This window comes from Patagioenas fasciata, chromosome 2 (assembly GCF_037038585.1).
Source record: "Patagioenas fasciata isolate bPatFas1 chromosome 2, bPatFas1.hap1, whole genome shotgun sequence".
NCBI classification, from domain to species: Eukaryota; Metazoa; Chordata; class Aves; order Columbiformes; family Columbidae; genus Patagioenas; species Patagioenas fasciata.
The window spans coordinates 167,523,650-167,812,007 of NC_092521.1; the positions used below are offsets into that span (position 1 = coordinate 167,523,650).

The following is a 288,358-nucleotide window of genomic DNA, read 5'->3' on the forward strand; positions in this document are numbered from 1 at the left end:
GGGAGATTCAGGCCAGACATGAGGAAAACATTTTGTACAATGAGGGTGGTGAGACCCTGCCCCAGGTTGCCCAGGGAGGTCGTGGATGCCCCATCCCTGGAGACATCCCAGGCCGGGCTGGACAGGGCTCTGCGCAACCTGAGCTGGTGAAGATGTCCCTGCTCATGGTAGGGGTGGCACTGGATGAGCTTTGATGATCTCTTTCAACTCAAATTATTCTATGATTCTATGACCATTGGGTGTGGGAAGTTGTCAGGTAACATGCTCCCAGCTTATAGATAAATGCTTAGTTTTCCCCCACACCATGATTGCCCAAGTTACGTGGTTGTCTAAGATGTGGATCTTCAAATGCACTCAGCATGGCCTTATTCATAGAGCAGAACCCAATAGTGTGATTCCGAAGGTATGAGACTCTTCTGCAATTTCTCATTGGTTCGTTTGACTTAATGATCCTGAAGGTCTCTTCCAAGCAAAATGATTCTATGATTTTGCATTGGTTCATGCTGGATCTTTCCCTCAACTAGTGTAAGAGGCACATGGCTCTGAAGCAAATGCAAGTATGTCATTTTACATGATGCGTGATCTATAACATCACTAAAGTGACAACAGACTTTCACTAATACACAGAAAGAGAAAAACATGCTATAACCTTTGAAAAATCAGAGGTCACTCTGTATATGTAAATTTAAATGTATTTCCAGCACTTGAGATGTTAATGATGAGTGAGGCAACTGAAATGAAGTTTTGGGTTAAATGAAAACCCAAGCGACCTCTCAGGATTCCTTTCACCTGATTTCCATTTTAGAGAGACAATTCTCTTTTTCTTGTTCCTACCTATAAGCTTTTGTGGTTTGTGTAATGTTCTCTATGTCTTATTAACACAATAAATTCCCTGATGTCCTGCTATTAACATTCATAAGACAAAGAGAAATTAGGAAGAAAGGAAAAAAGACGGCAACCAAGCCGCACAAATAAGTAGTACCGTAGCATAGACTTTCCCTCAGGTCATCTCATGTAACCCATATATATTCCCAGGATATATCCTCCACCTTGTAGCAGGGCTCTATAAGAAAATACAGTCTACATCCTGTACCATCACCTTGCAGCTGTCCAGCCAACCCTTTCAGATATTTTAAGGTCTGTTTGTGGCACTGGAGAAACATCATTTTATATATAAATATATATATAAATCTAAGGAAATGCCAATATTTCCAATAAAAATATTTTGTTGACAAGTTTATAAAGCAGAGGAGATAGAAACACACCAGGGTTTACTCTCTCACTTCAGGAGCTGTTTCAGCCTATCTGGAGTCATTATTCCTCAAATGTGAGTGAGGTAAATGTGAGGTGACCAAAATGTCTTTCATCACATTTTGGTTTATGGCCTGTCTTCTACAGGACAAGGAATATCAAACCATCATGCCCTCTCCTCTAACTCAGCAAGCCTGGGCATATTTAAAGGATAAAATATAAAGAATGAGCTATAATGAATGTGGAGAAGACTAATGCAAAAAAACGCCAAGAAAAACAGAGTGAATGTCTCTGTGCAAACCACATCCTTTGAAATAGCTGCAGTGCAAACTCGTGCCCTCAAATTTCATTATTATATCTGGTGTGTGTGTGTCACTTCAGCTTATTCATTGAAGAATCTTCAAATGCACTGGCATACACTTGGGAGGGTTGTGCTGGAGATAATTAAAAGGGCGGAAAAAAATTTCTCTGTGCAGTGAAGGAATGTGAGAAAAGCATGGATTTGTGGCTTTGCATTTTCTGTAAAACTCTTTTCTGAGGTCAGTAGCACTGTATTACTTAAAACAGTCATCAGATATGAAAAGAAATGGTCTCTCATTCCTGCCATTATATCTCCCTATGTACTGTTGCTGTAATTGTCCTGTGTTAACATTCCCTGAGATCCATGGATCCCAGCCCAAAAGGCAGATATGTTCTTGAGCTGTGGGATATTTGGCTAGAAGATTATGTGTCAGCATCTCTTAAATCCTCACTGATATTCACAGTGAATTTTATTTGCCATGGGCACAGCAGCTGCCCAGGTTTCCAAGGAGGTTAATCTAAGGATAGCTGGTACCAGTCACATGGAGCTCCAGCTTATTCAAATGTATCCACTGTGTCGTACTCACTGCACCAATGATGCATACACTGCAGCTATAATCCATAATTTGTACCAAGTGGTTCTTCCAGTTCCCAATTTATCTATGGAAACAGCAAAGACACCTATGATACCCTCCTAGACTGACATCCACCTGGACTCAAACACTGGGAAACCATTTGTAGACAAAACCACACACAAACTCTCTAAAACCTCCAAAACCAAGGATAAATATCTGTCCCGAAGATTTTTGTTGGAATGTCAGGAAAAGCATGTGTACTGTGGGACTGTACTGGCCAAGCCACTACATTGGCAATGGAGCTGATTTAACAAAATGTAGAGAAAAAGTTTTGCAGGTGAAATGGACACCAAAGCTGAGTTTTTCTTCCTTTGAGTTTAATGAAGAGCTGATCAATAGAGTTTAAATTATAACTACAAAATAGAGGTCTAAAACAGGTCTGATGAATGACATCTAGAAGTGGTTGCTTCTCTTTGATGACTGTAAGTGGGGCCCAGAGCACCTGGCCCAGCAGTAGATAACTATGTTGTAGCTGCCCAAAGCTAGATGAGAAGAATAGAACCTTGGGTAGTATTGTTTAGTTCTTTATAATGAACTATCCTTTTTGAAGTTGTCTTTAGAAATACTCTTTCTTGCGGGAACTAAAAAATACCTTATGTGAAAATCATATTAATCACAAGGACTCAGTGTGCTGTACCTTGTATATACAAAACCTGTGGCAGGGATGCTCTCTGAATACTTGGAGAGTTACTTTTCGTAAGTGGGAATCTTTACAAACCCCCAGGACTAGGCAGGAACATTCTAAAAGCACATATTCTGTTCAACAGCTGGTATAGGTCTTGACAGCTCAGGACCACTGTAATATTATGCAGTTGTGAGTGATCCTTTTCCTTATATAACATTGTTTCTTCTCATGTATCCCAACGCACTTTTCAAATTGACTTTCAAACTATGAAACAATAATTATAATTTCCTTTATGTTTCCAGGAGATATTTTGGTAGGGATGTTAAGCAAGAGGTCTATTCACCTCACTAGCTTGAGTAGGTTAATTGCCCCAGCAATGTGGCACACCAGCTGTGGGATTGGTTTCAAAGACTGAGACAAATACTGGTTTTGCATGTAGTTACATGCAAGTGAGCTGGAGTTTGGGCTTACAGCATAGTCAACACAGCCAACAGACTCTAGCAAGCAATTGCTAAACTCACATAGGGGTTCAATTCACCTGTCTAAATACAACCACCTAATACCATTTGAGAGGGTCCAAGACACCTGAGCAGATGTTGTGTCTGGCAAATTGACAGAAAGTTTATAGGTTGTCCTCACCCCTGTGGTGAGGAAACATGGAGATCAGGAGGGACATTTAGATGATACCAGCCACCTCTATGTTTAAACAAAGAACACAACTTTACAATGGATTTGGCCAGCCAGCATCCCAGTTAAACCCTGGTTTTATGAAGAGCCCAGAAACCTAGGGTACATATGGCTATGCAAGTGTGGATACCGCATCTTAATTATTCTCCTAAAAAATATGTAGAATGAACCCCTGTGTGGCACTGCCTCTACTAGTGGTTTCTTATTTTGCAAAGCAGTTGTGTTATGTTATGTCTGTGATATGCTGTGGTTTCCAGAAATACCGCAGCAATAGTGAAGTCTGACCGCAGAGACCCAGTCTCCATTGACTGCCATGAGAATTTAGATACTTAATGCACATATAGGCAGTGTTTAATTCTCTCCATTGACCATATATGGAGTTAGGGTGAATTAGCTCAGCTGTAGACAACTTCATTGTGGATTAACACTTTCTCATGTGTAGGCATCTCAATTTAGCAATCTTAACCTGTGAGCTAAATCCCACCCTGGATTACTAACTTCTTTAACTTTAAAGAACAATCTCCATCATACCATGTGTAGTAGGATTTGGGATCAGAATGGCTGTAAAATTGGTGGTAGAAAAATTAAGTTATACATCTCCATCATCATATCAACGTTTTGTTGGTTTGCATGACAGATGGCTGGAGGCAGGACATTTCAGTATTTTCTTTCCCTCTTTTTCCCCTTTCTTTTTCTTTTTCACAGTCTTCAGATGGGTTTCACTGCAACACATGGCACTCTGGAACATCTCCTTTATTCATATGATTACCAGTTCCTGCAAAGAACAATTGTGGATCATTTCATAAACTTACTGTCACAGCCACTGCAAGCTCTCTTGAAGTCCTGGGCAGATAATCTAATGTCTGCTCCTGTCCACCTCCTACTGTTCGCACTTAATCACTAACTTAATCCAGAAACTGTAGCTGAGGAAACTGCAAGAAAATGGAAAGGCACAGAGGTTGGTAGAAAAGCACTTCTGCATGAGAATATATTGTAGACCATTGCAGACTTTCTGCTGCTTCTGGGTTCAGATATCACCAACCCTCTCCTGCTTACAACCATACACACATTTTAGTATTTATTTTCTTATTCCCAGACTCTTTAGGTTTTCTGTGTAAGGGTAAATTTTTAATATCATTACAAAATTTTTGTTTACTAACTCTCTTTCAGCAACTAAAACAGAAATGAAGCAGCAAAAAAAAAGCCCAACTAACAACAACAAAAAGAGTGGATTGTCTTGAAGTTTATATGGCCCAAAACACCATCAGCTCAAGAAATGAGAGAGCGTTTAGCTCTGTCCTGGGACTCGCAAAAAGAAGTCAGAGACAAGTCAGTCACTGGGCCAGTGCTGGGAAATATAAAGGCACCTTTTCTATCTGTGCGTTCAGCAATCTCTGTTTGCACTGGGAACCTCCTGGCTTTCCCACTTCACCTAAAGACTCCAGGTGTATTTTATAAGCCTCATAATAGGTTTGGAGCCTCAGTTCAGGAGTTTAATTTTCACGTATGATGCCATCTGCTGTCTGGACGGCCCTAAGGGGAATCCTTATTAAAATAACTCTGAAACAGTAAAGCCATATGTGTAGCTTTACAACCCACGGAAGGAATTATAGACATTCAGCCAATAAGAAGAATTGCTCCATGATGGCATGACAACTTTTCTGTGTACATAAGGCCTTTAGCTTGAAAAGAAGTTGCTTTTCAAAGTGCATTGAGAAACTTTGAAGTCAAACCTTAATGGGTGTCAATTGGTGTAATGAAGACTACTTCAGTGCAGCTACAGGGTTTTATACAGCCTAGGAAACAGTTTTCCAGTTGAAGAATGTGAATAATATGATTTCCCCAATGTCATTGATTCCTTAGCTGTCACTCTTTACTACAAGGTTGGAAATTAGGATTCTGGAATTCTGGAAATTAGGAGACTTTAAAAGCTTTCATGTCAAACACTCCTTTTAGCATGAAGGAAATTCGTGCTGAAATATAGTTGGGAATAGCATTTGTTTCACTTAACTTTAGAGAGTCTACAATGCAGACATAGCCATCCGAGACAGTAATCCAAAGCTCCCTTTATAGCCAAGGGAGATCTATTCAATTTAGTCACCAGGGCTGAGGACACTATTCTTAAAGCTGATGTCTGGCATCACACTAATCTTTTTCTAAACCACTTATTTCTATTTTCTACAATGACATATATGAGAGACCATCTCAGCCTCTGGTGATTACACTGTAGACATCAACAGTTTTTAGAGGAGCTTTTTGTGCTGAAGATTTTCAGCCATACATCAAGCCTGCATCATCTAGATGTTGCACTGTGCCAAAAGTTGATTTCTGTTCTCAAATTAAATACAATTGAGGGACTGCTAAGCAAACAAATTCATGAGATAAGATAAACTGACTATCAAGTTTTATAACAAAGTTTCATGTGACTATTAAGTTTTATAACAAAGCTCCACATATTCAATTAACATCTTAGCTTCCAGTTTCCCAGCCTATTCCTCCAAATATTTAAATACTTCCTCTTAAAGAAAAAATAATAACAAAAATAAAGGAGAAAATAAAGCAGGTATATTGCTTTAATTAATTGAACTAATGAGATAGAGAGGGGTCCACTCATTATTTTCCTCTGAGCTGTTCTACTTGTGACTACCTGCCCAAAACTAATAAGAGATTGATCACTTTGTAAAGGTGGTGTGAAATGCTAAAAAATAATGGGGGAAGGTGGAGCAAATTTTCTGAACTTCTCTGAGCCTTGCAAACAGACTAGTTCTGCACAGAGCTGAATATCATCCCTAACTCAGAGTACTTTAGATTTTCTGTGGCAGATACCATTTTTTTCAGTTCAGTGCAGGAGGATGTGCCAGGGGAGGTTTAGATTGAATATTACAAAAAGCTCCTTCACCCAGAGGGTGCTGGACACTGGAGCAGGCTCCCCAGGGAGGTGTCCTGACCTTAAGTCTGACAGTGTTCAAGAGGCATTTGGACAATGTCCTCAGACAGACGGTGTGAACTGTGGGGTTGTCATATGCAGGGACAGAAGTTGGACTTGATGATCTTTGTGGGTCCCTTCCAACTCAGGACATTCCATGATTCTATGATCTTTAAAACTTGTATGTTACACATCAGACTCTCAGAATAGTCTCTGTTTTATGAGCCAGCTTCACTAGATTTGTGCTTCCCACCTTGGTGGTGATGTGGTCTTACATGGGCTTCATGACCCCACTGGTCAGACACAACTGCTCAAGGAGATCACTTTGGCTGCTCTTGGCAGGGTTCACTGAAACAAGGGAGCAGAGGACTTGGCAAGGTTTTTTGACCTCTGTGGAGTCTGCTGCAAGGTACGTTCACTCCGCAGCCACCAGCCATAGCCAAAGCCTGTTGCTTGCCAGAGGACCCAGCACAGACTTTCACAGGCCACTTGTGTCCAATACAATCAAGGCAGAACCAAACGTGGGATTGTGGATGCAGAGGAAAAGACTCTTCCAGTCCTCTTGACTTTAATTAGGCAACTTGAGAGGAATTGTGGCCTCTGCCTGTTAAGTCCAGAGAATTTTACAGGTTTAAGTCACACTAGAAGCCGGGAAAATTCAAGTGGTCAAAACCAGCAATAAGAATACAAGGATCACTGTCATGATAAGCCTATTCATGGCATGAATATGTAAGCCAGGAAGATATTTCTTGCTTCTTTCCATGGATGGGGAAGACCATCCCCAAAAAGGTGAAAAGCTCTGTCAGAGTCTATAAAAAGCTCTGTGGCAATATGAGGACCAAAACCTTAGCTTTTATAAACAGAACATCTATTCTTAGTCCGGTAATTTTAACATTGCATGAGGATTTCACTTAAGTTCAACTTGACAGCACATTCAGGGTCATGCAATTGTATTTGTGTCTGCATCTGACTTTAATTCTCATTCTCAATAGTCAATGCATTTAGCTAGGAGTAAGGTACCTAAATTACCCTGTAGACTGAGCCTAGGACATTCCCTAATGCAAATCACTGTAGTTGTACTTACTTAGCGGACTAGCTAAACTACTGATTTCAAATTTGCAGGTTACTAATGTTTAAAATTTGATCTTCTATAATTAGAAGTCATCAAGACCAAATCAACACATTCTATCTTGCTTGCTATCAGTAAGCAAATGCTTCTTGGAACTAGCTTGTTTTGTTTCCTAACCAGCTGGTATATTAATCCTAGAAATTCAATATTTGCTTAAGATAAAATGTCCTCCCAAGAGAAATCCAAGCCAGAATGCTTCTGTCCTGAGCAAGCACAGGAAAAACCAGTGGGAAATGCTCCCCACTTCCAGCACTCAGCTCTGACAATGGGAATATGGAGGAAATAGCAAACAGATTGAAAATAGGAGGAAAAAATGCAAAAAATGTGAATGTGGAAAGAAAAATGGGTCTTGGGTGAATTGCACATAATGGAGTGTGAAAACTCTTGAGCTCCATCAATTGTTCAAGGATTTTCAGACTCTTGTTTGTGGAAAATTTGGTCTTACGTGTCTACACGTTTTCTGATGGAGCCACTAGAGCTCCATTTAGATTGACACATAGTGGATCTGTTCTGGTGGCATTAGTTATTGTAGACAATTACAAAAGTTACACAGATGGTAAAGATTTTAACTAGTCATCTGTTTTCTCACATAAAATTGTATTACTGTATCCTTATAACTCCCATCTCCTGTGCCATCTGGATTTGGCTAATGCAGGTACATTTTGGTGGGTTACAAACCCATCTTCAATTAATAGGTAGACATGCCTTTAAAGTTTTTCTTAACATTTTGTAACAGGTCTATGATGAGGATAAACTGTAAATCCAAATGTTCCAACTCATTATTGTAACCCACTACATTGGTTTTCCTTTAATGCTTATATGAGAAGTCTCCTTTCTGTAGAAAAAGGAAAATAAATCATGCACATATTCAAACATGTACCACAAAGACAAAGCTCACAACACTCAGAAATATTTGCCTTTCTAGTTTGGTACTGGAGTTTCTAGCCAGGCACACACAGTTTTCTGAGTTTCTGTGTGAGTGCCTGAGCTGCGAGAAATATAGAGAAAATCATTCAGACTATTTAGCATGCAATGAGATATCTCTTTGAAGGTTATAGTCTCCAGAGATACAACGAATGAAAACTACAGGAATGTAAAGAAACCTACCTCAAAATCTATCCTAAAATGACCCAATGACAAGAACACCTGGAAACCCAAAATGTGCTCTTATTTTGCTTTTCTCTTTTCATAGTACATGAGTGTTATGAAGACATCACAGGAGGGCAGTGGAAAATGAAGATGCTACATGTCCCCGATTTCAAATATCCCCTCTGGCCGGCACAGAAAGCATGCTGTTCAAACTCAGACTTTCATTTCGTACATGGATGATTATTATGAGATGTTTTCCCACCTTGGTGGACTTCAGGACTTCAAATATTTCATCAACATATTTGGTTATCTAGTGGTCCACCTGGTGGGATGTTCTGTCTCTGAGTATGGCCAATGACTGTAGCATCAAAGGAAGATATAATGACCTTAGATTGTCTTACGTATTTAGCATAACATAGCACTGTCCAGCTATATCTTGGGACAGCTTTGAATGTATGTTGGTTTGCCAAAAACAAATCAGTGGAAGTCTGCCAATGTTACAGTCCTGAAAGAGGTGACAGTTACCAGGTTCCATGTAAAGTCACAGTAAAAACCTCTTTTTTTGACAAAGTTTCACTATATGGAAAGTATTTCTACCCAATTCCCTGGTCCCTTCCTTGTGGGAAACTGAGTTTTACTATGGGAGTTACTTGTGTCAGGAAAATTTTAATCTTACTGAAAGATTCTGGAAATCTTTCTTCATCATTAAATTAAGGGACAAATACATATCCTAGGGAGAGGAAGAAGGGTAGGCTAGACTTTTCTAAGTCTGTCTGAAAGTGGAGAACCACCACCTCTAATCACATGGAACTACTGAGCGCTCCATTGCCATCCACTCCAGGTGCAAGGAGCATCAAGTACTCCAAACAAAACATGACTAATTCTCACCTGGGGGACGGGATAAAGGCAAAGGACCTCAGAAATCTGGTTTAAAAGCAGACACTGATACATAGCAATATAAAAGTACCTTAATCTGGATCTGGATTTTCCTCCAGATGACAGTTCATTGTCCGAATGCAAGTGTCTGAAGATGTTTTAGGCACTAAGACACATCCTGCTGAGTTTCAAGAAGAAGACTATGCAATGCTTCATAAAAAGCTGCATGTCAAACCAAGAATTTTCAAATCAGTTTCATCATGTTCTTAATGACCATATGTTATCCAAAAAGATCCAGGTCATTATTGTTCTGTTATCAACACTGCATTGCAGTTGCTGTACCGACAAATACACATAAATGTGTCCACAGGAAAGTGTCTGTGTATGCCCTAGTCATGAGACTCAGTTTCCTACACTTTGGTGACTAATGTTATTTGAAATACTTTATATTAGCCAAGTCATGCACATGGGACTTGCAGACACAACTGATAATCCATAGGAAACATCCTCCCCTCTGGCAGGTACCAAGAGTCCAGGTGGAATAAACCAGTGTATTTCAAAACATCTGTGTCTGGGCAACTGAATCTTGTACTAGAGACCAAAAATCCTTATGGATCTTAGATGGATGGTGGAAATGTAGCAATTTTACTCAGTGGAGTCTAGAGACAAATTCAGCTAACAAAATGCAGGTCTTAAGTATAGTTTAACCTTATTAATGAGATGTCCCTCAATTGTGACAATGTCAGAGATACCCCACCCACATGTAGCTAGCTACATTTATGTGGGTGAATCCACTGTCTGAATCCCACACAAGGAGGTAAAGATCATCACCAAAGGTCAGTCCTGTTCATTACTTTATGTGCCTAAAGAGATGCTTCCTCCAGCACCTCTCTTACCAATAAATTTATCTATCTGTTCTTACTGCCTCTTTCTGTGTAACACTGAAGTACTTTATAACCATAAACAAATATTCCCTAGAATATCCTCTATAAAATAAGGAAACCACTTTCATCTCAGTCCCATAAGGTGGGTGACAGTTGCCCAGGACTATGTCAAGAAGTCTTTAGTGGGAGGTTACAATATCAACATCATTCTGCCTGTCCCCAGATGGTGACACACATTGAACTCCTGAAGCCACAATAATTGTGGAGAGACACGTGTTGTGGACGAAGGAGCCTGACATACATGTGTCATGAGCTTTTCTAAGGTCACTCAAGGACTTTCCTACAGGATCCTTCCCTATCAGATGCCCTGAGGACAACAAAACCCACTGAACAGTGGGGTGAAATCAATGGCTATCTAGCAATACAAAGTGAAAATACAGTGGGGTAATGGAAAAAGAAACACAAAAGGTGATGAAAGCCTGAAAAAAATGGATGAAAGAAGGGAAACTGCAACGTGATACTCTATGCCAGGCAGCTGGCCCCAGGCCAGGCTGTAATGGGGACCATCACCCCGGGCGTGTGAAGCTGTCCCTGCTCCCTGCACCTCTCTTTGACCATGAACCTGGGTGTTCCAGCAGCAGCATGTGAAAATATTTAGTCTGCTGCAGAAGGGAATGTTTGGGAAAAGAGATAGGAAGGCTTGCATTCCTCCAACCCTACAGCCCGGTCCTCCCCACATTCCCTGGCGTCCTGCCAGTGCTCAGGCTGGACGAGGGATTTTGGGATCTTTCCTTATTTCTCTGTTTTCTGCTCGGATCAAATGAGAAGTGAGTGTTGATCTGATATCAGTTCTTTGGTTAAAAATCAGGGGCGGAGAAATTGCTGGGTGGATGTGAAAGAGCTTTGGGGAGGGGATGAAATTCCCTTTCGTCTTTAATCTTCCCTTTGTCTTTGTACTGAAAAGACAGACAGCTTTACCAAACAAAGTCTTCTTACCTTCTAGAGCCCAGCTTAGCAGAGCCCACTCTTGGCCCTGACACGTAAAATGACTAAAACACAGACATTCCTCTGGGAATAATAAAAACCAAACAAATAACCCCACCTTTTCCTACATCAGACGTGGGCTGCAAATTCTTTGCCCCCAGCTCAAAAGGTAGTTCAATGTTCAGGACAACAGAGAAGAGAGCTGGGAGAGATGCATGGCTACTAGAAACCAGCATCCAGATGTGCAAGAGAAATCAACCCCCAGAGACAGCTGTTTAATTAGCAAGGTTTGTCATCTTTGCTAAGAGCAGTTAGTACTGGTCATAGAAGATGCAGTGAGCTGCTGCTAGGACTCAGCCAGGTCATGTTTTGCTTTCTCTGAACAGCTTCAGTGCTTGGTTCATTCACAGATCAACTGTGAAATAAGAAAATAAAACATGGTGGTGTAACATAGGTGTAAAAGGAGTTTCTCCCCTGTTAAGTGTGCTGTAAGGACGCTTTGGATACATCGCCAAGAAGAAATACCAGTGCCAGGAAGCATTCCCAGGCCCTGGAATTCAATCCCTCAGACAGGTAAATTGCTGCAATAGTCCCCAGCATGATTTTGATCCAGACCAATAAGACCAAGAAAGCAGAAATTAGCACCATCCAGGGACCATTTCCCCATAGATAATTCAGATGCAGACACCCTGTTTTGTAGACTGTGGAAGTTTAATAATTTCAATGTGGTCAGAACATGCTTAGCTGGCCCCAGAGCCAGCAAAGTGCCTGAGCCAAAGCTTAGTTCTGTTTAGTTTACTGGTGCGGATGAAGCCATTATTTGTTATTCTTCAGAAGAACCCGCCAGCCACAGGAATGGAGTTATCCATAGAAATCAAAAGGGGAAGCCTGGTCACAGTGGAACTGGTGGAGTTTACCCATGATGGCTTTCAGGAAAAGGTTGTTTCATGAGGCTTAACGAACTAAGAGAGGAGATCCCACAGTCTGTTCAGCAGGCCTCTGACTTAGGATCCATCTCATCCTCCCTTTCAACCTTCTCACATACTTTGGAAGAAACCGATATTTGCTAGAGAGAGACCTGAAGCATTTTCCCATTTGTTTGGAATTATTTATTTATGCAAACCATCTCCATTCTGATACAGAAGGAAAGCAACAAAACATCCCATGCAATAAAATTTATGAACAAAGCAGGAGGTGAAAAGAGAGAAGTTATTTTGTGGCATGGCTTATTCTGATTTCAGCTGCTTTTATTTGACATATGCTTTTCAAAACTTTTTTTTCTTTTTAATAAAAAGGAAATGAAAAATGTGTGGATACATTCCATCACAGGAAGGTAAAAAAGGGGTGTTACCAGCTACAGAAGCAGCATTTTTAGGGGAAATTCTGCATTTGGTAGCTGACCTCAAATAAAACGAGACAGAAAATATAGCTCAGAAGTTTGGGACTATCAAGCAGTCAAGCCATTTACAGATCTGCAAAGGAGAGACTTTAAAAAGTCTGTTTCTCAGATATTCACTGTGTTTTGAAAAATCAACTTCTTTTGGAGTAGCTCAGCTGGGGTTCCTCCGTATCCTGACGTTTAGCAAACCTTCCACTTTGTTAAAGAGAACTGAACAATGCCTAGGTAGCTTCAGAGCCTGATTCTTTCCTACTTGGTCTAAGTCATGAGTCACAGAAACTCAGTGAACTGTTTTCACTTACCAAAGTTTCCGAGATTGAGGGTAAACACCATCAATGGGGAATGGAAGAGTTGCTGAAAAGGGTGGAGAGGACCCCAAAAGCAAGGAGGGCTTCACTTCTACAAAGGAGGTTGTAGCATGGACAGTGTTGGTCTCTTCTCCCAAGTTACAAATGACAGGATGAAAGGAAACATCCTCAAGTTGCACCAATGGAAGTTTAGATTGGATATTGGGAATGATTTCGTCTTAGAAAGGGCTGTCAGGCATTGAAACAGGCTGCCCAGGGAAATGGTGGAGTCACCATCCCTGAAGGGGTTGGTGAGATGGAGAGATGAGGTTCTCAGGGACATGGGTTAGTGCCAGTGCTTGGTTAACAGTTGGACTCGATGATCTTGAGGGTGCTTTCCAACCAAAATGATTCCATGATTCTGTGATTTCAGTGGTCTTTACTTCATGTACCCCCACAGAGTTTTGCCTCAAGAGTGCAGAGTGAGCCCGTTCTGCAGTGCAACACAGCAAGTAAATTCACTCACTTTGTAGATGAAAAAGTTAAAAGAGTTGTCTCATCTTTGCAGCTTCCATGGTGGTACATTTAGAGAAACAATGTCTGTGTGCCATTAAATGTGGGTAGATTCTATTTATTTCCGCTCATCTCCGACTGCATCCCTGTGTCTAGGCTCCAGGAGGACAAGCTAGTTTGGGACAGCCTTTGAATTGGGTAGGAACAGTCTTGTCTCACTGTTAACTTGACCCAACTCAACCTCTTTGCTAATCTTTTCTGAACATGAGAACACATTCTCAGGGGTTGAGAAGCCAGGCCAGTGTAGAGGCATATGAAGCAGATTAATCTCACCAGGATATGGGTGGGGACCAGCACAGGGAAAATTTCATTCCATTTCATACCAAACAGATCCTGAGACATGAAAGCTTGAACCTCAGATGATTTCTGAATTGAACTTCTGACCTACCAGAGAGCTAGCCAATTCGAATCACTGAAACTGTGCATGTAAATATTTATAATTTTTTCAAGTGTACAAACATAACCTCCTTCCCCAAAAGGAAACAGAATGCCCTAGGTAAAACCTGCCCATATATTTTTACTTCACCATGAAGAGCTGAGATATAAACCTTACAATACACTACCAGGAAGCCTGAGACTATAAAGTTAAAACCAAAGCTATTCTAAGTTAATAGGATCCATTTGTTGTGCGAAAGAGGCACCAGCATATTTTTTGCTTTGAATATAGGAATTAGGTAAGTGAAACTGTCAGGCGTGCATGTATGAAATGTTATCTGGCTAACCCCAACATTCCAGCCAGCCTGGGTTTCAATAGCTGAAGTATGCATGATAAGTTGTATTTAAATGCAGGCAGCCTCATCTTAATAAATCCCTCATTGCTCGGAGTGCAGTGTTTTAGGATGCAGAGATTTAGGCTCTATCTTCAGCAGTTTGTTGTAGAACTACAGGTAATCTTTTTAACTGGTGATAGTAATGATTCTTTTTACAGATGCTGGGATGTCTAGATGAATAGTGCTATAACAGAGCAAAAATATAATCATTATTATTATTATTATTTATTTATTACCACTCTGGTTGACACAAGGGGATAAGAGTAAAATCAATCCAGAGCCTCTTCATCGAGGCCCCTAACATATTTCCCCTAAGACTCATAAATCAACACTGCTAAGTAAATTAATTTCCACTTAACACCTCATCACCCCCCCACCTTTGCCAATGTTTATGTACATACTTACCTTTATTAGTGTGCGGGGAACCCCTGGGATTCATGGTATTGGTAAAGAAAATGTGTGCATTTGCAGGGTAAAGGGCAAGTTCGAGGTTCTCTTGTTTGCTGGTGGGTTGGAGTTTCTGGTGGTTTATGCAAAGTCTTATGGAGGGGTGTCTGGCAAAGAAATATTTAATCTTGAAAGGAAAAGGAAGAATTAGAGGTCAGAGACTGGAACTCTGCAATAGGAAATAAGATCAAACTCCTTAAACTTGGGAACAAGTTGCACGGCATGATGTGTGTTAGTGTCACTTGAGGTCACTACACTGCAAAGGGGTGTCATTCTATAAGCAAAAGCGATAGTCAAGTCCAGCTGACAGACGAATCGGCTTTTTGTCTTGAAATGGAAGTTACTGGGGTTTGTTGAGGAAATCAGATTTAAAAGTGTTTTCTCCAAACATTTAAAGTGTCTAAAACTGTCTCTATTCTGAATCAAATTATATGTAATAATGATCTTTATAATTTAAAAGAAAAAAGACTGTGATGCAGTGAAGGAGACATACCTTCATTAAAAAAAATAACTAAAGAAATACAGTTTTACCTTATAACTTTTCCAGTGTTAACCGCTTCATGCAACAGAATTTCCTTCAATGTAGGCACCCTCAGCATGAATTACAAGTTCAGAAGAAATGTTTCATGGGTCTGTCAGAGAGATGGGATGTTTGCATCAATCTCCTTTATCAACAAGAGTTAAGGATACCATAAAGTGGCTGAGCGACAATAAGTGGAAGCTGAAACTCCATCAGAAATTCTGAGCTGCTGATATTACTTAACATAGTCACTTTGGAATAACCAGATGAGATATTCTCCTTCTTTTTCCCTGCTATTTAAATTCTCAAATATGTCACCAATGCTGTTCTTGGAAATGCAGACGTCTGCTGCATGAAATTAGAGAAGGGGAAACATTTCCCAGGAGAGAAAGGGTTTGGAGCGTTACATGCACATCAGAGTGCCCTACTAACTTTAGACATTAAGTTTGGAACCAGCCAGTGTGGAGTTTGTTGACTCTGGTTGGTACCTGGCTTGATCATTAGCCATAATTTTTGTTTGTCTGTGGCCAGCTGTCTCTCTTAACCATCTGGGTCTACCACAAAGACTTGCATCCATCTCTTTATTTCCTTCTGTGACAGCATGTCCTGCTTTGGGGACACATTGACAACAACAGAATAGGCCTTAACAATTCAAGATTAACCAAGCTCTTTCTTATACAAACTGAGCAGTCTCCAGACTGTTTTTTACTTTCAGGACAGCACATTTAAGTGTCCAAAGAACTGTAAGATCAAACTTGGGGATCAGAAACAAATCCTTGTTGAACAGTGGATCCTCATGCAACATAGCAATGTTCTGTTTGGTCCATTGCAATCACTGATGCAACAGGTGAGTCAATTTAATGCTGTAGTCATAGACCTCAGTTGAAGTCAAGTGCCTGTTTATAAACACCGGCTTTTTAGATATGTCTTCTTAATTCATGAAAAAGACCATATGCTACATATCCCAAACTTAATGGAAAAACTTAAATAGTTTAATCTCAACAAATGTAGTTATCGACAATGCCAGAAGAGTTTATACAAAGGCTGGGAAGAATTTGCCCTAGTTCAATTTTGTGAAACTTTTCAGAGCGCAGTCTACAGATGTGCAATTAAACTCCAGTCATTTCTCTTTCCCTGGAAATGTTTTAGAAACTTTAAACACAAATATCTGGAAAGAGTAGTCAAACAGACTTGCTGGGTAAAACAAACAAACAAACAAACAAAAACCAGATCAGAATTTAAGACTTATTTTGACAACGAGCTTTCCAAAATCATATTAGTGGGGTTATTATTTACAAAAAGATACTAAGATGCCCACAGCACTTACTGTTACCCATGCCAGTTGCGAGACTGGAGTCTCTTTGACTCATTTGGTGACATTATCAACCCTTCCTCACCAAAAGGGAACTACAAGTCAAGAACACTGAATTCACCTAAGTAAATATAGATGTAAACCACCGATCAGCTGATCTCACCCTGGAGCAAAATCTGAAGTGGTTCAGATGAATTTAACCAATGCACTAACTCAAAAGCTTGCAAGATTAAGTCCCACTTAAACAGCATTTGCTTGATGTCATCTGCATCAAAGGAAAGGAAGCACCAGGACATCAGATGAGGAGTATCACTCTGCACCACCCACCACCATCAGTCTCATGGCTGTATCCAGTTCCTGCCCTATCTAGAGGTAAAAATTTCAAGTATTCTGAAAGTGGAGACACGTGGAGAGGAAGTGACCTGTACGAAGTTGCACAAGAAACTGGTGCCACAGAATCCTCTTGCTGATGACACAACCATCCCTGTCCCTCAGCAGTTTTGTCACATATTAAACTTATCCAGGCAGAAGAAAGCACGCAGGAGGTCACTCAAGCCAATGTAGTTTATGTAGATAGGTGAGGGTTCTTTTGTTTCTACTGATATTAACCTCTGCAAGAGCAGTTGTCTACCCGTGGCACTTGTCCATGAATGCATTTAACACTTGTTTCAGTAGCTCTTGCTGGTGAAGACAAGACAATTCATATGTTTGACTGTCATTAATGTAACAGCTATTACACTCAGAAATGTCTCCCTCTCCTTCCCCTCATCCTCCCCCACAGACACTTACTCTGACAGGAGCTGAAAGAAGAAAGTAAATGAAAATCCATCAAGCCTTGAGTGTGTCTTTCCGATCTGAGTTCCATTCACTCTTGGATAAGATAAATAAAATGTATGTTACAGTCATATGTGGATTTTCCTATGTTTTCTTTTATACCTATGAGTCTTTACACCTCTTTTCAGGATAGTTATTGTCCTACTGCAAGGGGTCTATAAATCCCTCCTGAGATCAAATGTTTTCCTTGTGTAGACTGCAGCAGAGCTATGTTTTTCTTGCACCAGCCATGAGTCATCTGCACTGGCATCATTCTTATTTTACATCCAGCTGTGGACATCACTGGAGAGATGCTAATCTCAACCAAGTGGATACAACCTGATTTTTCACAGGTCAACACCATAGAATCATAGAATCATGATTTTGGTTGAAAGAGACCCTTAAGATCATTGAGTCCAACTATAACTCTAGCACTAAATCATTTCCCTAAGAACCTCATCTATACCTCTTTTAAACCTCTTCAGTGATGGCAACTGTTTCACTGCTTCACAACCCTTTCCATGAAGACATTTTCCCTAATATTCAATCTGAACCTTTCCAGTGCAACTTGATACCAACAACCAACAAACACTTTTCAATATGTACAGATTGTGCCCCAATGAAGGGTGCAGAATAAACCCAAAAATTGCTCCAGGGCACAAATATCCCTTTAGAGGAACAGCCAGGCATTTTGGTTCTGTTGATGGTCAGATCTTCTGATAAAAGGCTGAGAGGGTTGTTGATAACCTTTGCTCTCAGTTGTAATTTGGGGCTGGTTGTTGACTTGGTTGCCTGTTGAGTAAATCTCTGTCTGCAGATCTTCTACCTACAGCAGCCTCGATCAGGCTGCAAAAGAAGAAAACGTCAACCAAGGGCATTGCTCACTCCGGATATGTGTCTTGCCCTGCCCAAGATTTGCCTCAGAAAATCTTCTTTTTAAGAAGTAGTTCATTTGAATATGAGAGCAAAACAAGAATAACCCTGCAAGGATATTTTTCTTGGGCGAATATTTGTAAATCATACGAGCATTTGAGGCTTTACACAGCTGGAAATCATATAGTCTCTCACCAGCACTGCAATGTGTTTTGAGTGGAGGGGGAAGGGGATCCATTATAAGCATTCAAGCTCATCCCTCCATCTCTTCCTCCCTTCCTGACATACTTTTCTTTATTTTTCTCATTTTCTCTTCTCAAACAGAGTAAAAGTCAAGGTAGAGGATGTTTTATTTCTCATCCCTGTGCTCCATTCTTTTGATTTGTCAGGATCCTCTGTGTCTGTCTGCCTATCCAGCCTAAGCCATACTTTTTGCCCTGTTTTTCCCAGTTTCTTTCCCCCGCTATATATATATGTTGAATGTCCCCATGACAGTTACATATTTGAATGAACCGTAGGAAAAGGGGTGATGATTTTAAACTAAAGGAGGGGAGATTCATGCTGGACATGAGGAAGAAATTGTTGGCCCTGAAGGTGGTGAGAGCCTGGCCCAGGTTGGCCAGAGAGGTGGTGGATGAACCATCCCTGGAGACATCCCAGGCCAGGCTGGATGGGTCTCTGAGCAACCTGAGCTGGTGAAGATGTTCCTGCTCATGGCAGGGGTTGGATTAAATGAGCTTTGAAGATCCCTTCCAACCCAAACTGTTCTATGATTCTGTGATCTCAAACTGCATATTGGGAATAGACCTTGGCTTATACTAACATATTTGTGACAGGACAAAACCATGCCATGCAACATGCTTTCAATTCAAAAGAGTAAACTAATTCATCTTCCAGTGCTTAGTAAAACTCCCTGGCATTTTGAACTCAATAATATGAACATATCCTGGTTGGGCACATGGCTCCCATGACACATTTGCACCATCAGGTTACACTGCTCGTACCCAAACACACTGACCCAGATCTTTCATTTGAATTACTTCCCTGCTTCCCTACAGCTGTATGATTGATTCATCATGTCACTTCAGCCTTGATCAATCCTCTCCAGAGTCTTTGTCTTTCTCTGGAGACCATGAAGCCAAGTTCTCTGCTTGTGGCAACCAGCATGGTCCCATGGATATGAGCGGAATGATGCTGAGTTACACCTCCCAAGGGCTTGGCCTGAACTGATTAAACCTCCTCCACAGATTTGATTTAGTTTTCCTTTGCTGGCAAGAAGGTGTCTAAGGAATGTGATGATCTCAGTCACATTCACACTCCTTTAAGTGGAAGACTACCCACATCATCTGATCTTTCCTCAGTATTATTACAACGTCATGCTGTGCTTTTTCAAGATCCTGTGGGCCAATGCATTATCCATGTGGCAAATAAAAGCCTCCAGACATCCGATCCTGGGGATGGAGCGGAGCCAGGGTGCTGTCGGTAGAAACAATATTGTTTGAAGGGTGGGCTCAAAGCAGTGAGATCAGCTGGTGTGCCAGAGCCATGAGTTGGCATTTAGTGGAGCGAACACTTTGCTCACTGCCTCTCTCCTAACCTCATGTTGGATCTGCAGATGGGAAAACACATTCCTCTGTGCATACCGATTCCTTCTGCCCTGTCACACCAGCATCAGTGTGGGTGCTTGAGGTTGCCGCAGAGGGATGCAACTCTCATCTGATTCCCTGATAACCCCTGCTGCTAGTGCTCTCTCAGAATTGGGAGATAAATGCTCAGTTCTTTATGATGTTAGAAGCCAGAAATGTTTTTGCATCTGGCTTTCATGGGGTCCTGATGTAAAAGGAGTGGAATTCAAATGTCTTTGGGGGCTACTGCTTCTGAAGAATTCTGATCTCCACTTCTGGGTCTTTGATCTTGAACCCCAGTTCTTCAGTGCTTTCCCAGGAATGGATGACGTCCATTTTTAATTCCCTCATGGAGAAATAATCCTTGTGGTGTACAGACTGGTCTTAGACAGATTCATGTTACTCTTTGATCATCTTTGAAGGAGGAAGCCAGAGCCACAGCATTTAATCTCCTATTATTGCAGGATAAACTGGGGTTATCTAGACCCACATTCATTCTCTCAAGACAACCCCCATCAGATGAGACTAACCCCATTGTGTAATGGGATTAATTTTATTGCATCCACGCTTGTGAACAACACTAGGCCTTTTAGGCAAGAGGCTGACTCAGTTTGGATACTGTACCTTTGTGAATCATGTGAAAAGTAATCCACGCTTCCTGGGCACGATGGTCAAGAGACAGAAATTCTAGTAAACGTTCTGGAAGTATTCCAGTGCCTTTTGCACACTTCAGTGCATTAGCTTCTGCATTTTGGCAGAGACACGGCAGATTCTCAGCACATACCATCCTGCAGATATTGTATTTTCCTATCTACCTGCAGAACATCTTCAACTGTGAAATCTATCATTCTTCCTCTTTTCTTTACCCCTCCAGAGGCCCAAAGGCTATATGTTAATTTTGCTAAATCTCCAGATGGCTACTGATGCCATCCATTCCCATGAAGGATGGGTTCCCAGTTTGTATGTCATAAACCTGAAAATTGCTGTCTTTGTCATTCAGGAAAACATCCAAACAAAAATATGGCTGCAGTAGTGATAAGTGTAGTAATATTTCTACATGCACTGCACCTCAAATGCCAACAAATTGTCCAGCTGTGTTAGGTCTTGTACATTTGCACAGTGTAAGAGAATCATTGACTGACTGTCATGTGTAGCTTCAATATGAACTAAATGCGGTACTTTCATCAAACAGTGGGATAAGAGCTGGACTTTCTTGCAAAATTTTCCAGGTTTTTGCTTAAGCTTTTGAGCAAAAAAAGGACTACAAACAAATCCCAGAACAGGTTGAAGTCCAAGGAAAAGCTCACCAATGTTTCAGAGTCAACATCAGGAGTAACCAGACTCCATGACTGTGCTCTATGCACACACAAAGAAACTGTCCAAGCCGTGCAGATGGGTCAGAACTTCAGCTGTAGATTTTGGAATATTTCTCCATAACACATAAAAGCACGTCCACACAATGTTGCTCCAGAAATATTGTTTGCATTGTACCACACATCTCATGTTGTGAGTTTTATAAATGTGACTGTAGCCAAGTCAGTAGGCAGCCTATCTTTTAGGTTCCAGCTCATGAAGACCAGAAGACTTAATCAAATGCTTTGTAGCTTATCACTCTTCCTTCTGAAAGGAAAGTAATGCACGAGGAGCAAAGATGTACAGTTTTTCTGAGTCTGCAGTTAGGACAAGCCAGGGCTCAGACCTGGTACCAGGACTGCAGGAGACACTAGGGAAAACAATTTCTCTAGAGAGCACTGAAAAAGTAGTTTTGTATTCTGGACTACAGGAGAAATATGACCTGACACCTTTTTCCAAAGGAAAGATCATACTAACGGAAGCAGCTCCAGGCTCTGAGTTTGGGGAAAGATTAATACCCTTTGGTGCTCCATCCTTCAAAATATGCAGACAGCAGTTTCCAATATTATTGACAAGCTCTTGCTAGCTAAAACCAGGAATGTGTCACCTTTTGTATCCTAAAGAAAAGAGAAACGGGACACGACAGATATGAGTCAGATTAGTCTCACTACATTTAGACCTCTAAGCATGAGTTGATCATACAACATCTTTTGCAATCAATATAGAGAAATCAGTAATACACCTGATCTAATGAAGACATCATCCCTAGGATGACTGTCATCCGTCTCTGTGGCTTTCAGAAGCCTTAGGGCAGATGAAAATTTCTCAGGTCCATACCAATCAAACCACCCTAGCTCTTCAGTTGCTGGCCTGGTAGACTGGTTTGAAATCTTTGATGTCTCTGGAACACAGATTCGTTATCATCTCCAGCCTTGATGTCACAGGGTGTGTGCTTTCTATCCCCAATCTGTCCTTGTCTGCTAGAGGGAAAACAAGCCCAGGAACCCCACCCTTCACCATGTGTCAAGCTTCACAGCAGGTTGGGAGGTGACTCATGTTGGCTGACCTCATGTACTCATGGGCAAGTGTCAGGCTTATGTAAATGGCCATATGAAATCCAGAAATGAGCTAACATATTCATAACCATAACTGGAAATTAAGCCAGCTCCTAGATTTCCAAGTGAAAGCTCATAAGCACCGAGAATTCAAAGTCATTTTGGAGCCCAAGAGCTTTTCTCCATTTCTTCATGAGAGAAACCCCTTTCTACCAGCACACCGTCTCCCTTCTGCCTTCTCAGACATTATCCTAAAAGCTTTTTCCTCCAGCCTTCAAAATGACACTACTTGCCTGTGCTATATTTCAGCACAGCTTCTGCCAGGAAATTAGCTATGGAAGGATGGTGATAGTCTTGTGTTTACTCAGTCCTAGCCCTCTTTAATTGAGAAACATTTATATTTTATAGGCAACAAAAAATAAAAGTTAGTGTTACCTAATAGGTAGCATAAATAAATTATGTCAGGGACATATGTCTGCATTTAAGATGATAGTTTGAACAGTTCTCAACTATTCCAGAACAATATATTTCTTATGTGCAAGAATTTTTACCTATTTTGACCGTGCCTGCCAATAAGTGACTTGTGCAAGTGCTTTCTTCTCTGTAAGGGAGGAAGGTAACATAGTGTGACATTCAAGCTAAAGCCATACACGAGACTTTGTCTGATTGTCCCAGTCTAATGGGACATTATCATCAAGTTGCTTCCTTTTGCTTTGCTGCAATTTTCACAGACTCACAGAACCACAGAATGGTTGGTGTTGGAAGGGACCTCCGGCAACCTTCTAGTCCAACCCATCTGCTAATGCATGGTCACAAGAGCAGATCACACAGAATCGCATCCAGGTGGGTCTGAATGTCTCCAGAGAAGGAGACTCCACACCCGCTCTTGGCAGCCTTGTCCAGCCTCTGGTACCTCAAAATAAAGAAGTTTTTACTCATATTCAGACAGAACCTCCTGTGCTTTAGTCTCTGCCCGCTGCCCCTCATCCTCTCATTGGGAAACACTGAACAGAATCTGGTCCATTCTCTTGACATCCAGCCTTGAGATATTTGTAAACATTGATGAGATCCCCTCTCAGCTTCTCTTCTCCAGGCTGAACAGCCCCAGCTCTCTCAGTATCTCCTCATGAGAAAGATACTCCCGAACCATCAGCATCTTTGTGTCCCTCCACCGGACTCCCTCCAGTAATTCCTTGTCCTTCTTAAACTGGGAAGCCCAGAACTGGACACACAACTCCAGATGTGGCCTCATCAGGTCAGAGCAAAATGGGAGGAACAACCTCCCTTCACCTGCTGATCACACTCTTCCTCATGGACTCCCGGTACTGATGGCCTTCTCGGACACAAGGACACATTGTTGACTCATGACAAGCCTGTTGTCAACCTGTTTCCTACAAAACAATAGTCCTGACATCCCCAGAAAAGCCTATGCACTCAAAAAGCTGGTCTCTTCTTTCTACTCTTCCAGGTGGCTGAAGGGAAGACAATAAAGATTAGCCTCTCATATTTGTCTCTATTCCAGCTACAATTTTGCTTTTGACAAAAAATACTTTGTACAGTCTGTGTGATATGGGGTGTAGAAAGTCAATGTGAATACAGATCTGCTTTGCACATACATATTTGTCAGTGATTCGACTGTGTGTGGTTCAGAAGTGTAAATACATCAGTGCTAAGGAAAGCTGATGGTGAGCTGGACCGCAAGACAAACAGAGGCTGAACAAATGCCCTTCAGAACTGGGAGTTGTTAAAACAAGTGTATTAAATAGTCATAATTTTCAGTCAAAAAAAAATGTCTTTTCATAAAAGCCCAGCTGGCTTACGGAGGAAATCAACTGTGCAAGAAGTAAAATATATAAACAAGATAATTTTTGTTTATAGCAGCACTGCAACATTATCAGTGGAGTTAATGAAGCCGAGTTTCATGGACTTGGGTTCTGCACTCTGTCCCCATCTCACCACAGTGTCCCAGCTTCTCCCTTGCACACAGAATCCTCTCCTTTCCAATGTTCAAAATCCTTGTAGGTACCTAACTCCTTGGAGAGCCAGTGGGTTCAACCAGCGATCGGGAGAGGCGGGCAGGCAGATGGAAAATCAGTGTGATCACATCAGCCCTGTTTCCTGCACAATCCAGGTGAAAATCTAATGAGGGAAAAGGGGAGAAGGCACGAGGCCAACAATTTTCAAGGCATTAAATGGAGAAATACGATGAGAGAAGCTACATTCCACAGCTGTCAGGACCCGAGGAATTTGGTTTGAATATTTTTAGAAAAGACAGACATTGTAATAAAAATAAATGCCCATTTCCAGACGTAGATGATCAAGCTTTGAGGAATGATGGTGGGGCGTTCAATACATATTTGTGCTCTGTTGTTAGCAAGGCACAGGAAGTTGGGTTCATAGCATAAGTAACAACTTTCCAACACACCTGTAATGAAAAATGGTGTTTAATATCATCTCGAAGAGCTGTGCATTTGCAAGTCAGTAGATCCAGCTACTCCCCAGAGAGCTGATTTGTTGCAGGACCAGTGTTTCAGCAGCTTCCTAAGCAAAGCAATCTGTTCCCCAGACATATGCAACTGATTCCAAGGGTCATAAAACGACTCCTGCCCTCCTGCCTTTTTTTTTTACCTGGACCTGAGTCCCGGTAAACCAGAGAATACTATAGAAAATATAATAGAGAAGTATTAATACACATTTGCCCTATTCTTACACCCTTCCCTAGATGACTTCTGTTGGTCACAGTTGCAGAGAAGATATTGAGACAGGGGAAACCTTAGACCGGACCCAGAATGGCCAGTCTTATGTTTTTATATTAAACTTAGTTTTCTGAATTTCTTTCTTAGCTCAGAAAGGAAAAGTGGAATAACTGGCATAACTATGGATTAATTCATCTGACATTAATTCAGGAAGGCTTAAGGAAGAGACAGTGCAGGGTCCAACAGATAAGGAATTTGTATATTAGTACTGCTGGTGTCTGTCAGCATGATTTTAAAGGAAAGAAAATATTTTCAGATGAAGCCGTACTGTGTTTTGATTGAATGAGCATGGTTGATAAAAGTAAATGCATAGATTAATCTGCACGAATAGGTGCCTTTCTGGAAGAGATAGTTGAGAAAAACAATTTGCGGGGTCCAATACAGAGATCACTGGGTGGAATTATAAAATTTGTGTTTTATAGTGACTTAGAGAAGGTGATCTATAGCTACTTTCTTGCCCTAAAATCTGGAATCAGAGTAATTATATTTCTGGATGTCTTTCATCAGCTATTACATAATTTTACAATAATCAGATGTCCACTTCAACTTGCCTGTGTTTAGTGCTGTGTTATTTTGAACAAGATTAATTCAGGGCATGTTTTTTCTTTTCCCTGTAATTCTCTACTGAAATAAATATTGAAGCTGTCATTGAAAGCCTTCTCCAGTGTCTATTTGTGTTGAAAATGCTTCTCCTCAGGATGTTGAGGGATGTGTGTATTTAACCCCATTTGAAAGTCAAATGAGTTCTTGACTATTCTGCTAGTCTAATTTGATTCACTTTGTTTATTAAATAAGAGCCAGATGGCACATAGCCTTAGGGCTGCTCAGTGATGTAAAAACACATATATATTTTGTTCAGCACCACTGATCTCCATGGTGCTGCCAAAGTTTGTGGATAGACTTTCTTTCAAAAACTGTAACTTTGAAGCATTACAGATCACATCAGAATCACTGCACTGAAAGGTTTCTCTTCTAATGATGTTCATAAGTGGTATTATCAGGTTTTTAGTAGGATTTGCAGCTACTTCATCAGACTTAATTCTGCCTGGTGTTATTTTACAAAGTCAGACATTGACAACTCCCTCACAGTGGCAGTTCCATCTTTGTATCGGTGTCATGACCACCAGGATACTGGGTATTTTGGACATGTGTCATGCACACCCAGAGAAATCTTCTTGTGCTCTGGAGAACAGATATCTGCTCCATCCCTTCATCCAAGAAGCCTGCCTTTTGCACCAAAATAAAACAAAAAGAGGACACCTCCTACCCCTTAATCCTCAACACTGCAGTTAAAGACCTTCCTGAGATGGAGGTGTTCAAAGGTTGAACCTTCTCAAGCTGAACAAAGAATCACAGAATCACAGAACGTCAGGGATTGGAAGGGCCCTGGAAAGCTCATCCAGTGCAATCCCCCCATGGAGCAGGAACACCCAGCTGAGGTTCCACAGGAAGGGGTCCAGGCGGGTTTGAATGTCTGCAGAGAAGGAGACTCCACAACCCCCCTGGGCAGCCTGGGCCAGGCTCTGACACCCTCACTGAGAAGAAGTTTCTTCTCAAATTTAAGTGGAACCTCCTGTGTTCCAGTTTGCACCCATTACCCCTTGTCCTGTCACTGGTTGTCACCCAGAAGAGCCTGGCTCCACCCTCCTGACACTGCCCCTTTCCATATTGATCCCCATGAATGAGTCCCCCCTCAGTCTCCTCTTCTCCAGCTACAGAGCCCCAGCTCCCTCAGCCTTTCCTCACACGGGAGATGCTCCACTCCCTTCAGCATCTTTGTTGCCCTGCGCTGGACTCTCTCCAGCAGTTCTCTGCCCTTCTGGAACTGAGGAGCCCAGAACTGGACACAGTATTCCAGGTGTGGTTCAGGTTCCCCATTTCTCAGGTGTGTGCCCTAGAGACATGGCTCTCCTGCCAAAAGTACCACATCCTTCTCCCCCCTTTCCCCCACATAAATGAGAAATTGACTTGTCTTCTCCAATGCTTGAGTTAGACATCTAAGCCTAGGGCTTGGAAATTTTCCTTCAACATGTTTTATGCTGGGCATGGTAACGACTGAATTTGAGTCTGGCTTTTCAAAGTGGTGTAAAAGCCACCTAGTAACATCCATATTACTAAATCAACCACCACTGCTGGTATACAAATGCTTATATACTCCCTGGCACATTTTTGCTATAGGTCAACCAGTGGTCTCCTAAACAGTTCCTCAGCAGTCTTGGGTGAGCATGGGTCAAAGAACTGCTCCCATTTCTGATGGGTCCCTTCCAACTCAGGACATTCTATGATTCTGTGATTCTGGCCATTAAAGAGGTGCAAAGCAGGACCTGTGAGCACCAACTTGCTCTTAGACACCAGCCACATTGTTTGCCAGAACAAATTTAGTTGGTCCTGTGCTAGTTAACCCTCCAAGCCAAAGAACATCTGTGCATATTTAATGTATAATACAGGCATACCTTTTGTAAGCCTATGTCAAAAAGACAGATTCTCCAAATCTCATCTAATCCTCGTGGTGCCAAGGTCCCAGAAACCCTTGAATTATGGGTGCTAAAGTGTTCAGAAAGCACTGCACAAACTTCGCACGACCTCATCTTTTAAGTGCAAATACACGTAATCTCTCACAGAGCAGCGTTAGCAGAAACTGTAAGGATGCCAGTTTTATAGTCCAGGGCTAAAATATTCAACAAAATGTAGAAAACCTGTGTTCAAATCCTTCTCTTTGCTTATTTGGGGCAGAAAGTGGAGTCCCCATCTCCACACAGGGTAGCCCTGCATCTCCTAAGAGACTTTTCTCAGTATCTGCTATCAAACTTGTTCCTCCTAGGTATAACAATTAGCTGCTCATTAAGGCAGGGACTACATCTCAGCCTACCACATGAACTCTTTATTTGCTGGAATAGGAGAACAATCACTTCTTTTTTTGTGGTCATCCCTTCTAGGTGACTATTTTAGTAAGAGAAATTTTGCCTATAAGGGGGACAGAGGGTGGGTTGTATGTGTTTTAGGTTTTGTTGTTGTTTTTCCAGCTATGTAAGTTTAACTCACAAAAGACATCCTGAAAATCTAGTGTTGGGACTCAAACCGAAGCAGGTACACAGAAGGGTTATTGGGACACCAGGAGTGAAGAGTCTGGCTGGTTTGAGGATGTTTTGATATTTTCAGAGCAGCTGAACCAAGACTGAAAATTGATAGAATTGCTGATAGGAAATACCTCAGGGGAAATAAGAACAGAAGAGGGAGAAATTATCTAAGCTAAAGAGCAGCAAAGTTGCCATGAATAAAGACAATCTGGAAAGCAAAGAATGTTCCTGGAGAGGAGATACGTAATTAACTTGATGTCCTAATTTTCCCATCCATAAAAAGGGGATTCTTCCATAAAACACAGTTTTACCACTGAAGCTAGCAGAGATATCACCTCTATCAGCCCTGGTCAGTATAGAATTATCACAGTTTTATTTTCCCATGTTTTTCACTTCTTGTATGTGAAGATTTTGTTCAGGTGTATTTCCAAACAGAAAGTCCTAGGTGGGAATAAATCTCATTCTGGTGGCACACAAATTTTTCCAGGTTTAAAGGCTGTGGTCATGTTAACCTCCTCCAAATAGATCAGAGAGCTGCGTCTATCTGCTTCAACTGGCTTAGAATGCTACCATTGAAAGTGAAGCTGTTTCGCCTTGTGTTTTTCTTTTCATAGTCCAGGAAATACATTTATTCTTTGTAATAAAAATGTTTAGACACGGGCAAAAAAAGTGTTTATTTCAATGACATTCTCCAACTTTCCAGTAGGAAAATTCAGACCAAAAAAAAAAAAGCCTGAATTGCAATTACTCTTTTCATTTGCTTTGTTTCTTTGTTTTTTTAATTAAAAGCATCAATTTTGGTGGTGTTTCCAAGAAGACTTTGTTACAAGGTTTTGTTCCCTGAAATGAATGAATAAATGAATCATAATCAGACTGTTGGAACTCAAGGACTGCCAAAATGTCCCACATCTGGCACAATTAGCCTTTTATTTGTTAACCGCCTGTAATTTCCTTAAGACCCAGATAGACACCACGGGGCACACTGATGCCAGCCAAAACCAGCAAAATCAAATGGTGTTTAGTGAATTGCTGTTCTAGGCCAGCAAATTTCAATATTTTCATGAGAACTGTGGGGAAAAAGCACTGACAAAACATCGTCTCCCTCTGTTGGTATGTGGAATCATTCTTCTTTCTATAGACTGTATTGGTTCATGTCAACGAACAGAAATGCAAAACAGAATCCAGACAACTAAATATCATCACGTCCTTATTTCTTGGATTTAATTTTCATCTCCATTCAGAGCTTTAGTATAAGTGTAACTATCACATCACAAGCTGCCTTTTACTGTGAATATATAACTTTCTTAGAATCATAGAACAGTTTGGATTGAGGGGACCTTCACAGCTCATCATTCAACCCCCCCTGCCATGAGCAGGGACATCTTCACTAGCTCAGGTTGCTCAGAGCCCCATCCAGCCTGGCCTGGGATGTCTCCAGGGTTGGGGCATCTGCTCTTGCTGTTCTATCAGCACATAAACAGAATTCAACTGGTCATTCATTGGACAATCAGTCATTTCAAGTCCAATAACTATGATTCTCCTCTTCAGCCATATTTTTCCCCGAAAACACTGGATGCTGGGCAGGACTATTATAACATTTGTGGATCTAATGCTGCTGATGGTATCGGATCTGCATCCGCTTGCACAAGCAGAATTTACCCACATGGTTGTCAACTAAAAGATGCCATTTTGCCCCATTGAGGGTGTAGCACGTTACCAGAAATAGATGAAAATTCTTCTGGATCTTGCAGAATGCAAACACTGAGGAATGCATTAAGCTGTTTCAGAAATTAATCAAAGTGAGGAGAGGAGACGCACACCCAATCCCCAGTCCCAAGTGGTAATTCTTAATTGTCTTCTGTTTGGATTTGCAAATCTGGATCAAAAAAAAAAAGCTCAGAAATATTGTAAAGGACAAAACTATACAGTTTGAGAGCACTGCCAGGAATTCCTTCCTTCAGAAGCCAGTTGTGAATGTAAACCACTGGCAGAAAGCTCATTTCTAGCAATAACAGCTATGTCATGTTTCCTGGAACGTAGGCAGTGTGGAGTATCATAGGAAAAGGAAAATAAACACGGGTTCACTTTCTGAATCACCAGCCATAAATTCTTACTGAGGAAAAAAAAAAGCACCACACACACACACACACACACAACTTGAAGGAAGTTAATACAGCACCAGAAGAGTTTTCTGACCCCTTCAATTAATGTGTCAAGTGGAGCTAATAACCCCTTTTCCAAGCTGGGATAAACCTATAGCACTGAGCGATGTGAACAAAATAAAGAGGAGCTGCATCCTCCTTCAGTTTTTGAAGTGGGACATCCAGTCATTCAACCTGTTTTCTCTGTTTTTTAAACTCATATTGCCACTTTCATGGTTCCTTTTTCACTTTCTCTTTTCTTCTTTTTTTGTTGTTTTTTGTTCGTTTAGTTTTCCGGGGTTTTTTCGGTTGGTTGGTTGTCTTTTTTTAGGTGTTTGTTTGTTTGTTTGTTTGTTTGCTTGTTTTTAAGCTGCTTGCCTCAGAAGAGAGAAAGCAAATCACACCAAGGCCCTCGATGGTGCCTCCCCTGGTGGCCAACATTTCCTTTAATGCCTTCAAAAATTATAAGGGATTGATCCTGAGCTGGTGAAAATAAACATAGTAGTGCAGAAACTATGCTGATCCATGTTATCAAAGCCTTTAAATGCAGAAGGACCAGATCACATCTCCCACTGCCTGTAGCACTGAGGGTATCACCTGGGTGTCTGGCCCCTGAGCCATGCAGGCAGTTGGTACCAGGAGAGTTTGGGTTTAGACTTTAATCTCATGCTCTGTATTAGAAATAGTGCTGGGTACATGTTGCATCAAGATATTTCAGGTGTGCAAGACGCCCATGGAGATTGCTGTCCTGGTGAACGCAAGCAGGACTGACAAGTCCAAAGCAAAGCCCAAAGGATCCAGCACAAGGGTCATTCTGTCTCTCCAGTTTGGCGTGGTTTCATTCTACCCAAGTCAGAGTAAGCCAGGTAGCGTAAACCTGGGCAATTACATGGTGAATTAAACCTCCAAATCTCTCACCTACCTTACACTAATAAAGAGAAAAATCTCAGAATGAGGAATTCCCCAAAGAAAGTTCTACCTGCAGGGATTACTGGGAATATCACTGCAACCTGAATCTTGGTGTCTTTATCCTGAACCCCGAGAGCCCCGTTTGGAACCTGTAGCTGACAAGAAGTGGTGATGGGAGGAGGACCAATGATGCCTTTGACATCCGACGCCCTCTGAAGCTGTTCCAGGAGGCTGAAGGAGTCACCCAGGCTGATTTTTATCTCCTTCTTCAGGCAGCCTCTCCCCGGAGAGATGGCAAAAGATCAGTATCTGCATGCTTCAGAGGGACAAATTGTTAGCCTCAGTAGAAGCAACAATAGAGGCTTTGAGGACATCGGTGGCCAACTGCACCGAAGCATTCCTTACCGCACACTTACCTTCATTATATCCCTGCTAATCGCCCCTCTGCCTTTCAGCGGTGAAATGTTATCACCCTTCAGCAAGGCATCAAACCAGAGCTGCAGAGGGATTGCTAATGCCAACCTGCCCTTCTCCTCGACATGAAAGGCGAAAGAGAGAAAACCTCTTCGGGGCCGCGTTGTGCTGCTGGGAAAAGACACTTTCAGCTTTGTGAAGTGAGGCTGTGCAGACAGCTCGGGCTAGACAAAACCCCTTAAAGACCAAGTCAGATATGTTGTTTCTCTTTATCTCTTGCCAGTCAGTGTTTCTCAGGCCTTTTAGTCTTTTTTTTTTTCCCCTTTGCTTTGCTATTTATTGTGCTTGTAGCTTTGCAAAAGCACAGACGAGTTCTGCTCCGCAGTTTTGTCAACGTGGTCTTAGCAAAATGTGCCATCAAAACTGAATTCTAATGGGAAATTCAGCTTTTGGATTTTGGTTTTGTGACTTTTGAAATGTACCTAAAAATATATATGTGTATATATATATATATACATACATATATATATGTATAAATCTAACCATAAGAGCAATTCATAATGGAAATATTTTGGTAAAGATGTACAGATGGAGTGTTTCATGGCCATTATTTTTCCTCATGCTTCTGTTTTTTACTTGGCAAAGGAGGGCACACGGGAATATTCTCTCTGTGACAGTGATGGAGGAGAAAAGCCCAACTCGATATAAGCAGCTAAATGAATTGTGAAGCACGGTGGTTTGATGTGCACTATGTTTGTGTGACTTTTCAACCCCGAGCGCTTGAGTTTTGTTCACCCTTACATAAACTGGCATCATACATGCACTATCACACATGAAGTCCACCTGCAGAAGTCTGTGATTCTTCCATGTGAACCTTCATCTGGAACTTGATGAGTTGTCCAACAACAATACCAACAACACTTTTATCTATTCCTGCTTTGAGTGGCAGGCTGAACTAGAGATTTCCAAAGATCACTTCCAAACAGTACATCCATATTACTCCGGTTGTGTTAACTAGAATTTATCAGCTGTGAAGAAAGTCTGGGCTGACTCGCTAATATAGAGACATTGATAGTAGCAGAGATAATCCCCATTTGATATGTTCAAGAATTTCAAATCACTAATTTATTGTTTGATCACTCAGTATTTCACCAAATCAACCATGTTGTGACTGTTGTCAAGGCAAAATTGATTTAATGTACCTCTACCCATTTTTACTTGATCTTCCTTTCCTTCTCAATTTGCTGACTTGTGCTGCTCTTCTCTGCCAGCTACATTCTAAACAAGACCAACAATAAATGCAAAAAAATTCAATTGAAACACTACAGTGACCTTCATTTCTTAACATAAGCACAAGTGAGGCTGATGCCTTTTAAGAATCATCACCGGTGGGATGAATTGTCGTCTGCAGATGCCCTCTCTTTATCAGCTATGGAAGGAGGTTAAATATATAGGTTCTTCAAGATACACAGCTTTTAGGGCCTGAAGTGAGGAAGATGAATCCTATAATAAGTATTTTCAATAAATTAAAACACTTTGGTGGTTGAATCATGCCCAGGCTTTATAAAAACAAAGATCCACAACTCATACCTTATATTCTAGTTTGATTTTCCATGCCAGTTGAAGATGAACCCCTGGAGCCCAGCTAGGAGTGAGCTAAACCATCTGCTGTGTGGGTCCACTGACAAAACGCTGACAAAAGCTTAGTTTTAAATTATGCTTAGAAATCAGTGTAAGATACGGACTACTTCACACTGACTGTTTGCTTGAGGCCATTCTAGTATGGGAGCTAAGACTTTTTAATAGTACAGACACAGCCTGTTGTAGCCCAGCTGGCCTTAGTGCCAGAGAACAGCCCTGTAAATATTTAATTGGTGTAGGTGCAATCAACAGGACCCTCCCCTGGCCTATGTCACTATTATGAACCGGTATTAATTAAAAGTTCACCCTCCAACTGATCTAACATCTAACAGATGCTCAATTTATTTCATTCCATTTTTTTTTTTAATGGAAAATCTCAAGGTGTTGAATTCTCCCCTTGCTGGATTGTCTGCAGGGGAACAGTCTAACATTTGAAGGCAATGAGACTATACATTAAGAAATGGGCTGTAAGCGAAACACGGTCAGCTCATGATTCACCCAGACAGAGTTTACCCTCCTCAGTTCTCACACTTCACTGTTACAGAACAAGAGTCCCACTGTTTAGCATCCCCCCTAATTCTTCGGCTTCTCACTATTTATACTTCTCAGGATTTATTCCAAGGGTGGAGGTGGTGGTGTTGGGAGATGAAATTGCTCTGTTTTTCATGAACAGAAGTTTTCAATGGGTAATTTACTACTGTATAATTAAGCTTCAGATTTTGTTTTTACTTGGAAATGTTTTAAAAAGGAAGCCAGCTATCTGGTCAGATTTGTGATGCACAGTTGATGAGAAACAGAAACCCAAAATGCTGATCAGAAATGGTTCAATAGAAAGAGGTCTCAGGTCCTCATAAGTTGGTGTTTCCAGGAAGCTCCCAGTATTGCCACAGTAGATGTTCGCAGCAGTTAAGAGAGAGCTCTTGTTTTGAACAACACAAGGATATCTGTCTCTCTGCAAGTCCCTCCTTACTGATGCAGAAGTGAAATATAAGAGGGTGAGATTCATGATACAGTTATCTACATGGCTGAAATAATCACCCCAGGCTCCCTTTGCAATTACTGGAGAGAAATAAACTCCCTGGAGGACTTCTTCTCCAGAGGTCTGGGGAGCAAGTCAATTGTCCTGTCCTGGACACCTTCTTAAGAAAATAACACCCTGGATATCACAGCTCAGAAGTAAGGTCAGTTCGGATGATGACAGCTGGTTCATCTCATCTCCTGAGATATATTTGAGCCTGGAAGGGGTACTTGTCTCCTGGATTCTCTATTAAGTACAGGGAAGGACTGGACAGCTACTTAGAGGAAAGCTATTTAATTTGGCTGAAGTTAGGTGAGATGTATCCTACACAGAAAGATGAAGCTGCTGGTGTTTTAGCTCATGATGTTTTCCAGCTTGGAAGAAGTAACATAGCAGTCCTGTAAGTGCATTATTCTGCCCTTTTTTCCCTGCCTACAGATCTTGCTACTTGTTTTTTAGGTCTACTGTAAAGCCAACATACTGAAAGGTGTATCATAGTTCCCTGCTGTGCCCCAATGAAATGGCTAGAGAAAACCTCACAGACCAGGTATTTTCTCATTTTCAGATCATCACAGAGCTTTCTGTTCCTTTGGTTTTGGCACCATGTGAGTGCCAGTTGTACTCTTCCAATTCAATTGCTTTTTATGTTTAAATCAGGCCTCATCATGGATAACATCTTGGTAATCTAATACAATCACCTTTATCAGAATTCAATCTTCCATTCGGTGCCTCTCCCAAAGCAAATATGAGTTTGAGTATCATAATCCCTGATTGCTGGGTAGGAAGCTCTAGTCTATCTTATTCCTGCTTTTAGCATGAACCTATTCATCTCATACAGAGTTACCTATCTATGTGTAAATATGGGACTTCATGAAGGCCAGTTATAAAAAAAGATAAAAAAGCTATAAGAAGTATAGACAAACACCTAAAATGTGAGTTGATGGGAGCAGCAAATATAATCATACCAGTAAGCCCGTAAAGCTTTCGTTTTCAAAACATGAACCAGGAAGATGATTTATGTAGAATCATAGAATGTCCTGAGTTGGAAGGAACCCACAAGGATCATGGAGTCCACCTCCTGTCACTGCACAGGACAACCTCATAGTTCACACCATGTGTCTGAGGACATTGTCCAGTCTCTTCTTGAACACTGTCAGGCTTAACTGAATGTAATTCAACTTTTCCTAGCTTTTTACTGCTGATGAATCTCAGAGACAGGTTGTTGGGCTATATGGGCAGCTATTCTCCTGTATTTGTCTCTGGAGTGTCTGTACAAGTCAGTGGTTTTGGTTAGCTGTGGCTAGAACACCTTCTTTAATGGTAAGTCTTCCAACAATGGTATTTCTGTGGGCTGCTATAGGAGCTGAGATCCAGGTCTTACTGGGTGAGCTGCTGTAGAGACAAAAAGCATCTGACATCTGCCACCTTGCCTAAAAAGACAAACAGTATGAAAGAAAGAACAGCAAAGAGACCTGGCCAAGGTCAAAGAGAACTGCAGTGCTAGAGGAACAACAGGACCCGTGTCCATCAGTCCCAGGTCAGTGCCTCACCTGGGCACCTCACCACCATATGGGTTGAAAGAATCCACTTGACCATCATACAGCCCAGCAGCATGTCTGCTCCCATGGCTTTAATTGTCTAAATATGGCAAAGAGCCTGGCCTTCTCCTCCAGTAACTTGGGCCCTTGCTAGCTACAAAAATAGCAAAGCAGAGCAGACATCAAGTCGGCAAAACACTCGTGTTCCTTACCATGAGGCATGGGGCAGCCATTTGCTACAGGTCGTCACTGTGAGGATTCTCTTTCAGAGGGTATGTCAGCACGAGGTTTTTCAAGAGGGTCTCCCAGGCCACATCTCTTTCCTTGGTATCTGGGGCTTGTTGATCCTGGCACAGCACCTGGGAACAGGCAGGAGGCCAGCCTAACAGATTGGCATGTTTGCAGGCAGGGAAGGAAGCTGAGCATCTGGCTTTAAACACCGGGGCTCAGATTTCTCTCTGAGGGTGTTGACAGGAAAATGCATGCCGGTGTTCTGCTGCTGCAAGGACTGCTAAAGGAATAGGATGTCTCTGAGGGATTTGTTGAGACAGTTTCACTTCTGAGGTCTTTCCTTCCTACCTCCTGATCATCACAGAGACATAAAAAAAGGGTTTGAAACAGCAAGATCATCTCTTGAGACCCCACAGACTTGCCAATGGCAGAAGTCACCTCTGAGAGCTCTAGAGGAGTTCAGGTCTGTCAAATGAGTGCCACAAGTCTCAACAAGTGTAATTCTCTGCAGCTGATCACAGTGAAGTAGGTCTTCTTGCTGGCAGACATCACTCCATGTCATACATTACTTCAGTCCTAAGGTCAACAACTGGTCACTAATGAGGCACCTACCTGCTGCATCCTTCCTAAAACCGGAGCAAGACAAGGAAGAGGAAAAAAAGCCCTAAGAAATAAGGGATTCACTGAGGTGAGGTAATGCAATCAACATATCTCTATTTCCCTGACACCTTGGACTGGATTTATCTTACCTCCTTTAGCCAGCTAAAGTTAGGCAGACAGTCTAAGCCAGTTCTTTTGGCTCCCTCCATGCTCTAAGGATTCAAAAAGAGACCCCCAGAGTTTTGATGGATCTTGCCTTAATGCAGATGAGGCAAATCAGCTCCTGGGGGTGCCTGTGTCTCTTGGCTATAAACAGGTCAGATTTACCTTGGACCTCATAGACATCTGTCCCTAAGCAAGATGAATGCCTCTCTATTAATTCAATTCCCTTTTTCCATGTATTCAAAAGTAATAACTTTCTCGCAGCTTTTGGCAGAATTCAGCTTTGTTAGACAGTCTGAGACCCCGAGACAAGAGACTTTAATGGCAACGTATTATCTAGACACGGCTGCTGCAATAATTTTGCTCCTTACTGCTCTAAAAGGCTTTCCAGATCTGCTAAGGAATGACAGAAAGGTTATTTAACAGCAAGGGCTTGGCTTCTGTAGAGGCAGCTGTTTAAATTACATCAGTATTACCAGTCACAATATGAACCATTTGCTGCCTGTATCACCACAGAGAAAGAGAAGTGGTGGCATCTTTTGACTTATTAAGAGCGAATGAAGACAAAAACTATGGGGCTGAGAGGAGGACCCAATACCACTGCAAGAACTGCGGTGACACTTCTTCTAATGGGTTCATTTGTCTGAGCAACTGCTTTGTGATGAGAGTGGGTCTGGTGAGAACGCAAGTAATAAAAACTACTTGTACTGAGTTACTAACATTTTGGAGGGAAAGGAAAACATGTTTATTTGTCAATGGATTTTTTAAAATTTATAGTTGTCAAAAAATATATAGATTTAAAGAACTAAATATTCTGGTGACATTTTTCAAAGAGTAAAAAATTAAAATGTTGCATGTTAAACTAAAATTAATGTCGACAAACACTTTCTTAGCTCTACTACAAATTGCCACCGAAACAAAGCATATTTTCCAAAGCCTTTTTCCTCCTTAATCTTAGATCAGCAGGCTCCCCATAAGACCACCTTTCTTCTCAGGAATGAGCATGATAGGAAAGGCAAACAGCACCAATAAAATCGTTCAGAATGGTGTCGGCACCGCAAGAGGAGCTGTGGGTGCTCTGTGGCTTTCAGAAGTGAGTCTGGATGGTCTTTGCAGTTTGTGCACATACATGAATTGGTGGGAGTCCATAGATCAGGCTTTTCCTTTTGGCTACTGCAGATGTTTGTCGCGTAATTTTGGACCAGTTCCCATCCGCAAGCCATTCCTCACTTTCTCCATACTTTGAGGCTTGCAATATTCCCTTTCACATGTGGTTGGTAAGTTCCTGAAGGTGAGGAGAATGATTAGACTCTGTAGGCTCCACGGGTACCTGCACCCACATTATTTGATGGAAAAAGCTATAAATTAAACCCGCATCTTACCAGTCTCTAAAGGAAGAGACTGAACCAGACATCCCTGCAGCTATACACATAGGGACTCAAGGTAGATGCATGCCATGCATAGTTTAGGTACAAGACAGATTGTCCCCCAAAGAGGGCCTTCTCCCCAGCTTTCCATGAAGCATTAGTGGTTTCCATAAGACGTGATGCCCCAGGGAGAAGAGGCAGTGGACTGAGAAGAAACCTGCTTAATATGCTAAGGAGAGGAAAATGGAATGTAAGTCAGAGCTGTCATCCCCTTCCTGACCCCAGCTGCAGCACATACTTCTGTCCGAAAGTATGTTTATACTGGAAAAAAATATATATGTCCAGATTGCAAATATATAAGGGAAAGCACAGGAAAGAGAGCCAACCCTTCTTCAGTTCAGACCCTGGTATCTGAATTATCCTAGATTGTATACCTGGGATATAAACACTTCTGTACATATGTAAGTACAAATACACACGCACTTGTAGAGTCACAGATGTGGCACTAACTGTGCAGAGCTAGTTCCAGGCTACTTAGAATGGCCAGCACAACAACAACATTGAGAAGGTGGTGCTCCTACTGTCAGAGACAGATTGGTTTCAGTCCTACACTTTAAACATCATGAACATCATGCAGATGATCCCCCAGAGCTTCCACACACATAGAGTCAGTTTGCAACCAGTAAATTTAATCACCAACGCCCCACCATTGTCACTTTGAGGCGAGCTCCTTCAAAGTTATCCAGGTGTCTGTACTCCATATGTCACTGCAATTCTGAATTCTGGTTCCAGGCAAAGCCACCATGAGGTCCCTGTTCTGCATGCATGCATCAGTACTTTGGGTTGTGAGAGTTGTTATCCCAGGGCCAGCGCCAAGTCTGAGCTGGTTGTGGACCTAACTGGCGTTAAAAGAATGGCTGCTATTTTCAGGTTGGGCCTAATACTGAATTTGCAGGCAGCGAGGCTCAGTTCTGTGTGCTTGGGGTCTGTACTTCATAACACCTCTCCTATAAGGGCAGGCTGAGAGAGTTGGGATGTTCAGCCTGGACAAGAGAAGGCTCTGGGGAGACCTTGTTGTGGCCTTTCCAGACTTAAAGGGGCTCAGAAGAATGATCAGGACAGACTTTTTAGCAGGATCTGTTGCAATAGGACAAGTGGTTAACAGTTTTAAACTAAAGGAGGGGAAGTTCAGGTTGGACATGAGGAAGAAAGTTTTGATGCTGAGGGTGGTGAGAACCTGGCTCAGGTTGCCCAGAGAGGTGGTGGATGAACCATCCCTGGAGACATCCCAGGCCAGGCTGGATGGGGTTCTGAGCAACCTGAGCTGGTGAAGATGTCCCTGCTTATGGAAAGGGGGTTGAACCAGATGAGCTTTGAGCAACGCAAACTATTCTATGATACTATGGTTCTATGACAGAGTAGGGGTCTTAAACGTAGCCTTGTCATTGAACAGCAGCTGGTTTGGAAGCATGGATTGTCTCAAACTTTAAAATAATTCCCCTGGAGCAAATGCCAGGGTGTTAACAGGCTGTTAGAGATAATCCCCACCAGTAGCGGGTCTTCCAGGGAAAGGGCTGTTCCTGGAAGGTGCTCACAATGCTACTGCAGCCCAAAAGGTTTCAGATGAGGGATACTTGCCACTCCCTGATTACAAAACACCTTATGCTTTCTTCACCTCGGTCAAGCTACGCAACAGGGAGTGACACATTCTAGCTCTTTGGAAAGCAAAACATCATAAACAAGCATGTCTTTCAGCAAAACGCTTGCTCCTGCTTAGAGATCACACTTTATCTGACAATGCCAGCAACTAAAAAAGAGTAAAAGAATAATTTTAAAAGAGAAGAAGAGGCTTGTGTGTGAAGAAGCCCAAGGAGAGATCCAGCCATGTGACTTCTGCTCAGTAAGTGAACCTCAATAGCTCTGCTTTGGTTACTTACGGCATTTGCATGCTACAACCAGCACATAGAATCATAGAACAGTTCAGGTTGGAAGGGACCATGAAAACTTATCTATTCCAACACCCTGCCATAAGCAGGGACATTTTCACCTGCTCAGGTTGCTCAGAGCCCCATCCAGCCTGGCCTGGGATGTCTCCAGGGATGGGGTATCCACCACCTCTGTGGGCAACGTGTTCCAGTGTTTCACCACCCTCACTGTAAAAAACTTCTTCCTCATAATATCACCACTGCTAATCCCTTTCCTAGCTGAAGGAGTGCTTTGTGATCTTCTTTTGGGACCATAAAACAGGGACAATGGGTGGGGCAGAAAGAAGAGCTCCCATTTTCCAAGGGAGAGGGATCTGCCCGTTGCAAAGCTCCGGAGACTGCGGACAGCTGCAGTCAAGGATAAAGTGCTGTAGTCTGGAGGGAGCTCCTGCAGGAGTGAACTCACACGCTGTAAAGCAGCAAGTGCTTAAGGCCAGACCCCATAAATCCACCAAATTAGATGCTGGTGACATTATAGACCCGTTTTGTTAGTTTTTCCAGCTGAGCTGCAGACCACAGAAAATGATTTATACACCAAGAGTAGGGATGGTGGGGGAAGGGAAAGCAGGATGGGGGGAAGGGGCAAAGGGGAGTGACTCACACTATTTAAATTTCTTATCGATTCCTTTCTTCAGGAAGGAGGAGAAAAAGAAAAGGTAAACTTTTTCCTGTTGCTGGGAAGATGAAAAATATACAAATTGGAGGTGAGAGGGAAGCAGAAAGAGAGAGCTAAAAATCTTGCTCCCAAGTTTGGATCTGAAGGGAAGAGAGGCACCAGCTGCCCTGGAAGGGGCAGGACATGAGGTGTTACATGGACAACGTAAAGGGGAGGAGAAGATGTGGACCAGGGTTCAGCACATGCTTGGGACACCTGGCATAGAGGCTCGTAGGAATATTGCACAGACCTCCTTGGCCTTTGATATAAACTAAGAAGAAGACAACCTTGAGAACATGATCTTTTTTCCTGAAAACAAGGCACAAGTGCCTGTGTGGCTGATGTGGAGACCTCAGTTGGAGGGAAAACCAACCATCTTGGCTTTAACTTCACTATAAAACCAAACTGTAGGTGAGAGTAACTACTTGTCTGGGAAAAACTTCAGAAATTTGTCTGAACACTCCTGCCTCTCAGTATTTACCTGGGTTTTGATGGATGACGAAGAACTTAGCAGAGAGTTATCCACAGCTGAGACTAAACTGGATCATTCCCCATACATGTTAACATTCGTGTGGGCAGAGATGGATGTCCTACAAAAGCAAATGAGATGATGAGTTCTTCAGGACCTGCATCAGTCATTCCTGAACCAGTCACCTGCAGAGGGACAAAGTTATACAGCAGTGAGATCCACTGAGCTGTGAGTCAGAAGTTGTCGGGTCTTCTACTGACTGCTGCCAAGTAGGTTATTTAAATAACTGACTAAAACCTGGCAGATGTTTTCTCCATCAAATTTAAAAATTAAGGATGAACGCAAATTTTCCCCTCCAACTAGTCTGTGGGAGAAATTTTTGGGGCTTTTTATAGCTAAATAAACTCATACTTTGCAGAAAGGATATTTTCCTGTGGGGAAAAAAAGAAGTTTAATCTTGGACACAAACAATTTAAATCTTATTTTTTAGCTGAAAAATAAAAATATATTTTGCCGGTAAATGATTAAAAGTATATTTTCTTCAAAATATTCTCTTTAAGCACAACGGAAACTTCTCATTGACCTTTTCTGCTCCCTCAACTCCTGTTTATGGATCTAGACAGAAATCCCACACTGCATTAGACATCAGAGGTACCTAAATGCAGTTCATCCCCTCATAGCTGATATCTTAAATAGATCAAATGCATCATCCACTAAGCATTTCTCTCCTGTGGATAAACCAGCTGTAGAGATTTGAGTCAAACCCTGTCCTGTATGAATCTCAGTTCTTGACCATGAGGACTATTGTTGACAGCAACAGTTTGAATTTATCACTAACTGCTCTTTCCAAGCTTCATAACTGCTTGGCTTAGCCTGTGCAAGCTGACACAGCATTGGCATCTTCTGATGGGTTTCCCTAGGATAAGTAGATGATAGACTCTTTTCAGTGGTGCCCAATGACAGGCTAAGGGGCAATGGGCACAGACTGAAATGCAGGAGGTTCCATCTAAATATGGGGAGAAACTTCCTTACTGTGAGATGACAGAACCCTGCAACAGGCTGCCCAGAGAGGCTGTGGAATCTCCTTCTCTGGAGACATTCAGACTCACCTGGACATGATCCTGTGTGATCTATTCTGGTGAACCTGGTTTAGCAGGTGGGTTGGACTAGACAATCTTCAGACATCACTTCCAACCCCAACCATTCTGTGATGATTGTATTAGACCTGGCTGGCATGGAGTTAACATTCCCCATAGCAGCACTCATAGTGCTGTACTTTGCATTTATAGATAGGAAGGTGTAGAAGACACCTCGGTGTCTTGGCTACTGCTGAGCAGTGCTTGAACAGCATCAAGGCTGTCTCTCCAGCCCACCCACCAAAGACCAGTAGGCAAGGGGTGGGCAAGAAGTTGGGAAGGGCCACAGCCAGGACAGCTGACCCAAAGGGATATTCCACACCATATGATGTACTCAGCAACAAAAGTTAAGAGAAAGGAGAAGGAGGGGATATCTTCACTACTAAGGTATTTGTCTTCGAAGAAACCACTTTGTGTAACAAGGCCCTGCTTCCCACAAAGTGGCTGAACATCACCTGGGAAGTAAAGCATAAATATTTTTTGCTTTTGTTTTCACGTGTGACTTTGCTTTTCTTTGTTAAACTGCCTTTATCTTGATCCATGATTTTTTCAACTTATTTTCTCCTCATGTCCTGCTGAGGAGGTGGGGTGAGAGAGTGGCTGGGTGGGCATCTGGCAGCCAACCATGATCAACCCACCACAGTGGTCACACATGGCCAATATGGCAACAAAATGTAAGCAGAGCCTCACTACTGTGTTAAAGCTCTGGGCTTCTGCATTTCCAAAAGGGACTGGCAGCTCAAAAGGGGCCTCTCAGAAGGCACAAGGTCCATGGAAGAAGTTGCAGACCATCACATGCACTCTTCAGCCAACCTGGTGAGTCTTCCAAAGGGCACGTGGGTTCTTTTCTTTTTCCCTCAGGTTATTCCCAGGAAAAATGAAGGTTATACTCAAAGTGGAGAAAGCTGATAAAAAAAAAAATAGTCATAGTGTTTTTGGAGATGAGGAGAGGCTGAGCGATGAAGTCATGTACCAAGGACCACACAGAAAGTCCTAGAGTAAGTCAGGACTTAAACATGGAGCTCTGAAGTAACAGACTATTAGTTCATACTGTCTTTTTCCAACACACACATATACACAAAAGATTATTTTCCTTTTCCTTTTCCTTTTCCTTTTCCTTTTCCTTTTCCTTTTCCTTTTCCTTTTCCTTTTCCTTTTCCTTCCCTTCCCTTTTTCAGTCCTGCAGTTCAAGTCTGCTCCCTTTCACACTTGAGCCTGATAGTCACTTCGTTTTTATCTAGTGTTGCTCAACATGCTTGATCACAGCCTCGATCACTACTAAATTTACTGGAAAATGCCCAGAACAAATTTGGAGGCAGTGTGGAATATATGGGTAAAACACAGCTGTTTCCTAAGCTACCTGTTAAATTCTTCTCCATCAAACCATCAACCTTGTCATTGTATTTTCAGTGCTTTAAAACTCTAAACATATTTGTTAGCTTTGTTTTCATATAAAGGATTTCTGCTTACCCTTCAGTCTCTCTTCTTTATCCACCTGTTGCTGTAGGGGTTTCTCTGTCCAGATATAGATTCCTGTAATGTAGATGTTGCCATGTAAAGAATGTTCCTAAATTGAATAAGATTGATATTCGAGTAAAGTATTTTATCTCATTCAAAAGTGGATGTCTAAAAATAGGTCTAATTAATTCATTGCAACTTCCAAATGATAATTCTTTCCGCTGACTATAAAGCGAACTATGGTAACTAGCTTAGACAAAAACCTTGACACAATAGATATCTAAAACGTGATGAGACTGATCTCACTCATCGAAATTTCTTTCTCACATTCTGAAAGACATACTGTTGAGTTTGACTTCTCTCAGTCTAGTACCTAGCCATTCAAATCAGAAGAGGATACTACATATGTAAATAAACAGGTTATTTTTCAGAGAGACAGACTAAAGGATTCTTGTTACCTTCTCATTTCACAGGGAAAATGGCAACGTGAAACAAGCAACTTTTCCCTATTAGAAGTTTGTGGAAGGGACAGGAGATTTCTAATTTAGATTAGGAGAAATACAATTGGAAAAGCAGGTCCAAGCTGAAATGCTGACCTTTTAATCTAAATATGCACAGCACCTAGAAGACTGAGATGAACATTTATGGGGAAAAGCCATGTTTCTTTCTCCCTAAGTTGAAAGTAAGGACTGGAAGAAAGTTTCTGTGAGAAAGAAATCTGGGATATTTCAGGGATTTGTAGGAGCTTTTTGTTCCAGACAAGTTCCATATAAATAAAACTTTCTCCAGGTGATTGCAACAGTGCTGCTCCTATCATTACTCTTTAGTCTGGACTTCCAGCTAATGACAGAGATTTGATGAACATTTAGGAGAGAATTAACCTCATGTAACTTTAAATTCAGGTGACTATAGATAAGCTACTCCATGTAGATACCCTTAGTAATCTACAAAGACAAACGAGTAATGAGTATTGAGCATGTCTCTTCTTATCCAGTTCCTATTCTAATTTTAGCATGAGATGGGATGGATCCATGGACTGTAGTTCATCCTGGAGCTCCATCCACATGGAAGGAAGCAGTTTATCAGTGCAACTGTAGATATCTGTATTTAATCAGATAAATTTCATGGTAGAATCCTGATGTTCATAGTTGCACACAGGCAAAATGTACTTAATGCTGTCGTGATATACACAGATAAATGGAACAAGAAGACACGATCAGACCAAAGTCATAAATCACATGGCTACCACCTTTGCTCATGCAATTCTGATAACCACATATAAGACTTTGAAAACAAATACATTGTCCTTCTGACAGTAGAGAAATGTGTTTAAATAACAAGGGAGAAAAAATAGCTGAAACAAGATCTGAGACACATTATTTTCTTGACTGCCATTTTGACATGTGAAGGAAAGAGATCAGTATTAAAATGAAAGGAAATATTTTCCCCTCTGATTTTTTTGTAAATATCCTAATGGAACATTTTGACCTGATTTGAAAAATTTTGACGAGCTTGTGTTGTGATGTGAGTGTCAGGTTGCCCAGCAATGCCAACCCATACAAGGAAACAGGCAGGATCCTGCATTTGAAATGGCTTTGGGTACAAATAAAGGCTGTATTTTGCAAGTTGTCCAGAGTCAACGGGAGATTGGGAGATCAAGAAGAAAGTATTAGCTTTTATGAGGTGAAATATTTAGTACCAGCATTTAAGGACTGAAATATCTTTTCAAATATGGCTCTTAATGATTATTACTTACCCAGTGATTTATATAACTTAGTTAATCATGCAGCACAAAACTCTGTTCTTGCTGTGACCAGCTAAAGTACCTATAGATGTCTCTTGTTTCGTCATCTTCCTCTCTTCTCTTCTTTGGTTTTTATATTGGACCTTTTTTATATATCTCCCTTCTTGCAGTAAATCCAATGACCTGCAACGAGTGTTTCATACTTACCTTTACAGCCATTACATCCACCGGAATCATCAGTGTTGAAAGAGTTAACATCACTGTGACCTTCCAGGGCTTTCAAGCTGAAATTTGGACAAGGCACTTGTGGAAAAGAGGAGGGATGGACTTCCTGAAAAAAAGGTTTCAAGGTCTGTCCGATTTTAGGCAACCATCATAGTATTAATTTGTGGAGAAGTTTATCACAGCAGCTATGGGTTATAAAAATATAAACCCACAAGGAAGGATATATTCTGTGGGACTCGTGACAGCCCACAGTGAAAACTTAGGCCCACAGGAGGACCAGAAACACATGAATGGGACAAGGTAAAGGTGTTACCTGATAGCACAGGTGGAAGGACCCTGTGTTTTTACAGCTGGAAGACCAGGGTGCTAGGACGTTTCCCTGGGTTCGATGCATAATTCAGACCTAGTAATTGCAACTGCTAGGTAAGGGCATGGCTTTATTATATTTTAAGACCCATCGTTGCTGTTAGAGTAAGTCTCTTCCAGGTCAGTGCCAGAGCATTAAAGGAAGGGAAAGGATTTTTACTACGAGAGTAGATTTTGCTGAAAGAAAGTGTGAATTTTGAGCATGTTTCTGAGCATGTTGTTCTGATCTCACCCCCCAGCTCACTCCACAGCAATGCTAATTCCCACATCCTGGGAACATTAGGTCAATTGTTTGTCAAATTACCCAGGTGAGATCACACTTGCAATGAGCTCGCTTTCACCTGAGGCTGCAGCTGGGGTCCAGGCAAGATCTTGCTATTCCCTATTTTTATCCATCCAGGCATTATTCTGTGTAATAATTTCCTTTGCAAGAGGTGGGTAACCCACCACAAATCCTTGAGAAAGACTGACCTCTTCTGGGAAGCCAAAACACAGCTGCTCAGGAAACCTGAAACCAGACCTTGTGCCCTGGAGCTTACCCCAGGGGTTTTGGGCAGCAAACTCTCGGCATTGGCCGCTAAACATTCTCAATTATTTTTTTCTAAAGACACTTTCTTAAAGACGATTTCTGCTTGCTGACTGTTTAAGCCCCAAAGGATTGCAGGCTTACACTAACTAATTTTATATTTTCCCTCATGTCCCTCATGCTTATTTTTAAGTTCAACAAGATTTTCTCAACCCATTCAACCCTGTATCATCCTCCAGTTTCTCCTTTCTGTTTCTTCTCAAATATTTTAGCCCTTTTGCTGGTGCTTAACATTGGTCATAATCCCAAAGTCATAGGTGTTTCCATTAAAATGATCATTCCCTTTAGCTTGCTGACATTTTATTGCCTGCAGCTTTTGAGAGATCTCTGCACTAATTGCATCTGCTTCACCCAGAGCTGTACCAAGGTGGAAGCACAGGTGCTTGATATAACATAATAGTATAGTAAACAGGTGCTCTGGTCTTTTCCTTGAGTGGAGTGCTACACTGTGCAGTACAGTGATATGCCCATGTTATTAATATTTATTTACTCCATGGTATCCTGAGCCATTGCTTCTCTCCTCCAGCTAATGCAGGGATCCTCCCAGGAATTTGTAGAAGGTTTCAGACAGTCAGAAAACTACCTTGATTGTACCTTAAGGGTACAGCACCAACAAGTAATCTGCTAATTAAGAGGCAGGATGTCAAGATGCAGACAGACTTTTTTGTAAGGTGCTGTGATTTGTTCAGCGTAGGCATGGTGGAGCATCTTCCCATAGTTGGGTATCAGCAGCGCTAACGTTTGGCATCTCCCAAAAGAAAAAGTCCTGCCAGGGATGCCTGGATGAAGGTGGCCAGCTTAGGCTGTGGGCCCCATGGTGTTTTCTCTTGCTTCCAAGATATGCCAGACATCAGGACAGCCTGAGCTGGGATATGGCTGAGCGATGTGGTGGGGTTTGTGTGCATGTCATCAGGGCCCTGGCCACACCAATGGCTATTAATTGTCCTTACCAGCCACGTTTGGGACATACACTCCAGATGAAGCTGACCAGGAGCAGGATCATGAGCTTGTATCCAGCTCATGGGCTAATGAGTGGAGGGTGTGAAGATAGTCAGCACGATTAAGGTCTATTGGTGCATTCATGGCTTTGAAACATGTATCATTTGGAGGATGCAAATTTAAGCAGGAATTTATAAGAGAGATGCTAGATCTGACTTTACAGGCCTGGCCACCTGGATTGTGGAATCATTTAGGTTGGAAAAGACACTTTAAGATCATCAAGTCCAACTGTTAACCTAACACTACCAAGTGTTAAAAGGACATCTGAAAAAGAGTCCCCTAAGGTTGCAGAACCACCTGATTTTACACTCCAATATAATGAACAGTGACTTCCCAAGTGCTATGTAAATTCTCAGTCATAGCTTAGATAATTCTTTACACTTCAATGACTTTAAGAGCCCAGCTTTCACATGTCTGCTCTGTTTCATTGTCCCTCTTGAAAACAAACTATGCAGGGACATAAGAGTCTGGTTCTGGCGTGCAGTCTGTCTCATACTGTAAGCAATGCCAGCTCTTGTAGAGGAAACTTTGGAAAAACAGGTGATCTACTAAGGCTTGTCCCAGGTCTCTCATAAGTCCAGGTTGCCTAAAATTTGACATTTAATAAAACTTTTTAATCCATTCATATTCAGTGATGAAGTGCCTATTTTTTTCTAGCCAGGTAAAAGTCCATTCCTTGAATCTTGTTACATTCCTGTGTTAGTGCTCTCCAAGGTCTACTTCCATAGCGTGTGGAAAAACATTTATTTTTATCAGGTTTTAATTTCTCCGTCTTTTTATTGAAGTTGAATGTATCACCAAGGTGTCTTTGCCATGAATCAAGGTGGTAGTGGTGTTTATACATATGCAGGCCAAAACATGGTCCTGCACAGGGAAGCTCACTCAAGGAGGTTGTAGCGTGGAGGGTGTTGGTCTCTTCTCCCAAGTAGCAAGTGATAGGACAAGAGGAAATGGCCTCAAGTTGTGCCAGAAGAGGTTTAGGTTGGATATTATTCATGGCAAAGGTTGTTGGGCATTGGAACAGAATGCCCAGGGCAGTGGTGGAGTCACCATCCCTGGAGGGTTTTAAAAGGCATTTAGACCACATTCTTAGGGACATGGTTTTGTGCTAGAGTTAGGTTAGGTTGTGTTTGGACTAGATGATCCTGAGGGTCTTTTCCAACTGAAAAGATTCTGTGATTACTCAGCTGTCCTCACCACCTCTCAAATCTATTAAGACCATTAACTTCAACTGGTATTTTTGGCCATATGAGGAATTATCATCCAATGAAATTAAAAGGGAGAGAGAGAGAGAGAGATAGAAAGAACTTCACAGTTGACTTAAGGTGAATAAGAGGATGCTGACCTGCCCAGTCTAGTCTGTATGACCCATGTCCAGGACCTCAGTGAATTCCAGTAGCATTTGACAGAGACCCTTGGAGGATAGAGGGGAATGAGATGGGATAACTGACCAGCAACATTTTCCTGCATGGAGAACAAACATCCAAGCAAAGCAAATCTTTCCAGGCCAGGGTTATTGATATTAAAACCACAGAACTTAATTAAAAATGAAGGTAATTAAAGCCAGATGCAAGAAAGTATTTCTTTTTTTCCTGCATACCACGTTGTAGACTCATAGCATGACTCACGGGGAGAGAGTTGTAAGTCAAGGTGACTGGGAACGTTCAAGGAGCGATTATCTGGGATCATTAGTGGGGCTGGTGGGCGGCAGCTATAAACCGAGAACAGGTCCTGATGAGGTGCATGGCCTTTAACTCCTCTGGTATGTAATGAGAGCTGTAAATCTCCCTGTTACAGGCAGCGGTGATGCAGGGGTATTCAGCCAGAAGCCTTGCTTTAATCTCTTCACGATATCGAGAAAAGAGGAGGTGGACCCTTGCCTCCAGGACCTAGGTGATTTGATCCTCCTGAAATGGGTTAAACTACCCATTTTCATGCGGGAATTACATGCAGTGATGTGAAGGTTGGAAAGTCGAATTCTGGTCCAAACAGCTTTGGTATGAACCTTGAGGAACTGTGTGGGTTTCTGGGGATTTACACCTCTCAGAGCAGAGCCCGGAGCTTTGTATCTAAAATCCCTGAGCTTTTCCACAGGTATTTTCTTTCCTTTCTGGATACATCTGAGTGTTTCAGAGATGACTGGGTGTTCACATGGTACCGAAATACTGATCTGATCCATGGTGATCCAGGTATGAAACTCAAGGGTGGGATGGCCTCTGCATGCAATGAGTTCCCTGACAGGTCCTAACAGTGTCTTACTGTATGAACTGGAGCAATTTGTGACCTTTCTCCCTACCTCTGTGACCCTCACTGGAATTTGGGCTACTCATATTGTCCAGAAGACAATGGACTGTGAAAATTAATTATGACTTGATTCATTTTACCTAATATTAAATTAATGTTTACCTAGTATATAAATTAAACAACTCAAGGAGGAAAAATAAGGTGGTATGAAGCAGCCAGGAGGCTACGGCCTCTGAGTCAGGAATTGTTCACAGACAGTTCACAGTCCTTTCTCCAGCTATTGTGGCTGAAATACATTTTCATTCTTGAAAATGCTGGTTTAAGTGCTCATGTAGTTATTTTCTAGATCATGGGGTTAATTTAGGCAGTTAGACTTGTCTCATTTATCAGGAGCAGGTAAAGATGTGCTAACATGACCAGTGACATCCACTGGTTAGGAGACAGGACTTCCCACTTGCCTCAAGCCACAGGGAATTTTAACAGCTAAAAATCCAAAATCTGAGGTCTTCTGGCATTTCCCAGCTCTCCTGGACAACTACCCCTGAATATTCCTGGTGTAACAGTTTCTGCCTCTGGCAGCAAGAGCACTTATGTACCACGAAGAAACTGCCTACAAACCATTGGCTTCAAACGGACCACATCTCTGAAAGGAACTTCCAAAGCTTTTCTGGGCACCGATCACAAGATTATTACCCATCTGCAAATCCAGACTGATCATGAGCTCACCATCTTGTTGGACTACCTAGTATTGCAACCAGCTGAACTTTAGACTCATTTTTTCCCATTTCTGGATTTGTACTCATTCTCCTTTGACTATCCATTATCAATAAGTTCAGTTTTGTGACTCCATGTGCTTTCTGTCTGTTTCAAAATGTGCTAGGTTTAAGCCGATATCAATGCTTACCACCCTTTTCATATGTCTGTTAAATAATGAGTAACCTGTATTCCCTCAATATTGACTTCTATGCTCAAGCCCAAATAAGAAGTTGCAGTCAAACTCTGTTCCTCCAAACTTTTGCCTGTAAATTTCTATCTAACCTTTTTTCAGTTTATGTATATGTCTCTTTAGCAAATTGTATGAATGCTTTTGCACAAACACACCAGACACAGCTGGTCAGTCTTGGCAAGCTTCCATTATTTTTAGGGGTGAAAAAAAGTCTGGTAGTCAGTTTTCTGAATATTCCTGGACATGGACAGAAATGCATTTGTTAAGTTTTTTATTATTTTCAGTTCCCCTTAATTTGCAGGCTTAATATATATATATACTTTTTTTTTTTTCTTGGGTCTTCCTAGCTGGCTTACATTCTAATTCTTTTTCTTTCTGCAAAACTTGAAGCTCCTTGTCTTGTAGTTTTATGTCCTCCTTTATACAGTCTTGGATGCTTTCACATTCCGTGAGCTGCACCATTATCTCCTCCTTGAAGAACAAACCACAGTTTCCCTTTTTGGACACTAGAACCCACTGCCAGTGCCAATAGTGGCATTTTCATGCTGAGAAATTAGCTAATATACAGGATTTTGAGAAAAAAAGCACCAGCTATTGTGAGGGTGAGATCTGTGAATTTACAGTGACTGTAGCTAAGTTTCCATTTACCAGAACACAGCAGCAAAAGGTTCTTTCCTCATAGTTCAAAATCTCTTTCTGGATGGCAAAAATGTTCTCTTATTTAGAGGTTTTTTCTCGTGTTCATATGATCAGCATCAGGTTTTTGTTTGTCTCCTTGGCATTCCTGGATACGCATTTATAACTAGATCCAAATAAACCCTACCATTGCTTTAGCTGAACTTCCAACTTTCTAAGTAGGTTCTGGTCATTCCGTACTTTACTTTGTAAAGAAATTTAATGGATGTTCTTTTACATTTATCTTAAAAGATTGGTACGCTTCCATTAAAATACTTTAAACACTATGACAATGACTGGTATAATTTAGCTGTTAGACCAAATGTCTGAGAGTTCCACACTGCCCAAAACTGGGCGTCCTGACGTCTCCTTCACCTCTCCCATTCCTTCCTTGCCTCAATTAGAAGAAAAACACCATGCTATTCTGCTTCAAATCTGTGATTGCATTTTCCCATGTTCTGGTGTTACACTATTTCACCCATCGTTGCATTTAAAACCATTAGCGTTTTCATTAGCAAAAAGTCAAGACTTTGGACCTTCATAGTAGTCTTTTTGGTACTTCATTGGCAACTGTACAAGCTAGGAACATGCTTCTGGCTCCCCATGAAATATGAGGTTTTCCCCAAATTGCCAGGCTCCAAGAGATGGGATTTTATCAGAAAAGACAAAGAACAAAAAGAAACATAAAATATTTCAAAACTTCTTTTTAGGAGTGAGCAATTGTGTTTATTACATGCTTGCTTTGTTGTCTCCGATCTGTTTTGAATCCTGAGTGTTTGAAGTGCTTAAGCACTTGATTATCTTGGAACATATGGTACCACTGATTTCTATAAGAATGCCAGTGCCCTCACAAAGTTACGCACATGCTTAGAAATGTTTTGTTGGAACAAAGATAAAGGAAAGAAAAAAGAAGAGCATCAATTCAGCTGTCTGAAAAAGACTGCAGAACCATCCACTCCACACCACCCACATGTCCATTTAAACTCAAACTTTCATTAGCATTTTCCACTTTCTAATCTCTTTTTCCTCTGTCAAACTTCAAGACAATTTTCCTTCTGCTTTTATTTAATTTTTGCTTACTTTTTGTTTATTTATTTATTTATTTATTTATTTTTAGTTTTTACAGGGTTCAACTTCAGGAGTTTTTATAGATACATTCCTGACTTCTAGGAGTATCCTTCCCACTTTTTCGTTCTAAGAAAGTTGATGCAAAATATCTCCAAGAAATAAAGGTGTGTCCAGTTCTGGGCCCCTCAGTTCCAGAAGGACAGGGAACTGTTGGAGAGAGTCCAGCGCAGCCACCAAGATGCTGAAGGGAGTGGAGCATCTCCCGTGTGAGGAAAGGCTGAGGGAGCTGGGGCTCTGGAGCTGGAGAAGAGAAGACTGAGGGGTGACCTCATTCATGTTTACAGATATAGAAAGGGTGAGTGTCACGAGGATGGAGCCAGGTTCTTCTCGGTGACAACCAATGATAGGACAAGGGGTAATGGGTACAAACTGGAACACAGGAGGTTCCACTTAAATTTGAGAAGAAACTCCTTCTCAGTGAGGGTGGCAGAGCCTGGCCCAGGCTGCCCAGGGAGGTTGTGGAGTCTCCTTCTCTGCAGACATTCAAACCCACCTGGACACCTTCCTGTGGAACCTCAGCTGGGTGTTCTTGCTCCATGGGGGGATTGCACTGGATGAGCTTTCCAGGGCCCTTCAACCCCTGACATTCTGGGATTCTGTGATTCTGTGTCCTTTCAACTGGCTGCAAAGGGGTTTGGATTAGGCCTAATCCTTGGTGACAATCATGTTTCCACTAGCTGATAAAATTGCTAAATCAAGATTACTGAACACTGACATCTTTGCAGTTCAGGATCTCAGGCACTTGTTCATTTTTCAGTCCTACTTGTGGACCAATTGACTTTGAATGCATGTTGAACGTGCAAAGCAGAGATTTGACATGAAGCCAAAGACCATCTTTTCAGAAATATTGTCCTTATACAATGGTTTGCCTGGCCTGCAGACTTTATTTTTCCTTTAACTGCAAGCAATCGAAAGGTCTTTTGGTAAACAATATACTGTTGATTACAAATTTAACATTGCTGCATGCTGCTTGGCAAAAGAGCTGCTTTCTTCCTTGCTGAACAATAAAAAGGATTATGCTGCTGTTTCAGATGTGGCATGCGTATGCCTGGTGAACTCCGCTCTTTGTGAAGATGAACCTCTATCTTCTTCCATGCTATGGCCTACATCTTCCTCCTTCTGACCCAGGTTGAGCAAAAGGATAGAAGAACAGAGGTCTTACACCTCATTGCATATTCTCCAGGCAATAGACTCTGACTTAGCGTATTCTGGCAGGATAAGAAGACAAAGCTTGGACTCAAGAGTTTAGGAAGATGTGCAACAAGAATGAAAAGAAGTGGCTCTTTTCAGGTACGGAGGAAATTCGATGTATAAACATATTCTTAAAAGTTGAAAGCTAACCTCTGCATGGCTGGACACGTACTCTGCAGCCAGAGCTGGACAAGGAAATGAAGTACACGTGATGAGCAGAGTGAAATCGACACTGGCAGGCTGCACCTGGGGTTATATCAGATTAAATCGGAAGTATTAGAGATTTGGGCCATAGTCAGGCTTTTGTGTCTTAACCAAAGGTGAAGCTGTGGGGAAGCCTGGGGAAAGGACAGTTGAGCTTCTCATACTCACAAAAGGAAACATGGTGGATCTGAAGTGGAGCCCGATCTTTTTTCAGCCACAAAGCTTGATAGTTGCACCAATTTTAATAAGTTGATTGATCAAGGAATGTTCTGAGGCACTCAACCCCAACTAAATTATAGTAAACCATTAGAATAATCCCTGGTATAGTTTTAGTCTTGGTCAGCTATCACCTTCCCAAACCATTCCTGGATACTCTTTAGAAATTTGAACGTTGCAAGGACTGAACGCAAAGGCAATTGAGATGTGGATACTTGCTTCTGGAGATAGAAGAGCAAATGCAGATCTTTCTATATGATGGCCTCAGAGCCAGAGAGCAGACCTTGGAGCCTCGCAGGGATTGTCATAGCAGAACTCCTGCCTCTGGGAGACAAAGGCTTGTGTACAACAAAGAAAGCTATGCATCTGATTATGATATCCATAAATTAATTAAAGGGTGAGTCTTTGTGCCTGTTGTGCTAATTTTATCGAAGTAGGCTGCTGAAATTGGTGGGAATAGATGCCAATGCAGACATGACTGACAGCCTCTGATCAGTACATATCTACCAAGCATTTCTGTTCACTGCAAGTCATAAGGCCAAACAAGACCTGAAAACATCAATAAACTAGATTAAAATATACTTTTGGATAAAGGCAACATGAAAGGCCAAAAGGAAGGAACATTCTGCTTGGGAGGAATCATTAAAAAAGTAGAACTATTCAGGATGGATTGTTGGGAGATGACAGAGGCCTATAAAATTGTGAGAGGAAAAGAAATGAAAAGGAATTGACGGTTAATAGTTTACTCCAGTGCAAGAAAGAGAGGGGATCAAATTAATTCAGCATGTGGCATGTCGAGTACTTGAACAAACTTTGAAAGTCCTCGCCACAAGAATCTGTGGATGCCTATAGCCAGCATGACTCAAAAAGCAGATTTATCTACAGCTCTTAAACAAATATGTGACCTCTGGCCATGAATTGTTGGAAGCTGAGGTATTACTGGGAGAAGAGCACTGTGTACTTGTCCTGATGCTACATTTCTCTCTAGAGGAATCAGTGGATGTCCTAGGCAAGGTGGGTCTTCAGGCTGGTCCAGTGTGACCATTCCTATCGTTAGACATGGATTTGGAGAAGGAAACCTATTCCAGTAACTGGTAAGTGAATAACCAGCCACTGTCTCTGCCTCCTGCTTCTTTCCATTCCACCAGACATAAAGCTTCTCACTCTGCCATTCTTCATGCTCCCTGCTCCCTCATTTCCATCCTCTGCATCTCTCCTGTTAGGTGACTCCGTATGCCAGAAGCAACTGATCACCTGAATGTGTGTCCTGGGGAAGAAGAAATCCCTTAGAACTACATCTGCTGATGATAAATCATCTAGCAGGATCCTTCCTCAGAGGAGCCCTCCTCATTGTAGCTTGGCATGGCACTTCCACCAAATCCACAACTGCTTCTGCTCCCATCACGTAGCATGATGAGGTATCAGATACATCATTGCTGATGTGCATTGGATACCTGACCTGGCACGATGCTACCTCCTCTTTGAAGATGAAAGGATCTGGCAATGGACCAAAGCTGAGGCAACCAAGATGTCCAGAGTCCTCTCAGTTAGAGTGGCTTCCTGGAGAATCCTTCTCAGTTCCCATTCACATGAGGTCTCCAATTTCTACAATGCATCTTTTCTTCCCTGAAAAGCACAAGAGACCTCAATAGAGTCTGAGGTCCGTGAATAGCAGGATTGGGACCTTCCATGTTTGCTGGTGTCCCAGTCTGGACGAGGTTCATCTTGGCAGCCTTAAGGGGAAAGGCTCCCTACCCCATTAGCTCTCCATTGGAGCCATCCAGCCTTCCATGCAAAGCTCTTTTATTTGGAAAACGTGACCACTTGTGGCAAACAGTATTTATGATTTGAGTTTTTGTTGTTGTTGTTCCAGCTGATGTGAAACTCCTCAGCTTTACAATGAAGGTTTAATAAAGTCTATTAAAAGGGTAAATATAGCAACTCCTTTTTGGAATTTCTTCCTTTTCTTTTCTTTTTTAATTGATGGTTTCTTAGAGGTAAAACTTTTAATGCAATGGCAAAATATCAGGAGTAATTAGATTAAATAGGGAGGGGAGCTGTCAGATTTTTTTTGAGTGCTATAAACCAGAAATGAAACAAAACTTACTTTATATTTGTAGACAACTGTGTGTGTGTTTATATATTTCTCTAATACTTGCCAGTTTTGCTCTTTATTCTTCTTTCAAAGCACTACAAGCAATAACACTGTGGATGATAGAACCCTTTCTGTTTATTCCTGTTTCCTTTCCAATAATGAATAAGCTCGAAGGGCATTATTTTAACTAGGCTCTTGTAATCCTTTAACGGGGCTTGTTGAAAATAAGACCCAGCACTGCCAGACACCACACAGCAAAAAGCTGCTTAGTGCCAAACTCCTTGGCACTGGAGAAACTGGAAACTGGCTGATTTTTCCTCCTGTTCTGTGTTTGAATATGCACCTTCCTGGGTCCCAAAGAGAGTCGGAGTCCAGGCAACACCTGAAATTTGGTCCTTGTCCTCAAAGAGTGATGGGCATGACACTTTGTGTCCCTCTTGGTTCAACGTGTTGCCTCCAGGATGGGCTGAGCTTTAACGAGTTGGAAGCTCTCAGTGCTGCAAGGCTGGTATTACTGCTTGTTCAATGACCCTGAAAAGCCAGATGAAAGTTTCTCTTCTAGGGGTGTTTGTTAGGCTTTCTACAACTCCTTGCCCTTTCTCTCTGTAGCTGCTCTGAATCCCACTGTAGTCCCTCTTAGTCATAACCATGAAATATATCATACAACAAAATGTGTAAGGTGGACTAGAGGAGTCCCCTCCCCACTCTGCCCCAAAAGATGTCCTACTGCATCTACTCAGGACTTTCACTTCCAGTCTGCATATCTGATCCTCCTTGGGCCAGCATTTCAGATCACCAGGGCTTGGCCTAGGTCACATCTCAGGAAGGAGAAGACATTCCTTAGCTCCCTCAATATGAACACCCTGTTTTTTATAGGGTGAGTAAGAGCCCAGGTTAGCCAGTGCAACTCAGATCAATCTTTTCCAAGGACTGGTGAGATTTCAGAAACTTTAAAATGAAAAGAAAAAGGGATTTTATATGGTGCTGGAAGTATCATAACAGTGGAAACACTGAGAAGAAAAATGGCAGGGTGGAAGAAAGAATAATTCATTTCTTCTGGAGCTTTAGAGTTCATCAAGTAGAAGCTTTATCTGGATCAAATATCAAAGAAGAGTTAAGAGCATCCACACAGTGGACTTGTACCATGTATTTGGTCTGGCTGAGGTGGAGTTTTTCCCCATAGCAGCTCTCATAATGTTGTTTTTTGTAGCGGTAGCTACCGAGGTGTTGACGACACCTCAATGTTTTGGCTACTGCTGAGTCAGTGCTTGAACAGCACCAAGGCTGTCTCTCCAGCATTCCCCCTGTACCAGTAGGCTGAGGGGTGGGCAAAATCTTGGGAAAGGACATAGGACAGCTGACCAAAGGGATATTCCACACCATATGACATCTGCCAGCAATAAAAGTTAAGAGAAAATTAGGGAGGCATTCATTATTATGACATTTGTCTTCTAGTGCAACTGTTACCTGTACCGAAGCTCTACTACCCAGGAGGTGTGTGGACATCACCTGCTGTTAGGAAGTACAGAATAAATCTTTTTTTTTTCTTTGCTTCCACACATGGCCTTTGTTTTTGCTTTATTAAACTGCCTTTGTTGTGACCCATGAGTTTTTTCCATCTTATTTTCCTCTCGCACCCATCCTGCTGATGAGGGGAGTAATAGAGTGGCTTAGTGGGCATCTGGCATCCAGTCAAGCTCAACCCACCACACTCTGGATTGTCTAGAATATTTTTCCTAATTGCAGGAACCTCTCCAGTGCAGATTTTCCCCTTCAGACAGCTCTGTTGGTAGCTGATCTTCTTCCTACAATCATGGACATTTGTTACCTCCAACATTGTGAACTTGAGCAAAATGTTAAAACTTGTTCTTTCTCTGCCACGGCCCTGAATACGGACCCAATTGGGTACCTGAGACCTCCTTCTGGACCTCTAAAACCAAAGAAAAGCATCTCTGAGAGCCGGATGAAGTCCTCAATTAATCACATCACACAAATACAACGAGCACTGTTGAAAAAGCTTTTGTAGAATTGAGATAAGCTCCCCTGATTGCTTCCTTTTGCCAGTGAGTTCATCAGAGTGCTTTCATTTTCCATTCACGCCCGGAGTGCCTAGTGGGAAAAATGACAAACTGGAGGAGCTACCTGCATGCACCTGGGAAAAACAAACAGGGCTTGGAGATAAGACAAAGTGAGAGAACAGAGAGATAACAAGAAGCAGCAAACACTTCTCCCTCCTTTTCTTCCTCTCCTTTTCCTCCCAGGAGCAGCAGAGTTCACAGCGCTCTGCTCTCCAGCCTGCACCTCAAGTGCAGGGTGGTAGGTATTAGTTTCCTGATATACCTGTTATTCTTGTTAGCAAAGTGAGGTTTTTCCATGTCTTCTAAAGACACCAGTTCTGACAGCTTGAACACACATTTTCTTAATGCTGAAGCTGAAGAGTCCCAGGTCTGTAGGTTTCTTGGATAGGAGATGCCATGGGAATTCTGAGCAAATTAGCCCCTGATCCAACTGACAAATATCAAGCCATAGAAGAGAAACAAGTTGAAAGTCAGTCCCAGACCCCACTGCTGAGCTGAAGGACAAGGATAGAAATGGGTGAGTGGACATGCCTACAAAGAGATGGGCATGTGCTACAACAGGTTGCAAAGATCCTAGCAGTCATGGCTCACACCATGGGGCTTGAAGGTCCAGGGGTCTCTCCCCAGCTGCAGCCTGCATAATCCATACTGGTTTTGCCTACTCAAAACGTCAGACCATGTCTTTTGCTGTCTGAAGCCAAAGTAGTCCCTGTGCTGAGTTAAACAACTGTTTTATTCTACCTTAATGTGAAGAGATTTCTGTGAAAGGTTTTATAAGTGCTTCTGGAAAGAAACATCCTGTAAATCTGAGAGTCTACGGCAATACTTTTAAAATTATGCCACCTCTAAAGAAAGCCTATAAGGAAAAAAAGGCCTATTAGGTACCAGACTCAGCCTCCATCTGCCCCATGGTGTTAGGACAGATGTGTCCCAGCTCACAGGCTGAGGTCATTTGGTTTGATCAGTTTGGAGAAGAGGAGACTGAGGGGAGAGCTCATCACAATTACAGCTTCCTCACAAGGGGAGGAGTAAGGGTAGGCACTGATCTCTTCTCTTCAGTGATCAATGACAGAACCTGAAGGAATAGCAGGAAGATGTGCCAGGGGAGGTTTAGGTTGGATATAAGGAAAAGGTTCTTCACCCAGAGGGTGCTGGACACTGAACAGGCTCCCCAGGGAGGTGTCATGGCCCCAAGCCTGACAGTGTTCAAGAAGAGACTGGACAATGTCCCCAGACACACGGTGTGAACTGTGGGGTTGTCCTGTGCAGGGACAGGAGTTGGACTCCATGATCCTTGTGGGTCCCTTCCAACTCAGGACATTCTGTGATCCTGTGATTCTATGGATAAGTAAATGTAGGTGCGTCCATGCAGGTATCAGTGAGTACTCAGTGTGTCAGCTCACAGCCCATACAAGGCAGCCAAGAGGAGACTGAGGGGAGACCTTCTCACCTTCTACAACTACCTGAAAGGAGGCTGGAGTGAGGGGAGGGTCAGTCTCTTTTCCCAAGCAAGTGATAGGTTGAGAGGAAATGGCCTCAAGTTGTGCCAGGGGAGGTTTAGATTTGATATTAGGAACAATTTATTCATGGTAAGGGTTGTCGGGCATTGGAACAGGCTGTCCAGGGAAATGGTGGAGTCACCATCCCTAGAGGGGTTTAAAAGATGTGGAGATGAGGTTCTGAGGGTTCTCAGGTTCTCAAGTGCCAGTCTTAAGTTAGTGGTTGGACTCAATGATCTTCAAGGTCTTTTCTAACCGAAGCAATTTTATGATTCTATGATGTCCATGGGACAATTCAGCTGGTAAAGCACAGGTGTGTAGAGCCATCCACTGGAGATGCTCTCAGATGCCCAGTTACCCTCCAGCTCTCATTTCAGGGGAAGACAAAGAGGTGTTCCATCGCCCTCTCTGGACCAGTGAGGAATCTGGCAAAATCAATCTCTAGGGCAGAGGTGGACCAAGAGGTGAACTGTGCTGCCTGAAGTGGTGCTTCAACCCAATATTAAACCTGTATTTAAGGCTGATCATGCCTCTTCCTACAGACTGGACTTCAAAAGGTCTCAGTGACAGGTAAGAAATGGTGGGGGAACGACCCAGGCACTTCTACACCTTCAGAAAAGTTCTATCTGGTTGACTACAAGCCAGAGTGACAAGGTGGATTGGCTCCTCCATCATCCAGATCTGCTTTTCCGCCCCTGTTTGAACATCATGACCTTTGAGATCAGAAAACACAATGACAGCAAAATTGGCGAGTCCATCTGTCTACAGAAGGGAGTGAACTTGGCATTCTTGCATGTCTGGAAATGGAGCTGTTTGTACAGGGGGAGGGGAAGGGAGAGCTGTCATGTATGAGGTCTAAAATCGACCACTTACATCAGCATAGCGTGCTACAGAATAATGAGAGTCCTGCTAACAAAGCTGACATAAATAAAACCATGTTCGTTGCTTCACTTCAGAACAAAATATTTTCCCCTAGGACAGAGCTTATAGTCATAGGAATTAGCAAAATGCATTCTCACTTCTGTTCAAGTGTGATTTACTCCAGTTACTAAATGTGCACTGGTATAAATCTGTCAGAATTAGACAAGAATAAAAGAAAAGATGGCTTTATGGTTAAAGTGCTGGAATGGCAAATGATGATCAGGAAACTTTACACTGCTACAGATTTTTTTTGCTGGATACTCAACTAATCATATCACTATTTATACCGACTCATTCCAGATCATGTAGATCCATCCACACACACAAAAAAACTCCTCTTTTCCTCCCCATTTATAGAATTGGCTTACTAATTCTACCTTTTTTATCTAGACTGTTTTTTTCTGTGAGTCAATGAATATGTTTACAAGACAAATATCCCAGTTCTGATGTGTGCTGGTTGAGGAGATCATTTAATTTTGGTGATTTTGTTCTAGTTTTCAGAAAAGAAAAAAAAATAAATATATATTTTTTCAGGGACCAACTTCTTTGCTGTGGCTTAAGGGAGTTCTTTCCTATAATTACAGAATCACAGAATTATTTGGGTTGGAAGGGACCTCTGGAGATCATCCAGTCCAACCCACCTGCTAAAGCAGGTTCACCAGAGCAGATCACACAGGAAGGTGTCCAGGTGGGTTTGAATGTCACCAGAGAAGGAGACTCCACAACCTCTCTGGGCAGCCTGGGCCAGGCTCTGGTACCCCAAAGGAAAGAAGTTTCTCCTCATATTTAGATGTTTCTCTTCCTGTGTTTCAGTCTGTGCCCATTGCCCCTCACCCTGGAGTTGGGCACCACTGAACAGTCTGGTCCATCCTTTGACACCCACCCTTGAGATATTTATCAGCATTGATAAGATTCCCTCTCATCTTCTCCAGCTGAACAGCCCCAGCTTTCTCAGCATTTCCTCATCAGAAAGATGGTCCAGACCCCTCAGCATCATGAGGTTGAATTTGCAGAAGATTTTGAAGAGATCTAAGGACCACAGAAATGCTGCTCAGCCAGCATGCTGTAGATCAGCTCAATTATTTGAACACAGGTGCTTACTTGTGGTGCCCTGGGATATTCCACAGGCTCTTCCACTGCCTCTAGACAGAAGCATCATTCTGTTAGACAACTTGTGTGGATGTATCAGACAGCCCTTGGTGCTTTAGGTGGCCCTGGACATCTGTACTTAGACAGCTGAAGCAACCTTGGACTTCACTTACCCTATTGAGGCTCACTGTTGTTACTCATGCCAAATGTTTAGGGCTCTTTCGTCACCTTGGTGTATCTGAGAGGCTGGCACAGGACAGGTAGGTGATAGGTGGGACCTATGAGAGACCGTGGTGACCTCCTGGAAGAGCAGCTACAGCACCAGGGCTCCTGAAATGGCTCCAAATCCTGATGCACAAGCAGCTGAATTGAGCCCTGGGTGTCCAACCCTAACCAGGCAAAAGAGAGATTGTCAGCGTGCAGCCACTTACAGCTGGGTGTTTAAAGTATTTACTTTGGCTGTGGAAAACTTCTTTGCCTGGTCTAAATTCCTGTTATTTTGCTACCAAGGAACACATCTTATCTGCTGCGCATGGGTTCTCCCTTATAAAAACTATTACGCTTTGTGTCATGTTTAAATATCCACTGGGACAGCGAAAGAAAGTTCAGCTCTGCAGGATGGACCTCCACCTCCGCTAGACCCTCTGCTGTGCCTCGAAAGTTGTACGGGCTGACATCAGCCCACCACGTTGGAGAAGTGCTGCTACCTCTTTGCCGAGTGCCCTGATGATTTAAGGAATAGATAAGGCAGTTTGGATTTTGGTTTTGCAAACACTGTGCAGGTTTCTTCCCGTCTCAGTCACAACATTTCATTTTTCAAATGCTCTTTTTTTTATTATTTTTTTTTTCCTTTCATTTATTATTTTTTCACTTCACACTGAAAAGATCTGTTGGTTTTGACTCAAGCTTATAGGCAAGCCCTGTTCTGAAGCTGGACAAAACTGTAATTTGGGAAAGGGAGAGGTGAGAAAGAGGACAAAGAAAATCACAGAGTCACAGACTCACAGAATGGACTGGGTTGGAAAAGACCTCAGAGATCATCCAGTCCAACCCTTGGTCCAACTCCAGTCCATTGACCAGATCATGGCACTAAGTGCCATGGCCAATCTCAGTTTAAAAACCTCCCGGGCCGGTGAGTCCAGCACCTCCCTGGGCAGCCATTCCAATGCTGACCACTCTCTCTGCACAGAATTGCTTTCTAATCTCCAGCCTCAATTTCCCCTGGCAGAGTTGAAGCCCATGCCCCCTTGTCCTATTGCTGACTGCCTGGGAGAAGAGCCCAATCCCCCCTGGCTAGAACTGCCCTTCAGGTCGTTCTAGAGAGTGCTGAGCTCACCTCTAAGCCTCCTCTTCTCCAGACTAAACAAGCCCAGCTCCCTCAGCCTCTCCCCATAGGGCTTGTGCTCAAGTCCCTTCACCAGATACTCTTAAGAAAACAAATCCAAGACCACTTTTGTGCATGTAGGACTGCTCCCAGCACACTGGGCATCAGCTCAGTGTCTATGGAAATCTATTACCAACATGGTCACTGCAGTGACCAAAACTAGAGCAAAACTGTGATATGCCTCTTGGTGTATTATTTGCTTAGCAAACATTTTAACCCATAGAAAAGTTATGACAAGAAGCAAGTTGCGCCAGGGAAGGTTTAGATTGGATATTAGGAACAATTTCTTCATAGAAAGGGCTGTGGGGCATTGGAACAGGCTGCCCAGGGCAGTGGTGGAGTCACCACCCCTGAAGCGTTGAACAGATGGCGATGAGGTTCTCAGGGACATGGGGCAGTGCCAGGGCTGGGGGAACAGTTGGGCTCTATGGTCTTGAGGGTCCTTTCCAACCAAAATTATTCTATGATTTGATCACTAACTGTCACATTTTGCTCTTCCAGGGCCACACTGGAGACAGTTGTGGAAACAAATCTAATAATTCAAGCGGTTTTTGTTCAAATCAGCATCTTTGGCATGTATTAAGTACTGAGAACTGGTCTGTTTAAGCAGTGACCTGGTTCCACTTGTTGAAGTGAATTTTCTCAAGCATCCCTGTCCCTCATTTCCCTCTCCTGCTTTCCACCGAGACATAAATGCAACTTTACTGCACCCAGCACAGTGCACAATCAGAGCAGGGTGTTAATAGCAAACAGGCACCGTAGAATTAATATCCCCCTCTGCAGATGTATCCCGGAGAAGTTGGCACGGCTGCTGCAGTCTGCAGGAGCTCTGACTAGTGAAGAAGCACAATTTTTTTCCCTCTGCTAATAAGACCCCAAGCCACAATTGAGCAATTATTTTCTTTAAGATGAAATTCTGACTCATGCAAAGGACTCTTAAAAAAATCACTTCTTTCCCCCCCCCCGCCTTTTTGTGGTAAAAATCCCGTGGTGACCTTCTGTATTCTTTCCTGTTCACAGTTGACTGGAATGACAGCTCAAGGTCAAGAACAAAAAAACATGTGATTTAAAGTTATGTGGGATAAAGTGGTAAGTTTCAAAAGACCAGAGATAAATGAGATAGAAGGGAATTTCATTGTCAAATATGAAACCATGGCTGATTTCCAGTATCAGTGTAAGACATGGGGGTCACAAATAGAAGCAACAAACAACACAAACAAAACAAAACAACAATGATGACAAAAACCACAAACAAATAAACAAAACAAACAACAAACAAACACCAACCAAATTTTTCGTAATTTCCTTAGTATCCTTAACTGATACGGAGATACAAGGCTGAATCAAAATTCTGGCTTTGAGCAATTGTTAAACTTCATCTTGATGTTGGATTTGGTGGTGAAATTTGAACGTTTGCCTTTAAAATGTCCTGACGGACTCAGGACTGGCCAGGTCAGGTCAGAGCAGCAATCTGCTTCAGTTTCAGCTAACCAAGGAATTATATACACATCATCATATTCTATTGTGATTTCAGATCATGCTGGGCCAAATGAGGGATATAAGGTATTGTGCTATCTTTGACCTGGGCAAAGTTGGGAGGAGAGTCAACATGAGTTAATTATGGAGGCAGAAAGAGAAATCTGGGAGAAAATCATGATGAAAGGAGATTAAAATGTTGATAGAACATGGACAGAAGCTGCTGTGGGAGCCTGCAAAGAACTCAGTGATTGGCCTTTAGTACGCATGTAGCTAGCACAGAAAGTGTTCCAGATGATCTTTCTTGCTTCTACCTGTCAGCCAGTATATGATCCGTGGTGGCATTGGCCAGTCTTCCAAAACTCTAAAAGCAAATAATTGTTGAGAAGGAAACAACTTGCTCTGTACTTTGAAGGAGAGCAACTCTCCTGGTGCTCCTGGGGTCATGGCAGGGGCTGTGCAGCTCAGACACAAAACAGTATCATGGAGAAATTATGCTACCACATTGGACACAACCAGCACAAGGAGAGAAGACGGTCCAGCTTGTTGCTAGTGGAAATATTCCAAGGGTGGCTGATAGATGACATTTGTCCACAGTGTCACATTTGGGTCCACGCTCCGGTACGAGTTGTCTGAGAGACTCCTGGATATGCAACAAAGCCAGAAGTATAGCAGACAGTTGAACAGCTCCTATATCTCAGGACTGGCCACCTTTCACAGAGAAAGTGCTACTGGATTTTATCCTTTATTATTCAGAAGAGGCCTAAACTATGAGTGAATAGGAAAGGATTTCATGTATGAAGCCACAGGTTTGGCAGATATAAAATCTGCCAATCTTGAAGTGGACATATCCTTCATAGCTGGGAGCAGCAATATGCTTGGAATGAGACACTGATGAATGGCCCATTGACAGAAGCCAGCAACAGGGCAACCTACATAAAGAGCAGAGCTTTCAGCTGCGGATAACCTCCAGTCTCATGAGATCCTCACGTTCACTTGGTAGAAGGTTGAACCGACCAAGTCATCTTCAATGCTTGGTTACATTTAATTCATCCATCATTTTCTCTTAGAAGGATCAGGCAAGTGTTGAGTTCTGGAAATCTGAAGACGCAATTTGAGAAGGAGAATGTACCAGACAAAAAGGGTCAATGCTCTGCAGCAGTTTGATAAGGCAGTGCCAAACAGGAGCTTGAGGAGACATCTTCTCTTGATGCCCAACAAGCAGCCAAGACTGAACTGCAACTCGAGCAGCCACAGACTGACAAAAAGGTATAATATGGAGAAAGGGATCTTGTTCTGGTAACTCTGAAATGCTACAACACAGCACCCCAAAAATTGACTAATAATCTCACATAGGGATTGATGACCTAGAGAAGTCTCATGTAGGAGACCCAGGAGAAATTTAGGTAGGTGAGCAAAAGCCTGGGGACACCAGCAGAATGAAATCAACTGACAGAGTGGAAATAAGATCTACCTCAGTGGAGGTGGTGTGAACAAGAAGAGTGGCCTGAAGTTCAGCCCACCTGATATCATGCAACACCTACCACAAGAGACTGCAGAACAAGATCATAGGCCTTTGATAGAACATCCATGGTCTCTGGGGCCACAAAAGACCTGCATGATAAACCGGAATGGTGAAAAGGGCACTTAGCTTATATTCAAGATTTCTGAGCTGGAGTGGGATCAATTTATGGAAAAGTTTGTATGAAACAATTGCACAGGGTGGAGTTAAGACACATGAAAATTGTTCTGGCCTACAATGCTAAGTAACAACAACATACGTATCTCAGGACCTTTTTGAAGTGGATCTAGTTTAGTGGTATTCATGGGATTGTGTCCTTGAAACTTTATATCAGACTCTATTTTTCAAAATGACTTCAGCTTTAGGAAGTTCTTAGTAGTTAGTTATCCATGCAGAAAGCTGTTGTTAATAGCTGGGGTTCCAGTGGGTGAGACTTAAGAAGTATATCAGAATTATATAGGACCAATTAAATTCTTACATGCAGCAAATGGCTACTTTGCAGCTTTTAACTTCTTCTGCAGTCTACCCAAGGTTCTTTTACTTTCTTAGTGTTTGGTTTTTTCTATCACCATTCTGAGGCTGCCAGAAAATAATAAAAAACAAAATTTAAAAAAAAAAAAAAAAAAAAGAAAACAGTAAAAGAGAAAAGAAGGAGAAGGACAATGAATATTAATGGAAGGAAAACTACTAAAAATATTAGCAGGCGTTTACAATCAAACAGAGCCCAAACCTCCCAAGTTGCTTCTGCAAATTGCATGGCATTTTTTATAGTGCAATTTTGTGGGGTACAGAGATTCGAAGCGATGGAATTATATGACTGGGGTGGTTTTGGCTCAGGAGTTTTTTTGAAATGCATCCTTCTTGTTGGATTGGTCATTTTCACTGCCTGTAAGCAGTATATTTGACTATGGTCTGTGTTCAGTGGGAAAATTTACTTTTGTTGAGCAACAAAGGCTCGTTCCCTATGATAAAGCCTCTCTGATTTCAAGAGCAATGATAATGAGTTGCTCCCAAGAAACTAAGGACAATATTTAATCAGCCAAAAGAGTACATGAGATTTCAGTCCAGAGCTACAGAGGGGATAGCCAGAGAACATCTTGCAAATCCAGCTACACCAATTTTAAAAGTCATTTCATCTAGCAATGAACTTCCAGTGAAGTTTATTTTTATAAACTACCATGCCTGATAGATTGAGCTGTTGCACTGAAGCAGATTTAAGAGTGCTCAGTTGGCCTCTTCCTATGTGTTTGGTTGTCAAACCTCTTTTGCTAGATTTACATGAGCATGTCCTTCAGTGAGTTGTGATGCCTCCACATGTCCTCTCCAAAGCTTTTCTACCCCTCTGAGGTGGCTGAGCACTTCTTAGAGTGAGTCCAGCTTGCAAAATGCAACCCCAAAGGAGAGGAAACAGATTGGGGCTGGGAACCATAGTGTATTGTAATTTAGGGACTAAAAGAGTCCTATGGCCCCACCCAATGCCAACCATTCTACAATATCCTAAGGGCTGCATGTTTTTCCACATATTGCTCGATTTATTATTTGCCAGTTCCAAGTATAGCAAATTCACAGAGTGAGAAAAATCTCATTTTGACTTGGTTTTGGCTTTTCTTTTGCAGTTGGACTCATTTGGAACAAAGTCTTTATGCTTTATTACAGCAAATGCCCACGGGTTATTATTTTGGAGAGCCATTAGGGAAAGGAGTCCAAGTAGAGGGGGGCAGTGGGCTGAAGGGGGGCCAGGAGAAAAGGCGCAAAGCTTCTGAAATGCATAGTTTTTCACCTTGCCATTAAAACAAATGGTGGAGAGAACCTGAGCTAATAAACACCCATTGAGAACGGGGTGATATTTTCCCCCTCTCTTTGGCTTCAACCACTGCTGGTTTGGTTTGGGTTTTTTTCACCTCTTTTTAAACACATGTAAGTCATGGAAAAAATACCAGACTATTCAAACTTACAAAGAAATACCATGAGCCAAATTAATTAAAAAAAAAAAAAAGAAAGAAAAAGGGGTGGTGAAAGTTGGGTATGGATACGACCAGATCAAATAGATGGGTGGATAAACAGATGATATGAGGATGACCTGGGAGTTCTGGTCAACAATGGGTTGACCATGAGTCAACAATGTGTCTGTGTGGCCAAGAGGCCAACGGTACCTGGGGGATATTAAGAAGAGTGTGAGCAGCCAGTCGAAGGAGGTTCATCTTCCCCCTCTGCTCTGCCCTGATGAGGCCACATCTGGAGTCTGTGTTCAGTCCTGGGATCCCCAGTTTAAGAAGAATGAGGAATTACTGGAGGGAGTTCAGTGGTGGGACACAAAGATGATGAGAGACCTAAAGCACCTTTCCTATGAGGAGACACTGAGAGAGCTGGGGCTGTTGAGCTGGAGAAGGGAAGCTGAGAGGGATCTGATCAGTGTGATCAATATCTCCAGGGTGGGTGTCAGAGGATGGACCAGACTCTGTTCAGTGGTGCTCAGCAACAGGATGAGGGGCAACAGGTACAGGCTGAAACACAGGAGGTTCCATCTGAATATGAGGAGAAACTTCTTTGCTGTGAGGTGCTGGAGCCTAGACCAGGTTGCCCAGAGAGATTGTGGAGTCTCCTTCTCTGGAAACATTAAAACCCACTTGGACATGATCCTGGGTGATCTACTCTAGATGAACCTGCTTTAGAAGGTTGGTTGGACTAGGTGATCTCCAGAGGTCCCTTCAACTCCAGCCATTCTATGATTCTCTGATTCGGTGACATTTAGACAGGACTGGAAGCATGGATCCAGATGTGAGATGTCCTCTTGTGCAAGGTGCTGTACAGGCACCAATCAGCCAGCTTATGGAGGTGCCCCTATAGGAGGCAGATCAGAAACAATATCAAGATACGGATTAAATCAATAGGACAGTTTTTCTCTCAGTTTCTACGATTATTTTTCTCTGAGTTCAATGTGTCTCCGATCTTTCTTTGACTGTTTGTATCAGCATTAGGTGTCAAGAACATGGTACATGTCAATGAACTATTCATGATTTGGTAACACTGTTATACATGATTCTATTAAACATATCTTTGTCAAAAAAATAAATTGTCGGTTATGTCTCTATCAAACAGAAGATGGGATTGATCTTCAAAGTCAGAAATAATTACCTCTTCCTTCGTATAGTCAATAGTGAGAAATAACTCTGTGATAACATAAGCCCCGAAAGAATATGAGTTGAAGATCTAAATTTACATTAAAAAACATAAATAGGTCAAAAATAAAATTAAGCAAGGAGGATACAATACTCCTTAGGCATGTTCAGGTCATTACTCTTTGGAAAATTTATGTTATGGATGAATTTCCTTCAGAAATAGGACACTGCATCTATTGTTCACCCAGGTGCCCACCCATGAATCAAATGGAGATTTGAAGTGGTATAATCAATCATTTTATTTGGGTAAAAATATTGGAGGTGATAAAGTTTGGGGGTTTTTTGGATAAGTACAATTTACAGTTAGAAGGGTCAAAAATTTATATAGATCTTTTCTCCAACAGAAAATATTTTCTGAAGCTGAAGTGTAAAAGCTTTTGTGAAAAGCTGTTTTCAATGTAATTTTATTTATCGAGCCTTTTTCACTTTTAAAATTACAGAAATAAGGAAGAAAAGCTTTTTTCCTGCAACACACCACCTCTTCTCCTTTATTCTGGAAATAAATAATACAAGAGAGCCAACACCACACTTCTGTCACAGGTTTAAAATAATTGTTTCATGGAAAGAAAAATACTTTAGAATTTTCCATGAAAAATGAAAATAATTAAAATTTTAAAAAATAAAAATTCGTTCATTTCAGCAATTGTAATCAAAACCCCACTTTTGGCCTACTCAGTTCTACACTAATTCCAATTAAGGGAGGCAATCAGCCACAAAATCTGAGCAAATATGTCTCTAACCAACACCATCCTGATTAATAGCGTTGTCAGCATATACAAAATCACACATTTTCTGGAACAGGAGGAGCTATTAGCAAAAATGAAAACCATATCCATGTGCAGACAGAAAAGCGCGTGTCTTTCCTTGTTCCAGCTTTACCGCATTCATTACTGGCCATGACCTGCTCTAACTCCACCTCATGGTGACACCAGCGATGGAATTCATATGACAAGTTGTGGACTTCACCTCATCCAGTAGCAACCATATAAAGAGAATCAGATGAATCATGCCCTAAAAGTTCCTATTCCTCCCCGTCGACCACAAAGGGACCCCAAAGTGATGATTTCTGTAGCGTTAGTGGAGATGAATTGGAGACGAGGGGCCAAGTCCAACGCAACAATAAACCATATGGTTTCTTGTAATGTACTGAGAACAGACGGATCAGCGAGAGATTTACAGATGTAATAATGCCATATGATCCCAATCCCGTAATGAAGTAATATTATCCCCAGTTTGCAGATGAGGAAATTGAAGCATAGGGAAGCGTAGAGTCCAGTCCAATGTCTCGTGAAACCAAGTTATTTGTCTGTCATTACCCATGATGAGGAAAACCTGGGAATATAACACAGGCATTTTGAGCCTCGTCCTGAAATAGGGAATCCCAGCCATAAAGTGTATGGTTATGCACAGGACCTGCAGCTCACATGGAAAGTCTCCTACTTGGCTGTTCAGCCTTCTATAGGTGTTTAAAAGACGTGTAGATGAGGTTCTTAGCGACATGGTTTAGACGTAGACTTGGCAGTGTTGGGTTAGTGGTTGGACTCAATGATCTTAAAGGTCTTTTCCAACCCAAATGATCCAATGATTGTATGATCCTAGTTAAACCAGCTTAGCACACCCTTCAAACTCTTGTTTCACTGCAGCTCTGGGGAAGACTTCTGGTTCTCTCCTGTCTTGCTGCCCATGAGTTCAGCTCTTTGGGGAGATCCCAGAAAGCAAAATAGTGAAAGGGTCAAGAGTGTTTCTGCTGTTAAGAGTCACGTTGCTGACCGTTCTGGGAGTACCTTGGTTTGCACCTTTTCTTTCTTCACCACAGGACATGTTCCCAAGATGTGGAATGCTGGACACCCCATGGACAGTAGAGCCAGCGCTTTCCAGAAGCATTGCAATTTCTGTGCGTAAGCCAGTTGAGCACATTGCACATTTTCTTTCCAAGGTAACAGCCTCCCAGTCCCTAGGGATCACCAGAAACAGGTATTTGGCTAAAGCTCATGCTGTCACTGTAATTAATTTAACTGTTTCTGTTTACCATCTTTCTCAAGGACAAACTGGGAATCAGCAGGTCAGGGTTGGGTGAAGTGGTGACTGCTTGTAGCTATCATCTTTCCCAAGGGCTTTGCATGCCTTTTCTTGGTCCAAGTAATCCCAAACCCGAGAGAGAAGATGTGGCATCAGCAAGCACTACAGAAGCTGAACACAAAATGTTCCAACCTCAGAAAGGATCCATTCATCCTACAGCTTGTTACCACAATGTCCTTGAGGAAGAAGATTGATGAAGGTGGGACACAGGTTGCACGAGTTGTCCTGGATGGCCCCAGAAAGGTCAGGGGCTAAGCACCCCAACTGCAGAGCATGGAGACTCCTTCCATGGAACATCTGTGCAAGACATTGGATAAAAACGTAAAACTGCTAAAAATAAAGCAAAAGCATGGTCATGACACCAAGCTACAGAGACAGCTCTGAATGGATGAGCTGCATAGTGGATCTCCTCTTGCTGCAGCACCCAATAAAACATGGGATAATGTACCAAGGCCATGGTTTAATGGTGCAATGGAGACATCTGCCTGCAGAGTCTAAACCACCGCAGCCTCATGGCACAAACCATCAAATCAATACAAGTGAACTGGTCTGGATCAAAAACATTTCATGGAATCATAGAATGTCCTGACTTGGAAGGGACCCACAGGGATCATGGAGTCCAACTCCTGTCCCTGCACAGGACACCCCACAGGTCACACCGTGTGTCTGAGGACATTGTCCGGTCTCTTCTTGAACACTGTCAGGCTTGGGGCTGTGACACCTCCCTGGGGAACCTGTTCCAGTGTCCAGCACCCTCTGGGTGAAGGATCTTTTTCTCATGTCCAACCTAAACCTCCCTTGGCACACCTTCCTGCCATTCCCTCAGGTCCTAATTTAGGTGTGTTCACTGTGCACAGGCTAATTTTTCATGTTGCAGTTGGTGGAGAAGCAACTTAAGGGCCAAGAGGCAGAAGAAGCTGTGAGTCCCACCTGCTCACTAATGGAATGCATGCAATGATTCAGGTTAGGTATTTCCTAACCCAGGTATTTCCTAATCTGGATCAGTATTGTATTGCTGGAGTATCTGGCTGTGGGGAAAATATTGGAAGCAACTGGGCCCACTAGTTTGTCTGACTTGTTCTGAATTTCTGCCCATGATGAGCTTGGTGATGTCAAGTTACCTTGTTCCATCACATATATATCCAGCTTATACACATTTCCCATCCTCACAGCTGCAGTGTGGGGTGTGGGTTAACGTTACACTGAATCTGGTGTAAATTGTCCCTGTGAGCAGTGATCATCCCCCTTCTCCTTCTCCAGCTATGTGGTTTTGATACTCCCAATTTTGATACTCCAGCAACAGTGCAGCCACTTGATAAATCAGAATAACTGGTGGATCAGAAAGAAAACTGAGAAGGTTCACATCAGATCAGTTCATTGATCGCATTCACCTCTCAGCTGTGCAATAAATAGGCCCAGCAGTAGGGAGGGAGAGGGAACATGCGGCTGAGGCCACGGGGAGGAGGGAACAGGCCATTCCCTCCATCGCCAAATTAGGTGTGACATGAAAACTCTGGTTTCATAATGGTTTAAATGGTCTAAGGCTGTGGGGATGCTTCTTCCCCCCCTCCTCTCTTCATTCTAGCAACTTTTCCATGCCAGCACTAGCACTCAGGTGGCTGTAGGATGCACTGGATCAGGTTCTTGATGTGGGTGGGAGAGTTTTGTTTTGTTTTGTTTTGTTTTTTCCTGGTTAAGGTTGCAAGCAGGTCAGGTCCCTCATCTGGCTCCCCCCACAACTGAGCAAGGTGCAGTAGGTGGGAGATGCAGAGGGAGAGGAAGACCATGGATTTTACAGGTAGGACAAATAAAATCATAGAATCATTCACAGAATGGTTCGGGTTGGAAAGGACCTTCAAAGCTCCCCCAGTGCCACCGCTGCCATGAGCAGGAACATCTTCACCAGCTCAGGTTGCTCAGAGCCCCGTCCAGCCTGGCCTGGGATGTCTCCAGGGATGGTTCATCCACCACCTCTCTGGCCAGCCTGGGCCAGGCTCTCACCACCCTCAATGTCAACAATTTCTCCCTCATGTTCGGCTTGAATCTCCCCTCTTTCAGTTTAAAACCATCGCCCCCTGTAAACAGCTGTCCCAGGACACTCTCCAGCTGGGTTGCAGATAATCAGATTTGGGGGGCAGAGCAGGTCAGCACAGCACCAACACCAGCACAGCAAACCAATGGCTGACACGCAGTTGAAGGAATTGGTAGTTTCAGGTGGGCCAAACGGGGTGTTTAAAGAAGTAAAAGGAGAAGGCAGGTGCTGCAATGTGCAGACAACAACCCTCCGCAGGGGCTGCTTGGGACGGGTGCCCAAACGCAACAGGAGGACACAGTGTGAAGGAGCTCAAGTCCTTGCAGAATCGAGGTACAATGCGAAACATGCTTCTTTGTATACCCTCATGTCTGCTGTTCCTTTTTGGACCAGGCTCCTTTCTTTACCCCTCCTCACATCCCTGAAGGGAAGTTTGGGCACAGCACCTCTTGGTGCCATTCACCAAGGTGACACCACCATTGACTCTGCCTACCCTTTTCCAGCACCTCCACCACCCTGGCTGAACTGGACACCGTATTATTCTGTGAGTGATGTCCCCTTGATTCAAGCTGAACCAGGTTAGTTTTTAATTCTTTTTTCTGTCATTCAGACAAAAAACAATTACACTCTCATCTGTTTAGCTCCAACATTACTATGGGCTTTTCAATGGATTCCACATTGTGCCCTCAGTTATAACATTAAACCAGCCAGCTCCAAACCACAGGATGATTGAAACATTCTGGTCCAGCAGCGCATTCCAGCTCACGTCAAGCCAAGTTATTTTAAATACATCAAAATTCATGGGATGCATAAAGAATGCAGGTCAAACTCAGTCACAGTCTGTGGCTGATAGGAGTGGCGTTCGAAGAATGCTGCGGGAGGAGACAGTACCCCTCCTTTCTTTGTGAATTTAAAATGAAATAAAAGAAGTCATAAAGTATATACAATAGATCTGGAGTTAGTCCAGGTTACCTGGAAGAACCTGGGCAAATATGTCTTTGAGTCCTAAGTCTGCCTGTCTGGAATATGAGTCCATGACCTCCAAGATGATGTTTGAAGAACCTCAATGCCCAGCAACGTCTGGAAGAGAGGACCAAACAAATCCACAGACCTGCAGGTGTCCAAGAAGCAGCATAGTCAGGGAGTGTATTGCTTTCCCCTCCCAGTCTCTTAAAAAAGCGAGGACAGGAGAAATGCAGTATAATTTGATACTGGAGCCTACAGATCCATGACATTTGAAATTAGGGAGTACACAGACTAGGAGTATGAGATCACAGGATATGTTTTCTGAAGGACTGTTTTTTATTTAAAATTGCCCAGTCTGAAAATTGTTACTTGAATGTATTTATTTTCCTCAACAGAAAACCTCAACCAACCAGTACTATCAAAGTGTTTCTTAAAATACTACAAGAAATACAGAGTTGTGTTTCTTCATTATTAAACATGTCAACTTTGGGTGAATGAAGCCTTTGAAAACTAAAACCCAAATGCCATTCAATTTTTGGAAAATCATTCAGGGTTTTTTTTTTGTGATTTACTCTATTGCAGCCTATATTCTGATCGATCAGAGTGTATACAATAATTTGCAGCTTTGCTGGATTCATTCAAGGCATCAGAAGTGATTTTTGGCCAGCGTAAACAATAGTAACAGCGATCTTCAACCCATTTGATGTGGTTTTAATATTTCAGTAAACCCATACATTTTTATATTTTTAATAAGAACGAGAAATTTGATAGTGAGTGTAAATGTCTATTGCGTTTGCAATAATAGCTGGGAATTAGTCTGCATGTATTACATCAGCCTGAGATATTAATTTTTCAGCATTCTGAGCTCCCTTTTGACTTTGAGGCCAAGTCTTCGAGCTGCTGAGTGCATTGAACTTTGACTACATCTGGATCACTCGGGGGACGTTTGCAACATCTGTCCTTCCTGCAGTGATGCTGAGCTCCTCTGCTTTACATCAAAAGCCTGATTCTGCAATGTTTAGATGCTCAGGGTCTGATTATCTCACCTAGGATCTAGTTTTAGGACTGTAAGCACTCTCTAGTCTTCTGTAGTCAATGAGGAGAGGCAGCTGTGACCAGAGGGCAAATCTTCCCACTACAAGGCAGGTTGAATTGTCCTCTGGAGGTACTAACTTCTATCCACTGATGATGCAACAACCCTAACATGACCTCAGCTGTCATGTAGGTGGGAAAGCTCTACAGAGGGATCTGGACTGGCTGGATCGCTGGGCTGAGACCAATTGCATGAGGTTCAACAAGGCCAAGTGCTGAGTCCTGCACTTGGGTCATAACAACCCCAGGCAGTGCTACAGGCTTGGAGAAGAGCGGCTGCAAAGCTGCCTGGTGGAAAAGGACCTGGGGATGTTGGTGACAGCGGCTTACTATGAGCCAGTGTGCACCCAGGTGGCCAAGAGGCCACCAGCATCCGTGCTGGTACCAGCACTGGTGTGGCCAGCAGGCTCAGGGCAGTGACCGTTCCTGTGCTGGGACCTGAGGAGGTCAAACCTTAGATCCTGGGGGTAGTTTTGGGCCCCTCACGCCAAGAAAGGCCTTGAGGTGCTGGAGCGAGTTGAGAGAAGGGAACGGAGCTGGTGAGGGGCTGGAGCACAAGTGTGATGGGAGCAGCTGAGGGACCTGGGGGTTCAGCTGGAGAATAGGAGCTGAGGGGAGACAGGGACACAAAGAAACGGCCTCAAGTTGCGCCAGGGGAGGTTGAGGTTGGATCTGGGAACAATTTCTTCCCCAAAGGGCTGTGGGGCATTGGAACAGGCTGCCCAGGGCAGTGCTGGAGTCACCATCCCTGGAGGGGTTGAACAGACACATAGATGAGGTTCTCAGGGACATGGGGCAGTGCCAGGGCTGGGTTATGGTTGGACTCGATGATCTTGAAGGTCTTTTCCAACAAAAATGATATGCTGATCCTATGTAGATGCCTCAAATCTGTGTCAACATTGAGGTGGGATAAACATCAGTGTAAGACACAACCACTTTCAATGTCAAGGACCATTCCCTTTTATGCAGAATCTTGCAGAGTAAGATCCTTCAGGCTTGCAGAAACAATTTTACTAAGAGTAGGAATTAATACCTCTGGAGAAGAGGTCTCAGAAATTCACGCCAAAGCACCATCAGCCATGCTTTCCACCTCTTGCACTTTTTCACCTCTGGCTCCACACTCTTGGCCTTTCATTTCCCCCATCCCGCCCAGCTGCAGCTCACGGTTATGAAGCCATGGAAAAGAGCTGGTGTGGAAATTATTTTCTCATGTACCTGGAGACCATCATAATTTCATATTAGAAGCTAAAATTAAAATCCTATTATAATAAAAGTAACTGGAATCCCAGGGGGACAACATACCAAACATTAGCTGAAAACACCTTCCTAAGCATGCAGAGAAAATCATAAGGGAGAATGGCATCTGTTACTAACATCTGAGTGCAAATTCCTTCCACCTGCCACGGGCAGAAAGTCAAAACCCCTTCATTCTCTGCTGAGCACTTGAGCCGCCCGTCTAAAGGACACTGTAAAGTGCATTAAGTGGCTTTCCACTGTGGCCTCCATGGATGCTATTTCAGACCCTGCCATCAGCCAGAGACAAGGAGGCACCTGGGGATGCTGGTCCGGTTGACCAGTTTGTATTTCCCAGTTAGTGTGGAGAACAATGGAATGCTTCCATTTCCTGAGCAGAAACCACAATGGTTTGTATTACTATAGATAATCAAGGCAGGCTAGAAAATAACTTATGAGGGCAATTGCAGTCACTATAGGAAAAGCTCGATTCAAAAGAGATTAACATAGCCTTTGGGTAGCACCAGCAAGCTAAGAACATAAATACAACAGTAAATCATAATATGAAGGTCTTATCATGTTCCATGTCAACCACAAACCTCAAAGCCATTTTTGAAGGTCAATGACATTAGCTCCATGTGATGCGCAGGGAAACTGAGGCACATACTGCTGGCCCTGAATTGCCCAGCAAAGCTGGAAATATAGCCTGTATCTCTGAAGTCCTCCAGAAATCCTTCTGAAAGCAAAAATCAAGAAAGCAGGGCAAATCCGTGTCTCTCCGCCTGTTGCAGCATGTGCTCATACACAGTGCAGATCTGCGGAATGAGTACTTCTGGTGACTAATGAACATAATGAAGTTTAACAAGGGCCAGTGTAGAGTCCTGCACCTGGGTAGGAACAACCTCAGGCACCAGTACAGGCTGGGGCAAACGTGCTGAAAAGCAGCTCTGCAGAGAAGGACCTCAGAGTTCTGGTCAACAACCAGTTGACCATGAGTCACCAATGTGCCCTTGTGGTCAAGAAGCCAATGGCGCTTGGGGTGCACTAAGAAAAGTGTGACCAGCAGGTCGAGGGAGGTTCATCCTCCCCCTCTGCTCTGCCCTGGTGAGGCCGCAGCTGGAGTTCTGGGTCCAGTTCTGGACTCCCCAGTTTAAGAAGGACAAGGAATTACTGGAAGGAGTCCAGCATAGGGCTATGAAGATAATTAGGTGCCCAGAGCCTCAAGGGTGGATGTCAAAAGGATGGACCAGACTCTTTTCAGTGGTGCCCAATTACAGGATGAGGGGCAACAGGCACAGACTGAAACACAGGAGGTTCCATCTGAATACGAGGAGAAACTTCTTGACTTTGAGGTGCCAGAGCCTGGCCCAGGCTGCCCAGAGAGGTTGTAGAGTCTCCTCTGGAGACATTCAAACCCACCTGGACACAATCCTGTGTGATCTGCTCCACGTGAACCTGCTTTAGAAGGTGGGTTGGACTGGATGATCTCCAGAGGTCCCTTCCAACCCATTCTGTGATTTTGTGACTAACCCACTGGGACGGAAGCAAAGAATTAGTTTTTTGTCTGGCCACAACACTGCTGTAGGTTGCTACACAATCTATTGCACCAACATATGCCTCAATTTCCCATTTAGAATTTGCCAAGTGATGTTTCTCAGAATCACAGAAAGGTTGAGCTTCGAATGGACTGCTGGAGGTCATTCATCTGGTCCAACCCCTGTTCAAGCAGGGCCACCTACAGCAAGATGCACAGGACCATGGCCAGATGGCTTCTGAGTATCTCCAAGGATGGAGACTCCACAACCTCCCTGGACAATCTGTGCCAGTGCTCAGCCAACCACACAGTGAAAAATTGTTTCCTGATGTTCAGATGGAACCTCCCGTGTTTCAATTTATGCCTCTTTCCTCTCATCCTATGAATGGGAACTCCTAAAAAATGTTTGGCTTCATCCTCTTTGCACCCTATCTTTGTATTTATATATAATACATTAATAAGATCCCACCAAGCCTTCTCTTCCGGTCGAACAGTCCCAGCTCCCTCAGCCTTTCCTCATACTTGAGGTGCTCCAGGCCCTTCAACATCTTCATGGCATTTGCTGGACTCTCTCCAGTATGTCCATGTCTCTCTTGTATCAAAGAACCCATAACTGGACACAGCACTCCAGGTGTGGCCTCACCAGCACTAAGTCGAGGGAGAGATCACCTCCCTTGATCTACTGGAGGCCCTCTGTAGACCTTTCCCACCTACATGACAGCTGAGGTCACATTAGGGTTGTTACATCATCAGTGGATAGAAGTTAGCACCTCCAAAGGTTGCCTAAAGCAACCCAGGACACCAGTCACCTTCTTTACTGAAAGAGCCCATTACTCACTCATGTTCAACTTGGTGTCCGCCATGACCTTCAGGTCCTTCTCTGCCAAGATGCCCTCCAGATGTGTGTCCCCTCCAGCAAGTCCTGGAGCAGGGTTGTTCCTCCCCAGGTGCAGGACTTGGAACTTCTTGTTGAACTTCATGAGGTTCCTGTCAGCCTATTTCTCCAGCCTGTTGAAGTCCCCCTGGATGACAACACAACTCTCTGGTGTATCAACCACTCCTCCCAGTTTGGGGTCTTCAAAGTTGCTGAGGGTACACTCTGCGCCATCATCCAGATGATTAATGAAGATGCTAAGCAAGAATGGACCAGTATTAACATCTGGAGTGCACTGCTAGATATTGGCCTCCTACTAGACTTTGTTTTGCTGGTGACCACCCTCTGGGCCCAACCACTCAGACAGTTTTCAACCCACCTCACTGTCTGCTCATTCAGCACATCTACATACTCTAAAAACACCACAACGTGACATTTATGGAAAGCGCTATATGAAAGCCAGGAATTGTTATTAAATCTCACCCTTAGTCAGCAAAACACTTAAACATGTGCTTAAGATTTAGGGTAAGCTTAAAGCGCATTGGGACTCAAACGCCTGATTAAGTGTCGTGCTGAAGCGAGAGGGATTGCTGAGCAGCGGTAACGCGCTCCCAGGTCACCCATCGCACTTAATGCTTTGACGTTGACAAAGTGCAACCTGGAACAAGGCCGGATTTCCCTGCCGAGGTGCTCTGCAGCGGGGACTTGACACTGAACTGCCCCCCTGCAGCCCAGTCCTAAAATCATAGAATCAGAGCATCATTTTGGTTGGAAAAAACCTTTAAGAACATCAAGTCCAACCACTAACCTAAGACTGGCGCTGCCCCATGTCCTGAGAACCTCATCTCCGTGTCTGTCCAACCCTCCAGGGATGGTGACTCCAGCACTGCCCTGGGCAGCCTGTTCCAATGCCCCACAGCCCTTTGGGGAAGAAATTGTTCCCAGATCCAACCTCAACCTCCCCTGGCGCAACTTGAGGCCGTTTCTTTGTGTCCCTGTCTCCCCTCAGCTCCTGTTCTCCAGCTGAACCCCCCAGGTCCCTCAGCCGCTCCCATCACACTTGTGCTCCAGCCCCTCACCAGCTCCGTTCCCTTCTCTCAACTCACTCCAGCACCTCAAGGCCTTTCTTGGTGTGAGGGGCCCAAAACTGAGCCCAGGATTCAAGGTTTGGCCTCCCCAGGTCCCAGCACAGGGACGCTCACTGCCCTGGGCCTGCTGCCCACACCAGTGCTGGTACCAGCCAGGATGCTGGTGGCCTTTTTGGTCACCTGGGCACACGCTGGCTCATATTCAACCAGCCGTTGATCAAATCTACGCCATCCTTTTGAGAGGGAAAAGCCTCATTGCTCTCCCTCTTTCTTACTACTGTCTCACTCCCATGAGCATCCTTATAGTTCAATGGTTTAGCCAGGGCTGCTCCAGCTCCACAGGCCTTTCTCTAGGCTGGACCAACTCCATAGTGCTAAGCAGGAAAGCTGAGATCAGCAGAGCACATGCCTGGTGCCCTGAAAGGCTCATCTTGGAAACCATATGGCTCAAGGCTTAACTACGTACATCAGGTTGGTATGGTCAAGATGCACCAGCTGCTATAAGGCAAAAGCTTGTGAAACCATCACCTGTTTGTCTCTGTTCCGCTCTTATTCCCTCCAACCTGAATGATCCAGGATCTAATTAAACTCTTAAGAAACAATAAAATAAAAAACAAACAGAATCTCAGGATAACAGAAGAGTTTGTGTTGGAAAGGACCTTGAAATGTCATCCAGTCCAACGCTTAAATCTTAAACTCAGGCTTCTTAACTTAACCATTCTGCTGCCAAACTAGAAAAGGGTTTAAAAAAACGCTAGTTTAAAATTCAAACCACTTGACAGAAGGCAGGCTGGACTTTTAAACCATTAAGCAAACACTTTCCCACTTCAAACAGGAGGCAGCTTGAACCCAGGGTGCGTGGTTTTGTCTCTGGTGTGTCCTGGCTCCAGGCACTGGATTTACCTCAATGAGGCAAAAACGCTCATCAGGGACAGCACGGGAATCACCTTCACCACGGTGAAACGCTGATGGGCAAAGCCCAAACCAGGACATTCCCACCAGGTCCATGATGGACCAACCCAGCAGCCCCATTCAAGCACAGCACAGCGAGCCGGGCAGGGAGGGGATTGTTCCGTTCTGCTCTGCGCCGGGGCGGCCTCACCAGGAGCATTCACTGTGTGCAGGGCTGGGGACACAGGATAACAAAGATATAAAGCTACTAGAAAGTGTCCAGAAGAGGGTATGAAGATGGTGAAGGGTTTGGAGGGGAAGCTGGATGAGGAATGGTTGAAGTCACTGGGTTTGTTCAGCCTGGAGAAGAGGAGACTGAGGGGAATGCTCATGGCAGCTACAGCTTCCTCAGTAGGGGAGTAGGAGGGACAGGGCTGAGCTCTTCTCTTTAGTGACCAGTGGCAGAACTCCAGGCAATGGCAGAAGATGTGCCAGGGGAGATTTGGGTTGAACATGAGGAAAAGGTTCTTCACCCAGAGGTGCTGGACACTGAACAGGCTCCCCAGGGAGGTGTCACAGCCCCAACCTGACAGTGTTCAAGAAGAGACTGGACAACGTCCTCAGACACAGGGTGTGAACTGTGGGGTGTCCTGTGCAGGGACAGGAGTTGGACTCCATGATCCTGGTGAGTCCCTTCCAACTCAGTACATTCCACAACTTTATGATTCGGACCTTGTGCCGAGTCGCAAACACACAAGCCCAGGGCGGCTGGCAAGCCAAGTGCTGTTTATTCTGCAAAGCGCAGCTGTTAAACCTGTGACTAGGACCATTACAAGGTTATTTTTTCCCCTCTCCCAGGCTGGGTTTGACATCGCTTACACGCAGCAAGCAGAGGCGGGTGATACTGCTGCCACACTTTGTCATATTAAAACACAGCAAATTGCCCTCCTCAAAACTCTTCCCAGATGCGAAGCTTCAACAGTCACGAGCAGCTTCGCTCCGTTTCCTTCTGCGAAGAGCATGCGTGTGGTTTCAAAGCTTTGGAGACACAGACGGCTATTATGAGGCTTTAGTTTAATTAATTAATTGCCTGAAAATAACTCCTTGCACCACTTCTCTGAGGATTGTGGTGTCATGTTTATGACCAGCGTTTCGATGATTTTGCAGGAGATGTTCAAGCTCCTGTGCAGAATTGTATTTAACTCCAGCCACTTCAACTCACTCATCGTTGCCATGAGCACACTCCAGATTACAACCTTACCGTACCATTCATCACAATCAAGCCATGGTTTGCAGGAGCTGAAAAGCTTTCCCAAGTAAAATCTCTTTCATTTTTTTTCTTATGTCTCTTAAAACCCCTCCACTTCTCACATTGTAGCAAGGGACCTGCAAAGAACTAACAAACTGTGCATATAAAAGGCAAAGCTTAGCCTAGAAGTACATCTTTAAGCCTCATGTCGATAACGATTTCAGCGTAGAACAAAGCACAATATTGTTTGGTACATGTTACCTGCTGCATCTTCCCCCGCGGAGCATTTGTCCGGATCTGTGACACTGGAAAATAACAGAGCTTGGGTTTAAGGTAGAAAGGACCTTAGGAGGCTCTAAGTAATTTTGGCAATAATGGAAGCTGTATTATTGCATAGAGAAGCCTTGATCAAAGTCAAGTCTTCATAGTTGTGTACTAAGAGGTTCACAGAATCCCAGAATGTCAGGGATTGGAAGGGACCTGGAAAACTCCTCCAGTGCAATCCCCCCATGGAGCAGGAACACCCAGCTGAGGTTCCACAGGAAAGTGTCCAGGCGGGTTTGAATGTCTGCAGAGAAGGAGACTCCACAACCTCCCTGGGCAGCCTGGGCCAGGCTCTGCCACCCTCACCATGAACAAGTTTCTTCTCGAGTTTAAGCGGAACCTCTTATCTTCCAGTTTAAACCCATTACCCCTTGTCCTACCAATGTTTGTCACCGAGAAGAGCCTGGCTCCATTCTTGTGACACTCACCCTTTGCATATATATAGACATTAATAAGGTCACCCCTCAGTCTCCTCTTCTCCAGCTCCAGAGCCCCAGCTCCCTCAGCCTTTCCTCACACGGGAGATGCTCCACTCCCTTCAGCATCTTTGTCGCCCTGCGCTGGACTCTCTCCAGCAGTTCCCTGTCCTTCTGGAGCTGAGGGGCCACAACTGGACACAATATTCCAGGTGCGGTCTCCCCAGGGCAGAGCAGAGGGGCAGGAGAACCTCTCTGACCTACTGACCACCCCCTTCTAACCCACCCCAGGTACCATTGGCCTTCCTGGCCACAAGGGCCCAGTGCTGGCTCATGGTCACCCTGCTGTCCCCAGGACCCCCACGTCCCTTTTCCCTACACTGCTCTCCAACAGGTCGTTCCCCAATTTATACTGTTTAAATCTTGACCTTTCTAAGCTGGGCTTAGTCCACTCACTTTTATAATATTCCATCAGTTGATATTCTCCCCTCTTTTTTTTAATTTTTAAAAAAAGGCCCATCCTAAAACCCGAAGTGCTCCATTAAATTCTGTTCCACAATATGAGGGGTTGGATAAAGTATTTTTACAGCAACTTTGCAGTGAAGCGAACACAAGGGAGAAGATCACTATTTCAAGATATTTAATAAGAAGAGATTACAGATTGAAATGAACTCCAGCTAATGCACGGCGCTAGAATGGGTCACTTCTTACAAACAACATTGCCATTTTTTGCTTTGGACAAGTTGGACGAACACAAACCACAAGATACTGAATCAGATGCAACAGCGAGTGCTAAAAACCACAGCAATCAAAATATGGCACAGAGAATGCTAAACTAAACGCTGTGTAATTAGTATTTAAGTTTGGCAATCCTGCTTCGGACTAATTCAGTTCAGAGATTCATTCCCAGTAGTCAGCACCAGGTTCAATTCACATATACTTTGTGTAACCTATACTTTGAAATTCATGAAGTAATTAGCTGTGTAAACATCTTTTCCTCTCACAGTAAAACAAAAGTGATTTGGGTATTGGAAACAAACAAGGGAACTGCAGACAATATTTTATTTCACAGTACACAATGTGTGTATATATATATTATATATATAATCACCACGTTCAGCAATTAAAGTGCATGCCAGTAACAACTTGGACTCTAAATTAAGAACCTGCAGTGCAGAAGCACTTTAATACTAACAACCTAATATGAAATAACACAAAACAAGGTAGAGTAAGATCTTGAGAACAACATGCTCGATGTGATTTACTGCATCTTTCTTTAAAAGGAAGGCGGAATTACTCTGATACAGGAAAATTTCACATCAGCTCTCAGCGGAATAAACAATTCAAAGCTTCACCGGTAAAAATATTGCACCAAAAGTGTTGTATTTGAAAGCAATACAAGAATTTTTTAATATAAAACCGCTTAAAAGACATTACAACAGCTACTTTGAACTAAAATAGCTGGTAAACTGTAGGAATTGATGAGATGTGAGTTCTCTGCCACAGGTGACGGATACACGGGTTATCAAGTAATTTAGGAGGGGAAAAGGTCTCCACTGTCCTGTAGTCTCGATGGAGCCAATTGTAAACTCAACAAAACCTATTAGGCAACAACTGACATTATTCCCTTTTATTTTAGAGATAGTCTTGAAATGCTTCACCACCAGTTAGTGCAAATAAATAAAAGACCCAAGATAAGAGAGATGCCCCACAACTATAAAATAATATACAGATGTCTACAACTCTGCCCATAGGGCCTTCAGCCCATGAACCTGGAGTAGACACCCAAAAACCACATGACGCTCCACACAACTCATGAATTTCCCGTTTAGAGACCTGGAGACAAAGAGCAGGGAGATCCTTGGAAAATGAAGGACAGAGAAGGGACACAGGACCTTCTACCAACATCTATCTGAGACACGGCAGCCCAGATCCAACACAAGATTTAGGGACCACACAAAGTGAACGAGATGTTCGTGATGCTCTGAGGACACCATGTCAGAAACAGAAATAAAACCTGCTCAACAAGTTGATGCCTCTACCAACACATGCACATGAACCTTCTCTTGATTTGCCAGGATATGGCAACAGACAGTTGTGGCCACTAAGTCTTCACTACTGAGTACATAAAAACCATGATGGAAACCTATTAAACTATGTGCTCAGGGAACACGAGTTTTTATCACCATCAGCATCAGCCTACAAAGAAAAAGCCTCAGTGATTTGCAGTTGGACATCTGGCCCTTAGTTCAGCTATTAAGTGTTTTCAAGACCTTGAGAGAGAATTAATAAGCTGTAATCATCTAAAGTGCTCTCATATGCAGCTCATTTCTCCTTCACTGTTGCAGTAAAAAACCAAAACAAAACCAAAAATCGAAAGCAGCAACACAAAAAAAAACCACATAATAGTTGATTTAGATTATATCGCATCCCTTCGTATTTACAGATTTACTGTAGTAAAGAATCCACTATCCTTGTTTCACTGCAATTAAAAAGTCTTGGCTTGTTTAATCCTAAAACAGTCTTCAAACATCACCCAAGTCTGGAAACGTTTTCAAAACCCTCAGGAACTCGACAACAGCAGCGTCATGTTCCAGACAATATTGCGACCGCCTCCCGAGGTGTCTATTAAAGAAACAACTTCAAAAATACAGTTCCCGATCCTCCTCTTCCTCTCGATACCTGCGGGCGCTATGTCAGTCTCTTTATTCTGCGGTTCTGCTTGTCGATATTCAGCGTGGCGCGGTCGACCGAGGTAGTGATGGAATCCAGAGCTTCGTCCTGTCTCTCCAGCTCAGCTTCTGTCTCCAAGGCGAGGCCCTTCAGCTTCTGTAGGATCTGCCAGAAGAAAAGAACTTTCAGCGATCGACCAGCAGGTTCTTTGAGAAATATAATAAACCCACGGTAATTAGTTATTTCATCGCTTTCAACAACTAAATTGGAGAAGGGGAGACTGAGGGGTGACCTCATTCATGTTTACAGATATATAAAGGGTGACTGTCACAAGGATGGAGCCAGGCTCTTCTTGGTGACAACCAATGATAAGACAAGGGGTAATGGGTTCGAACTGGAACACAAAAGGTTCCACTTAAATTTGAGAAGAAACTTGTTCATGGTGAGGGTGCCAGAGCCTGGCCCAGGCTGCCCAGGGAGGTTGTGGAGTCTCCTTCTCTGCAGACATTCAAACCCGCCTGGACCCCTTCCTGTGGAACCTCAGCTGGGTGTTCCTGCTCCATGGGGGGATTGCACTGGGTGAGCTTTCCAGGTCCCTTCCAACCCCTGACATTCTGGGATTCTGTGTAAATCATTTGTTGGGACTCCGCCCTGGTGAAAATACACGTCTTGCTTCAATAAGCTGAGCTGAACTAAACAATGAACTAAAACCCGGAAAAATCATATCTGAAATGTAAGGGGTGGGAATAAATTAGAAAATCAATGTAAACATCAGCTGTTTGCAGGTTCTGTATTTATCTCCTTGGTATCGCCATATCTTAAAGCAGCAGCTTGTTGTGCACATCGGGAGCCCAAGGGAGCAGGTCAGAGGATGGAAAAGGTTGTTTTATTACAATACACTGAAGAAAGATGGAGCAGAAGGAAAACGTGAGTGTTGGGCAAAATAACAAATAACTTTCTAGGTGCTAGAGGGTGGTGCGGTATGAAGGGATGTCAAGGAGGCCAAGGCTGAGGCTGTGACTGAGATGAGAAGCAACAGATGCGCTGGCTACAGCTCTATTCCAGGCTGCACGCATTAAACTATACATCAACCGCTTCATGCTTAGAAAATCACTGTTCGTGTGTGGGACTGTGAGCAAACACCCTGAGCTGCCCCAAGATTGCGAGGAGAACCTGCTGCCTGAAAAAGCCAATAGATATCGGTCCAAACGGGGCGGAAGCTTCTGAAGTGAAAGGAGAAGCTGGGCTGATGCATTCTTAATGCTAGGAGACACCCATAACACCCTATGCCGACTTACGGGGCCTGCTCGACTCCAGTTTTCCATCAGTTCACACAACTGAGTCCAAGAGCAGAGATCCAAACAACACAAGTAAAAAAATCCGTCTTAATTCCTCACCCTGTAACACCGGCTCCTTATAGCAGCAGCCCAAAGTGTGAGTTATACCGCTGCCTTTTCTTCCCTCTTGTGGCTACTCCCTTCATACGCCTGGTTGTGTGAACCGAAAAGCACCTGCCTGATGGACAAACCTCAGCTGCCTTCCTTGGATGTATCAGGGGGAAATTCAGAAGCATCACATCATACTGACTGGAAATCCAGCTTCTCGGTCACTTCAGATCGTAAAGGGGTTGTCTCTGCTGGCCTGCACCATCTGCTTCCTTCAAAATCCACACATATCCTGCTTAATAAGAGCACTTGATCCAATCAATTGCAATAATAAGTCTCCAAGAAAGCAAATTATCCCAGCGCTACACCAACTGCTGTTGTACATGAGCATCCGGATAACGTTACTGAAGATACTAGAACTGCACCCTAACAAAATAGATCTGTGTTTTTTAAAGAAAAATAATGGTACTCTATATACATTTAATGGTTTTTTTTTTTTCAAAACAACTGGCAAACTCTATTTTCTTGTTTTCCTTTTAGAATAGACACAATCAGACCCCCAAAAAAGCTGCTGTGAAACATTGGAAGCCCCGTTACCCACACGTGGGGCTGAATTCCGCAGCAGCCCCATCGTTCGCAGCTCCATGAGTTACCGGTGTGGGAAAAGCAGCGAGAAACATCAGATGGAGCTGGAACGGCAGGAGAATTGCACACAGACAAAATGCACAGAATGTCAGGGATTGGAAGGGACCTGGAAAGCTCATCCAGTACAATACCCCCGTCAGAGCAGGAACACCCAGCTGAGGTTCCACAGGAAGGTGTCCAGGCGGGTTTGAATGTCTGCAGAGAAGGAGACTCCACAGCCTCCCTGGGCAGCCTGGGCCAGGCTCTGCCACCCTCACCCCCAACAAGTTTCTTCTCCTCTTTCAGTGGAACCTCCTGTGTTCCAGTTTGTACCCATTGCCCCTTGTCCTGTCACTGGTTGTCACCGAGAAGAGCCTGGCTCCATCCTCCTGACATTCACCCTTTGTATATCTGTAAACATGAATGAGGTCCCCCCTCAGTCTCCTCTTCTCCAGCTCCAGAGCCCCAGCTCCCTCAGCCTTTCCTCACACGGGAGATGCTCCACTCCCTCCAGCATCTTGGTGGCTGCGCTGGACTCTCTCCAGCAGTTCCCTGTCCTTCTGGAGCTGAGGGGCCACAACTGGACACAATATTCCAGGTGTGGTCTCCCCAGGGCAGAGCAGAGGGGCAGGAGAACCTCTCTGACCTACTGACCACCCCCTTCTAACCCACCCCAGGTACCATTGGCCTTCCTGGCCACAAGGGCCCAGTGCTGGCTCATGCTCACCCTGCTGTCCCCAGGACCCCCAGGTCCCTTTCCCCTACACTGCTCTCTAATACCTCATTCCCCAACTTACACTGGAACCTGGGGTTGTTCCTGCCCATATTCCAGACTCTACCCTTGCCCTTGTTCTATTTCATTACATTTTTCCCTGCCCAGCTCTCCAGCCTGTCCAGGTCTCTGGATGGCAGCACAGCTTCCAGTGTCACCACTGCTCCCAACTTGGTGTCATCAGCAAACCTGCTAATAGTACACTCTATTCCCTTCGTCTAAAGCTGGATGTCAGCCACGGTAGTGGGATTTATTTCATAAAATATCAGCTTTTTCCTTAAGCCACAAGCAGCTAGAAATCTGGCTGTGTGAATAACGGGTTTTGCAATTTGGCTGCCAAAGCAAAAATACAAAACCAACCACAGATCGAGCTTAATCTACCATCCTCTATTCTTGTGAAAACTACGAGCTAAAAACCCTCTGTTTCTATCCCAAATGAAACGCTTCAAGTTCTTTCACTGTAAGAGGAAAGCGAGGAGCAATTCCCCAAACTGGAGGTGATTTGCATTGTGTACAATACGCATCAAAGAGAAAAATGACATGATCAGAACCACCGTGTGGATGATCCAGGACATGGGTCTGAAATAAGGTCTTGCCTGTCCTGAGGGAGTCATTTTACTATCTGGAAATGGGAAGTTCAGCGGTGGCTCTCCCTCTATCCTTCCTGTGAGCTTCTTCTGCATATGTTTTTAGAGATAAAAACATACACATATATATATTAAATAAAATAGCCAGCGCTATAATACATGGAAGGACTTCTACCATTCATAGAGTCACAGTAGAATTAAGACTGGAAGAAGATTTCTGAAGTTCTTGCAGTCCACTCCAACCATGAGCAAAAGCAGCTTCAATATTGAGAGAAAATTACATGGTTTCAGTCTCCACTCCAGTAAAATTTTAACTCTTTATACTAGCTTTGAAAGAGAAAAGACCTCACTTCTCCAGGATATCCTAAAGAATGGAAGTTAAAGGCACTTGCTTCATCGTTTGCAGATGATTTAAAGAAGGTTCACACTGATTTTTTTTCAGCTGGTTTACTAAAATGTTTTACCCATGAGCATCCCAAAATGTGTTTTCCAGCATAGCCAAATAAAATCAGAAGTGTCTGCTGATGTTTTTTAGATAAATGGAGCTGGTGAGGGGCTGGAGCACAAGTGTGATGGGAGCGGCTGAGGGACCTGGGGGGTTCAGCTGGAGAACAGGAGCTGAGGGGAGACAGGGACACAAAGAAACGGCCTCAAGTTGCGCCAGGGGAGGTTGAGGTTGGATCTGGGAACAATTTCTTCCCCAAAGGGCTGTGGGGCATTGGAACAGGCTGCCCAGGGCAGTGCTGGAGTCACCATCCCTGGAGGGCTGGACAGACACGGAGATGAGGTTCTCAGGACATGGGGCAGTGCCAGGGGTGGGTTATGGTTGGACTTGATGATCTTAAAGATCTTTTCCAACCAAAACGATTCTATGATTCTGTGGCTTAATGTGTGCTCCAGAATGGTTCCTCTGGCCACCACATTCTGCTCCAGCAAAGCACAAACCTTCGGAGGTTTCTCACCAGGCAGGCTTAACAGCATGGTAAGTCCAGCTTTCCAGAGCCACGTCCTCACCAAGCACATCTCAGTCTGTGAAATCCACCGAGACGAGCACAGAAGAGAAATACAGAGACACACAGTGAAAGCCTCCAATAGGTCTATGCAGCAAAGCTGGGGCTGGCATGAGAGGATGGAGAGAATAAGAAGGGTCATTGCCACTTCCCCATCTCTCCAAGAGGCACCCAATTCATTTGTAAATCAAAACTGTGCCAAAAAAAAGGCCCAGGTGTACCATGAAAACAGCTTTAGTTTTGAACCACATTACTTTTGATAGGTTTCCTGTTCATTAGAGCATACTCAACATTGAAAACACAGAAAAAGACACAACTGTTGAGAACAGAAAAGCTTTTAAAATACGAAAGCAGTAAAATGGAAACTGGGTTGGCTACAGGGCTCTGCTCAGTTCACCTGCCAATTAGGCTCAGCCTTGAAAGGCAGCGGGTGATGACGATGTGGTTACTCACACACAAAAATAAAAGGTAAGCGGCTCATTTTCATCTGTTAATTCTTTTTGCCTAAGAGAGTCTGGTAATAAACCCCTTAACCCTTTGTCTGTCAGCATATTCAACTGTTCAATCTGCTGCTCAATCCAGCAGCACCTGAAATGGTTAAGATGCTTTTCCAGTACAGCCTACAGAGCTTGTTGGAAAGAGTTACTCCAGTACTCGCCTGGGGCTATGGAAAGCACACATGTTCCTTCTGCTTGACTCAGAGTTGCATTTGGTGTACAGATACTCCACCTTTGTGGCTGGTTTCTCCTGTTATTTCTGCTTAGGCTGATACAGAAGTCTGATTTTATTTACTTTCTCAGGGAGTACTAAGCACTTATGGTTCCACTAACATACACTGGCCTTGTCTGCAAACAAAGATACTCAAACAGCTCCACAGGCTTAACTACCACCTTTTATTTTAGTACTGTTAAATACTCAACTGACACACTAGTAAATACAAAGCGTTAGTTGTAAAGACCTCAGTTCTCTCCCTGTATTGTGCCTTCCAAAAAAATAAATCCAGGCCATGGTCATTACACGTGTCTGTTAAGATCAGTTGCCTGTGGATCACTATAGGCCATGGAACTAGGCCATCCTATGAGCAAATTTGGTATTTAGCACTTGGAAAGAGCGGTTCCTCAACAAAACACTTTTTCTCTGACATAACGGTTGTGATTTCCTGCGATGAGGGCATGATAAAAGGGTAAACAAACACTGAAGAGACTTGGAAAGTAGCAAAGGACTGAAACAAAACCAACTAGACCCAAGCGGACAGCAAAAAAAGCAAATATCACGTATTGTGTCCACTTGTGGTCTCTCAGCTCCAGAAGGACAGGGAACTGCTGGAGAGAGTCCAGCGCAGCCACCAAGATGCTGAAGGGAGTGGAGCATCTCCCGTGTGAGGAAAGGCTGAGGGAGCTGGGGCTCTGGAGCTGGACAAGAGGAGACTGAGGGGGGACTCATTCCTGGGGATCAATATGGAAAGGGACAGTGTCAGGAGGATGGAGCCAGGCTCTTCTGGGTGACAACCAGTGACAGGACAAGGGGCAACGGGTGCAAACTGGAACACAGGAGGTTCCACTTAAATATGAGAAGAAACTTGTTCATGGTGAGGGTGTCAGAGCCTGGCCCAGGCTGCCCAGGGAGGCTGTGGAGTCTCCTTCTCTGCAGACATTCAAACCCGCCTGGACCCCTTCCTGTGGAACCTCAGCTGGGTGTTCCTGCTCCGGCAAGGGGATTGCACTGGATAAGTTTTCCAGGTCCCTTCCAACCCCTGACATTCTGGGATTCTGTGAAAACCATCACCCCCTGTCCTATCGCAACAGGCCCTGCTATTGATGAGATGTTTGGACACAAAAGGACAAAGCAGCAGGTTACACCTCAGCAAGGTGTCAGGCATTAGAACAGGCTGCCCAGGGCAGTGGTGGAGTCACCATCCCTGGAGGCGTTTAAAAGGCGTTTAGACCACATTCTTAGGGACAGGATTTACTGCTAAAGTTAGGTTAGGTTATGGTTGGACTCAATGATCCTGAGGGTCTCTTCCAATTGAAATGATTCTGTGGTTCTACGGAGTACCCCACACCCCGGCTCACCTCCGACTGCTTAAGGCCACACAGCTGGAAATGAGACAAAGCTCCTGGTTCCTTGCCCCACTTTCTATTCACAGATTTAATCATCTTCTCAACTATAGAACACTACATTAAATAATATAACCTCAGATAAAGCCTTGACATACCTTAGATAAGCATTAAATATCCTGCTCAGATGCAGTTGCGAGATCTCAACCTTAACGCCTTCAGGGGTTCAACACCTGAAAAGCTTTGTAGAGGGTTTACCTTGAACCCCGTCAGAACACATCCCCTGCCTCCACATCTTTCAAATCTGCTTTTACTGGTAGGAACTCCCCGCTTTGATCATGCTTTCCATCACATCCATATTTTCACACTTCCCCTCTAAACATCACCATGCTCTCTCCTAACAGAATCGAAACACCCTGAGCTATTCTCCATGTGTTTTAGAGCAACGAGAAGCAGCTTCGCCCCCAGTTCACAAGGCTCATTGGAAGCTGCTGAATTACCCATCCTACATTTCCTCTGCTTCTCCAGTCGCAGCCAAATGTTTTGGTGACACCAAGGTTGGTGTTCAACCATCAGGAACTGGCCCTGGGGAAGCAATTCCTGGAGAGCTTATTTTACAAGGTGTAGGAAAATGTGTCTTCAATTGTAGCCCATGATCAACAAGCCTTCATATCCTATTTAGATTTTTTTTGGGGTCTGGTTACAAATCAGAATGATACTGCTGAAAAGTTGACATTTAAGGGAGGAACATATAGCCCCTATGAACACGTAACAGCTGGAGCAAGTGGATGTGTGCATAACTAATAATGATATTCGTACAACTATGGGTGAAAAATACTCTCCCTTAAAATCCTCCAAAAGGTCAATGCTGCTTCAGAAAATGCTTATTTTTTGATAAAATGATAAATCATGGAAATAAACTCTTTAAAAGATGAGAATGGAGAAAGATTAAAAGGTGAACAGCCCATTTTGTTTTTTAAAAAGTCCAAATAAGAAATTGCGGTTGAAAGATCTTGATTGTATTTTGGTTACAGAAGCACATTTTGGTCTAAAACTGTGTGTTTATGCGATGATTCCTAATATGGAAAAGGAACAGGTGTTTTATAGGAATTATGGCATGTACCTTAAAATTATTAATGACTGGAATAATGATTACTCTGTGCTCAGCAATTATTGGGAGAAAAATACCTCCTAACTACAAGTTCTCTCTGTGTGTTTAAAAACACTTCGTTTAGCTTTGTTTCTCAAATAAAACTGCTACTCCTTTCTAAAAAGAGTAAGATAGCACAGGGAAAACACAAAAAAGCCAAAAATTATTTCATTGTTAAGCTTCTTAATCTTCAGAAAAATCAGGTTAAAGATTTCCCTTGGCTTATAATCCTATCACTTAATAGATTTTGCTGATAATCCTTGACTTGTTCAAAATAGTTAAAAACAAATATAAAGTTATCAGGGTGTTTTAAATCACAGGCTTGATATTTTTAAAATATGCGCTGTTAGACTTTGGGAGAGGAATATTTTGTGAAGAGAAATGCCTATGTATCTGATGATAAAAAAATGCATGTAATTAAGGAAGAAGAGCGAGTGAAACAACTCGTTGAGTTATCTCAACTTATACCTGTTTAAGCTCTTTTGCTTCTTCCTGGGAGATCTTCTCTTGCTTCTGGAGCTGAACCTGGTCATTGTCCATCCCTTCTTTGCCTCCCACCGGCGAGCTGGGCTGCAACACTCCTCCCACAAGTCCCGTGGCTGCAAGAGAAATTCTGTGGTCAGACCGGCATCTCCTGTACCCAAGGTTGTGATCAATGGTGGCTGGAGGCCTCTAGTTCATGGCGCTCCTCAAGGGTCAGTGTTGGGTCCAGTCCTGGTCAACGTGTTCATCAACAACCTGGATGAGGACACTGAGTGCACCCTCAGCCAGTTTGCTGATGACCCCAAACTGGGAGGACAGGCTGACATCCCACAGGCTGTGCTGCCATCCTGAGACCTGAACAGGCTGGACTGCATAGAGAAGAACCTGACGAAGTTCAACAAGGGCCAGTGTAGGGTCCTGCACCTGGGGAGGAACAACCCCTGGCACCAGTACAGGTTGGGATGGACCTGCTGGAAAGTAGCTCTGCAGAGGACTTGGGAGTTCTGGTGGACAACGCTGTGACCGTGAGTCAACAATGTGCCCTTGTGGCCAAGAAGTCAATGGTACCTGGGGTGCATTATGAAGAGTGTGACCAGCAGGTCAAGGGAGATGATGGTCCCCTTCTGCTCTGCCCTGGTGAGGCCACATCTGGAGTTCTGTGTCCAGTTCTGGGCTCCTCAGTTTACGAAGGACAAGGAATTACTGGAGAGATTCCAGCCCAGGGACACAAATATGCTGAGGGGTCTGGAGCATCTTTCTGATGAGGAGACTGAGAGAGCTGAGGCTGTTGAGCTGGAGAAGAGAAGCTCAGAGGGGATCTCATCAATGCTTATAAATATCTCAGGGTGGGTGTCAGAGGATGGACCAGACTCTGTTCAGCGGTGCCCAACACCAGGGTGAGGGGTGACGAACACAGACTGAAACACAGGAGGTTCCATCTGAACATGAGGAGAAACTTCTTTCCTGTGAGGTACCAGAGCCTGGCCCAGGCTGCCCAGAGAGGCTGTGGAGTCTCCTTCTCTGGAGACATTCAAACCCACCTGGACTGACCTGTGTGATCTGCTCTGGTGACCCTGCGTCAGCAGGTGGGTTGGACTGGATGATCTCCAGAGGTCCCTTCCAACTCCAACCATCCTGTGATTCCATCATTCTGTGTAATGGGGAGGACCAGTGCTAGTATCAAACTGGTTGGCCTCAGCTTTGCTCTACAGACATTTGCAAAAGGAAACCGACATTCAGAGAAGCCCAACCCAACCTTACCCATTCGGGTATGTTCTTCTAGAATGGATTTGAGCTGTATTTCATGTAACATCTAACCTGGAGGTGACCTGGTTGCTGAGAGATGACTTATTATTACAGACAACATTGAGAGAATGGCTCATTTTGGACTGTGGGGATCCATCTGAACAGAGAGCGAATCAGCAGTAACATACTCCCAGTCAGATAAATGATGGTTTTCCACCTGCTGCTGCTTCTTCTCTTTTTAATTAAAGAATTTGGAAGTGATGGATCATGGCAAGAGCCCAAAAGTCAAGCCAGCAAACCCCTGAAACAGAAGGGCAACACTGACGTTAACAGCCACCCCCAGCCAAGCAGCATGGACACGATCCCTTGTGCAAAAATGCCACCTGTCCTTTATTTAAAGCATCAGCTCTTATTGCAGGATCTGATACCACCCAGCAGGGACACGTTGCAAGCAAAAGTTATTTCTGATGGAGATGGGTGCTAAAAACCCGAGACACACATCTCAGCTCTTAGAGATGCTTCAAACATCTCCAAACCTCTCCCACTTGAATAGGCAGTGAGAAGGATAATTCTACTATGGTCTGACCCAGCACAGGCTAACGATGGCGGTTTTTACAGCCATCGGGATAGAAAGTCTATCAGATGCCAGAGCTCAGCGCCAGGTCGAAAAGCTGGTGCCCAGCTGGCTGGGCAGACGGTGCGCACCCGAGCGCTTTGGATAGCATTACCTCCCTGTGAAAAGGGAGACAAAAGCTAAACCCAAGTACCAAACCCTAAATCCCTCTCAAGTAATTACTGTGAACTCCTAATCCCCAGAATTATTCGGTTATCAGCCTGAGAGTCGCTGGACTCAGACACCATCAAGATTTAAGACAAGTGAGTCATTCACTGTGCTGGTGTTACCCTGTGCAAATGCTCCCTGTATTCCGGCGGGCTAAGAATCAGGCACTGAAAAACACTGTTTCTGGTGAAATTAATGTCGTGGTAATAAAATGAGGACGGAATGACAGACCTTCCTACGGCAGCAAACAGCCAGACGAGATTCTTTATGTTTCTTATCAGTTGAGTGTCACCATACACTAATTATTTCATTAAAAACAAGAAATCTATCCGTATCACCCCATTAATCTCGCTGAGGATAAGAAAAGGAGGGGGACATGACAAAGGTGCACAAAAAGAATGGGGTGAGGAAGAGGACCTGGCATTTTCCAGCAATTTGCTAGTTTAAAAAATAGGCAGAGAACTGAATAGGAAGAAGAAACATTTTAAAAGTGATTTTGTTTCGTGTTACACCCACTTGGACTGTAAGACTCGTTGCCACTAAACTAAACTACTAAACCTCTGAATAAAGTGCAAGAAATTCATAATAATTAGAACACTCGGACATAGGGATAAGCAGGAAAAATTCAGCAGCCTTGAAAGGGATAAAAAACTGTGAATCCCAGTCTCCAACTATAGAATTGAGCCAGCACTGCCCTAAATTTTAAGGCAGATGCACTGGGGAATTCCTTGCGCTTTTTAATCCTGGGTAGCTGTTATTAGATGTTATCGAGGACATTATTGATTAGGAAAGCACTGAATCAGAATCACAGGATGGACTGGGTTGGAAAAGACCTCAGAGATCATCAAGTCCAACCCTTGGTCCAACTTCAGTCCATTGACCAGATCATGGCACTAAGTGCCATACTGGCTTGATCCAGCACAGAAGAATCTGTTATAAAACCAACCTCGCTGCTTCATCCTGAGTATTTAAACACCCACGGTCCAAAAAAACCAGTGAGAAAAGACACGCAAAGCAGCTAAAAATACTTTCAGATAATCTGCTGTGTACAAAACTCTTCACAAATTCCTCTTCTAGGTGGAATGGAGCCAAAACTCTTCAGGAAAGGCGAGTTTTTGGTATTTACTTATACAAATGTGCAATAGGCACAACTTCTTATTTTTTTCCTCTTTGCTTTTAGGACAAAAGAGAAAAAACACCTGAGAAATGAGTATTTCCACCATGTGAGCAGGCATGGAAAAAACCCAGAGGTGCAACCACAGAGCGTGAGTGCCACCTTGCGACAGAAACCAGACGGCGATGGACGCCAGGGAAGGAACAAACAAGGGTTTTGGTGGAGCTGGAGAAGTCAGGATTTCCATAACTTCCAGTTTTCTTGACTGCCATTTCCAAATTAAACAGCCAAAAATGCAGGTGGGGGTAGGAGAGCAATATTCTTAACTCACTGACTCAGATGCAAACAGGGCAGAGCAGTGGGAAATTAAGCACAGTAGGGCTGTATAACCAATTATTTTATGTAACCGGTCTTAAGACCATCAGGAACTGCACACAAATTCGTTGGAATAACTCGGGACTTAAGAAACCAGCAGGTTGTTTTTCCTCCCAGTTGTTGTGCTGACATTTTAGTGCCAAATGCCCAAGACTTACTTCCTTCAAAATTAACAAGCTTTTCCAAGCTATGGTCCTTGATGAGTTGTCAACAAGAGGACATTATCCTCCCTACCGAAGTCCAGTTTTAGCTTGGTGCACAGCAATAGGTTCATCATCTGTTTTACTGTATCATTTCTCTGCTCGTTTTTAACGCGTTGGCACAAAATCCATTCACCAATTTGCTCTTTTGTCACTGACAATTAGGAAAAAGAAGAGGATTCGAGCATGCTGATAGAAAGAAATTCCTAACAGATAGAAATTCAACAGTTCTGCAAATGAATTCAGGGTTGGATTACAATAAGAATAAAAAAATACAACCCTCCCCGGAATTTTAGAAGTAATAGTAGTAAGGAATGTCATTCTTATTGCTGTGAAACTGTTTCAGTCTCCACTGTTTGCTTTAAACAATTAAGCGCTCACCTAATCTGAGACCTAAAAATCTCCTATATCCAAACACCTGAACTTCTGGAATAACAAAACTGTATTTAAGATATGAAAATTAATGTGATGTCAAACCCACACTTTACTTAAAAACTTGCTGGGCTAGAAATATGGTTTAAACTTTGTATAGTTAAGTGAATGGCAATATTAATATAAATATGCCTCCAGCTATAAATTGACAAAGGTAAAAACAGCAATGACAGAGGACTCTGAAGCATGTGGAAGGAGGGAAAAATGGATTTCTAATGACCCTTCCCCACACAGTGGCACAATATTGAATGGGTGACCACTGGAAAAAGAACGACGTACTAGTAAATACCCAGGCCAGCAGCTGAAACTAAAATTAAGCTAATCCTTTCACAAAGTGGTGTGGAGGTAGCGACAACACCAGCTGAGAGCTCGATGGTAAAGAGGACTTGGCGTGTTCCAGCTGCCAGGTTCCTGAGGGACACTCAGCTTCACATCTACACGCCAGAGGCTGTGCTGCCATTCATCCATGCAGCCTGTCCAGGGAAAAACGTAATGAAATAGAACAGGGCAAATGTAGAGTCTTGAATCCGGGCAGGAACAACCCCAGGTTCCAATATAAGTTGGGGAATGACCTATTAGAGAACAGTGTAGGGAAAAGGGACCTGGGGGTCCTGGGGACAGCAGGGTGAGCATGAGCCAGCACTGGGCCCTTGTGGCCAGGAAGCCAATGGTACCTGGGGTGGGTTAGAAGGGGGTGGTCAGTAGGTCAGAGAGGTTCTCCTGCCCCTCTGCTCTGCCCTGGGGAGACCACACCTGGAATCTTGTGTCCAGTTGTGGCCCCTCAGTTCCAGAAGGACAGGGAACTGCTGCAGAGAGTCCAGCGCAGGGCAACAAAGATGCTGAAGGGAGTGGAGCATCTCCCGTGTGAGGAAAGGCTGAGGGAGCTGGGGCTCTGGAGCTGGAGAAGAGGAGACTGAGGGGGGACTCATTCCTGGGGATCAATATGGAAAGGGGCAGTGTCAGGAGGATGGAGCCAGGCTCTTCTGGGTGACAACCAGTGACAGGACAAGGGGCAATGGGTGCAAACTGGAACACAGGAGGTTCCACTTAAATTTGAGAAGAAACTTGTTCGGGGTGAGGGTGGCAGAGCCTGGCCCAGGCTGCCCAGGGAGGTTGTGGAGTTTCCTTCTCTGCAGACATTCAAACCCGCCTGGACACCTTCCTGTGGAACCTCAGCTGGGTGTTCCTGCTCCATGGGGGGATTGTACTGGATGAGCTTTCCAGGTCCCTTCCAACCCCTGACATTCTGTGATATAGTCGCAAAGTTTTGCTCATGGACTTGTGAGAAAGTAAATCCAACAACACTAAAACCACAGCCACATAGTGCCATCATTTCAACCCTCTCCCACTTTGCAAGAGGGTCTAGGGTCACGTAGAAGTTACTTCTTGGATTTTATCAGCAGCACAGTCTCACTGTTGGGGCAGCAGGGAGGGGATTTGCCTTGTAAATATTACATATTATTCTGAGTTTAAAAACCACTTGGAAAACTTAGTGCTTGCAGATGGATTGCTTTGCCTGCCACGTACCTGCTTGCCAAATGGTGGTCCCCAAATCTACCTGAGGAGACTTTGTGGCACCGACAAATCCCAGGGCATCCTCTAAAAACTGTATCTTCTTGCTAAACTGCATCTCCAAGATGGGGATCACTTCTGGCATCTTTGCTGACAAGAGCCGGTAAGAGGTGTCAGGCTTCCCAATAAATCTCTGACGGACGCTGATTTCGTACGGCGTATGAACCCTGATATCATCTACATCCTTCGATTCAAACCGGTGAATGACCTGAGAGTTGCAGTCACTGATTTCCAGGCCAGAAGCGAAGAGCGTGAGTTTTCCTGGCTTGACATTTGAGTCTGTTCTGTGGGTGATAATAACTGGAATTCTAATTATGATTCCTTCCTGGTTCTTCGAATCGGAAACTGTGGCAGTTTCCTTTGGCTTGGTTTCCAATGGCGCTTTCCAGAGCTTGCTGCTAAACGGCCACCAAGAAGGAGATTCGAGCTCAGTCAACAACCTAGGGGAGAAGAGAGAGTGTTAGGAGAGTGAAAGCCAAAGCGAAGGTCACGCTACCCCACCAGTTCAAAGCAAATTGCCGCAGACGCAAAGATTTCTTAAGACTGAATCCAGCCTTCTGTTATTTCGCTCCTCAAACCTATTCACAGCTTACAGGGATCCATCCACTTCAAAACCCAGCTTTTCTTCATTTGCTACTAAGCTGGAAAGCAGTCCCAGAATCTCACTGTTCTGATATAAGAAATCCAGCTTCCAACTGGATTTATTCAGGCCAATTTACACCCATCTGTTCTTCAGCTAGTGCTGCCTTTTATCTCGGTGTTTCCACACTTGGCCTTCACCACCGCTGCCTTTTGCTGCCCCTTTATACCTCAGTCTGATGCTGGATTTTGCTTCGGCCCCACTCCCAAACTCCCACTGCAAGTTAAAACACTAAGAGTACAAGGTTGAGGTTGAAAAGCCCAGCAGATTGGCATTCCGCATCTGCCTCACCACCCATGTAGCTCCTGAAGGAGATGGGACTCCTTGTAGGCAAACTTCAGCCTTAGCTTAAAGATAACCAGACTCACTTTATGGAGGAATTAAGCTGGGCTACAAAGTTGTTGAAGGGTTTGGAGGGGAAGCCGTATGAAGAGCGGCTGAAGTCACTTAGTTTGTCCAGCCTGGAGAAGAGACTGAGACCTCATCATGGTCTACAGCATCCTTACAAGGGGTGGGCACTGAGCTTTTCTCTCTGGTAAACAACAATAGGACCTGAGGGAATGGCAGGAAGATGTGCCAGGGGGGGTTTAGGTTGGACATGAGGAAAAGGTTCTTCACCCAGAGGGTGCTGGACACTGAACAGGCTCCCAGGGAGGTGTCACGGCCCCAACCTGACAGTGTTCAAGAAGAGACTGGACAACGTCCTCAGACACACGGTGTGAACTGTGGGGTGTCCTGTGCAGGGACAGCAGTTGGACTCGATGGTCCTGTGGGTCCCTTCCAACTCAAGACGTTCTACAATTCTATGAACTGCTCCCAGGGAAGACCATTGTAGAGCCAGGACCAAACACAGGGAGTCAAGCCCCTTATTTCTAAGCAAGAAGATGCAATTAAGTTCATCAGCTGTGGGCAAGATGTCACATGCTGTTCGGAAGAATCAACGACATGCAGGACATGATCCTTCTGTTGTGTTTTCCATCCCCTTTTCTGGGGCTCTCTCCCAAGAAAGGATCGTGATCACAGATCTCTTTGGGACCAAGCCTCACCTGTACTCTTTCCACCAAAAAAATAATCGGAACGAGAGGAAAGGTGGTGGTTTTGGTTTGATTTTCCAAGTGCTGTGCTGCCTGTTAACATCCCTCTCCAGGTCTAGACAGGAGTTAGAGGCAGAGCCCCATAAATACCTTGAATTCTATCCAGTGATCAGACATGTGCCACCAGCATGGTGCTTGTAGCAGACGCCTCTAATGAAGCCAGAGCACGCACAATAAAATCTTTAATGAAACACTGTGATCTTCTTGATGCTATGAAATGCTATTTACCGACTTAAATCCTAGAGGTGCAAGCCTAGTCAGACCAAAATACAAAGTACTACTGCTTCACTGCTATTTTGGAGAGTCAGCTTGATTTAATTTGCTTTTAAAGTTTACTCCAGAAAGGTACTGCCTGATAAAATCTGCATCACAGCGGTGCTGCTCTCAAAATACTTTTCGTAATGATTTATTTTCCATGAGAGAACTGGAGTGCGTCTCCGGGAGACTTTGTAATTTTTAAATCCTGTTTAATTTGGCTGCAGACAAAGTCTAATATGAAAGAGGAAGCTCTAAATGAACACGCTTTGTTTACCAGCCATCAAAGTTCTGCACCAGCTTCAAAACAAACCTACTTAAAGAAAATCATCTGCTAGGAAGAGCAGAAAAAGTCCTACTGGGAGTCAATCACTGAATTCACGGAGGCAGAATGAATTGTTCCAAGAATCTACTCCCAACTAAAGCATGAATAGCAGATATTTATGCAGATAGTATGAAACATGAGTAATGGGTCTGGAGCTCGCTGCTGCCCTCTGAAAATGCTGCAACAGTCCTTAAAAAAGAAGGGGGGCAAGGGGGAAAGACCAAAGGAGATGTAACAAAGCTCTACAACAACAGAATTTGAAATGGCACAGTATGATAGATTTAGGGCTGAATTCTGAAACTATGAGGTTCAACTGAAGTTCAACACAAAGAACGACTGAAAAAGCCTCAGGCTCTGTGAGCACAAACCATCTTCCAAATTAAAAGCCGTGTCTAACCTACCTGCTGTAACTAAACAGAAACAAATGACCTGATCTCATATCTCCAGAATAAAAAGCGCAGTTTCTGTCACTTTGTTGTACGAAAGAGCCACAAGGTGCTTCAGGGCACCAACAGCTTATGTCTGTGTCTTCTGCTACAAAAAGTCATTAAATTCCTCCCTCAATACGTGTTTGCTTCATCACATTCACCATGAGAAAAGCGCGTGTGTTCGCCCACTGAAAAGCAGCTGCAACGTAACAAGTCTAAACCTCCGTTTACACTGCGGTAACTTATCCTGGATAGCTTTGAGCCTTAATTTGTTATCACTTTATCCCTTCAGCCGTCTCCTCCCCTCTGTCCCCGGGGACTGACATCCTGGCTGTGCAATGTCTGATTTACAACCTGGATATTTTCTGCTGCGCAGCTCTACCAAAGTCTCCAGCCAACTTCTCTGGCCTTGCACAGAGGAGTCTCCCCTCTGTATCAACAAACTATATGACCAGTCCTTATATACAAAGGAAAATTTGCAACCGGCGTAGCTTATCCTCTAATAGCAATATATTAAAAAATGAACCGGGGAATCTGGCTTTCTGTTTATTTTTGGTCCTCGAACATCTGCTAGCACGTCAGGCTCAACCCTGCTTATCTGTCCACAGTTCCACTGAAAGCAGCTGTACATACCCAGGCATACACAATAACAGAATTAATAATCCAAAAAGCCCACACATACAGGCAAGATAATCGCAGTTTTAAACATACAAAACTAGATAAAGGGGCCTGGTTCTTTTTATAGAAGACACCACCAAACTGGTGTCACTTATATGACCTTGAACTAATGGACACACAAGTTTGTTTCCTTCTCCACAAAATCTGTTCCACATGCAAAATCATTGAATCATAGAATGTCCTGAGTTGGAAGGGATCCACAAAGATCATGGAGTCCAACTCCTGTCCCTGCACAGGACACCCCACAGTTCACACCGTGTGTCTGAGGACGTTGTCCAGTCTCTGCTTGAATAATGTCATGGCCCTTCATATTTTCCCAGTAGTTGCTTCTGAAGAAAACAAGAGTCACAGCACTTTAATAGACATCAGTCTATTTATATATGTTAATAGTCTGAATTACCTAATACACATCAATCAAATGAGCTTCAGTCATGGTCTTCCCCAGTTTCTACATGGGTTGGGGACATAAAGATGCCACCAGTCTAACAGAAACATAATACGAGGCATCAGGGGAGGGGGAACAGCTCTATGAGAAAAAAACCACACAAACTATGGGGAAAAAAATAAGTGTTAGAGCTCCCCAAAAAGCACAGTGGAAGTAAAACACCATTTGGTTAATGGCTTCTGGGCTGTGTTTTAGCCTGCGAGTAAGCTGGACAAACTCTTCATGCCGCAGATAAAACGGAATCTCAGCTAAAATTTGGCCAATGCCCTGCTTTATTTTTCCATTTGTAAAAATCAAAGCACCGAGCTCTTCAGATTCATCAGGACAAATAATACGTCCCAGTGCATCTTAACCCAAAACAAAATTCTCTTCCAAAAACAATGAACAGGTATTTATTTTCCTGCTCATTGTTTGTTGCTAGAGAACTTGAAAAGCTATTGCTGCAGCTTTCAGTTATCTTGGCTTTTCATTAAAGGCTATGGTGAATATCGCCAGAATCATTGTGAAATCAACACTTTCTTTTAGACATGATATCCGTCTAAAAACAGCTGCTTCTTCCAAAAACAACCAGTTTGAACTTTATTGTGTTTGTTTCTTCCTGCAGGTGTCAGAGCTTCCACAACGACACCCATAGGTACGTATCTTCAAACTTTACAATACTGCTCTTAACCTTATCGTCTATTTTGAACTGCTGTTGAATCCAACTTCCAGCATATGAACCAGCATAGAATGATTCAGTTTGAATGTTAATCATTAAAGTCATAACGTTCTGATTAAGACACCAATCATCTACTATACACATTCAGTTCTGCGACAAGTTAAACATCTCAAACAGGCTCTAAATTAGTTGTCTGATTAATAAGTTGTCTTATTTCGGTTGTCTAAAGGGAGCGCTTGGTGACGAACGTTGACACTGTTGAGGGCAGAAAGACTCTGCAGAGGGATCTGAACAAATGGGAGAACTGGGTAATCACCAAATGCATGAGGCTCAACAAGAGCAAGCGCTGGATTTTGCACCTGGGAGACAGCAACCCTGGCTCTACAGACAGACTGAGGGATGAGAGGCTGGAGAACAGCTCCATGGAGAGGGATATGGGGGTTCTGGTCGATGGCAAGTTGAACATGCACCAACAGTGTCCCCAGAGCCACGAGGGACCCGTGGTCCTGGTGCATCCAGCACAGCACGGTCAGCCAGGCAGGGAGGGGATTGTCCCGCTCTGCTTGGGCCTCACCAGGAGCATTCACTGTGTGTAGGGCTGGGGACACAGGATAAAAAAAGATACAAAGCTACTAGAGAGTGTCCAGAAGAGGCTGCAAAGTTGGTGAAGGGTTTGGAGGCGAAGCTGGATGAGGAGCGGCTGACATCACTGGGTTTGTTCAGCCTGGAAAAGAGGAGACTGAGGGGAGAGCTCATGAGGCTGCAGCTTCCTCAGCAGGGAGCAGGAGGGGCAGGCACCAAACTCTTCAGTGATCAACGACAGAACCCCAGGGAATGGCAGAAGGTGTGTCAGGGGAGGTTCAGGTTGGACATGAGGAAAAGGTTCTTCACCCAGAGGTGCTGGACACTGAACAGGCTCCCCAGGGAGGTGTCACAGCCCTAAGCCTGACAGTGTTCAAGAAGAGACTTGGACAACGTCCTCAGACACACGGTGTGAACTGTGGGGTGTCCTGTGCAGGGACTGGAGTTGGACTCCATGGTCCTTGTGGGTCCCTTCCAACTCAGGACATTGTATTATTCCATTTTTTATTTTAATACACTGGTTTAAGTGCCTAATTGAAATTACCACAAATAGTTTATTACTGTTTCTCCACCGCACTCTGCAGACAAAGCTCCGCAGTTCAATGGTGCTCAATACTGCTTATTTTTCCCTCAAAACGTATTTATTCCACCTTGATCTAAAGGCAGGGTGTATTCCATGGAAGGGTAAAAGCAGCAAGTGCAGTTTTATAGCACAAATAAGGGAGAATATTTCTACAGCATTTTCCCTGACTACATCGCATCACAGACCCAATACTCAGTGCTGTGTCTGGTTGGGAAGTAAGTTCTTGAGAAGAAAAGGTCACATAAAAAATAAACATAATAATAAATAAATATAAAATAAAAAAATCAAAGCCCTCAACTACACACACTTTGTACACAAAACACAGCCCCAAGAGTTGACTTACAAGCTCAGATGAGTCCAATCTAATTAAACTAAAGATTATCTTGCAGTTGTCTCATGCAAACTGGAGGAAACTGTGCAACTCAACAGCCCATCTGCCATATTTAACATTTCTTCTGAAAAGCACCAGAAAAGCAAAACTGTAGTGATGTTTGCTGTAGAACAGCAAAACAGCCTCGTCTAGGACTGGAAAAATTCACTCAACTTCCACTACTTTTCATCTCTGCATATTCTAAGACATCAAATAAAAATGTGGATTACATGACCTATCCTTCAGTGGGGACATTAATTTGCACCTCCTGCCCCAAACTGGTTGCCTGTTCTCTCAAAACTTACAGGTTGTCAATATTTTGGAGACCTCTATCATTTCCACCTGTAGTAGCTGAAACTCATAAGGCCTAGAAAAGTTATTTGAACGAGAGCGGACACGTGTGTGTGTGTGTGTGTATATATATATATATACACACAGAGAGAGAGAACTTCAGCAGGGTAAAAAGATGTCACACAGAAAGGACAGAAATACAGAAACATAACAAAAACTAGATCCACAAAAAGAGCATCATGAGCTTAAAATTCCCCTAAAAGTCAACGGCTTAGCTTCCTAAACACTCCCATCGATTTGCCCCATAAATTTCAGGCATAAGTGACACAATCCCACAACCACCGCTTTGCTCAGAGATGCTACGGTACCTGTCTGCTACATCCATATCCCCTTCGATCTTGTTGAGGCCTTTCATGATGTTATCGAACTGCTCGCCCTGGTAATGCAGCACTTTTGCTGTGTCCTCCAGTCGTTTCTGGGATCCGGTCAACAATCCGGTCAGTTCTTTTCCCTTCGTTGACTGCAAAGCTGCTGCTTCTGCTCCTGCGCTTTGGCTCGACAGCAGCTGCTCCCTCCAGAAGTGCTCGAGGATGTTGAACACCACATTTCGGTTGGGTTGCAGAGAACTGAACCAGTGCTTGGTGTTCTTCTCTAAGACCGTCAGGGAGCTGAAGATTAAATTTGAAGATTCCTTCTTGATCTCGCTGATACTGGAAAGGTGGAAGTTGACCAAAAGCTCCCCAGTTTTGTCAGCTGTAAATTTGATCGCCACAGGAGTCAGGGAGAGTTTGCCGGAGACCCATTGTTTGCTGGTGTCCAAGTAGTAAGAACAAGGCCAGCTATGGATACGTATGTCTTCGTTCATCAGCTCGCCGTTCGGATCCTCTTCTACAAGAGCGATGCTCTCAAAGCCAGAAGGAGAACCTAGAAGAAAGAAAACAAGAATCCTTAGTGACATTTAAAGGTTGATGTTAAAACACACTCATAAATAATTAGTCCCATCCACAGCTGGTTTCCAGTATTTTCACTGTAACCTTTCAGGTGTACACCCGGTATAGAGTTGGAAATGGGTGTGGATGGATTCCAAACTTCGGTAACGTGAAAGTTCAGCCTTTTGGAACAGGATTGTCAGTATTGTCACTCACTCCTTAACAGCACTGCCTTCCCTTTTTATAAGGTTCTCATCATGTGATTTACAACAGCACAAACTTCAAGTGACTATTGCATCAACGCCCTGGATATTTAATACCTGCTGTGCTGTTTTGGACAGGGGAGGTGCTTTAGTATTAGATCAGTCTCTATATTCACATGCATATGTTCATATTTTTGGTTGAATGGGAACCTTCCAAAACCAAAATCATGAAAACTTTTTAACTTTTCTGAGTCTTTCACATGTTCCTTTTTACTGGAAAATGACCGCATAAAATGTTTTCCATTCCTCATTTCATTATTAGAAACAGGTTCCTATAGACCAACAGGTACTGAAGAAAATCCAGAGTATATCAAAACGCAAGCACATCAATATATCTACAACAATCACAATAAATAACTGGTCCTTCCCCTTCCACTCTGATATCTCCACATCCAAGTATGTTAAGAACACACCCAGAATGTCTATCCAATGTATTCACCAGTGTGGGTGAAACCAAAATCACCACCGATCAGAACTCACAATCACTAAAGAGCAGAAACACCCAGCCACAAAGGAATAAATATCGTTCAGAAATCATTTCATTGCACCTCAGTGCCAAGCCATGATTTCCTGGGAGCCCATGATGCCATTTGATGACATAATATTAATCCTACAAGACTTGCTCACCGGTATCTGGAATCGCAGCAAGAAAACAAATTGGTGTCGTACACCTCAGACCTGGCTCATATCAAAATAATCCACATTTGGAAATGTTAATTATATTAAATGTGTCCAGAGTGGTATCTCTCCACATTTTTAAGGTGGCTTCTTGTACCCAAGGGTGAGATTGTTTCCTGTAACATCTTCAGGACGCTACAGTTTTCAGGCTGAACACTCAAGACCAATCACGTTCCACAACTAATTAGTGAGCACTCATTACATAATGGTGATTTAATTACTCACATACCCATAATCTTCTCAAAGCCTTTGATGTATCACAGCACGCTTTACAGATTAGCACTGTAACACTATCTCAGGCTCTTCTGCTGCTTGTACGGCGCGACAAACGAAAAGCTCGAGCTCCACCACAAAATCCCCACTCGGGTTGACATTGACCCTAATTATACATTTCACTTCAGTACGTTCTGTTCCCCATAAGAAAACGTCTGGAAATCCTAATGCAAATAAAAAAGTGAATAGTCCTTTAGCAGGCAGCACTGGTATGAATTCCTATAACACACGCCAAATATCTCCAAATGCTGCATCATTAATATCCCTTAAATACACTTAACTCTGCATCCAGTTATGACATTTTTTATGAAATACATTCAAACCGTCACTATTACTGAGATAAGGACTACTAGTGGTACATCATATTCCCGAAAAACTGTTACTTTGGTTTTCATACCTTAGTTCCATGGCATTATGGGTTTTAGTGATATGAATGTGGAAAAATATAAGCCACAAGTTTACAAAGCAGCTGGAGTTTAAAGTGAAAATTCTCAGTCTGTCCAGCCTTAATAAAACTGCGATCCAGTGAGTAATTGTCTCTCTCTGCAGTTTACTATGGGACAAAGATGGGGGGAAAATCACCTCCAGAAATCTGATTTGAGTAGCTATACAAGTTCTAGGAAATAGGGTTTCTAACAGTTTATCAATCATTCACTACATAAATTCATAATTTGAACAGAGACATACATACATATACAAAGAAGTGGAAAATGTTTCTAATAAGGATACAGAATTTTGTGCTAATAATGGGATGCTTTTTACTACCATAACTGACAACTATGTCTGTTTAAACAATAGCATAAATGGCATTAGTGTTGAAATCAATGAGGGTTGAAACTAAATCATGTTATTAATCAGGATTTACAAATCCAGATTAGGTGTAACTGGTTGAAACTGCCTAGGTTTGAAGTAAATATGATAGTACAAGCCAACAAACAAAAATAAACATCTTGGGTTACATCTCCCAGCTCCTCACAGCCTGAAAATACAGCAAAGGTGAAAAAGAAGGGAGGGAGAAGAAGAAGAAGGGAGGGAGGGAAGGAGAAGAAGAAGGAGGGAGGGACGCAATAGGTCTCAGCTCATACAAAGGAGGTGACATCCCCTTCCCTCAGCCTGTGCAGGTCTTTGCTATTTACACCAGTTTCTGAACAATCTCATCAATATCAGCACAGGGCTCACAACAAGCTGAGCTGCTACTTTATAGATAATATATATAAATAACGATGAAACCGAGACACTGAAAGACTACACGCCTTGCAGAAGATCACAAGGGAAACCTGGAAGTGAACGCAGGTTTCTCAACCTTTGCTGTTGGGACAGACACCGTGAAACATCAAATCATCTGAAAAACAACCCCTAGACCTTGTTCATCCCAACAGGAACCTTCAACCAGGCACAGCCACGCAAGAAAGTTGTAAAGAGGCAAATGACCCTTAAACTCTCATAAAATCTCATCCTAGAGCCCATTTTCACATGCGAAGAGTCTCACAAACTCTCCCCAAGCTCCCCATCAAGACGGTGTTTTCTCTCTACCCCTTAAAGTTGTGAAAATATTAATGTCCTATGCAGTCTCACAAGTGTGCCATAAAAAGAGATCTTCTTAAACAATACCTGAAGCTCCTTACCTCTTTTTGTAGATGTAAAACCCCCAGGCAGCCTTTTTGGGGCTGCTGCCTTTCCGGAACTGTCCATCTGTAAGTAGAACTTTGTCCTGAGTGTTTCTTTCTCTTCAAAGTCCAAAAAAAAAGAGGGTAAAAAAAACCCCAAACCCTGAAGCTAAAGCAAAAAGTTCTACTATGGCCGTTATCAAAAACTAGATGAAGAATAACGAATGGATATTTAACACTGGGTCTAAGAGCAAAACAAGTCCTCTCAGTCCAGGAGAAAAAAGGAGGCAATCACTCGACCTCTGTGTGTGTATATATATATATATATATTTACGTGTACATACCTTGGGTCATATGACTTTTGACTCACCTGAGAGCTTAAAGGCTTCATCAGCTCCTTTCTGTGCCCGAGGCCAGAATTTCCAAGCAAAAACTTATTTGGTAATTAAATCCATTCATTGTCCTGGCACATATTTCCCCAATATAATGATGTTTTCATTAGTATCAGATCTACACAACTTTTTTCCCCTCCCTCTCTCTCTCTCACAGTGGAGAAAGTTGAACTTTGCAGATATATAGATGGATGGAAGGATAACCCAGATTGATTTTATTCAACAATGAAAATAGTTATCAACTCTACATAACATTTATCACCGACATACCATAATTTAACACAAGGCTTCAAGGAGCTGGATTAAAACACATGAGAAATTATCCCAATGTTAAACAAAGAAGGAAGAAACGGTCACAACTACGTGAAGTTACCTGCAAGAAGGCATTAAATATATATTTCACCTATGACACTCATGCATTGTGTTGTATAACGTTGGGTATTAACTGTGATTAGTTTTTGAGCAGTTAAAAACCATCATTATCCTGGAACTTTCGTTACTCTTCTCAATATTAAAGGAGCTCCTTGATCTTATCTCCTGACAGCATTTTGCCTTTTATAAAACCAAATCTTGCCTTGAGCTCTGCAATGAAATGTTAAATATACCAGTCCAAGATCAAATAGCTCCTCCCATGACTTTGTTTCGATGCCACTTAAAATTCAGCATTAATGCCAAATTCCCGTTCTATTCCTCCTCATACAACAAGACACAGAATATTCATAGGTTTGTAAAACACAGTGAAAAAAGCCTCGCCTGCAATAAAGCATTTCATCCCAGCATTTGCACCCCGAAAAACAAAAAACTTTCAACCAACAGATATAAGTCCTTTAGAATAACATGTAAAGCACTAAGCTGTCAGAAAAAAATGTCTTCCAATTACTTACAGAGTCAGGAACATTTATAAACTTGGGAGGGTTACAGCCCTTAAACCACTTCCCTGTATGCAGTGAAAGATAAGGAGACATCGAAATGAACTCACACTAAATTTATTTGTATTTTTTAAAGGAACGTATGTTTGCCTACACGTTTTTCTACAGAGTGGAAGACACACACAGAGTCTCTCCCAATCTGGAGTCCCCAACATCAACACATTATCCACATCCTGTAAATCACCTCTTTTTTCAGCAAAAAGTCTGTGTTTTCGACACACCTGCCCCCTGAACTGAGTGTGGTACCACATACAGTGGCACAGAGCAAGAACTTGGATCAGCAGCAAAGAGACATGATTTGTATTTCCGGCAGCGTCACCACAACATTGTATAGATTCTTTACCTAACGCATAACTCGGCGGCTGCTTCCATAAAAAGAAGGTGACTCACCTTCTCTTGTGAAATGCTTTGAGATCATTCAATTAACTGGAAGCACTACTAATTACCCTGGGTGGGAGGAGATGTCACATACACTGGGAGAAGGTGCTGCCAGCTCAGCAGAACATCGTCCCTTCACAATGTGCCTATCTCAGAGCTTCCAAAACTCAGTCATGAGATTCTTCTCATCTGCCCTTGCTAATCACCTGCAGAACATTTCTGCACAGGTTTCTAATGGGTTGGTGTTTGTTTGCTTTTTGTCCTTCAAATTTCCATAGGTTCATTATCTTTGGTGGTTTATTCCCAAAGTACCATCTGGCAAATGATGAGTTTAATGCTTCTGTGAACCCAACAACTCTCATAATAAAAATGTTCATAAGGTCCTAAAAGTGACTCTCTCCTCATTTTTAAATAAAGGTCTAAGACGCAGTTCCACCAGGTGTCTAACTCTATGATTCTCCAAATGATGCTACAAGACAGAAAATACTCGGTGTGATCATCCAAGAGGTGCACCAAGAAAAGTCAGACAGTAGCTCCCTACTACGGCACATAAAGAAATTCAGTTCCCCTCATCTCAAAAGATCAACAGATCCCCACTAAAGAGCAGCTCTAGACTGATGACCTCATTCAATTTCTGATACAAAGCAACTTCACAGAAGAACAAATTCCCATCAGCCTCTCCCAAATATATTTAAGTATGGGACAGCCTCAGTTCCCATCTTTTAACCCACACCAGCCCCCCAGCATCCAGGTTAAACCTCATCAGCCTTCTTTTCAATATTGAGCCTGCCTCCACCTCCCCAACCCAAAACAGACACATCTACACTTCCCAAAACTTGGTCACCTGCCCCACCTCCGGGGTGAACCCTCCTCTGCCCCCCTGCTTTCCTCCACAACCCTTCTCCTTCCCCAATGTCATCCCCAAGACCCACTATCTATCTCCTTCAGAATCATGCAATGCACTGAGTTGGAAGGGACCCATAAGGACGATGGAGTCCAACTCCTGTCCCTGCACAGGACACCCCACAGTTCACACCCTGTGTCTGAGGACATTGTCCAGTCTCTTCTTGAACACTGTCAGGCTTGGAGCTGTGACACCTCCCTGGGGAGCCTGTTCAGTGTCCAGCACCCTCTGGGTGAAGAACCTTTTCCTCATGTCCAACTGACCCTCCCTGGAACATCTTCCTGACATTCCCTCGGGTTCTGTCGTTGGTCACTAGAGTTTGGTGACTGCCCCTTCTGCTCCCCTGCTGAGGAAGCTGTAGCTGACATGAGCTCTCCCCGCAGTCTCCTCTTCTCCAGGCTGAACAAACCCAGTGACTTCAGCCGCTCCTCATCCGGCTTCCCCTTCAAACCCTTTACCAACTTTGCAGCCTCTTCTGGACACTTACCCCAAGCTAGAACTGCCCCCTTCCAAAAAACATCTCCATCCTTTTCTCTCGCTTTTTCCCACTACAAAGTCATCCTTCCTCCTCATAATCCCAAATACAACACAGTCACCTGCTACACCAGATTTTCCCTAGTTCTGGTCCTTTTCTCTTTACCAGAAGAGACACCGTTCTTTCCCTGCTCCTACTATGGAAAGTTCTAGGTCAGTCACCCAAAATCCTCTTCTCCCCTCTGCTGCCTGGTCAGGTTACACCACAACCCTCATATTTTTCTCTGCCACAGCTCTAAGACAAACTGATCCCTAGAGCTCTCTGATCACAGAATCATTCTGGTTGGAAAAGCCCCTCAAGATTGTCCAGTCCAAACATGAAGTCACTTCCGGCACTACCCCATGTCCCTAAGAACCTCATCTAAACATCTCTTAAACCCCTCCAGGGATGGTGACTACAGCACTGCCCTGGGCACCCTGTTCCAACGCCCGGCAGCCCTTTCTGGGAAGAAATCATTTCCAAATATCCCTGGTCACCCATGATAGGACATGAAATTGGTTCAAAGCTGCAAAAGTGGAGGTTCAGACTTAGCATTAAGAAGGATTTTTTTACCAAGAGGACCGTCAAACACTGGAACAGGCTCCCTGGACAGGCAGTCAATGTCCCAAGCCTGTTGGTGTTTCACAGGCACGTTGACATTGCAGTTGGATTAGATATCACTGTAGGCCCTTTCCAACTAAACCAGTCTGTTCTATTCTATTAAAACCCCCACAGGTTCCCCAAGGCCAGACCCACCTCCCCGCTTCATGTCTAATCCTTCTCCTATCTATATATCCATCCCAATCCCCACTTCTACAACGCTCCCCCACCTCTAAGCCAGAACCTCATCCCTGTTCCCTCCAACCTCCAACTAGGCCAACCCCAACCTCTCCATCTTCAGGCTTAGGCCAAACCACCCTTCTTACATCTCTACCAACCTCCACGTTTCCCCCAAACCTCGGTTAAACCCGGTTAAACCATCCTAAACCCTCCCATGCCCCCCATTCCCCCAGGCCCGGCCCCGAACCCACCTCAGCGCAGCCGGCGCTCACCCCCGCACAGTCGATCCGCGCCTGCGCCCGCCGCCCGCTCCTATTGGCTGAGACACCCGCCGCCGCCCGCTCCTATTGGCCGAGACGCGTGCCCCTGCGCCCCCTTGCTCATCCGTCCCCTCCCGGGCTCCGCTCGCCGAGCGCGGAGGTTCCGTGAGCGGCCGCGGGGGTGAGTCCGTCCCCTCCGCCGCTTGCCCCGGGGTTCTGCCCCGCTCGGGGGACGGGGGTGAGTATCGGTCCCCCGGTGTTCTCTCAGCTCCCGCGGACGCGTGGGGGGATCGAGAGCCCGATGCGGGGAGGGCGTGTGCGATGCCTTGTGGCGTCCGGGTCTCCCCCCACCCCGTGCTCCGTGAGGGGGGAGTTACCTCATGGCGGCTCCTACCCCCTGAACACCCCGGTCTCCCCGTTGCCCCCGCTGTTTCTTCTCTGCTGAAGGCCATCCCGGTAGGGTATGTGGCCTCATTTGCCCTCGGGCCTCCTCCCTCCGTCTCCCCAGACCCCTCCCTTTTATTTACTATTATTTACCCTTTTTAGCCTATAATTGCTGCCTGGCCCATAGAAAAAAATCTGGGGAGGCTGGGGTGGGAGGTGTCAGAGCTTAAATCTTCTCCTGACAAAGGGTTGAGCCCCAGGTTCTGTTTCTCCATCTTCATCCCCAGACACCTCCTTTTTATTTACTATTATTTACTTTTTTTTTTTAAACTTATAATTACTACTTGGCCCATAGAAAAAGGTCTGGGGAAAGTAGAGGAATGCCAGAGCTTTTATCTTCTCCTAACAAAGGGCTGAGCCCACATCTCCCCCTCCTCAGACACCTCCGTTTTATTTACTATTATTTACCATTTTTTTTAATTTAACCTATAATTGCTGCCTGGCCCATAGAAAAAGGTCTGGGAGCGTAAGGGGGTGCCAGAGCTTAAATCTTCTCCTGACAAAGGGATGAGCCTCAGTATCCCCCTCCCCAGACACTTTCCTTTTATTTACTATTATTTACCATTTTCTAACCTATAATTTCTACCTGGCCCATAGACAGAGGTCTGGGGAGTCTGGGGGTGCAAGAGCTTGTGTGTTCTCTTGACAAAGGGGTGAACCCCAATAGAGTCACTGGGCTTCAGGAGCTTCCCAGGGCCCCAAATATTTCCAGGGTTTCCCTCCCTCCACCGCTGGAATTAATTCAGTTAGCAGGAATATCCCACTGACATGAATGTTTTTGCTGTTTTAGGAAGGAACCAACCTTTGCTGATCATCCCTGGAGAGTGTGGTCGCCCTGGCAAGAAGGAGATGAGAGAAAAGCAACGTCTTCACCATCCATAGGGTGACTTTGTTGTCAGATATCCCACTAGCATTAAACTTTATAAATTACAGAACATCCTTGTTAGCCCAATGTGGTGGGATGCACCTGCACGACTTCTTGTTTTACCTCTTGCCATTTATATTTTCCCATGAGTTTTCATGGATTTAAAGACTCAAGTCATGTTTTAAAGCAGTTTTTTTTGGTTTTGGGTTTACGGGGTAGCACCTGGTCAACGCTGTCTTGGCCAGGAAGGGTATCCAGCCTGCATGGACAGGGCAACATTCGCCTGTTCCACTGCCTTTTTTCGTGACTACAACAGTTCATCTCAGGGCACATTCTGCGGAGGACACGTTGACTTTATTGAAAAAGTAGAATCGTTCACTTACTCGGACTTTTTCCGGGATTATTTGATTCCCAACCACCCCTGTATTTTCTCAGCTAAATTCACTGAGGAGTGGGCCAGCAGGAGAAACTGGGTTACTTGGGATGGAAAACCTGACTTTGATTATCTGCTGCAGAAGTTTGGTAAGTCATGACACTTTAAATACCTAATTAAAACATGTGTGCTAAATGACATGGCTTTCTTCTTTTAATCTTGGGGATAGAACCGGTAGACAAAACCAAGCAATTCTCCAGACTTTTTTTTAAGTTCACTTTCTACGTTTACTGACGCATTTTTTTCACAGATTCCAATCTCGATTTTATTCCCCTAATGAAATAAAACAAAAAATGTTGTATAATATATCCGTACCAAATTATATAGCTAATTGACTTTAATCTCAAGAGCAGCATCACGCTTGCCCAAGGCAAGGGGAAAATATTCTGTAGGTACAGCAAAATATCTCTTCAGGCTGTAAAATATTAGTATATTTTATAGGAATCAATACCACTCTCCTAATGTAGTTTAAGGGGAAAATTCAGGTCCCATTAAATAAATAACTTATTATCTGAATCATGTTTGCTTAGAATGATGGTGTTGGAAGTGAGAGCTAGGGCAGGGATTGTCGCTTTATGTGTTTGTGCTGTGCTTAGCATTAGAAGACACAGAAATTAGAGACTGCTACCAGTAGATAAAGTTAAGCGACTTCAGTGTCAGCATCAATTGTTCTGTCCCCACGTGGGCTCAAAGAGTTGATATTTCAGGAGATGCTGTGGTACCTGTTGCCAACTGTGATGTCAAGGAGTACAATTCTAACCCGAAGGAGCAGCTCCCTTTCAAGGAATACATAAATTACTGGAAAGAGTACATTAAAAACGGCTACCGGTCGTCCCGCGGCTGCCTTTATCTGAAGGACTGGCACCTGAGCAGGTAAGAGATATATGAGGTTTATACTGCACAGTTCTTGGTGTATTTCACACAACGAGACCCTTAACCAAGGCGTTTCCTGACAAGGCTGATGTTCTTGAGCACTTTCCATTTTATCTGTGTTTTAAATGCCTGTTATCCCCTGTGGCTGGAACATTTGGCTTTTGTTGAACTGCTACAGCGTGAACCTTCTTAAAAAGAATGGGGATATTTCTACTTATGTTAAATTCAGTGAGTGTGCGTGAGTTATAATCCTTTATTCTCCATTTTCTTTTCTCTTAACCTTCCTGGACATTAAAGTTCTCTTCACCCTGTTCTGGCTTTCCTTCTCCTCCAGCCTTCTGCTTGCGAGGTGGCTGCATTGTCCAATCCTCATGTCTGCATAGGAGTTTTATGTCATTTCACTCAAATCTTTTCTTCCTTCCTGCTCTTAATCCAACTTTCTTGTGATCACCTTGTTTTCATTTTTGAGTGTGCCGGTTACTTACAATAGAGGAAGTTTGGACTAGATGAGCTTTGAAGGTCCCTTCCAACGCAAACTATTCCGTGGTCCAATTGGACAACCACTTTTGAAGGGATCTCATCTAAAGAGAATGTTTTTATTAGGAACTGTCTTTGCCATAATTAGGAGGAGTCTCCCAAATAGAAGTTAATCTTCACAGCTTTTCTGGGAGACAGAAAAACACTATTGTGTGCATTTGCTGTGCAACTTGGAGCTGTCAGTGAAATAAAGGAGAGAGCCTGCTAAAGACCTGATTTGTCTCTGTATCTGGGTTTTGGAAACTGAAGTAGAAGGGGCAATGCTGCATTTTTCTGAGACCGATTCCCAACCCCTTATTTTTTTTAAGAGCTTTCCCGGAGCAAGATGTTTATACAACCCCTGTGTATTTCTCATCCGACTGGCTGAATGAATACTGGGATGCTGTAGCTGTGGATGATTATCGGTTTGTCTACATGGGACCTAAAGGTTCATGGTAAGCCAGTGTGGTTTCTGTTATTCTTCAAGAAAGCCCTTGAGGTGCTGGAGCAAGTGGAGAGAAGGGAATGGAGCTGGGGAAGGGGCTGGAGCACAAGTGTGGTGGGAGCGGCTGAGGGACCTGGGGAGTTCAACTGGAGAACAGGAGCTGAGGGGAGACAGGGACACAAAGAAACGGCCTCAAGTTGCACCAGGGGAGGTTGAGGTTGGATCTGGGGAACAATTTCTTCCCCAAAGGGCTGTGGGGCATTGGAACAGGCTGCCCAGGGCCGTGGTGGAGTCACCATCCCTGGAGGGGTTGGACAGATGGACATGAGATTCTCAGGGACATGGGGCAGTGCCAGAGGTGGGTTATGGTTGGGCTGGATGATTCTGAGGATCCTTTCCAACCACAACGATTCTGTGATAGCATCATGCTGTGGAAGCAGCGTGTGGCTATAGTGTTGTAGTTGAACTCAGTCTTGTTTCTCTAATCTGAGCTGTCCTTATGCAGTCAAAGTGCTTTGCGCTTCAAAAAGCCTTGAATTGTGCCACCTTATATAAGGTTTTAGAGCAGAAACTCCCTGGGGATCCTCATCCGCTAGTGATTTGCACAGTCAACAAAAGCCTTGGAGAGGCGCTGATGAGTTGCTTAAGTATTTTGCAGGTGAAAAATTAAGTCCAGGTGATAAAGTAGCATTTACAATATTCTCATCAGTTCATGCCACAGAATCTTCTGCCTTTGAGGTATTTGTGGGATAGATTCAAAACTAAGTGATAGAGAAGCACAGAGGATAGAAAATACTGCAATACTATGTAGTTATAGTGGTGTTTTAATACTTGAAGCAGTCAAAATTAAATTAAAGAGTTGAGAATTTGGGGTCAGCTTTGCACTGTAAAGGTTGATTTCTGTGTGTCTGTCTGATTCTCACAGACTTTAATTGATCTTACAGCATTTAAATCTTGTGTTTTACTTAAACATCTGATTTGATTCTTTCCCCACAGGACTCCATTCCACGCTGATGTCTTCCGTTCCTATAGCTGGTCAGCCAACGTATGTGGGAAGAAGAAATGGCTGTTGTACCCTGCGGGACAGGAGGAATACCTCAAAGATCGCCACGGCAACTTGCCCTTCGATGTGACTGCGCCCAGTCTTCAGGACAGAAGCGTTTACCCTCGCTACGACCAAAGCCAACCCCCTGTTGAAATCGTGCAGGAAGCAGGGGAAATAGTCTTCATCCCCAGTGGATGGCATCATCAGGTTTACAATCTGGTAAAATCATCGATACTGATTATTTTTTTTCATAACGTCGAGAGACAATCGGGCAACAGGCTTGGATCAGGTCAAGCATTTTATTGCCACAGTGTGTTGTGGATGCCAAAAGTCATGACTGGGATGCAAAAAATGTAGAGATTTGGGAGGAAAAGTCTTATCAGTGGCCACATGAGATAGTGGCTAAAAGGAAAACTGAACTTATAAGCTCCTTGGGTCATTGACCACTAGAAGCTGGGAGAGTGTACAGTCAAAGAAACTGTCTGCACCCTCTTTTCTTATGCTTTTGTTCGTTAGATGCTACTAAACACTAAGAAATAGAATGCTGGGTGAGATGGGCTTATGGTAAGGCTCAAGTTGCGCCAGGGGAGGTTGGGGTTGGATCTGGGGAACAATTTCTTCCCCAAAGGGCTGTGGGACATTGGAACAGGCTGCCCAGGGCAGTGCTGGAGTCACCATCCCTGGAGGGGTTTAAAAGGCGTTTAGATGAGGTTCTTAGGGACATGGTTTAGTGCTAGAGTTGGGTTATGGTTGGACTTGATGATCCTGAGGGTCTTCTCCAACTGAAGCGATTCTATGGTTCTTGTTTTCTAACTGTAAGTTGCAATTTAATAATGGAGAATGCTAACAAGTTAATCTTCATTTGTAATCAGGAAGATCAATAACCTTAATCCTTTCTCCCCACCACCTCCTCTCACATTCTGTGCCTTTAAAAATTATGCTCAGACGGAGGAACTAGAGACATTTACCAGTTTACAGAATGAAACAATATTGAATTTTTTTGAGGGACATTAGTAAAAAGACAGCGTTTCAGCACAGTGGTGGGATCAGTGCCAAAGCAGCACTTCCCTTGCTGAAGGATATGATTTTACATTATGCAGCACTGGTGTTGTTACAGCTGTTTTCTCTCACTTCCCTACGTAAGAGTCTAATAACCATTTAAATTATTCCTTCAGGAGGATACTATTTCCATTAACCACAACTGGGTGAACGGCTGCAACGTGGCTATAATGTGGTGCTTCCTGCAGGATGAATTAGCAGCTGTCCAGCGGGAAATCAATGAATGGAAGGACCCTATGGATGACTGGCACCTACAATGCCAGGTATGACAACATGATGCTGGTTGCACGGCTCTCTGTTTGAAAACCACGTATTTCCAGGGTGCGTTGCACCACCTTGTGAGTTCTAAGACACACAAGTCGTTAACCTCACATCTGGAATTACGACACGTTTCATATGGACGCAGGAATAGGTGATGACTTTAATAAGTCAAAGCTTATGCCCGTGAATATTTGCTATGTGGAGGAGGTTAGGATGTTGTCTGAAAAACTAATGCTTAAACCACTCTTCTTCAACTATAGAGGTACTAGCATCAAAATCAGTCCTTTTATGTAGTATTTACTTTCTCCTTGATAAAATATAAGTGCTTTTTCATGTAAACAGCAGAACTGATAAGACAGATAACACAGAGGAACTGATTTGAAGATGATTCATGATGAAATGGTGAATTTGAGACAAGCAAAATTAAGGTGAAGGTGGCAGCAAGTTTCTGTGTCTGCAAAGTGATGCTTTCAGAACACGTAACTATACCGAGCAGTTTTGTATCTTGGGCGCTTCCAAAATCTGAAGTATGAAACAGATACAAGTTTTATTTCTGGAGGCTGTTACTGTTGCTAGGATGGTATCCTTCAAAAATACTTTCAAAAAACAGTCATTTGGTACTTAAAAGAAACAGTGTTGCTTTTGGGGCTTAGTGGCATTTCAAGTAAGGTAAAGAATTACCAAAAAATATTATTAAACATGGTTGCTTATCAGAGAATCACAGAATGGACTGGGTTGGAAAAGACCTCAGAGATCATCCAGTCCAACCCTTGGTCCAACTCCAGCCCATTGACCAGATCATGGCACTAAGTGCCATGGCCAATCTCAGTTTCAAAACCTCCAGGGCCGGTGAGTCCAGCACCTCCCTGGGCAGCCATTCCAATGCTGACCACTCTCTCTGCACAGAATTGCTTTCTAATCTCCAGCCTCAGTTTCCCCTGGCAGAGTTGAAGCCCATGGCCCCTTGTACTATTGCTGAGTGCCTGGGAGAAGAGCCCAATCCCCCCTGGCTAGAACTGCCCTTCAGGTCGTTCTAGAGAGTGCTGAGCTCAGCTCTAAGCCTCCTCTGCTCCAGACTGAACAAGCCCAGCTCCCTCAGCCTCTCCCCATAGGGCTTGTGTTCAAGTCCCTTCACCAATCTTATTGCTTATGATTCCAGATAGTTACTAGCTTAATAAAATACGGTTTTGTAATTCTTACTGTGAATAGAAGAGAGTTGTTTCCATTTCAGCGCCGCTTATGTTTTTTCCCCTAGTTGATCATGAAGTCTTGCACGGGTATAGACTACAAGGAGTTCTACAACTTCCTCAAAGTTATTGCGGAGAACAGGATTTCTGTCTTGGAAAACGGCCTCGATGACGAAGCTTCGGCAAAGAACACTCCAAAAGCTGCCATCTCCACCTTGGGCATGCTTCACGCTGTGTTTGATTTAAAGAGGGCTGTGAAGGTGTTAACATCATTGAGTGCTAATGAAGATTTCAAGAAACTAGACCTGACGTCACTCTCTCCACCTCCGGAGGCATTACTCCACCACTTGAAAGCGGCAATAGATACAGCGCTGCTCTAACTTCCTATTTATTCGGTTCTTTGTAAGATGAACCTTCTGCAGAAGGAGTGTTTGGAAAAGACGGGCTCCTCCCTGTTTAACAGCTGTTGCAGTTTAAGTACAAAGAGCTTTAATGGAGAGCGAGGAGAGAGTACATTCATAAGACTGAATACTTTTTAAGTTGATGCTGTTTTGAGTATCTAGTGTGATTGAGCAGGGGAAAGGAAAAAAACACACCACAGATAAAGGAAAAACCCAAATCATGCTCATATTATAATATGAGGAATGAGTTTACATTCAGGGAAGGGGAACAGAAATTCTTGGTGGATCGAGGTTAGGTCTGGCAGGGCTGAACACTAAATTTCTGCACCAGATTTCCTCTATAGGGACAGCAAACCTGCTCTACAGGCTCCAGCAGTTAAGCTCTACTTTGTCTGATCAAACCTAAGCTGCTTTAAGACCTTTCCTGTTTCCAGCTACAGCTCAAACTTTCTTTTTTAAATATAAGAAGAGCCTAATTAGTTTGCAGCCCATGAAGCTGTAGCCTGCATGTGGAAGAGCTTGACTATGCTATTAATATTTTCCTGTCCAGTTGCATCTCTTTAAAGCTTAAAGTCTTGGTTAGGGCCAGACTTTGTACTGCTGTAGTGTCTGCAGGATTAAATTTAACATATCAGGAAGCTGGAGTCCTGATAAGCAAATCTGTCACTAATAATTAAGGATGTGATCTGCCCAAGCTCAAAAGGAGGAACTTGAATGTACTCTCACATTTCTCTCCGTGCTACTTCCAAGGCACAGTATTTTATCAAGCAGATATTTGATTAATCAGGGAAGCTGGCAAGTAGCCTCATATTATCTCCTAAAAGAAAAGCCATGCTGTTAACACACCAAATAGCACTACTGCATGGTTACAGAGCACAATTTACAACCTGGATGCTACCTTTGGTTTAAAAAGAGTCTTTCCAGTGAGTATCCCTCTTGTTCTTACTGGTTGGTGAGAAAGCCGAGAAGCACAAATGGCTGCACACTGTTACTTTAGTTGCTCCGTTAGGGCTGACTTGAATTATTGCACAAGAACCTCCTCAATTTTCAACCAGTAAGAGCAGCTAAGAACCTTCTGTTTAGAAAGTGCAATAGTAGAAACCTTCATAGGCTGAAAAATCTCCTTGTTTTCTAGGTAAAACCGTGGAGTTTGTACCTGCGTGCATTTTGCATGTCCCCTTTTTGTAGTAGAAGTTCTGCGTTTGGAGTAGGAAATGGTACCTGAAGCTAAAATCAATACCCAGAGCATGGAAGAACGCAGTATGGAGAAAACACACTTTTCTTCTTTAATTTTTTTAAACAGCTGTGACTACATCTTAGTGATTCAACCTCCTGGCAGGATCTTTCTTTGGACTGGAAAACGGCCACTTTTTAACAACTCTGAAATTAAAAGTTCACAGCTGTTACTTATGGCTGTTTACATTCTCACAGACAGGCAGCTGGAGCTTTCTGCTTTATAGTAATAAGGTGGGATTTCAGAGAGGTGAGGAACAGTGGTTCAAATTCCTTGTATTGGTGGGAACGCATGGGTTTGGTCTTGTACTCACCAGTCTCACTGCATGCTGTGTAACTGGTATTGGCACTACCCGCTTTAAATACTGTGAGTTTATAAAGGGTTTGCTTAGGTGAACAGGTTTGGTTTTGTTTTCTCATTCCTGAAGCTGGAACTGCTTGGCTTTGCTGCATGAAAATGGTGATAATACAATAACTTTTGCACTGAGAACCCAGTATCTCAACAGACCCAGGACCAGTTTAGACACTGGACTGTCTGACAGACGCCATCCTGGTTCATATGGGTGGCGTGAGCTTGCTGGGATGCAAAAACTCTTTCTCAGGCAAGAAGCATCATTTCTGCAGTTAGTTACTGTTCCCTGGGAAGCACCGGTGAGGAAGAAGATGGGACAGTGTGGTAAGATGGCTAAACCATGGTTCAAACAGAAGAAAATGGGTCTCAACTCCTCATTTTCTCTTCACCTGAGCTGTCTCTGCACCGCAGCATCTTCAGCTCTGAAGATGCGTAGCACTCTTCATAATGCTTGCTAAGGCTTATTGTGATCAGATGGGGTAAAAAGTCATGGTTTAATTGCAGGAAGTGATCATAAAGCTTAAGCCATGGCCTCCTTACCGATTTGGCAGGGAACAGAGGCACAAAAATGAGTTTATCAATGCAATCTCTTCTTACAGTTACATTAGGAAACTAATTTGTAGTTTTAATTCCCCATTGCCATGGATGATCAAGGCAGTAGGGGAGCCAAGAGGGGAAAGGAAATTACAAGAAGACTGGAATAAAACATATGCAAGCCTGTAATCTCTCTTAAAAATTAAACAGCTTTATTTAAATACAAAATTACTGTAAAACATACATTAAGATACTTTCATACCAATATATTAACTATTGTAATCAATGCACTATTTATTAAAGCATAACACTTGTGATAAACAGGAGGAGACAGTCTGTAGAGTGTTTATTTTTCTGAAGTCACAGACCTAGACAACTTAAACTGAAAAAATAAAAAAGAGCAGGTTAAAATCTAGTTCAAAAGAGCTTTTGCTCTAATATGCAATTCAGACATTAGTATTTTTGCCTGATAGGAACAGGATACCAAATATCCATTTGCCTTTTATAAAGGCAGCCTAAAACCCAGCCCACTCTGTGCCCCACTGGCATCAGTGGGTGATCTGTCAGCACAAAGCTGTGCACTTAGGACAAAAATACCTCCAAAAACCTGTATTTTTACAGCTTTGTCAGTGCAGAAAAGCAGGTGGGTTTATGTTTTGTCTCACCGGGATTTGAGATTTCTCACTCCAGGATAAATCTATGTCCTTTTTATTAGGCACACGTGAACCCCTGCAGAGGTAACAAAGCAGCACTAGCATGTTCAAGGTGCGAGTGCGACATCCCTGAGCTTTAATGCAGAGTATAAATATACACTTTTAAGTATCATAAAACAAGAGAAATTAGTCAATAGCAGCTTTTACAATGCAACGGAGAGGTACTGAGTTTGCCAAAGGTAGGAAAAGGAATGGAAAACCCTTCCTCTTCGGGATATAGGAATAAAACATCTCCAGGAATGTTTAAGAGCATGGAGATAATTTGTCCTGTTTCTGCCAGCCAGAAATAGTCCCACCAAAACGCTTCTTATGGTTCCATTTGTCCGCTTTCTATACAAAAACCTCCCTCATGTCAGTTCACTAGCGCAAGACAAACAGAGCATCTGAGGGAACAGCTAAAAGCGGTTTCAGAGCAAGCTGCTATTCGCTGGAAAGTGAAATAAAAAGAGTCTGTGGCCACTTTCCACAAAGAGATGCCCAAACGCAAGCTGAAGGCTTAGCCCACAGCATCCCTATGTCTGCGCTTTGATTGTAGCTAGAAAAAAAACAGCAAAGGGATAAATAACCATCCTTCCTGTTTTTAAAGGAAGCCAGAACAGCGGTGACTCGATTGCGTCTTCATCCAACAGTGTTTGGTCAAGAAAGTGCAGCAGGGAGGAGATTCCCTTTGTGGCCTTGGGCTCAGGAGCGGTGGTTCACATGGCAGTTCTCTCTTTGGTGGAGTCTCATCCTCTGTATGTGTTCGTAGCACGACTGGGCAAGGAACAGAGCAGCCCATTAAGGAGAAGTTGTGGAACTTTGGGCCAAAATCTGGTCTTTTGCACATGGAGGTGAATCCACATTGCCCCACAGGTGAGATGAAAGATTAAATCTCCACATTATGAGTTAAAGAGAAGCATATTCTCTAGACTAAAAGGGAAATAACCTGTGCTAGGCCTCTAGAATTCATAGAATCATAAAATAATAGAATCATTTAGGTTAGAAAAGACCTTTAAGATCATCAGGTCCAACCATAACCCACCCCTGGTACTGCCCCATGGCCCTGAGAACTTCATGTCCGTCTGTCCAACCCTCCAGGGATGGTGACTCCAGCACTGCCCTGGGCAGCCTGTTCCAATGCCCCACAGCCCTTTGGGGAAGAAATTGTTCCCCAGATCCAACCTCAACCTCCCCTGGCGCAACTTGAGGCCGTTTCTTTGTGTCCCTGTCTCCCCTCAGCTCCTGTTCTCCAGCTGAACCCCCCAGGTCCCTCAGCCGCTCCCATCACACTTGTGCTCCAGCCCCTCACCAGCTCCGTTCCCTTCTCTCCACTCGCTCCAGCACCTCAAGGCCTTTCTTGTTGTGAGGGGCCCAAAACTGCCCCCAGGATTTGAGGTTTGGCCAGTTAAATGGGAGTTTAACTCATCAGTGTCTCTACTGCTCAAGAAAGACAAATTCAGCTTGCGATTGTCACTTGAAAACATTTCCCTACCTCCAGTGCTGTTAACAGAAAGTCATACAGTCCTCCTTGATTGGTGGGTTCCATCAAGTCTCTGATCAGATGGATTTCAGCTCCCAGGTGCTGTATTCTAGGAAAAATTAAAAAGTCACAACTGGAATAAATCTCTGGGCCCTGGTGTTTCTGGACGCATGTTTGAAACCAAAGTTTGGAGAGAGATATGGATCAGGGAGTCCATTGCTGATTCCTTGTGCATCACCTTTATCTTCTAGAGACTGAGTTCTTGAGGTATCTGGCACAACTAAATCTCAGCAAAGGTGCTCGATCATAAGAGAATTTCAACTCCTCCATTGTACACAGTCTCTCTTGTTCCCCTCCTCTCCCATCTACAGTCAAGAAAGCTGCCAAGCGAACAAACCTGTGCCATCCAACGTGACTGCAGCAAAGAACAACAACAAAAAAGCTTCTGGATTTCATGGCCCCAAGTTTAAACAAACATTTCACCCTTTTTTGAATCATGTCCAGAAAGTCAGTCAAGGATTTTGACTCAAATTTGCCAGGTCAGTGTCCAAGTTCTTGCTCATCTCTCAACTGAATCACAGGGCCAAATGAGAAAGGAAAATAGAAGATGTACATTTCATAGGTGGTGCACTGAAGACATCAACAATTGCCCTTCAGAGGCTTCATTTTCCTATTTTCTGTGCTAATCTGAGGTGCAGGTAAGACCACATTTGCCATGACAACCCCGATAACTCAGTGGGCACTCAAGAAGTCCCAAGCCACTTTGTATCACGACCAACATCATCGCACCAAAGCTGGTAGACATTAGCACACAGAAACCCAACTACAGCTCAGGAAAAAGCATGTTAAAACACAAACCCTAGCTTTTCATCTCAACTATTTGGCCTGGAAACGTGCCTGTCCTTTCTAGGACTGAGGTCTCACGCAACAATGGGGCTGGGAGATGAAAAGCTTTCACTTACTTTGCTCGGGATACAACGTACATCAGCAGGGGCAACAGGTCATCCATGGGGAGTTTGTAATCCTTCTCCACGACCCGGGACACGGTGCTCTCTATCTCCTCATATGTCTTCTGGAGGATCACCAGCTTTTCCCGGGGATCCACCGTGGTGCTACCAATGTGAAAACACCCATGTCAATGATGCTTCTGCACAGCTAAAGAGATAAAGCCGTAAAACAACAACAACAGCAACAAACACAAACTACAACAAGCTCAGAGCAGACCACCATGCTACAAAAACATTCTCCCAATCATATCAAATGGCTGCACCAAAAAGGGATCAAAAAGCTTGTACCAGGAGGCATCACCAGGGCACAACATCATCCAGATGGACCTTGAGTCTTCCTGAGTCCTGAGTATGAGCTGCTCACCCTAGTGTGAGTCTTTCATTTTAGACAGGACTAACCCCAGTCATAATCCCTCAAATAAAAGATAAGGAGTATGACATTAATCACTTTGGGCAGTTCTACCAACAAATTCCTCTTATCATAGAATCATAGAATCATTTTGGTTGGAAGAGAATCATCAAGTCCAACCATCATGTCCTCTTACAGGGGACTAGTATGGTTGTCACATCTATAAGGTTGTTTTTTCTGCCCATACCTCCCTGCCAATGTGCACGTAACCTGTGCTGCCTTCCCCAGAAGAGAAGTCACGTTGGCTTTCATAGGGAGGTTCTCACCAGGACTAGTGTACTTAGGGACCTGAGACCTCCTGTCATGGATCCCACAACACTTCCCTGCTCCCCTTTATTTTTCTTCACATGTGTTACTGCAGCACCATCCCCTAGGCTGGACTTCAAGCCAGTAAATCAAGCTGAGCTTCTTAAAATGAGCTCTGCTTTGCCACATTAACATCTTGGGTCACCACACTGGATGGATAACCCTCATGTAGCTCCATGTGTCCAAAGCAATGGGCCCTATCATGACCGGGCAGTCACAGCCAGGCCCAATTTATTGTGCACACTGACATTGCTCCATTTCATTAAAGTCAGATTTTGTGTAGAATCATAGAATAGTTTGGGTTGGAAGGGACCTTCAAAGCGAATCCAGTGCCACCCCTGCCATGAGCAGGGACATCTTCACCAGCTCAGGTTCCTCAGACCCCGTCCAGCCTGGCCTGGGATGTCTCCAGGAATGGTTCATCCACCACCTCTCTGGGCACCCTGTACCACCCTCACTGTAAAAAATTTCTTCCTCACGTCTAGCTTGAATGTCCCCTCTTTTAGTTTAAACCATCACTCCTTGTCCTATTCCTTGTGTAGGAATGTCTCGGCAAAATTAAGGGGAGATATTTGCCAGGGGAGAGTTGCATATAAACACACTTGATCCTGTCTTGACATTTTTTTGGGGGGGTGGGGAAATAAGTTACTTTTCCTTTCAACTGAAATAGTATCACAAACAACATTAAATTATCTTGCAGGCTGACACAGCTCTGTTTTCATAAACAGGTGCAAATTTACAGCATTTCCCAGAATAGAGAAAACCCCCATCAGCTCTGGCTGTCAATCAGAGGTTATGGTTGGTGACTTACATCAGCTTCTGCAAACACTCGGTGGCGGACAGGAAACACTTGTCTTTGATGAGGGACCGCCTCTGAAAGGGAGACAAAGAGTTGTGCATCTATAAGAGCATCTCTCCAAGAGCCACCACATGGCTCCGCAGCGCTGGACCCAAAATAAGCATGTTTGGTGCCCATAAAGGAGAGCAAATTAAAGCTGTTGAAGACACTGACACTCTGGAGACACTTGGATTTCTCCAGCGCCAGTCTGCAAACAGACATCTTTGAAACATCACTGAGCACCACGTTACAAAGCAGAGCTCATATTCCCATCTGTGGAAATTCATATGTAGTTGCTATGAATCATAACTAATCAACACACATCATGTAGCTCTGATTTCTGAGTGCAGTCTGCCCTGTGGTTACTCATGAGAAGCTCCATCATTAACCAGCCCCAACACCATCTCATTAACACACCATCTATAGGGTTATTTCTTACCTGGTTGGTTGTCAGCGTGAGATCTTTCAGAGGCCAGAGGTGTCTGAAAGGAGATTACAGAGAGAATATTTAGAAGGGAGATTTCCATGCTTAATTCCACCCTAAGTCAGTCTTGGCTGGTTTTATATCCTCGTTCAAGGTGGTGCTAAAGTCTTGTAGGTGCATGAGGCCGTGTTTCCTCCTCTCGTTACACTGCTGCAGGAAGAATTATTGACCTGAGTGTAGGGCTGATTTTACTCACAGATGCTCCTGTAATAATCAGTGGGGAGTTTTCACACTTTCAGATTCAATACCTATAACTGAGTCTAGACTGAAAAAAAACTGTCAGATTGAGACTCTGGGTCTTCTGCTACCTTGAGTAAACCTTTAAGATGTAGATGATGCTGTGTTAGAAAAGCTCACGTGCTTCTTGAGTGTGAGTCATTGATCCTCACCCATCACTTCTAAAGATGGATCTAGCTGCAGGAATAGGTGAAGAGAACATCTGGCTCCACAGCCTTTCCCCTGTGCTGAGACTGTGTGCCTACATAGGAAGTACCACTGGTTGGATTACAGCTCTTTCTGAGACACATTTATAAACTACATCTGATTACTTCTGTGTTGGAGCAAACCATTTGTTTGGTGAGCTAGAAAAGATTTTTGCTAAAGGAAAATGAAGATTAGCATAGGTAATTGTGGCTTTCTACTAGTCAGTGTTGTTCCAGACAGAATTGCAGACACTCTGGGACAGGACTTGCTCTGACAGACTAGAGAAAAGCTCAGTGCTACAGTCAATGATGGACCCAGGACCAGGTTATATGTCCTTTCCTCCTGTGCCACCAGAGCCTTCCCTGGCTCCTGCCTTCCCAGCTGGTATCATAGGGTTGCATCTCGGGATGAAAAAATGTCACTTACTTCTGCACATCCAGGAACTCTAGCAGCTTGATGTCAGGAAACAGGCTGAGGTCCACGATCCCTTGGCAGTACAGGTCGTCTTCTCTTTCATGATAGAGCATGTAGAGCATGAAAAGCTCTGGGTAGAAGCAGGGCAAGATCAGCGGCAGGACCACACTGCGTGCCTTCTGGTCGCTATGGTGAAGAAAAGCAAAGCAGAGTCCTGAAGTGAGACCTACAGCCTTGAGGCACACAGGACACGATGGAAGAGGCAGCTTCTGAGATTGCAAGGTGTTCTCCTTACTCTCCCCTCCTTCCTTCACCTTTGAGTTCAATGTTTCAGCTGGAAAGTAGTGACACATAGAACACTCTCATGCTGAAGATGCATCTTATGCTATAGGACAGGGTACTGTTTCTCCTCAAGATCACCTTACTCACTGGGAGAAACCTGGAGCAACAGAGACCTATCTCCAGCTGTTCTTTCTGAGCTGTTTCAGTAGAGCACTTTTTGTTTCTTAAGGAAGAAAAGCCAAATAAATTCAGATAAAGCTGTTTACCATTCCTCAACCTCTTGGCATCATTCAGCCCTCATGGGAATGGCCACATATTAGAGCAAAGAGAAATTCAAATCAAAAGGGGACAGCTCAACAATTATCATAGAATCATAGAATGTCTTGAGTTGGAAGGAACCCACAAGCATCATCAAGTCCAACTCACGCTTCTTCCCACCCCAAAAACTCTAAACCTGGCTCTCCCACAATGACTCCTACCCTTTTATTCTAGGAAAATCATGTCTTCTACCTCTTCTGCCACATTTCCCACACTGCACTCCCTATTTCCAGGCCTGCCTTTCTCTCAGTGCTGGTATGGAAGTCACCATCCCCACAACAAACAAGTTGCTGTGACTAATGCAAAGCACATGGTAGTTCTGGGACTACAATCTTGCACACAACTGTGCTAGTGCATGGTACCTGGTGTGGGCAATCTTGGAAGGATGTCTGCTACACACACCTCCATCCAACTCACTACTCTGTTCTTCTACAGAACATGATTAGAAGTAGTTTCTCTCATGCTTCAAGTAGAACCAGTGAAATCTTTGCACTCAGAGGAAAGAGTAGGCACTAAACCTGGTTCAAATGGACAAATACAATCCGTTCAGCACTTAACATATTTTAGAAGACACCTGTAATGTTCAAGCAGCTTAAAATTAAACCACCAGTGGTGACACATACCTTGTATCCCCATCCACACACTTGGTGGGCAGTTGGCCTTTCTGCTCTAGTGCCAGATGGAGCAAACCCCTAGAAGAGGAGCAGAGACAAGGTTTAGTTCCACTCCTTCTTTTTTTAAGGGTAATTTGTTATTCACAAGTGAGGAGCTCAGCTGTCCCAGCATCAAGTGGGGTATTAGTAAATCTCTTTGTAATCTTTGCAATGTTGTTTCAGTATTCAAGTTTCACTGTGTGAGGGCTTTCTCCATTATCAGCAGAAGCTGCCAGGAGTAAATACATGTTTCAAAAATCTCCATCACTTCTAAAGAGTAGGGTGGTCACGCTGAAGATCCTAACTCCGGTCTGCATCTAGCACCATCTCCTTGTATTTCCACTCAAGGGACATGAGGTTTCAGGACCTATCATACCAATCAACTCTCTATCTATGAACATCAGAGGATCTTCACTCTACTCAGAAAAAGTATCTTGGTGTTGTCTTGATATTTCCCAGACAAAAATTCATAATCTTAAAGTAAGGATTAGGGAGAGGTTCTGGGTTTTTTTTGGTGTAGAAGTATCAGCCTAGGAAACTTAGCCAGGGGCACAGCAGAGTAAGGGGGGTCTCCCTCTCCACACTACATCTAAAAGGTCTTGAGGCATGAAACAAGCTTTCCAAGGTATGTGCTGAGCTCAGAAACACCTCCACATGAACCAGCATTCAGGTTCTCAGCCCTGTTGCACTGTTCATGAGCACAGCTCAACAAACTGAATCAAATCTGACTTAGAATCATAGAATGTCCTGAGCTGGAAGGGACCCACAAGGATCATGGAGTCCAACTCCTGTCCCTGCACAGGACACCCCACAGGTCACACCGTGTGTCTGAGGACGTTGTCCAGTCTCTTCTTGAACACTGTCAGGCTTGGGGCTGTGACACCTCCCTGGGGAGCCTGTTCCAGTGTCCATCACCTCTGCATGAAGAACCTTTTCCTCATGTCCAGCCTGAACCTCCCCTGGCACATCTTCCTGACATTCCCTGTGGTTCTGTCATCGGTCACCAGAAATAAGAGCTCAGTGCCTGCCCCTGTTCCTCCCCTTGTGAGGACGCTGTAGACCATGATGAGGTCTCCTCTTCATCTCCTTTTCTCCAGGCTGAACAAACCAAGTAACTTTAGCTTCTCCTCATACGGCTTCCCCTCCAAACCCTTCAAGAACTACGTAGCCCTTTTCTGGACACTCTCTAGTAGCTTATTATCTTTTTTATGCTGACTTGTTCCCATCAATTGTGCTGATGTTCTCAGGATGCTCTGGGACAGACAACCCCTCATTGCATAGCTGGCAGCCTTCCTCAAGAACACAAGGCTACACTGATAACAACAGAGCTTTTACCCAACCTCTTATTTTTAAGGCAATACCACCCCAGGAGCAGCTAGAGGCAGAGCTCCCCACCTCAGCCTACCGCAGCATTTCTTGTATCTTCTCCTAAAAGATATTCAGACACCAACAGGACCCTACTCATGCCTTTGATCCAGTCTTTAATTACCCATGGGCACAAACACACAACTGCACAACCTCATTTTAGAGTCAGTACCTTATCAGCCAAGCCTCAACAATGTTCTTACACCCTATGTTGTTAACTCCTGTTGAGTTGGGGCATGTTAAGCGTAAGGTATTTTTAATTCAAACATAGATATCGAACACCACTGTTGTGTGCTCTGATGTACTTCACTGTCCTTGTTATTATAGCGAGACCTCTTGCTCATATTTGTGCTTGTCTAAAGGAAGTTTATTTATTATGGGCAGCAGCTCATTGTGCTGCCATAACTCAGTGAGTTTTAGTCACATTAAGACCCCTGGGTCATGTACTGAACAACAGGTATAATAAACATTTCCTAGGCCCATAGGATGTTAGGTATTGACTCTTTAGCACCATTCTGAAGCAAATCTCCCAAGAAATATGCTGTGAAATAAAGCAGCCCATCACCTGAAAACAATTATCCCAATGGTCTACTCCACCATCCCTCTATGCTCATAGCCATTGGAAGGACTCAGCGGGCTTGACTTACTGGTAGAAGTCCCATATTTTCTTGGCATAGTACTTGACTTCCTCTTGTGCCATAGTCAGCAAGTGTCTGTTGGCCCCAATCCCAGAGTATGTTGCCTGAAAAGCTATCGTCAAGGCCTTCAGCAGCTTTCCCAGAGGGTGCAGGGAAGACTTCAATGCCTGCATGATAGAGGAAAATTAAATTTTACAAGTCACCCCTTGCCATTAGTAGAGGATAAAACTAAAAGGCCATCCAACTTTCTCTTGTCAGCAAAGAAGAACATGCCTGGAGGTAATAAACTATAATTTTGGACTATTTTTGCTGCCACAAGCCCATTCTCCTCCCGTTATCAGGCAGAAATGTGCTTAGTAGGATTGCTGTTCCTATGAGATCAGCTGTAATACTCAAGAGAAGGAAAGGGTGCTCCAGGGAAAGGCTGGCTAAGTGAAAATCAGCAACCAGGACTGCATAGAAGTTTATTAATCATATCCAACAGTTGGTTATTCCCTGACTCAGCTTGAGAACCAAGAGTGAAACTTTATCATTGCTTCCTGGCCTGTATAGCTGTAAACAAAATGTGTGTCCAAAAAGCCTAAAGAATAACCCTCTCTTCACAAGCATAGGTATTCACATATAATTTAGAGAAGACTCTCATCTTCTGGCAATGTTAGTAACAATTGTCACTGGCAATATTACATGTTCTAACAGAAGCAACAGAAAATTGCTACAGCCTGTGTACCTGTCTGGTGGACACACATGGATCACTATGGTTTTAAACTTTACCTTCTCTAAGTAACTTTGTAGTGACTCCAGCCCCTGGTTCTGGACAAGCTCTTCAAGAATGTCTTCTGTCTTCCAGGAGACATCCTCAGTCCCCCTGAAAAATGAGAGGTGAGGAAGGAAAACCACAAACTGAAGCCCTGGGACAAATCCCAATTGGTACTAATTGATACCAAGGGGGCAATGAGACCACTAGAACAAATGAATTTTTTTTACCTTTTTCAGTGGAATTGCTCCACCAGTCTACAACATATGTGATCTGAATTCATCACCTTTGGTTCCCCTTAAAACTAGCCTGGGTTGCATCCTGCACATGCTTGTCTGATCTATTTTAGATATTTTTTTAAGGGAAGATGAGTCTGCTCTGCATCCACTGATGATTTCAGATTTGTATCCTTCAAATACAAGAGGAGCTGGAGATGACTGGGTCACATGCAGATGCTTACATTCAATCAAATTAATCCCAACAAATTTTTCGCTTGTAAGATGCAGTCTTAACATCACAACCTTAAATCCAAGCTGAAAATTCATCCTTCCATCTCATGAGCAGAGAAAACTGGATAATGGTTGGGTTCATAACTTCAACACATGGCAGACACTAATGTAAACCACCATCTTCTCTACACAAATGGACTCCTCTGTTGCAATGAGGACATGCAATATTCATACCTTTGGCAGAAGAAGTACTCCTGAGATTTCCGCAGCTCCTTGCTTGTTTGTATGTGGAACCCCATGAAAGACTCCTCCGTTTCTTCTTTGCAGCCAGAATGGATGAACTCCAGGAACTGGTCATAGATTCCCTTCCATCTCTTCTCCACTGGGAACTCCTCGAGGCCCAGCTGACTGCAAAACATAACATGGCATTAAGCTTTTCTGTGTCCCTGCTCAGTTATTTCAGACTTCACCTTCAAATATGGTTGGTTCTCCAGAATCAGATAATAACACAAGAACTATGGGAGCAGAGAAAGATGGAAGCACCTAACTGATAATTTAGCAAAAAGCAACTCAAGTCTGCTGTCCTGACAATGAGGTTGTTTGGATGAATAAAAATTACTGGTGTATGGAATATAAATAATCTGAATCTTTGCTGGTGAGATTATCACAGCTTTCTGCTCCACTTATGGATGTTTCTAAATATAGACTACTTATTTCAACTGAAAGCCTGCAGAAAACATTGGTAGCAAGAAGACAGTCAAGGAATCACCATCAATTGTCTGAAAAACCCAGGAAATACGAGCTGCTTCTGCAGCGTAGGTGTTCTGATGAACTGGAGTGTTCTGAAGAGTGAAAGAGAGAAGAATTGAACTGGATTTAATGAGAAAAATTCCCCTCAGAGGACAGGCAACTGTTTTTCCCACTGGAACACCCAATTTGGTTTAAAGTGGCTGAACCCAACCCCTCCAGCCTGGCAACCAGAGCATCCCTTTGCAAGGTTGAGCTCTGAGGACAAGAGTCTGTACCAAAGGATGTGGCCTGATAGATTCATCTCCATTACTCCTACCCTCCATTCACACCATCACCTGCCAAAGTGGTGTCAGCACCCTGCAAAGGTTTGACCTTGGTTCCACAGTCTTCCTCCTCATCAATCACCACCCAATCCAAGCTCTTCAGAGATTAACATGCTATGCCTCACTCCTTGTTTTTTGGTAGTTTTCCTACCGCTACAATATCACAGAATCATTTTGGTTGGAAAAGACCCTCAAGATCAGTACTAAAAAGAAGCCTGTAAGAAGGATGGAGACAGACGTTTTAGAAGGGTATGTTATGACAGGACAAGGGGTGATGGTTTAAAACTGAAAGAGGGGAGATTCAGGCCAGACATCAGGAAGAAATTTTTTATGATGAGAGTGGTAAAATACTGGAACAAGTTGTTCTGAGAGGTGGTGGATGAACCATCCCTGAAGACAGCCCAGACCAGGCTGGACTCAGGGGTGGCACTGAATGAGCTTTGAAGGTCCCTTCCAACCCAAACAATTCTATGATCATCAAGTCCAATCATTAACCTAACACTGTCACTAAAATATGTCTCTAAGAACTTCACCACAAAAACACAGAATCCCAGAATGTCAGGGGTCGGAAGGGACCTCGAAAACTCATCCAGTGCAATCCCCCCGCCGGAGCAGGAACACCCAGCTGAGGTTCCACAGGAAGGTGTCCAGGCGGGTTTGAATGTCTGCAGAGAAGGAGACTCCACAACCTCCCTGGGCACCCTGGGCCAGGCTCTGCCACTCTCACCAGGAACAAGTTTCTTCTCAAATTTAGGTGGAACCTCCTGTGTTCCATTTCGAACCCATTACCCCTTGTCCTATTATTGGTTGTCACCGAGAAGAGCCTGGCTCCATCCTCCTGACACTCACCCTTTATATATTTGTAAACATTAGTAGGGTCACCCCTCAGTCTCCTCTTATCCAAGCTAAAAAGCCCAGCTCCCTCAGCCTTTCCTCCTAAAGGAGATGCTCCACTCCCTTCAACATTTTTGTGGCTCTGTGCTGGACTCTCTCCAGCACTTCCCTGTCCTTCTGGAATTGAGGGGCCCAGAACTGGACACAATATTCTCATCTAAGCATCTAAGGAGGAACCTTCTCAGTTGATCTTGCAGAGGCTTATAATTTTCATGTAGGAGCACAGAAGGATGGGAAAGGAGCACGTGATGCATTGAAGTTTTGTCTGTGTAGCTTCATACCTGTCTGTGTACGTGCCTCACTGTGTATACATGGAAATGGGTGTGTGTTCACACAGACATGCAAAAATCACTGAAAATGTTAAGCCTCCAAAACTCTCTCCAGGTGGAGGATGGGAGTATCTTTGGGTATGTGGTGGCAGGATGAAAGCAGAACATCCATTTACTGCTTCCTATTTGACATTATGATTAAACAACAAACTGCGCTCTCTTTTCCTCCTTCTCTCCTTGCATATAAACCAATTTTTAGATCAACTCTTTCAGGCAAGGGCTGCCTTAACCCTACAGGGATTGAGCCAGTACTCCTCTACGTAGAGTCAAAACACAAGCCACAACCCGAGAAGTCAGCTGTTGTTGCTCACGCTTTGGTTATCCTGTCATCCAGCTGCTCGTTCGACGTGTTCAGGATGCCATACGTCTGAAGGCCTTGGCCTGATTTGTTGGTAAAGGTTCCCTCCAGAGTGAAGCCATTGGCAAAGGACAGCTTCCCCTGCAAGGGAGAAATACAGGGTTATTCTGCCAAGATCTCATTAGTGAGAGGAAACAAGCTGGACCGAGATCTTAAATTCTCTTTTCAGTAGAGCCAGCTCCTGAAACGGTGACTTAGAACAACGTCCAGCATGGAGGTGCAGATTTGCAGCATCCAAAGCCATCGTGTCATTAGGGTGACAGTCACCGGAGAAAACGTGTCCTTTCTATCGGATGACACGCATAGGATTCTGAAGGGGAAAGACTGCCACAATCACAGAGTAAAACATTTGCATTACGCTTTACAAATATCCAATATCTTCTTTGAGTTATAAAATTTTCTGGCTTAAATTTGACAATGGTTATTTCTAACCTAGAGTGAACACATGAAGCTTCAATTTCTCCGCTGTTTTTCTTCTGCTTGTTAAAACCACAAGCAAGTTTAGCCTCACAGGTAGGGGCAATCATATGAAATTCACCCTAAATGCTTTCAAGATGTTTTGCTGCTACCAAGAAAAACCTTAAAGTCTCTGAGGCAAATACAGAAGACATGCAGTAGCTTGGTTCAAACTTAGCAGTTTTAATTAAATCAAATCCAAAGCCAAACAATATCATAACTACTCTGGCTTTGAATATGAGCCTGAAATCCTCATTACTAATAGCAGGAAGCACTCCATCTTCAGATAAAGAACAGATTTTTCTAGACTAACCACTCAAACTAGACATTAATTTTGGAGGAAGATGTATCTCAGCATCACAATCAGTCTCCGCAAAATCCACCTCGAATCTTCTGGCTGAAGAAGATTATGATAAACTCTTCCTCCCATGACAAGTCAGTAAATAACAGGGCTCATTTGCAATTGTTACAAAGCATCTATTTTGATGTCCACTCAGTCTGATAAAACCACCCACTTCCTGTCAGATTCATCACAGATTTCTGTAACAAGTCGGAGGACGAGTTTTCCCTGCAACAGGATGCTTTATGAACATTTTGACCAGATATTTCTGTTAAAGATCAACCACAAACTGCTGAACATGTCAGTGCAGCGTCCAGATTGCAAAACTAAGCTTCCAAGAACCCTCAGCTATGTTAACATCTCAGTTATGTCAGTGTAGTGCTGGTACCGAAACTCCATTTAGTTTATATATAGTTTTCCTGTGTTCTCAACAACTACAAAGGATAAAACATTTGTTCAAAGAGTACAAAAACATCCCAAGTGCAGCAGCAAAGCAGAGCCAAAAATGTCTCACAAACAATTAAAGAAACCCCAAACAAACAAAACTCAAATGCAAACCAAACAGTAAAAACCAAAACAATGCACAAAGCCCCCAGCTACTTGAAGTTTCTCAGCTGCAGCCTTTGTCCTGTGAATGAGACTGATAATAGAAAAAAAGTCAAAAACCAGGAAAATGTTATTTTCCAGGGAACTGGGAGAAGTGGAGCAGGAGGGTATGAACTTTGAAATTAATCCATCAGCACTTCTGGAAAGCAAGCAACTGCATTGAAAGGCTGAGATGAATGAAGTGCTCACCTTTCCAACAAATGTGAGATCTTCTGTGAAGTTCCCTTCGTAGACAGAGTCGTCTTCCAAGAGCAGAATCCCAGAACCCTTCATTTAAAAGCAGAAGTAGTGAGTTCATTAATGTAACTCCCTACCTACCCAAATTCATCGAGAAACATCCAGCAGCTCAGACTATTTATGAGTTGCAGATTCTGAGATTTTGAAAGCCCAATATACCATTGCAATGTTAAGCAAGGAGGTTCTCAAGAGAGAAACCATTAGGCACTACTGCTCAGAAGAGAAGTACTGGGTAGTCAGGAATCTTTAAACAACAGTATTATTATATTCATTTCCCTAGAACAAGGAAAAAAATGCAAGATCCTGTTCTAAGAATGGTCACCAAGAATCGTCATATGAGTCATACTCATGATCCTCTCAATCCCATGAACTTAAGGTGATTTTAACCAATTGTGTCATTCTCTGCAAGATGACTAAGAGAAATGAGAGAGACAGTTGTGATATAGAATTATCTTTGACCCTTGCTGTGCAGTCAACAGAGTTTTAATAAGCTGCTCCTAAGCATTTGCAAAATGACTCATTCCATTACCTCCCAAGTCCTACGGCTGCTCACAGTAGCACCCATTTTGTAGAATCACAGAACCATTTAGGCTGGAAAAGAAGGAGCACCAAGAAACAGGAGAATTTATACCAACTGTGGAAGATTCTTCATGTTCATGCTTAGCCCATGGTCTGGGCCCGAAGGTTTATATGTACCCGTACGAGCTAGAAAACGTGGTCACTTTCAGAGCTGCAACACATTTTCCGCTGGAATGGTTTTCTTGATGGAAAGCGCCCTTTCTGGCAAAAATAAAAGGTTTCCAAGGGAAGCTTCTTGGCTATACCAATTTTCCACTAGGAAAACTGAAGTGACTGCTCCCCACCCGGAAGCTTTGTGAAGTTGAAGGAGCTTCTGGCAGCTGGCAGACCAAAAGACGGCTTTATTTTGGTTTCCTGCAGATGGAGCTTTTATGGAAAGCCCTTCCGACAAAGTTTCCATGCTAAACATTTTCTCCCAATTTGGTGAATGGGGAAGGGGTTGTTTGTTTTTTTAAGTGTGTATTTTTAATGAGAATAAATGCTTTTTTTTCCGAGCTAGTTCTGGTGATGCCAATCCCTTTTGCTTTCCCCACCAACATTTAAACTTCCAATGAACTGGATAGGCAATTTGTCATAGGTAAGCTCACACTGGAAAGGTAAAGACTCTGTCATCTCAAAGATAGATGTAGTATCATATATAACTGCACAGTAATTCATTTATGAGTTCTAGTCCATAATTGTGACCTGATAGTCGTACAGCCAGACCTATAACATGTCTCAGAATGAGCAAAGAGAAGCAACAGTCTCACATCTGCATCCCAGGAAGGTGATAAGAAACAAGACTTCATCTAGTCCTACTCCTCTGAAAACATTATTGTTGTAAAGCTTTAATGCTTAAGTTTGAAGTTAAATTAATTACGAAGTGAAATCTTAATCTTGCCCTTGATTAGGAATCCCATCGATCTAAAGAGTTCACTGAAAATGGGTACTCACCACCATTTTATCAGCATGAAATGTTCTTTGATAGCAGACACCCGACTGGGTTACTACAATGCCTTGGCCATGTTTGTGGTCATCAAGCCATGTCCCTATGTATCTTTCTCCTCTGGAATGCAACAGAAAACAAGTTGTTTTTTCCCTGTTTTACTAAATCTTGCTCAATTAGATATATCATTTTTGGAGGCTACTTTTACCTGATGAAATACTCAGCACAAGTGCCAGAGATACTGTACAGACTCAATTCATATAATGCTTCCCCAGGAGCCGAAGCCCTATAGCACAGATTGAACACATCTCCCCTTCATTCCCAAGTCTCCCTATCAAAACATGAAGCTTTATCCCTGCCAACAGAGGGACAAAACTCTCAGGCATATTAAGCCAGCTCTAATCTGTACCACCTTTACCTATCTTTGTCTTCCCAGACTCCATATCCATTCTTCTTGTCATTTTCCCATTGTCCTGTGTATTTAAATGAGTGATCAGCTGAGAGGTTCTCCAGTATCCCAAATCCTTGACGTACATTGTCCCTGAAGTAGCCTTTGTAGACTATATCATTCCCATACCTGCAGGGAGAGAGACAGAGTTTAAGACTGTGATTATTTGATAGCTATTACAGGAGTGAAAAGCCAGGAAAGTGAGTAGATTAACCTCATCTGCCTGATAAATATTCCAAATGTGTGACTGATAGATCTAGAGCCTGTAGAGGTTCACTGTTAGGAATACACATCCCCCGAGCTATTCATCCCACGGTTTGCTTTCAGTGTTCACGAAGGACACAACACTTAGGTTTGCAATTGTCCTGGGAGAGGCCACTCAGTCCTTGACCTCTCACCAGCCAGGTCACAGTGACCACTGGTTAATCCAGAGTGGGAGTAGATCAGACCAAGCACGAAGCCGGATCTGCTTTCACATTTCTATGCTCGCCAGCCACCCCTTCTCCTGGGCTCATCCCCCAGAGAAGAATTCCCCTTAGATCCATCCATGCTGCCCAGCAGATCTTCATTGCTACAACAGAGAAAGCACTTATGCTAAGCAGACCCATTTACCCAGAGAGGTGGTGGATGCCCCATTCCTGGAGACATCCAAGGCCAGGCTGGACGGGGCTCTGAGCAACCTGAGATGTTCCTGCTCATGGCAGGTGGACTAGATGAGCTTTGAAGGCCCCTTCCAACTCAAACTATTCTATGGTTCTATGACCTATCATCTATAATTATCAACATGCTCTCACGTTTGACACCAGAGACACTGGCGCAGCACTGCTCACTTGGCTCCAAGTTCCCCAGAGATTTCTGCATGTCCTGTTCTCTGAGTTTGATTCATAAATAAGGAGCACAAGCAAGTTGTGAGAAGGAAGATGGCCCATCCCAGAGTAAGCAGCTGGGAAGCTGAGCTGTCTGCTTTCCTCTGTCACAGTTGGCAAGGGTATGTGCAGTAACAACAGGCAGTCCAGTCTTCATGTTGGCCAACCCATTTGACTACAAGCCACATGTGACCTAAGCAAAGATGAGGATGCCGTTATGCTCACTGCTACATAATCAGAGCAAGCTGGCCTTGTCCACTTAACTCTGTAGGCTGCAAATGAAATCAATTTATATCTACAAACTGCTGAGCAGGTCTCCACTGCCATTTCTGGTTTTCTAAATGGAAGTTAAATGGTGAATAAGGCTGGTACACCACCATGTACCCACAATACAGTGCTTTACATACTAGGCTTCATCCAAATTTCCAGCAGTGCTTTGAGACACAGGCATGCAAATGGCTGTTTTCCAGAAGCATTTTGACCATAAATAAGAAAACCTCAGACTCCATTTCTGAAGTTAAGCTCTGGGTTTAACCTCAGAGTTTGAGTGAGCAAAACAAGCCAACTGTGGGCACCAGCCTCCTTCAAGATAACAGTTATGACTTCCAGACCAACAATCCCATCCATCATTAAGAAGATACTCTATACAAGATTTAGTCCAGATAGCATGGCCAGGGGAGACAGAGAGAGCTGTGCGCTCCACCAAGCCTGTCCAGGGTTGATGGTACACCATGTGCTCTCTGCTCTGCAACCACAAACTTGAATGCAAAATTATATCCTCACCTGTAGGGCACAGAGGATGCCATGTCAGGTAGTCATGATGCTTATAGCTTGCAGAGAAGCTCCTAATGTTCTAATGCTCACAGGACTCAGGGCTTGTGAAGAAGCCATAATGGCCATCTCCAAAGCAATACCTTCTGGTGCCTGATTTACCCTGGATTTTACATTATGACTACACCTTTCACAGTGAGGCTGGAACATTAAATACATGGAGTCCCCCTTTTTTTCCCCAGAGTTCAGCTTTAGGTTTTACTTACTCACAGATTCCATAGCCTCTCATCTTGCCCTCATACCAGTGGCACTTATAGCAATCATACCGGTCTTCAGATCGACGTGGGACAAGGCATATTCCAAACCTACAGCGTGCATATTGCAGAAGTCAGCACGGCAAAAGGTGACTCAGTTGTACTGGATGAAGCTTAGAAAAATAAGGACCTTCCAGGCTCCCAAGCTGATCTATATGGTTGGGATCAGCTCTACCTCTACCACTATTTCAGGTGTCGATGAACTTGCTCCAAGGAAGAGCTCATCTCCTTGTGAACTGCAGTCACAGTTTCTCATTGTTGCTTCTACAGAGCTGCTTTCAGTGATGTTGTTTTGTTTCCCGTCTCTCCCCCTTCCCCAGTTTAGAAGATGAGTTACACTACCAAAGTAATTGCTTTGGTCCAAACAAAACGTTTTCTTAATCCCGACACAAAGTCTTTGAGACATTTTTCCCTTTAAAAACCTGGCCTATGATGGAATGTATGCAGAAATAAGAAAGCTCTAAGTTTCATATTAAAAAAATACTAGGAAAATGCTATTTCAATTTCATAGTATGGTTTATTTCCCCTGAAAACTTCTCATTTGAGAAAGATTTTTTAAGATTTCTAAAAATAACTTTTTTTGCAGGTTATTTCACAGGAATAAATACACCTAGATTTATAGATTTTGGGTCAGATTGATCCAGCTGAAGAGATGTTTGCATCTAAACTGGTCATCTGCCCACACTCCCTACCAACCTACTCAAGCTTAAGCCAGGTGTTTAAAACAGGCCAGATGAACTGGGCTGTGAGTAGAGTCCCTCTACAAAACACCAACATCCCTGTGCCTCTGGAAAGAACCATTTCTTAGCTTATTTTGAAAGCAAGAAACACCCTGGTTTTTAGGACCTACCCATGTTCCAAGCCATCTTTGAAATCCCCAACGTGGTTGCGTCCATTGCGCCACTTCAGTGTCCCCCTGCAATTCAAAGGAAGCATTACACAGGGAGATCACCATGGAACCATAGAATCATTCTGTTTGGAAAAGACCTTTAAGATCATTGAGTCCAGCCGTTAACCAAGGGCTGGCACTAACCCATGTCCCTGAGAACCTCATCTCTGCATCTGTTCAACCCCTCCAGGGATGGTGACTCCACCACTGCCCTGGGCAGCCTGTTCCAATGCTTGACAATCCTTTCCATGAATAAACTTTTCTTAATATCCAACCTAGACCTCCCCTGGTGCAACTTGAGGCCCTTTCTTCTCATCCTGTTGCTTGATACTTGGGAGAAGAGACCGATATCCCCTGGCTCCAACCTCCTTCCAGGATGTTGTAGAGAGTGAGAAGGTCTCCCCTAAGCCTCCTGATCTCCAGGCTGAACCCCCCAGGTCCCTCAGCAGAAACATTCACAACTGCAACAGAAGGTATCACGGCAAAACCTAGAAATGGTTAACATCAAAACATTTCCTCAGGCATGAGAGACACAGAAGTTCTCCAGGGACCTTGGTTTGCACTGGAAAGATTTAATGCCACAATGTTTTAATGGCCTGGAATGAGAAGGAAAAGTCCTCTTCCAAGTTCCCTGATCTGAAAACCATTTTGTAGAGTTGCTGGGTCATCCATTTAGGACCTTGCACCTGATCCTTTTGTAATTACGGTGCAGCATGTGATTAAGCCAGCTGAAGTTCCAGCACGGCACATCCCTGCAGACAACATAATAACACCACGAACCAGATCTTCATTGTGCCAGGCGCTGTGGAAACAAAAGAGACAAGCGCTGGCCTAAAGGGATCATATCTTTCCATCTGCTTTGTGTGGGGGTTGTCGAGATGATTACATGAGTTAACAGTGCAAAATGAGAGTGGAACCATTAATGTGATGGTCAAATTACTGCGTGCCGCGTACAGTTGTGAATGAGTTTCCCTCCCTCACCATCCCCAACACCACCCACACCCTGTTTTAACTCTTGCATCATCCCAGACACAACCAGCTCCCTACACATTCCCCAACTAGAGACAATAAAAGACGGTGCAGCACCAAAACCATGACACATTTGTTTGACTTTCACCAGGGTTGTTGTTTTAAACACCTACATGAAACAGGCTTGTTTTTGTTTTTTGCATCCACCACACCAGGTCATCAGGAGTACTGGGACTGAATAGTGAAGAATGAAGACATTTTTGCCGAAGAACCCTGATTCACACTGCTCCAGCTTTCTGCTCATGTGCTTTGCCATGCCAGCCTCTCCTACAGAGGTGGACAAGCCATCAAGGCCAACTTTGCTGCTCTGTAACCTTGTATTAGTAACAAGTCACACGGAGTAATTTCAGGAGTAAGAAGGAAAACCTAATAATTAACCAACTTAAAACCCAAATACTAAAAATGCCTGAAGCCACTTAGTTCTGCCCCAGATCTCCTGGGATGTCTCAGACAAGTCACTTAATCTGAAACAGCAGAGGTATTTATTAATAGGTCGGTCACACTTCATGTTTCTTCACAAAAACAAAGACTGTGCTCTATCCTACATCAAACAGAATTTTGTTGGGACCATTTACAGACCATTCCCTTTTGGCAGACCTCCCTCTTAACTTCAGTTGGATTTAATAAATAGTTCTCATGTTCCCAAGCAACACATTTGAGCATCTTTTGTATTTATTGACTTCTCTTTTTTTTTAATTCCTTTCCTAATAGTTTGGATATTAAAATATACTTTAATAGCACAGGATAAAACTTTCCCTTCACATGCAAGCAAAGGCTTTTTATTGTTTTTGTTGATTTTTGGTTTGTTGTTTGTTTGTGGGGGGTTGGGTTTTATTTGGTCATCATGATGGTAAGATTTTATGCCTCAGGCTGAGATCTTGGAAATAAACGTTAGTTCCAGTCTCAGTCCTAATCACAGGCATAAGCCAATGTAGTGCCTACAATGTGACCATTACCACATTATTAGGGGCAGCCTCTACAATTTACTGCATGAACCAGTATCACTAGTGAGACATCTACAATACAATAGCCTACGTGTCAGGACTTATGCTTTGACTAAGTCCTGAAATGAAGTTAATGTGTCTTAGCTGCCCCCTGAATCTGTTCTCAATACCACATTTCCCTCTGGAAACAAGTGAGGCAGGAACCAGAGGGGCTGGCACACCCTGAGAGGTCACCAGCCCAGAGTCTGTGGTCCAGGCCCTCAGCATGGGATGGATCAACCCCATGTCCACAGCCCCTCTGTAGCATCTATACCCTCCACCCACCCACTGGATCCAGACAGTGCTACACAAAGACAGCAGGACCATCATTGCATGTTCTTGCTTAGGAAACCAGAAAAAAAGAAAGGCTCCTTACTTGCCATGTGGCTTTCCCCAGTGCCACTCGCCCTCATAGGTTGCGCTCTTGAACTTGCCCTCCAGCCTGAAGACGTAGGTGAAGAAGCGGCAGGATGGGGGCTCGGTGCCTTCACCGGTCTTGCCCCACAATGGGAAATCTCGCTTCCCATTCAGCGCCTGACGAACAGCCTGGTTCAACTTCCATTGCCAAACAGCCTGAGGACAGAGGAAGAGGAGAGATGGACTAATGAGTAAAGAAAGCAAAATAGCTTCCGAAAAAGAAACTTCAGGAGAAAAGCAAGAAGCTTTTGCGTTCCTATCAGCCATTCAGCTGGCTGGGCTGGTGGGTTATGGCCCATCTACAACATCAACATAAACAAGGTGTTTCCTTGGGTCCTGCAAGTTGTGTACTACACCAATGCATAACACTTACACATCATTTAAGCCTGACTCTCACCATCACTAATTGGCCTTGGCACAGGGCCATGCTGATGGGACTGTACTGTCCCCAGCTCTGCTGCATCCACTACTGCCCAGGGCAGATCACTTCCATCAGCCAGATATTTTTAATCTACCATCAATGGTGTAAAACACATCTGATCAGCTAACGAGGTATTGGCTTCCCAGAGGGAAACCAAACCAAACCAAACCAAACCAAACCAAACCAAACCAAACCAAACCAAACCAAGCCACACTGTTCATTATTCTGCTTTAATAAATTTTAAAATGGCAAAAATCAGAGAGGAGAAGCCTCAGCTGCATTTTAAGCAGGTGCAGAGCCCACTCATCTGTCTTCTGATCAAGAGGCTAAAATCCTGATGCTTAATGAGATTTCAGCTTCCACTCAGTAGTCAATGTTTTGTCCCCACTTCAGAGTTGCCACCCCCTCTATGCCATTCCCCTGTTTTAAAACCTGGTGTAGAGCACTTCACGTGGAACAGAAACACCCTGCCCACTGCTAACCTTCATCTGTGGGTCTTTGGTAGAGAGAAGGAATGTTTCTTCCGGGGTTATAACATGGAATCCATACCTGTGAAGCAAAAGACATTACAAAGATTATGAAAAAGCACATTTTTCAGTCAAACAGCAGTTGCCGCTATTCCTATTCCTCTTCAATAGCTTGTGGGGCTTTTGCTATCGCTATTTTTTTTCTGAAGAAATACTCAACTAGTCAATTCATCTTAGTTCTGTAGGTCTGCAGCCGAAACTATTTTATTAATGACTGATTTCAAGATGCCAGTAAACACAAGCAATGCAAGTTGAAGCTGCTGTGATCCCATCTGAGACATTCTGCAAATACCCATAGCTCAGATACAATCTCACTGCATAGAAAGGAGATGGGCCAAACTTTTGAATATTTTTCTCAGTTTCACAATCAAGTTGAACTTTTTTTTTTTACCTCCAAGTGGAAATTTTTCACTTACAGTCCTGGAGCTAATTTCTCCTTGCAGTTTTCATCTACCCACACAAGCTTCAGATCAAAACTCTGAAAGCTGTTTCCCTGGAACAAAAGGGAGAAGATGTTCCTGTTATTGATGCAAACATCACACTTTTCCCCTGCTCTGCCAATCCATTGAACAGCAGAGCAAGATCAACAGCACTGTAAATTCCCTCTTTTGGGGTCCACATATCTATCCTACGCTATGATGACAGACCTGGGAGACTGAAGAAATGCAGAGGGAAGAAAGTTCTTAGTTTATCGCTGAAGTGGTGGTCTGTAATGCCATGGGTACAACTCACAGTAACAGACCTTCTTAGAAACAAGAATTTCTTCCCTATCCCATGGCAACACTCCCAAATCATCCATGGCATGCAGCATTCCCTAGTTTTGCTTGTGATCTGTCTTGGATCTGGACTCCAGGTGACAGAACCACATAGCAGCCCAAAAGTACAATATCTAAGGAGTCACTACTTTAATCAGTAACACATCAGAAAGAAGAAACTGAAAGAGTTGAAGTATTAGGTAAAGACTGAATTTAATATTACATCTCCCTTTCTTGTCTAAAGTCCAGGTGCCCACACTACAGGGCTGTTGTCTATGAGGATGTCGTTGACCAATGTTAGGTACTAGTACTATGGAGTTCACAATAGACGCATAGAACAGTTTTGGTTGGAAGGAACTGTTAAAGATCATCTATTCCAACCCCCACCATGAGTTAATCATTGATATATCTACCAGATTTGGGGGAACAGGAAAGAGAGGGAGGTTCGGATTCCCAGCACCATAGCCCCCACTGTCAGACCCCTGCTAGCAGCTCAAGCTAACCAGTTCAATCCCAGTCCAGTTCTATCTCCCCAAGCCTCAAAACCAGTCCTAGCAGCAGATGAGACATACTGGATGGGAACCGTTGACTGAACAGAGCTGTCTACAATGTAGATACCTCCATGTGAGCAAGTTACCCTCTGCTCTTGTCCTAGTCAACAGAGTCAAGGACATGATTCAACTCATCCTAATTTTGTCATCTAAAATAGGTCGAATGAACCACATCCTGACATGCATGTTGAGCTCCCCTGACTATAAAGGGAGCCTGGGGGCACTTGCTCACAGCGAGATCACTACAGTGCTCAGAAATCTACAATGTAAAGTTGGATGAGATAATCATCACCCTTTTTCCTCGGGCCTAGACCCTGCAAGATGTTCAGGACTGCCCAGTGTTATCATAAAGGCTCATGTTTGAAAGAACCAGTAAGATCTATCAGCTCACAAGGCAGTCATGTGTTTGGACACCTGAGGGGTTGGCACATGACTAAAGAGCAAGCAGAGGTGCACATGAAGGGAGCCGTATGAGATTACAGGAGCTGTCAGTCAGAGTGAGCAAAGCCAGACTTAGTTAAGATGCTGCAGAACAGCTTTGAACACGTATTATTCATCTAGCTATCCACGTCTGTAGACACGCCCTGTCTGCCCCACACCCAGGCCCTAAATCCCTGAAATGGCCACAAGAACACCTGCAACTTCTGCTCCCATGCTACTAGCAGAGTCAACCGTGAAAGATCATATTTAGGCCTATGCATGAGTGTTTACAGTACAATATCCTTGACCTACCAGGCCCTCTTTGAATAAACAAGGGCAGAAATCAACATATTCATATGCAGGCATGGGCTCGGGTTACCAAAGACGTGGTGGGTGAACTTTACATATTTACTGGAGAAAAATTTATGTGGATGCTCTTCTATTCCTTCTTCATTAGCTTTCTTTTATTCCTCAGTGCAAACCACAGGCGCATGGATCTGAGACAAGGTTTTGCCAACAGCCAAGCTACATTTTCAACATCAAAGGAACCTAAATTTTACTGTTATTTGTCTGTGCTGCCCTTCTGATCCCTCTGAAAGATTGAAGACTCACCTGAATTAGCACAAGGACATCATCGAAGAGTAAGACCCGGTCTGACCGATTCGTGCTGGCAGAGATGGGAAGATTTTTGCTATCTTCCAGCAGCCTCCTTTCAGGTACACAGAGCATGTCCTGCAGAGGGAATCACAGAGGTCACAATGGTGGACCAAGAGCATGAGGAAACATCAGGGTTTGGGAGAGGACATACAACTCAAGCCAACAGTTCCTCCAGAGCCTGACTGAGTCATGGCACAAGCTGACACAGACAGTAGAACTGGACACAGGGCTCAGCTTCTAAATTACTCGGTGTCCATGTGGTTTCTCCAGGGCTTCCACACTGTCATGCTTTGTTGGCTTCCAAACCCAGCCTCAAATGCTTGATTCATATTAAGTTTCTTCCATGCATAAGCAGAAGTGTAAGACCTCCCAAAGAGCCCCCCATCAAGCCATTTTCTACATCCATGACTCACTGTGAATTTGTAGCCCAAGGATTTCCATAAGGATTCAGTAAAACAAGCTTCATCCAGGACTTGGCTGACGAAAGACTCAAGCTTCGCATATTCCTTGATGGCAGTGGTAACTACGTCCTTCTCAGAGCCCTGTCAAAAGAAGGAAGGCCTGGAGCAACACTCCAGGCATGGCTGTGCAGGACATCTACTCTCTGGGCTACAGCTGCAGAAAAATCTCAGCAGTTCTGAATCCAAAGGGTTAATGAGAGTTAACCCTCCAACCCCATTTCCAAGGAAACCTTCCCAAATCTAGCTTTATCTCTGCCACCACCAGAAGTATGCAACCCTAGGCCAGTTACTTGACCCGTTGCAGCTCCTCTATATGATCAATAGCTTGTACTATGCTGGAGTGACCACTGTTTTTTGCTTCAAGACCTTCAGGTGAGCTGCAGTTCATTGATGATGGTTCCTACCACCCCAGCTGTCCACTGGAAATCATCTTCCTTCCAGCCAACATTGGATTCACTCGCACCATCGCAAAACCTTACGACTACTGCAAAAGATCTTAGCATAAACCAATCAAGTAACATCACATAAATCTTTTTACCTCTTTGAGAACCTCCTTCAGCTTGGTGAGGAGCAGTATATATTGCTCAATGTGATCCCGGATAGGTTTGTGAAGGACGGTGTACAAGGCCAGTGATATGGAGGTCTCAGAGGTGAAGTCTGTGAGGAATTGCTTCAGCACTGTCTTATGGTGCTTCCAGGCTTCACTGCAAGATGGTGAATTAAGACAAAGGGTCATTAATTAGGTTTTCTGCGAATTGGCACTCCTCTGCGTTCCAAACTCGATATGCTCCTTCACTCCCAGAAAGGGTATAGAAAGACTTGAAAGAGCAGGAGATAACGTAATGCAAATGTATTTACACAGCAAACACACAGAAATAAGGTGATGAGGCAAACAGGAGCTCCATCCATCCTGCCTCTGACCCAGTGGTCTCCTCAGATAGGAACCACATCCAGAGATATACAAAATATCACAGAATTATTTGGGGACCTCTGGAGATCATCCAGTCCAACCCAGCTGCTAAAGCAAGTTCACCAAAGCAGATTGCACATGATCACATCCAGGTGGGTTTTGAATGTCTCCAGAGAAGGAGACTCCACACCCACTCTGGGCAGCCTGGTCCAGGCTCTGGCACCTCAAAGCGAAGAAGTTTCTCCTCATATTCAGATGGAATTTCCTGTGTTTTAGCCTGTGCCCGTTGCCCCTCACCCTGTAGCTGGGCATCACTGAAAAGAGTCTGGTTCCTCCTCTTGACAACCACCATCGAGATATTTATCAGCATAAATAACATCCCCTCTCAGCCTTATCTTCTCCAGGCTGAGCAGATCTATAGGATGACTTTCATGATGATTTCTACACTGAGAGGTAACTCAAATGAAATGGCTGTGAATCCGCTCATCTCCAGTGCTCATTATTTCATTTGTTAGCTCCATGAGACTCTCTTGACATCTGGGACAAGCAGTGGAAATTTCCTGCCAGACTCCCACAGAATCCTTTCTCAACTTTCACTCTTTACCAGAAGCCCCAAATTTCCTCTCCTACAAAAGGAGTTGTGCGTGGCTAGAAATAGATGGAGAGAGATCTGTAGAGGAAAAATTGCAGCAGCTGCTGCTGTGGTCTCAGAAGATGGCAGGAGCAACCAGTATGGCCAGCTCAGAGGAGAAGTAGCTGGACCACAAAACAGAGATCGCTGCAAGGTGCAGAGCTCAGTGCAGCTCACTCTTGTTTAATGTCTTAACCCATACAACATCATTGTCTTCCTATCAACCCCTTCAATAAGCATTTTTCAGCCCACTGACCTCTTGCTCTTTGTGGCGTGTTCAAAACCATGGACCACAACGTAGTTTGCAAAAGTGACGAAATATCTGTTGGCAAGAAAAAAACAAACAAACAAAAAACCACACAAACATGAGCTGAGTTAGATGCACAATAGCTACAAGGCTTAAGTGAGAGAGCGAAGAAGCTCATTTGAAAATGTCATGTCAGGCCCACGTTTTCAAGGGAGGCAGAGAGAGATGTAACTACTGTACCCCTCACCTTGTCTTGCTCCCCTTTGCCAGCCCATTGGTTTAACTGACGCATTGATTTTTGCACAAGTCTTGTTACAAGAAGTTTAAATCACCCTGTCATTTAGCATAAGCAGACATAAACTTGCGCAACTGTGCTGGAACGCAAATCTACAAAGGCTGAGCTTAAGATTTCAGCGTCAGCTGTATGAATTTCTTCTGTCTGAAGTAAAAATATCAGGTGTCCCACGACAATGTGTCTCATCCCACACTAGAGGGAGATCGAGCCATATTTTATCAGCAAATACCACACTTTCTTACAATAGTGGTTTCAGATAAGTTGTGTATTCTGTACAGACTAATAAGCATTTATTACATCTTTTGGGAACATGTATTTACTGCTGATTTTCAGGCCCCTGAACAGGGGCTTTGCTTCCTCCTGTATCATTCCAGTAAGCATGAGACATTGTAGGATCAGGACTGCACAGAGTGAGTCATCGAGTCATCAGAGGTGGGGTGGACACCCAACAAAACCAAGTTTTAATTTCAAAATGAGAGGAAATGAGATCTTGAGATAACCTTCTCCTTTGTGTCACCTGAAACCTCTGCACAGCTTTTCATCTTTTAGATGCCTTTTTAAGGCAAACCAATTTGAATTCCCTGACTCAGTTCCCAAATGAACAGCACACACCATTCCCTTTGCATGAAGGCAAAGTTTGTTGTGCATCACTCTCTACAATGATGCTGTCCAAGCAAAAACAAAATACAAAGTAGCCCCTTCTTCCTCCTCCCTCCACATGCATAAAAACCAACAAAACCAAGGCAAGATTAACAGCAATATCCGGGAGCCAATGCGCCCAATTTCCATTCCTGTGTGGGTACCAAACTGCACAAACAGCACAAGCCCATCTGGCAAGGGCTCAGCCACATTTGTGGCCAATGTGATGAATGAAGGATTGAACACTGTCTGACCTTTATGTCATCTCACATGTCCATAAACTGTTTTTCATCAACACACAGGTTATACATGCTACGGTGGTTTTGGTAAACATCTGATTTTGCATTGCAGACAGATAGGGAGCAAACATAATTAATTATAGAAACAGCAGTAGGGCAGTATGCTTTTTCACATCACGCCACATCCATCACTTGGTATCTTATACCTTGCCAAAAGCATTAAAATGTGGCAGAAACACATAATAGGAACTGTATCTGATGACATCTTCTTCTCCTCACCCCTATGAGCCCTTTAAACCTGGTTGTACATGCGTTTCTGTTCCTGATGACAACCCAATCTTTGCTCTTATAAATTCCCCAGGCACAAATCCTCCCTCTGTCTTCTTCTCATTTTTAAGATGCATTAAAAAACCCTATTCAAAAATACTCCACCTCTTACAAGCACACACAGAGCTACAAAAAAGGCTAATTATTATGCTGTCTGCACAGATGCCATATTCTGTAGCATTTCTCCTGAGCACTGAATGCAATCATTTCCCTGTCCTAATTACCGAACGCTAGTGGACATGACTGAACAAATTAAATACACAAATTAATTGCACCAACCTACCAGTTATCTGATAAATTTGGTCCCTTAACACTACTCCAAAATGCTTCTGTACTTACTGGATGTAGAGGCTTAGGAACAGGTCTCCTTTCCAGACAATATAAAAGTCCTGGACACAGAATGCCTCAGACGTGCTGCATTTTTGTTTCAATATCCGGTAATTTTCTTCTGTGAGGTTCCAGAGAGCTTGAAATCGATCATTCAGGAAGGCAAAGAGCTTAAAGATCTCCTTTCCCTTCTGGTCATTAGGCTCTTTGAGGAAAAGATGGGAGAAAAAAAGCAATCAGAAAGCCTTGCGCCAAGAAGTCTTGTGGAATTCATTGCCTGTACCTAATACTCAGCTCAGTTTTTCAGTGTAAAGCACGTGTATTCTTATAGGAAAACAATGCCAGGGAAGAAGATGATGATTATTTAGGGTTATGTCCCTGTGAGGGGCTTTGTCCTTCCCATTTGTGTGGGGTGTGTGGTCAGGGCAGCCTGAGAGGCTCAGACACAAGCCCTGGAAGAAAATTTTCTGCCCCTGGCCTAAAGGGCTGTTCTCTGTCTCTTTGGAGTTTAGACCAAAAAGTCAGTGACATGGAGAGGGAACCACCCTAGATGCCTAATCCAGTTGCACAACTTTTGGCCAGACAGGCTTGTGAATATTTCTACAGATTTGTTATTTCAGTGCAGCTGCTCTGATTTACTGCCAGCTCAGAACCTGCACCCACAAGTTGTACTTTCAGAGATGGGCATGGCCGCGGGCCGAGAGCAGGAATGGGCACAGCTTAGGGGTCACATATACATGAGAAGCATTTTGGATTTCCATGCAACATGCTGGAAACAAGCCTTGGATTGGGGGTAGAGGCTGACACTCATTAAAAACTGGATTGGCATCTAAAAACAACAGGAACCACAGTGCTAGGCTTGAATGAAAGGCCATAAGCACCCTTAGGAACTCACAGCCTTAAATGAATCAATTCTACGTATCAGTTACTCCAGATAACCAACTCCCAGTGAGGCCATGGAGTTTCAGTTATAATTCCCTTCATAGGTGTGCCAGTGAGTCAAGGCTAGAACTACAGACTAAAAAGTGGTCCCCTCTGACCTACCTGCCTGGAGCAGAGGCTTGAGGACAAGAGCATCTATCCGTGCCAGGCATGCTGAGAAGGTTTCTTCCACTTGGAGCAGAGATGCAGTTGGTTCAGCCGTGCACATGTCCTGGACACAACACAAAAAGCACATGTAAACTCCTTTGCAAGAGCATTCATCTACCAAGGCTTCAGTGCCCGTTGCAAGCAATCAGCTTTTCCTGCTTTTGACAGCACAGGCAGATGCAATTGCTGTCCTCTAAAAAACAACATTGAAAGTATCAGAAGAGGAAATGGGAACCCAATAGGTTCAACATGAGCTGGTGTCCCAGAAGATCTGGGCTACAGCCCATTTTCCTGAAGCCCCAGTTGAAGATCCTCTCAGGTGGGCCACGATACCTCTTCCACAAGACCTGAAAGGCCCTAAACTTCTTGATGCGTGTTAATCCTGCTTAGTGCCAGATTCATTCTCCCAGAAGAAAATCCCTGAAGTACAAACCAGCAAAGGATGAAGCAGAGCACCTCCTCCCATATCTCTCAGCAGTTTTCGGCCCAGGTGCCTCAGCCTACACTTTTTGGCATCAAAAGCTATTGTACGGAGCTGCAGAGCCATGCCAGCCATGGCCACACATCCAGCCCTCCAGAGGAACAGAGATCAGGTGTTACTCCTTCACTGCTGTTATATGTCACAACTGCTGCGTCAACTAGGAAAGCTTGCCTAAAGTGGAAGTGGGCAGCACTTATAAAAAAAAGGCAGCAAACCCATGTGAGCAAACTCCAGTAGGTTCCTCCTTCCCGGACTTAGCTCCCAAAAGAAACGTATCAGAAGAAGTGGACACTAAGAACATGTCTTAGGACACTGCTCTGGAAAAAGGTCTGGTGACGAAGATATTACGGGCAGAATCAGCTGATACTGCTAATACAAAACCTTGTGATCCTTTTAACTTTGTGAAGCAAAACAGCAAACTCAAGCGACTGAATATGGTCTGTCCACGTTTATCCTCAGCCTGGCTGCAGTGCACGCTCAAAGGCTACATTTGTGATAGTAAATAAACAAGGATATGGTATTATGCTGCAAAGATTTACATCGTTAAATTAGCAGCAGAGACTTTAGCGCAACTTATGACATCTCAGGCATGGCCCAGGGACCATTTGAAATGGGCAGCTTGCACATAGTCGTGCTGGTTTGGGAGGTATGGAGAAATTACCTATGTATATGTTATGTCATAAATACTTGGTTATGGGGCTAGACCTGATTTATTTACTAATAGAGTCTTTGGACTGTCCTCAGGAGAAGCTGAACTCAGGCTATCTGCTGGTGGCATATTCTCAGACATCCTGAACCTCTACCCTGATTACTACAAACAATAGATGAGATTTATTCTCCTTGTGTTGAGATGTTGGGAAGTTAGACATAGAAACCTAACCCTACTTTATACTTCATGGAAAGAAATTCCATGGGCTACAAAAAGGTCACCTGGGTGGGGTGACTAAGTTAGGTGGGAACGTCTCATTCTTATGCTTCACATGTGGGTGGATTCCCTGCCAAATAAGACTTTGAGCTCCCTAAAGTCACAAAACTCTGCTTAGGAACTGCCTTTTCAGGTCATCCTGGAGCTCGGGCTCAAATGGTGTCAAAGAACAAGGGACACTTTGCAGTTTGAATGGTCAGCTGGCCTGGTTTTAAGTGCGTGTTCAGATCCAGACCCAACTGACTGCACAGATGAACGACGTCTTCTCCTTAGTAATCACTGCCTCTTAGATTTCTTTTGTCTGAAAAACAGAAATCATTACAAAATCCCATAATCTCATTACCCTGAAAGTTTTCGTACATCAAGGTCTGCATGACCATAAAGCTATTTTCTGCAGGAACACTGACGATTCATCCCAGAGCATAGCTCTAGGAATGCAAACAGGTCAAAAAGCTGGAATCTCAACTCCTCCTGGCCCCTCCCAGGGAAGGCAACTGAGCCAGGAAAGAAGCAAAACAAACCAGCAGCCAGACAGCTCTCACCCCACAGCACAGGACAGATCTAAGAGCTGTTTATTTTTTTGCTATGACTTAATCCCCTGTCTTGCATACACAAAGATGAAGTTGTTTCTCACAGGTCCTAGAGAGCACTCAAGCTTGTTAGAAATTTCTGAGCAGAAGTAGCTTGCACATTAATGTTTACAGATATATAAAAGGTGAGTGCTAGGAGGATAGAGCCAGGCTCTTCTCGGTGACAACCAATGATAGGACAAGGCGTAATGGGTACAAACTGGAACACAGGAGGTTCCACTTCAATTTGAGAAGAAACTTGTTCATGGTGAGGGTGGCAGAGCCTGGCCCAGGCTGCCCAGGGGGGTTGTGGAGTCTCCTTCTCTGCAGACATTCAAACCCGCCTGGACCCCTTCCTGTGGAACCTCAGCTGGGTGTTCCTGCTCCGGGGGGATTGCACTGGATGAGCTTCCCAGGTTCCTTCCAATCCCTGACATTCTGTGCTTCTGTGATTGGTGAGTAAAATCAGGCTGGATATGTGACAACATTTCAAATGCTTCAACAGACCAGCAGGTAGTCAGTGTGGTCATATTAGGCTCACAGAGGTCTGATGGATTTTATTTATTTACATTTTTTTAAGCCTGACTATTTTGTCTTTTTTTGGGGGAAGAAGGGAATATGATTTCACCATTTCAGGTCGCTCTACTATGAGAGGCTCTTTTTCTCTACCTGGTCCTCCTTTAATTCTGCAAGAAGATGTTTTATCTTATGCAAAATAAAAATAATGGATGCTAGATGCCAAGCTCAGGTGGTCTCCCCCAAACTCTTAGACAAACAGACAGAGAAGCCACCCATTCACTTCATACAGATGGCTTCATGTAAACTGAATAACTCAAGCCAAGGGTGTGGATATCCACAGCTTTGCTCCACAGGACCATGACAGTCCATGAGCAGAGGCAGGAGGATGAGGAGTCTTCTCAGGGCTGAAGAGCACACATGCAACACTACAGGAACGTCACTGCCCCAGCCTAAGTGTTGGTTGGTTACTTCTGTAATGGTCACCTGAAAGAAGAACTATGGATTTCCAAGGTGGACCTACTGATCTGGATGCACCATTGCCCCTTCCAACCGTGAACTGGTCCCACAACATGGCTCCTGCCCATCTGCAATCCAGGTTTATTCGTGGTTTAAACTAAAGTACATGACAGCCTGAGCTCAGACCTTACAGGGATGACCCCAAAGCACTCTCATGGTGTAGGATGTGGGTTGAGAAACCCCTGAAACAGCAACACTGTACAGACACCTAAGCTGACTCTGCAAAACTCAGAACCATTTGGATAGTCTTTTCCACTAACCTAATACAGAGTTAACACAGTGTTTTGGTTTGCATTTGGTGTTGGTTTTTTTCTTTTTAGCAATCATGTTCTCACCCTTCCTCAGAAAATTTGTGGTCTACTTCCAGCCTGAACACGACAGTCAGGGATCATTTGCTAAGCAGCATCAGCCAGCTTTCAAAACAGCCCTTCCGGCACTACAAAAAGACCGAAGTTGCCACATCGCATCACTCAATAAGGTACACGTGAGTTTCAGCCACTATTTCCAGGCTTTCCCCATCAGTGCTGTGAGAACAGCATTTGCACACTTATTCTAGCCCAGCCAGGCAAAGAAGATTTGAAGTTCGTTGCTTAGTGAACAAAAAGAATGCTGGCTCAGCCACAGAGGGCAAAGGAAACAATCGGGACTGTGCAAGGGCACATGGGGGTCACGTCGTACGTTCACTTGTGTGAACAACTGAATGCAAACTCCAGTGTTGCTGGGTGATGGGAGCACTGAGCAGAAACCTGGGGCTGTCACATGCTGTCTTCACCCGACCTGGATGCAGCTTTCACATGACTCTGTGTGTTGTAATTCTGTGTTTGCTCTGTGAATGGCAAGGGAAGCTTAGGATCACAAAATCATAGAGCAATTTGGGTTTGAAGGGACCTTTAAAACTCTTTGAGTCCAACCCGTGCCATGAGCAGGGACATCTTCACCAGCTCAGGTTGCTCAGAGCCCCGTCCAGCCTGGCCTGGGATGTCTCCAGGGATGGTTCATCCACCACCTCTCTGGACAACCTGGGCCAGGCTCTCATCACACTCATAAAAAATTTCTTCCTCATGTCTAACTTGAATCTCTCCATTTTTAGTTTAAAACCATCACCCCTTGTCCTGTCATAACACGCTCTTCTAAAAAGTCTGTCCTTATCTTTCCTCTCGGCCCCTTTTAAGTACAGAAGGGCTGCAATAAGGTGTCCCTGGAGCCTTCTCTTCTCCAGCTGAACACCCCAACTCTCTCAGCCTGTCCCAGCTTGAGCAGAGCCACACTCAGCCTGTTTGCAAGGTTTTAGTCTGTTCTCCATGGATGGCTCTGCTGCCAGGGAGTCAAGACCTTTGGAGATGGTGCACTCCTGATGGCCAGAATTGAAGGAGATGCACCGCCAAGGAAGAGTCCAGTAGCACATAGCATGGCAGCAACTGGTTTTATGTGCAAAATCAGAAAGTCTATGGCCTTTGACTATGAAGATTTCCACTGGCAAAACGAAACAGCCCCCGGTCTGCTTCAGGCTTCCATGAGAAATGATGAGATCTCCATAGGAGAACGTTTTCCTACAGATGGAATTCCTTAAATGAACGGACAAGAAAGCTGTACAGCACAGGTCTGTATTTAGAGAAGGGACACATAACAGTATTCATTTAAAAACAGGAAAAAGACCTTGAGAAACAGCTTTTGTAGGAGTCACCAGATTTATGTGGCTCATCATGATCTTGGTCTGTCTGCTCATCATGACAATGTGGGCAGAAAAAAGGGTGATGGAGCAGCTAATATCAGCCTAAGTGGTTGCTGAGCATCCAATGGATGGGAGCAGCCTGGGTCATCTGAAGGAACATTCATCCTCAATAGGGTCTGTCCAAAGCATCTAAATGCACATTTCAGCAAGAAAAGACAGCTCTTGAGGAGACACAGTAGGTTGTTATACCCAGTTTCAAGAAATTGGCAGAAAGGTGGGTGGAACAGATAGGAAACCAAGAAAAGAGACATTTTGGTGAAATGCTGAGCCTCATCAGCTTTACATAGAATCTGTATCTCTGAGGTAGCTGTTCCACCAGAAAAATGTCTGGAAAACCCCACATATCTCAGATGTGACACAAAGTTTCTGATGGAAACACGCATCTAGTCAAACAATCTTATCAGATCCTGTACATTAAGGAACAATCTGCACATCCACAGAAGGATTATTCATTTTCCATCTTCCTCTTGGGAATACCCCTCTGCGTTGAAGATTATCAGTCAACAAAAGCACTTCTTAGATGGGAGGAACATGTCATAAACTATGCCAGATTTAGGGAGTGCTCAAGGCGTTTTAATACTAAAGCATCTGGGATGTAAATGCCACAACCTATGAGGACAGGCTGAGAGAGTTGGGTGTTCAGCCTGGAGAGAGAAGCTCCGGGGAGACCTTATTGTGGCCTTTCTGGACAAAACGTGGCCTACAAGAAAGATGGGGACAGACCTTTGAGGAGGGCCTGTTGTGATAGGAGAAGGGGTGATGGTTTAAACTAAAGGAGGGGAGATTCAGGCCGAACATGAGGGAGAAATTGTTGGCCCTGAGGGTGGTGAGAGCCTGGCCCAGGTACCCAGAGAGGTGGTGGATGAACCATCCCTGGAGACATCCCAGGCCAGGCTGGACGGGCTCTGAGCAACCTGAGCTGGTGAAGATGTCCCTGTCATGGCAGGGGTGGCACCGGATGAGCTTTGAAGGTCCTTTCAACCCAAACCATCCTGTGATTCTATGACTATGTTTCCTGTAGGCCCTTCTCTCATTAAACTCTTTTGTTTGCCTGCATCAGCCCCTTTGCAGCCCTTTCCAATCTCATCCATCATCTTGCTACAATTAACTGTCTCAAAAATTAAGTCAGTCCATCAGTTTGTCACATACAGTCCTCAGGTGTTCCTTCTCCGGCAGGGGGATTGGACTAGATTGATCTTTTGAGGTCCCTTCCAATACCTAACATTCTGTGATTCTGTTATTCTGAGAAACAGGACAAGTTTTCCCCTCCCTGCCCTTTGAGAGGCAGCAGAATTGAGTATGTCATTGTTGCAGAGGCAGAGATAAAGCTGCTTTAATTCAAACCCTAGTTTAGAAGTAAATAAAAACATTCAAAATTGAAGCCAAGAGGTATTAAAGATACATCTCTGTCAGGGTGAACCTGAAACTCTTCCTCAGATATTGTTTTTCACTCTAGGTCACTTTCTCTCATGTCAATAGTGGTGTTGCTTCTAACTAAAGCATCTAAAATCATCTAAGAATGCAATACAGAGCATAAACAGTTGGACCAGTAAACGCCTCTCCACTTTGCAGCAGGATACAGTCTAAAACATTTGAAATTTTAAACTCTCTCCTTGCCAGGCTGTCTTCTAGATGCCCAGAATTTAGTGCTTGGTGTTAAGCACTCACTCACCCTTTGCACGAACATTATATCTTTCCCCAAGCAGTGTGTCTCTCTAAAGGATGCACATTACAGGGCAGAATAATATATAGTTCTGCACAAAACCTGCCATTAGGGAGATTCCCCCTCAGAAATTAGCAGATAAACTTATTAAAAGTTTACTGTTAGACTGAGTCAATACAGATCAGCGCTGTACCTCACATCACAGCGTGTGACATAACAGACTAATCTCAGGACCTTAAACCAGAATGAACATAGACCTAACTAGCTGTTTTGTCCCCTTGGTCAGCTCAATATCTGTACAAATAGATTTTTTTTGGGAGGAAGGAAAAATGTATTAGCATTAAGGATCGGTCTTAAGGAGATTAAAAAAAAAATGGGAAAAAAATGAAAGATTTGTAGGTCTGAGCTTGGATCATAGGCCCTAACCTTCTTTGCCAGATTATTTATAACCCTGGATGTGTTCCCTAGCATAGTTTAACTCACCATCCCATAAACATGCCCACGAGCAGAGTGGGATCTCCTCATTCAATTAGTAGTGCCAGCTCAGAGTCTGTAAATTTAGGAGCTCCTTATGCCATGGGCATAAGCTCAGGTGGCCAACACCGAGATGTTCTTCTTTCTGTCCCAACCTTCGCTGCTTTTCTCTAGGATCCAAGTATCTTCACACGTCCTAATTGTGTTTCCAGATGACATTCCCTGCTTTCACATGTCACATTCCAGCTGAGTCTGCATTCAGGCTGGCACAAAGACCATTCTGTCATGTGGAAAAACAATTCCAGGCTTTGTTTAACCAACACACTGGAGCAAATTCTCTTATTCAGACTCTGATCTTGTCATGACTCAGGATGAATTAGTGTTCAACTTACTGGAGCCACCTCATGAGCAGACAGAAACAATGTACGAGTTAAGAGGTAATTGGGAATAAACAGGGCAGAAAGACAATAAAACCCCAATCCCAAATCAGCTCCTAGCAGCATAAAAAGGAGGAAAAGAACTACAGAGATAGCAGTTACTTGGATTAGGCTTTAGCAAGAGATATAGGTAGCGTGCCAATTACAACCATGTGAAGGAACTAAGGGGCTTTTTTCAAGATTTGTTGAACAAAAATTTTGTTCAACCTTGAGGTTCTTGGGGATATGGTTTAGTGACAGTGTTAGGTTAATGGTTGAACTTGATGATATTGAGGGTCTCTTCCAACCAAAATGATTCTACAATTTTCCTTACCAAGCGAAACTGCTGAGCAGGACAGCAATGAAAGTAGGTAGGCACAGTACACCACATAGTTTAGAAACATGAGAGGATTAAAAAACTCATCAAGACTCCCACCCTGAACACAAGACCCTCAGGCTTTCAGTCAATCCTCTACTTTGCCCTGGTGAGACCACACCTGGAATATTGTGTCCAGTTGTGGCCCCTCAGTTCCAGAAGGACAGGGAACTGCTGCAGAGAGTCCAGCGCAGGGCAACAAAGATGCTGAAGGGAGTGGAGCATCTCCCGTGTGAGGAAAGGCTGAGGGAGCTGGGGCTCTGGAGCTGGAGAAGAGGAGACTGAGGGGGGACTCATTCCTGCGGATCAATATGGAAAGAGGCAGTGTCAGGAGGAGGGAACCAGGCTCTTCTCGGTGACAACCAACAGTAGGACAAGGGATAATGGGTGCAAACTGGAACACAGGAGGTTCCACTTAAATTTGAGAAGAAACTTCTTCTCAGTGAGGGTATCAGAACACTGGAACAGGCTGCCCAAGGGGGTTGTGGAGTCTCCTTCTCTGCAGACATTCAAACCCGCCTGGACACCTTCCTGTGGAACCTCAGCTGGGTGTTTCTGCTCCGGCGGGGGATTGGACTAGATGATATTTTGAGGTCCCTTCCAATCCCTAACATCCTGTGATTCTGTGAGGCCATACAGCAAACATTTGGAGCACAGTACAGCCACCTCTACCCTCAAGCCATGGGGCCAGTTCAGGACAAACAGCAGAACAATCAACGTCACCACGTATAATTAAGCCATGGAACTCACTGCCACAGAGTCTGTCATTGCTATTAGAATACTATACATGCATTCAAAAGCAGCTGCACCAGTCCACGGAAGAAAAATCAATTAAAAGCTAATAAAAACAAAGCCATAAACTCCAGCTCGGGAAGTCCCTGAGGAGGCAAGAAGCACACATTGAGGAAGTATTACTACAACCCTTTCCAGGTTTTGTGCTGTTCTTCTCCAGGCATGTTCTTCTGCATTATGAGAAGCGAGATAGAATCACAGAATCACAGAACAGCTGGGGTTGGAAGGGACCTTCAAAGCTCATCTCATCCAATCCCCTGCTATAAGCAGGGACACCTTCACCCAGCTCAGGTTGCTCAGAACCCCATCCAGCCTGGCCTGGGATGTCTCCAGGGATGGGGCATCCCCATTTTCTCCCTGGGAAACCTAGGCCAGGGTCTCACCATGCTCATCATAAAAATTTTCTTCCCCTTGTCTGGCCTGAATCTCCCCTCTTTCAGTTTAAAACAATCACCCCTTGTCCTATCACAACCGGCCCTGCTAAAAAGTCTGTCCCCATTTTTCTTTTAGGCCCCTTTTAAGCACAGAAAGCCTGCAATAAGGTCTCCCCGGAGCTTCTCTTCTCCAGGCTGAACACCCAACTCTCTCAGCCTGTACCTCAAGCCTGGCTTGATAGTGCTGATTTTTCACATCCGTCATAAAATTGTTTGTGGCCGCCTCCATAGCAGAACTGACCTCAAGAACTGAAGAGACAGTGCAAGGTTGCCAAAATATCAACCACATAAAAAACTCAGCAAATTTAGGATAACAGTATGTGGCCAGGAGCTTACGAAGGGTCAAACAAGCATTCAGTACTCTCTTCAGAAAGCGGTGAAGCTGTACAACTGATTTTTCAGCCCAAGGAGGACCTCTTCCCACCCCAGACTTTTGTCTTCTTCCACCTTCAACACAGAAAAACAGGAAAAACAGGAAGCTGTGCGTGGGGGAGGGGAGTGTGTTTTTCTTTTTTCAAAAACAAGGAACACTAAAGCTTTACATAAACCTCATCTGACACAACTTTTTCTTCTTTCTTCCCCAAACCCAACTTGGAAGCTCATGTCACTTCCTTACGGGCTCACTCTTGAGCCCAGTAAAAGCAACCATAAAGCTCTAGTTGACTTCAAAACGACGAAATCCATCTGCCCTTTCTGGGTGTCTGAATGCTGAACTACCCAGCCCAAACTCTCTTCGTCACCAACAAGGAGGCACATGAGAAGCTGAATTTAATCCAGCATCAGTGAGATGAGCAGACCTCTGGGCATACCTGGTCTCTCTCCACTAACTACAGAATGAAACAGCTCAAATAAGACCCTCTACTTGTTGAAAACTAAGGCTAGAGAAGATCACTTTCACCACAATTAAAGGTATAATTCAGCCTTTGCAAACAGCAAGGCATGTACTATAAGGCCCACAGGTGAGATGATGATTACTTAGTGGCTTAATCACTCATGGCCTTGTAGCTTCCATTATCATTATCACTTGCAAGCAGCTTATGCATGCAGAAGCGTAACTATTTTGACCCAGCAACTTGGGGCTACTGGATGAAACTCCAAACCAAACCTGAAAACACTACCAGGTATCTGAAGGAAGCAGAGGAGATTGTGAGAAGAGGCAACTCAGTAATTCTCCACTAAAGAAGAAACATGGGAAAGCCAGAAGACAGCGCCAAGGGACAATCCTTGTGTCACAACTCTGGTAGCAGCTTTGGGAGCAGGAGCTCCTCTCCTTGGCCTCATATTCCCAATGTCCCTACTCTGCTTTTCCAAAGCAAATGGAATTTCAGCGTGTCATCATAAAGCAATAAAAGTGACAGAGTGCTGCACATTTGGGTTTAGAATACATGTTACCATCTACATCAAACCAGTTTTGAGTCAGATTCTGAGTATCAAAGTCTGAATTACAGCCTACAAACTAACCCTGAGGCACAAACAATATCAGAGGAGTGTCCCTTGTGACAATGGGAGAGCTGGTAGCATATGCTTCACGTATGAGAGGGAGTCCAATGTATAGTAATGTCTTCTCCCTAAACCATCCTTTCCACTCTAGACATCCAGAACTTGAATAGGACCAGAGGGGATCTCACTTCCTTTGTGATAAAAGACAGAAAATCATCATAAAACTGAAGTAGTAGCCACTTTTGAGGTGTTTGGCTCCACCAGATATTCACAAGTGAGGCTCTGGATCTATCCTCTAGCCGTCCTGCCTTTTGACACCACTACTTGCCTCTCCTGCCATCTCATAGATGTTTACTTATGCTAGAGGCCACGTCCAAAAGCTGACAACGTGTCACTGCAAAATGTCACTTAGAAAACCTCCCAGATCTGCCCGACCAAGTGAACCATGCAAAGCCTAAACACTTCACAGCATCCCAAATACATGCCAAAAATAAGGCAGGGCTTAAGTCCTTACAAAAGAACAGGAATGGAGAAAAAAAAAGAACTTGCTTGAATTAGTTTAATCCATGTACTCAGCCTTTCTCTCCTTTGTGTTTGGATCCCTTAAACTCCTTCATATCCAGAAACATTAACAACAATCCCGACTGAAGAACTGCCAGATTTTTCTTCCTTTAGTGACCAAGACCTTTACCAAAGACCAATTGTCATAGGAAGCTTCTAGTGTTTCACCAAACCCTTCAGGTGCTCTTGGAGGACCAATTACAAGCCACTGAAGGCAGGACAGACTTGCAAAGAGTCGCCGGTGCTTCATAACCTCTGATCACCATTCTGGGATGCCGCAGTTCAATGAGGTGCTTTGAATGCCAAAACCCAGGTCTTTTGATGACCTGGAGAGCTGGTCAGAAGATCTGACAAAACTGTTTCACAAGAAAATTCCTGTTCGTTGAGCGCAAAGTACTTTGCATGAGTGCTTTCCAATTCAACAGGAATGTAAACAATACCAGACCAGGTCAGGCCAGTTGTCCAGCTAGTCTGGCAGTAAGAATAAGAGCTGTTATTTAGAGCACAAACAGAAGCTTGGCCACTTTCTGAGGTTCATTCCTCTGGTATTCCCCAACCAACCAACTGTTGCATCAGGGATCTCAAAACCCTATTCCAAATATCTGCCTATGGACCTGTTGCCCTTGAATTTATTTTATCCCTTTTAACTGTTTGCCTCCGAAATGCATTAATGCATTCAAGACAGGGTACTGAAGGACATTTCTGCCCAATTTCCTTGCAGACCCTCAAAAATCTCGTCTTGCAGCTCATTGGGAATTGAAATCATTGCAAGAGCAATAATGAAACTACCAGACTCGGGGAGCAGCTGCAAGGTCTAGGAAGCTTCCAGACCATGGGAAATTTCCACAAACAGACACAGCTTTGGTGCAGGTCCAAATTAAGCTAAGCTAAAGTTTAAAAACAGTCCCTCCTGTGAACTGCAGCTCCTCCTCTTCTGTCTCTAAACATGTAGGTTTTTTGTTACGTTTAAAAAGCATTAAGTGTGTCACTGTTCCCCTGTAATTGGGCCTTTGACCCATACTTTTCACTTGACACCTGCAAGCTTTTGACCACTTCCCTCCCTTGCAGAAACCCAGGTGAGCTTATCAGCCTCTCTCGCCCTGACTAATTAGCTGGGTATTGGTTTCTTTACTCTGCCAGGTGAGCTGTGCAACCTCAGCGTGAACGCTCGGGTTTCCAGCCTTACTTCATCAGGCTTGTGTTGCCAGGTGAGGCTGGAAAATCCCTCCCTCCAAACAGGAGCAAGCCTCAGCACACATGGCATCAGGCGGCTGCCTGCAGGAGAGGGACCGTGCGTGCACATGCTTCTCCAGCATCCCTTTCTGCAAAACACAAGGTTAAAGCAAGCAGAGAATTTAATATCTCAAGTCTGGACCATACTGGGAATTAAACACCTTAAAGACCACACTTACTTTATGCAAGGCCAGCGTATTCTCTAGATGAAGCACAGGGCTTCATGCAAGTGTGTTTTATAGTCCACAAAAATGTACTCCACACCTTTGGCCACTTGCACAGGTAAAAGTTCTACCTGTAGGAAACACTCTTAAACTTTACTCTGCCGCAGGACTTTCGCTTATAGCACATACAACAATCCCTTCAGCCTGCTAAGGCTGGTCTTAACACCCTTCCTACAGTACGTAGCTAAACATAAAACTGAGCCTGAGGATCAATGGGAAAACAACCAGCCAACGAATAGGACTCACGAAACCCAAAAATAACCAGCACGTAGAGCGACGTACCTTGCATAAGGCGGCCAATTAAATTTCCCCCGTGGTAAAGGCTACGGCAGCAGCTTTTCTGAGCTTCCGAGTCCTGAACTACTCAGTGCTCCCAGAGTCGCCGCTCTCCCCTCCCACCTTTCCCTCCCACATCCATCCGCCTCGTTTGCCGAAACACAGATCTGGGCCTGTTCATTAGATGAGACACCCACAGAGCCCAGAGAGACAATTACGAAACCCGTGCAAATAAGGTTTCTAAAGCAGTTGCTTGTTATTTGCCTGTTTTTCAGAAGGAGATTTTGCGATCTGTGCTCTTTCACCTCACGTGTTGGATAAACTTAAAATACAAGAAACCGAAAGGGGAAAGGACAGGATGTGTTTTCCTTTGTGCAGTGGCTTTTCTCAGCTCTAATTCCTCTTCACCTACAGTGCATTCCCACAGCACTTTGCCAAACAGAGGTCCTGTGCTTTTTCTTCTTGTTCTGCCAGTCTCCCCCCTCGTTGTGACTCCGGCGGTTGCTGCAGCTCGCAGACGGAAACCCTGGGAAACGGAACGTTTCCTGCTATTCAGAGCCCGCTGCGGAGAGCGTGTGACAGCCCGCACGTGATGCCTGCACAGCCTGTCCTCTGCTACACCTCACCCAGCAGTAACTATTTCCCCTTCTTCCAAGAAAAAGCTAAAAACAAACCCCACCCCACCCCCAAATCCGTCTGTCAGGAGAACCCAGAATCCTCCCCAGCCCATCAGTTCAGGTGCAGCCACCACCCCATCTCCTAAAGCACAAAAGAATTGTCCTGGTTGATCCACAATTGCAGCAAATCCGCACAAGCGTTTTGTCAAAGCAGCAGCCGCCACCATACACACTCTCCACATCAGAAAAAATTATAATAGATAATGCTGCCGAACAAAAGCCCCATGACCTCCCCTTCTGCTTCAGAGCACAAACAAAGCCCCATTCTTTCCCAGGCACTCTGACATGTTACAACTCAGGAGCTCACATCCTCCCCAGCTATATGATCTCAAGGACTTTTACAAAATACTTGAACTTACTTTGGGCTGAGAGATCGGGACAGGTCAGCTTCTGTAGCAAGGATTCTCAAGGCGTAACAGGAGACAAGAGGTGTCTCAATCTCCTTTTGTTTGTAGAGGTTCTTCTATTGTGTTGACTTCCTTCCCATTTCCCCGGACTCCTGGGATCTTTTCAGAGTGGGATGTGCCCATAACTCACTGTCTGCCTCAACACAATGGTTCACACCACACGGGCAGGCAGAACAGCAGCTCTTCTAGGCAGTGGGGGACAATTCCAGAGGAGGATACAGGCAAGGAATGAGAAGGATGAGCGAGCAATGAGCTCACTGCCGGCCCTCCTACCTGCTCTGCAAGCTGTGAAGTCAAAGAGCTGGCGATCAGGACTTTGATGCAATGACACACCTTTTTCTTCCAGTCTAAAATTTGGAATGAAATCAGATTTTCCACATCCTGAAGGAGTTCTCACTCACAAGGGACTAGATGGCAACAAGCACCTCGAGACTTTTTGAAGTCTTTGCATTGGTGCTTGAGCCCAGGAGGACTTTACAGCTTCCAGCACCTATATGGATGGAGGTTCCTTCCTGGCAGACCTTACGATAATGTCCACTCTCCAGAAAGGGGAGAGGGCTTCAGAGGTACCAGGAGCTCTGCTCCATGCTGGGGGTGACGGACAATGGAGAGTCCACCTTACATCTAAGGTCTTCTGCTTCAACCCACCAAGCGTGTTTGGGTCTGGGCCTCAAGCTCAGCTTTGTGGCTTGTTTCTGTACAGTTTTGGTCAAGTGGCTTGTTGTGCATGCTTTGGATTAATGTTTTTTTCCCCTGTTATTCTGTTTAACTTCAGATGAGTGATTGTGTGTCGAAACAAAGAGGGGTCATAACAGTGTGATTTGGGACACTTCTTTTACTTCTGCTTTTGTTTCCTCTGCAGAATTCAATTTCCAGTCACTCAGCTTTGCTGAAATGACATTTGTGTGAATTCTAAGCATGTTCAGCCTGAGACGTCCAGGCTGCTTCTCAACCTTATCCCCAAGGAGCAGAAGCAGAAACTCCAAGTCCTGATATTTGTACCTTTACATTTAATCCCTAATCACCCTTGCTCCTTTGGATGCCTCTGACAGGTCAGACAGCCAAGATTTTTCTTTATCTTCCTCTGAATAGCTTCACATTCTTGCTCCCTACGTGCCATCTTCAACAGAGATAAGACCTCCAGTTTCTAGACCAGGATATTTCCCACCATCAACCAACCTGTGCCCATTTCACGGACAACTCGTCTGGTTGTTCAGCAGCCACCACAGGTTACAACATGAATTGATGTTCTTTTACTTTAAAACACTGGGCCAAAAATGACAGTGATTTGCTACTACTTGAGGAACCACTGATCCAGCTTAGAGTTAGGACCACTCAGACTCTGTTACATCCATGATGGGAGCCTTCAACACACTCTGGGCATCTTTACATCCAGCCTTTAGGACTAGAATTAATTTGGGCTGGACATGAAGGGTAAGACACAACATGGTCCATCACCTATATTGTACAGACAGTATTATCTTAAGATAGAGACTGATACTGGGTCTCAATAGTGCTCTGATGTCCAGGACATTTCTGCAGGAGACAGAACCGTGATGAGGACACAGAGGTTTTGAGACACGCTTCTCACCTTGTAAATGTAATACTGCAATTACTTCCTTATCCTGCTTTGATTTGAGGAGGAAGAAACATACCCAAAGACATATTTTGCAGATAAGTAAGAAAAAATGTCCTGTTTTGATCTCAGAAACTTGTTGTTTTTAAGACTTGAATTAAAAGAGACAGTAGCCCCTAGAGACTTTTAACGGTAAAAAATAAAACATAAAAAGCAAAACACAGGAAAATAAAACAAATCAAAACCAAAAAATCAGGGACACATTCACAGATGGAGCTTTTCTTTTTTTAAAAAAAAGAGTCTATACCTGATTTTTTGTCAGAACTAAGCTTCTCCTACTAACAAGTTTTTTATTAAATAAACACAGCGGTTTTCCACAGAAGTCTTTATAAATCTCCCCTATCAGCACCAGGTCTCTCTCCTGTTATCTGAGCAGATCGTTGTTAATGAATTTCTCGCTGGCTATCTGCAGCCGCAGATCTTAAACATTGAGCACGTGGGATCATTCCTAACCAGGAGCTTAGGGGATGCTACTAGCATTCATTTGTCTGCAGACAGCAGTATCAGCTGGTCCAGGCTTTATATTCTTCTGTTCTGCTTGACATCAGCTTTAAATCTTTGTTTCCTATGCTTGTATGTGTCACTCTGGGAAGGTGGTATAAAGCCAGGCTTAACACCCTAACTAGAAAGATCCACTGAGGGGATCAAGAAGGGGCAGTTGTAGTGCAATGAAACCAATTAACATTCTGTCTCCAAGAGGTCTGACCTTAAATAGATGGCACAACAAATTGGCATTCAACCACCTATAGCAATTAAAAACATTTGCCTGTCTAGAAATACCAAATGAGGTTTGATCAAGAAAACTCTAAGAGAAGGAGTTCACCTTGCTCTTCCTGCTTATGGTTTTTAGCTATGAGGACAGATTCTTCACAGTTCTCACCCCAATTTGTACCTCATGAGAAAATTTCTCCTTTCATAGAAACAAATATCAGTTTGGGTTGAAAGGGATTGTTAAAGATCATCTAGTACAACCCCCCTGCCATGGGCAGGGATGTCTTTTGCTTGACCAGGTTGCTCAAGGCCCCATTCAACCTGAATTCAAACACTTCTAATGATGAGACATCTGCAGCTTCTCTGGGCACCCTGTTCCAGTGTCTCACCATCCTCATAATTTCCTCTAAATACAGCTTCCCTGAAACAAGTTGCCTCTTCCATCAAGGAGTTTTGTTTTGTTTTGACCAAAGCCTATTTATAGCCCAAGTTCCTCTGCTGAAACTAGGTCCCAGGGAAATTCTTGAGTTCTGGGGCCAGTGACGCTGAGTCAGCTCTGTTGGCCAACACATCTTTGTATCACCAGGGCAATACCACCCCATGTTACATGAACTGACCATTCTGGAAACAGCTGATGTATGACTCAGTTAAAAGAATATCCTTGACTATGCCAGCTCCGATATGGGGCTGCTGAAACATGTCCCAGAGCAGCAGCAAACAGCCAGCAGCATCCTGTGCCCACAGCATCACTCAGTGAAACCTCAGCTCCTGCTTACCCCTGTTTGAAGGAGCTTGAAGACGCAAGAAAAAGAAGCAATTCTTTTTTTTCCCCCCACAAACTGTAGCTCCTCTTAACATAAATCTGAGTATCATAAAGCTATTTTTTTCAAAAAAAATCAGCAGCTTCATTCAGCTCTCAAGACATCCTAAGAGTTTCAGATGCACATCAGTGTCAAGTAAAACAGGATTAAGCTGGGAGATGAAAGAGGCAATGCAAATATTAGATGGCACAAGACTCATAATCCCAGTTAACACCAAACTGATATTTCTGCTGCCTTGCTACATCCATGCCACAGGATCACCAGAGGCTTTGGAAAGGAACAGGGTAGTCATAGCTGGTGGGACCTCATTGTGTTATGCTTCAGCCAGCTAAAGATCTGACACAGCACCCACCCCAGACAGGAGAAACAAGCTGGAGTACTCAAATTCACTCACCCAAGGGACTTTAACATGAAGGTGGATGTCTGATCCAAGCACGTACTCCTTAACTCAGATGCCTTGCAAGCCCAGAAGCACAATATTTGTACATGCCGTTGGGAAACTATGCGTGGAAACAGTAGCTAAGTGTGCAATTATTCTTATCTCATGCAAAAGAAGTTTCACAATCTTCTTGATAACCAAATTTGTCCTGGTTCTTTTTACTGAGGCAAAACAAGCCTTTTCCCTAAAGGGTAAGAGAGGTGTGCAAGGAAGAGTGATTAGAAAACAAGAAACTGGGATCAACAATGGGTACAGACATATTTTCTACATCTGAGGAACCATTCAGCAGCAAACCAGCACAGAAAACAAACACTTCTAGAAATTCTCTGGCCTCATGTCAGGATGCACAGAATTCAGGTAACACATACTGCAAAGAATCATGTGTCTGCATCTGTATTCCTGTTCATGAGAGACAGAGGTGACAATCAGACAAAACCAGGGACAGATGGCAACACAAGACTGACCAGGAGGAAGACAGGCACAGAACATGCACAAGGAGAGAAGGCAGGGAAAATATATCAATATGCACTCCACATCTTCCCTTACCACTTTCATTTCCTTATGTAGGAAACCCCCACGCAAAGTTAAGAGACTGACTCTTTCTACAACTTCCAGCCTTAGTATCCGCTAGACAGAGAGCTCAGATGCAAACTGAATGTCATGGTATTGATCCCACACAAGTTCTCAGCTTGAAGAGTCACGAGTTAATCCCTGGAAGTGTGCACAGTCTCGACATTTTAGCCTCAGTTGAGCAACTAGATGACCTAAATACTATTTCCCTACCTCTTTACACGACCTTCAGCAAGTCCACTCCACCTGTGCTTTCCTCTGTTAAGACAACAGCTGGTCCTGGCACTCTCTCTGATTACATGTCCATGCAGTGTGGGGTCTATGGCAGACCCAGTTCTTAGCATCAGCATTGCTGAAGGTCCACCACCGGCAGGGACTTGCTACAACTTCTTTAATTGGTATAATTGCCAGGTCATCCAAAAGTCATTGACAAGACCCTAGACAGACAGTAGCTGGTGGCCTTCACCAGATGGTGCTGGGTTCTCTTTAGAGTAAGGAAGAGCTGGAAAGGTGTAAAACCAACCCAGAGCACACTGACCGTCACCATAAGGGACAAAACTTTGGTCCTAATCCAAAGACCAAAATGTACCCAAGAATAACATGTCTCCTTGTGCCTGTTAGTCAAGCTGTACCAGTTCCTTAGTGTGCTGGATAAAATCCAGCTGCAATGAGATGGTGCTGAAACTGTGCATCATGGGCTGCACCAACTGGTCCCATCCTCCCCATCTCACACAGAACAGAAGATTAGGCTGCCAAAGCAGGAGAACTAGCTGATCATGGTGGGGATGGTCACCCTTTCAAGGTGTACCCCCTTCTGTGTCACCTGTGGTACTTGCCTCTACCCTGAGGGCAGAAGAGCCAGTCAGGATGTCATTCTATTTGGCCATAGCTGCCATCCAAAGGTCAGGCTGCTACATTGCTCTCAGAATTTTGAAAAGCTCAGATGGTTTACAGACACTTTGGGGAGATACCGAGCACCTCTACAATCACACCCAGCCCCACATCGTATCTAAAGACATAAGTTCACTTGGGACACCGTACCACATGACGTTCTTACTGCTTAGTAAAACAATTCTAATTCTTACTCCACAGAAGAAACTAGATGGAAATAGCTGTCCTTAGAGACCTTTGACAATGACAACCAACCAGTCCAGGAGAGACCTAGGGACTCTACTTGAGGATTACTTCTCTGTAACAACAAACAGAGAAAAAAGGGACCCTTTTTTAAATAAACCCATGATGGCCACTTAGTTAAAAGAATGAAACATGACTCACCTCCGAAGACTTTACTGCTCTGTGGTAGCTTGTCTAACTAAAGGCTTTGCTAAAGAGGAAAACAAACACTAGCCTCTGGCAGTCAGTCCTAATTCGGTAGGAGGTGCTATATATGCAGATAGTCAGAAAACAGGAAAACAGAGAAAGAAATGCCAACAGTTTCTTATATCAGCACCAAGCTGTCATCTTTCAGGTCAGAAGAGCTTCTTCCTCTCTGTAAAGTTATCTGAAGCCATGAGCCTTTCCATAGTTAGTGGAATGGATATGTTTCCAGAAAACTGTAATAATAAAAAAGCATTGTATTGCCCTTTTGTCGTAGCAGAATGGTTACAACCCTTCTGGCTCTGAAAATGACATAAAAATTTATCTGAGTTGAAGCAGAGGTGTGGTACCAGTGAGACAGATACACAAGTACTTCATTGTGTGAGTCTTTTAGGCTGCAAAAGAGCCCAACTGGGCAACAGCACCAAGGTCTACAGTGCTTGACTGCAAGACTATAACTTTTCCAGGGCTCTTCCGAGCAGGGTGTAACAAACACAGCTGCAATGCTGAAACCTCCTTCCCACTCCTTGGCAAGCTATGCCAAATGCATCCCACCGGTGGATCAGAGGAATCCAATAGCCAGAGGCATCTGGCACGTGGAAACATGAAATAGGAGCAAGGGTGTAGAGCTACAGATAAGTGAGAGACCCACTGAGGGAGGATGGAGAGCAGAAATCACCTAGATTTTCATTCTTAATGCATTTCTTGTGGTCAAGACCAGTCCAACCCCATCACCCAGAGGGGTCTGTGTGCATCTCCTGAGAAAGCCACCATTTGATTTGAGAGGGCTGGGAAGGGCTCTTCTCAAACACAGGCAGTGTGGGAGAAGATGACAAGAGCCATTCAGCACATAAGCAACCCTGAGGAGCACAGCGAGTCTTGGCCCAGCCTTCTCCCCCATTCCTCATTGTGGTCTGTGGCTTCCTCACAAGGGGAGGAGGAAGGGTAGGCGCCGAACCCTTTTCTTTAGCAACCAGTAACAGAACCTGAGGGAATGGCAAGAAGATGTGCCAGGGAGTTTTAGGTTGGACATTAGGAAAAGGTTCTTCACCCAGAGGGAGCTGGACAGTGGAACAGGGTCCCCAGGGAGGTATCACGGCCTCAAGCCGTGAGGCATTTGGGCAACATCCTCAGACACATGGGATGAAATCTGGGGTTGTCCTATACAGGGACAGGAGTTGGACTTGATGACCCTCATGGGTCCCTTCCAACTCCAGACATCCTATGATTCTATCCCTCCCAGTTCCCGAATACTACATTGAGATGCCAGCATAGACCAGACAACCCATCGGCAACCTACCTTAGCTGTAAGAGCAATAACGAGTCACTGCCACATTGTTCCTGGATACTGGGCAAACCATGAGGAGGTGACCTTCCTTCTGTGTCCACATGAGGTTGGTGGCCCTCTCCTTGCCTTTGAGCAACCTTCCCACTGCATCACACTGACCAAGTCTAATCTCTCCCTTCAGCAGCTGAATGGGGACAGCAAGTTCTTGTCCCACTTCAACCTGTCCTTGCAGCCACAAGGCACGTCAGCTACATGAGTCCAACCGCCCGGAGCCATGGTGCTAGAGAAACAAAGGCACCTTGTCCCACAGCGATGCGGTGAATCACACCATTACATCCCACTGCTACAGCACACACCCTATCAGCACCGGGAGGGATTTTGTGAATATTTGCCTTGATGCAGCTAGGAAATGAGCAACATTTTGGGTTTACAGAGGCAGAGATGGAAGTATTTTGCTGAATTCTCAGCCTCCCACAAACCATTTTGCATCTTAAACATGAATGCATCCTTTCCTAACCCTGCAAGGGTTAGGAGAGAGACACTGATGCTGAACATCACCCCATTTCCCAAAGCTGTAACCCTCTGATCTTCATCACGGCAGAGACAGGAATCTTTTGCAGTAGGACCATAGTCTCCCATAAAACCATTTCAACAGCAATTCAGTAGCATCCACCAGCAGCCAGATCCCACCTGAGCAAAAAGTCCATCTTACCATGAGTTGAGCTGTCAGCAGGATATGTAGCCATGTGAACAGACAGAGGAGCTGGTGATGAAAGCTGCCTGTTCTAACTTTTCAGCTGCTTTCTTTAATCACTTTAAGGGGAGGGGAAAAAAATAAAAGGAGGGAAAAAAAATAATCAAGGAAGTAATGTTCCTCTCCCAAGGTGCACTGCAAAACATTCTTGGTAGACATGGAAACCCCTGGCAGGCTGCCATCGCTTGGCCAGTCTCCACATTAAATTTCAGTGAGCAATTCAATACTTGCATGGCTTTTAGAGAATTTAAAGGGAACGGCAGCCACGGATGGGTGATGTGGTGGCCACTCCCTGTAGGCAAGCGTTTGGGGTGTTCCTGAGTTTGCCTTCAGCTCTGTGGGGAAGCTCATTATGCTTCTGAGGTGTACAGGGCAGGCAAGTTATGACAGAGCCATCTGAAGACAAACCCAGCCTCCACACTTCTACAAAGGAGGTTTCCTAGCCACAGTCTTCAGGGACCGATTGTAGCCTTCAAATCCCTAAAGGGAAGCTGTGAAGATAGAAGGAAAAATGTTTCATGGTGCTCTGGGGATTAAACTGAAGTTAAAGGTACTTAAGAAGATTCATTCCTTCCTTCTCCTGGGTTCTACTTTCTCCTGGCTCCCAACTCTCCTCCACTGCCCTGGGGCTGCCTCTTCTTTGCTCATCGTTGGGCTGAAGAGCGATGAGGAAGTGGGAGAACTCCCTGGAAACCTCCAAACACCTGGGAGAGCAGGGAAGCGCATGGACTTGGGACCTTGCTGCTCTGCAGGAAGAGTGAGGAGAGGAACCCTAGAAGTGACCGCTGGAGGTCATGTGGGCTCTGAGGGTGGCTGGACAAAGATGGTCCCACACAATGGAGACCCTCCACCTTCCCCCAGATCCCTTATTCCCCCTTATTCAGGGACATGCATTCTGTGTGGTAAAGGTTTATTTCTTTCTAAATGCCGTAGCAGTGCTGTAACCCTGCACGGTGCCCATCACCACAGCTTCAAGGTGCTTACAAGCACATGGATGGAAGGAATCGATGTGCACCCAGTAGAACAAGCAGCATAACAGAGCCGTGACCTTCACAAAAGTTACCCACCGGCTACATCTCGGATTTCCATCAACAGTGCCTGAAAACAGCTTTATGACATGTAAGTGAGCATGAGCACACAGGACACTCAACTTCTCTCTTCAGGAGGTTTCTCACAAAAGAGGTTTGCATTAGAAATCGCTATTAAGGAATCCCACCTGGAAAGGGACTGGAAGAAAGAAACCTGGAGAGGGACTTTTTGCAAGGGCATGTAGTGGTAGGACAAGGGGTAATGTCTTTAGACTGAAAGAATGTAGATTTAGATTAGATATAAGAAATAAATTCTTTCCCTTGGGGGTGGTGAGGCACTAGAACAGGTTGTCCACAGTGTTGGTAGATGTCCTATCCCTGGACTTGTTCAAGGCCAGACTGGATGGAGCTTTGAGCAACCTGGTCTAGTGGAAGGTGTCTCTACCTGTGGCAAGGGGGTTGGAACTAGATGATTTTTAAGGTCCCTTCCAACCCAAACTATTCTATGATTCTATGATCAATGAAGCCAGAATAAAGCGAGATGACTCATGTCCCTATTCTTTTCTTACATGCTCAGTGCATTTCCAGGGAGACCAGACCTCAAGTTCCTCACAGCTCTTCATCCTTTTACCAACCAACCCAAATGCAGGCAGAGAGTGGGAGATGAGTCTGGCAAGAGCCACATCCCCTTTCAGTGGTTTGACCCCTGGGGCTCTTGCTGCTCTGAGCCAACTCGCAGGGTTCAGGACCATGACGTTCTCCCAAATGGCATCGTTGTGCTTTTACTTTGCAACAATGCCAACACTGCAGGGATTGGCCAAGTGACACGTTTAGCGAGAGCCACATTTCAATTATTTCCCAAGAGGATGCAAAAGGCACAAGCTATAAATATGAAGCTTACAAGTTTAACAGTGCCTGTGGTTTTGCTCAGGGATTGGTGGTCATCCACTAATCGGCGAGTACATAACAGCATGTGCAATATGGGCTATGAGTAACGTTCTCCAGTGAGGGGTCATGGCTGGTAGGGCTGTATATGGGAAATTATGACTATTTCCCCTCTCTCTGTGAAGCGCACTTCCTCGCTGTTGCTAAATTCAGGAGTTTTGCAACACTTTTTTTGTTTTTTCTCTACAAAATATCCATATGAAGGGGTCAGGTCAACAAATTAGAAGTAGATGCTTGCATATAAAGAGTTTGTTGTCTTTGTCATGAAAGAAAACTTAAAAAATAAATAAATCAATTAAAAGCACTCTGAAAGTTTAAAGGAATAGAAAGCCAACATGAAATCTTATAATTTAAAAACCCAGAAGGAGATTCTTCTCTGACCTGCTCCATGTATTTTCGTATTGTCCCAAGGGAAGAAGCTGAAATGAAGTTACAAAGTGCTGAAAGGTCTGGAGTCTGCAGAAATCCACGTATTTCATCTTTTTTTTTCCCTGAAAACTAAAGGAGGCACTCTGCTTCAGTGACCCATATATAGAGTAAGAAATCCGAAGGCTGGAAAAAGAAGATCAGGTTTGTTTGTGCTATTTTTGCATAGTTCTTGGCACAAATGTTTTCCAGCAGAGGTTTGATGCCACGGCAAACCTGGTTCATGAGCATACGGCATCAGCTATGGGAAAGTCACAGCCTAACGTGCTCAGACCATTAAATAAAACATCAACAAACTACACCTCTTGAAAACCTGCATATAAAAGGGTGGGATCAGTGTTGAACTCCAGCCCATGAGCAAGACACAATAAACTACGCCCTGGAAATAGCAGCCCAGAGGCTTCAGGAGCTTGTACTGTGTTTGACCCAGGGCACAGCAAGTGCATTTCCACAAGCATACAAGTGCTTAGACAATGTTTTCTAAAAGGAAACAGTCTCATAAGCAGCAGTGTTTCGTGGATTTATGCCTTGTGGTTGCATTTGCTGGTGTCTGGCAAGACGCTGGCACAAAACAAAGCTCCCCATGGTTCAGTTGGTCGTAGCATCTCTGCTCAGTGTGCATCCAGCAAGAATTGTCCACACACTGTCCTTCTTCCTTCCATGGGTCTATAACTGATTCAGCTTTTTACCCAATGGCATATTTTTTAAACGAAATGCACAGAAACTCAGTGTCTTCGAGATGATTGTCCCTTGGCCAGTTTCAGCTAAATTAAAACAACAAAGTCCACAGGATGGAGGGCAGGGTGAAGGGAGGAGGATAGGGTCAAGAAAATATCACGTCCAAAAGCCCCGTTTCCTTAAGAAAGCGAGCTGAAAAACATTTAAACCAGCTCGATGAACTTACAATCTTAGAGCCCCACAGTGGATTTTCATTGGGGAAAGGAGGACCAAGCTGCACAACTTCTGAGGCAGAACCATAATTCCCTGCCTCAATGCTGCCACCGTCTGTTGTCTGCTGACAAGACCTCATAACACAGCACCCTGGATTTACTTTCCCAATTCTTATACCAGTCTTCCTAGCACAGTTTCCCATCATCTCATGCCTGGGAGCACAGCAGCCGACAGTCACCCTGTAAACCTGCAGTGAGCATAAATGTGTCAAAGAACCGAACAGCTGCTTTTCCTCTGAAGCCATGCACATGTTGGCATCACTCCACCCTCCTCTCCTCTTCACAATCTAATCAGTAATGCAAACCTTCAAGCTGGCTTGCCTATTTGAGCTTGTAAAATATTAATTTGCTACAGAGCTCTTTTTTTTTCTCCCTGAAATTGTGCTCGATTCTCTCAAAGTGCTAGAACACAAGAAGCAGAAGTGATGAGATCCTTCTAGATCTCATTGCTTGTTTTGTTGATGAAAATCCCAAGCTTCTCCCGGTAAAGAATACTACAAGAAATGATGAGTATGGGAGAATATAGTAAACCTGACTGATCCAGGCCCTGTCCTCCCAACACTCTTTTTCACTCTGTGGATGGAGGTTTTGTTCGCTCCTTGGTGGAAGGACAGTCCAGTTGAGAGTCCCACGCTCCCTCAAACCCTTTAAACTGTGTTTTCATTGCCCATCTGATTCAGATAATTTTCTTGAGCCCCTCAAGCAGAGCTGAGCTGTAGATGGTGGCTCTACAGCTTCAGCTTCTACAGCCTGCTATGCACATGCTCTTCCCAGTTGCCTTCAGCTCTCTCCAGAGCTCAAGCCCGGGTAAAGTTACAGTCTGTAGCATCACATCCACAAGATCCTTCAGGGATGAAAAATGCTTTTAAAATCCCAAGATGTCAAATACTCATGTCTAGTAACTCTGGACTCTGCTAGCATATGATGCTGATGATGCATTGTCTTGGCGTACAGCCCTTTTTCATTAGAGGAAGAGAATTCTCTCAACAGGCCAGGAGAAAAACAAGAGCAAGAGAGCTGGAATCAGTCAGGCAGCTGTTAAGAAAAAAAATTAAAGAAATCCAGGATCTTAATGAGTGAATCGCCTTCCTCTGGGGGAGCGGCGAGAGCTCTGAGCGCTGCTTTACTCTCCGCGTCCCCCGTCACTAAGCCTGGCTTGAGGAGCAGCAGAGCACTCTGTAAGCGACACCAGCCTAATTAATTAATGACTCCCCCGGCGTCAGCTCTGTGGCTGCTGGATTAGAAAGAAAAGCAGTAAAGAAGGGCCAGGACAGCACGCGACCGCTTCTGGTAAATGCTGAAGGCTGCTGAGAGCTCGCTGGGTTATTCAGAACCTCCCCTGCTTTGGGCTACGACGACGCAGAAGTCGGAGATCAACTGGGGAGAGAAGATGGCGTGGGATCCACCCTTGCAGCATCCTCTCTCCTGGGTGAGGTCCTCCTGCCTCTTCTTGTCCTGCTCAAGAGCTGCCGTGGCACAGTTAATTGAGGTAAGGAGCAACTTGTTTTACAGACTGGGGGGCTAAGGGTGTCCTGAAATAACGTTGTTTTCTTTGCACATTGCACAGGGGGGACAGGTAGCGCGGACGGCAGGGAATTTAAGGTGGCTCCAAGGAGTTAGAGGCTTTCTCTGGGAGATTCTTGTTGCCTTCTGCTGGCCCAGCACTAGAAGGAAGGTGCTTTTAAAATGCCAATAGTTGCTGAGGATAGTCAGCACTTAAGGGCTGCTTTAAGCCCCAAAAAAGGGCTTAACACAATATAAAGGGCCGAAGTCACAGCACAGCATTTTCCAGCCCACCACTGTGTGTCCAACAAGTGCCCCACATCAGAGGCTCAGGGAAAGAAGAGAAGGAGCAGACATGACCCAGGTGATGAAACGGCTTAGGTTAATGGATGGACTTGATGATCTTTAGGGTCTCTTGCAACCAAAATGATTCTATGATTCTGTCTTTGCTGACCGTGGATGTACCTGCCCAAGTTAAATGTTTGGGCTGCATTTTTCTTCTTCTATTTCCATCCCCTTCCCTCTAGTTCAGCAAAAACATTAACTTTTGAAGACATGCTCCTCACCCACAGCTTTGCTTCAGAGCTTTCTCCTGAGGATGACTACACGTTCCCATGGGCCCAGCTCCCTACAGCCAAGCTGGGATGAACCAGGAGGGAAAAGCAGCTTCACAACCCAGGTCTACACCCTGGTAGCAGTTAGAACTTCTTGCCAGCAGTTTCAGAAGTGAGAGTCCTATCTGGAAGAACAGCCCCCTAGTATTATAGTTGCCAAAAATGTGGCAGCCCAGCCATTTTCAACCTCTCCATCACTTTTCCTAAGGTCTGAGCCACCAAAGAGGCAGTGGCTGCATTGGCCCGAGGTCAAAGCCCCAGAGCTGCAGTGCCAATGAGCAGCATGTTCTTGCAGCACAGTTTAATCCGCTCAGATTGCTGGATTTAACTAAAGTGCTCGAAAATAGAACTGTGCAGGCGTAGCTGTGCTAAGGGCTCTAATGGGCTGGCATAAGAAAATATTTATTACAACTTTTTAAAACTTTTCACCCCTGATTGCTCTGCCCCTCCTCTGGCCTTGCATCAAGCCGGGTCTGATCTCAGCCTGTGGTCTGCAAATCTTAGCAGTTCATCACCAACACATCAGAGACAATGACAACCCTGCTGAGTTAATATCCCCACTCTGTGGCCAATCCTGCCCTGACACTCTGGTTCTCTCATTTTAAAGTTACTTAATTCAGGATTTTCAAATGGAATAACAAACCCATCCTATCTGACCACAATATAATACGCCCAGCAAGGCAAACAGGAACCTAAAGCTCCTTTACAAACTCACACATACTCTCTGCTGTAGACATTTTTTCACATTTTTCCAAGCTGTTCAGCCTACAAGAGCTCTCAAGGTGACAAGCGAGGCAGAACTTTGTCTTACGGAGCACATTTTGCAAATCACGCTTCACTGAAGCCGGAGCAATGTGCAGACACAGCATCCACCCCAACCAGAAGATGTTCCCTCATTATATTTCACAGACACAGATTTACAGGAGTTGTCCTCATGACAAAGAAAAACAAAGATAAATGGCAAAACTACAAAAAATATTGCAGAACAGGTGTAATTTTATGGTCTGCTTTACTTCTAGCAGACTTTCTTGAAAACCTGTCTGCTTCTTATAGCATTTCAGAAAGAGCAAATCTCATCTGGAAACACAAGCTGCACGGTAGGTTGACTACTAGGTATGGTAGTTATGAGATTAGATGAACAGTCTGTTTCTGTATTTCTAAAAGCAGATGAATTACAGGCTGCTCCGAAGCCCTGCAAGGACTTTTTACTTCAAACAATTACACTATGCAGTTAGCCTGAACAATTCAATTTATGCTAAGCCAGCCGACCAAAGCAAAAGGAGAGAAAATCAAAGGGGCTGGGCATCAGAGCATTTCAATGAGCTCAGAAACAAAAACCAAAAACAAACAAAAAAACACACAAAAAACCCCAAAACAAACAAAAAAAGCCCACCAAAGCAAAACAAAAAACACATGCAGTAATAAGTAAAGAAACAAGAAGATGCTCTTGTTTAATGGTATTCAAGCATTTTCGAATCTGCAGATTTATGTGCACTTTCCACTTGGGAGGAAAGAGGCAATAAAAGCATCTGAATATTGAACCTAATTGCATTGACAAAAAGCTTTCCTCTTTCAGAGGCCTTCTGGAAGATTTCTCAGCCCCTTAGGTTGAAAGTTAACTCTCCAAGGGTTTGCAAGCCACCCTGGCACCTGGTAAATTTGGAAATAGCTCCATAGGCTGGGCACTGCCCCATTGGGTGCACCAGGAGCCCTCCTGGAAGGCCCATTGCGGAGGGACCTCCAGCACCCAGAGCTGCAGACTCTTCCTCAGGATCCCCCTGTCCAAGTTCAGCTGTAGTTTTCACAGATTTGTGAAGTTACACACCCACATAACTCTACCAGGGCACCCTTTAGTGCCTCCATATCCTGACCTTTAAAATGCATTCACGTGTTCAGATGTTAGCAGGTGTCAGATAAACACCTATAATACAGGGAAAAGGCTCTTTTCCAGCATCACACCGATGTTCTAGCAGAAGGCTGAAGAACAAGAGAACACAACTTTGCCTTTTCCTTTTGCATGAGACTGCTCAGACATATTCAGCTCCCATAAAATAACACTCATTACATGAAATGCATATAGCACTGGCTTATTCCTTAGCTTTCCACCTTCCCCATAATTTCTCCAAGAGACCCAGCTAGGATAAAGCATGTATTTCAAGAAACAGGCATCTCATACAGGGATGGAGAGACAATGCAATAGCAGAGTTTATATTACTACTGTTTTTGCCCATCAGACCTTGTTCATGCCCAAGGGACACGCTGAAAGAGAATTAGGACAAGTGAGGGAGGGAAGAGCGTGAACGTTTCCAGTGTCTCTGAAATAGAAATGCCCTTTCTTAGAGACTGGTATTAACTCCATCACTTCTTAGATTCAATCCTCTTCTCAGCCTGGGCTCAAAATTAGCACCATGATGTTTTGTGATTATTTTGTAATCAGCTTAAGGAATAGTCTGCTCTGCAGCGTAAGAGGAAAACCATCAGGGCTTTGCTTTGGGAAATCACAGGGAAACCTCTATGCTTATCTGAGTCATTTTATTGATACTAAATACTGAAAAACCATCTGGAATAGACCACAGTTTCCAAGTCACCCTCATATGGCTCGTTATTTAGCTCCTCATTGAAACAATGATCTTCTCATTCTTACCCAATGATTTTCTCAGCCCTCATTTAATTTAATTGTGTTTTCTCCTTTGTTATAAACATTTCTGTCTGTCTGCAGCCCCCTAAAGGAGAGAATCAGGGTAGATAGAAACAAACATAAACCACAGAAGTCTGAAAACTGGGCCGTTGCATTGCCTACTGTTTTGTAGCAGGTGTCGACCTCTTTTGGGTGGACATTAGGCCCATCAGCCCCATGGGTGCTCTGCCCCCAGATGTAAAGTATTCCTCATGGAGAAAACAATCAGGATAACCTGCATCAGGTAAGGTCTTAAGAGACCTGGATGGGGTGTGAAGTTGGACGCTGAGGTGTGAAGACACATCGCATGTTAAAGATGTAGCATGTGGTTTAGTTGATTATCCCCTTATCGAGTCAAATTCTGCATCTTTCAGACCTTTATTAAGCTTTGGGTTGGAGTTTAGAGCCTTCTAGTCAGGAGGTGAAACTCTGTCCTAGGAAGTCATGTAAAATAAGATCTTCAGAAACTTTCTCAGACCAGAAAAAGTTGCCCCTTCTCTCTACCAAGAAAGGAAGAAAAATAAAGATACTTCTGATATTCTGTCATTCTATCTTGAACTCCTTGGAAAAGCTGCAACTCAAACTTGAGAGTAGGAAAAAAATAACAACAGCAAAGCCAAACAATGTTAATATTTTCTACTAGTTATGAATGGCTGCAGTGGAACAAAGGCAGATACTGATGGAATTGGGGAAGAAGATCACTGCAAGATAAATTAAAGGTCACTTACAAAAAGTGAGGTATTAATTAAAGGTTTTCAGATGTTTTATGAGTCCTCCCACTCTGAAATGGCCATATAGACAAATGATACATTTGATACAGAGGGTGTTAAGTGGTGTTCCATTTGTACTACACTTAGCTATATATTGTTGGGCTCTAGGGACAGTAACCCTCATTTGTAGCCTCCAAGTGAGTGTGATGGATGTGAGGCTGTAAGCAACAATCTGAAAATACTCATGTGAGATTGTAGTTTAAATGAAGGTAGGAAAAATTACTGAGGAGTGATAGCGGACTCCTGAGGTTGATTTCCCATGTGGATACATAGATTTAACTCAATAGCTAACAGTAAAAAGAACAAAGAAGAGAAAAACAGTTCAGGAGAACATACACAAGCAACACATGATGATTTGAGAGGTAAGTGTTAGCTTTAAGAATGGCATCTTTAAGGAAGATACCAGTGTTTTCGGTCAGCTGGATTCAAAATATTTTAGAAAATTATAAAAAACATTTTTCTATAAAAAATTCCTTGTCATGTTGTGACTGAGGAAACAGACTCAAGAGAGGTGGGCACAGAGCATTTGAAGTCACTGGACCCTCCCAGAACCAAAGCTACATAAACTTTAAGAAACAAACAAACCAACCTCAAAAACCTCTGAGAATTTTTAGAATTTTACTTATATACACAGGGATTGTATCTATAACTAAATAGATGGTCTCTGCTAATAACTATCCTGAATTCTACAGCTATGCTAAAGAGGCTGTTGTGCGACTGCTGCTGTTCTCAGATGAAAAGAGGCATCAGGGTTCAATCTGAAACTGTTGTTCACAGGACCATGAACCGGTCCAGATATGAAAAAATCAGGTTCCCATTGGGAACTAGGGATGCTGGAGATCTGAGACCACAAGAGAGTCCTTTGGTCAAACCAGGAGCAGCACTGGTGCAAGCAAACCTCATGACCAGGGCAACAACTATATCTACACCTTAATTCAACATTAATTACTAGATTCATCATCTATCACACTTATATTCGATCATTATGACCAGTCTTTTTTCTTTCTAAATACACAATCACATTATATTGGCCCTCGACCTGTGAAGTCACAAATCAATTATCGTTATTGCATTTTTGATGTTGCATCTGGACTCTGCCAGGGTTTCCCCAGCACTGCAGAGGATTTTGGTGGCCTCCCTAGGCAAGTTTTGCCTGAATGGAGATCCATGGCCAGATTGTCCATCTCCCCTTTGTTACTTGGAAGGCAGGGCAAGTAGAGAGTGCAGACGTGCGTTTATTTAAAGCTTAGGCCACCAGAACCATCTCTAGCCTTTAGATATCTGTAATCAAATGCAATTAGGAATAAACCTTATTAGTTTTTTAAAGCCCAGCCATGCTGCAGGCAAAGCAGCAACATCAGTCAAGCCTAATTAGAAAGGGCATGTTAAAAAAATAAAAATAAAATTAAAAAATCGCAACTTGAAAAGCAGTGCCTTTTACAATTTTGTGTTCTTTGCTACTTAATGAAGCAAATAAAACTCCTGCCTCCAGCAGCTGTTTCCCTTTCCACTGAGGACAATACTTCTGCTTCCCCTACCATCACTGCTGACAGTTTCTACCTGCCTGAAATGAATCAGAAACAAAGCTTTTTTTGCCTTTTTTTAATATATAGTTAGAAGAACCTGTGTCAAACTGTTCTGACCTAAAAATGCATCTTGCCTGCAAATGATTTAGTGTTTAGGGGTTTAGTAGATGTTTTACCACCCTAAGTGTCCAATGTCAGTTCAGATCCAGCTCATTACAGGGTAGTTTTTCCTCCTCCCAGCCTTTGCTGGGCACTTGGAGAAGCTGAAAGTTGGTGACTGTGCATAATGTAGAGATTCTTTTTTCATTGCTGAGACACACTGGGATGAGGGAAACATGTCTGGGCTTCACCACACTTGGGGACAAACCGTCCAGTTGGGCTTAGTTCAGTCTTCAATGGAAGCAAATGTTGTGCCTCCACAGCTAGGACAAACTGCCGTGGTGGGTGATCAAGCAAAAGAGAGACCAGAGCATCATGAACATGGTCCAGCCTTGACTCCTACTTTAGGTCTTCCCAAAGCAGCCCTAGAGGGTGGAGTAATTGGAAAACTAAAGCATGGGGCAGTAATGGGCCACCAGCCTCTGTTCCAGCTCCTGCCAAGGAGCTACTTGATCCCTAGAACATCCCAAAATCCCTTTGTATCTCTTCCTTGCCACCTTCCCCAGAGATTAAACAAGGAATTGGGTGTCAACGGTGGAATTTACCTGCTCTGAACCAGGCATCTAGAAATTGGACACCTAAATCTGAGCTAGTCACTGTAGGCTCCACTAATAATCACTGAAGAGAAATAATAATTTATTCATCACATCTGGATAAGTTTCCTCAATGGGATGAATAGCCCTATGTAAGTGCCACTTTCTTTCAGACATAAATAACCCTGGAATAACTATTTTAGGCTTAACTACTCTTACTGTGCATTTTTAAGCACCTAAGAAAGGGTAGATGCGTTTTCTTTACAGCAAGAGATTTAGCCTGAAGGTTAAGACACAAAAGTACATTTCCACAGTATTGGCATCAACAAGTGATCTGGGTGTCTCAGCTTCCATGGGAGATGTAGCTGATGCTTAGTAGAGGCTAAGGGGCTGTTCCACTGTTCTGCAAGAGACACTGTAAGCAGCAGTCCAGCTCTGGTCTCAACATTCCTCATTGGTATTGACTGGGGGTCTGTTTCATGTCCCTAAACATAGCAGTCTAATCTTATTTCAGGCACTGGTGCTGTACCCCCACTGCTTTCCAGCTGCTGCTCCAGAGAGTGCAAGTCTTGCATAAATACTACATGGAGTATTTACCAAGACCTACATCACTGTGTCCTTTACATTGAAGTTTAGTACCCTAAACTAAGCTATAAGTTTCTCTTTTATGTAATATGATTATACTCTCTTTCATCCCAGAGCCTCTTCATATTTCTTTTCTGCTCAATTCTTTTTCTTCCTGGGGCCCCAACATCTTTATACTCATATAGGCTGCCCAGACAACTTTGTGTTTGCAGTGTTGTAGTAAGATTAACCTCAGGTGTGTTCACATCATTTTATTTGATATTCTTTCACCTGCTTGTCTCCAGAAGTCTTTCCCTGTTGAATTATTATGCAACTGTTGCTAATGCTGCTTCTTGCCTGCATTTTCTGTGTTCCTCACATCTTCCTTCATCTAAAGAGTTCTCTGAAGGCCAATATCTTTTGCAGAAGACTTCCTCATTCACTCCAGTCTTCTGTAGTCTTTTGTTTAGCACAACTTCTTTGCATAGATAAAGCAATGCTGTTGGTCTTCATAGCAAATATAACTTCTTCATCCATCTGTCCACCTTCCGCTTCTGGACCACGCTGGTGGCCAAGGACACAAGTTCACCCTTGATGGAACTAAGATCATTTCTGCTGTGTTTCACCTCCTTACATGTTTTCCTTTTGTCCCTGATCCAATCATTCTATTATCTCGACGTTTATTGCCAAGCACAAATCAATAACTCCAAAACTTGACATTCATTCCCAATCACAAATCAACAGCTCCAAATCTTGGCATTTGTTGCTAAGCACAAATCAGCAGTTCAAATTTATTGAAGCTACTAAGAATTACTTTCATTAAGATGTTTATTCCTCCCAGTGTACATGTCATCTCAAAGCTAAGAGGACCAGATGTGGGCCAGTGGTGCATCTTTCATCCCACTTAAGAGTTTGGACACCTTGTCTAATCAGCATGTGTAACAATGCAAACTTAGATATCTGCTATCAGGTCCCAGTTCATACACACAGGCAGTTGCCATAGATCAGCTTATATGTGATAATTAGCTAATTGTATGGTAGCTTGACCATTACACTACAGTAATTTCACTGCATACTTCGACCCTAGCATTTAACACTCACTCTAAGAATATGAAGAAAAGTTACGGTGATTAAACCAAAGTATGTGCATGAATGGTCAAGACTGCAGCAATCTTGCTTCATGCCTTTTTCCTTTGTACTTTTATCTTAAATATGCAATATATTCTGCTACTCTATGTACTGGTTCACATCAAGAGCATTTGTGAAACCAAGGGAGGCGGCAGGGATCATCAATCTTCTTGTTTCTTCCCACCAACTTAAATTCATCCTTTTTTAAGGTTATGTTGTTCCTCATTCATAGTTTCCTTCAGAATTGTCCGTAAACTTGTAGCAAGTGCTCCAACGGTACAACCAGTGCCACGGGTCACTGGTGTTCCTGCTACTGATGGTAAGGACCTGCTTATACAGTGATCCAGTCCTAGGCTGTTGTGTAAGGCACACAATTGCTGTAGCACCTGGTACATCAGCACATCATCGCCTTTCTGTCTATTTACATCGTCCCCATCTTTTCCAACCAAAATGATTCTATGATGCTATGATTCTAGATAAATCTCAAATAGTGCCCTGATCCCTCCCTAGTGCTGCTGTCGCACACAGCTGCTTCTATTTACTTTCTCTGTTGCTGGATGCTTTGTAAAGAATAGGAAAGGGAAGATCTTTGAGCCACGTATCACAGATTCCTACCTCTTTGATTGTCCCAGATGTCTCTACAAGACCACAGCGCTCTGGCTGGACTCTTTCTACAGGTGAACTGAGGGTGAAGTTCTGATTTTTGAGCACTGGATGTCCCATGGCCACGGTCCCTGCGCTAAAGGAAAAGGGAGGATGTCACAAATTGCAATGACATGTGGCCGGGTGGCGCTGAGTAGCTACGACAGCTTGGAGGAGAGCAGGCTCACACAGCAACCCCCTTCACCACAGATGGACTCTCAATAGGATGCCCCTGGGAGACAAAGCACTCCAGCCACAGCGGGAAGCATCCTTCATTAGGAAGAGACTAAAATATGGTTTGTATTGCACGAATAGGCAAGTAATTGGAGAGCAGCTCCAGCTCCAATTCACTCTGTGGTATCCATTACAATTGTGCTTTAACAGCACTTACATGGGCTGAGAAGGGAAGGGCACTGCAGGGAATCAGATGTGCCTGGTTAGGAGATTTTATTTTTTTTTAGAAACAAAGTGTTTTCAGCTTCTATCAAAAGGCTATTGTCAATTCAGATCAGGTCCTGCAGTCAGATATAAGGCAATGAAGGTGTTTTGCTAACAACCCTTTTGAAAGGTCACTAGCAGGTTTTAACTCTATGATTTGCTGCACCACAACACATCATTGGACTTGGTGATCTTCAAGATCTTTTCCAACCAAAATGATTCTATAAGCTGAAGTTCATTAGCAATGAGGGGTTGTCAAACTCTGATTTTCTAAGCCATAAACCAAGAGAATAAATGCTGCTTGTTGGTATGTGTGACCCTGCCATACCATCACTGTGCTGGGACACAGGAGCTTGTCTAGACCACCTCGTTTGTCCTCTTAATGCACCTGTGAAACATGTTCAGCCCTATTTCAGAGTTGGGGAACTGAGGCACACAAGAGGTAAGGACCAGATCTGCAATGGGACTTCAGTACCTTGTTCGTCCAATATTTAGCTACTATGGAGCCCACCAGGTCCTTGTCCTGTTTCCACCTAAATGCCCACTCCAGATAAGTTTATTCTACCAAAGACATGTATCTGTAAGGCTCTTTGACTCAGACCCTCTCATAGATGTTGAAGATCTACTCAACAGTCAGTGGAGCTGACGTTGCAGTTCACCTTATCTGAAGTGCTAACCACATCACCACTAAACTGCATAAGGAAAGATCACGTCATCTTCAGAAGACAAGGCTTTCATGATTATTATTCCATGGGGTTGTTTTTCACCTGTTTTCTCATTCCCTCCTTGCACCTCACTTTCAGAGTCTTTTCAGGAGCTAGAAATCAGAATGCTGTTCTTGTTGCATCAGACACACCGGCCTCGAGCCAAATCCCCTCTCTTTTTAAAGACATGCACTAAATAGGACATCATCACATCTTACCTGACCTTTGATACAGTAGAAGCTACAGGATTTAATTCAAAGACCTCCTTTTTACCCAGAATAACTTAACTGATTAAGACACACTTTCCTGAATGACAATTGGGCTTAACACAATGTCTACAAGACAATTTAAGAACAGGTTTATTTAGTCAAACTTGACAGTAGTGACCCAAAATATAGAAGGAAGATTGTTTTTGAATGAAGAAAAAAAAAGCAGAACTGTCAGTTCTTTTTGTGTTTCATTTTAATTCATTACTAATTAATTTCTAGACTTGTTTAATGTAGAACACCACTCAAAAAAGCTTTCTCTAAACAAATATAAATTGAAATAAAAAGTACACTTACAGCTGGGAAAAGTCCACTTAACTATAAAAATCAAGATGTCATTAAGGAACAGACGAATTTGGTGTCATATCCTCTACTTTAATTATATTCCAGACCATGATGTACATATGCTTATATACATGAAAATGGAAAAGGAACGTGCAAGCTACAACATAAATAGAAATTAAACAGCACCACCTTACCAGCAGGCAGTCTCATGGTTTATTCATGTGAAGTAAAAAATGAGAGAAGCTGAGATTTTCCTCCTGGATTCACAGCACAGCTGGGTTCTCTCTACACATTTACCATGTTCTCAATTAATGCAAGGGCTCTGAGGAAATAAAAGTTACCTAGATTCTTCATTGCAAACAGCTGTTTGGTCATTACTGTTATTTATATCTATAAAAGCAATAGGACCCCTGGTCTAAACTTTAATCTTGACTCCTTGACACTACGTTGTTTAATCTCCCTATGGTATTTCTCCTATCTGCTACAAATCTCTCCTACTGCTGGAGCTGTGAGAATCAGAGCTCTGGCTACAGAACTGAAGCCTCTAGACCAGAATGACCTGTTTTGGACCATTTTTGCTCTCATTTCATGGAATCTGACATCTGTGCTTTCTGACATAAGCTTTAGAGGGTTAAAGCAACAGGACTGAATCTCCAGTACTTAAATGCAACCCAAATACCCATCTCACATTCAGCTTTGCTGTTGTGACAGCTAGAGAATACGCTGCATGAGAATTACTACCTGCACATTTCACTACCCTTCAAGGGTCTATCAACTCCTCATTCCCCAGTGACAATGGGGTTTAAATCTAGTGTCCTTCCTCAACTTATAAGTGAGCTCCAATATCTGTCCCTGTATCAAATCCACGTGGCATTTCCCTTAAAATATCTCAAGGCAGAAGTAAGAAAAGAGCAATGTTTCTCTGCTAACAGTGGGGAAACTGAGGCACTGAGTGCTCATACAATAAGAGGTGGACGGTGCAAGGTGTAGATCACAGAACCACAGAATCGACTGGGTTGGAAAAGACCTCAGAGATCATCCAGTCCAACTCTTGGTCCAACTCCAGTCCATTGACCAGATCACGGCACTAAGTGCCGTGTCCAATCTCAGTTTAGAAACCTCCAGGGATGTTAAGTCCAGCACCTCCCTGGGCAGCCATTCCAATGCTGACCACTCTCTCTGCACAGAATTGCTTTCTAATCTCCAGCCTCAATTTCCCCTGGCAGAGTTGAAGCCCATGCCCCCTTGTCCTATTGCTGACTGCCTGGGAGAAGAGCCCAATCCCCCCCTGGCTAGAACTGCCCTTCAGGTCGTTCTAGAGAGTGCTGAGCTCACCTCTAAGCCTCCTCTGCTCCAGACTGAACAAGCCCAGCTCCCTCAGCCTCTCCCCATAGCTCTTGTGCTCAAGTCCCTTCCCCAGTCTTGTTGCTCTTCTCTGGACCCGCTCCAGCACTTCAATCTCTTTCCTGAACTGAGAGACCCAGAACTGACCACAGTACTCCAGGTGTGGCCTCACACCCAAATTTATATCATACACACAGGCAATAAGGCAACTGCTGTTACATTTCTATGAAGTCTAGTGCCATTTGAGATTGTCCTACAGTGTCTGATATCAGAGTACAAGAGCTGGCACATAGGACACTGTGCCCTGCTGGGTGAGCAGGTGGACAATACTCCACAGCACCTCAGAAAAGGCTGGATGTCTTTATCTAGGCTTGAATCTTACTCCCACTCACATTTTTAAAGCTAAGGAGCCATGAAACCACACCATAGAGCTGCAGGTTACTCAAGTTTTGGAGTCCTCCTCCCCTCCAGAGGGGCAATCCCTGTCTGAAAGGTGGGTTATGACAACATCAGAGGGCAGACGTTCAGAGTTTGGACACGAGCCCACACAGAGGTACATGTCTGGAGGAGCTACACAGCAGAAGAACTAGCAACAATCATAGAATCATGGAATAGTTTGGGTTGGAAGGGACCTTCAAAATGGCAAAAGCTTTAGATACGAACTCGTTATTGAAGTCTCTGTTCCTCAAAGATTTCCAAATTGTTGGGGAGCCAGTAAACTGGGGTCTACCATCTCCTGCGCTACTGGCGTCTTTCTGACTGTTTTAGGGACCTTTGCAAATCTTAAACCACATTTCTCTTTATTTTTTCTTCTTTTTCCTTTTTTTTTTTTTTTTGCAGGCTACCACAGAACCCCCGAAAAAGAAACCGGACCCTGTCACTTCGGAGACGGTGGTGATCTGGGGGCTGCGCCTCTGGCAGGTGATTGGTATCTTTGCCATCTTTGTCCTGGCAGTCAGTAAGTTCGTAATTCTCTGCCTTGCACCAACCACAGCACCACCCCAAGTAGGACCTGTTCCTGGAGGACTGCAGACCAAATGGCCTTGGAGGTTGCAGACTGAAGGTCTTTGGTCTCTGGCATCACAGGGCTACACACTGAGGGGTTTCTGCAGCAGGTGGAGGCAGATGGGGTCTTTGAAGGGACCAGAGGTGGGCCACCATAGCTTCATCTTGTAACATACTGATCATAGAATGTCCTGAGTTGGATGGGACCCACAAGGATCAAGCCCAACTCCTGTCCCTGCATATGACAGCCTTAAAATTCACACCGTGTGTCTGAGGAAGTTGTCCAATCTCTTATTCAACACTGTCAGGCTTAGGGCTGTGACACCTCCTTGGGGAGCCTGTTCAATGTCCAGCACCCTCTGGGTGAAGAACCTTTTCCTCATGTCCAACCTGAACCTTCCCTGACACATCTTCCTGCCATTCCCTCAGGTCCTATGATTGTTTACCAGAGAGAAGAGCTCAGTGTCTGCCCCTCATCCTCCCCTTGTGAGGGAGCTGTAGACCACAATGAGAGATCAACAAGTCCTAGCTGGTGGCATTCCAGAGGAGAAAAGAAACTATAGGGCTGTACCATAGCTGGGAATGCTTTCAGCTACAGCTACCACATTCAGGCCCAAACGTGTTTTATAGCCATGGTCCGTATGTGACCTCTTGTAGTGCTGTCCCACGTGCCGATAAACCTGAAGAGATCTTCGGTCACAGCCAGATCTGGCATTAAGGTCCCTAACTCTCATTCTGGGTGCCAAAACTCTCACTTCATTTAATAGAGCTTTCAGGACTCAAAAGAACCCCTCATTTTTTTGGACCCAGGCACTAGGAAGCCACTGTCTCAGAGCTGGTGACTGCAGTGGGATGGGACCAGATACTCTCCCAACTAACTTGAGGGATCTGTCTGGGTATGGGCAGTTTCCCATCTGAATGTCTTCACCTGGCTTCAACGCCTTGCATCCCACTCTCTAGGAACAATATGTAAGGAGCTTCACTGTGCATTGCAAACTGCCATCAAGATCTTCCTTATGAGAATATTATTTAGGACATGGTCATAAACCTATCAAAATTTAAAGGAAGGATCTTCTGCTCGTTCCTTGAGCCAAGTATAACTTCATTAAAAAATAGATCAGTTTGAGATGAATCAAACTTGATAAATCTATTTTTCTTTCCCATCTTCTTGTTACTCTCTAGACTTTTGCAAAATGCTTAACTAATTCATGTGTTCCAGCAAATGAAGTTACACTAACCCATATACAATTCCCTTGAGCCTCCTCTTTTGTTAGGGACAGAACCTGTCCCCATTCCCTGAAGATAAATACCATCAGCTCAGAGATCGCTTGAAATCCTTACCCACACCAGGAAGGACATCATCCAGCCATGTGGACTTAGATCCTTCTAAATCTCCTAGGCATTTTTATCACTCGCTTCTCATTCTGGCTTGTGGCCCTAATTGCTTGTTAAAATTAATTTAATGGGTGAAGCAATGGAGCATTTTAAAGTGACTAAAGGGATGCCTTGAGTGCCTTAGGTTTCTGCATTGCTTCTCCTCTTACTCTTCATAAGTGATGAACACTCTCCAAAACAAGGTCCACATGCAAGCTCCTGGTGAGGAAAAGCCACAGGTGATGCCAACCTAGACCTATAAAGCAGAAGCTGTTTAGGAGAACATGGGTTTGCTGGGCCAGCTCTAAAAAATACAGTATTGCAGAAAAGAGTTTTCTGGTGCTCCCTGTTATTTTTTAATTTGCTGGCAAACCCACATCTAGATATCACCCTAATTTAATCAAAGAGCACAGCAGCCTGTGTGGTGTTGATTCCTCCCATATCAGCAGAGACAAGTCACTTGTTGGTGCCACAGCTGTGGGTCACCCATATCAGTCTTTCCCTAATCCTCTTCCTGTTGTGTTCCCGGGTTTAAACCAGACATTCACATTTGCAAACCAAGCACAAGCATTTTCCTCTGTTTTCTTGTCCCCTCATTGCCTTTTTCTGGTCAAACACCACACCCTATGCCCAAAGTCTGAGGGATAACTACTTCTACCACTTGCCTGCCCTCAATGAAGCTTAGGCTAATTCATCACATTCCACACCACCCTTTGCAAACAATCACAAGAAACACCACAGAGCTAAGTAAATATGGCCAGGTTTTTAACCCCAGTGACTCCTGTGAAATAGGCATCAAAATTAACAGCAGGATCTTTAGAATGCAAGTAGACTGGTGAAAAGGTTTAATTATTTTTCTAGGTTTGAGTGGCATCAAATTGTAAGGAAATTTTCACCCAGTAGATCTGATTGTTTTGCTGTTTGCTAGGAATTGTTATTACCGGGTTTTTTAGGGTTAGAAGAATAGAAAGTTTGCTATGTTGGCAAAACAACATATCAGATGGTGCACTTCTTGAAGGAAAGAAACCACAGGGGTTTTTTGTTACCTAAAAGTATCAGTAGCAAGAAGTAAAATCTGTTTACTTGTCTAGCAACAGCCTATAAAGGAAATATATTACAGAAAACAACACACAACAGAGTTACTGCCTACGTATTGAAATTGCTGAAAGCAGTGAGTGATGTGAAATTAAATACTTTTAAAGATCTGTGTTTAGACAAGCAAACAAATAGGTTATGTGCAAATCGATAAAGTAACATCTGCTTTAAGGTTCAATTTCCCGCAAACACACACAGGTAGTTCAATAAAATCAGACCGTTATGTCAACCTGCTACAGATATATATTACTGGAGGAGTAAGAAAGTATTTGCTAGGAGATCACAAGGTTCTTGGTTGCTGAGTCTCAGAGTAATAAATATATTCAGTGCATCACAGCATATGGTAGAGCCAGTTTTTAGCTCTATTGCTCTGTTAGTCTTTTTGTTTGAAGAACCTTTCTTTTAATGAGCAGAGGGGATTTGAGAGCAACCATAACAACTCAGCTTTATGAAAACAGTAATTATTTGGTGAAGACAGCAACTATTAACCAAGTCTGTGATCCAAGTCATAACAAGGCAGACTCAAACTTAATGGCATTAGGATAACAGAATCGTACAGTCAGTTCTCACCAATTTCTCGTATCTTGCTCCAGCAACATCATCCTCCTCCTCCTCCACTTCGCAATCCCCAAAGCATTGATGGTTTCCCAGCTTTACCAGCAAAGCTTTCACTCTCAGGAGCAGACACAGGGTTTTCTGTGAGTGAGTTCTTGGAGGCTGCCTTGGTATCAGTCCAGAAAAAGCAGACAACGTTGTACTTTTCTAATGGGATAAGAGCTGGAGAAGAGCTTTAGTGTGGCTTCCTTTTCCTGGTTCCAGGAGCACCTTCCCAGTCAGAACAAGAGGGTCGCACAACCTTCTAACAACACCAACCCTCAGCACAAGAAGGCAGAAGAACATCCTTCCCAGAGCTTCTCAGGGGCTGCACATGATTTCATTAGCTTACCATCTCACCTTGTTATCAGGGCTTTAAGGGTGTGTCTACTTTGTCATGTGAATTCAGGTGAGGAGAGGAACTGAGATGCTCTTAAATTTAGTGCCCCCAACTACTTCACTGTGGAGCGCTTGAAATTTTCCTTTTCCTTTCAGCCAAAACGGAAAAAGAAGATAATTGCTCCAGAGATGCATAGTCCCAGATATACATGATAATTGCTAAGGGAAGCCACAGGACCAAACTAAAGCATCCTATCTAAAACACAGGTGGTATGGATGGCAGATCCTCCTGGCTCCTCCACCCCACAAACCTGCTCCTTGTGAGTGACATAGCTTGCAAATATAAATATGATTTGTGTGGTTTCCAACTCGCACTTTTAACAACTTCCACAAGGTGGCACCATCAGATAATAAAAGGCAGAATAAATGGTCAAATCCAAAACTCGCTTAAATTCCCTTAATGAAAAAAAATTAAAACCCCTACATAAAGGCATTTCATTTGTCAACACATGGCAGCGAAGAACATCTTTCTGCCAGACCCATCCATTTATTTTTCCTTCATTTCTGCTCTGTGATATGGCACAAGAGAAATGAAACTTTGGGGGTAAATCAGCTCACAGTAGAGAATATAACTTAGTAGCACATGCAGAGCACCACTCAGGTGATGCTGCAGGCATAACTGCATCATTACGCAATTCTTATTCATCCACTGAAATATCAGGAATATCAAATCTTTTTGCTACAATGGGAGAAGGCACAGGAGAACTCATTTTTAAAGCAAATACAACCGCTACAGGGAAAAAATCTGCAAAGAAAGGGAGGAAAAATAAAGTTGCTCCAGTACAATGCAGAGTAGGCCAACTCACTGTTGCTGCTCTGCCTCCAAGATTTTAACTCACTTGGTTAAAAGAAACCTTCCTTGCTATGTATTTGAATCAGGTGGAACAAGGCAGGCCATTAGGCTGGTGTCGAGGGTTTAGATTGCAGGGTGACAATCAAACCCTGGCAGATGTATTGTTAACCTCCTCTCCTCCCCCCACGTCCCCCTTTTATCCCTCCCTCTACCCCCTTCCCACTACAGACAGGCAATGGGGAGGAAAAGAAGGACAGAGAGAAGAGAGGTGGAAAAATTAAAAATGTTTTACTAATGCTACTAATAAGAATAGAGAAAATAATACAAAATATACAAAACCAATCTTGAAAGTCTCAGCAACTGCAGAGCTGGCACCCGAAGTCCCGGACTGGACTCTGCAGCCAACTGGAGCTGGATTCAGTCTGTCACTGTGCCTCAGTTCACAGGGACAACCAGCAAGGTCTTCTCGTAATGACTAAGCAAAAAGGGAAAAAAGGCAAAGAGTGATGAGATCCTCATGATCTCCCGCTTTTCTATGAAGTATTAATGTGAATGGAATGTTATACACAGTTGGTCAGTTTCTTGGTCACTTGTTTCTCATTGCCCCTCTTGGGAGATGTCCATCCATGTTTATCAATAAGTTTGCATTCCATTGCTATGTTTATCAAAACATGTATCTGGTTCTCCAGGAAAATGCAGCTGATATGAAGGCTTTAGCTGACAGGCAAATTCACTAAATGAGAAACCTGTTTTTTACCAAAACCAGGACAGCTGGCAAGTGTCCTGACAGTGACCCCAGAAATCCTTATCGGGGCTGCCTCAGCAGCTGGGATAATTCAGCTGCTCTGGGTTGCTCCTCCAGTGCTGGTTGATGAGAAAAGAGACCCCTTGCAGGCAGGAGCAGAGGTAACAGTTCCATCTGTCTCTCTCTCCCTTGGAGAGACTTTGATGAGACAACAAAGAACTGATATGAGATGAAGTGTCAGGAGGATTTTATTCTTTCAGGAGCACTGCTATCTGTTGTTTTGGGTTTTTTTTGTCCTGTCGCCTTGATAGTATGGGATTGAGTCATAACCTTGGAATCTTGCACGGCCTGTTTCATCCACAAAGCCTGAGGACTTCGCAAACTGTGGAGGAGAGGATGGTCCTGATCCATCCCTGGGAAAGCCAGGAGTTGGCCCAAGGCTTGCCCAGTGTGGTCTCCATTGAGTCGCCCTTTCCTTTGGCATCAAAACCACCAACAACATTTTTTAAGAATCCGTGTGGGCTGTTTTCCTCTGTATTACTTTGGTTTCGAGGTCTGCTGGTTTTCATGTTTACTCAGGTCTGTTGACAACAACCCACCGGGGAGGATGCAGACAGCACCTCTTTGAGTAATGCTTTGAGTAATGTCTCCAGAGAAGGAGACTCCACAACCTCTCTGGGCAGCCTGGTCCAAGCTCTGGCAACTCAAAGGAAAGAAGTTTCTCCTCATATTCAGATGGAACCTCTTATGCTTCAGTCTGTGCCCGTTGCCCCTCCTTCTTCTGTATCCTACCAGATTGATGTAGAAAGTCAACCAGATGTATTTCAGGGACCACAGGCAGGGAGAGACCCTGTTCCTTATCATTCTGCTTTGAATCTCTACTCGAATGGAGAAAGTGAAGGAGAAGGTAGGATGGAACAGTAGCAGGAGGTTCCCATGTGGGGTGGGGTTGCAACAATGCTGTTCCTGGATCCCACTGCAGTGTTCCAGGCAGGAGCTCATGCCTTGAATTCAACTCAAACTGAAGACCAAGCTGTTTTTGAATGGTACCCTGTTATAATTACAGGAAACTGCAGAGCTGCCTGACCTGGTGGTGGACTTTAGACCTCATGCCCATGAGTGGGAGACCTTTAATTCATTGGTATTATTCAGTGCTGGTGTTTTAGTGAAACCAGAACAGCTCTGGGGCCACGGAAACAAGTTTGCTCACTGCATGTCCCCACACGTAGCCCACACCAGGTCTAGTACTACTGGAAATAGGGCTTACCTGCATGAGAAGTGACAAAGCAGTGTGCTAAAGCAGAAGCTGGTTTCAAAAGCAGGAGATTCAGTTCCAACCTCTTTTTCCCTGTTTTTGTGTCCTCCTGCAAGACCTACCAGAGGTGCTTTCCCATTCTCACCCATGCCAGTCAAAGAGTAACATGTATCCCCAGATATGAGCATCTCCTGATATATAACCATGGACATGAAAGCTTGAAGAAGCAGGTCTGTTGTCAGGAGGGATGCTTGGGAGTCGTGAATACAAAGCTTTTGCTTATCTGCCTGTGTAAACTGTGGGTCTTTCCCTGAACATGTTTCAAGAGAAGTATAAAATAGTGTGAGAATACGAGGGGGGCTCACACTGAACAAATGTGTTCCCAGGAATCAAATATTATTTAGCAAGCAGCAACAAAGCTGTTAAACGTCTCAAATTGAATTAACTGGCTGCAGCTTAATTTGAATTGTTAGAGGTTTTATTTACCAAATTGCTGTGGGTGTTATAATTTAAATGCCAGGCAAAAGATTTACCCTATTAAATAGCCATTACTTTTTGGATGGCAAAACTACCCAGATGTTTTCCTCAATGTGCAGAATTTCCCGTGTGGCACAGATAATTTAGGCTGGCTCAGGGGTGCTTCACATGGTGTTTTTTGACAGAGTCTTTAGCATCTATTGTATTTTTAAACACTGCATCACCAGCAGCCCAGCAAATGAGAAACACTCAAATGATTGGAAACTGGCAAATGTTACCCCAATCCACAAAAAGGGCTGCAAAGCTGACCCTGGCAACTACAGGCCTGTCAGCCTGACCTCGGTGCCTGGCAGGGTGATGGAGCAGATCATCCTGAATGCAATCACACAGCACCTCCAGGATGGACCAGGGATCAGACCCAGCCAGCATGGGTTTAGGAGGGGCAGGTCCTGTCTGACCAACCTGATTTCCTTTTATGATCAGGTGACCCACCTAGTGGATGAGGGGAAAGCTGTAGATGTGATCTATCTAGACTTCAGCAAAGCCTTTGACACTGTCTCCCATAATATACTCCTTCAAAAGCTGATAGCCCATGGCTTGGACAAGTGCACTCTCTGCTGGGTTAAGAACTGGCTGGAGGGCCGGGCCCAGAGAGTGCTGGTAAATGGGGCTGCATCTAGCTGGCGGCCAGTCACTAGTGGTGTCCCCCAGGGGTCAGTGTTGGGTCCAGTCCTGTTTAACATCTTTATTGATGATTTAGATGAGGGGATTGAGACCACCATCAGCAAATTTGCTGATGACACCAAGTTGGGGGGCAGTGTTGACCTGCTGGAAGGCAGGAGGGCTCTGCAAAGAGATCTGGATAGACTGGAAAAATGGGCTGATTCCAATGGGATGAAGTTCAACAAGGCCAAGTGCCGGGTCCTGCACTTTGGCCACAACAACCCCCTTCAGCGCTACAGGCTGGGCACAGAGTGGCTGGAGAGCAGCCAGACAGAAAGGGACCTGGGGGTACTGATTGACAGCAAGCTCAACATGAGCCAACAGTGTGCCCAGGTGACCAAGAAGGCCAATGGTATCCTGGCCTGTATCAAAAATAGTGTGGTCAGCAGGACAAGGGAAGTGATCCTTCCCCTGTACTCTGCATTGGTGAGGCCACACCTGGAGTATTGTGTTCAGTTCTGGGCCCCTCAGTTCAGGAAAGATATTGAGGTGCTGGAGCGGGTCCAGAGAAGAGCAACAAGACTGGTGAAGGGACTTGAGCACATGACCTATGGTGAGAGGCTGAGGGAGCTGGGGTTGTTCAGCCTGGAGAAGAGGAGGCTTAGAGGTGACCTCATCACTCTCTATAACTACCTGAAGGGAAGTTATAGTCAGGTGGGAACTGGTCTCTTCTCCCAGGCAGTTAGCAATAGGACAAGGGGACATGGGCTTAAACTCTGCCAGGGGAAGTTTAGGCTGGATATTAGGAAGAAGTTCTTTACGGAAAGAGTGATCAGGCATTGGAATGGCCTGCCTAGGGAGGTGGTGGACTCACCGTCCCTGGAGGTTTTTAAACTGAGATTGGACATGGCTCTTAGTGCCATGATCTAGTAAATGGGCTGAAGTTGGACCAAGGGTTGGACTTGATGATCTCTGAGGTCTTTTCCAACCTAGCCAATTCTGTGTGATTCTGTGTGATTCTGTGTGATCAGGATGCACAGAATATTACATATTACATACAGAGGTGGATGAAAGGGAGGGGGGTACTGTCCTCTACCATAGAATACATCGCTTGGCACAAGGTATGGTTCTTACATGGTGAAAATAGGTTTAGCCCCTCTTTTGCCCTCAGCCCAAGTTCTCACATGGAACATTTCCTTCTGTTTTAGAGATGTTTTGCACTTGTGTACTCACAAAATAACCCAAGCTCCCAAGCTTATTGGCACCAGCACGTGTAGCTCAAGCTGAGCACAGAACAGGGTGCTTAGGAGGAAGTTCGGTGTTGTTCTTTTACAAAAGAAGGTTCATTTTTAAAGTATTCCTATTAATAAGTAGCAGATGTTCTTTGTTGTTGTTTATTTTCATAACGAACTATGCTGTTCTTGTTTTGTACTATGTCATCTTAAACTTCCATTGTTGTGCATGTTCACAGACACATGCACCCCCAAGGTTGCTACAAAATAAGTTGTTGTGATCCTTATCAGCTAAAAAGCACTGAGATGCCATTTTCTGAGGCTGGGTTCTCTGAAATGTGGCAACCATTGGGTGGCATTGAGGGGGCTGTGTCTGGAGGCTCCAAGAGGAAGGACTAGGGTGTTGGACAATGGTGGGGCTCCAGAACATCGCCTCTGTGTGGTTTTTCCCACCAGCTGGAAACTTAACCTACTTCTCCATTCTTCCTCCCACTGAGTGACCATTAATGCTCAAGGCAATGGGGTGATGGAGATTTGTGCACAGGCAGACTGTCACCAGAGATGGTAACTGTGAGGAGTGGCTGTGTTGTAGGGCACAGTGTACAAGATAGTGCTGTGCTTGAGGTCCACTCGGGACAAGTATCATAGAATATTTTGAGTTGGAAGAGACCTTCAAAGCTCATCCAGTGCCACCCCTGCCACGAGCAGGGACATCTTCACCAGCTCAGGTTGCTCAGAGCCCGTCCAGCCTGGCCTGGGATGTCTCCAGGGATGGTTCATCCACCACCTCTCTGGGTACCTGGGCCAGGCTCTCACCACCCTCAGGGCCAACAATTCCTTCCTCATGTCTGGCCTGAATTCCCCCTCCTTTAATTTAAAACCATCACCCCTTGTCCTATCACAACAGGCTTTGCTCAAAAGTCTGTCCCCATCTTTCTTATTGCCCTCTTTTAAGTCTGCAAAGTCCACAATGAGGTTTCCGTAGTTCCTTCTCTTCTCCAGCTGAACACCCCAACTCTCTCAGCCTGTCCCCCCAGTAGATCTGTTCCAGCCTTGGATCATTTTTATGGCCTCCTCTGTCCCCTCTCCAGCAGGTGACTTGTGTATGGATTTTTGGATCCAAAACTGAAATTCAGACTTGCAGCCTTCCTGGGCAAACCCACTTGCTTAACTCTTCATATTCAGATATATTATGACTATTGTTATTTTGATAGACCATCATAATATTAATTCCCACTTGCCCTTCATGTGCAATTTCATGCTTGACCCACTCTGCGCATTTTCTCAGCCCCGTTTGGAGAACAGGCACAACCCACCATCTTGCACAAAATTCAACCAACACCAAACAACAGGGGTTTTGCAGATTTCAAGGGCAGAACGAATAACAACCCATATCCCTACTTCCCAGTAGATGTAAATTAATGTAAGCAGCAGTCATACGTTACTTGTAATCAATTATGATTTGAAATCTGTGTGTATCCATAGGACTACATGAGGTCTGGGAGTAGACTTGTTTGAGCTGCACAGATCAGATCCAAATACGCTTTTTTGAACTTCCCAAGTCACAAGATTAGCTGTGGGTGTTGAGATCCTGGGTTTTGTTGCTAGCTTTAGTTTAACAGAAAAAACAAGTTCAGCTTATGGACTATTTTTTTTTAACAAATGCCTGACAAGAGCTATTTTTCTTTATTATGGAACAATCATCCTTAGATCTTGCCTCACCCAGCTTAAGCTTTGGCTCCTCCTTGTGACAGCTCCTCTCCTTGCATGGAGGTGATGGAGAGGGTTCAGTCCCAAATCTCTCACCTGCTGGGATGGTAAATGCCACCCCTGCTCCCCATCTTTAAGGTGGGATGGTGGGGAATGAATGTTAGAGAGCTCCACCGTGGCCTGAAGAGCTACTTCACTAGGAATAAAAGACCCCAAGAACAACATAGAAAGCATAGTTGAAAGGAAAATTCACTAACAGAGAATCGGTCTTGTTTTAACCCAAACCAGGACAATCAGGAGCTTTTTTTTTTATTAAGTCTTGTGTTAATGAATAGCTCAGATTGCCAGCCAGAACATCTAATGTGGACTTTGTTTCTGTGATTCATCTTACTTATCTAGAGATGTCTTTCAGGTCAGGTATCTAGAGTGACAAGATGAGAGAACAAGTGGGAATAACTGATCTGTTTGCTTTAGATGTTTACCTAAGGATGAGATGACCTGTGTCCTCAAGTGCCCTGACTACCCTCTCTGGGTCTACACGGATGCCCCAGGCTGCTCCCAGTGACTACATGCTTTTATTTTTCATCCCACACAATATATCCTAGCTCAGAAACCTAACTTTGCTCAGATCAAAATTTCCTAAGGAAACACTTGTCCTAGTGAGAGGTCCCACTCTAACCCCTATTTTTGACCAGTGAGCTCAGAATAAAGACAAAGTGGCTGCTGTTAAAGCTGTCCTCCTTCCCAGTAGACAGCATGATAATAATAACAATAATAATAATAATGGTAGGAGAAACAATGCGGAGAGTTGGCTGAATCCATCCAAACAAAATGCAGTGAATGCAGGTGGAAGCAAGGATCTATGATTGCAAGAAAGGAATATAGACCTCATCTACAGATGAAACAAGCATGCAGCAACTAAATGATAATTAGTAAAATTTAGTAACTATCATCAGAGCAAAGCAATCAGTTAAGCAACACAGTTCACAGTAATGTTGCAGCAAGGAGTTATCTGAATGGTTTAATTTGGGTTATGGAGATAAAGGAAGGTTTGTTGACCTCTGCATGCTGCCCTAACGAGATGTTAGCACTTATGTATGAAAACAAGTGCTAAAAATGCAAAGGCTTGCAGGAAAGAAGAAAAAAACAACATATCCTCACCTTTGTTCAGTGCCTGGAGAAAGGTCTTCAAACCAGAGTCTCAATGAATGCACTTTGCTTAACTTGTTGGAAAGAAGATTAAAAGGCCCCTTAATTGCAGTATTAGAGGACCCCAGGAAAAAATAAATAGCATCAAATGTCTTTTTAGCATAGCACATAGAGGAAAGAGCAGAGGCTGGAGATTAAAACCAGGTCAATTCAAATGAGAATTTGAAAAATAAATGTGTCAGGGATGGTGATTAAGCATTGCCACACTCTCCATCCCTTAACAACTCTCCCCAGGGTAAGGTGGGATTCAATCCAACACAAGTTATTTCACTCAGACAGTAATTAAACATAATAACCTGTGATATGCAAAGAGGTCAGCCCCCATTTCCAGACACCAGGAAAGTATCAGGTGTAAAGGCCTCGTTAGCCCTGATGGCTGAGCAAATACTGGAGCAGCCCTGACCCATTGCAGTTCTTTCAGCATATCCTCAGGGCATTTTACAAAGGTGGATGTATTTAAAAGCTTGCTTTGCTTGAAGTCATATTGGTACAACTATCAGGACTACAATCTAGATCTCCTCATTCTTTGGCTTTTATTTTGCTCTCTAGGAAATTAGCACATTAATTCAAGCACTAGATTTTCCTTGAAGCAACAGCCATAGAGAGGGATAAAATACAGGGCTGAGAAGGATTTTGAGACAGCATCTAATCCACTTCCAACCCAAACCTTAAATCTGACATTTCTACCATCTCTCTGTTTTCCAGCAGAAGGCAGAACCTGCATCCCAAGCCAGAGCCACAAGAAGGATGCAGCTACATGCTCTGTGGATGGTTGCACAACCTTTAGAGAGAAAAGAAATCCCCTTCTGGACCCCAGCTCAGGGACATCTTCTGGGGAACTAGAGAACAGCAGTAGCTCTGCTGGAAACAGTGGCATCTTTAAATGAGGTGGCTCAGGCACCAGCATCATCTAAGCACCTGAGCACGCAGGGTGGACCGGTCGTATAAGCAGCCACCCAACTACTAACTGATTTTCTTAAGATTTTAGCAGCCCTCACTGATCACAGCCTTATCACAATTAGCCACTTATTGACACTACTGTCAGTAGCTTGAACAGACAAATTATGCTACATCTTTCCTTAAAGTACCATTGGAGTTGTGGAGAAAGCAACTCTCCAGGCTTCTCAAAGAGCATTTGAACACAAGTGTTGCAGTTAACTTGCCATTGAATACATCTGCATTAATTGCTTGCATTATTAACAGTGGAATGGCTGCCTAATTAACTCAGAGCAGCACAGGCCACTTTGCTAAATGTTAATTAAATGCCTCATTGGCAGACAGTATATTTTCAGCTTCTAAGGGAACAAACCTGCTGTGTTTTGCAGCCCATTTTCATTCAATTTCTAAAGCTGTTCAGTTCTCAATCGTGGCTCTGCAAAAATATTACATCAAGCAGTCTCTGGAGAAGATATTTCATTTGAATCCTCCCCAACTCTTGGAAGAACCAAGTTGTTTCTTTCCGTCTTTGTTTTGGTTTGGAATTTACTGCCAGCTAAACTAGAAGCAACTCTGTTACTGTCGATGAGCTAAATTCACTTAAATGAAAAGAAAAAGGAGACCATGAACAGGGTAACTTGGCCACATGGATATTAAGTTTAAGCCAACAGAGTCCCTTTCATGGTCTTTTGCATTGGCTCTTAGCTTGCTTCAATTATGAAACAAAATATTTTAGTTCAAGCCAGTGGGAGTAAACACACAGCCCTGATTTAGTCACAGGCATCTAATTGTTTGTGGTGGAAATTATGTGTTTAACATTTGCTGTTACTGTACTTCAAATGATAGGGTTTTTGAGCCATTTCTCAGCTCCTCCAACCTTCATAGTGTTGGATATGAATATTAGGAAGATGTTGCCCCCTATAAAAATAATTAAAACATGCTAAAAATCCATAAGGGAACAAGCCTTAGAGTTTCTTATCATTTCCCAAGTCAAGGTTTTTTTAGTGCATGCTGAAGAATAAAAATCTATCACTTACAGTACTTCTCCTATCATCATGGATAGCAAAAAGTTTACTCCTTTTAAATACCTATTTCATAAAGACCACCATGTATTTGCTTCCTTCTTGAAAAATTACATTTCACATGATCAGCCTGGCAGAAGCAATGAAAAACGATTTGATATGTTGTCAGCTTGAATCTCCAGTGTGGAAAGAGAACACCGTGTGCAGGATCAGACTTGACTTTTTAATTTAAAGCAGAAATGTTCCTTCAGAATAGGTGACTGAATTCAACCATGTATGTCAGGTAACTGAAAAGGAAAAGAAAAATATGTGAGAAAATTATTTTTAGAAGCTCTACAGCAAAGCAATCCAGAGAATGTTATTGAAAAAGGAAAAATTTGTGTTTGATTTGTGCAGTTATTGGAAGATGATTATTGTCACAGTATTACAAGGCTGTATATTACTAATACCAAAAAAAGGAGAAAATGGAGAGTACTGGAAATGACTCCACTACATTTTGTTGCACAGGATGTTTCTTTTCTACCTTACATACTTTGAATAATGTCACTGTTTCAAACCTTCATGCTGGATACTTTCATGGATGCTGTTACATTTTACAGCGATTGATTTAAACTCACCGTAGTATCAAGCTGCATTTTAGAAGCCTTCTCAAGAATTAAAATGAAAGCTGAAATCCTGGAAAGGAAAAGAAGACCCACAACATTAAAAAGAGACTAGATATTGTTTGATAGCAATGTGATTAAAGTTTTCACCTGGGGAATAAGAGAATTGGTGAATATTTAATATAAACCAGACATTCAAAGCATGAAGTCAGGTCATCTGCCTCACAGAAGAAAAGCATAATAACAAATTCTCAAGTTACATCCAAGCTAACTGGTCGCCCAAGTACTTCATCCTGTGGACCCAGAATCAAAAGTGATCAAGTAACTAGTGACAGGATGAGAGGAAACGGCCTCAAGATGCGCATGGGGAGGTTGAGATTGGATCCTGGGAACAATTTCCTCCCCGAAGGGCTGTGGGGCATTGGAACAGGCTGCCCAGGGCAGTGCTGGAGTCACCATCCCTGAAGGGTTGGACAGACATGGAGATGAGGTTCTCAGGGATATGGTTTAGTGCCAGGGGTGGTTTGATAGATGGACTCGATGATCTTGAGGGTCTCTTCCAACCAAAAAGATTCTATGGTTCTATGACCCAGCTCTGTGCTTTCCAGATGTTGTACATTCCCCACCTGCCAGCTGCCAACAATGTACTGCTAGTAACGCCATGTGGGTACATTGCTTTCCTTTTGTAAGACAAGTAAAAGCTCAGTTACCCTCAGCTTGTTGTTGACCCATGGAAGAGCAAGGTTAACAGTGTTTTGATTGCCTCCCCAGTTACAGGTTCTTACAATTTCATGGTGTTTTAGACAATTCACTTCAGCTTCAGGTGTCTTGTCTTGTTGTGACATTTAGGTGGCCTTGTGTGTGATTCCACTACAGCATCTCAGCAGAAAACTGTTTAAGGGAACTGTTATTTTTGACTGCAAAATTAAGCAAAGGGATAGAGGAACTGCTACGCTTTGCTTGGTAACTTTACACCCGTTTCAAAACACTGAGAGAGTTGTTTTACTACTTTGCTTTTCTCTTTCGTTATACAAGGAGGTCACACAGAGCTTGTTCCTGGTTAATTTGATCCCTCTTAGGAGGTCCTGGACAGATACAAGACAAGCTTTTTAGGGATTAAAAGGTACACCAGGAAATGGTCTACGTGCTTGTGTTGTGAAGGCTTTCTGCAGAATGGTTTTACTCCTGGTGAATAAGAGATGCTCATACTTGGAACCCAACATGCAGATTATTTCTTTCATTTGCTTGGAATAGTCTCAAAGATCTGATACTTTGCACATGGTGATATAAAGCCAGAGAAGATTACCCAATTTTTGAAGTGTACGGGAAGTTGGATGTTTGCTCCTTTCTCATAGTGGTGATGCAGCATGGGGAATCTCTGGTTAAAACAAGAGACAGGGCATGTGAACCTGATCATACCATTTCTTTCCAAGCACAAGGCTCTGCCTGCCTGTAGAACCCGTTTCCACAAAATATAAACGAGATTAAGAACTTCGGTAGGTGGAAAGTTTATCTTTTATTTAGAATGTAAGAATCCCTCGAACTGTTTTAAGGATACCCACAAAAAAAGCAATTCAGAAATTCATAGAGCCCCTGAGATCTCATGCTTCTTGACATGTGTTTATAACCTATGGGGGAAAATAACTTTATGATTGCTCATTTCTCAGTTTCATTGATCTTTTCCTTGAAATTGCTGCTTTGTTATTGTCAGAAGAGGTACATGGATGAATAGATGATCTGCTCAAGCCTATGAAGTCCTAGCCTAGGTAACCAACCAAGAGTGATTTCATTAAAATGAATTGTCTGAATCATCATTAGATTTGCAGATCAAAATTCTGAAGTAACATGTAAGTTTAAACATGAAGAGAAAATATAACATACTAGAAGTAAAAATATCATCTGCATCCTTAAGCATGTAATGAAGCCTAGCTTATGGAAAGAAGCATCATGGAATAGGAAGTACATGATGGGGAGATTTAGGAGGTCTGAGTTCTTGGCCCACCCTAGATTTGGGTGAAAGTCAATTCAGGCATATATTGAGCTCTTGTTCTAGATCTATTATGAAGGGTATGGAGTGTTTTCATGCCAAACTCCTCTTTCAGCTGGAGGTCCACAGTCCCAGTATCTACCTACAACAAAAATGAATGGATAAGACGTTGTCAGGAACCTTTAGCAATAACAAACTGTTGAAAGGCGAGATTACATCTGAATGGCTGCTGCCATTTCCGAAGAAATAGGGAATTTTATTGTTTATAATCTGGTGCTCAGAAACACTGGTGGCATACATGGCTTAGAATCATAGAATCATTTCAGTTGGAAAAGACTGTCAGGATCATCAAGTCCAATCATAACCTAACCTAAATCTAGCACTAAACCATGTCCCTGAGAACCTGGTCTAAAGGCCTTTTGAACCCCTCCAGGGATGGTGACTCCACCACTGCCCCAGGCAGCCTGTTCCAATGCCTGACAACCCTTTCCATTTAGAATTTGCTCCCAAGATCCAATCTAAACCTCTCCTGGTGCAACGTGAGGCCATTTCCTCTTGTCCTATCGCTCGTTACTTGGTAGAAGAGACCAACGCCCTCCATGCTCCAACCTCCTTTCAGTTAGCTGTAGAAAGTGAGGAGGTCTCCCCTCAGCCTCCTTTTCTCCAGGCTACACAACCCCAGCTCCCTCAGCTGCTCCTCATAAGACTTGTGCTTTAAGGCAATGGTTTACCTTGTTTTTGATGGGAAGGAAATGGTCAGTCCTTCACCACAGCTCAGTTGAAGACTGGTGCTTTTTTATTTTCAGGTAACTCAATTGCTTTGGATTGTGCGACCATATCCCTCGGGCAGGTACTTCCACTGATGCAAATGTCTGCAGGTTCCCAGTGGAGGAAACTCCTCTGAAATTCATTTTTCTTCCTGCTGTCTCCCCACTGCAAATAGACAAACCTGTACTAGACAGACATCTACTGAGTAAACTGAATACTCTTGCTTCCCTCTTTCTTTTCCCAGTTATCACACTGTGCTGTATTTTCAAGTGCCGGATTCCCCGAACAAAGAAAGAGATTGAGGCACGGTATGCCCAACGGCAAGCAGCCAAGAACTATGCAGACAAACTGGAGACGGTGCCACCACTCAACGAGCTGACAGAGATCCCTGGAGGTATTTCCCATGCCCACACCTACACATAAGACCCATCTCTTCTTTTGGGGTTGATTTCCGTACGCATGAATGCAAAGGGTTAGGTCATCCCTTAGTGCAAATCAGTGTGGCTCCTTGGGCACAACCGACATTAGAACAGGTTGCCCAGAGAAGCAGTAGATGCTCCATCCTTGGAAACATTCAAGGTCAGGCCGGACAAGGTTCTGAGCAACCTGGTCTGGGTGAAGATGTCCCTGCTCATTGGAGGGGGTGTTGGACTAGATGACCTTGGAGGTTCTATTCCAACACAAACTATTCTATGATTCTATGATTAAGATATCACCATGACTTGGTAAACCGCTCCCACCCACCTGCAGTATTTGTGGCAGCAGACACAGTCATTTAGATGAAAGGGACAGTTTCTCCATTGGTACAAGTCAGGGTCATTCCTTTAAAGTTAATGTTTACAATTTCCAGAAAGGGAAATTTCACTTTAAGGGCCAGTTCCTAGGCTGGGGAATGTGAGTAGGAAGAAAAAGAGTTATTAGAATTTCACATTACCCATGAAAAGCTTGTCGTATCTGAAAGGCCAAGAGTATTTCTGTCACTGGTCTCCTCTCCTCTCACTCATCTTTCCTGATTCTGTACCCTAGGGTCTACTGAAACTCTCCTAACTCTCTCTGGTCATGTTCAGTCCAGACCTCTCAACTCCCTGCCTGTGGTGAAAGAAGAAGAAGAAATGACCCTGCAAGGAAATTAGGGGACCGCCTTCCTGTCTGTCTGTCTATGGCTTCTCTTTTCTGATGGGATCCATCATACTTTGGACTCTCTGATTCTCAGTTCCTTTTTTGCATTTGACTTCTCTTTTCTCAATACTTTTTGAATTATTTTTTTTCCTTCTTTCCTGTGTCTCTGCAAGCCCTGTGGTCTCTGGCTTCTTAGAAACTGGGAGTTTCCTTGACTCAAAATGTGATGCCTCAGCCCATGAAATTGGTGAAAGAGGCAGATAATACAATTGTAGACATTTAGTCCTACACCAGCAAAATATACAACTAAGTGCTTAACAGTAGGAACTTGTACATACCTCAGTATTTCAGAGGTGTTCAGACCCCTGACTATGCCTATATTATAAACTGAGGATGGGCAGAAGGTCCTCTGAAGCTGAACACGATTGGAATGAATAAACCCTTGTCCATCAAGTTAAATTCTGTTCTTCTAAAGTCAAAGGTCATCCAAAGACCTCGTTAATGCACTCTAACATGTTGTGCAATCATACATGGAAGTGCTTAGTATTATATCCTTCAGTTTCCTGCCCAAAAGACCAAATTCTGACTCTATAAGAATCACCTGTTATCAGTAGATCCCAGAGGGCGTGAAGGCTCATGCCTGTAGATAAAGTCAAATTCATGCATATGTTGCTGCATGCTCTTTCTACAAAGCTGTTACTTCTGCAAAACCAATAAATTGAGGAGGAGAATATCCAGAAGAGGTAGAAGGGAGATTTGGGGAGCGGAATGGCTATTTTGCCCCAGAATGTTAATCAGTTGTGACCTCCTGTAAACAGCCTTCACATCTCACAAATACGTTCTCCATCCAAAGGCTGGTATAGATATAATCGGACCATGGAAATTATTGCAGCATAAACTTATTAATACATTACCACGACGAAGGAATTTACAGGGTGTCAGCTGCACCATAAAGACTACCTAAACTTTTATCCAGTTAAATGTATAAGGTGAGTGGCTGAACACTGTTTGACCTTTTGAGAATCCCAGAATTATGGTTCTGGCATGGTGCAGGGTAGGAGGCTGGTGGATAATGTGCTGCTGAGTGGCTGTTGATATCTGGTAATGGCTCTTGAATGGTTCTCTGAAGCTCTTAGTCCTGTGGGACTGGGCTGTTGTAAATATGCCGAAGTTGCCCCAAAGGAATTGGTACTAGGGTGGGACTCATTTATTCACAAGTATGGTATCCACATCTTATGGAGAAGTCTTCATCAGCACTAGTTGTCTAGATTTTATCTCTTCACTGTGGTGGAAAATAAAAAGGATGCGAGACTTTATCCCTTTAACATGATGGAAAATAAAACCAATGTGATTCCTTTCACAGTAGGGGAGATGCTAAAGTGGAAGAGGTAAATTGTGCCTTAAAAATGCCTGTATGTCTCTAGTCCTGGGGACCCAAAAGGACCAACTCATCTGTCAGCACATCAGCTATCTGTGATCACACCCACTGGTTTGCTCTCCTTCTGAGGATAATGTACCTCCTGTCCCCAAAAAAGTTTCACTATGTGATTTAGGCATTACGATGGAAAGTATGAAAACCTTTGGGCTTCATCTCTGTGCTGTTATTTTCATCTGTACAGAGTGTGATGCTCTGCCACGTCGCCCCACTGACATTTGGCAACCCACCTTGATTTATGCAGTCATGAAATATAATATATGTATTTGTCAACTATTTATATGCTTATATTGTGACAACGCCTAGTAGACCCAGCCAAAGCCAGAGAGATGACTTGAGTGATTTACATTACTGAGTGGCCATTAAATGCTTTAAAGATTTCTGTAAGTGTCAAATACTATTAATCATTAATATATTACAATGCTTAAATACTCTTATTTCTTGGCACTATTTTTACCCTACTTCACATTTACTATGATGGAATATTCTAACTGCCAAATGGCTCTCCATGCACTTTTTTGAGTGTTGTATATAGCAAGGTCTTTTAGTGGACATAAATAAAATGGACTTCAAGGGTTCAGCATATAAAATGTTTTATACAAATTGATTCATTTGTGCTCTGTCTCCCAGTCTGTGGGAGAAGTACAAGCAGGACTTGGCATTTGCTCTGGGTGAAGATGTCCTGAGTTCACGGCCTGGGAGATCTTCAAGTATTTTGTTCTGGGGCTGCTCCAGCTGACTTTTTTGGGAGTTCAACCCGATTTCCACCATATTTGTCCAGGAAACAGACAACGTGGTGATTATTATTATTATTATTATTATCCTTTAAAATATATATATATATATATGAGATGTCAGTAATTCCTCTGTGGTCTTAACAAATAGTCTGTATCGTTCCACTCCCATTTGTAGACACAAATGAATTGTCAATTCCCTGGGTCAAAGGATGACATTTTATTTTAATGTGCATGCTGAAGGAATATTTTAGGTAAACATAACAAATTCAGGTTTGATTTGTACCTGTAACACATTGCTGGAATTTGAAAGTGACACTGCAGACATCCATAGCAATGGGAGATTTGGGGCTACTTAAACAGCTTGGAGTCCAATGGCTCCAGGTAATGATTGAGACATGTCACCAGAAGCCTTCACTAAAGTATCTCTTAAGCCCGTTCACTGTCATCTTTCCTTAGCCTGTGACGAACATGAAATAATTTGACTTAACCCAGATGCCAGCTGAAGAAAGTGAAGCAGTGACCAATCATCCTCCATTTGCTGAGATCACTCCCAGCTACATCTTGGCCGATTTTAATTATGAAATTGTGTTAACACGGTTATCTGTTTGCTTATTTGGGTCCTATATTGGGGATTTTCAGAGAAGGAAGTCATGAGAGACAAAATATTTTTACTTGTTTTTGCAAAGGTTATATTCTGCTGGTCTTGAGCAAAGGAAAACCTTTCCGTAAGAAATATATGAACTATGATCTGTGTGTAAGTGTCAAGTTGCAGCTTGAGATGAGATTTCAGTGGATCAAGCTCTGACTTCAGAAATACTTTTGGGTTAATGAACCACTTATAGAAGAAGAAAAAAAAATCGATGAGGAAAAGTTTTCTGCTACCAAATCCTACAAGTCTACATAACTCGTGTGATACTTATGAGTCTTCTCACCTGAAATGTGGGCACTGATTCCAAGATATTCCTAAAAATATTCCATAAGTAAAGATATAACCTTCTTATAACTAATAGAGCTTGTGTGTTAAAACATAGCAAAACAGGACTAACTGTGCACTAGAGTTAATTGCTGTGTGCCCATGTTATGTTGTTGCCATTCATTATAGTGATACAGGTAGGAAGCCAGTCCCATGGTGACTGGATATGGACAGGACATAAGCTAAGCCTTCTTGGTAGTCCTGTGCTGAGCAAGCCATCTTCTGCTTGTCTGTCTCTGTAAGATCCCCAGCAGAATCCCTACAGTCCACTCTCAGCTGCAGGAGACATACCCCATACAAGAAAATGAATGAGAAGAGCCAACCAACCAAAAAACAAAACAAAACAAAACCTCAAAAAACACAAAAACCTAACCAAACAAACAAATAAACCAACCAAACCCAAACAAACAAAAACTAAACCCAAGACAGGTCTGTACTAAATTGAGTGAGACATGTTTCTTCTCCTTCTTGTGGAAGGAGACAACTGCACATGTAAGGTTATTATTGGGAAATGCATATGATTATAGTAATTCTAGTGATAACAATGTTCATGGATCAGTTCATACCAGCAGGAGACATTTTCTCCAACAGATCCACAACTCAGCTCTTGAAATTACCAGTTCTGCTTTTTCCCATTTGTCTATCTTCTCAAAACAAAGACATGAAAAGCTGGTAGTCAGTGAACACAGCTGTATGGAGAAAGCTCCAATAGAAGTATTTCTCCTTTGCTCAAGATTTGCAGCAGGGAGCAGGAGTTTTGCCTTCTTCTTGGCTAATGTCAGCCCAAATTAACTCCTTTCTTGTTTTCTTTTTCTGTCCTTGCATACAGCTCAGGTGGCAGAAGAAAAAAAAGAAGAGGTTCCCACTGTATCTGGAAAAGTGGACAAGGCTCAGGCTAAGAAAGACGGATCCAAAGGCTCCAAGAAGAAGGATGGTGAAAAGGACCAGAAAGAAGGATCCAAGAAAGAAGGGAAGGATGGGGCCAAAAAGAAAGAAGGAGGAAAGGGAGAAAAGGGAGAGAAGGGAGAGAAGGGAGAAAAGGGGGGAAAAGACTCTACTGACAAGAAACAAGGTGGTGGGAAGAAAGGTGAAAAAGAAGGTGAAGCAGTAAAATCAGGAGGAAGCACCAAAGCTAATGGCAAGGCCGGTGGGAATGCCAAAGCCCCAGCAAAGAAGAAGTGACCTTGCTAAAAGAAAGCGCTGGCAGTTTTTCGAGGAGGGCACTGTCAAATTGCTGTGGGTAGAGCGCTGGGGGCAGATGGGACATGCTGTCCTCACCTATTCAGGCTGTTGAGTGCCACTGGGTGTATGGATTTATTACCTTTTGAAAACCAAGTCACTGTATTTTTGTCCACCAAAGGAAAACCTGGCCACTTGGCTAAACATATATAAATAAAATGCACCATGCAGGGCTATATGGTGACAGCTACCAGAACTGAACTGCAACCTGGAGTGAGAACCAGGACTTTGGATAAGCATGAAAATGAAGAGATATGAAGATCTAAACTAATGGGAGGATGTGATTCATTTAAAATTTATTCTTCTTGAGCACCTTAAGGAGTTTGATAAATATTTACTAGCCCTCATCTCCTCCCAATTAGGATTTACACATGGGTAATTTTTGAGATTAAGTAAATTCTGGATGATGAAACCCAAAGAATTGAATTTTCTATGTCAAAGCTCATGTATCTTCTGAAAGACAGCTTGAACACATGGGAGAAAGCTTTCTTTCCTTCTCAGATGCCTCTCTCTCTGGACTGCTGAAGGAAATGCAAAGAACTGCATATCTCCCAGAAGGTTTATCCACCTTTTTCTCTTCTTCTGATGAGAGACACATAAATCAAGCTGGAGGAGGATGTGCACAGAATAAAGAATAGAGAGATTGCATCTGTGCTGCCGTAGGCAGTAGCTGTCCTCAGTTCACCATCCCGAAAGGAAAGGCAGCAGATGACAAGAGCCCACTGGGACGAAGGAGATGTGAAGATGCTCAACATGTTGTCGCAGAAAATCAGGGTCTCAGTGGTGGAGAACTTAATGTGTTCACATCTTTGCTCTCTCCCTTAGCAGTTTTGAAAACAGGGATTTTGCTACACTTTTATGTGGCCACTGTTTCTCTCACCTCCTGGAAAATTTTAAATAAGTGTAACAGGATAAATAAGAGTAGTTTTATTGGGAGCAGCTTTTCTCCTGGTATGTTTTGTAAAAATCTCATCAGTTTACACCTAAAGATTAACAGCCATGAGGTATTCAGCTACAAAGCTAATGGGAGATAGTTTGCGAGCTATTGTGATGACTAGAGCTCTAACCATTGTCTCTGCTGAAAACACCATATTTGAGTATATACACTGGCATGGCTTTGTCTGCTCCATGGGGAAAGGAGGGAGTTACCTCCAGTAGTTTGTTCACCTCAGGCCCTATGAATTAAATTAATATTGACATAACTGCTTTCTATCCAACTTGTAGTTTCAGTGCAGACAGACAGCTGATCTGTCATTGCAAAGACATTTCTCATTTGTCTTACCTTTCCTTTCTTCTCTCTCCTCTCCTACCTATCCCATCCTGGTAAAAATGAACCAGTAAAATGAAGAGCATGTTCTGTTGTGTTAATGAGGTCACTCTGCTGATAAAAGGCCCCAAAACTGTTCCCAGCCACAGAAACATTTACTAAGAGCATGAATGGTGACAGTTGGCTGCCTCCAGGTATAATCTGCCATGCCAAAGGAGTACAGAGAGAAGTCAAGGTCAGAAATTCTGCCCCTGTATGCAAACAAGTAGTTGGGGGCCTAAATCTCCATCCACTGCAGTGGTACCCAATGACGAGTGTGAGTAAGTGTGTCACAGACATTTATGTTTAAGTCTGAACCTCAGTCCCATCCGTAATTTTTCAAAGACTGAAGATGAGTGAAAGATTGCAGCTTCCAGGCAGGAGCAGAGCACCTGTTTTCAGTTCCCACCTCAGCCTGAGAGGTCTCAGATGTCCAGATTTATGGTCAGGACAACTATGGGGCTGTAAGACCAGGAAAGGGACTTGCATCCACTTTTTCAGCTGGAATAATAGGGAATACAAGGGTCACACAACTATCTGGGGAGGAGGCAAACAGGCAGGAACACAGGTCCATAATCCTGTCTGTGTATGTGTACATGCATGTGTAATACCTGGTGAGAAGTCCTCAGCACAGGACAGACATGGAGCTGCTGGAGAGGGGCCAGAGGAGCCCCAGGAATGACCTGAGGCTGGAACAGCTCTGCTGGGGACAGGCTGAGAGAGTTGGGGTGTTCAGCTGGAGAAGAGAAGCTCCGGGAGACCTTAGTGTGGCCTTTCTGGACTTAAAAGGGGCCGAGAAGAAAGATGGGGACAAACTTTTCAGCAGGGCCTGTTGTGATAGGACAAGGGGTGATGGTTTTAAATGAAAGGAGGGGAGATTCAGGCCAGACATAAGGAAGAAATTTTTGACACTGAGAGTGGCGAAACGCTGGCCCAGATTGCCCAGAGAGGTGGTGGATGAACCATCCCTGGAGACATCCCAGGCCAGGCTGGACGGGGCTCTGAGCAACCTGAGCTGGTGAAGATGTCCCTGCTCATGGCAGGGGTGGCACTGGGGGAGATGGGAAGGTCCCTTCCAACCCAAATCATCCTGTGATTCCATGAGATATCATTTCATATTAACACTGAGGGACCTGCAGAGACTCTTACTGCCAGAGTTAATGAAGGCACGTTGTTTCCAACTGTCAAGTTTGGAAACCTTGACACCAACACACAGCAACATGATTTCAATCATTATATTCTGGCCATCTGCTTTCTTCTGTTCTCTCACTGTTTAACTGATATTTTCATAAGGAGTCAGAAAGAAAAGAAAGGAAAACAAAATTTTAAACTTGCATTCAGGCCATACTATTTGCGGGCGTACACAGATGTCGCTCTCTGGGAACTACACAAGGTTGCACGAGTTCATTGTGTATTTTGGGTGGACCAAATGGGTGCTTATGTCTCATAAACTCTAGTTCACAGGTAAAGGAGCTGTAGGATGGGATCCAGCTGCAATTTGGGCAGGAAAAACTGCCCTGCAGCTGGAAACATGGCGTGGAGCTGTTAATCCTGCTGTTAATATTCTTTAGGATGTGGAGAATGAGGATGCTGACTCAGTCCCTACCTATTTGGTGAGAGGGAAGAGGAGCAGATCTATTCCTGATTCAAAAGCCTCAGTGAAGAAAATCTGACCCTTTGCTTTGCCATTAAGTTCACTATCACAGAGTAAAATGGTTCTTTCCTTAACAAACTGCTCTTCAATACAACCGCCTTCTCTCTCACATAATAAATACATTAAAAAATACTGCATCTGGGACTGCTGAAAACCTTGCAATTGATCATAATTCATTTTGGCTGAGATGAGACGGCCAGTACATTAAAAGACTTACACACCAAATCACACTAGTTTGTGGTCATGTCTTACTGGTAAAAGAAAGACAGGTGTTATGTTAAAAAAAATAAGTTTCTCCTCTGGGAAGGACCAGCCCGGGGTCACCTGAGGGGATATATCAACTTATTTTTATGTTGTCAGAGTGACAGTGTATGGGTGAAATGAAGGGAATGCATTACCAGTGGTTGTAGGCTCTCAGGAAAACATCCTACCTAACAAACTTATCGAAGTGCCTGAAGTGGACATGGAGACAAGCAAATTTACAGGCACGGCCCAAAACTGGTGTGTGTTTTCCACTGGTTTGTATTATGGAGATCAGGTGGAATCCAAAAGACAGATCTCAGTGGACATAAATCAGATTGCTGGAGTGGATCGCTCTGACCCGAGCTGCTTTTTACACCACCAGATGGAGAAATTGCACTGGAAAAAATATATCCATAGCTGCTGAAGCTTTGCAAAGTGCATCCTTAATGAGAAGATTGGGGTTAAGCTGATTTCTCTGAAAACATAAGTGCAGCAACAAATCCCAGAGGGCAAAAGCAGGATTTAAGACCCAAGGCTCAGACATCTAAGTAGTAATGACAATAGATGGACCTCTTGGTGTGTGCATGGCAAGGGTGATGAAGAGTAAAAAACTGAGATACTACAGTCAGGATGAGGAAGCACTTGGAGAATCTATTTCTTGACATATTCCAAAGCTTTCCACTAGAGGGGACCTTATTCTTCCTCCGTAATACCTGAAGACAGTTTTAAAAGTAGTTTGCGCTGGATATATTTTGTCTTATTTGTGATGTTAAATCTAGCCTGGCATTGGTAACATCTCTTCTTTGGTTCAAAGAAAACTTTCCTGGCATTTTTTTAATCTACCTGAGCCATCATATCTTCTTCCAATATTGTTCTTCTACTGGTTGGCAGAGGTAAGAATTCAGCTGACAGTAGCTTAATATCCCAAAGACATTGATGTAAGAGCCATCAAGAAAATGGTCATTGGCTTTGGTGGACAAAACTTAAGTCAGCCTAGCAAGGTGTCCCCAAGGGGCTGTGGTGAGGATCACAACTCCAGCAGGTCCATAGGAAGAGCTGCAAAGCTGAAGTTTTTAAATTTAATTCCTGATTCATTTGGGAACAAAGCTCTTGGAAAAGCTGCATTATTGTTTTCCTTTTCCTCACTGGTTTTGCTTTAGTATTTATGAAAACCAGTGTAAAACTAAGCATAGGTTCTGTGCTAATCTGCCAGGGGATACTAAACACAAGATGCATCTATTGCTAGGAAATTACATGATACCTTTTCACCATTAAGTTGTAGCTTTTTCCAAAGGATGAAATCCTCTGGAGGAATTACAGCTGCTCCCAGAGGCAATTAAGGAAAAATACAGTCTTTTTGTTCCCTCTTTGTGTTCTTTCTTACACTTCTGAAAATTAGGAGTGTTCTGCCTTCAGAAAGTAAATTTGTTGTGCCAAGCTCCCTTTTGAGATGTAACAAGGAAGAAATCTGGATCACCTGTGCTGTCCTGATCACCTGGTCCTGATCATGGAGAACAAACAAGGTCTGCACTGGGACTGAGAGACTCCCCCTTCCACCAGGTGACACGTGGAGTCCCAAACCTGAGGTAGATCTGTTAAAAGCACATTTTTTTTTTTCCTTCCTTCCAGTGATCAAAAAGGAAAAGAATAAACCTCAAAGTACTTCCAGGACTGAAGATGGAGCTTTTCATCTATAGGTCAGATTGGTCACTATGTTACTGACACGGGTGGCTGGTTTTGAAGAGGTCAGGTTTTGTAGGCTTAAAGAAAAGGTTATTTTTCAGAAATAAAGAGCTGCAAGAATTATCCCCTCCCTCTTTTTCTTTCCTCCTTTTTTGAGGGGGTCCTTTGAGCATGTTCCTGCAAATGCACCAGACAGCTAAATACCCCCCTGAGATGTCTCAGAGATGCGTCAGACAGTAACTACGAGATAACTCTGGCTCTGTGCTATTCCTAATTTCATATGCCATTTTGCATGGCACTGCCTTCATTTCTACACATAGACACAAAAGACGTTTATGGTCCTAATCTTTTCTGGGTAAACAAAACACACCATTTTTGTTTGCTGAGTCCCTGAGGTACTAAGTCCCTTCGTCTGGACTCCTGCAGACTGAGAATTGTCATGTAGGGTAACTGGGGCACAAAAGGCAATCTGCCTAATGTCAGAAGCAAAATATTGGACAATAGATGGGACCTGAGCACTGATCTTGTGAAACAGAGCTTTGTGCACATTTCTTTCTTAAGATGCTCAAGGGATTTGATCTAACATAATAGTGGCGAAGCCTCGCTGAACTTCGATATCTTCTCTTACCGTAAATCTGCCTGTCAAAGCAAAGATATTTGCAGGGAGGTCATAGGACATAATAGAAATTCTCCTATTTAAGGCACAAGAGAAATGAGTATTCACTTTTGAAAAAAATGCTGTTGAGAAACTAAAGAGGCGAACTCATTTTGCTTTGAAGAGAGTGAAAGGAAAAAGGAAAACAAGATATAAATAAGTTTGTAATTTTCGGGGGGCTGTTACTTAGACCTCTCTTGAGTCTGTGATTCTGGGGTAGAGAAAATCTCGTTTTGGCTCAAGACTGGGAGAGTCCTCCAGAAAATCTTTAGTCCATACTCAACCTGTTCTTGTTGCCTTTCCTGGGCACTTCTGTGCTACCACCCAGGACAAGAGGCTGTGCTGTGGGAACCTTTGGCCAGTATAATGTTGAAGGGATAGTGGATTTTGTCCCTTGCTATTTGTCCCTCCTGAATAACATAGTGCTGCTCTCCCTCCATCCCAGTCCCACACTGTTCAGGTCTGAAACTCTGTCACATCTTTTTCTTTGCTCAAGAGATAGGAAGTAGCTTATGGGAGGCTTTCTCCATAGGCAACCCATTCAGAATACCAGTTTAATGAGTTTATTTTACAGGCCTTCAAATATTCCCTGGCTCCATGCTATCACACAGTGGTATATCTTACTGATGCCAATTCTTCCATATGGGGACTATGATTTTTAAAAATTCATTTTAAACATCCCTGGAGACTTTATTAAGACTTCCTGTAAGAGGACAGGGAGTCTAATACAGAGGGAAAGAAATAGGAACTTTGATTTTCACTGGAACAGGGCTTGACTTTATAAATGAAATGCACTCATGCTCTCCCCCACCCTGTCCCCATCCCATTTCCCCTCTCCCCAGCCCATAAAACAGACCCCAGGATCAATGCCCCATGTGTACAGAAATAAAGACTAATCATTTAATTTCTGTGACTTTCTGTCTGATGAGTCGCTGAGCTGGGAGAGGGACAGAACTGCTGTGTAGGGCACAAGTCCCGTTCGGGCTGGAATGTGGAGTCAGGGGTGAGTTGTTGGGGACGGCAGATACATAGACAAGGCGGGGGGGACGTGTTCACTGAGAGTCACTTGTGTTGTGTGTTTCTGGTTACTAATGAGAGGGCTTAACACATATTTCCCCTTTTCATTTGCTCTCTTAGTCAGAGAGGTGTAAATCTGTGCTGAGCTGACCCACTGTGGGGTGACATGTGGTTGAGAAGAAGAGATACCAGGGAAATTATGTCCATAGCCATTGGGAAACCTCTCTCCTGGGAAACACAGCCTGTCACGCAACAGCAAACAACCTGAGGAGTACCAGCCCTTCAGCTCCATCAAGCACTTTCCAGGAGATATGTACTCCATGAGACCATCTTCACTCTGTGCACGAAGGCCTTGATTGCCTTAAACCTTTCTTTTTGTGGGGGCAAAACCAGTGATCTCAACCTGTTCTCCAGGCTGAACCCCCCAGGTCCCTCAGCCGCTCCCATCACACTTGTGCTCCAGCCCCTTCCCCAGCTCTGTTCCCTTCTCTGAACTCACTTCAACCCCTCAAAGGCTTTCCTGTAGTGTGGAGCCCAAAACTGAATGCTGTTGAGAGCACCCACCTCTAAATCCTGCTTGGTATCCTAGTTGTCTTATCCTGGCTCCTTCCCAAGGTGTGTATAGTGGAGAGGGGACAGCAGGTGAGACAGAGCCGTGTAGGAACAGAGTAACAAAAGAACCTCCCACAGAACTGGACAGTAATAAGAAAAAACCTGGAAATTCAGAGCTAGATAATAGGGCAAAGTTAGAAATTCAGAGCTAGAGGAGGTGGAGCTGCAGCTTTGTCTTCAAAAACAACAGTGTGCACTAGGCCAGACAGCTGGGAAAGGGCAAAGAAGTCAACTGATCCAAGGAAGGAGATAGTAAACAGCCTGACATATATGAGGAAAAAATTTCCAGGAAAAAAAAAAAGACCCAGACATATGGCAATAGTAGAAGCATAGACATGCACATCCAACAGCTTGACTCTCACAGTCCAACTATTATGTCCATAACGAAGCACAGTTCAAGTTAGGATAGATACTTGTCAACTCCCGGCACAAGTCCTGTTCTCATTGCACTCAGAGGTTGCACCTATGCTGGTGAAGAAATGAGTCGGCACCCGTGCCCTGGACCAGCAGCCATCTGCCTCACCGAGGCGTACATCCACACAGCTGAAACCTGAAACAGTCTGGTTGCATCCAAATTGCGCAGCTGGAAGGATTCCTGGCTTATGATAATGCCTGAACAGTACCCAGGAATTGTTTTGGAAAATGTAAGTCAACCTGGGCCAAAACCATCTTAGAGACTGAGCTAAAAAATTTACAGCATAGGTGGTATTAGAACAACGTTTGGCCCATCTCCTGGTCTCGTTGAGTTGCTGGTACAAAGACAGCAAATGCTAACAGTCCTAGCAACTGCTGATGGAAGTTGTAGATGATGGCAGATCCCACATACATGGGGGATGTCTCTTCTTTTGTGTGCTTGTTATTATAGGTACCTTGCTCCCTGATAATCTGTGACAAAACCTTTGCTTTTTGCACAGTCCTTTGCAAATCCACACCATTGTAATATCATTCCTGCAGCTGCCTTAGCTCAAGGTTCCCCACCACCTGTCGGAGATATGTCCATGCTACAAAGGTCTACCTGCCAAGAACAAGTCAATTGCCATACTTTCCTGCCCTCCTTTTCCCTCCTTCGTATAAACACCCTGGGCTCAGATCTCAATTTTCACTCAGTTGTGTTTGCAAGAGCTGCCCTGTGTCTAAAGCCCTGTGAAACCAACACAATGGGTGATTTCTGATTTGTGATTCCCACAGGCCAGTGATGGCATCCTGAGACAAGTGACTGTGTCACAAGACCACCAAAAAAACCCCAGAACCCTGAGATAAAGAAGAGGATCCAATTTAATTTGAAATTGCCATCCAGATTTTTTTCTAAACCGTTAGAAAAAATCCTGAGTATGTATCTTCTCAACAACAATATACTCTTGCGCTTTTTTGAGGGCAAATGGGAAATTATTTTAGCAGAATAATTTGTCCAAGTCCAATTGGAAAGAAGCCTACTAGAACATCCTGAGGTCTCATGTCCTCTAGTTATCTGAAATTGTGACTCATCAATTTCTTTGATTGCCACAGAGTTGTCATACACCAGCTTTGGGTATTAGAAAATTTGCCCATCTAAGCCATTTCTGGAGCTGTTTCTGTATTGTAAAGTTTTATTTGCATTTTCAGAGTTTTATTAGCTTTGTAACAGAGGAAAAAGAAAAGGCTGTTGGGACTCTTCTTACTTTGATGTGAAAGGGTGGAAACAATGGAGTGTGAATAAACTGCTGTGTCTCTCATCCCTGCACACAGATTTCAGTAGAGTTTTTTGGGTACCAGCCTCAGACATAATCTCCGAGGCATCAAAGCCAAGTAATTACAGAGCATTCAGTGAAGATGTAAGTTGGAGGCCGTTAGCTTGATTTACCAACATCCAAGGGGTACAGTGCAAAGCACGAGGGCGATCAGACACACACAGGAAAAGGATGCTCAAAAACTGCTCTACTGGGATATTTACCATGTCACCAAGATGAACTGGGTCCATCGCCTTGGCATTGCAGAGTCTGTGCATTTGGAAGGTTTGGTTTTATACCTAGTATTTGGGAGATGGTCAGAATGACGGAAAAGGTGGACCACATTTCATTCTTCTTATTTCTAGACATATGAAACAGTGGGGTGGGTTATAACATGTTTCCAAGGAATTGAAGTGTGGGCTACATAACTGAGAGAAGAAGAGGTACATTTGACAGAAATCATAACTAGTGAGTGGAAGATATTGGAGTCAATACCCACCTGTCCCATTTCCAGGTTAATCTTGTTAAACCAGGCTGCTTAGCAAAAATACATATATATAACAACACCAGATTTTTCATTAATATATGTTCCTCCATAATTCTGGCACGTACGAAACCTAGATATTAATTAAAGATGGAGAATTAGCTCAAGGCCTGAGTAGAACCCAAAGCTGGACAAAGTGGAACCACGCTGGAATGAAAGGTGGTCTTTTCTCTTGTTGAAGGGTTCAAACTTGGCTTAAAAGAGGAGTAATAACGTCTGAACCAACCGACCTGAGCATTTTAGCTGGTGCATAAGAGCTTCTGCATTTACCAAACACAATAGGTTCAACTCTAGGTTACTAGACCAAGCTTTCAGAAGGTGAACTTCAGCTTTTCTTTAAAAACCCCTGTTCCCTTGCTCCATGTAAAGATCTCCATGTGACTTTGTTGTCCAATATAATCTGTGACTTATGTCCTAATTTTCCCAAACAGCGTTTTCTTTTTTTTTCAAATCAGGACTCTTGCAAGCATGAAAGTGATTTGAGGGTCACATTCCTCATGGCAAATCCTCAAGGGGAAGAAATTTTCTGTCCACAGAAAAGCAAAAGTATCTGATCTGAGCCTGTCAACCAGCAATCATGCTCCTCTGCAGACTTGAAAAACTCAACTGAGCACAAGAACTGGCAAGAACAAAGGACATGAAACTTATGTAAGCACTGACCTTCTGTCTGCTGGGATTTTACCCATGAAATAAACTGAATTTACAATGGGATTTAGGCTTAATGACTTAGACATCTAAAGACTTAGGCATTTAATGAGAACTTCTGAGAAAAAAAAAAAAAGAATGCTTGAAAATTATTCTGTTTTCATTTCAGACTAGCATGTTCATTCTGTGGGGGATCTGAGGACTTTTTAAACTGTGTACATATAGGAAAGCCACCTAGCCTGTATAATTTGAAAAATACTCACCAATGGAAATGAGACCTTCAAAACACAGTTCTGGCAAAACAACCATATCACATCTGATCCAATAATAGGGTTTAATTCTTTCAACAACTTAGTTTGCCAAATCAGATTGTCCCACTGGCTAGAAAAATCTCAGAAGGCTGCCAAACCTATTCAGACAAATTCCTCAAACTGAATATTTTATTTTGTTATGTACTGGAAAGACACAAATAGAAAGAAGAGTCCATTTAATTCTACTTACTGAACATATACGCAACAGTTCAATCTGAAGACTGTCAGAGAAACATTTCAGTGGCACAGCAAGCTAATGGATAAGAGCAACTAAAGAAAATTTGGACAGAATTAAACCCCTATATGATTAGGTACTTTTACTTTAGTTCATCTTAAATTTACTTTTCCAAACACTGTTTCAACATTCACACATTTATGAATAGGAAAGGAGTGGCTGAATGTAACTCCTTTGTTACAAAAGAATGGAAAATATGGGAAATGATGGGCAAGGTTTTAATGAGTGCTTAAACACAGCAAAAATTACTGTGAATATCTGGGAACCTCTGTATGCCCTACACTCCATTTGGAATTGTTGGTGAAGGTTAATGTGGTCCAGACAGAGGTGATGAGAAGCATCAGAGAAAGAGAAATAACGGCCTGCAAAGAAAAATGAAAGAAAACTCTTACTGTAGAGAATGCCAGGGAAAAACCTGGTCTTAGTTTTCAAATACTTTAAAGATCACTGAATAGATTAAAGAAATATTGTCCTTTCCAGGTCTACTGTGGACAGAACAAGTGAAAACAAACTTAGCTATAGGAATAGACATTTAGAGCAGGTAGTAGAACAGACTTCAAATGACAAGAGTAATGAAATATTGAAACCTCCCTCATTTTAGGACTTCAAGCACAGGTGAGATACAAATCATGGTGAGTTTAAGTGGAGCTGATTCAATACTGGGTCTGTGAGAAGAAACTAGACAATATCTTGAGAGGAAAGGTGGTGGTTTTACACACACAAGATGTGCTAGGTTTCCAGTTCAGGCTAGAAGTCATGAAACTCATATAGATCACTTTAAAAAAAAATATAATTTCGGGGATGCATTTATTTCCTATAGCTTTCTGTTTTCAGAGCTCCTTACTACATATTTCCAGGCCTTGTTCTTGTAATACATTGAAAATGGGAAAAAATACACTTTAAAAATTGACTTGAAATCTACCAGTCTTCTATCCATAGAGAAAAATAGCCTTCTTTATTTGAATGATTTGTCCTTACAAAATTTAAAAGATCTGAAGCACAGTTAGAACAAGGTAGTACAATGGTTGGAGGGTTAGCTCAAATCTTGGGATCAAAACCCTGTTCTGTCACATGCTTCACGTTTGGCCTTAGATAATTCATTTCCCCTCTCCATGCTGTGACCATCATCCCTGTAGAGGGGGAAAAAAGAGTTCTGCTTCGTTTCATGAGGCTGTTGGTGAGGAACGATGCATTACAACTCAGAGAAGCAGTCCTGTTGGCAAATGGAGCAGACAAACCCTCTGAAATAAAATTAAAAATAAAAGGGTTGTAATTTTGATTCTGGCAACTGGAAATTTGCCTACACAGTGATTTCAGATAGCTTTTGGGCCAGTTTGGGCGCTGGGGAAAGCTCACAGTGTAGACAAGACTTCATTGTCCTTTCTTTCCTAAAAATAATTCACATTCGCCAGCTTCCCAGAAGTCGTTTTGCCTTTATAGCCATAAATATTTTATTCTTACTGCATCAGTTCCCAGCCATCTTCATTGTCACCTGTTAGAGGATAGTTTAGGATGCCGCATGTTGCCAAAGCTAAGAGCTCAAAAAATGTGACTCAGAACTCAACGCACCACCAGCCTGACTGATAACCAAGAGGTATCTTCAAAAATATAAGTGTAAATGTACTTAGGTACATATACACTGTGTACCGACTTTTTTTGCATCTGTGTTTCAGACTCTCTCTGACAAGGGTAAGAGTCCTCTTTACCTGGACCAGCTTTTCCCAGGGTGTCACCAAGGAGTCCTTGATCCTTTGATCCAGGCTTCTTCGGAACTGCTCTTCCCTTCATGTGTATCCTTCACCCAACCCAGCTGGCTCTTCACTCTGCTCCCTCAACCACGGTCACTGCTCAAGAATGGTATCATCCTTGAGGTAGGTGCAGAATACATGAGAATGTAAGACGCTTTGAAGCAGGTTCTTGGCATCGTTGTGTTGACAGCAAGTGAGCTCTAGAAGTTGTTCCTGTAGAGTCCTGAAGCACTGTATTTGTTTTTAGTGACATATTTTGCTAAATAAGAAAAAACAAACTAAATCAGCTACCCAAGAAGCTCATCCTTACTGTAGAGAAGCGCTTGGAACTTCTAAAAGAATAAACCAAGAACTTTTCCCTCTTTTCAAACTGTTAATACAAAGGGGTTTTTTACACATCTGTACGAATGTTAAAGAATATTAAGAAACTTCCCTCAGTGCAAGAATTCTGTCATCCATATAGTAAATTTATTTTGTTCCTGGCCAGTGTCAATTGGTGTCATTCTAGCAAATGCCTGGGCCTCTTTTGGGGTTTGCAGAGGCCAAGCACTGTTCCTAGTATGTAGTGCATGAAGATATCCTGTTTCAGGTTGCCATGACCTAAAAGTAGGAGTAAGAGAACTCAGCTGCAGGGTTGTAGGCTCCACTGTGCCAGTTGGCCTCAGGACCACCGGAAAGACGCTGACCCATTTTCCTTATGGATTCAGATATATCCTTTAAGCTACATCCAGAGTCAGGTTCATACCAAGGAATGTGAATAGAGAACATGGAAGTCTCCTGTCTTGTCTCACCCTCCAACTTCCTTTCTGTTTTACAGGTGTAGATACAACCCATGAAACCATTGGAGTACTTCCAAGGGAGAAGCCAGATCCAAGATTTGTAGGCCCAACATAATTGAGTGGTTCCTGTTCTCTTAATATATGTAGGTTTTATTTGATTGCTGTTCTTCCAAATCGATCATTGATACTAGGCACATACGTAACACAGTAATAAATGTCTTACAAACATCAGAGACATTTTAAGTGTCAGATGCTAAATTCAATGTCTTGGAGATAGATATTCTGAAGTCTACTAACCAACAGAATCAAGGAGGAGAGTTTTTGCATAACCTTGAAATTCAAAGACAAATATAAAAGCTGCAGTACTTCAACAGAGTTGAATAGGCACTGAATAGATCTCTCAAGACCTTTTAGTGAGACACTGCTTATTAAAGCAGCATTGAAGGACATTGTCAACCGAATCAGGAAACCTTAGAAGATATCCTTTGCATGTACGCTTTGTGAAATTGTCTGGCTTGGGGACAAACTTCTCTGTTTATTTCTAATAACTACAGAAGGACACCTGGGTCACTAGACCAGAGTTGTGTGGCTGCACTGTAGCCATACAAAGGCATTTGAGGTTTCTTTTGCCATGTGGCATCCTACTGCAGAGCAGAAAAGGGTGGCAAGGTCTGGCATTTGTAGCAGGAAGTGATGAGGAGTAACACTGCAGACCCCTGGGATGCTCATCGCAATGTTATACACTCAGATAGCAACGGCTTGGGGAACCCTGAAACTGTGGTCCCTGAGACAGCCTGGAAAGCTGAAGGGAAGAGCCAGGAAACATAAATTAGGTTCTTAAATCTGAGGGGTTGATGATAAAACCCCCATTGTTTAAGGGTGATGATGTGAGAAAGAAAGGGAAACTGAAGAAACTCTCTACCACAAAGTTGCCAGGGTTGTGGTTCCTACTTGTGAATGGCATGGTGATCCAAAGAAATTTGCCATTGAGAACTTGATTCTAAGACTCCCTCTAAACCCCTGATCACCTGTTTGGAGATCATGGGACTTCGATTGCCCTAGAAAGCATTTAAAATGTGAATTAATGGACTTACAGACCTTCCTGTGTTGTTTTCTGGCTCTGCCTTGCCTTAAGATTCTTCTCAGCAACTTCAAAGAACCCAGAACTTGTGAGTACTTCATAAACACCACAAAAAGAATCAAAATATTTGCTGTGGGAGATGACTTTTAACTCAAGCATTTGAAGGATGATATAGACTGGATTCTTTTGCAAAAAAAAAAAACAAGCATTGCTTTTTCATTTAAGTGAAACACTAAACTTCAGCTCTGTTCTTTAATGTCACCATACTTCAATCTCAACAAAATGAAAATAGCCATGAATATCATCGACCTCTGGACACAGATACGTTTCCACATCCTTCGTTCCACATCCAGCAGCCTTTCACAGGCCAGACCAAAAAAAAAACCCAACAAAAACAAGCAAACAAAAAAACCCACAACCAAACAGAAGCAAACAAAACCAAAAAACTTTTGCACGAAAGTCTAGCCATTCATCAGAAAATCTGCTCAATAAAAAAATGCTAAAATTTTAAACTCTTTCCTCCTCTCTGGTTTCACTCAATGACTTCCAGATTGCATCCATTTGATTTACAAAACTAAAGACGTGCTCCCCCCTCCCCTAATTACCAGGGACGCAAATTCAGTTTTGGATGAAAACCTTTTGACTGTGCCTCTTAAGTCCTCCCCAAAAGTTCTGCCATTGGAATTTGTCCAACCGTTTTGTTGATGATGCATGAGCTGGAACCAAATGGAGATGATTTTTCCATTAACGTCTTTTGCTCTGCAGAACCAACAGGACTAAAATATTAGTTTTGCTTGCTAAAGAATCCACTATGACTCAAAGACACAATGAAACAGATCTTTTGGGAAAGGGGCTTATGTTCCTAGAGAATCACTTTCCTAACTATAACCATACCAGTTTTCAAAGCTGTATACAAAAATCTTGTGTATTTTATTACAGACAGCCAAGAGTCCAAAGGTTCAAACCTCCAAAAGGCCTTGAAAGACTTGGAGCAAGTAACTGAATATTCTGTCAACAAGATTTTTTTTTTTTCCTTTACATAAAATGTTCATCTTGACAAAAAAACAGATTAAAAGAAAATTAGAAACAATCAGAGTTGAGGCATTGTTTGGATTTTTGTGAGTCCTTGACTCAATTAAGAGAGTGGAGGTAGAGAAGACTGTTCCTCTATTGGAAAATAAAATGTATTCTGAGTGCATATTAGCTGGTGTGGTTAAAGATACGGACTAGTGAGGACCTAGGTGAGGCTGGAGGTCCACCCAGAATGGAGGAATACTTCTGTAGTTACTGTCTATCACCTTATGCAAAAAGGTTTCTATATTGAGTGGTGCTTAACAGAGAGGCTACCACCACCTTCTTACTCCTCTTTTGGTGTGTTTCTGCCTGGGTTTAAAAAGAATTAAAAGTAAGACTAAGGTTCTCTATGAAGTTACACACTAAGGAAGACATTCATATTACCTGGACATGGAGAGCTACAGTGGAGAATGTGGTAATACAAGAGGTCCTTTCCTCACCTGGAGGTCGCAGCTTGCCCTTTGCTTTTCCTCCAGCGCTCACAAAAACTCAATCCCATCACAGATGCATTGGGTTATTAGAATCATAGAATAATTCAGGTTGGACGAGACCCTTAAGATCATCAAGCCCAACCAAAAGAAAAGATGGAAGAAATGTTTCTACATTATTATACTCTTTCAAGGTCTTTCATGGCAACCTTGGCTGAAACACGACTTCCTCTCCCAGAGGTGGCATGGGGAATGGTCTTACCTCATATTTAAAACCTCACTTGTGATCACTGCATTTCCAGTTGCATCCCCTTCACTGACAAGTGAATCATTCTGTCCCAGAAGAATCAGAATGCAGCAGAGCACAGATTGGTGTTTAGCCACTTTGTGTTTCTAAGTGCATTAGTAGAGTACATTGCTGTAGAGACACATCTTGATATTAATATTTGCTGTGTCCAAAGGTATGAGAAGGAAACATCTGAGGCATCATTTCTTTTGTATGTGACTACAATGATAGAGAAATGTGCTCTCTGTTCTGACACCACTTCCTTATTTTTTCAGTTAAAAAAGGCAAATTGCAGCTGATCAAAATTATAGTTTCAAGACCGTTTTAAACGGTTTAAGCATCAACAAGATTTGGTTGAAGAGCAGCAGTGACACTTATTCAGGGAGTGTAGCAGAGGTAATCTAAACAATTTTCTTTTATGTGTGTGTGTGCATGCTTTGGCCTTTGGGTCTGCTCCAAACTCATTCATCATGCAGTAGCTTCACATAGCAAATAAAACTGAGAATGTGTACCGCAGCAACATATAGGGACCTCCAACAGGATCTGGGCCCCATGATGTTTTGCATAAACATTTACTAACAAATGGCTTCTCCCCTGAGTAACAGCAAATCTAAATAGGATAGTAAAAATAAAAATCAAATAGTCAGACAGGAAACATCTTCGCTTACAAGGACCTATCTGTAGGAACTGGGTCTGTGTTCAGAGGACAGAAATAGTAGAATCATAGAAACATAGAATGGTTTGGGTTGGAGGGACCTTCCCAGCTTCCTCAGTGCCACACCTGCCATGAGCAGGGACATCTTCACCAGCTCAGGTTGCTCAGAGCCCATCCAGCCTGGCCTGGGATGTCTCCAGGGATAGTTCATCCACCACCTCTCTGGTCAACCTGGACCAGGCTCTCACCACCCTCAGGGGCAAAACTTTCTTCCTCATGTTCAGCCTGAATCTCCCTCCTTTAGTTTAAAACCATTACCGCTTGTTCTATCATAACAGGCCCTGCTAAAAAGTCTGTCCCCATCTTTCTTGTAGGTCCCTTTTAGTTCAGAGAGGCCACAATAAGGTCTCCCCGGAGCTTCTCTTGTCCATCTTGAATACCCCAGCTCTCTCAGCCTGTCTTACCCCTGTTCTCCATCCTGATGGCCTTGCTGTGGCTCCCTTAGAAGTGCCCAAATGTTTCTGAAAGAGCTGAATTTATGCATTGGGCTGCATTAACATGCAAAACATTGAGCCCCAGCAGAATACAAACTTTTCCCCCAGGTGAACGTTCTCCTCCTTAAAAACTGTGGCTGTGGACCTGAGGCAGTCTTGAGGGTTTAAAAAACGGGTGTGTGACAAGGCTGGTCTTAAAAGTGGACACATATTTGGGCTTCACTGACATTATAAACATACCCAGTGCAACATTTTGGTACCACCTAATGACTGGCTTGGCTACAAGAATGTCTGCAGTGTTACACCTTTATCAGTGACTGACATTTTGCAAACTATTTCAAACCTGATGAAGATCAACGATAAATGCGCTATTGAGAGTAATATGTACATAGATGCTAAACAGAATCTGGTGGTTGGAATATACTTGAGTTTTATCCCAAAATTTTTTCTTTAATTGTCTGTGCAGTGAACACAGAAGGAAAGAGTTTACAATGGCATAAGGGAAAAAAAAGCATTATACAAGCATCTTATATAATTTGGTGGATGGGATATTTAGGGCAGGTCGTGTTTCAGTCAAAGAATGTGTGAATTTGCCTTGATTGCTATAGGAAAAAATAAAAAGACAAAAAGAAAACCACCAATAAGGTTCTCTCTGACTGTTAATTGTACAGAAAACCTCAGGCATAACAGTTTAGACAAGATACCTAACTCTTAGATACTTACAGTAACATGAAATAACCTCTAATTATTACTTAGTAGTTACAGAGCTTTTTCATGACCTCTGTATTTAGGACATTTAAGACTGAGAACAGGGACAAGAAATTCTTTAGTACCAGATCTTGGATTAAATAAGAAGCTGGCTCTATTTACTCCTACTTTGAATAGGTAATGTTTTTATAGCTAAATGAGAAAATCTGGGAGGGGGTCCTGAGGGTCATGCTTTGTGTTTTAGGTGGTCAATAGCCTGTGTCTATTTTGGTGTGTTGGGCTGGGGAATGAGCTTGCAGTCCTCCTCTTCCTCCTCATGGTCTCCTTCATCGGCTCTTCTCTGGAGCAAGCCAACATGTTGACCAAAACCAGATATAGAGGGTGATGGAGATAATTTAATAGTTAAATCTAGAAGACATGTGGGCCAAACTGGCTCATTAGCTTGAAAGACTTTTAGAAGTTAAGGTTGAGCAATTACTAAGAGCCATACTGATGTGGAAAGAGACCATGACAAGACATGTCTAGGGTGGATGATGCCTTAGCTAACTTATGCAGAGTTTTCTCACTTGTGAAAAGGTTTCAGCAGAGCATTGTTAGAGGTGGGACACCAGTGTCATTTAAACTGTAAGTTTAATGCAGTGTTCTGTGTCCTATATCTGTGTTTTTTTCCCATTTTACATGGGGAAGGGGAGCTAGCAGCCCTTGCACCGAGAAGCTGTGGAGTTCCAGAGGAAATCAGGGTAAAGTGTTATGTGCATTTATTTTTTCAGTAGAGGTGGTGACCCAAAGGCAGGTGTACACCTTGGAAACTTTCTCTTCGTTCCATCTCTCTTGGGCTTCAAGTCTCATTTCAGAGCCACAGCTGAACTGAAAAGCTGTTAATGATACCTCCTTGGTTGAGGCTTGTAGAATTGTCTCCGCCATCATCTTTGTTTCCAGAACTTAGCTTTATTCTTCATGTAGTGCATTTTAATTAGTAAATTCCTTAGCTTTTACTGCTTTTGCTTCAGTGCCAGATGACCCCATTGCCACTTGCCCCCCAACAGCTTCAGAGTCATGTATTAGGAAGTTCACTTTACTCAATTTAATTGTCCTTTTTCTGAATTAATACATCTTTTGGAGATATGAACCTTGACAGCATTATTAATGTAAGATTGTGAGCTGAATTATGCTCCACTTCAGTGAAATTGCTCTTGAGTTTCTTTCCTCTTATTAACTCAGAACATTTTCAGAACATTTTACAAGGCAAAGGATATTTTTTATTTTTTTTAGGTTTTTAAATAGACTGAAGCACAGAGGTTAAGTGATCTTGGAGTTTGTGTAGAGCACTCTGTAAATCAGCTCAGTGCTCAAGGAGACAATAAATATTAGCAATGACTATAAAAACATTGAGCCAAAGAAAAGACAGGAATAGCTCTCTGTTAGAGGAAGACAAAAACATCAAACAGCTAAAAAGTGTGAACACTTCTTGAACGCTTCTGGAATTTTCGGTTCTCCTCCCCTCCACCCAGGAAAGGACACATTTGGATCAGAAGAGGTTCAAAGAAAGGTGACAATCAAATGGCCACATCAGAAGAGAAGTTCCCAGCTCTTCAGCTTGTTAAACAGTGAAATTCATGAGGGGTGATGAGATGAGAGAAAATGAACAGGAACCTCTATCAATTAAATGGAGCACCCTATGAATTTTTGGAGTAATATACTTCAAAACCAAACGAGAGGAAGACTTTTTCTGCCAAGTTCATATCCTGTAGTTCATTGTCACAGGAAGCTGTGGAGTCCAAATATATAGATAGACTCATAAAATAAAGACACGACCGTGGAGGATCCATCTCATGGGATTATTAAACTTAGGAGTCTGGATTCAACTTCCAACTCAGAAAGCTTCTGAGCTTTGTAGTGTCAGATCCTGGGATGCTATTTCAGATACAGGATCACTCTCTACATTCCGTGTTTCTTCTACTCTTTCTCTATGAATTGCATTTTAGGACAGGCTATACGGATTTTTTGCTTTGCCAAGCATAACCACCAATAAGAAATGTGGGAACAGACTTGTTCTCATAACCAACACTTCTACTTTTGCTGTCTTCAGGTCACCAGCAATAAAGTGGCTGTTTGTCTGACAGCCAGAAGATGATAGACCCAATCACTTGGGTCTGAATCATTGATGTTCAGATCTTCCTATTTTAGTGCCTCCTATTTCTCCTCCAGCCACCACTACTATGAGAAGGACCTTCCTCAGGCTACTGTTTCAGTTCTGTTTCCATTTGGGGCATAAGGAATTGTATCATAATGAAATATCTAAGGCAAAATAAAAGAACTATTTCAATGCACAGAGATCTCCTCAGGCATGAGTGCACAGGGATGATGAGGTTTCTTTGGGGTCTAAACTCACACCTCACAATGGCAATGAACTCATCTGGGCACTGAGAAATGTCCTGTATCTCTTCTGTGAGATAAATTAAGGTTGAAAGGATAAATCCCTGAAAAAAAAAAACCAAACCTATGAACTTTCTTGTTTTATGCAATTTTGAGTGAAACAAAGGTGAAAAAGACCATTGATTTGGATTTTTTTGTGCTGTTCTATGTAACGTATTCGTGTATTCTAATGTTTTGCACAAGCTTTTTCAGCCCACTCGAATGGTAGCTCTTCAGTCATGTTAAAGTCTCATTAAGAGAATGTTCACTGATCAGGAATTTGTGGTATTAGTCAGTTTGCAAGAGGTTTAAAAAATTTAAGTGAGTCATTGTGTTACTTGCTTTGGACATCTGTCCTTTATTCCACAGCCTCCACATGAGGCCCTTGAAATGAATCATATAATCCCATTACATACCAATGTAGATTATTGGATATATGTTAGTTTTCAGAATCGCACAATCTCATTACATACCAATGCAGAGTGTTGGATATGTGTTAGTTTTCAGCTCTAACACAGATGAGTTGATTTTTAAAAGCTATTAGAACATAAAAGACAAGAGCTACCCAAGATAGGCAGTGCAAATGAAAATCAGTACATATGCAATTCTGTTTTGACAAAGAATAACAACATGGGTCTAATAAGAAAGACTGCTAGATAAAAGAAATTAGAGCACAGGAAGGTGATGCATGAGCAAATTTTTGTGTCTGAAGGTGAGCAATAGAAAATGTTCATCAGCACCAGGTCATCTAGAGAGGAAATGAGGTGGAGCCTTGGGATGGTATGGCAATCTCAAGTAGTCTTTGCAGGTCTGGAGACCTTGGTTTTCTTACAGACACAGACAGTTTTATAGAGTTGCCTAAATATCAGTATTTTGTACCCTTTTGGACCAGAAACCAGTAATCAGCTGAGATCATCCAGGGCAATTCAAATGGCACTAGATGCCTTCATGCAAGCAATCAAACCTTTTCCCAGATCTTCAATTCCGATGGCAGATTAATTACTCAAAACACATTTAATCATGTAAATTAGGTAAGCTAGTTTACATGTTGTTTCCCACCCTTAATTTCTCTCTGTCACACAATGAGATCCCATAATTGCATATGATCTGACTGTAAGTTTGAAGACATTCTCAGAGACTGTAATATTTTCTTCCAGGGCTGCTAGATATAAACCTTCAGTTAAACAGTATTTACATCTTATAAATAATAAAGTATATTACTTAGCTGGCACAAGAAACAGTGTCTGCTCACACACAGCTCTGAAGAGCTTGTACTGTCTTCCCAATCTGTAACAGGAAATGTATATTTTGCACTATGAGCTAAACAAAGTATACAAAAAATGTTGTAGTCTTAAAAAAAACCCAAAACAAACAAACAATCAAAAAACCAACATTTTCTTGAAACCTGAGAAAGATGGATTGAAAATTAAGACTTGTTCTTAGGGACATAGAGATGAGATGTTTTCTAAGAGTCACCATTTAAAGACAATTGTCATGGAAGATGCTAAAAATGGCAAGTATCATAGTAAAATAATTTTAGGTTTTAGAAGAAACTTCTTAATCATTGGAGCAGAGGAGTCCTAGGATAAAGACCAAGGAATGATGCAGGATTCCTGGGACTGGACATTTCTCAGATCAATTAACAACAGTAATGATTTAGCCGACTGCCTCTGGAGGGATGTACCGGAGTACTTTCAGGTTGTATCTCAACATTGAGCAAACCCAACTCTTGCTGTCTTTCACCACAGGTCTTGCTTTCACATGTGTCAATAATTTTCTCCTGGTGCTCCATCACTCTTGGCCCCACATCTGAGGCTCTACCCAATGCTGAGCAGAGCTGAAGGACATTTACTTAGGTCTTTCAAGATGCTTCTTTTGCCTAAAGCGTGTCTCAGTGCAACACTGGATTTTGTGGCGTCTATAACATTACTGACATATGGGGAGCCCGGGGCTGACTGTCCCCTCTTGACTTTAACCAGCCATTTCCCATCCTGCAGCTGTACGAGTGAAAATCCCTGTAGAAATACAAAACATGGTGTTTCCGCACAAAGAGATGAAAGAATGTGACAGAGGTGGATGAAGTCTGTCTTTATCTGCCAATGCCACCAGCCTAAAATTCTCTTTCTCCCTATAAAGCTGTCCTCTCGCAAACTCAGATAATGATGTTTCGATCGGTTGCTTGTTTTTCTTTTTACCACAAAATCCCAGAATGTTAGGGATTGGAAGAGACCTCGAAAGCTCATCCAGTGCAATCCCCCTGCCGGAGCAGGAACACCGAGACGAGGTTACACAGGAAGGCATCCAGGCGGGTCTTGAATGCCTCCAGAGTAGGAGACTCTACAGCCTTCCTGGGCAGCCTGGGCCAGGCTCTGGCACCCTCACAAAGAATAAGTTTCTTCTCAAATTTAAGTGGAACCTTTTGTGTTCCATTTTGTACCCATTACCCCTTGTCTTATCACTGATTGTCACCGAGAACAGCCTGGCTCCATCCTCCTGACACTCACCCTTTATATATCTGTAAACATGAATGAGGTCACCCTCAGTCTCCTCTTCTCCAAGCTAAAGATCCCCATTTCCCTCAGCCTTTCCTCATACTGGAGATGCTCCACTCCCTTCAGCATCTTCATTGCCCTGTGCTGGACCCTCTCCAGCAGTTCCCTGTCCTTCTGGAGCTGAGGGGCCACAACTGGACACAAGATTCCAGGTGTGGTCTCCCCAGGGCAGAGCAGAGGGGCAGGAGAACCTCTCTGACCTACTGACCACCCCCTTCTAACCCACCCCAGGTACCATTGGCTTCCTGGCCACAAGGGCCCAGTGCTGGCTCATGCTCACCCTGCTGTCCCCAGGACCCCCAGGTCCCTTTCCCCTACACTGCTTTCTAATAGGTCATTCCCCAGCTTTCTGTTTTGTTTTGTTTGGATGTTTGTTTGGTTTTTAATAAGGAGTGTAAAGGCTTAATTAGTGTTTAAGAAACTAATCAAAACCACAAGATCATGAGAACTTGTGGCCACAAATGAGCTAAAATGGGCTAGGAATCATCTCAGCTGCAGCTATTATGTCTCAGCCAGTAATTTCATCCCAGGGATGCAGTGTGTGATAGATGGAAGGGATTACTTGCTAGGACTGCTTCTCTCTAACTCAAAATGGTGCGAGGAAATAAGAATTTGTTAACGGAATAGTTTTGAAAGAATGGGGAAATAACATGCTAAAATACAGAATACTGTTGCCGGAAAAAAAATCAAATAAAATAAAAGTATGCCCAAATAAACGTTTCTTCTGGAGCTCCACCTTCTTTGTACCAACAAAGCATAACTGGTAATATTTACTAAGAAATATTCTTTTGTTTTTACCTTCATCTCTTTATTATTAGAACAGATTTATATGCAATGGGGATTATTAAACTGAGATTAATTTTGGTTGGCTTTGAGTTTCTTCAGTCTCTTTCTCTGTAATTTGTAAGAGTCCTGAATGCTTCTGTAGCTTTAGAGGAATAACAAGGTTTGGAGGATGAGACTGTTTCTAATTTTTTCTTTTTTTTTCTTGGCATGATTGATTTGGTTTTATAAATTCTCTTAATTTCAGTAGTGACCAATTAGCTGCATGACTTCCAGACTATTTCTCATTTAAAAAATAAGAAGAAATCATTGCAACGTGGTGGGATTTCCACCTCCCATTGAGCGTTACTCCTTGATACATTTTTATGCATGAATGCCACAGCTCAAAGTGAAGCAGGAGATTCATCACACAGGGTCATCCCCCTTCCAAAGGTAGAATGGATATTTTTATTTTCACCCCAGCAAGGATTTCCACTGGTGACAAACCTCAGTTCAGATAAATCCCTCAGACAGAAAAGTGCACAGAAGTTGCTACTCTGCTTCTGCTCTATTAAGAGTCAGAGCAAATAGCTTCATGGTCTTTCTTTCAAAGAGAATACGCTTCCCAAAGGCTGATTCTCAGGAGACATAAAGGATTGCAGGAGCTTTACATTTTTTCTCATTACAATTCAGGAAACTGTAATACTTGGCACCCTCTGAGGATTTATCTATCTCCAGAAGGGTAGCCAAGGATGAACAGAGGTAAACGAAGTTTATTCTCTTCCAATTTGGGCAGCTGGCAATTTACAGCTCCGTGTGGTGGGCCTGGAATATCAAATAAGTGAGGTTATCCACTTGTTTATTGACTCCTGAGCAAGAGCCTTGTGCCAAAAGAGAACAAAGATGTCTTTATCATTCCTAAAGATAAAGCTTGGCTGATCACGGCATGTCAGATGGACCAGAAAGCTAAAACAAACAGGGCAGAAACTGATTGCAGACTCATTTCCTATGGAAGAACACAATTTTGTATAACTTTAAGTGTTTTCCTTTGTGTGGGTGAATCAGAATAAGGCAACAACCTCAGAAGACTGTGAGTGGTGTTCAGGTTGACTCACATCTATCACTGTCAGCTCAAATGCCCAGACCTAGTTTTGCATCTGACTTTAAACCGTAGTCTGGTACCCAAGAATTCCCTCTGATACTTTTCCCCTCTGTTTTTGCATTTTGCCTGCTGATCAACTCCCCATTGATGTGCCAGGAGGTTTGATTCAATAACCTTCCTCTGAATTTTATCAGCTTTCTTATTATCTGATGGTCTTGTTGTTATAAGAGACTTTAGGGCTTTAAAACACCTTCTTTCAGGTACTGCAATAACAAAAGCCAGAACATTTCCTACTTGGCTTCCTGTTATGCTCATGTAAAGTGTTTTAATGATTTGTTTCTTTTTATGGCTTGAAGGTGGTTGGGGATAATCTGCAATCACAACAAGGAAAGTCATGATAAGTGAATTCTGGAGGCAAGAAAAAAGAACGTAGAGTTGACTAGCCATACTGTAATGAGATAACAAAGCTGATTCTGCATCATAATTATAAAGGAAACATTTGTAGTTTTTCCACAAAGAGGCTGAAGCATTGCAATTTTGGTAGCGTCAGGCATATGCTGTCAGTATATTTATCACAAAAAAAACCTTTTGAAAGATCACCAAAATTGAAAGTTCCCCTTGACTTTAATAGGATTTGGATCAGGTACAAAACACTTGTTAATTAGCCAATTTATAAAAATTTAAAAATTGAATACAAAGTCTCTGTGAAGAAAGAATGCTTAATGAGCTTTGCTAATGGCAAACATAGTCCTGAAACACCAGACGTACCCTACCATCTCTCAGAGCAATTAGCAGAGAATCATAATTTTCCAGCAGTCCTCTAAACAAGATCAGGGACTACTGTTTTCTAAATCTTCCTCTGACGTTTGAAATCAATCCACAAAGGTTTTGAAAAGACAGGTGATTCAGGCAGACAAGCCAGCCCATCAACCAAAACTTCCATGGAAGGACGAGGTCATACAGAATAAATAGAGCTCTGAGCACCATGGGAGTTGGGTGTCATTGCTTGATAGTATTGTATAAAACCATAATGGTAAAATCAAAGCCAGCATTGAAATCTGATTCATTGTCCTCCATTTTTGTGCTGAAGATGACCTCGGCCACAGTAAGTGGGAGTCAACAGGGAAAATTGCTCCTTTGAGGAGAGCAGCCCATCCAGTGAGTTAATAGCTTACAAATTTCCAAGAAACACTTGGATGGGTGAACTGAGAAATGGAAAAATTTCACCTGAATATTTGAGAAACCACTTCAAAGGACCCTGGAGGTGGATTTAATTGAGGGCTGATTAGTTTTTGTGAGTATAATTTACCAATATTTTCTTCTTGCAACACCACAGCCCAGGAGGCTCAGAGCAGCCTGGTATGGGAGGCAGAGACCTTAATCCTCAGCAACAAACTGTCTCCTGTGACCAATGGTGCTGTGAATTGTAGGACGGAAGCTGCTCCTCTCAAAGGAGTCTGTACAGTCCTCATGAAGCTGGAATTACTCTTGTCCTCCTATTGTGCTTCATCTTTACAGCTGATGGAAAGATCAGTGGTTAAGTCTTGTGGTATCAGAGCTTTCTTTATGGTCCTTGCTCTTGGATCTGAACTATGGGGTGGAAAGTCTCCATTATTTTTCCCTTTAATCAAAATAGTTGACAGTCCTTCTTGACGACAGGACAAGGCCATTAATGAGAACTCTGTAGGCTGTGACATCAGAAAGCCAGAAATCCTGGATCCAGAATGCCTGGATCCTCCCCTCTTTTGGAAAGGGAGGCAGGAGGGGACCAATGGGTGAAGGTTGAGGGATGTGGATACTGAGAAAAGGTACTGAGAGAGCACTTTCTCAAAACTATTGAGCATTTCTTCACACCTTCCTGGAGGTAATCCCACTGATATGGACAATAAGGGACCATAGCAAGAGATAATGTCTTCATTCAGTGCTGACGGGACTGGAGCATCTTGACAGCATGTTGTATTGGTGGCACGTGAGATCTTGGCAGTGGTGAAGGTTGGTGACGGAGCACTTGAGCTGACAAAATCTTGCAGGGCTGAAGGTCCATGTGAACAGATGCATTTCCCATTTCAGGAGAAACACCAGCCCCACTCTCTTCACTGAGCAGGGTTCAATGCAGATACTCGGTCATCTCTGGCACGCGATGTCTTTCTGATCCCCAAATGAAATCTTTCTGAAACCTTCAGATGATCAGCCCATTACAAACAACTAATGATGTTTGTCTTCATTTCCTGCCCTATCTTCCTTCTCTATGTTTCCTTCTTCAGTTCTACGTATTTTTCCCTTCCCATGCTTTGTTTTCTCCAGCTTGTGTGCTTTTCAAGGCCAGATGATCACTGTGATTGCAAAACCAGAGTGAATAAATGACACTGAGTCCAGGAACAGTGAATATATAGAGTAGTATTAAAACACTGTTATGTTTGGTATAATGATTTCATCAATATCTTCAGCTTAACTATGGTGTCTCAAGCATATAGGGAAAATCTGGATGTTGCAGTATTCTCTTGTGTGATGCAGCATGTTTTGAAATCCTACCAGACCATTCCTCTTTCTTTTGCTTTATTTTTTTCATGTATTATGTCCTGGCTGGTTCAGAAAGATTGCTTACAAGAAGAACAGAGGACAAGTGTTCTAAGAGGGAACAAACTTTATATAAGATAAAAAAATCAGCTTTGCAGTGACCTCCTAGCCAAAGCAATCTTCTCATTTTCCATTTGCAGTAAGGTTTTGTTCCTTCACTTCCAAAGAGATCTGTGTATCTAAAATAAAATACCCAAACCATTCTTTCACTTGCCAAAGCTCCTGGCATTGAAATCTCCATAGCAGAAGACATTTATGTTTCTTAGTGATTCTTTGTGATTCTTATGTTGATTTTTTTTTTTTTTCAGGATGACACCATCTCTACCAGCAATTCTCAAGTAATCTATTTTGGTGCTTACTAACCTTTTAAATTACTTTCCTTTCTTTCTTGGTCTTCAATACCTTGTATCTTCCAGGTCAAGGTGAAACAGCCTATCAATATGCTCCACTTTATGCAAGAAAGCAAAGGTCAATAAAAAAACCTAGTTTTTCCATGCAGTCAAGATTTGGCCAAGCACCTTCATAGAATGACTTTGATTTGCTGAATCGGTTTTGATCTACAATTTCAGCCAGTTAGCTAAGTCTCCCAAGGAGTGGGATGGCAGGCACTATGCTCTGGTTTTGCTTTATCCCCAGCCTCTTAAAGTATTTTTACCCTTCTTCATTCCTTCCCAGTAAGCTCAGACTTGGTGACTCTGGACCCAGCTGTTTAGGTGGTCAGTAGTCATTCCTTGCTGAAGAGTAGAGGAGATATGGTTGACTTTCCAGAATACCTTCCCTCCATTCCACCATCTTGATGTTCTTCAAAGGTGAAAACTGAGTCACTGCGTTCAGTGTAAGTAAAAAAACACTGATCAATATATTTGAGATCTATTTACATCCAGTTAATTTGTTATTGCTTATGCATGTTGACAAACACTATTAAGAAAATAGTGCCCACAGAGAAAGTTATCTTCTCCTTATACCCCTTGCAGTCACCTGGGAAACATACTGTTTCTGATACACTTATGCATATATTACGTGGGAAGTATCCAGTCTGTACTTTTGCCTCCAGGCATGCTGTATTGATTGTGCTCTCACCAATGTGTCATTTATTTATTTCAAGTCAGCTCAGCAAGGCCCATCCTGGGAAATGAGTTGGATGGGTTGCTTCCAAAAAACAATTATCAGGTGATATTTCTTCTAAACTGAATTTTAACTCAAGTTTGGATGAGAAACGTCTTTATTGAGTGTGCTACTTCGACTGAATTTGAATTAATTTTCTTCATGCAGTCAGAAACTTTTCTTTTTCACGGTTTTTCTTTTTCATAGATTTAGTTTGAGACTATTAAGATGTTAATAACACCTTGGGACAGAATTAATGTAATTTTCTAGTGGTTTTGAGTTGGAATTAAGAAAATGTAAGAGCTTATTGTTATCTCAACTCTGGTCTGGGAGGCCAAGGTCTTTCTGGGCTCTTTATCTGCAGGTCAGGCACCTAGGAAGGAGGACACAGATGGGACAGACCTTTACTGACACCCAGACTGATCAATGAGAATATTCCACGCCATTAGCATAATATTTCATATTTAATGAGAGTCTGTTTTTCCAGCTGGTGAGACCTGTTCCAGTTCTGCTCTGTTTTGGTTGAGTTCCGTTCAGGAGGTTTTTTAGTTCAGCCTTTTGATGTTCTGCTGTTTTTTCGGTTGGCTTCTGGGCCTTTTTCCCTCTTTTGTCTTTTCTCTCTCTCTCCAGGATCAGCTGTTCAGGACCAGGATTCTCTCTTCCCAGGATTGGTTGCTTTGCATGGATGGAGTTTGTCAGGAATTGCTTTGAGTATCACTTTATGTTTAATTTTCACTTTATATATACTACTAATAGTAGTATATTAGTGTTATTTTATTAAACTGTTTTTATCTCAGTCCACAAGCTTCTCCCTTCCCTTTTTATTCTCTCCCCTATTTAAGCGGGGGGGAGGCTTATGAGAAGCTCAGGAAAACTGATACTGAGGTATCTATAAGGCTTTCTGCAATGCACAGGAAAGCCTAAGATTGGAAAACCAAACACTGAAGTGGTCAGGTTCAAAGGTACAAAATCATGCAATTCAAGGTAAAACACGTGAGAGGCCTTTGATATCTCCATAGTGCCAAGGCCCGATCAAGGCACTCCTCTCCATTACAAGCCCATGGGCTGCAGGTTGAGAATCATAGAATCATTTTGGTTGGAAGAAGCCCTCAAGTTCATGAAGTCCAACTGTCAACCCAACACTGACACTAACCCATGTCCCTGAGAACCTCATTTATATGTCTTGTAAACCCCTCCAGGGATGGTGACTCCACCACTACCTTGGGCAGCCTGTTCCACTTCTTCACAACCCCCTCCATGAATAATTTTTTTCCTGATATCCAGTCTGAGGAGAGGTCCCAGAGACTGCAGTCCAACCCAGAGCCTTAACCACCCATAGACTCTTTCCATCATATGTAAAGTAACCAGATTTCCAGCAACCAATGCCAAAAGTAAATACTGAACATGAGTTTTTGGGGGAATCCCACACTGTATCTCAGTTGCCTACTTCGATCATTGTCATCTTTGTGGGAGATCTTATCTCCTAGCTGTTGTCAGAGACAATATTCAGAGCTTCTTGGACCACAGGGACAATACTCTGTTCTACACTTCCTCTGTTTCTCAAACCCCATATAAATCTCAATGAAATACATTATAAATCCGGCATCATGCAAATTCATGCCATACTTGTTGTATCGCATGAAGGACACACGGAAAACTTGTTTCTTTGCTATGGGGAGCTGGTAGGTGTGAGGGGGACCCCAACAATATCTTGGCCCCATCACGTGTGTCTATAACCTCCTCATGCAGGCTGCTGGCTGCCTCTGTACTGCTTTATCAGCGTTGACACAGGAAGCCCCAAGCACTTTCTGCAGGTATTGATTCAGGGAAGGGGAAGGATGTGGTCATCAGGAGCACATATCAGATGTACTCATCTTAAGAGGCTCACGTTTCTGCATGGGGAGGTGGCAAGGCTCTCCCTCCCACCACTGGTCCCCAGCTTATATGGTGAAAATGAAAGCAGAACCAAAGTATCACGTTTTCTAAGTTACCTCATTTTGCTTCCTGTTTTTGAGCAGCTGCGACCAAAACCACCTTGTCCTGAGAACATAACACCTTACAGCTTGATTGCTCAAGCAGCTTTCAAACAAAGAACTTTTAATGCTGTTACTGTACCAAACTCCTCTACTAAAGCCAGCATGCCAACTCCATTAGTTCACCATAACAGGAGATTTTTACCCACCTCTTCAGCTAAACACCAGAAAAGCATTAAATAAGAGGCACACACGTTTTTCTTATCTTCGTGTTCCCATGCATGTTACAGCTTAAGTGTTTGAAAGCTTTGCATTGTGTGTTATCTGCACAGAGCTGTGGTCTTCTTTGAAATATAACCATTTCCATTCATCCTCTCTTTTCACCTGGTGAGCTTGAACTTTGCTTGGTCAGTTCAGCTATTTTTCTGACGTGAGATCAGGAGCTCAAAGTAGACCTCAAAGCAGCTGATGTTCTGTGCTTAATGGTTGAATAATGTTCAGCACTCTCAGGATCTGTTCTTGACAGCATGTTTTCGTTTGTAAAAGAGCTATTTTGATGAAGCAATGGGTGTGTAATCCAAATTCATGTAAAATAATACCAACAGGGCCACAAAAATGGTTTTTTAGCTGAAAGAAATTAAGCCATTAAATTCACTGCACTCTTATGTCAGTCTCCTGTTCCATTATTTTCACTCTATCTAAATTTTGGACTTGTTTTTGTTGAACCATACGTAAAAGCAACATTTTTTTTTTCAAATAACAACCATCTACTTAATATTGCACTACAATTTAAACCTTCTCTTTAACTAGAAAGTTCCATCCAGTACCTAAACCCCAAATACAAATCAGCTACAGTCACAACTGGAAGCTTAATTTGGCACTGACTAGAATGTACACTAAACAATGCAAATGTCAAAAGGTGCTGCTGTTAAATACACCTTCACATCAGAACATTTCGCATCGACTGATAAACTGCACCCTTACAAAACAGTTTTTTTACCTCTTGGAAGCTCTAATTTCAAAATAGCACTCAGATTGTTCAGTGCTACAGGACTTTCACACAGGAACGGTAGCACAGACCACAGATGGCAGGTAGTCCAACGAGACATACTCAAACTGATTCATGTATCTGAGCTGTCAGAAAACAAGTTGTCACCTGCTGAGCTGGGTAACCGTATCTGCCTCTTTCCCTCATGGTGGATCAGAATAAAAATACTCATATTTAAAGGCTGGTTTGGCTTTAGCACTTGACACAGCTGTCCTGGGGTAATGGAGCTGTTCAACCTTTTCCCACGACGTAAGAACTGGGGCTGTTTAGCCTACAGAAAAGGGGGCTGAGATGAAACCTTCTCACTCTCTACGACTACCTGAAAGGAAGTTGCAGCATGGAGGGTATTGGTATCTCCTCCCAAGTAACAAGTGATAGGACAAGGGGAAATGGACTTAAGTCGCATCAGGGGAGGTTGAGGTTGGATCTTGGGAACAATTTCATCTTGGAAAGGGCTGTCAGGCGTTGGAACAGCCTGCCCAGGCCAGTGGTGGAGTCACCATCCCTGGAGGGGTTGAACTGACTTGGAGATGAGGTTCTCAGGGGCATGATTTAGTGCCAGTGTTGGGTTAATGGTTAGATCCAGTGGTTGTTGGGTCAATGGCTGGTTGAGGGTCTCTTCCAATCAAAATAATTCTATCACTCTATTATTCTATGACATGAGAGAAGGCATTGCTTGAGCAAGGAATGGAAAAGGCCTCCTCAAGGACAACTACCGTGTGCTCACTGGCATTTCTGTCTACTTGTATTCATGTCAGACTGTCAATGGACAACTGCTCCAGCCAAACCTTCGTACTCAGTTCATCCTCCTCTGACACTTCCACTTCTTTCTGTAGCTTGTGTCTTTTCTACAGCTACCCACCTTCTTCCCTTCCCAGCAGTATATAAAGTTATTACTAATACTTTGCTACTGTTTTCTTGAATACACACAGTTACACAGGCCAGCGGTAAGAAGCTGTGTTCAAACCCAATACTGTAGCAACACTACAAGAATTTAGTCTGCTCCCACCATTGTAGAGTTGGTCCAAATTTCTCAAGCGGGAGTTTTCCGTTGGAAAGTGCTGTCTGTGCAGTACTGCGATGTTCGGCAGGAATGTGATGACTTCTTCAAGACTGTCAGCGGAAAGCGGGCAGTCAGGTTAGTCATCTGGTCTCCTGCCAGCCCACCTTGCCAGGAACTCTGGCATTACAGTCACCTACAGAAAATCCAACCCAGGATTTGGGCTGCCAACTTTCCAGTTCTCCAGGCAGAAAGGATGGTACAACTTGTTTCAACAGTGGACCAGGGTTTGCTGTTGCAGAAGTGGCCTGATGCTTTTGTTCCTTAATTATTCCTTAAGCTGACAGACTTTATGGTTATCTATCACAGCTTTCCTGGCTTCTTCATTAGCTAGACATCGTGCTGTCTTCTAAGCAATTGTACAAAGCCATGAAGAATAAACAAGCAGAGATGGAGGTTTGTCCAAGACTTACCAGCTTTAGGGGAAAACAAGAAGAAACTTTCTGAATATAAAAAACCTCGAGGGAGGTGATTGTCCTGTTCTGCTCTGCACTGGTGCAGCCTCACCTGGAGCACTGTGTGCAGTTTTGGGTGCCACAGGATAAAAAAGATATTAAGCTACTAGAGAGTGTCCAGAAAATGGACACCAAGTTGGTGAAGGGTTTGGAGAGGAAGTTGTATGAGGAGAGGCTAAAGTCACTTGGTTTGTTCAGCCTGGAGAAGAGGAGATTGAGGGGACACCTCATTGTGGTCCATGGCTTCCTCACAAGGTGAACAGGAGGGACAAAGTGCTGATCTTTTCTCTGCAGTGACCAATGGCAGAACGCCAGGAAATGTCAGGAAGATGTGCCAGGGGAGGTTTAGGTTGGATGTGAGGAGAAGGTTCTTCACCCAGAGGTGCTGGACACTGAACAGGCTCCCCAGGGAGGTGTCACAGCCCCAAGCTGACAGTGTTCAAGAAGAGACTGGACAACGTCCTCAGACACACGGTGTGAACTGTGGGGTGTCCTGTGCAGGAATAGAAGTTGGACTTGATGATCCTTGCGGGTCCCTTCCAACTCAGGACATTCTATGATCCGATGTCCAATTAAAGATATTGGAGGAGGGGTGGGAGACGTGGGAGGGGAGGTGGCAGATTCATGTGTTTTTGCTGATCAAGAAAATATTTTAATTCCCTCCCATTTTCCTAAAGAATGCAAAGTTTGGCCATGTTTTCTATGATACAGAAGTTGCTATGACGTTCACTGGCAATATCTTTCTACATGTTCTCTACAAGGTTAATTTTAAGTGCAAGACCTGCCTCTGTGCATCCATCAGACCATTTCTAGAGACTTTTAATGCTGACAGACTATCATTTTGTGGAAAATATCCCTTCAGATATTTGGGAAAATGCCACCTCTTTTTTTCCCGTAGCTGACCTGCAGTAGGTTTAACAAACCAACTTTTTCTTCTGATTCAATCCCAACTGGCTTGCCAAACTCACTAGATCTCAGGCCAGCTTTTTCCTGGAGTTTCTTTTATCTAAGGAAAGTGAAGCAACCTTAAATAGATGAAGCTTAATCCAGTGATGCCCAAAATAATAATTTTACCTTGCAGTTTACATTTCCAACTGGAGGTATGGTAAAAGACACAGACTAAAGAGCAAAGACCAGAATCATGATGAGAAGGTAGGTCAAAAATCAGAAAACCAAGAACAAAACAGCAAAGATGAGAACCTGGAGGACTGCAGCACACCAGAACAAGATTCACAGTGAGCTGAGAAGCAGTTTGAGGTTTAGTTGTGATTCGTCTCCCTCCTGGTGTCATCTGTGCCTCAGGACCCCTCTTGTGGCATTCATATCCTTGTAATGGACAGAGAATGTATGGCGTATTCTTATGGGTTATTGTGGAAGCTATCAAACAATAAGTTAGAAGCACCTCCTGAACAACACATTACTTTGAGAAAACGGAGTGGGTTGCTTCTGTCTCCTTTTTGTATCTTTATATCTTTCACTCATGGAAGAGGAAATAAAGTAGAAAATACTGAAGATGTGGCATGACACCATTTTATGAATTAACAGCTTTCAGGATGCCTTTGCTGTGGATCTGAATAATTGAGTCGACTTCTTATGTAAACAGAAATAGTAGTCACAGAGTGACAAACAGCCAAGGAAACTTCCAACTTTAGAGAACAAAAAAGTGAGCTGCGAAATGTTAGGGATTTTTTTTTTTTTTGGCATTGCTCTTTCTCCCACCAATTGGATTGGTTCCTCTGAAAACTGATTGTGGTCTTCCTCTGATCATTCTTGATATCCTAAATTTAGGAGAAAAATAACTATAACTGCAACAAAATTACATATTATCTTTTTTCAAAATGTACCCTATCATTAGACAGACATACAGCACAGGATTATTATCAAGCCCATAATCACAGAATGCACGAGAGATCTGAAACCTACACAAGTCCTCTACTATTCTCCAGGGCCCCTAAATGCAGTACAAAATTATAGCCACTTTCTAAGCTATACTGCTCAGGATGAAATAATACAAGTATGCTACAAATATGCGCAGATATCAGTGCATCTCATCAAGCAAAGTGAGCCTTTTTGCTTCTCTCCAACATGAAGCCACTGAGAAACTGATCCAGGTAAAAGAAATTTTGCAGACCTTCTGTATTGCTCAAATAACTAGTGGTACCCAACTATTTCCATCCCAGACTAGTATCTCAAGAATTTGAAAAAGTCACTCCTCATTTGCTGTGAAGAAAAAACGGGAGGAACGAGAAGTTTGCAGAGGCACAGAAGCAAAGTTTTTCTCTTTGCAAAAGCATCGTCTGCTCTTGATCTCTGCTTTATGCCCATAAGAGTCTCCAGCTCTTTTAAAGTGGAATCCAGTGCTTAGTTTCCAGTCCTTCAGGAGGGTTGGGTAACCACTCAGAACCAGAACAAAAAGGTGACATCTGTAACAGTAAACTAAACAGAGCCAGTCTTGCCCTGATGTCAGTGAGCAGGACCTGGCCACATCCCCACCATTAAACTCTCCTATTCTCTCAAATGAGGTGGCCACATCCAAATCGCTTACTGGGAATGATCTCTGCCCTGCACCAACACCCAAACCAAGCCCCGAAATCCTCAGAGTGAGCACTACTTGGCACAGGTTGAAGTATATCAGGGGCCAATGTTAAGAATTTAAAAATATAACTGATCAGGGCTGTGTAACACACCCTGGCACAATTTAATTTTTTGGTAGGGACACAACCAAATCCTGGACTCAACTTCTAAATAGGAATGAGCCGCTCCTAGTGATGTTTCAAACAAACGAATGTTTGGAAAGAAAGGGATATACAGCCCAAAATATGCTTTCCTGATGAGTACTTTAGACTGCTCTGCTGCTGGGCCTTAAGGCATGTGTCAGCTTCATTTTTGCTTATCTCAAGACACTTTTCCACTGTCAAAAGCTTGTAATAACCTTAGCATCAAAGAAAATGGCACCTTACAGATATAAGGGAAAACATTAGTTGGCACCAAATATCTAATTCAGCCTCTTTTAATCCATGTGGGGATCCGGATAGACACACAAATCAAATGCAGACAGTGCATAAAACGCTACCTAATTTTCCAATCTGTTCCTGTCTCACTTTGGATATTTGCCTATGGTGCAGTGTAAAAAATCATAGCCAATTATTTTTTTGCTATTCAGTTACTCTTGAAACACAAATACATCCACCTGGATCATCTAATCTGCCTCTGGCTGTTTGTGTTGATGATTACGGAAAGCACAACCTTGAAAATAAATTATCAGAGGCATATTAACGCTTACGCCATCAGAACATATTGTTCTTATTCAGTGACACAATGAGGGTCTGTTTGCTTCTGTTCTTTGTTAAACAGTACTAGTGGAGGCTGTTAGAGCAAGGCTCTAATCAGGTGTGCAAGTCTTCCTCAGAAGAGGTGTGAAAGCCCAGTTTCTGCTGGGTTATTTAGATAAAAAAGAGCTGCTTTGTTTATGGACCATAAAGCATCATTACAGGACAGCAGGAAAGAACAGAAAATCACAAAAATCACAGGCTGGCAAATATTTAATCATGTTCAAAATGGAAAATCCACTGGGAAACTTGGAGGAAAAAAACTTGGAGAAAATAAAGAAAAATAGGTTTGACTTGGATGAAAGGTTAAGAAAGGCTTCTGAATTCTCATTAGGTAGTCTGGAGAGTTGGCTTGATATTCAGTGAAGGCTATGATGCAGGTACCATCATGATTCTATGGAGGAAATTTTTCAGAGGCCCAGATGCAAAAGAGCATGAATCCCCTTCGTGTTGCTTTGTAATGCAAAATATTGAAAGTATAGAAATCTTCTTGAGTATGTACCAGAAAGACTTCTCAAGTATCAAGGTTCGCATGTCCAACTTCTGACATCTACATGTGAAGACTCATTGAACCACTGTAAGTCATTCCAAATTTGGGATCAACCAGCCAACCATGGGAGGAACCCATATAATCATAACCCAGCCCTGAGAAATAAGACACCTGTCGCATCTTTATGTCATGATTCTTCTCCATGATGTGACCCAATATGTACCCATACTTCTCTGTCACGCAAATTAAAGGGCAATGACTGTCCTTGTACCTCACAAGAAGTTGGCTGTTCCACAGGGCCAACATCTTTCTTCGTTTCCCTTCAAAAGAGGCTTTGGCCAACTTTCCCAGGTGAAAGGTGGAAGGGAAAACAGCACTGCAGGAGACCTGAGGCCAGCAATACGGAAGAGGTCTGATTGAACAATGATACTCCGTGGTTGTTTTTTCCTTTCCAGGCCCCAAAGAGGGATGTCGAGAAATACGGACTCACACTTGAGTGAATAAACAAGCCTTTAAGACTGGGAAAAAGGGGATTTCAGAAACGAGATTATTCTATGATCACCCATTAGAGGGCATCTCTCCCCTTCATGTAGAGTATCTGGAGGCTTCATCTCAGCCTAGTTAGACCATCCGCCCCATCTGCTCTGAGCCAAGCCTGCTTCTGACAAGTGCTCAGGAAATTATGAAGTTTGTTCTCTGTCTCACTTCACCTTTGAGTATTTACAAATGTCATGGGCAGTGTTTGTGGAAGCCAGCCAGCTGTGGCATTTTTTTTTTTCTCCCTCCTGATCTTTTTTATGTACCATTATCAAAACCATAGCGGAGATAAAATTTAGCATGATCTCATCAGTACTCTGCAAGAGCTCAGGAACCCTTTTCCATTTACAGGAGGGTTTGCATTTATCCTTGTCCTCAAAGGCTGACTGCAAGGCTCAAGGTGAGCAGGCAGGTTGCTGTTGTGATGATTTGGGTTTTTTTCAGGGTTTTTTGTTTATTTGGTTTTTTGTTTGTTTGTTTTGCTGTTGTTGTTGTTGTTTTGTTTGATTGATTGTTTGTTTGTTTTAATTCAGAAGTCTTAATAGCTCAAAACAGTTTTTCAATTGCTCCTTTCCAGCTGTAGTCAAGTCCCTTCTCAAGTAGAAGCTGCAATTTCTGATCAGAGCCAGCATGAACCAGTACTACTACAATAGTAGGGGGTGAAAGAAGGACTGCCACTGAGAGACTGAGGCTAGCTTATGAGACCATTGGCATGTTCTTCTAGTATATTGGGCAGTCTTCCCACAGTAGACTGATCATTTTCTCACCCTCACAACCTCTGCTGTTGGGTTAAACATTCATCTTATCCATAAGGTAACTTTTCTGCTGACAGAGGCTAAGTAAAACTGTAGCCAGGACTGCCTGAAAGGCTGGGTGACAAGAATGAGTAAAGTTATCAAATTGGTTTTGCATGAGAAATGCTAAAACATACTCGTTCTCCTTCCTGGAAAAGAAATTACATAGGAGGATGTGACAGAAATCATGGATGGCCCACAGAAAGTGAGTAGGATACTGTTGTTTACTATTTATTTCAGTACAAGAGTTAGAAAAAAACAGAAATAGCATGAAAACAAGTAGGCAGCAAGTTCAAGGTTGGACCTTAATACACGAACCATGATGAATCTAGACACAGTATTTGAATATATTAATTGCTCCACCTCTTCACCCTGGCCTGCTGCCTGAGATTGTCATCTCTCAAACAGAACTTGGATGATAAATAAGCTGTGAGAAAAACAAACTGACTCAACTTGTCTCCAAAACCCACTTCCCATCTCTGTTATCAATGTGGAGACAGGGATCCATTACATGAAACAATGAATATGCAGATAAATACTTACCATGGGATTAATTTTATTCAAGATTTCCTGACCACCATACAGGAAAAAAGTGCAAGATAATGATTCTGGACACTCCTTGTAGTCAGTGGAATAACAATAAGCACGTCCTTGAGCTCATCCTGACACGTGTGTTTCAAACAGGTGGGATGGTACGCTCTGTAGAGATCAAAGTCACCATAGTCAAAAGGGAATCAGGTAGTCTATGCAAGTAAATAAGTCTAAAGTCCATGGAGAGATGCCAGTCTCCAAGTGTGACTCTCACTGCCTTTTTTGAGGTTTCTCACTCAGTAGGCTCCGTTTCTTTCTGGAGATGTTACTTTGATTGCATTGCCCGAAGAGGAAGCCTGGAAAATTCTCTAAGACTACAAACACGACTTTAAATCCCACAGAGAACAGAATTTCAAATTCATTTCACATTGAAAAAAATATTTATTGCAATAGGCACAAGCCCAGGTTTAGCAGGTTCTAGGAAAAATCTAATTGCTTAATGTGGGTAGTATGTGTTCTGGTAAAAAATGTAAAAATTAAAAAAAAATAAATAAACTGGTCAAAAGACAAAAAGACAGTTATGACTTCATATGAATTCTTTGCTCCTTTGTCAGTACAAAATGCAGGGTGTTTTCTTAAGCAATAAGAAGGCAGAAACAACTGTTTGGGTAAAAGTGTGTGACAACAGAGGCCAGATACTATTGTCTGGTTTATTACATATTTGTATAAACGATATGACCTGACAGATTTGGTTATTAATCCATTCTCTCCTCCAAAAATACAAACCTGTCTCCAGAGCTCAGACCTTGAACAATTTGGGGTTTTTTTGTACCTGGGGTACAGGGGCTTGATAATAAGATTGAGCATGAGTAAGAATAATTTTGTTATGCATTTTCACCTTGACGTAGAGCAGAAGGATTGCCTTACGGGAGGGATTGTGGCCTTATCGCTTCTTGTGTCTATCTAATTAGTCATGTGCTAAGAAAAGAAGGAAAGAGAAGTGTTCCTGTGTGTAAGAACGAACACTCCCATAATAATCTCTAGTACAATGCCCGGGCCTCTTGGCTGACAAGACACAGGTTGCTCTTCTAATTGTCCCAAGACAAGACATGGCTTAAGGGAACAGGCTGAAAGAATTTGGATTTCCTTAGTTTGCAGAAGAAAAGCTGGAGGGGGTACAAAAACCAGCTTTTGAGTGTCTCAAACTGTTTCACAGTGGAAGAGGACAAACTGTTGCTCTTTGTCCATTGTGGGTAGGTCACGAAACCTTGGACATAAAATGCCGAAAATAAGTTTCAAATGGGTGATTAAGACAAACATCATAATAGAATGGGTAGCAATACTAAAAAAATCGATTTATTGGAGTAGCAGTCACCTCTGCTGGGCATCTTTAAGGATAGGGTAGATGTCAGTCAAGGATGACTTATAGTGTTGTTCCTGCCTAAGGACATGGACATGCACTGCATGAGCTTTGAAAATCTTCTATGATACCCCATGGCATTTCTTTTAGTCTTATTCTCATAACTGGAGTTCATTATCTACTGTATTAGTTTGACTGTTTGAACTGTATTGATCTACTGAATCATTCTTAAGTGTGGCCTTAACAAAATCAGCACCTTGTTCCAGTTTTTCTTGGTTCACTGAAATGGTAGTAGATTATCTCTGTAATATGTCTGCTTAAGCATATTTTCTCCTCAGACGATTCAGAAAATAAGCATAGGTAGCCCTAGCTAATTGCAATGAGGTCAAAGACTTCTTGGATGCAGAGGATTCAAAATGAGCTGCGAGTAAAGCCACTTAGATCTCCTTCTAAATTAATATTCAGCTCCTGCACACTGTTGATAGCATTGCCAAACTTAGCTGAACATTTCACTTTTCCTGAGCCACAGGTAGGCAGACAGGGAACATCAAGGCAAGAAAAAGCGGAGGGTTGTCAAAAAATACAGCTTTTTCCTGGCAAGGCAAATTGCAAAGGTGAAAAGAATAATCTATGATTATATAAAGTTTATCTTTTTAACTTTCTCCACCTCTATTCTTTTTTTTTTTTTTTTCCTAATATCCCCAGCTATACAGGAGTCTATTGTTGAGAGGGGAATTCATCTTTGGAGCTGGGTTGTTATCATGACCTCAGCTTCCCTCTTCCTCTGCAGGGCAGAGTGCAAGGAATAAGAAAGTTTTATTTGGATGTATTTCCTGCACTTCATTCAAAATCTTAGGTTAAGTTCTGTAACTTTCACATTCAGAATATGTAAAATAATGTCTGCAATCGAGATGTAGTCATAAGTCTGCCTAGTAAAAGTAAATCCTGAATCAGGAGGCTTAATAACGCTTCCAGAATTCGTAGTAGCATTAGATGTGATTAAGATGAATATTTTTGCTATCCATCTGAACACCCACTTTGGGATGTGTTATGCTTTTGGCCCTTTTCCAGAGCAGAATCAATCAGAGAACTGAAGAAAACCCTCCTAAGGACTAGTTAACCCCTTCCTCCTAATGACACAATTTCTGACAGATGTCTGTCACACTGACCCTTAAAGATATTTGAGAAGGGAAATTCCCCACCCACACCCACACATTATTCCTTGTGCCTCATTTTTCACTCCATTAGAGGTAAGAGGCTTCTGAAACTCTAACCTTTAATCTCGTTACTCCAAGTTAAGAACATGACTTCCTATTCTATTCTCCATGGGTCTTGGAGAACAGATTAGTCCTTTCTTCTTATGTATTTGAAGACTAATACTTTCCCCACATGGGTGTTCTTTTTCTCAGTCCAAGCCAGCTCAAAATGCCTACCTCAACCCATTTATGTAATGCTTGTTGTTTAGAGTCAGGACTAACAAATCAACTCTTTCTATATCAGAGGAGGTCTATGCTGACACCAGAATGGTAACACAACATCAGGTGTGCACACTCAAACTGGTTTTAATCCACTTAGATAAGGCCTTGTTGTTGATGGAGCTGTGGAAGGAAGCAAAACCCATCTGAACATAAAGGAAGATGTTGCACAAAACTCAGCACTATGTGGTTGGCAGGCTTTGTGGCAGCTGTTTTGAAGTCAGCTCAGATATGATTACATGAGCTCTGATCACAGCAAAACAGCTGGAAGTACATAGCGATGGGTGACCAACTGTTTTCGTTTGTCAGGCATTGGAACAGGCTGTCCAGGGATGTGGTTAAGTCAACATCCCTGGAGGTTATTCAAAGACATCTAGATGAGGTTCTTAGGGACGTGGTTTAGAGGTGGACTTGGCAATGCTGGGTTAACAGTTGCACTCAATGATCTTAAAGGTCTTTTTCAGCCAAATGATTCTATGACTCTAAATGAATTCATTTGCTCAGAGTCATTTGAGACATTAGAGTGAACTGAGACATCCACATTGGACTAGAAAATTTGGAAGAGGATATTTCGGCAGCTGGGAGCTAGACCTGTGAGTGTTTCAGCCGATATTTGAAGTGGTACCAAGTGTTTTTATCTTGAATTTCAATCAAGATTTTGATAGCTTTTTTCACCCCATCCAAAATAATTTAACTAAAATGAAGTAAATTAATTTCGCCTTGGAAGTGCCAATTTCTCTTCAGTGGCACAAAAGGGGCCTAAGCAACATCTCAGTTGTAACCACCTGAAGCTGGGTGGGATGAATTCCATCCAGGTACTTCTACAAGACTGGCACATAATATAGAGATATGCATCGTATACCATCTTACTATGAGCTAACCAAGGTTGCAGCAACCAGCTAGGTCTCATAACATGGAGCTCTGCACAGGCACATTTACCTGGATTTTCATCTGTTCAAGGAGACAAATTCGTTTATACACTATTCTGCTGCTAATCAATACGCACCGCTGATCGTTACCTAGATATCTTTCTCCATGATGGTCTGCAGTGTAAGTAAAACCATGAGTCCTGTATATTTGAGGACTCATGCAAAATATATAACTGTGTGGTTTGAAAGCCCAAAGAGATAAAAGATGCCACAGTCGATCTGTTGTTTCACTCACATTGGAGCAGCCTCTCCCATGCCCATGTCCTCCATTGGTGTAGTAGCACCAGATAACAAGGTCATGAGAACAATTCAGCAGCTATTTTAGTTCCTCCTCAGAAAGTCATGCGTTGCACTGCAGCTCACTGCAAGTTAATTAGTGATGCTGCTTTCTGGTTTATTCCACTTGCCCTGCCATAAAACGTTCTGGTCCTAGAGGCAATATTTATTTCCTCTTACCCTGCAAAGTAATTAAAGGGAACAAGTTAGTGGTAGGTCTACTCCAACTGCCTGGATTGATTAACCCCTTCAGTGTTCCTTTTTAGGGGAAGAAGAGAGAGAATTTCAGTGCTTAGAAGTCAGTTCCAACTGTTGATATCAGACAAACATCTAGACCCAGTGCAATAGCAACACACAAACACAGAAAGTGGTAAAAACCAAAAATTTTGATCCACTGGACTGCTAGCATGTGTGCTACTCGGTCTTGTATGAATAACCATTATCAATTGTCAATAGACTCTTTTGTATATATAAGACCAGTGCTTATGATATAATAGTATTATCATGTATCCTCTGCCCTGGAGGATGTAAAGAAAATTGTATGATGTAGTGGGCAGTGATGCTAGAATTGCTAATTAGCCTAATTTTCAGTGAGCCATACTCTTTCTACCGTCTCTTCCCCTCAAGTACCCCATCAACAAGTAACATGAGTGAACAGCCTTCAGAACAAGACAATCAGACACATTTGTCACACAACTGGGCCATTATGGACTGGTGAAGACTCTTGTACTATTAGAGCCAGCTCACACTGAAAAATGGCAATGAGATATAATCACATGAAACGGAGATCAGCAAGAGCCAATGATGTGATTTTCCTGCTTGATTCCCAAAATTACCAGGTTTTGAATAGTGTTATGTTATCAGTTACCAATTGGGGATAGGTGGAAAAAAACTGTGCGAAACCCCTTTACCTGGATACATCATCCTGGAAAGGTTTGTTCAGGTAGTCAAATGCTGTGGGTTTTGGTGTTTTACTGGGGAAATACTGGAAAGTCTAGTATGATTCTATAGCAGGGAGCGTAGGGGAAGTCTGTATGACTGAAACTAAGTGTTTATTTGGAAAGAAATTATGGGACTCACTTTTCTCACATGGGAAAAGCGAGAGAGTTGACGTCTTTCAAGGCCAGATCGAAATTCAACTTGGATTTGAAAAACAAAGAAAGTAACAATAAACATTCTTGCTGGAGCTGTGTCCTGTGAAGTTGAAAAATGTAATTAGTCATAGCTCGTCTCTAATAATTTCATGTCATAGGGCTTTAGGAGCATTTATATAGTAATTGAAAAGAACTTTTTCCAGTTTAATACTGGTTAAAAGATAGGCTGCTTCAAGGGAAAGGAAAAAAATATCTTGCTACACAGTTCTTGTCTGCAAAACGCTTTTCAAAAGGAAGAAGGAAAGTGTTGTTTTCTGCCTGAACTGCCTCCAGCAATTGCTGAACACATTCACCGCAGTCCACCTGGCAAAGTGTGGTGCTGGGGACTGTCTTGTTCCCTTTGTCCTGCCAGAGCTGCCCCCCTGACTGACCAGGAATTTGAACCCAATGGCAACACTGAGTGAAGGGGTAAAATCGTGCTGGTTCACCAGCTCAAACGACGGGAGCATTGACCTGAGTCCGTGGGTCTCGTTCCTGCTTGCGTGACATTTGCATCTTTCTTGTTAAACAGCCACTGCAAATCTCACTGTTGTTAACACCATTAACCGTTTGACCCTGTTTCGGGTTTAACACAGGAAAGCAAATTTACAGAGAAAACACCACCAGCAAGCTCTTGGTGTTGCTTCAAGCTCACGTGTTGGGAGTTTTTCAAAGGGCAATGTCAGAAAAGGTTACATTTCTAGCATTTCAAAAGTTTGTCCCAGGGAAAAGGAATGCGGCGTGAATGTACATATGACCAGGCAGTAGGCAAACTGGACAAGGTCTTGTGAAAAGCAAGTGTCATCTCAGCTAGTTTTTGCTTGTTGATAATGTAGATACCTCCAGCTGAGTTCATTGTCCCCCTCTTTACAATCAATGTCGAGAAATAGACATTTTGGGATATCTTGCATCAACCCTGCTTGAGATGTCTGCTGTCGGAGGAGATGAATCTCACCCTCTGTTCAGTGAATCAATGGCCCTACGACCAGACAAATCTGACTGAAGACCCAGGCACCAGACAATTTATTCAGCCATCCCTCAGGCAGAAGGATGGATGGGAAGCAGTCTGTCAGGTTGTGTCAAACCAGCTTAGTATTCTACAGAAAACTGTAGAGGTAATAAAAAGACATGATTCAAATGACCAACTGCTCCACACCTACTCTAGTGGGAGTGTATAGATGTAGACATTCTCAACAGAGATGTGCAGGTTGTCTCTAGTCAAATCAACAGAGATGAAGCTGTTTTCATTCCTGCTGCTTTGATTGGTATAGAGCATCTCCAAAATAAAAGAAAAATCTGAATAACTACAAGGATGAGGTGATTTCCCCTCTTGAATATCCATATATCATAAAGGGAGGTCACACATAAATGTCTAATTTGTACGTTTGTTTGGTTGAATACTCCTCATAGTAACTTCCATATCAAAGCTCTGGTTTTTATCTCATTTGGTCTTGATCTTGATCTGGATTTTAATCCCACCGTTTTGCCTCCTTCCACAGCCTTCCCCTGACACCTTCTCTCCCCTTGACTTTCATCCTCATCTCTGAGATTTAGTGCTCCTCTGCTCCAGCTCACCTGGGTACCAGCCAGCAGGCATTGAAAATGCAAGAGGGAAAGGCTTTCTTCCCATCCCTCCCAATGCCAGGCACCCTTTTGGTCTCAAAGAAGCAAAACTAAGAGAAAGTCCTCTCTGCAGGAGTTACGTGATACTTGCAAATCTCTCATGCAAAGGGCGATTTTCAAAGTTTTCTATTTCTGCCAAATATGTATGAATTTTGTTTTAGAAAGAGACACGACTTCAAATTCCAATTTTTCCTTTTTTTTTTTTATTTTTTTGTTCATTTGGGCAAAGCAAAATATTTTCCTTTATTTGTGGAAACTGCTGGATCATGTTCACTTTTTCTATTTAAATAAAGAAGCTAAACCCCTTCATAGAATCTTTCTGTACAGACAATCCAGTGTCAGCATCGGCATTAAGAGACTGAAATGAGTTGTTTGCATTAAGAGACTGAAATGAGTTGTTTACTTCTAGAGGTTCATGAAGCCTTATCTGTGTTGGGGATATTCAAATGCAGACAAACATTTAGTAACAGAGGAGGACTGATTGCCATGGGAACCACACATCTATGCTCCGAACCACCACTGTGCACCTCCTGTTTCCTCTGATGGCAGCTCTCTGTTTTCTTTCATCCCGCCAACGACGGCTTCCCGCACTTGGAGTGACTCAACCCTTCCCTGTCCCAGTCTGTCACCTTGCGAAAGCCAACGAAAAGAAAGACTTCCCTGAACCTGCCCCAGCAGTGCTGCTTTACTCTACATACCTTTTTCTTTCAGGATTTGTCGCCAGAAACATGTACGTTTTTCTATGGTTTCTTTGTCTTTCTGTAGTGATGTCCACGCGACAATCAGTGCCACTACTTTTCACCAAACCCCACAAGCTTCTTCAATCCTATATTGCAAAACTCCATGTGACAGGGATGCTGTGTCTAAGTTGTCAGTTGTGTGAAAGTAGAGACACATAAATGCACTTAATGGGTCTTTTCCAACCTCTGTTTTAGCTGAGAAAGTTTGGGTTGTTCAGCCTGAAGAAGAGAAGCTCTGGGGAAACCTTATTGTGGTGTTTCCATACTTAGAAGGGGCTAATAAGAAAGACGGAGACAGACTTTTTAGCAGGACCTGTTATGATAGGACAAAGGGTGATGGTTTTAAACTAAAGGGGGGAGATTCAGGCTAGATGTGAGGAAGAAATTTTTTATGAGTGTGATGAGAGCCTGGCCCAGGTTGTCCAGAGAGGTGGTGGATGAACCATCCCTGGAGACATCCCAGGCCAGGCTGGACGGGGCTCTGAGCAACCTGAGCTGGTGAAGATGTCCCTGTCATGGCAGGGGTGGCACTGGATGAGCTTTGAAGGTCCCTTCCAACCCAAACTATTCTATAATTCTCTGATTCTATGCCCTGTCTGAGTCCTCTGAGAGCAAGGTCTGCCTAGGTGACTTACTGCTCATTTGCACCACTGCTCTGTGACTTCTCCCCTGCTGTATCACCCTCCACCTGTGCAATGCCCACCTAACAGAGGGCATCTTGAGACAACAAGTTGCTTCTGGACCACATGCTCACTGAGGAGTATCAGCTTGGATCTCTGTGTGTGAGGAAACAAAGTGAAGTTTGAAGTTGCAACTCGTCTCATTCTTGTGTTAAGTGCATGTAGTTCGGGCATGCAAAAGTCAAATCCTGACCAATGGGACAGCTAACAAGGTAACAAAGTGGAAATTCTGGGATGTCAGAGTCAGAAAAAAACAGTCTTATATATACAGATGGTTTACCGTGACATATACAGGATAATATAAGTAGAAAAAAAAATAACAACAAAATAATGTGGAAGGGGGGATACCAGTTTAACAGAATTGACAAAAAAGAGGGAATTTAAGAGCAGAACGATATCATAAATACTAAATAAAGGTATAAAACTAATAAAGCTAGAGGCAATGGGGAAGATGCAGAGGAGTTCTGTTCATAGGGGAAGGCTTGGAGATTATAAAGAGAAAAACTTCAGAGGAGAAAAGGGGGAAAAATGTAACATAGCATGAAGGAAATAATGGGAACAGGGCTGTTCAACAACCCCTGTGCCTGATCAGTGCAGCTCTGAGCAAAGCAATAAACTCACTGTTTCCACTGTGTTCCTGCCTGACTTATTTCTGTGGTTAGGAGAGACCTAGAGAGTTCTAACCTGCCGTCAGCAAGAGAACACTGAGAGCTGTCTTTTACCACAGGCTGGGGAACACTTGCTGTGTTTTCCACCTAACATTACCTCTTCCTCTCCTTGAACAGCATGAAGACTTGACATGACTGTTTTGTCATCCACAGGGTGAGAGACACAACTTCAACCAGTTTATATATGTTTAAAGACAGCTGGAAGCTTGACAACTTGTCAGAAAGCAGCATCCTGGAATCAGCCCTGATGTCGTTTGCAGAGAGCAATTGCGGTGATGGAGGACATCAATGTAGACGTGTTAGCTTCTGATCCCAATGGGCTGCACATACCACTTTGTGTCCACTCTTTGACAGCTGCAAAACTGCTACAGGTCCTGTGTGAGAAGTCTTCCTCTTTAATATAATATAAGTGACAGTTTTTAGAGCTAGAAGAAGGCAAAAAAAGCCACTGTTACCAAATGCCACAATCTTGGCAAATATTTTCTTCAGTGTCAGTGACGTCTTAGAGTCTGGAGGTGAAAGAGAAGATGAAGTGTCAGCTTTTGCTGAAGATAGGATTTTAAAAGCTTTCATAATAGTCAACATTATTGGTCATTTTTCCACCTACTGCAGCATACAAGTACAATGTATTTGCTACAGGATTTATGAAGAGATTGTTATTTTGGAAACAGGTGGTCTGAGTAAGTCCTTGCTGCCCTTCTCCAAAGGTGCAACCAGTTCTCATAGCTCTGGAGTTGGAGGTATCAGTTGTTCTTCCCTTTCATAAATCCAGGTGTCTTAAGTAGCCTGTCTGAAACAGTCATTGTGCCTACCAGCTCCAGCCATGGGCCAGGATTTAATTGCATGAGGGGTGATATATAATACTAAAGCATGGCTGCTGCCCAAAGACCTCATAATGACAAGGACCTTACTGGTATGTTCTAATTAGAGATTTACAGAGAGTGAGATCAGCAGGCTGTGGACTCAGTACAACCCTCACCTATTCACAGTTAAGAAGACAAATCACTTAAAAATCGATAAAAATAATTTATTAATGTCACAAATCAGACTCTGAATTTATCACATAATCTTCTACCTTCGTTAGTGGTGGAAAAAAATCCCAGACCCAAAGATGTCTATTGGCTTAGTGGTGTACTATAAATGCATTCAAATTTTGCAATTTTTATGTGTCTCCATGGATTGCATTTATTAATACCTGTGCACATCAATGTATGTATTACAGAAACATCAAGGTTGCAGTATACTAGATGCGTCATCCTGGATGTATTTTACATTAAATCAAGATATCTGTGTTTGGAGTGCCACCACCACAGATTCTCTACCCTTTGAAAAATAATAGGTAGCTCCTGAAGATGGTTCAGCATTTCTCCAATAACTGGAAAGAGTCTTGACTGTGTGAGATCCTAATTTAGGCATCTCATTTTAGTGCCCACAGCCAAACTGATGACGCTGGGCTTCTATGTATTAATAGTAAGAGAAAGCCCTGCCATGGAGAAGACTGTTCTAATAGTTTAGAAAATAAAGAGACTGGGTTTAATAAAAGAGTTAGTGTTTGCATCGTGCAGAACTGGACTCAGTGGCCACTCATGTCAGCTCCTTTTGGCTTTAAGTGGTTTGGATCATTGCTATGTTTTCATTACAGCAGTGAAGGCAGGTCCAGAGAGATTAAACCGCTTGCCTACATTCATGTGGGGAGTCTGTGGACAAACCAAAGAATGAGAGCAGGTCTCCTGGGGCCTTGTCTAATGGCTTAACCATGAGATCCTCATTCCTTCCATGCTGTGACTGCTCATCTTCCAGCTGTCTTGCACACTCAGGGTCGAGAAGGGCTGAATACATTTGGATAGCATACGGCACAAGCTGAATGCCTGCCAAGTTTTTAGCTTAAACTTGTAATTTCCTCTTTTGAAGTTTTAAATGGAGTGGAATTAAAATTTCTCTGCTTTTAAAAGTCACTTTGGTTTTAGTCTTCTCTATGATGCTGGCCCTACTGTTTCTGATCAGATGGTGGTGTGAGAAATTATGACAATCTTCAGTACTATTCTTGTAGGTTATCCAACCAGACTGGAACAAAAATTTGTATCTTTTTTCTTGTCTTCCTTCCTTCCTTCCTTCCTTCCTTCCTTCCTTCCTTCCTTCCTTCCTTCCTTCCTTCCTTCCTTCCTTCCTTCCTTCCTTCCTTCCTTCCTTCCTTCCTTCCTTCCTTCCTTCCTTCCTTCCTTCCTTCCTTCCTTCCTTCCTTCTTTCCTCCTTCTCTATCTACCTACATGCCTACCTACCGATCTACCTACCTGCCTGCCTCTTTGATAAATAAGTCCGTAACTTTAATCCCCAAACATGTTCATCATCCAAATACTAGTCTTTCCAGTTATGCCAAAAAGAATACACAGCAGTTACTCTTACCTTCTCCTGTCTTTTTCTCATAACTCCCCATCCTGATGGTGATTCTTCCCATGACAGGACTATTTCAACTTTGGTCTCCTGACAAAATGAAAGTCCCTTTTCCCCATGCTATCAGGTAATCCCAGGTATGGTACTCTAAATGAAAGGACATTTAGGTGGAAAAAAATGTTGGTTTTGCTGCCCTACACCCATCTGGAGTTTCAAAATGATACTTTGCCTCAGCAGTGGACTGTGGGTCTGAGTCCAATGGAGAATAAAGAAGGCCTTGAGAAAAGACAGTAGCACAATTATGCTTCATCTAAATCTAGTTTTAATTTCCTCAAAGTAGATGTCCTAATTTGCAAATTACTGTTCTGTGATAGAGATCCTATGTCCCGTATGTATTTAAAATATAAACAAGTCTCTTGGGATCAGGTGGGAGCTTACTAAAAGTAACAAACCACATACGACTCTTTTCTTGCATTCATAGTTTGGGTTGAACGCCTCTGGTTTTGGTTTGTACTAAAAGCTTTTGCCTTTCCAAAAAAAGAGGCTCCCACAGTGTCTGAGCTGTTTTTTTAAATTATTTTTATATTTTTTTTTCCCTATAACTGGAAGGAACATTGTCTTGTGTTTGGGTGGTCAAATATAGTTTGTGCACCTTGGAAGCAACCAAGGGTTGTAATTTTATTTGCCTATCTTTCATAATAGCTGAAATCTCCCAACAACTCCCTTAGTGCTGAATTCACAGGCTGTCTGGAATTTAATTGTGGGGTCAACATGGAACATTCTTCCTGGAAAAAGAGATGATGAGGTGGAGTAGTAAAGATGGTTAACCAGAAAAGCAAACAAATTCAGCCATAGACGTTTATTAGCATTTAAAATAGAGTCTTGTCGAGTAATATTTGAGTATGTGTGTTGGGGAGGAGGGGATTTCATAACTGGCTGTTTGAGGGAGGGAATAACAGCCATTCAGGTTGGACAAACAAGGTCAAAATGTACCCTGTAATTTTCAAAATGAGAGAATTTGGAGCAGGAGACTTGGGATCTGAGGGAACTCGATGTGACAGTCTGCCAAGGAAACCAAGTGGCTACATCAAGCACGGCTTAATATGGCTAAGGCAGCCTCTGCCTATTGGAAAGAAAATTAGGTTACACTGTGTGAAAAAACGTGTTCTACTTTCTTTCCCCACAAGCATTGACAACAATACTATGGTCATTAATAGATCTCCTACCTCAGTCCTACTTCCCCATATAAACTCTTTGCAGTATAATGAGTGCTAAAATCCATGTACACAGAAATATATTTTGGACATGGAAACTGCATCTTTCTACAAACCAAAAAATTTATGTAAAAACTAATATTGCATTGAAAACCAGTAATGCTGAAAAATCTCAGCCGAACAAGAGCTTTGATAGCGGTTTTTTTTGGTGGATGTGATTTTTCTCAGAACCAGATCTCAATACCACTTGGGCTGCTGCTGCGCAAGAGGAGTGGAGTGACAGAGATCAGGAAACCACCACAGTTCTGATTCAACCTGTATCTTTTACGAAGTTGATAAGTAATTTATTTGCCCTGGTGCAGGACTGTGAGGGAAAGACTGGGAGCTGAAGTGCTGAGAAGCAGAGGGGCAGGCAGAGAGCTGAGGTGAAGATGGGAGATGAAATGAGAAAAAATTCTCTGCATACCCCTAGGAAGACTGTACAAGCAGCCAGGGAAAAGACTTTTCTTTTACGTGTATATTCAGGAGCGATTTTGAGAACATACATCTCCTTCCTAAGCCATAAAAGTCAGGCATCATGTCCCTCTTTCCCAGATGAAGTTATTGTAGAGTCATGAAACTGAACCACATCTTATGTAGAGACTGATATTCATGCTTTTTGAGCATGGAGAACTGGCATTAATTGAAGTGATTTGGAGTGTCTTTGCTTTAGCTCTTCTGGAATTACATCAAAATAATTCTGATTTTGAAAAACTGGCACTCTACATTATTAAACCCATTTAAGACTAGGCTCCAAAAACTTATTTGCTCCAAATCACTCATTGCCTTGGAAATACCTTCCCTTTAGTTCCCAGTCAAACCTCTACAGAAACCAAACCTGGTTCTGATCTTGCTTAAAACACTCAAAACTTCAAATTTTAAAGCCAGGTTTATGCCACATATTTCTATGCACTTATTCTCTTGCATATCTGTCAGATGAGAAATTCTGTCTAGCTCTGTAGTCTTTTATTGTTAGTACGTTTCTGTACTTGTTTGTTTTATTCAGAACTAAAGGATCAAAGCCTGAAGAACTGGTCTCCACAGACTGCACCACACCAAGGGATAGATATATTTTTCTTTTAATTTCCTGCATTATAGTCTTGAAAGCCAGCCTTAACAGTTGTCCAACAGGATTGACTTTTTATTGTGCTTGTCTAAACTCATTAATAAGAACGCTGGTTTCAAAAGTTAGTCTAAGAAAATACCAAAATGAGCAATACCACACTTTCTCCATCCACCCCTTCTATCTGACTCTTTCAGTCTTTTATTCCAGCCCTTTCCCTTCTACTCGGTCTGTTCCTATTATCTTCTGTATACGTGTCATACTCATTGGCTGCCAACTGCAATTCATGAGTCGATAAGTTTGGGAGGCTAAGAACTGAACAGTGCACCATTTGGAGCACATGCCTACAAAATATTAACACATGGTGATGTGCCAGAAAATTGGAGGATGGAAAGTGGCCCTTTGGTTGACAAAGCCTGGTCTAATTTTTTTATTTCCTTGCCAGCTGCTGAGTAGCTTCCACTGAAGAGCCATCGTCAAGTCCCAAGGGAATTTTGTGGAATTTTTAATTAATCATTCTCCTGTTTCTCTGTTAAACCTTCCAGCATACTCTTCCTCTTTCCTGCTTTCTTCCAACTTCGGTGGCAGTTTCCCAGAAGCAATAAATTCAAGAGTTTGTGTATCATTAAACAGAAGTGTCCACTAGAACTCAAAGGAGAACTTCTGCCCCCAGACAAGGAGAGCAGGACCCTAGTGACATTAAGATCCATACTTACCCAATGCAATGGCTATCAAAAATATTTCAGACTTTTCTCATCAAGCAGCATCTCTCTTTTATTCTCCCTCCAAATCTGTAAATTATGATGTTTTTGCTTTTCGTATATTTATGAAATATATGAATAAAGTCCACCCTTTGGGATAGCAAACGCTGGGAGTTCCTCCTACACACAGTTGCTGAATAAACACTAAACCCATCATTGTGTATCCCACATTTACTTAAATTCTAGATACTGTTTTCACCTTTTATGCTGAAATAGAACCAGAAAAGTGCTGTTGCTTCTCTTTTTCACTGTACATCTATTCAGGCATTTTCACATTTTGCAGCTTCGCTTAATTTGCTCTCCCTTACATCTCTTTTGGCACAGGCAATTCGCAGTTCTCTTTATCACTGATCATCATTTTGGCTCACTTTTGGCTCACTTCGGCACATACCTCTTACCTCCTTTGGCACCTTTCCACAGATCCTCTGTCCCCATGGATATTCTTGGCACTTCGCACTTGAGTAAGATCTGCAAATTTTATTCATGCTTGTATTCATTTCTCTGCCAAATCATGAATGAGGATGTTAACTAACACTGATCCATGTGGATATTCCACTAAACTGCTTTCCTGCAATGCCATATAATATTATGTATGATTCATTACCCTCTGTTCTTTGTTTTCAGCATTTTAGTTAACGATCAGGCTATGCAGTGGCTTACAGAGAGGCTGATTTTAATTTATGTGGCAAGAACATTCATGGGACATTATCTCACATGCTTTGGTATGGACCATCTAATCTTTTATATCTACTGTAATCACTTCAATGTTGTTATTCTATTATTAAAAAAAAGTCCACTTGTATCTGAACTTAATTTATCCATTCACACTCATGCAAAGTCAATGAAAAACACAACTAACTCAGAACAGTAGCTCCTCCCACATCTGATTGCAAATAATAGAAGACTGAGACTTTTATTAACATCATAGCTCAACGTTGCCTTAGGGCAGGGGTCTATGTGGAAAGGGAGTTGCTTTTCCACCTGTCTAAGATAAACTAGACAAAAAAACATCTTTTTAAACTTTTCCTGAGTAAATACACTCTGATTTCCAAAACAGGACTAAATTCAGTCCAAGTGTATTTTTGTGAGTGGAGAGAACGAAGAAGAGACATCAGCAAAGAGACAGCAGAAAGCACCTGCTGTTTTTATGAAGTTGCGTTTTATTATTTCCTATGCTTCAGCTATAACAGTGAAATCTCTGAAATGTTGGGTTTTTTTAATTAAAAAAAACTTTAGGTTTTTTTTTTGAGAAAAAGCCTAAAATGTGTCCCATCATTGAAGTCTATAAGGTTTTTCTTGTTATAAGCAAAGGCAATGTTTATCCTCAAAATACAATGCCATTCAGCAAAGAGGTTCCAGGAAAACTGGCACCTCCACGCCCCTCATGTATCACTGCTGCTTCCCGCAAACCAAGCAGTGATGGGATGATCAGCTGGATGCTGTCCTCCATCCTTCATTTCATCACATCTTTTGCCAACTAAACTTCAAGGGGACAGTCTTTAAGAGTGGAGATCAAATAAGAAGCAGGAAGTGTGAATAAAAAGCTCCACTTTCTGATCCCGGGCCAGTGGAAAAGATGTCTGTTAATTTATGAATGAATCAGTTTTGTGCTGAAAGCCATTTGCAAGGAATGTGTTCTTGGTCTCTTGCTTCACACTAGTCAACGTAAAGCCACCTATTGATGTCAAGCTGCATCTCGGCCACCACTGTTTTGCTAACCTTAATATTAATCCTGGTCTCCAGCACAAATGATTCACAAGTTTCATTAGAGCAAAAGGTCTACTGAAACCTCCAGACAATTCCTCTGGAAAGCTGAGACCGTACTTAGATTCCATAAACATCTGTATTTGGATTCAAATTACATTCTTAGATATATTTCTCTTCCCACTGCTTTTAAATCTCCAGAAAAACATAACTTTAGTAAGGAAGGCTGCATTCCCTAACAGCCAAGAGGAAGATTTACAAGCCAGATGGTGATACTTAAAATAAATAATGAAAAATTATGTGAGTTAATTTTTCCTCTCTTTCAATGTGAAAACATCACCATCCCTTCCTCCTACTATCTCCATCTCAAGATGACTGAGCACTCTACCCTCAATAAATCCTTCTGCACTAATTAAAAACCCTTTCCTAGCAGTGCTAGAGACATTGGAAGATATACCTCCTGTCATTAGAAACAAGAAAGGATGAGTTTGTAGAAATAATAAATTGAATGGATAGGTAAGTTATTCTTGGTGAAGACCTCCCCACAAAATAAGTTTCTAGCTTTCATTAAAAAAAAGAATGCAAAAATACAGGGGAATAAAAAAAACAAAAAACAAAAAACAAAAAAACAAAAAACGCCCTGGCTTCTGGTGGCCAACAGATTATATTTTCAGTTTCTAGCCAATGGATTTTGGCAACTAAAATCCAAAACCACTGGTGGCTTCAAGCAAAATAAAACGAAAAGTAAGCCAGCAAACCACTTTCTCAAAATATATCTCTTTCCCTTCAGAAATGGTTAAGGATGAAATGCTTCATTTTGCAACCACAAAATATTTGTCTTAAAAAAAACAGAAAGAGCCTCATTTCTGGCTGCCATACGTTGCTTCCATGAGAGCATTGGGACACATCTGGGACTGGAGAGCTCTGCTTGGGACCAGGGCTTAACACTGTATTTTGTTGTGCATTGCAAAATCACTCTGTGGCTCATCATGAGGGAAACCGAGTGAAATTATAGGTCTTGTGTAATAAAATAAGTCCAACTGAGTGGTCTAATACTCCTTTTTGGCACTAGAATGTATGAATTGATAAAATATTGTGAACATTTGCAATGATACGGAAAGGACTGTGTTTCCTTCCACGCTGTTGTCTCTTTGCATGTCATTCATCAGATGACATGCAGATGTCTAAAGTTAAGTAGAAGAATCCTGCTTTATTGTTAAGAAAACACTAAATATTGAAAGCAATTCTATGTCCAACAGATGATGTTCCTGGTATGTCCTACTGCTGCCTCTGTGTGCCCAGCTCCCATTTGGAGATCAGGAGTGTGCTGCAGGTAAAAAGACAATATGTTTTTCAGCTATTCCTGTTGATCATAAGAGACTTTTCTGTTGCAGTTGGAGTTGCAGAATTAGAGAGCTGTACTAAATTGAGTCAAGGATTCACTAAAAAAAAGGCTAAAACTCTGTGTACATTCATGGCAGTTTTCTCAACATGATGGAGATGTAGTTCTACATCCTCATCACTGAAGATCCAGACATTATAAGAGCCCACCAATGCCTTTTGAGTAGTCAGAGCACTTCTAGTGGCTGAGTTTCAACAATTAAATACTCTGTCAGAAGAGCAAAACACTGAGTCTTATGACAGCACTCATAGGTTGATACTCAGCCACTGTTCTATTTCCAAAACTAAGGAAGAGATTTTAGGAGCAAACTACAACTGTGTTTTGTTTTGCAGTAGAAGTGCAGTTTGGAACTGAACACCACAGTCAACTCATTTATTCTCTGTTGGTTCATTTAGTGTGGAGTATGCGAACTGCAATCCTTTCGGAAGAAAACTAAAGGGCAGCTCTACTGTAAGAACCCAACATGTGCCCCCTAAGACTCTCACGGCAACAAGGGGTTGTCAGTCTTAAATAGAGAAGCTCAAAGAGAGATCGGATTGCAGTCATCAACTAAGGTAAGTAGGGGGTGCACAGTGATAGGAGTAAAGGCAACAGACAACAGTTAAAAGAGTGGAAATGTCCTTTGGATATAGGGAAATACATACTTCCAATAGTCAGAACGTGGAATACAGGCCAAGAGAGGGCATCTTCATCCTCAGGCATATTAAAAACCGAACTAGACCAAGTTTAGCAACCTGATCTAAATGGATTCTTCTCTGAGTGGAGAGTTAGACCTAAAAACTTTCAGAGATCTCTTCCAACTGAACATATTCAATGACAAGGGTCTGAATAAATTATTAATCTTTAAGCCACCTTCATACCACATGAGTGGTGAATATGTTTAGTCCAGACCCCAAACTACACTGAGTCTAAAACAGAATCCTCAAGCCATATGTAATGGATTTAGAGGGACTAGACCATCACCTTCTTTGATGAATTCATCTCTTCTTATTGCACCAGGTTTTCAGACAGAGAAAATTTGTGTGTATCCAATATTAAATTGTCCAAAAAGACCAAAGGCAAAGTTTCTGTAAGCTGCTTGATAGTGCTTAAATTCAGATTAAATTCAGGTATAGTAAACTTTGCAGTTTGCTCTTGACAAAACTGTATCTGGCCTTAGGGCATAGTTTGGCATCTTTGTGCTATCACAGTGGAGATGTTTAAGGTATTTCAAGTCTATAGAGTGATACACACTTCTATGAAGCTCTCATTGGATTAGAGCATCAGAGGACAAACACATGAGTAAAGCTATTAAACATGAAGGATTGTTCAATCATACCCTTCGATTCTATTGTTTCATATCAGTGTCCTATTCCATAAATCACTGAATAATACTCCCTTGCCACACAGAGTGATACAACTTTATTTCATCTACAGAAACTAAAGATGACCAATGGGCTTAGATTGCTCACTGTATTACGTTCATATGAGTGACGTTTCTCACAGTCTGTTTTATTAGTCCTTTTGTAGGACTCCTTTCATAGTATCTTCTCTTGTGAAATTAATAACAGCCTCAACTTTAGGGGTCTAGTACTGAAATTCTACTTCTTTTTTTTTCTTATCTTAATTCTACCCCATTATTCATTCATGCCATCTTTATAAAATGTTCTTCCAAACAAGATACAGATAAATAATGACTCATTTTTTGACCTGAAAAATGAATCGAAACATTCACAGAGAACTGTCTTCCGGGTTGAAACAAAACAGGGTCTTATGCAGAGACTTTGGCAAAATAAAAGCAGAAGGTCAAAAAGCTGATTTGGGCCAAACTGATAATAGGTGTTTACAAGGCACTGTTTTCTATCCTTTTAGCTTTGCTTTTTATTTTAAAATCCTTATAAACTTACATTTTAAAAAGAAATGAGAAAAAGTGCCATTAAAAAAATGTCAAAATTGAAGGTTCCAGCCAAAATGTTTTTCTTTGCCTCAGCCAATAGACTATGAGTTAAAATACAATAATCCAGCTATATCTAAATTACTTTTGTCCTTCTCCTAGCCTTTTCCTAAGTAACACTTACTTTGGCTAATGTAACTTCTTCCTCACTGTTTTTAAATCTTCAGGCTGAAAACTGCACAGCAGACAAAAAAAGTGAAACATGGATTTGATGATAACTTTTGGAAGGAACAGAGGCCCACGTCTCCCCAAAAACCCTGTTTCCCCCCGCTTTCCCTCCTTCTCCCATCAAATTCCTGGCTCTCTATGGTCTGCAGCATCCAATTTGCTGACGATGCCTGATCTTTCTGCCTCGCTGTCATAATTTCATCTCTAGCTGCCAAACACAGGCTACACAAAGACATAAAACCCAGTCTTTTCCCTTTCACCCAGCGGGGAGCTCCATAAAGATTCCCTCATTAGCAAAAACATAGCTTGCAGCGATGCTCTTTAATAGCTCCCTTTCCCCAAGATGCTTTATGGCTACAAATGAAGACTGATCACAGGCCAAAATCTTCTTGCTAAATAACTCACACAAACGAAATAGCTTATTTTCTGACCATTTGCAGCAGAAAAGAGGTCAGAAGGATGCTTATGCCGTCTCTTTGATAACTGCACCCTGGGTTGTAATTACCTGTGCATCTGAATGTAAATGACTGCAATGACAAGTATATTTATCACCCACAAAATACCAGCACTACCTGTATTTTCTTTTTTACGGAAGGAAAGGGCATATCTTCTTAAGGCTGTCCACAGAATCACAGATTCACAGAATGGTTGGAGTTCGAAGGCACCTCTGGAGAACATCCAGTCCAACCCATCTGCTAAAACAGGTTCACCAGAGCAGATCACACAGGAATGTGTTCAGGTGGGTTTTGAATGTCTCCAGAGAAGGAGACTTCACAACCTCCCTGAGCAACCTGGTCCAGAACACTTACACCCTCAAAGGAAAGAAGTTTCTTCTCATATTTACATGGAATCTTCTATGTTCCAGTCTGTTCCCATTGCCCCTCATCCTGTCGTTGGGCATCACTGACAAGAGTCTAGACCATCCTCTTGACACCACTCTTGAGACATTTATCAGCATAAATATGTTCCCCTCTCAACCTTCTCTCCTCTTTTCTGTTGGTGAGACATTCATGTAAGTTTTAATCAAGTTGTTCAGGAAACTGTGTGCTGTAGAATGATGTCATGGGGTGAATTTTTGGAATTCAATTTCCATGGCAATACATAAAGTTGAAGGGCAAATGTGACGGTGTCAAACCATCAAAGTCTATGCAAGCTTATAGAATCCTAGAACAACTCGAGTTGGGCATGACCCGTATGGATAATCAAGCCCAACTCCCTGCCCCTCATGGCACTACCTTAAACTAAACCACAAGGCCAAAAGCATTGTCCTATCAATAAACAATGTATTATTTAGGATCTTCCTGAGAAATTCCTTGTGGTATTCAGTCAAAATTCTGACTCTTTGAAATTCAGCATAGCATGATGAGCAAAATAGTTCCTGCCTGCTACACACCCAACCCGCTTCTCCACAAGAAAAAAAAAACTAAGGCTACTCTTCTAGGAACAAAAAATTTTTGGTCAACAATATGAGTTGAAAAGCTGACACAGGGATTATCTCATGCCCTTGTATGCAGATTAATTCTTTCTTTGTACACACTGTAGATAACATAGATTGTAAAAAAAGAGAGAAAACTACAGAGGTGCCCAAGGATATAGAGATGGAGAGGACTTGGATCTTGCTGCAGATCTTCTCTACAATTCTGGCCAAGTGTTTTTACTTCTTTTACAGCTGATACTCTGTGGTCTCCCTTGTTTATTTAGAGGATACATTTTATGTTGGAGACTAGATTTTTGTGACTTTTTTTAATGTTATCAACTGAAAAGTGCTTTTGATCTCGAATGCATATTCAGGAATATAGGACCACTAATTTGAGAGCTTAAAGATGGTGTCCTTCCAGGACTCGCGAAGAAAGAAACCAGATCATGACCTCCCAGATTTTTATTAACTTTAAGAAAGTCTGAAATATCAACCTAATGAAACTGAGGTCAAGCTGGATTTAAGCTCTTAACCAGCATTTTTAATGAGAGTAGGAAATCTCACAGAGAACCAATAGTTGTAGTATTTCAAAGACAGGGAACCTGAAAAAAAGGGAAAAAGAAGTGACTCAAACCACTAATAAAATTCTGCGTTTTCAAGTCTTTAGGGCATACTTTACCTTCATAGTCTACTCTGTCTTTTTTCAGGAGAACTCCCACCCTGTTTTCTCCTTAGACAGTAAACAACTCAACAGGACTATGAACTTCAGGCCAAAGTGAGTAGTCAACCGCATGTCTGTTGTTGGCCTGAGTGGAAATCTTGGCTCTTTGTAGTTAGCTTGGAAAGAGAAAGGACTCCTTTTTAAAAATTGCACTTTGACATGCTTGCAGATTGTTACTCTAAGGATACTATCTTGCCCTGACATATTCATGAAACAGCTCAAAGTTTTACTACCCAACTAATTTTCCAAACAGCAGTAAAATATCCCAGTATTGCACATGTCACTTCAATTTACTCCATTTTCTCAGCCTTTCACCTCATTAAATTTTGATTTGTGCCCAGAAGCAGTCACAGGACATGAAATCGCTCCAGTGAGTCTTGAAGAATACTAAGTAGTCCTTCAACATTGACCTTGCTTTCTATACACATTAGTTTCAGGGTTCTGGCCTGTGGATTTGAGACAATATAAAAATAATACTATCAAGAAAAAATGTGACTATGTGGCTCTTTCCATATCTTAATTTCATTATAAGCTCTGCCTTCAGTAAGAATATTTCCAGATGGAGGGAACTTTTGCACAAAAGCTTTTTCTTTTTTGTTTCTTTGGGAGTTTTGTTGAAAATAATCTAATTATTTAAGACTTCCAAACTTCCGTTGCTAATGATACCCTACTTCTTGGTTGCACTATGAGATCAAAGCCTTAGAGAGATGATTTTAAGTTGATGGCAAGACCATGCTTTGAGTTTGTAGGAGAATCACTTATAAACCCTCACTCAAATAATTTTGTCCTTTCAATAAGATAGAATACTTTCAGTAGAAGAGTCTGAAAGCAGATCCCATATTTTCTCAGATTGAGGAAAGCAACTTATCAAGAACTAGACTTAACTTGGAGGCTTTTCTATGGAGCTGTTGAGGTTTGGGGGCTACTTCTAAGAAGTCATAAAAAGCAAGTACTTTGTCAATAAGCTTAAACTCTCAGGGATTGCAACTCCGCTGCAAAATGTGTTTGGATCTATAACTAAGGAAAAGCTTACACACTGTAAAATTATGAAACCTTCTGACTGAATACTCCATTCACTATGGCAACCAGGGAAGGCTCAGCATTTTATTTTGAGTTCTGTTTTCTTTCCATTAAAATACTCACAGAGTTTTTGTTTCATCCCACTTCACTACAAAGAATTATTTTTTTAAATGTCAAATTTTTTTTTGCAGAACTGGACCAGAAAACCATTTCCTGCCCAATTCTAAAAATACAAATGGTGAAGCAAGCATCTTGCCTCCTCAAAATAAAACAAAGTAATATAATGTATTTCATTCCAGTCAATAAGAAGTCACCTAAAACCTTTTCGCTGACCTGTGATCTGGATATCAGAGGATCAGACAGATCAGTTAAGCCCATCCTATCCAGACATCATGGTTATTGGAAGCATTTGTTATAGCTTAAGTAGACCTGATACCCAGCTGTTAGTTGGGTAAAAAAATTAAGTCCCCAAGCAAAAAATATTGGAGTGACATAGATCAGTTGAAGTCATGGAAAAGGGTGCAATCATAAGGAGAAAATATTCAGATTAACTCCATACCTCCAAAGTATGGACAACATTATCATTTTTGCATGTGACAACAGGTGTTTGGCTTTCAAAAATTAGGAACGTTCAAATGAAGGAAAGAGGGACCTTTGTTAGCTGGGATAGATGAGTACATTTCCAGAGCATCAGTGACTCCTTCCCTTTTCTGGAAGCATTCAGGAAGAAAAAAGGTGATGAGATAAGTAAAACAGTTTTCATCCAAAGAGTAAACTGTAAACAGCAATTTAATCTGGAAAAATATAACTGAAATGGGATATAATAGAGATTTAAAAATTCATAAATTATACTGAGAATCTGGATAGGACAAATATTACTTTATCCTTTCATAAACAAATAGGGTGAGTAGACCTCACATCAATGAAATTATCTATCATTATGTTTAAAACCAAGTAAAACACAGAATTCTTTTCATATAAAAAATAATTCAGTGGTTGATCTCATTAACATAGGATATCGGGGAATAAAATATAATATGACCCTAAAAAAGGAATTGGAAATATTGGTGGGAGAAACAGTTTGGTGGTTGTTAGACAGGACAGACATGACCTGCATCTGTGAAAGTCTCCAAGCCTTTGATTGTTGGAAGCCCTTGGCCATGGAGTCACGCTATGCAAATTCTGTACATAGAGAGACTGTCTATTCTTCTACTCCAGACCACCGGTAGGGGAGATGAAAAGCTAAAGATAAAGGGAATCTTGGCTGAGAAAATTAGTGTTTTCATGTGGCATAATTAGTGCTGCAGTTCACACATTGAAAGTTTGTTTAGGAGATTCAAGTATCTGTCCCTGGTAATTAAAGGTGAAACTGCTACAAGCACAGCTAAGAGAGATCTAACCATTTGGTTAAAAAATACATTAAAAAGGTACATTATTTAATTTTATCAAGAAGCAACATGGCATTTGCAAAAAGTGTCAGGGCAGAAATTTCACAATTTTTCAGGTAGCTCTCCTTTTTTTTTATGGTGGCATCTGCAGAACCCAGTCGTGGTCAGACAAAGGAAATACCACAAGGGACACCATTTGTGTATTTCTTCTGCCTCTGTCAGAAACAAGAAATATTAATAAATCTAGTGACAAACATAAATCTTGCTTCCATTAGATGTTTTTGATTGGTCTTGTGCACATATTGCACCAATTTCTGCTCTAGGTCCCCCTGGTATGAATCAAATTATTTAGATGGAGTTCCTGGGAAGACAGCTGCTCCAAAATCAGTGCTGGGTGATGCAAGCTACCTTGTGCAATCTCACACTGAATGACCTGACCCATCCAAAGCTGTGCATTTCTCTCATCTCCAAAAAGAACAAAGTCAGGCCTCAGAGGAGAAATTCTTCACACAGTGCTCAATCTAGAGATCCACCAAGTCCTCAGGATATCTTTCTAATAACTTCCCTCTGAAATGGGTCATGGTCACAAGAGAGTTTACAGGTCATCCTGCATCCCAAGCAGAAAAAGATTGGTGTAAAATGTAGGAACAGTGATAGTATTTGGATCTACTGATTTTTTTATTATTATTATTTTTAACCTTATTTTAAATTTTATTATTTTCAGCTGCTTTTAATTAAATGCTCAAATCCTTCCGGTGGCTTTAGAACTTTCCCCCTCCCTCCCAAGAACATACAAATTAAAGAATGCTTCCCCTGTATTTAATTCATTAAAAAACAGGAATACAAACTAGAGGTTTTGGATTGCCTTTTTTTTTTTTTTTTTTTTTTTTTTCCCAAGCTGAGACATTCCTCATTTTATTATTTTCCCACATTTTTTAACTACTGCATAAAAGGCTTCCATCTGCAGATGCATTTGAAAAGCACAGGTCACAAATTCTGGCTAGAAGTCCAGCTTGTAAAATGTTCCCTGACCTTTTAGACAGAGCAGTACAGTATAGTTATTTATATAAATCTTTTTTTCTCTTCCCTCTTAGGAAAAAAGAAAAAAATATGGTGCAAAATCTGTATTGCCAACTATGCTGCAACAAGTAGATCTGGCATTTCCTTCACAGAGTTCAGCTGATGCTTTTCCTTCAAAATCAGCAGTATTCTTCTGATTTACACCATCTGTCGATCCATCCTAAAGCAACACTCCAAAAAGCATGTGGAATTCATTTATGTGGGTACGAGTGTTTTGTTTGGCTTGACAACTTTCTTTTGAAAACGTACGTGTTGGACTATCTTCAGGGCTTTCCAGAAGTGCTCAAGATGGATCAGGGCGGAAGGGTTGTAGGTGTCCTTAATGACCTTCCTCTGCTCCTGGCTGGTCTGGGTACAAAGCCAAGCTTACAGCAGAAGCCTAAAGGCTGCATTTGCCAGGAACCACTCAACCGGTGCCACACACCCTAGAGAACACAAACAAGGGGAACCACTCGCAGTCATTCATGGGTGGGAGCTGGTCATGCTTCTTCAGATCTCCACCAGTTGTTTGTGGGGTGGACAAAGGTGAGGTGTGAAACTAGGCTTCAGGATGGCTCAGTGATGACAGCCTTGGCTGGCTTATTTCCCCCCCAAGGAGAGATTTGTGTACCTTGTGCCAGCTGGGCTCTAGCTACTACCAGATTCAAACTTCTTCTGTAACCAGTGACGATCAAGAGCTGCCAGCTGGCCACAAGTACTCCAATTTTTCCAAATTTCAGTGTGTCTCTCTAGGAACTTCACAATTGCCAAAGTCCAGTGGGACAATTAGCCCACGGTAGAAATAATATATTACTACAGTTCATATCATTGCAAGATTAGGAACTAAACCAATAGTTTTTAGGATGCGGTCCTAACTATACATGGCACCTTACTCAGTAGCCAAGCTTTCATAGTATCCCTAAACACTCAGCTGAAGTGTAGAGCCCAGAAAGCCAATTGTATCCTGGGCTGCATCAAAAGAAGTGTGACCAGCAGGTTGAAGGATTCTGTCCTTCTACTCTGCTCTGATGAGACCCCACTTGGAGCACTATGTCCAGCTCTGGAGGCTCCAGCATAAGAAAGACATGGACTTGTTGCAGCGAGTCCAGAAGAAGGTCATGAAGATGCTCAGAGGGCTGGAGCACCTCTCCTGTGAAGACAGGCTGACACAGTTGGGGTTCAGCTTGGAGAAGAGGAGGTTCCAGGGAGACCTTATAGCAGCCTTCTAGTACCTAAAGGGGACCTACAGGAAAGCTGGGGATCAACTTTTTACAAGGGCATGTAGTGATAGGACAAGGAGTGATAGTTTTAAACTGAAAGAGGGGAGATTTAGATTAGGTATAAAGAACAAATTCTTCACCGTGAGGTTGTTGAGGCACTGGAACAGGTTGCCTTGAGAAACTGTGGATGCCCCATCCCTGAAACTGTTCAAGGCCAGATTGGATGGGGCTTTGAGCAACCTGGTCTAGTAGAAGGTGTCTCTGCCCATGGCAGGGTGGTTGGAATGAGATGATCTTTAAGGTCCTTTCCAACCCAAACCGTTCTACAGTTCTACGAATATTTATTTTAAAAAGAGAGCTTAGACTCAGCAGTGGAATTTTTCTGGCCAAATGTAGGCATCATCATGAAGTAGATGGCAAAAAAGAAGGGAGATGAGCCATACCTTAAAATTGTGATGTGTCTCCATCAACTGTGAAAGCAGCCAAGTGTGACTAGTGTAGCTGTAGATATCTGCCTTGCAGGCATATAAAGCTGGGTGAGATGAATCCCACCCAAAGTGAGCCAGCAGAATCATCCAATGCATCTGAGATGGAACTTGGAAGAAGTTCGCAGATATCCCATACACTAGTGTTATTGCTAATGCATTAGCCTATCTTCCCTACTGTATGAGCAGAAAATAAATCAGAGAACACACGTTTGGAAAGCCCAGAAGGGAAATCTTCACATACAAAAAGGGTGAGCAGTGCCAAGGCTTCATCTGCAGAACAGGTCAGCTTCAGCTGCTGAGTGGTCATCATTGACCTGGCCTGCAAGGTGGCCTGACCTCATCTCACAGTCAATTTTTATGGAGATCAGCTGAGGCCTGGAAATACATCTGTGGTTACTGTCCACTTGTGCCATGGGAAAAGCTTTCAGCTGGCAATGGTTTCTGACTACAACTAACCTCAAACAGAACTGAAGGCTCTTTTTGCATTTTTCTAATCCTTAAGAACCCTGTAGTTCACCACTGGATCCAGCATGTTGAAGAATGGCCATTCTCTTCTGGTATAATTTCTGGTATAAATTTACTAGGGAGTGACACAGAAAGCTAAAAACTGCAAGATTTTTTTTTTAAAAAAACTTGATATACAGCTGTTGGGATTTGGTTATTGGGATTTTTTGCTTTGTTTGTTTGGAGGGGTGTGTTTGTTTATTTTTTTGAAGGTGCCGATGTCTTATATACTTGATAACATGAACACTATGAGAGGTCCACACTTCCATCACAATGGAAAAAAAATGAGTGCCTGTTCCATGCTAGAATTGTCTGGTTCTTATGTGGGTTTTCATGGCAGTAGTAAATGATGGAGAAAAATTTCACTCAAACTTTGCTCTTCTGTTTTGATAATAAATCCAATCTGTGGTGGTGATTTTTGTTTTGGAGAATTGTTACAGAAAATAATGTAAAAAATAGATCTGGATGATACCTGTGAGGAGATACGTTGGATTTCTTGTTTCCATTAGAGGGATTTGCAGGTGATCAGACATTTTTCTTAATTAAACTTACCTAGAACAACATCTTCCATTCTAAAAATGTGCACAAAACACCAAAGTGAAAAATAATTTGGGAGAAAGAAAAGATAGTCTTGCACTTTTGGTTCTGAGCTAAGTCATGAAGGTTCATTTCTCATATCTCTTCAGAACTGTATGCATAGAGCCTGGTTTCTGGGGGTTTGTGGGTCATCACTGATCATAATAATTGTCTAAGTAACATGTGAATAAGTGTCTCTGTTTGCCTCCCAGTTGAGTGCTGATCAAAACTAGACTGTGGGTCCATCTGGGAAAGGAAGAGGAAAGGTGGAATTTGCAAAAAGTTGTAGCGTTTAGAATCATGGAATCAGTTTGGTTGGAAAAGACCCTCAAGATCGTAGACTCCAACTGTTAACCCAACACTGTCATTAAACTATGTCCCTAAAAACCTCAACTACGCATCTTTTAAACCTCTAGGTGTCTGTAGACACCAGCCTCCTTCTCCTAGGAAACCATCAAGAAGCGCATTAGGAAAATGCCCATATAAGTACCCAAAAGAGGATTCAGGTCAATACTGAACACTTAAACCCCTTTGCCACTACTTAACGTTTTCCACGTGCCCTTCTTTGCCCGAGGGGGTCTCGCAGTGACAGTTCACATATCACCTCATCTTGCTGAAGTTGTGCCTTAGACTGCAAAGGTTCACATCATTTTCTTAGATCTAAAAGAAGGAAGGAGGAGCAGGACAGTATCCAAGAGATGATCCTGAAGTTTGCATGCAAAATTCATTGAATAATTAAATAATCATCTGGAGAGTAGAAACATGTACTTGCACTTTTGGATTTTTTTTTTTGTATGCTTCCAGGAAGATTATTTGGAAGATATTATGCCCAAATACTGTTTGATCTATGACATGCTTGTTATTATCCAATACTGTACTAATGCTTCATAATGCAGAGTGGAGCTGACAGTTAACTTTTAATTTAATACAAACAAATAATGTCTCCGAAGATTAACACTTAATAACCAATTAATGAAGAAAGCATAGAGCCACAGACTTTAACAATAGTCTCAGTCACGGTTGTATGTCCCCTCCTTTTTTTAAAATATAATGTTGCCGTTTGGGATCTGTAATCGAGTCGTCCCTCTTTACTTCTCCTTTTCAGTAAAAAAAAAGGTTAATTCAAAAAATCCTGCTCCATTTCTGGTAATAGGATTCTAATTGCTTCTGATCCCAATTTTGTCTGTTTTATTAGTGTTCATATTGAAAAGAAATAAATGCAATATGTGGAAAAAACACATTTATTTATTTACAGACTCCAGGCCTGGACACAGAGCCATGAAAATAAGAGCTAGAAATGATGTATCGTAATTCCTCTGTTTTCCTCTACAGATATTTTCGTTTATGAAATACTAGTGATGACTTCAATGAAACCACAAATAAACACTGCAGCCAAGATCAGAGTCCAGTGTGCTGGGTGCTTTACAAATAAAATGTTAGAGGCAACCCTTTTCCAAAGAGCAAAATGATTTGGCTGGACAATGCCCAATGGAAGAAACAAAACTAAGGTCATATCTACTTGTAGGAATGCAGACAGATTTGGGATCCCAAAACTTCTTGGCCTGAAGGCAGCCCAGAAAACATTAATAATAGCCATTTATGGTAAGAATATCAAATAGTTACACCTCTTCTACATATATGGCAAAGGTGGCAGGTCCCACACAGACACATCCTTTTTCAGAGCAGAGATCAGATCCAATACCCATCTTGGGCTTCACATTAATAAGTGTCCAGATTTCTTTACCAAAAAGAGGGGAAACTTCTAGTTCTTAAATTTACCCATTCTTATTTTGTCATGTTATATATGTAGCCTACTTGGGAACCACCACTTCAGGTTAGAGGGAATGTTTGTCTTATGGCTTAAGGAATAGCAGACATCTTGCAGAAGAACATAACTAAATGGAGTTGGCTACATGGAGACGTCTACATGTGAGCTAGGAGCATGAGTCCACATCATCATCAGTGGAAAAACTAGTTAACAGAGTTTGGAGGGTGATTCAACAGGCACAACAGTGTGAGATTGACTTTCCTGAAGTGTGAAAACTAGAAGTACTAGAAACACCTCAGGACATGTGAGATATGCACACAGGGCTGCCAAATTTTATACGTGAGCTAAGTGAGACCCACGTCTTCCTGCAGTGTCATCTGGAAGGTAAATCAGATGCCCTAGGGCATCTCATATGGACACTAGACGTGGTCAGCTGAATACCCCCATGATTGTCTTCCTTAGGAAGAACTGAGTTGCTGTCTGCATTCAGTTGACTGTGTTGACTGGCTCTGCATTTATTACAGTGTAATCTGGGACATTCAGCACACGCACAGACCCTGAACTTCAGTCTTGATCCATTAACTAAATTTATTTTAAATACCACTGCTGCTACTTAGATCTGGCATCATAATACTCTGATCATTAGAAAGTTAGCATCACAAAAGCTTCCTGTCTTACTGAACTAATGCAATTATTTTGTCCTTCATTTAAGCCAAGAGACATGCAAGTTGAGGGGTGTGTGGAGTGGAAAAGGAAAACAAGTGCAGAAAAAGGACAAAAGCGGGAACCCATGAAAACAAAAATATGCCCATGGTGAAAAATGAACCCATGGAATTCACTGGGATGATGTAATGTTGAATGAAACTGTATGTTGCTTCTACAGTGTGATGCAGAAGATGACTGAGTTGACAGAGGACAGATGTCTGGAGTTAAAATAGTAAATTAGAAACAACCCAACCAAATATTCAAGATATCTATCTATCTATCTATCTATCTATCTATCTATCTATCTATCTATCTAGATACATAAGCTTTCCTCTGTCAAAGGAGTGGGAACAGGAAGGTGCTTTTCTCCAAAACAGGCTGTTCACTGAACTGTGCGATGCCGTTAAACTAAGGGTTTTCCAGCATCATCCTCTAAAGTAGATGACACCAGCCATTTCAAAAGAGAACAGCAGACCAGAGGACTATTTCTCTGGCCCTGTGTTATCCATTACCATTCCTAAACAACCAGTCTTTGAGATGTACATAATTAATAATCAACCTAAAGTCTTGGACCACAGCTAATTGGGGTGAAATACCGAAGTTGCTGATTTGCTGGGATGCAGCTGAGATGATTGTTCCCCCAGCATGGCTTTCTCACCAGGCTGGCTGAAGTGAGTGTTTAACAAACCAAACCATCACGCAGATGCTTTTCTCAAGCAATTATTTTTTTTTCCCTTCTGAAGATGAGCTGAAGTGTGTAATTACTCGTCAGCTTCCCTGCCTCAAGGCAAACTTGGAGACTGTTGCACTAATGATAGCCTCAAATTAGTGACTGAGAAGCAACTAATTAGACTCATGCTACCAAAAGAAATGAGGAACAGATTGAGTGTTCAGGAGATCATTTTGTAGGTACCGCTACAAATTAAGACCTCTTTGATATTAGAGGAAACAGTGAGTCAATTTGTGGATTCCCACGGAAGGCTCGGTTTCAATATTGTCACTAGCTTTACTGTTAGAAATGCTTTGTACCCCTGAAGGTGCATGTTCCTGAAGACCTGGTGGAGCACATCTCAGGGAGCTGGATGGAAAGGTGGAGGTGTTAAATCATCGAATGATTTGGGTTAGAAGGGACCTTCAAGATCACCTACCCTGTTTCCCCCAAAATAAGACAGGGACTTATATTAATTTTTGCTCCAAAACTTATTTTTTAGATGCATAGCTGCCTGGACACTATTTAATTGACTTTTAAAACGAACTGTAAATAGGGCGTATTTTTGGAGTGGGGCTTATATTTTGAACATCCTCAAAAATCCTGAAAAATCATGCTAGGGCTTATTTTAGGGGTAGGTCTTATTTTTTGGGGAAAAGGGTAGTTCCAAAGAACTAGGTGGTGGAAGGAAACCATCCAAACAGAAAAGAAAACTGATATAGTGTGTTTATCTGATAGAAGTCAGATTCCCATTTTGGCCTTCTGGTTTTGCTTTGGAGATTTCCTATGGAGACACAGATCAACTCTCGCACTGCCTCATTTGCAGACAATCTCGACATCCTTGTCTGAATGAGACAACAGCAGGACCAACTGCAAGATAAGGCTTTACTTAATTTTGTTCCCAGAGAATGTTACTAGATATAGAATACAAGCTGGAGAGAAAAATATACTGCTGATGCTACTACACAATTTAGAAAACTCGGTGATTTCTGGACAATAAAATCATTTGGCACTAAGGCCCCCAGGTAGCTCATTCTGTAGTGTAAGGCACTGTAATAGCTTGTATCAAAGAGATAATGTAACAGCACAGGAATCTCAAAGAAGCACCATAATTAAGGAAACCTTAATAAGGTGAATTTTGTAGTTATTACTTAGTTAGGCTTGCAGTTAAATCAAGGCACCTTCATCCTATCAAAAAACTTGCAAGGTCTATGTAAGCTTAACACCCAAGTGTCCATTTGCAAATGTTCCTTTAGTTATTACCCTGGCAAGAATTGAATGAGCTGCATTTGCCCATACTTTCTATATTCTTCAGTACTTTTTGCTTTGATTTGCAAGAAAAAAGATACGCAGGAATGTAAACAGTGAGAGGAACAGAGATATGCATTCAAGTATTGGTTGGAGATTCGTCAGTGCATCTAGTTTTATTCACAGCCAGTGTTTTTTGCCTATATTTAGGCAACTCCCAAGCTTTTCAGAAGAGTCCACGCATCATCAAAGAGTTCATAATATTTTAAATACCATAAAAAGATGGGTAGAAACAATTAAAATTAATAAGAGCAAAAACTTGTAGGCATTGCCACAGGAAAAAAAAATGTATTATTAAGAGCAATAAATTGGATGCCATTCTAGGACAAGAATCTTGACTTTCTATGGTGGGATGCTATTGTTGGCAGTTCTTCTGAAGGCTGCTAGTATTGTCTCCAAGTGGATGCGTAAGCTTTTGTTTATCAGGAATACAAATGCTTCTTGTTGTACAGAGCCTGTTATCTTGGCATGGGATGCCACGGTACCAAACAAGTCTGTTAGCATGGGTACATGCCCTTTCTCTTGTCAAGGTCTCAGACATAAGCAAAAGTGTTGGATGACTTTGTTTCCCAGCACAGAATCAATTTATTTTGCTGACTGATTCCAAGCCATCTCCACATCACTTTGGGACGCAGCCATCAGAGCTGGATGTCAGAAAGGGTGTTTGCCTAGTACTGTAATAACTGTGCCATTAATAAGCTAATGCCCTTAACATTTTTCAGATTTCTGTATTATTTTTCTTGTCATTTGATGCACATTGCTCATCCTGTCCTGATTCCTACAGTTATTTTTGATCTCTAAGCTAGTGTCTGCATCTCCAAAGTCAAATGGCGATGGATGAAGACTCTTAGGCTGACAAATCACCAAAATCATTGACTCTCCTCCAAGGGAATGAGAGTCCAATGTGAGCTGACCTTCTAACTCCCATGTTCACATTTTACAATCCAAGAAAAGCTGCCAGCCATAGCTATTCACTTGCTGTCTTAGTTGCCAAATGCTTGGTCCGCCAGCTTGAAGCTCCTTTGCCAAGCTCTAGTTGTGATGAGTTCCCCGGCACTGATCCAAGCTCAAAATAGGTGCAATTGGATCTGTAGGCCTCTTTTTTTTTTTGTATTTATTCATTGGGAGAGGAAAGCAAAAGACAAGGAAATGAAGCTGAGTTTTACGCAGACATTGTTACAACTCACAGGAGAATCCCAGGAGGACTGGAAGGAGAGTTTGACTCAGATGGAAAAACTGAAGAATCCAGATGCTTATCCAGAACCTTTTGATCTACCAGCATGGAAAGTCTAGATCAGGTTTTCAGACTCTTTTTTGAAATTTTTGGTACTTTTTTAGTCCTGCTTGAAAGCCATCCATCTCCGCGTACTTCTGTCTCTCAACAAAATTCATAAACAAAGAAGGCAATGAGTAACTAAAATTTCTGAATGTTCTTTCAAATTATGAGTGTCTTTTGAGGTTTCTTCTCATTTTGTAGTTAATTAATCTTTAATTGTTACCAAATTTGTTCACAATGGGTTTCCCAGGCTGAACACACCAAAAAGAACGGTGTCCATTCTAAAAACACAATGCTATCATTGAAAAAGCAAATACCTTAATATATTGAGTATATGGGCAAAGGAAAAGAGCAAATGTCATTACTTAGACCCTGTTACAGAAGAAAAAATTGCTAAAAGAACAAAGATCTCATTTACACACAATAAAAATTACTTTTCCATTAGAAAGGATGATGGCAAGCAATTAAACAGCATTAGCAATTATTTTAGAGGAATAAATAGGGGAGGAGAGAGACAGAGAGAA

General features: G+C 42.9%; 4 protein-coding genes across 10 annotated transcripts; 2 read left to right on the forward strand and 2 right to left on the reverse strand.

The window, feature by feature from the left end:
- Positions 1 to 84,138: 84,138 nt before the first annotated feature.
- On the reverse strand, positions 84,139 to 114,279 carry SNAP47 (synaptosome associated protein 47). 2 transcript variants are annotated; one of them, XM_065832850.2, is made up of 5 exons: positions 114,223 to 114,279; positions 106,693 to 107,248; positions 99,931 to 100,415; positions 94,242 to 94,372; positions 84,139 to 86,353 (listed from the first exon to the last, which is right to left on the reverse strand). In XM_065832850.2, the coding sequence occupies exons 2-5, from the start codon at positions 107,187 to 107,189 to the stop codon at positions 86,207 to 86,209; spliced, it is 1,260 nt and encodes a 419-aa protein (XP_065688922.1). In that variant the 5' UTR covers positions 107,190 to 107,248; positions 114,223 to 114,279; the 3' UTR covers positions 84,139 to 86,206. The 2 variants fall into 2 exon arrangements, with proteins under 2 accessions (XP_065688922.1, XP_071661535.1); XM_071805434.1 differs by lacking the exon at positions 114,223 to 114,279 and adding an exon at positions 108,424 to 108,444.
- Positions 114,280 to 114,353: 74 nt separating this feature from the next.
- JMJD4 (jumonji domain containing 4) lies at positions 114,354 to 123,390 on the forward strand. 3 transcript variants are annotated; one of them, XM_065830842.2, is made up of 7 exons: positions 114,354 to 114,469; positions 115,466 to 116,062; positions 116,681 to 116,846; positions 117,692 to 117,817; positions 118,804 to 119,071; positions 120,028 to 120,174; positions 121,428 to 123,390. In XM_065830842.2, exons 2-7 carry the CDS (start codon positions 115,804 to 115,806, stop codon positions 121,737 to 121,739), a joined length of 1,278 nt encoding a protein of 425 aa, XP_065686914.1. In that variant the 5' UTR covers positions 114,354 to 114,469; positions 115,466 to 115,803; the 3' UTR covers positions 121,740 to 123,390. The 3 variants fall into 3 exon arrangements, with proteins under 3 accessions (XP_065686914.1, XP_065686916.1, XP_071661537.1); XM_065830844.2 differs by having other exon boundaries at positions 114,366 to 114,412; XM_071805436.1 differs by lacking the exon at positions 114,354 to 114,469 and adding an exon at positions 114,595 to 114,692.
- A 678-nt stretch (positions 123,391 to 124,068) lies between these two features.
- ALS2CL (ALS2 C-terminal like) lies at positions 124,069 to 175,712 on the reverse strand. Of its 4 annotated transcripts, none has more exons than XM_065830837.2 (26): positions 175,611 to 175,712; positions 154,357 to 154,465; positions 153,325 to 153,517; positions 151,495 to 151,560; positions 150,236 to 150,401; positions 149,650 to 149,778; positions 149,192 to 149,311; positions 147,270 to 147,346; positions 146,809 to 146,875; positions 145,865 to 146,061; positions 143,438 to 143,503; positions 142,540 to 142,638; positions 140,607 to 140,765; positions 140,197 to 140,308; positions 138,637 to 138,714; positions 136,999 to 137,126; positions 134,626 to 134,799; positions 133,960 to 134,053; positions 133,198 to 133,355; positions 131,156 to 131,224; positions 129,945 to 130,118; positions 129,051 to 129,093; positions 128,585 to 128,646; positions 127,014 to 127,163; positions 126,064 to 126,160; positions 124,069 to 125,345 (listed from the first exon to the last, which is right to left on the reverse strand). In XM_065830837.2, the coding sequence occupies exons 1-26, from the start codon at positions 175,611 to 175,613 to the stop codon at positions 125,274 to 125,276; spliced, it is 2,862 nt and encodes a 953-aa protein (XP_065686909.1). In that variant the 5' UTR covers positions 175,614 to 175,712; the 3' UTR covers positions 124,069 to 125,273. The 4 variants fall into 4 exon arrangements, with proteins under 4 accessions (XP_065686909.1, XP_065686911.1, XP_065686910.1 ...); XM_065830839.2 differs by lacking the exon at positions 175,611 to 175,712 and adding an exon at positions 168,069 to 168,264; XM_065830838.2 differs by lacking the exon at positions 175,611 to 175,712 and adding an exon at positions 167,039 to 167,131.
- A 4,305-nt stretch (positions 175,713 to 180,017) lies between these two features.
- On the forward strand, positions 180,018 to 216,716 carry TMIE (transmembrane inner ear). The gene is made up of 4 exons (XM_071805547.1): positions 180,018 to 180,490; positions 192,995 to 193,112; positions 210,265 to 210,414; positions 215,114 to 216,716. Exons 1-4 carry the CDS (start codon positions 180,296 to 180,298, stop codon positions 215,464 to 215,466), a joined length of 816 nt encoding a protein of 271 aa, XP_071661648.1. The 5' UTR covers positions 180,018 to 180,295; the 3' UTR covers positions 215,467 to 216,716.
- The last annotated feature ends 71,642 nt before the right edge of the window (positions 216,717 to 288,358 follow it).

Coding starts and splice junctions, on each gene's coding strand:
- SNAP47 (XM_071805434.1), bottom strand. Junction 100,416..106,692: donor GATATGGATGTAGCAGACAG/GTACCGTAGCAT, acceptor CTTCTCCCCTAG/GTTGTTGACTGAGCTCGAAT. Junction 94,373..99,930: donor GACCACCATTTGGCAAGCAG/GTACGTGGCAGG, acceptor TTTCTCTTGCAG/CCACGGGACTTGTGGGAGGA.
- JMJD4 (XM_065830842.2), top strand. CDS start 115,804: ATGGACAGGGCAACATTCGCCTGTTCCACTGCCTTTTTTCGTGACTAC. Junction 116,063..116,680: donor TTATCTGCTGCAGAAGTTTG/GTAAGTCATGAC, acceptor TTGATATTTCAG/GAGATGCTGTGGTACCTGTT. Junction 117,818..118,803: donor ATGGGACCTAAAGGTTCATG/GTAAGCCAGTGT, acceptor CTTTCCCCACAG/GACTCCATTCCACGCTGATG.
- ALS2CL (XM_071805435.1), bottom strand. CDS start 154,957: ATGGCTGGCATGGCTCTGCAGCTCCGTACAATAGCTTTTGATGCCAAA. Junction 143,504..145,864: donor TGGGGAAAGCCACATGGCAA/GTAAGGAGCCTT, acceptor TTTGAATTGCAG/GGGGACACTGAAGTGGCGCA. Junction 130,119..131,155: donor TGTGTGGATGGGGATACAAG/GTATGTGTCACC, acceptor TCTTCACCATAG/CGACCAGAAGGCACGCAGTG.
- TMIE (XM_071805547.1), top strand. CDS start 180,296: ATGCTGAAGGCTGCTGAGAGCTCGCTGGGTTATTCAGAACCTCCCCTG. Junction 180,491..192,994: donor CCGTGGCACAGTTAATTGAG/GTAAGGAGCAAC, acceptor TTTTTTTTGCAG/GCTACCACAGAACCCCCGAA. Junction 193,113..210,264: donor CATCTTTGTCCTGGCAGTCA/GTAAGTTCGTAA, acceptor TTCTTTTCCCAG/TTATCACACTGTGCTGTATT.